The sequence below is a fragment of the Sarcophilus harrisii genome, chromosome 1 (assembly GCF_902635505.1).
Source record: "Sarcophilus harrisii chromosome 1, mSarHar1.11, whole genome shotgun sequence".
Lineage (NCBI taxonomy): Eukaryota > Metazoa > Chordata > Mammalia > Dasyuromorphia > Dasyuridae > Sarcophilus > Sarcophilus harrisii.
Genome location: NC_045426.1, coordinates 225,370,505 through 225,658,862, shown reverse-complemented (window position 1 = coordinate 225,658,862; position 288,358 = coordinate 225,370,505). Strand labels below are relative to the sequence as shown.

Sequence of the window (288,358 nt, the reverse complement as noted above, 5' to 3'; positions counted from 1 at the left end):
CCTTAAGGATGTCTATTTTATGGATCTAAAACAGTTCTGAGAAGATTTTGCCAGATTGCCAGAGCATCTATAACACAAAGAAGGTTAAGAACCCTAGGTTAATATAAAGAGACTGTACCATAAGTGAATCTGCTAAGTAGAATAGAGGATAGAGCACTGGACATGGAATCAATTAGGAAGACTCAACTTCCTGAGTTCAACATAAGCCATCTCAATCAACTTTTCACTGGCATGTTCTCTCCTTTGCAGATCAGATCTCCCCAAACTTGATTAGAGAACAAAGACACAGGGGTCTCTTCTTGGTATCTATCAAAAAAGTGTGACTATAAATATTTTTCTGCATTTGGACCGTTCTTTTAATTCTTTTAGTGATCTGTCTAGAAGTGGCATTTACTGACTTTAAAAAAAAATATAATTCCCAATTGTTTTCCAGAGCTATTGAATCAATCACAATTATGCTTATAGAACATTGTTATACCTATGTTTCCACTGTCCCTCTAAGATTTGCCATTTTCATGTTTTGTCATCTTTGCCAACCTGATGTTTGTAAAGGGAAAATTATTATTCTAATTTGCATTTCTCTAAATATTAATGAATCAGAACATTATCTCATATGTTTCTAATGTTTTCTTCTTTTGAAAGCAGCCTGTTCACATCTTTTGACCATTTAACTACTGGGGAATTAATAATCTTGTTCTTATACCATTCAATTAACCAAACAATCAACATGCATTTTTTAAACTCCAATACCTTGTCAGTCATTATGCTAGGTACTGGGGCTACAAAGATAAAAATGAAACAATGTTTATCCTTAAGTGTTGGAATCCTTACAAAATATTAACTCATTAGAGTTAATAGAGACAATAATTATCTAATTTAGCAGGGTTCAGAATGATTGATCTGATCTTACAAGGAGATGTTATGGGCCAGAACTTGAAACAAGGTACTAAGTGGAAATAATAGAAACAATGCTTGTGTTCACACCTTTAGAAAGCTCATATAAGCAAGAAGCTCTCAGGGCCACAGAGCACTCTGGGAGATACAGAAGCCCACAAGCCCACTCTCGGAGGCAAGACAGATTCATTCCAACTTTCACCTTGGTGCTGGATGCAATTATTTGGAAGAAGAGAAGCTGAAGCTGGCAGAGGTAAAAGATTAGCAGCAAGAGCTCTTGGAACCAAGCAGAGAGATAGGCCTCTAAGAAGGCTAACTGGGCCCAAGGAAAGAGATAAGAAATAAACGTTTGGATTATATCAGCTGGCTGTATTTGAGGTGATTATTACTTTGAACCGAAACTAAGGCTGCCTCCAGAAAACCTCCCCAAGAAACCCGCTCCCAGAGAAAACTATCATATATTTTAAAAAAGAAGAGAACACCACATTTTGGTGCCCGAACGTGGGGCTTCGGCTTCTGTTCTTAGTAGCTACTAGAATGGTTGGAGATCAGGAAAAGCTTCATGTTAAGGCATCTGTAGAACTGAGCTTTGAAGGAAATAAAGGAATATCAAGAGGTTAGAGTGAAGAAGGAAAACTTTCTAGGTATGAAGGCTATCCTTACAAAGGCATGGAGATGAGAGATGTCATTATATGTAAGAAAAAAGAGGGCAAAAAAGAAGTATTGTTTTGCCCCCAGGAAACATAGACAGTAAGATGGAAATACCAGGTTTAGGGGAATTATTGTCTATACATTCATTGAACTTGTGAAATTTCTCACTTAAAGTTAATTTGGCAAAGTTGTTTCAAATTATAATAAATGAGGTTTTAGGGAAGTTGGATTATACTTATAGCCTTAGTATTAGATCACGCCATTCCGTTCTTATTTGTAGTTTACCATTCAGAAGCATTGAAAACATTTTATTCTATTAGTCATCATTTATCAACACTCTAGCCATGTATGAAAATCCATATGCCTTTTAATATGAAATTCAATCCACATCCAGTGTCATTCTGAATTATTTGTTAATCTATCAACAATATTTATTGAATTACTTTTAATGTTGGATATGTGCCAGGTATTTTATTACAAAATGAACATTTTTGTTATAACTAACACACATACCAAACTACCTCGTGGGAAAATAACTAATTTTCCATATCTCTTTTGAATTTTATTTTCCATTGGCAGACTCTTGGTGCTGTCCATAATTTCTCAATATATACCCCATGTGGCTTCACTGTAGATTCATATCTTCCCAATAACTGTCATAGTAGACTTGTTTTCAAATTTTCTTTGCCGTGTGAAATTATCCTTACAATACAGTCTGTCACTTTTCATTGACCACAACATATATAACTCAGCATAAAGCATGGGGTTAGAAGATATTTTATGCAATTGTTTTTATTGGGTTATTCACTTACTGAAAAGCATAGAAGAATAATGCAAACAATAAAGTAGCTGGAATATGCCAGTAAGAAAAGCCAGCGATAAAAACTTAAAAGGACATAAAACATATAGTCATGAACCACTGGAAGGTTTTATATAGCAGGGTAAATTGTTTCATGGTCCATAGAGTGTGTTCATTATTATTATTATTATTATTATTATTATTTACCTATGAACTCTGATCCATGGTTGATGGGTCTCTAGTTGTAGGACATACTAAAGCAGATTTGGATAGACAGATGGAAAGAAAAATATTTGAAGGAATTCCCACTGTTAGTCTAATGTTCGATACCAGAAATTACATATGCTGAAAATAGATCTTCAGTAAAATAGAAAGCTTTTCCAGGCAAAGCAAATTGAGACTTAGTTGGAAAGAAACCAGAATTTCTGCTTATCAGGATTTTGAAAAGTATCTCTCATAACAATTTACATTAACAAAATCTTTTTTCCCTTTTCTATCCTTGAAATAAAACTACATTGTCATAGATATTTTATAGATAGGGAAACTTCAATAATGTTGCATCAGGCCATAGACCCTCATGTTATCAATTATGATACTCCTTGGAAGGCAACAATTTATAGTGGATAGAGGACTGGCCTTTTATTTAGAAAACCTGGATTCAAATCCTGTCACTGGCATATGCTGGCTATGTGACTTAACTTCTCAATGTTCCAGGTAATTTTCTAAGGTTATAACTATTTAGTGCAGGAATTTTTTTCATACTAGGAGTTAACTCTATCTATGAGATCTCAAAACTAGGATGCTGCTCCCATCAAATGATACTTTATTTATCTTAATGACTCTCTAATGTTTCAGTAAAAGATTAACATTGGAAAGAAAAAACTATATATATATATATATATATATATATAATCTTTGGCTTAGGATAGTAATTTAATAATACCTATAGGGTATTGTATCTTTGATTGAATGATAATGTAATGAGCTAAAGGGAAACAAGGAAAAACATGTCAACATCTCCTTTGATGACAACTTCTTGATTGATGATAAGTAGGCTAATGTGATCCATTATTTTTGAGAGTAGGTTTTTAAAAAAATAGATTGTTTAAGAGAACTTAAAGGAAAAGGATCACTCACTCTAAGCTGTATTGTAGTCAGTGATTAGAATGCCTGAGAGTATTTGAATTGAGTTGTTGGAACATACCCTATGAAAATTAGAGATTAGAATTAATTAGGGGAATAATGTAAATACCTCAGTGAAGGGACTATTTTATTTTATCTATGTATTCCCAGTCCTTAGCATAATGTCTGGCATATTCAGAGGTACTTTATTGTTAAATCAAGTTGAATAAGACATAAAATATTTATCTTTCTATATTGTGATTTTTAAGAAAGTAGACAAATATGGGAAACTTTCTTATCTTCCACTCTGTGATAGGACAAAATTTCCCCATAGTATCTTATTGAACTCAGTTTTCCAGATGTATATTCCTTTTTCATTCCAACAGCCAACATGCCTAGACCAAAGATAAAGTTATCCATAAAATTTGATTAGTGCAAGTGATAGTTTCTTGGCTGCCTAGGGACATAAAAAGTCTCAGCCATATCTCAGAATTGGAACTTTTCAGACTTGGTAGGTACTTAAGATCATAGGAATTGCATATACTGATAACTTATTGACCATTCACATTTCCAGATGAAATGAGTGGGATGCCTTTCAGAGAAGCCGTGTGACTGAATTTTCATTGTATATTCTTGCTGTATTAAAGTCAAGTAAACCTCATTTGTTCAATATTCACTACTTATGAATATTTCAGCATTGAATATGAAAAGGGTACTGGCATTTAAGTTGAGCCTTCAAACCCTATTTTCCTTCTACTTATTATTTTTGAGAGGCTAGAAGGTAGACAGGTCAGGAAGACCCTAGGAATATGGCCACAGAAGGAAAATTATATCAGAAAATATCCCACCAGAATTTTAGTCCATAGCCAAAATATAAATAAAATAGATATGGATTTGAAATTACATCACGAAGGATTTAAGTTCTGCCTATGATACAGAATTTCTTTACAATGATAATTTTTCGTTATTGTCAGGTTATCAAAGATGTATTGTTTTGTAGAAATATTATCTGAAATAATAGCTTACCTTACTTCTAGTAAGATGTAAATGAATATTCCAAATTTTTTTTTTCTCAAGCTCCTACAGAACCCAGTCCTCCAAGTTTCTCAAATGAGAACCTGGCCTTATACTTGACTCAACATTCTCCCTTACTTCCATCTTAAGTCTCTGCCTATCTACTGGTTCCTCCCTTGCTTTCTAAAACTTATGGAAATCTACCCCATCTTTGAAAAAATAGAAACAACATTCTTAGTAGTTGCCATCCATCCTTTCTAGATAATGTCCTTACATCTTCCTTCCTTTTCTTAGTCAAATTACTTGGGGAAAAAAATGTGTATTCTTGATGCTTCCACTTCTCACTTTTTTTTGTTTTTTATTTTTAAAATTTTATTTTATTTTTAATTTATAGAACAAAATAAGCATTTCCACAACTTAGTGTAGTATAAAAAGATGATTATACAAGAAATTAAATTTACTATGTACAACTTGCTATTCCTTTCAAATATACCACAAAGTTTTCATGTAAACTTGTTTTATTTCCTTCCCTCTCTCCTCTTTCCTTCCACAGAGATGGCCATCATTAGACAGAAATATATATGTATATATATATATATGTATATGTATATATAAAATTATTCAATACATACTTCTACTTATTAGTTCTTTCTCTGGATGCAGATCACATTTTCCTTCACAGATCTTTTATAGCTAATTTTAGTATTTATATGCTATAAATTATTAGAAATAAGTCAAAATGACTTATTTATTCAAAATTCATCTTAAAAAAAAGATTGCTATTAATGTATACATCATTCTCTCCGTTCTGCTTATTTCTCTCTTCATTACTTTCTGCAAGTATTTTATTCCTTTTCAATCTATTGCAATCTGGTTGCTCATATTGAACATTTAATAAATGCTTTTCTACTTGATACTACTCTTTTCAAAGTTATAAGCCATCTTGGCAAACATTAATAGCTATGAATATTTTTCTAAAATATTTTTCACAATTCCATGTAAAAGTTATTTTTAATATTTTTAAAAAAAATTTTGAGTTCCAAATTCCTTCCCTCCTTCCCTCCTTTCCTAGTGCTTGAGGTGCTTACTCCTAAAAGCACTTTCCCTGATCATGATATATGTAATTAAGCAAAATAAATCCACACATTTTGCCACGTTTGAAAAAAGTATGACATTCTCCACTTCTAATACATTACTTGTTTGTCAAAAAGTGTAAAATATTTTTTCTTCATTACTTTTTGGCAATCATGATTTTGCTCATTGCATTGATCAGAATGCTTGTCTTTCAAATTTGCTTTCTTTTATGTTATTATAGTCACTGTTTAAATTATTTTTCTAGTTTGACTAACTTTACTATGTATCAATTCATACAAATTATCCAAGGTTTCTAGGGAATCATTTCCAATTCATTGATTTCTTCTTTCTCTCTTTTGTTGATTAAATTAGTTATAGACATAAATCTTCTCTTAACAACTGTTTTGGCTGCATCCCCAAAATTTTGGTATGTTGTTTCACTGTTGTTATTTTTTTTTCGATGAAATTAACTTGTTTCTATGGTTTATTGACACACAAATTCTTTAGGATTAAATTATTTACTCTCTTAAATTTGAATCTTTTAAAAGTGTTCTTTATTGTTAGAGGGTTCTGTATATTTACTTTTATAACATAATTCCTAACACAGACCATAGCTGCCAAATATTCACTCTTGCAAAATATATATAGTACTTTAAATATAATTACATTAAAAAACCCTAAACACAATTTTTTATCCTATGAGAGCAGTTAATCTAAATTATATGAGATGATCTGTTTCCTTGGATCCTGTTATTTTCCCAAAATCAGTTGCAGAATCCATTGTCTGAATAATGATCAAAATAAATGAGTCTTCATTTTTGAGAGCTTTTCCTGCTTCTTCTACAAATGTGATTTGGCTGGGATAAAAAAGAAAATGTCAGTAAAATACCTAAAATGCTAGGTATGGTAAAGAGTTTTTTTTTTTTTTTTTTTTTTTTTTACATGATCTATATATTTTTCTTTTTGCTGAGACAATTGGGGTTAAGAGACTTGCCCAGGGTCACACAGCTAGGAAGTGTTAAGTGTCTGAGGACAAATTTGAACTCAGGTCCTCCTGAATTCAGGGCTGTGCCACCTAGCTGCCCCTCAAGTTCTTTTTTTAGTTAGAATATATTTAGATAAATTTCTTCAATACATAGTACCAAACAAGCATGAAAATTCCACTCATGTTACTAAGAACATTGTACCAGGTACCTCTGAAAAAGGCTTTTTCACTTTTGTATTTACCGATCTTTCTCTAAGAGTCCCAATGTACATAACACAGACCCCTTTTTACACCTAGAATATAAGATCATTCAAGACTTTTCCTGTGTCAAAAATATCTAGTATACAGTCTAGAATCAGGAAGATGAGTTTAAAACCATACTCAGACACTTACTAGCTATGTGACCCCTAATAAATCACTTCACTGCTGTCTGCTTTAGGGTCCTCAACTGTAAAATAGGGATAATAACTTTACAGGATTATTCTGAGAATCAAATGATATAAAAAAATTTTAAGCATTTTGTATAGTGCCTGGCAGCTCAGTTTTCAGGTATAGATGACTCTTTGTGGCCCTATTTGGGGTTTTCTTGGCAAAAATACTGGAGTGATTTGCTTATTTCCTTCTCCAGTTCATTTTATGTGAAGAAACTGAGGTAAAAAGGATTAAAGTCACTTGTCAAGGGTCACACAGATAGTAATGTCTGAGGTAGGATTTGAATTGATGATTGATTCCAGGGCCAGCACTCCATCCACTGTGCCATGCCCCTGTTCCTGGAAAATAGTAGATTTTTGATAAAAACCCGTTCCTTTCCCCTTTCAAAAGGATAGGCTACCATGTCTGCTACAACAATTATTGATTATACAATCATCCATCTTAATAAATATGTGTTTTTAGAACATGGATGAATTTCTATTGCTGTATCATAGATTCTAAAATGGGCTGCTCTATAAATATTCAAACCTTGATAGAAACTAAGAGCCCATCTCCTTCCCTTTCCTCAGTGAAAATTTTAGTGTCTGTGGCCAGTTTCACATATGAGTGAAATATATAGGAAATTTTAAAGAAGGGAAAAAACTAAAGGAGGACTTCAGCACCTTGGTTTGGGCACTAGTTCTTTGTTATTGGCAGTTTTTTGTCTTCTTGTTTTTTCTAAAAATCTAGAATTGGCCTACTAAATATTGTAATAAGTCCCCGAGGACAGGAATCTGTGTCTCCTGACTCCCATGACACTGTACTTTCTATCATATCATTCTTTTTCCCTTAACCTAAATAGAAATTGTAAAACTTAAACTAAGTAAATCCAGATTTACTTTAGGGAACTCAGATAAATCTGTGATCAGTGTTTGTTTTGTATATAGTATGCATGGGAATGCAGACAAATCATCTTAAATCTGTAGTCTGACTTCTTAGAAACTAAACCCTGGAGCTTTGTTTCAGCTGTGTGGTATTATACTCTTCAGATACTCAATTCACCTTTTGATTTAATTTTAAAAACATATTGTTTTTAGCTAGCTAGATTTTAAAAAAATATGCATTTAATATTAAATTGTAGGTAGTAGATATAAATAAATTGTATTTTTCTTTTTTAGTTTAGGGAAGGAAGTGTACATTTTCCCTACCTTTTTAAAAAGGAAGTGTACACACATGTATTTATCTTTCCAGATGAAAGAGAAAGATAGAGATGGAGGAAGAGACATAGACAAAGATAGAGAAGGAAAGACATTCAGACAGAGATGCAGAGATACATAGAGAGACAAAGAGACAGAGAATAGACAAACACACATAGGAAAGTAGCATACTCTCCAGTTTTCTCCAATATTTCTCTGATCTCCAGCTTGTCTTCCCAGAGTCTTTGAGGAATTTCCTTTTGAGTGAGTTGAAACTCTCAGTGGAGCTGATTTATTTCATTCCCAATGGGAAAGAATACATTTGCTCTTTCTATTATTAAATACATTTTAATGTGAAATTTTCTGGTGTGTGTGCTATCTATTTGAATAAATAGATTTACCTGGTATTCATTTAGGTGCAATGGACAGAGGCTAGATGTGGGGTCAGACATTTTCTAGAATGACTAATGATCTCTCTTGTCTTGTTTCCTCATCTGTAAAGGGGAAAACAATTGCACCTATCTCCTAGGGTTATTTGTGAGGATAACATTAGATAATATTTGCAAAGTTGCATTGCAAATCTTAAAACATTATATAAATGCTAGTTATATAATTCACTACTTGTGATGGCCTTTTGTGTAAATAAATAGCTTTCAGATATAAGCTGCCTTCCTTTCTATTTAATAGACAGTGATTAGGGAAGCAAATAGAAAAGATAAATTATTTCTCCTAGACAAGTATTGTTTAGGGGGCTAAATAGATACATTTTTATTCTTTTACTCTGAATTTTAGAACAAAAGAATGTCAGCCTACCATCTAGTTTCCTTTCAGAAAAGAATCTTGTCTCCCTTGGAGAGAAAGGTGAAGAAAATTTCAGAGATATCTCATCCCACTTCCCTTTGAGTTGTATTTATGCACAACCATATGAATATACTTACATACATTATGATGGGTAACACATAACTTACATTTTTTTTTTTATCAATCACTCTGCTGCTTTTTTATGTATTGCTCATTTCCTAATGAGGCACCAGTACTTTTTTTCCTCCAGCCAATCTGTAGTGTTTATTCCCTATTTTATCAGAGTACAAAGAAATTAATTCAAGGAATATTAATTTTATCCACCATTTTGTTTTTATCAAGAGACTTTAAAAAAATCAAACAAATAAACAAATAACCTCTACAATATCATGCAACTTTTGCAAAAGCTCCACTTTGTACAAATGGGCTTTTTTGACTGGTTTCTTTAGCTGATAGTGTTGCTGAAGGAGCTGGAAAGCTAGAGGGGAAAACTTATTAAACACCTGCTGAAGTACAGCTTTGTACAATTAGAGCACCTGCTGAGCCAGCTGTCTCTCTCTCTGTGTGCAAAGCAACAAAAACCAGGTATTATCAAGTTCCCTCTTTTGCTTTGGGTAAAAAAAATTATTTACCTGCCCTTGGAAGAGAATATTGAAGGAAAATTGTATAGTCTATTGCTTTTCTTATGAGAATATCCGAATGGAATTTTCACGAATATTGTCGTAATGGGTTATACATAGCATGTTTTCTTTATGGCCTTGGAAGATAAGTGTTGGTGTCTCTAAATACTACCAGAGACTATTTTTGGTTTTCTACTTCACAGAAATTTTGTCTCCTGTTAGGTAGCTGGTATGTGCCACGCAGCATGATGTCATGAAAAGAATGAGCAGTAGGAAGATCTTGCTTTCAGTTCTTGGATTTATTGCTTACTAGTTGTGTATCAGTAATTTAGTCACAACTTTTCTGTCCTTTATTCTCCTCATTTGTATAATAGGCAAAGTAATTATTGGTATTTATTATTCATATCAGCATTTGCCAAAATATGTTACACATGTAAAAATGAAGATTTAGCTTTTTCACCTGTTAAGAAATTATTGAGTAATGTATACCTCACATATAAAAAAGAACAATGTTCCAGGAGTTATCCTACTCCTCCTATTTGATTATGGGAATTGTTTGGGGAGAAATTTTAGGTAAATGGCTGTTGCTATAGCTCCAGCTAGTTTATAAGACAAATTATATTAGAATAAAGATGTGATTTTTTGCATTCAAGTTCAAAGAAATCCTAAATCTATCTGTAGACCCCTCTAAAATTCTCTCATTTAGAGTTTAAAATGGGAAAAATTGATTATCATATATTTTATATATTCGACACAATTTTAGCTCATTATTTTGTCCCTGTCCAGAAAAAGGAAAATCTTGAAAAATGGAGCTCTTGTTCATTTTCCATTTATTTTTTCATTTCCTTACACATTTTACATGATCCAGAAGGAAATACACTCCCATTAAAGTTTAAAATATCTTCACTATAAGAAATCTCTATTTAAAAAGACACAGTAGTAAAACTCCAAGTGGTAGCTGCTCAGGTTATGCTCTCAACTTATTTTTTCCAAAGGAACTGCCAAGGTAGTATAGTTTCGACTCTTTTTGACCCTAATCCATGTTGTCAACAGTCATAATCAGGTAACTGCTAATGCTTTTATTAAAGACATACCCCCATGCCCTACATTCAGAATCTTTGGTAGAAAGGAAAGGGGATGTCTCATCAATATCCACTTTAGTTCTTTCAGTCAGGATATCAGAAACTCTCACATCAGGCTCATCATCCCTGTTGGGTCTCAAACAGAGATGGAAAAATGCAAGTTAGTTAGAGAGAGATGGAAAAAAAAATGACAGCTTTGTTCTGAGCCCCAGCAATCCATTCAATTTCCCTGCCAAAAAGCTACATTCTTAAGAACTGACTGGGGTTTTAGTGATCATCTGATTCCCATATAGAGAAGGCCAGAATTCACTAGAGCTCTGGTGAATTTCCCACAGCTTTCAATGAAAGAATGACTTACCCCACTCTTACTGTTTTAGGAAGGTTGAGTGGTTAATTGTAGACCCACTGATTGTTCTCCAGGGGCCACATTTGGAGGGGTTAATAATTTGGAAATGATTATAAAGATTGCTTTAATGCCTATTTTAATCCCATGTTTTCACTGAGTTATTCTCCTTCATTATATATTTTTCCTTTGAATTTATGACTTTTAGGTTTGATCTGGGAAAAGAAAAACCATTGGGAGCTTATGAATTATGTATTTAAATATAAGATTACTCCAACAGTACAATGACCATAACTATAGCCAGGAAGGGGCCCTTCATCTAGTGCTTCCAGGTACTATATGTATTGATGAATTTAACATCACAACATTATAAGCTAGATATGATAATATATACCATATTCATTTTACAAATGACAAAATTGATGTACAAAGAATAAAAGATAGAATCCAGCTCTTCAATTTCTTTTAGATTGAACTTTTTAAATTCATGGATGAAGTATATATAGGCTGATCAACTCCATGGTGTGGAGGAGATTTAGGCAGCAGGAACACTGAAATAGAAATTGAGACAGTTCAGAGACTATTGGCACTGATCAGAAATGAAGCAATGAATGTTTGTTATTGAAATTAGCTAGTTTGGATTCCTTGTGTACTTACCTGAAAGTGGAAACCCCATTCCAATTTTACCTTCCTTCTTTTACTTTCTATATTAATCAATCAATATTTATCAAATGTCTACTATGTGACAATTCTGGGGATACAAAGGACATAAAAATTCTTGCTTTTAAGGAACTCACAATATAATGTAATATTCAAATTTGTTTTTGATTGACTATGCTTATAAAAGAGTGGGCCTTTATTTTTGGGGGGAGGGCAGTGATAAGGGTGGGAGGGAAAGAGTAGTGAACATGACAGTTAACAAAAGGAAGAAAAAGTCCATTAATGAATTATCGAATGTCCCTTGGTGCTGTGAGTAAAGTGCTGGACTTGGAGTCAGGAAATTCTGAGTTTAAATCTTGTCTCAGAGGTTTCTAACTGTGACTTTGAGCAAACCTTTTATAATCAGTTTCCTCATCTTTGAAATGAAGAAAATAGTAGTACTGATTTCATAGATTTTGAGGAATAAATGAGAAAATCAATGTGCTTCCCAGACCTTTAAGTGTAAGTTCTAGGTATTATAATTAGTTGTAATAATATATAGTATTTATATGATGCCTTAGAGTTTGCAAAGTGCTTTAAAATATTATTTTATCCTAATAACCTAGGAAAAACTGCTCTTGTTATCCTCATTTCACAGGTGATGAAACTGAGGCAGACTGGAGTTAAGTGTCTTGCTCAGGATTACATAACTAGCAAATGTCTGAGTCTGGATTTGAACTCAGGTATTTCTGAATTCAGGACCAGTGTTCTATCTACTATACTACTTAGCTGCATTAATAACAATAAAAAGAAAAAAAAAGAAAAGAAGGGTGTTCAAAAAGTGACAAAGACAATCAGGACAGTATTGGATTACCTCAATAAATATGAGATACACCAAAAAAAGATCCTCTTTTTCCTTTCCCTCCTTCCTTCCTTCTCTTCTTCCCTCATTCCTTCCTTCTGATGAGGTTCAGTGCAGGTCAGGTTGTTGTGGGAACCCCTTTCTGATTGGCACAGGTCCTTTGTAAATGAATTTATGAACCCGAAAAGTTAAATTGGCAAAAGAAGTTTATTATTAGAACTGAGAAGTCAGCTTTTGCAGGCTGAAAGTTTCTAGCAGAGAAATCCTGACAGAGAGGTAAATAGGTCCTGTTAGGGAACTAGGTGAGAGAGATAAAAAAGGAGCAATGCTGAAAAGAGAATGTCTTTTCAGCGGGCAGAGCATCGCAGCTATGCCAAGGAGAGAGAGAGAGAGGTTCCTTGGCATGATTAGGCCCTCTGCAAGGGATTGAGCGGAAGGAAGCTTGCTTTATGGGCAACTCTTGGTGGGGGCTGGGAGCAGTTTGAGCTGGAATCAGAATAGAGAATTTTGGAATTGAATGAGTGTCCCTGGACCAATCTCCAACTCAATTGGGTTAGATTGAAATCTTGATCTCCAGCTTGGGCTAAGTAGAAGTGGTCCTGGACTCAACTAGTCCCATCCAGATAATAAAATGAAACCACTTTATCTTGATTCCCTGGGGCAGGTCTTTCAGGGGAGAACTTCTCTGAGGGAGCTTCCCAAGCTTTTTCCCAAAGTCAGAGAGAGAGAGTTTTGGCGCTTCCCTTGTCATTTCCTCCCTCCCTCCCTTCCTTCCTTCCTTCCTTCCTTCCTTCCTTCCTTCCTTCCTTCCTTCCTTCCTTCCTTCCTTCCTTCCTTCCTTCCTTCCTTCCTTCCTTCCTTCCTTCCTTTTTCCCTTCTTTCCTTCCTCCTTCCCTTCCTTCCTTCATTTCTTTTCTTTTTTCTACATTTACTAGACCTGATATTTCATTAATTTGTCTTAATAGTTGCCCATAAGGAGAGAAAACAATTCTCATGAGGGCACCTCTCGTAGATTTGCTTTGGCTTAGCCCCCCAGAGATATATCAGGAAGTTAAAAAGGTCAGGCATGTCCCCAACCTCCTTCTCCAGAAGGCAACCCACAGTAGGTTAGAAAGGAAAGTCATACTGGTATATCTGGAAAACTCTGCCCATAAGAAGAGAGGACAATGCATTCCATAGGTAACAGCAGATAGGTTCTCAGGCCGAGGTGAATGATAGTGAAACCTGATAGACATCTTCTGTTTCTCTGTCTGTCTCTGTCTTTGTCTCTGTTTCTCTTTGTCTTTGTTTCTCATTCTCTCTCTCTTTCTCTCTCACTTTTCTTTCTCTAATTCTATATTGAGATATGTAACTACACATAGATACAAATATATTTTAGATTAAAATATAAATATATATTTATAAATAATATTATTTTCTAAATAGAAAAAAATTTAATTTTCTTTTATTCACTTTAGACTTTTTTTAAAAGAACTTTCCAAACATCTACAAATGCACATGTTAACACACAAAGAACAGTAAAAAAAATTACATATGAAATCATAAGCCTCTTATTATTATATAACATTCAAATGTATATTACCTTTAACATGATAGCACCACCCTGCTTATCTTTGTCCTCTTCTGAACTTGTTTCTCTGTGTGTAATATGTCATAAGTCATATATGATCTATAACAATCACCATTATCATCATTATTATTGTCATCATTTCATTGTAGTAGACTAGACTTTACTCAGGCTGTTTCCATGGTTCAGACTTCAGACTGGAATGAAGTGATCCCCTAGTGGTATATCTGTGTTTAACAACAGTATGCTTGCTTAGCCAGGGAATAGAAAGAATTATCTACAATGATGTCAAACTGGTTCAGTTAGACACAGTTCCCCTCAGCTCTATGGGGAAATGCCTTAGTTTCTTGGAACAATCAATGATAACTTTCCTTCCTTTTACACACACACACACACACACACACACACCAGAACACAAAAACAAATTAAAACAACTAGCCTACTCTATATGGCAGCTATTGCTCCTATCACATTCATTATTATTTACATGATTTCAAAATATTTACCTGCATAATTCTAATTTTTGTCAGGATTATTTCAATCCACATTTCTAATAGTGTATTAATCAATACTAGAGGACTGTGGGAAGAGAGGTACACTATTTCAATTTTTTATCATCTTTGTTCATGAGACAGGTGTATATCATTTTTTCATGCACTATTCTCCCTTGTGCATATATACAGAACTACAAATTCTTCTCCATTTCATCTTCTAGACACATATCCCTCATCCCTCCATCTTGGATTTGAATCTCAGAAAGTCTATTTTTTCAACCCTAAGGCTTAAACAAAGATTACAAACTTTTAAATTTGCTTTGATCAGTTGAGTTTTAAAGGAAATATAACCGGTATTTTCTTAGGCTCAGTGAGCTATTTATTTTCTGTCTTTAATGCTTGTACCTAATGCAGCCTCAGTTTTTTTAAATTAAGCTTTTAACACACTGTGACAGCCTGTCATGCTGTAGTCCACTATACATTGGTTTATATTGGCAACTAACAAGCAATGGCATGAAGTAATTAGGAATAAATTTTAGACTGCAGATTGGGTGATTAAGTAAAGCTGGTCTCCATGCTATGTGTGTGAAGGAAATAGTTGACAGAAGAGGGAAAGTGAAGAGGTGTTTTTGTTTTTTGTTTTTTGCAAAATCCTTTTGTAATGAGGGTGAATATGAATGCCCCACCTCACCCTATTCATTTGTTTGGGACACTTCTCATAGAGCTGAGGCATGAACTGGATGGTCTGTCATATTGACAATGGTTTGTTTCTGTTGCCCTAAAATGGTGGTTTTGATGGAAGTACAACCATCAAACCATGTAAGTAAGAGCTACCCTTTCCTTCTACCTTCAACTCCTTGCTAGGGAGTAAGATTTATAGAAAGGTTCTATCTCTCTTTCTTTTGGGGTTCTGCTTCATTTGTAATAATTGAATCCCTTAGATTCCCAATAAAGATTTTACAAATATGACAATGAGAATACATAATTGTTTGGTCAGAGGTGTTAAGCATGAGGCCCACAAAAAACAAATTAAAATGCAATTGGGAAATATTTGACAAAATAAATGAAAAAAAAAACCTGCAACAGAACAAAGGTAAGGTTAATATGTGGTTTTCTAGATCAATGTGACTCACAAGGATTCTTCTGTTTAGTGGCTCCCATTTGTTTTTTTTTTTTTTTGTCTTTTTTTTTAAATTAAATAACTTTTTATTACCGAACCCATGCCAGGGTAATGTTTTACAACATTATCCCTTGCACTCACTTCTGTTCTGATTTTTCCCCTCCCTCCCTCCACCCTCTCCCCAAGATGGCAAACAGTCCTATACATGTTAAATAGATTACAGTAAATCTTGGATACAATATATGTGTGCAGAACCAAACAGTTTTCTTGTTGCTCAGGGAGAATTGGATTTAGAAGGTATAAATAACCTGGGAAGAAGAACAAAAATGCAAGCAGTTTATATTCATTCCTAGTGTTCTTTCTTTGGGTGTAGCTGCTTCTGTCCATCCTTGATCAATTGAAACTAAGTTAGATCTTGTCATTGTTGAAGAAATCCACTTCTATCAGAATACATCCTCATACAGTATCTCTGTTGAGGTATATAATGATTTCCTGGTTCTGCTCATTTCGCTCAGCATCAGTTCATGTAAGTCTCGCCAATCCTCTCTGTATTTGTCCTGCTGGTCATTTCTTACAGAACAATAATATTCCATAACATTCATATACCACAATTTACTCAACCATTCTCCAATTGATGGGCATCCATTCATTTTCCAGCTTCTGGCCACTACAAACAGGGCTGAGTGGCCCCCATTTGTATTTGAGTTTCATCCCACTGGCCTAGATTATTTTGAGATTAAACCTTAAATCCCTGACTCTTGTTTTTGTGTTTCTTTCCCTAAACTTGAGTCATCAGAGATCTTAAGAGATAGATGTTTCCAGGCTCTTTAAGTAGCCTCATGCATTTGAAAAGTCAAAGGTTTTTGATTTAAGTGCTGGTTACCTAGAGGTAACTTCCTAGAGGAGAATATGATCAATGATATTAGGAAGGTGTTATAGACAAAAGGATCAAACCATACATATCTTGGCTAGGCAGATAATCTGAGTTTGAGAATTGTTCAGCCCACAGGAATCTGAGGTGAATGTGAAAAACTCCTGAGCCATCCTAGAAAGAGGATTTTATTTCTCATCTACCTCTCAGAAGTGTTCTTTGGTGATATGGCCTCAGAGAAAGATACACAAAATAGAAAGGTTATTTAGGGACATGTGGTATAGTTTTTTTTTTATTTTTAAGTTTTTTATTTTCAAAATATATGCATGGATAATTTTTCAACATTGACCCTTGTATAGCCTTGTGTTTCAGATTTTCCCCTCCTTGGGAACCCCATTCCCTGTCCTAGATGGCAAGCAATCCAATTATATGTTAAACATGTTAAAATATATATTAAGTCCAATATATGTAAACATATTTATACAATTATCTAGCTGCACAAGAAAAATCAGATCAAAAAGGAAAGAAAATGAATAAGAAAACAAAATGGAAGCAAGCAACAACAAAAAGAGTGAGAATGTTATGTTGTAATCCATATTTAGTTCTCACAGTTCTTTCTCTGGGTCTAGATGGCTCTCTTCATTACAAGATCATTGGAACTAGCATCAATTATCTCATTTTGGAAAGAGTCAAATGTTCTTCAGAATTGATTGTCCTATAATACTGATGTTGTTGTGTACAATGTTCTCCTAGTTCTGCTCATTTCACGTAGCATCAGTTCATGTAAGTATCCCCAGGCCTTTCTAAAATTGTCCTTCTGATCATTTCTTATGGAACAATAATATTCCATAAATTCATATTTGTGGTATAGTTTTAAACTCCACCTGGATGAGCACACATTCTTGTAATCATGTGTTCTGCCTCCTTCTTTTCCTTAGGTTGTCCCCTTCTCCATCCTCCGCCCACCCTTGTGGCTATGCACATGAAGCATAATAGCTATGCTATTTAATTCTTTTTTTTTTTTAAAGGCATGGAGAAATATTTATCATTTTAACATTCCTGTGAAATTTCTGAGAACTTTATCTCTGGAGTATCCTTACTCCTTTTAGGTTTGTTCTTGTTTAAGCATTTTATTTATGTCCAATTCTTTGTGATCCCATTTGGAGTTTTCTTGGCAAAAGTACTGCTATTTCCTTATCCAATTCATTTTACAGATGTGGAAACTGAGCAAATAGAATTAGGTGATTTGTTCTGTGTCACGTAGCTAATAAATGTATGAGGCTAGATTTCAACTCTGGCTTTTCTGTTTTCAGGTTTGGCTGTCTATCTGCTATGCCATTTAACTGCCTTTCTAGGTTCATTATGCCTAAAACATATAAATCATACCTGGAGCTCCTGCCCAGTACAATATTCTCTTGCTAGAATATAAGTGACACATAAATCCAATAACAAAATTATTTCATTAAGTGTAAAAGCAGAATCATTCTCAGACCTACATATAAATGTGTCCATTCCAACTAAACCTTAGATGGTTGATAGGATAAAAAATACTTCCTAGTCAGTGCATGTACTGGGTCTCTTTCCCAAGGAAATCATAAAGGAGGAAAAATGACTCACATGTGCAAAAAATGTTCATAGCAGCTCTTTTTATGGTGGCAAAGAACTGGAAAAGGAATAGATGCTGATCAATTGGGGAATGGCTGAATAAGTCATGGTATATGAAAGTAACAATTGGCCCCAATGCTATATAAATTATTTAATAAAATAGGGAATGAAGGAGTCCTACCAAATTCCTTCTATGACACAGACATGGTACTGATACCTAAACCAGGTAGGTTGAAAACAGAGAAAGAAAATTATAGACCAATCTCCCTAATGAATATTGATGCTAAAATCTTAAATAAGATATTAGCAAAAAGACTACAGAAAATCATCTCCAAGATAATACACTATGATCAAGTAGGATTTATACCAGGAATGCAGGGCTGGTTCAATATTAGGAAAACTATCAATATAATTGGCCATGTTAATAACCAAATTAACAAAAACCATATGATCATCTCAATAGATGCAGAAAAAGCATTTGATAAAATCCAACATCCATTCCTATTAAAAACACTTGAGTATAGGAATAAATGGACTTTTCCTTAAAATAATCAGCAGCATCTATTTAAAACCATCAGTAAGCATCATATGTAATGGAGACAAACTGCAACCATTCCCAATAAGATCTGGAGTGAAACAAGGTTGCCCACTATCACCGTTACTATTTAATATTGTATTAGAAACGCTAGCTATAGCAATAAGAGCTGAGAAAGAGATTAAAGGAATAAGAATAGGCAATGAGGAAGCCAAATTATCACTCTTTGCCGATGACATGATGGTGTACTTAGAGAACCCCAGAGATTCTACTAAAAAGTTATTAGAAATTATCCACAACTTTAGCAAAGTTGCTGGTTATAAAATAAACCCATATAAGTCATCAGCATTCTTATATATCACTAACAAAATCCAACAGTCAGAGTTACAAAGAGAAATTCCATTTAAAGTAACTACTGATAATATAAAATATTTAGGAATCTATCTGCCAAGGGAAAATCAGAAACTTTATGAGCAAAATTACAGACCACTTTTCACACAAATTAAGTCTGATCTAACCAACTGGAAAAGTATTAAATGCTCTTGGATAGGGCGAGTAAATATAATAAAGATGGTAATATTACCTAAACTAATCTATTTATTTAGCACTATACCAATCAGACTCCCAAAAAGCTATTTTAATGACCTAGAAAAAATAACAACAAAGTTCATATGGAAAAACAAAAGGTCAAGAATTTCAAGGGAATTAATGAAAAAAAAATCAAATGATGGTGGCTTAGCTGTACCAGATCTAAAATTATATTATAGAGCAGCAGTTACCAAAACTATTTGGTATTGGCTAAGGAATAGATTAGTTGATCAGTGGAATAGATTAGGTTCAAGGGATAAAACAGTCAACAAATATAGCAACCTAGTCTTTGACAAACCCAAAGATCCCAGCTTTTGGGATAAGAACTTACTGTTTGATAAAAATTGCTGGGAAAATTGGAAACCAATATGGCAGAAACTAGGCATTGATCCATACTTAACACTGTACACCAAGATAAGGTCAAAATGGATTCATGACCTAGGCATAAAGAATGAAATTATTAATAAATTAGAGGAACACAGGATAGTTTACCTCTCAGACCTGTGGAAGGGAAAGGTCTTTATGACCAAAGAAAAACTAGAGGTCAATACTGATCACAAAATAGAAAATTGTGATTATACCAAACTGAAAAATTTTTGTACAAACAAAACTAATGCAGACAAGATTAGAAGGGAAGCAATAAACTGGGAAAATATTTTTACAGTCAAAGGTTCTGATAAAGGCCTCATTTCCAAAATATATAGAGAATTAACTCTAATTTATAAAAAATCAAGCCATTCTCCAATTGAAAAATGGTCAGAGGATATGAACAGACAATTCTCAGATGAAGAAATTGAAACTATTTCTAGTCATATGAAAAGATGTTCTAAGTCATTATTAATCAGAGAAATGCAAATTAAGACAACTCTAAGATACCACTACACACCTGTCAGATTGGCTAAGATGACAGGAAAAAATAATAATTGTTGGAGGGGATGCGGGAAAACTAGGACATTGATGCATTGTTGGTGGAGTTGTGAACGAATCCAACCATTTTGGAGAGTAGTTTGGAACTATGCTCAAAAAGTTATCAAACTGTGCCTACCCTTTGATCCAGCAATGTTACTACTAGGATTATATCCCAAAGAGATTATAAAGAAGGGAAAGGGACTGTATGTGCACGAATGTTTGTGGCAGCCCTTTTTGTAGTGGCTAGAAACTGGGAACTGAATGGATGTCCATCAGTTGGAGAATGGCTGAATAAATTGTGGTATATGAATATTATGGAATATTACTGTTCTGTAAGAAATGACCAACAGGATGATTTCAGAAAGGCCTGGAGAGACTTACACGAACTGATGCTGAGTGAAATGAGCAAGACCAGGAGATCATTATATACTTCAACAACAATACTATATGATGACCAGTTCTGATGGACCTGGCCATCTTCAGCAACGAGATCAACCAAATCATTTCCTTTTTTTTTAATTTTTTTTTATTTAATAGCCTTTTATTTACAGGATATATACATGGGTAACTTTACAGCATTAACAATTGCCAAACCTCTTGTTCCAATTTTTCACAACCAAATCATTTCCAATGGAGCAGTAATGAACTGAACCAGCTATGCCCAGAGAAAGAACTCTGGGAGATGACTAAAAACCATTACATTGAATTCCCAATCCCTATATTTATGCCCACCTGCATTTTTTATTTCCTTCACAAGCTAATTGTACAATATTTCAGAGTCTGATTCTTTTTGTACAGCAAAATAACGGTTTGGTAATATATACTTATTGTGTATCTAATTTATATTTTAATGTACTTAACATCTACTGGTCATCCTGCCATTTAGGGGAGGGGGGGGGGGTAAGAGGTGAAAAATTGGAACAAGAGGTTTGGCAATTGTTAATGCTGTAAAGTTACCCATGCATATATCCTGTAAATAAAGGCTATTAAATTAAAAAAAAATTTAACCATGAAAAAAAAATAATGTTACCCAATTGCATGACATAATAAATATATCAGATCTTAAAAAGAAAAGGAAGTAAGAAAATATTATCGTTCTATAACAAATGATGAATAAGCTGATTTTAGAAAGGCCTGGAAAAATTTATATGACTTGATGCTGAACAAAACAAGTAGAACCAGAAATATAGTGTACAGCAAGATTGTGCAATGATCAGTTTTGAAAAACCTGGTTCTTCTCAGAAGTTCAGTGATCCAAGACAATCCCAATTAACTTTCGATAGAAAAATGCCATCTGCATTCAGAGAGAGAACCATGGAGAATGAATGTAAATTAACACATGCTCTGTTCAGTTTTTTTCTTTTGTGGTTTACCCCTTTTGTTCTGATCTTTCTTTCTCAAAGAATTTATAAAGAATGAGTATTTTAAAAATTAATTATATGTATAATCAGAAAAATAAAGAAAACAACATAAAAATAACTGCTAGACTCCCTATGGGCAGGGTCAGTCTTTAGGGATTAAATGCATAGTTCCCTGGGAAATGTAGTTTGAGGTTTACAGGGAATAATCAGGTTCAGCAAAATGGACAAAGAGGGTAAATATAAGTCAGTGATTAAAAATTCCTGCCATTAGGTTGGGATATGATAGCATAGTTTAAAGGAGTGTCAGGGACTGATTTTAAACAGCAGAGGTGCAAAGGGCTATGACTAAGAGGCAATTTCCCTCTTTAAGCCAGTGGAAGAGTGAAGACAATGCACACTGATGGAGAAGTATATAGACAAATAGGTGTCTTCAGGTGCCTCATAGATTCCCTATCTATCTATCCCTATCTTCCCAATCTGAATAGATTGTTCATTAACAAGTGTGGATTTCCTTTTTTCATGGTATAAGCTGAACTGTTTGCTTTATATATATTTTTTCCTTCTCTCTATTAATCCAGATGTGTCTCATATGTGAAAATATGATGGGACAGCTCTCATAATTTAAGAAATTGATTGGGAAACTTTCTTTTCAGCTGCTAGGAATCTCTCTGCTAAACAATTTATACCTAATTTATGAACTAGTTAGTCTAGAAGGTTATATCTTGTTTATGATTTGGCCCTAAGGGCAAAGCACTTTCTTTGTATGTCTGGATCATTCTTTCTGTGTCTGTACCTGCTTCCCCTTCTCTCTCTCTCTCTCTCTCTCTCTCTCTCTCTCTCTCTCTCTCTCTCTCTCTCTGTCTTTCTCTCTTCTTTCTTTATCTCATCCTCCCCTGTTTTTATCTGTCCATGTCTTTTTCTGTCTCTGTTTTTCTTTCCTTACCTGTCATTCTCTGTTTATCTCTGTCTCTGTTTTTGTCTCTCTTTCTTGTCCCTTTTTGGAGATAGAAATAAGATCATCATACTATCATAGACTCTCTTATGTTCCATGACAATATCTGGTTTACAACTGAAAAACTTTTAAGGCCACGAGAAAAGATCTAATTAATTCCTCATCTTTTCTTACTTAGAGATTTATGGAACTTCCTTTGGGCTTCTTAATTATCAAAATTTTGATGGTGATCTTGGGTTCAGGACATATCATGTTCTACATAATTCCTCTTCATCGCTCCATTATTATCACAGATTATAGTTTCCCTGCTTCTCCAACTCTATAATACTCCAGGGTACCCTAGACTCTAAGTACAGTTGTTGCTACATACTAATCCACCTGAATTTTCTTATTTTCTCCCATGTATATTTACTTTTAAAATTTTTCATTCTGGTGTGTTTTCTGAGACTCTGATGTTCTGAATTTTCTCCAATGAACAACATATTCCCTGACTTTTTAATTATGGATGTCAAACTGTTCTGGAGAACTTCCAATAACAGTAGGAAAATCTCTGTTTATATACCATAGATGTATTGCAATTTAAATAAAACTTTTATATTAAAATATAAGTTCAAAAGTGGATTATTAAAGTAGTGACAATTTTACTAAAGAATTCAACATAAGATTCTATTAAATATAAAGCTCCCTTGGTGCATTTGAAAGAATCTATTATCTATCTATAGAAACTCAGCTTACATGAAAATTGCCTAGAATTGGATTGTGAACTTTTATTTTTTATTGTAGTAATTTTATTTATTATAATACATATTGCTTTACAAATCATGTTGGGAGAGAAAAATCAGAGCAAAAGGGAAAACTCATGGGAGAGATTAAAAAACAGGAAAAAAAGAAGTGAACATAGCATGTATAATGTACATTCTGTATCCTTAGATCTTTTTCTAGATACAGATGACATTTTCTGTCCAAAGTCTATTGGGACAGCTTTGGATCACTGAACCAAGTCTTTCATTGTTGATCATTGCACATTCTTGCTATTATTGTGTATAATGTATTCCTGGTTCTTCTCGTTTTGCTCAGCATTAGTTCATGTAAATCTTTGCAGGTCTTTCTATAATAAGTTTGTTCATCATTTTTTATAAAACAATAATACTTCATTATCTTCATATACCACAGCTTATTCAGCTATTACCCAAGTGATGTGTATCCGCTCCTTTTACAATTCTTTGCTACCATAAAAAGAGGTGCTACAAATATATTTGCACATATGGGTCCTTTTCCCTCCTTTATGATTTTTTTGTGATACAGATCCAGTAATGGCACTGGTGGGTCAAAGAGTATGCACAGTTTTATAGCCCGTTGACCACAGTTCCTGATTGCTCTCCAGAATGGTTGGATCGTTTCACAACTCCATCAACAATGCATTAGTGTACTACTTTTCTCACATCACCTCCAACATTTATCATGATCTTTTCTTGTCATTTTAGTCAATCTGAGAATTGTGGGATGGTATCTCAGAGTTGTTTTAATTTGCATTTCTTTAATTAATAGTGATTTAGAGCATTTTTTCATATAACTATAAATGATTAATTTCATCATCTGGAAGTTGTCTTCACCTCCCTGACCATTTATCAATTGGGAAATGATTTGTACTCTTGTAAATTTGATACAGTTCTTTACATATTTTAGAAATGAGACCTTTATCAGAAATATTGGCTGTAAAGATTTTCCCCCAGTTTTGTACTTCCCTTTTAATCTTGTTTCTGTTGATTTTGTTTGTGGAAAATATTTTTAATTCAATGTAATCAAAATTGTCTATTTTATCTTTCATAATGTTCTCTAATTCTTCTTTGATCATAAATTCCTCCCTTCTCCAAAGATTTGTTAGGTAAATTATCATTTGTTCTCCCAATTTATTTATGGTATCATCTTTTATGCCCAAATCATATATCCATTTTGACCTAATTTTGGTATATAGGGTATGAGTTGTGGGTCTATCCTGAGTCTCTGACATATTATTTTCCAGTTTCCCCAGCAATTTTTGTCAAATAGTGAGTTCTTATCACAGAAGCTGAAGTTTGGAGATTTATTAAATACTAGATTACTAATAGGCTTTGATTGTTTTGTCATGTGTATCTAATCTATTACACTGATCCACCACTCTAGTTCTTAGCTCATACCAAATAGTTATGCTTACTGCTGCTTTATAATATGGTTTTAGGTTTGGTACTGCTAAGCCACCATTCTTTGTATTTTTTTTTTTCATTAATTCTCTTGATATTCTTGACTTTTGCTCTTCCAGATGAATTTTGTTATTGTTTTTTCTAGTTATATAAAATAATGTTTTGGCAGTTTGGCAGTAGACCAATTTAGGCAATTGTCATTTTTATTATATTGGCTTGCCCTAGTCAAGAACAATTGATATTTTTCCAATTGTTTATATCTGATTTTATTTGTGTGAGAAGTATTTTGTAATTGTGTTCATATAATTTTTGGGTTTGTCTTGGCAGGTAGACCTCCAAGTATTTTGTTTTGTCTATAATTTTAAATGGAATTTTTCTTTCTATCTCTTGCTGATGAGCTTTGTCAGTAAAATATAGAAATGCTGGTGATTTGTGTGGGTTTATTTTATCTCTTGCAACTTTGCTCAAACTGTGCATTGTTTCCAGTAGGTTTTGGGGTGATTTTTTTTTAGGATTCTTTAAGTACATCATTATATCATCTGCAATGAGTGATAGTTTTATCTCCTTATTGCCTATTCTAATTCTTTTAATTTCTTATTATTTTGAGGAAAGATCCCTTTATCCCTATACTCTCTCATGTTTTTAATAGGAATTTGTGCTGTATTTTCTCAAAAGCTTTTTCTCCAATTATTGAGATTAACATATGATTTATGTTGGTTTTGTAATTGATATAGTTGATTATGGCAATAGTTTTCCTGATATTGAACCAGCCCTGCATTCCTGCTATAAATCCTACTTGGTCATAGTATATTATCCTGCTGATAAATTGCTATAATCTCTTTGCTAATATTTTATTTAAAATGTTTGCCTCAATATTCATTTGGGAGATTGGTCTGTAATTTTCTTTCTCTGTTTTGGCTCTTTCTCATCTAGGTTATCAATGCCATATTTGCATCACAGAAGGAATTTGGCAGTACCTTCTTTACCTACTTTTGCAAATAGTTTACATAGTATTGGAATTAATTGTTCTTTAACCATTTGGTAGAATTCATTTGTGAATGCCTCTGGCCCTGAAGATTTTTTCGTAGGGAGTTCATTAATGACTTGTTCAATTTCTTTTTCCAAAATGGTACTATTTAAGCATTTTATTTTCTCTTCTATTAACCTGAAAAATTTATATTTTGGTAAATATTCATCCATTTCGGTTAGATTATCTGATTTGTTGTAAACTCTTCTAAGTTAAGAATCTACATCATTTAGTTTAGGGTTGGGGACATAGTAGCTACTTTAAAAAAATTTTGTTGGATTAAACAAGTTTCTTTTATAAAGAGTAGATCCTACTGCTGATCCTGTTTTATGATCACTGCTTACTGATTTGTGACTGTGAACAGAACAAACAGGTTTTATTAGATGGTTACCAAGCTTCTTTTTAACTCTCAGTATATTGAAACTCAATTTCTTTTCTGGCAATATAATCACAGAATCTTAGAACTCAGGAAATATCTATGAGCATCTGAGTAGATCTTTTTATCTAGAGTTCCCAAATAACTATGACATTGAACTTGGCATTATAGGAGAATGTTGGAAGAAAGATAAGATTATAGGATGTGGGTGAGAGAAAATGTGGTAAGGAAGAAGTTGTAGTAATTTTTTGAGTTATTTAGTTGGGACCAGAGCTATAACCGTGGCTCTCAGAGCAGAGAATTAGAAACATTGGTTGGGTCAGCATCTTACCTATTAATCTGAGGAGATCACTGCACCTGAGGAACATGGTGAGTAGAACTAAGGGTGGTATGGGAAATAATATTGGAAACAGCAGACAATGAAGAGGGCAGATGAGCCGTCTTTCCTTTCTCTTTTCTGTCCATGGCGTCCTTCATTAACTTTCTAAAATCTGTTTCCTGGTTCCCATCCTACTCATGGAGATAGGAAAAATTATAGGACAAATAGAGAAAACTATTCTTTTCTCTCCTGTTGGTAGTATAGGCAGCTAGCATTCTTAATGATTAATTCTTCAATTAATTTGTCTTCTTGTTTATAAATTGATTCCAGTGGACAACAAAGTTAATGTTCACAATCTTGACTGATTAATGATAAGATTAATGATAATGATTAATGAAAAGAGGAGTGAAAAAATTAGAAGAGGAATAAGACTTTTTTCCTCTTAAAAAAACCAAGACCTTTCTGTTCTTATCCTACATCCCACTTGGCATCTCAGTAGATTCTAAGGATAAAGGCTGGTTTTTGGGACTAATAGGGCACATATAGAAAGTATATAGAGCTGCTTTCCATTTTAGACCCTTTGACAAAATTAGAAATATCCATAAGGAAAAGTAAGCTAAGGAAAAGTCCAAAGAATGAAAGAATTGGCACTTGACTTTAAAACTATATTTATCATTGCCTTTTTTTGAGGAAAATTTTAGAATCAAACCCAGACTCCATAAAACTCCAGATATGAGACTAACACATGAGAAATAAATAGCATAAATACTTTGTGTATTGTGTTAGATATGTGACATCTTTATTACACAGTAGAATTCTATTACATAATGATTTTTTTTTGGTTGAAAGATTGTCAATTCATTTGAAGAAAGGTTAAGTTATGATTTCTTCCATAAAGTGTATCTTTCTTCTACAAAATTATTTTGCTTGTCCGAACATTGAGTCTTTCATGCATTCCACAAAATAATTGTGTGCCCATTATATATATATGCATATATATGTATGTACATATATATATTTCCATTTATTCTGGATATAGTTTACATGTAGCTATGTCTGGTTGTGATAACTCAATGATTATATGGGCACTTTGTCGATAACTACTTGGCTACTTCCAGGCTTTCCATATTGCCTCTTCATCATTTTGGCTATGATAGAATAATCCTTTATTTGACACTGAGAATGAAGGACTAAAAACATGGACCTTTAAAAGGGGAATGACTGTCTCTGTCTCTCTTGTATTTTAAACTTCCAGATTGCATTCTGATAAAGGAGGACATCCTGTGAGTGGACGGGGAAAGAATATTCACCTTTTTCCCCACCTTGGCTATTATGTGAATAAATGGTAAGTAAAGGAGAAGTACCTAAGTAAGACAGAGAATGGATCAGAGGTCCAATGGCCAGGTGTTACAGCAAATAACACCCTTGACCAGAACTTAAGGAGACCCAGGTTCACAGCTGACATCAGACGCTAACTGGATATATGACCCTGGGCAAGTCAACTAATTTCTGCCTGCCCCACTTTACTCAACTCCAAAATGATTATAATAATAGTACCCATCTCCTAGGGTTGTTGTCAGGATCAAATGCCATAATATTTTTAAACTACTGAGTAGAAAGCCTGGCACATAGTAAATGCTTAATAATGTTTTTCCATTCCCTTGTTCCCTCATCTGTTTTGTGTTTCTTCCCTTTAGGTGACCAAATATTGACACTGAGATGGACTTGTCCAGCTTAGAGGCAACTTGTGAGTCTATGAAATCTGGATTTCCTATGTATGTTATTTTGTTGGGAACTGATTGGTGGGAGAACAGAAGGAATTTCTGCATTAGACAAGATGCTTACCAGAAAGAGGAGGACCCCAACTCTTGGCTTGGCTAGTTGGGAGACGAGACTCTGAGGAGTCAGTGCATAACTAAGGCTAAATATAACTATGCTGGTTCAATAGTTTTACAAAATGTATTTTCTGAGGAGATTTAGATCTTAAATTGCTAGGAACATACAATAGTCAATATAAACTAAATTATTGAATCCCATTTTAAACCTTTCTGTCAATATTTTCTTGTTAACATTTAGCATTTAGCATTTTTCTTGTGTATAGGAAATGAATACCTGTCTGTACTTTTTGGACTTTTCCATCATGCCAACAGGAACCTCATCTTCCTATAAGATCACATCAGTCTTGATTGGTACTCATACCTCATCAGTATCTGCTGTTCTGGAACCTCCTCAGACTTCCATTTCATGTCTCAAGGCCAACCATCACTTTATTTCTTATCCAGGTACACCCCTTTAGACGTTTCTATTATGCCCCATTTCCCATACATTCCCTTTCTCCCTTTTTCTTTTTCATATTTGTATCCACTGAGCTTATTTACCACAGTGTCTAACACAGAAGAGTACTTAATAGATTTTTATTGACTGACATTCATTTTTTATATTGAATACCTTTCTACTTCTCTCTTTGGGAGGATTTTAGACATGTCAGAACCTAACCCTTAAGCATTTTCCCCCCATGATGCTAGAGTGGAAGTTTAATGAACTTGAAAAGACTGAGAAAAGGAAGCTCAAGTAGTCCTAATAGAAACCAGGTTCCCCCAACTGAACCCATGGGATGACTTTTGTGCGTCCAAAAAGAAATAACTCCTTAATGGAGACGAAAAGGATGCAGTACTGACTGCCCCTAGACCCAGCAGTGGTTTCAATTGTTAGAAGAGTGTTGTAAAATATTATTTATCTAGAAACTAGACTTTTGGAACATCTTTGGCCTTATAAATAGCCGTATGTCATGCATAGTAGATTTAAAGTTTCATGTGTAATCATCTGTTATGGCAATGTTTATTTTATTCTATAAATTAAAAATAAAATTTAAGAAGTAGCAAGTAAAAGTAAAAGAAAGAAACATTATGTCTCTCTTCCTTGCCCCCCCCTCACATGCACACACATACCACCTTTGGAAGCAAAATTGTGTCATCTCATGATTTACCAGGTATGGTTGAATTAGAGGCGAGACTTTGGAGAGCATAAGCTGGTCACACTTTAAAAAAAATAGGATAAAGGTGTGTGTATATGTGTGTATACATATATATGTATGGTGTTTATGTATATACATATGTGTGTATGTGAGGGGGTGTATCCATGCTTAATTGTAGCCTTCTTGGGGGAAAGAAGGGGGAAGAACAACAGCAAAAAAAGAACAAAATAAAAAGTACACAGCAGAGAACAAAAGAAAACCTAGAGGGAAACAGAAAAAGATGAACAGCTCTGAACACAATTTGTAATATTTATTATATTAGCTTTCTTGAAATAGAAATGTATCACTTTATATTTTGAATCTGTTTTATATTGGATTGTGTACTTGGTAATGTTTTTTTTCCCCTATGGTTTATTTAACTTTTAAACAAATAAAAAAAATCACACACATAAAAAGAGGAGTTATTGGCATGATGAGGAAATGTTGCAAATAAGAACAATGATCATAAGATGATTGAGATTTTGGAAAGATAGGTAGAGTCATAAAAATAATTTCAAAGTACTTTTGTTTTACCTCCTGATTTAGCTGAAATTGTCTGGCCTGAATCACTATTTAGACAACCGATTTTCACCTTGCTTATATTAGAAACTTGAATGTTTTCTCTTCTCAGACTCCCTGGTACCATTGTGGTCTGTTTTTATGCTTACACTCTTTATCATTGAAATTCTGCATCCTTTACACCCAGAGAAGGATTGCCCTTCCTTAATCAAATTTTTCCCTAGTTACCCTTTTATGACATCCTAGTTTCTACTAGTTTAATGAAAAAGCAGTGTATAAGTATACAGACATATATGCATGCATGTGTGTATCCATATATATAAATATATTTATATATATTCAAAATAATAGAGACACTTGAAAATCACATTCATTGTGAAGTAATTGCTCAATTTCCCTCACAGAAGCAGCTCTCCGATTAATTGAAACCACCCACAAAATAACTTGTCTTTATAGAGCCCCAAAGTCCTAGAATGACAGGAGAATCAAGAAAGAAGATTAGTAAAGAGAAGACAAGAAATATAAGAAGTAAGCAGGGGAGGTGGCAGATTAGGAGCATAAAAGATGTTGAACAGCAAGTACTGACAGCTGAACAAAAAGTTAACTATGAGAAGGTAGATATTAGTATGGGGATGTCATAGCAAAACTCCCAAGTATAGCTGAAAACAGATGAAAATATAATTGAGAAATGTTTAACAAAATACAGAACAACTTAAATAATATTAATTTGGGTTTTCTAAGTAAATTCACCACTGTCAGGACCCAATTTTATTTGAATTTTACACCACTGAGCTAGAACAATTCTGTAGGGCTAGCTAGGTAAAGATGAAAAAACAAGAAGATAGAACAATTGAGTTTATAGGAATATTTTCTATGTGCAATAATGTAGTGGGAGGAGGAAGAAGAAACAGCATATCCAAAGTAAAAAGAAAAATAAAAAATATAGTATAGTAACAAGATAACCAAAATATATTTTAATGAAAATGTGATTTCATCATTATAGGATATTGCATTCTCCATAAAGCTGAGAATGGGTGTGAATGCTAGAATGTTAAAAGGTGAATTCAGAATTACTAGTCAATCCTCCTTCCATACTCACCCCTCGTTTGTGTCCTTGTTAACTTTTTCTCCATGATCCAAATCATTTTGGCGAATATCCTTTGGAATATATTCAGTAATTACCATCCCACCCCACCCCACCCCACCCCACCCCACCAAATATAAAACTTTCTTTCACAGACTTGAATAACTATTTCCCTTTATATATTCTGTTCTCAATCACAAAACCATAAATTCATAGGATTAGATTTATTCTCTATGAATGACCATGCAATTTATTAATAGTATTGAATAGCCTAGAAATGTTGTCTCTCTAAACTATCCCCACGGCTAGAGAAACAGATTCCTGAACAACCTCTCTTTCCTTGATGCTTCATATATTGCCAAGAGCTAGAGAAGCAGATAGTGAACAACCCCTCTTTCCATGAAGTATTATTATAAAAGTAATTTTATGATAAAGTTAATTGATTATACAGTCCTCCATATCTGAGGGAGCTGGTGGTATAGTAGCTAGAGCATTAGACTTAGAGTCAGGAAGATTTGAATTTAAATCCAGGCTTAGATTTTATTTAGTCATGTGGCTCCGAGCAAATCACTTAAAGTCTGGTTGCCTTAGTTTTCTCATCTGTAAAATAATAGCACTTACTTCACTGTGTTGTTGGGAGAATCAAATGAGATAATATTTAGCCAATAGTTGGCACATAATAGGCACTGTATAAAAGTTTTTGTTATTATTATTATTAGTGTAAAATAGCTAATGTCAAAGGTGCTTTGATTTTTGAAAAATCTACTTTTTATGCTTTCTTGTCAATGTTAACGTTCTAGTATTTAATTTAACAAGCTTATATTAAGTAATTAACATGTGCAAGACACAATATCATTGAACAATTTGAATTATTGTCTATGTGATTGACCTTGACTCCATAGTCTTATGGTGAAAGCCTACAAAAATTACTATTTGAATAGTGCTGTGAGGGATAGAACTCCTATCTCAGAGACTTCTTGAAGTAAAAAGCAGAAAAGTTGTTGTTTATTAATAGATTCTCATGAGAATGAGTAAATTCCACCATGAGGAGGGAAAGGTAGAAGGGTTAAAGATTTAGGAAAGATATACAGTTTTTATAAGTTTTGTTATAAAGGATTACATCATAGTTTGGGGAGCATTAAGAAAATAGGTGCCCTCTCTCCTTAATTAAATGTTAGACATGGGTGCCAACAGACCTTCAAAATTTAAATTACTGAGCTAACAACATTCAACTAATAGTCTAAATATTGATGACATTGAATAGTGATAAATGTCATCATTTCGGGTTAAATAAATATATCTAAAGTTTAAGTAAATATTGGCTAACACACAACATACTTATGCAGGTCACAGAGACATAGAAATAATGAAAAATAAAATATAGAAAAGGAATTTAAACATTCCTGGAAGTTCTTCACTTTATCTCCATTTCACCATACTGAGTAATTAGAGGTAGTATAATAATATATTGGCAATCTAGAACATATCTGAAATCTTATTTAACCTTCATTTGTCTCAGTTTCCTTATCTTTTTTGGGAGCAGGTGGTAAAGGGAAGGGGGAGGCAGGGAGAGGTGTGGGACAGCAATTCTCAATTTATTTGAGCTAAACAAATTCAACTGCTAAATTCAGAACAGGAAGTAGGCAGTTTCTAAAAAGATTGGTTTTGGTAGGTTGTTTGAGATGTACATCAGAAGATAAACATAAACATTTAATAAAATTCAAATAAAGCCAAAAAAGAAACTATTTGGCAAGTCAAAAATGTGAACTTTGGGTGGAGTCCCAGCCATTACTTGTGTTGTAAACCCTGGCTCTTCTGGAGGGTCTTTGGGGTCAGTGTGACTTATATATGTCTTGGGTTATTTAGTCATATACAAAGCTAGGGTCAAAAAATAAGAGGATTAATAAGGTTTTAAAAATAGTATAATAAAGTTTTCCCCACAATATAAAATATTTGTATATATATTTAAGAATACTAGATATTAAGAATTGCCAGAAATGTGCAGAAAATGTTCAGTACTTGTCCATAGTCTCACATACACACAAAGTATACTAATATATACAAATATATTATACAATATATACAAAGTATACTAATATATAAAAGATACTAATAAGTATCTGAAATCTCATTTGAATTTAGGTCCTTCTGACTCCAGGTAAAGCACTCTGTCTGTTGTGCTTTCCAGCTGCCTCTTTTCTCCTCTATAAAATGAGGTATATTAAAAATTTCACCATGAACTCAATGGATTGTCATGCAGGAAAATCTTTGAAAGCCTCAAAGTTCTACAAATATAGCCTGACATCTGTTTTGTGGATATTAGAGCCACAGCTACAGAAGACCCAGGAAAAAAGTTCTTTCCAATAAAATCCCTGGCACTGTCACATATTTCAGCATTAGAAACTGACATTTTATTGGTAGAAATGACATTAAAGAAGAGGTCATATCACTTGCTTTCAGGCTGCATCTTAAGGACTTTCTACCTCACTTACACTTTAGCCTTCCTTGTGTGCTGTTTCTTCCTTTAGAAAGTGAGCTCCTTGAGAGCAGAGGCTACCTCACATTTCTTTTTACAACCATAGTATTTTGCACATTATCATCATCATTATCTATAACATAATAATTACACTATTATTATTATTAATATTAGGGAGAAAACTCTTGGAGAAAGCAAGGAGTGGGACCACAGGATTCATAATCCACAAACAATTTTATGTGTTTTTTTTCCTATCCTTAAAAAAAACCAAACTTATCTGTTCATAAGAAAAATAAAACAGTTCCTCCTCTCATTCCCAGAAAAAAACTTTGCTGTCCAGGTCTGTGAATTATTTGAAGCATGCATCTTGAATTCTTATTTGGAGATTATAGCAAAACTAAAAATCTCTAAATTTCCAGAAAAATGCCAGTTGAGAAACTGGTCTAATCCCACAGCAACTTAAAGGAATGTGAGTGACTTGGAGAATCAGTACCTGAGACAGTTCAAAGTGCCCACACAAGTCAAATAACTATTGATCCTATGATAGTTCCATACTGTGAAAGTCACCAATCCAATAACAAAGCCATAAACTTGCTGGGATAAGGATACAGGTCAGTGGTTCAGGAAATTAATTGTTCACTTAGCTTGATGCTTGGCATTAGCTCCTGCTGTGTGATGCAGGCATAGAACTGACCCTTTCCTTCTCTTCACTTTCAATAAATATACTTCTTTTAAACCTATACTTGAACACACTACCATATTTCAACACCCTAAAATATTAAAGGATTCTTATCAAACGTGGCTAAAGTTCCCTAATTTCATCTTTGAAAACTGGGTAGTACATTATAATGTTAAAAAGAAAAGAAAAAAAAAGAAAAGAAAATTTGGCACTAGAATTAAGGTGATGTAGGATTTAGCACAGCGCATTGGTAGTTGAATTAAATTAACAATCACACAACTGAATGAAACACATAGAGAATATCCCACCATTTTTTACTATATGTTGATGCTCAGTATGATATACTGGATAGGTTCTAGATTTGGAATTGAATTTGTACTTCAGATGTATCACATACTAACTGCTTGATTTAGGGCAATTATTTAACTTCTCTTAGCCCTCTCTTATTTTTCATCTATAAAATGAACGAATTCCACTAGATGGCCTCTAGGCTTCCTTTTGGCTCTAAATCTAGCATCCTATAATACACTTTCTTGTTAGTGATTATGAAAAGAGTAAAAAAAGCAGAGGTGAGAATTATAGATCCTGTTTCTATAAAACATGATGACCATTTTTTTTTACTTATTCTAAAGTCAATATTGTTTTCTTCTCTTCTAGGTTTGAATTTTGAAAAACAGTTGTTGCTTCTAAAATTACCAGTGACTTTTATATTTCAGCACCATTATAGCTTACCTGAAGAGACAACAAGAGGTATTACTACAGATATAAAATTCTGAAATGGCCAATGAACTCAAATTAGAGGATTGAAGTAGCTGCCAAATGGGAGACTGGCCCAAAAGATTTACAAAATTATAGTAAATTGCCTAAGCCAATAATTTCAAAATATGTTCCCTCAAACTTTAGGCAAGACAAAATCTTTTCTTGTAAGTACTTTTCTTCCCAGGAATTGTTTAAGACTTTCTCCATATAGTACTCACTAATCCTAATTCCACTTGTGAACTACAGGCTAGTGACCTATGTTATTATCACTCTTTTCACCTTGAGAAGAGGAGAAATGTTGTCCTCATTCTCATTCTGGAAAGGGTTTGTTTTTGTTTGTTTTTAGACTAGTTATCAGCATATTTTACTTGCTGAAATGGTACAAGGATTGAGTAGGGACAGTTTCATATTTTTGTCTTATTAGCTCAAGCATTCAGCACAATGCCTTGCATGTAATACTTAATAAGTGTTCATTATATTAAATTTCATAGTCATTTGTTAAGGAGAAATATGATCTTTTTTTTTTTTTTTTTGGTTTGGGGATCAATGGACCATTTGTGTCAACTTGCCTACTTCTTTCTCTACATAGATTGCTCCCCCTAGTGAAGGTTATGGGGCTAAGCTTGAAGAATGATTGATAGTAATTCTCTGGGATATGAGGGTCAATATCCTGGATTGTTTTTGTCATAGTTTTAAAAAAAGTGAAGTTAAATTGAAGTATTTGTAGTAGTTTGACTCACTTGCACACAATTATCTCCTGTCTCTCCATCAGGGTACTCTACCCCAGTCTTTGTTGTATCTTTCAGATAATCATAAAATTTGTTTTGAAAATTCCTCCTAACTTCTGTTTAGCCCCAAAGTGGGATTCTATGCCCTATGAAAATAATGTTGGTTATCTTATTCCCCTAAAAATTCCCTATAGAAGTTATGTGGAAATTGAGTTGCAAAGTACACTTCCTTTGCCAAATCCTTTTTTAAAAAAATGGTATGCAGATAAAATTGAGGAAGAATAAAAGCAAAGTGAATAAAAACAAGGCCATCATCCTTCAAGTTTCCTACTTCCTCTGCTCCTTTTTACTGTTTGTATCTGTCTCTAACAAAACTCTCTCTCTTTCTGTGATCAGAGCAAATCCTCAATGTCTCCCTAGACACAGATGAGGAAACTCAGACCCAGAGAGATTAAGTGGTCTGCCTGGAATTGTGAAGCATGATGTACTGAATACTGGTTTTAGATTCAGAGAACATGTTACAATCCTGGCTTTACTGTTTTTATTTTAAATGAAAGTCATTTAGCTTTTCTTGAGTTTATTTTCTTAATTTCCAAATGTTCTCAGTGTGTGCTGAGATCCCCGAGACTATAGCCAAGGAATCCATAGGGTCAAAACTATTTTCATAATAATACAAAACTATTAAAATATTTAATATAACATATATTAGTTAGATATAATCGACATAAACAAAAGCACTTTGTTTTTTTTTTAATAATTATTAAGAATGTCAAGAGGTCCTACAGCCAAAATGTTTAAGATCAGTGTACTAGATGAAGTCTCTTCTATCTCTAAATCTGTGATGCTTAATAGCAAACCTGATATCTGAGTCCAAGTCCTGCAGTCCTAAATCCAAAGGTCTTTTCACTATACTGGTTAGAATTGTAACTGACTGCTGATTCTAAGCTTGTCATTCTTTTCATTAGTCCACACTATTTCTTTCTTTCTGGCTCTGCCATTAATTACCTATATGACTTTGAAGAAGACATTTCAACTCTTTGAGTTCAAGGTGAACTTTAAAATCAAGGTGATTGGATTAGATTTTTTTTAAAGGTCCATTCTTGTTCCAAAATTGCATATTGAGAAGCGCATTAGCTAATTGCGGTCAATATCACTTACTAAAATAGGCTTATTCCAATAAAGCTTATCCTAGCAGTTCATTTTTTGACAAAGACTGATTTGAAGAAAATCTCCAATACCGTCAGTCCACTTAGAGCTTGTTAAAAATTGAACTAGACGTAAATCCCATAAAAATGAATTATATGGAACATCTATATTTCTTTCTTATAATGTCATTTTGCTATGATTCTTATGTTACTAGGCATATATTTCAAGTTTGTAGGAGCTAGTGACGAATTGGATTCTGTATAATCTGGAAAGTGAAAAAAATGATGGAAACTAAGGAGAAAATATTGTGCAACCAGGTGGTAAAGTGGTTTCCATTGTGCTGCCTAGAACCAACACTCTTTACCATGAGAACACATTTTTTCATAGTTTATTCATGTTAGCAATAGCTAGTCCACCCACACCTTCTCAGTGATGTCAGTATCTCTAGAGCAAAGCTTCTTAAACTGTGGGTTGCAACCTTATATGGGGTTGCAACCTTATATGGAATTGCATAAGTGAATGTGGGGGTCACAAAATTATTATTTATTATTAGCAAATATTTGATTTACATATTTATATCCTTGGGGTAACAAAAATTTTTTGGGTGAAAAGAGATCTTACGTGAAAAAAAGTTTAAGAAACCTCACTCTAGAGGCACAATTAGCTAAACAGATCTATAGTCCCACTTCCTCTGTGAGAAAACAAGATAAACCATTCTAGATATAGACTAAAGAAACATGAGAGAGCTAACAGCTGTAGACAAGTAATTCTTATAGAGGACAAATATCATGAGTTGAACTTTTTGTTGTGGAGGGATGGTTATTTGATGGAAAATATTAGAGATAACCATAACAAATGTAACTCCAAGCACTAAGACAATGGCACAGGAAGAAGATATGGAGATCTCCCAGGACTCACCATCCAAGTTTAATAGGGCCTAGTTATTTATCTTCTGGACATGATCCTCTCCATTTTTGGTGTCACCATGAAACTTATTAATTATGTTTTTATTCAACTAATGCCAGTTGTCAAGTTAGAAGGAGAGTGAGGGGATAATAAATAAATAAAGATAAGAAAAAAGCTTCCTATTAAGTATAAAACTCTCTTGATGACCAGTAAATGATCTTTCTGATCTGTGTGGTATTCAAGGTTATAAAACTGCATAATTTTCTCCTTCTTATACTCTCCCCCACAAATTTCCTGGACAAGAGGTCATGTCTAATAGACCCTGCAGTTGGTTGTATTTAACTCTGTCAATTTGACGAGTGACAAAGATGTTACCAATCCAATGTCTCAAAGTTCTTTCCACTTCTGGACTTGTTTTTTGGTATTTTGGATCTGAGGGTTCAATAGATGCAAGAGGGGGTCATGGTAAGACTGATATATCCCCAGGAATGTAACAAGATTGCAGTGCAACATGTAAATTCAAGGCTTTGGAACTTGATTGTATAGTTAATGAGGAGGAGAATCTGGTATAAGTCCTTAACAATAGGATTCTACTTAAGCCTTATGTTGATAGGCTTTTATTTGGATGCAATCACTGGGTTAGATGGGTTTGCAGGGTCCTTTGATTCTTTGTGCTGGAGAGGGAAACTTCTATCAGATCTTAGTGTGAACATCATAGATTAACCTCTCTGAGTCATATAATTACAAGACTTTTTCAAATCTATTTGATCCTGGTAAAGCTCAGAAATATATATATATATATATATATTCAGTGTATAAAGTGAATGGTTAACATTCACTATGACTTAGTTAAGGGATGCATTTTCTAGGATTTTTTATCTTTGCATGATGAATTGCTGATTTTGCAATATGCATCCTTTTTATCAGGATTAAAATACATGTCAAGTTTGTGATCAAAGAGATTTCACTTGATAATCAAATTCTAGTCTTCAATTAGAGCAAGATGAAATTATCTTTTACAGTTAATATTAATACCAAAAGATACTGTGACTTGTTTAAAATTGTACCCCCAGATATCATGGTTGATATTCATTTGATCAGATTTCTTAAATTTCTAAGTTTTTCCTTTTTACAATTTTTGTTGTTATATAATTTGTTCTCTTGGTTCTGCTGAAATTATATTGCATGCAATTCATATACTGCATCAGTTTCAGGTTTCTCTGAAATTGTCCCTTTCATATTTCTTATGGCACAATATTATTCCATTATATGTACCATATTTTATTAAGCCTTACCCCAATTGTTGTGCATTTTTTTGTCTCTAATTCTTTGACATCACAAAATGTGCTGCCATAAATATTTTTTTGTGTGCAAATGAGTGCTTTTCACTTTTTTGTGTGATCTTTTGGGGGTATAGACTTAATCATAGTATCACTGAATCAAAGAATATGTAAATTTTAGTAACTTTTGGGACAAAGTTCCAAATTGCTTTCCAGAATTAAACAATTTACAACTCTACCCACAGTGCATTAATGCGTCTCCAATTGTCCTTTCTACATCCTTGGGGTTAAGAGTACAATGACCCACATGATCTGGAAAATCCTTGTACATATTTTTGTTCTCTCTTTGTACCAGAGAAGTCTGAATTATTATGATATTAAAAGACAAAACATGTTGATATTATACAATACTATACATATTTTATATATTTGAGTTTCTAATTTTTTTGTCCTCTGTTTTGTGTTTCATTTGTAGCTTCTATAAATCTCCCTCAAATTCCCACTTAATTTCTTACACCAACATGTAATATATATTGAAACGATGATGGGGAAAGTCACTATGGGGAAGTAATAATTGTATTTCCCTCTAATGTTTTATTATAATCTTTTGGGGTCAATTATTCTAAATTTGTGGGTTGTGTGGTAGAACCTCAGAATTCCTTTAATTTTCATTTTTCTATATTGTTAGTGTTTGGAACATTTTTGTTTGGCTATTGGTGGCTTGGATTTCTTCCCTTAAGAACTATCTGTTCATATTCTTTTATCATTTATCAATTAGAGAATGGCTCTTATTATAATTTTGAATCACTAACATATATTTAGCAAAAGAGACTTGTTATCACTGAAATTTGTTGCAAAGCTTTTTCCTAAAGTTATTATTTCTTTTCTAATCTTTAGCTATATTTTTTGTCTTCATAAAGCCTTTTTAATTTAATGTAATCAAAATGCTATTTATTTTGGATGATCTCTTGGTATTTGCCAAGATGGTAGGATTTCAATAGGCTAAAAGGGATAGGAAGATTATTTCAGGACTAGAAAATAGCATAAGCAAAAGCCTAGTTATATGAACATGAATCTAGTTTGGCATAGGGTATGTGGTAGGGAATAATGTGAGATAAATTTGGGTGGTTCTCGATTCTGGGGAGTCTTGACTGTCATGGAGAGGAATTTGATGCCAGGAAGAGTAGAGTTCAAATCTGATCTTATTTACTTACTAGTTGTATGACTCTGGATAAGTACTTAAGCTCTATTTGTCTCAGTTTCCTCATCTGCAAGTCAGGAAAATAATAGCAAGCACCTTCTAGGGTTATTATATGTATCAAACGAGGTATTTCTAAAGTGCACAGTGCTTCATGCATAGAAAGGGCTGTATAAATGCACTTTTCATCCTCCTCATCATCATCTTCTTAGAAGTCTTCAAATCACTGTTAGTAATAAGTGAATATAGAATGAATACAGCAATAAATGAAATTAGTTCAGTTATTGAGGAACTATTGCATCACATAATTCTGGTAAGAGAAAGAGTGAGTAGGAGGAGGGGGGAGAAAGACAAAGGAGAGAGAAAAAGAGAGAGAGAGACACACACATATACAGACACACAGAAAGAGGACACACAAAGGAATGAGTGGTTGGTATCTATTCCATTTTGCATGATTTAATTAAATTCTGTATAAGGTTGCTTGGGATCCAGTGATAATTTTTTTAAGTGGGTCCATCCCCAGCATATAACAAACCAATTATTAAAGTGTCTTTATATGTTGATAAATGTAATTGGCAGCAATGTTTATTAAATTAAATTAAATATTTAAATATCTTTCTCATTTGATAATTTCAACTAAGTTCATAGATAAACTCAATTTATTAGAAACAAACACAATTATTTGTGTGTTCTGTATGATTAGTTGGATCAGATAAAAAATATCTTTGTTCAAATTGTGAAAATTCCTATTTTCTTTTAAAACTCATTTCAATTTTTTATATATTTTCACTTGAAGGTTAATTCTATTAGCATGAAAAAGAAAACAGACTCCTATCATTTTGTAATAAGTGGTCAAACTTTTCTGGGTTCCACTGCACTTTTAACTTTTATAGGCTCTTTATTAATTGATTGAATCCAACTTTTTTTTTTTTAAGGAGACTTTATTTTTCTCTTAATCTCTCTTCTTTGCTTGAGTTTCCAATAACATGAAATCTCCCCTCCTCATTTTCAATTCCCATTTTTATAGCTATTTATCTAGAAAAGGGAGTTGAGAGTTACATAACTACAAATAAGTTCTTATTAAGGAAGAGCTTATTACAAATTTAAATATGCTTGCTTCCTTAGGAACAGGCAAATTAAAAAAAAAAACATCCTTCTGGAACTTAGTTCTTACAAATGACAAAATTTGGGATGTGTCTTTATGTGAAGTACACCTTTATCATAAAGGATAATATAGATATAACATACACAAAAAGAGATGGTTGATTTTTTTGAAAATCAAGGTGAACCAGTATTAGACATGACAAATAAAAAAACAGACATACAGACAAAAATGCTGGTTACTAGGATCAGAAAATGAAAGGGAAAAAATAATTCTCAGAAGAAATGACCAGAAACCAGAACCATCCTGAGTGGCCAGGGGATATTAGAGTATACTGGTCCACAGCTGGAGGATTGATGGAGAAAAACCTTCTTCACAGCTGGGACATCATGAGACATGCTTCCTCCCTCTGCCCTTTGTAAAATTCCATTGTATCTATTCTGCCTGATTTAATTAAATTCTATATGAAGTTGCTGAGAAGGTTGCTTGGGATCCACTGATATTTTTCTAAGTGAATCCATCCCTAGCATATAACAAATTAGACATTAAAATGTCTCTACATGTTGATAAATATGGTTGGCAATACTTATTAACAATTTCTTAGGTAATTTTTATGTCAAGGACAACATTCTTTCTCATGGGAATATATTTCCCTATAGGTTCTTCATATTAACGCTCTGGCATAGATAGCACGGTAGATGAGAGAGCAAGGTGTCAGAGAACTGGTTATCAAGCAAGGAAGACTTGGGTTATGTCCCATTTCTGGTACATATTCGCTGTGTGACCTTGAGTAATCCTGCCACAGCTACTGACTAGTTGGCAAATAGATCCTGGCCAATAACTTAATCTCTGTCTGCCTCAGGTTCCTCATTTATAAAATTGAGGTAATATTATCTATCTCCCAGGAATTATGTGAGGATAAAATAAGATATTTGTAAAGTACTTTGCAAACTCTAAAAGCACTATATAAATGCTAGTTATAATAATTATTAATACTTAACCTCTAAATACTGTAAGTAACTCTTTAAGTAATAAATTCCAGAGAGTGTCAAACTTCTTTGGCAGAAAGAGGCTTTTATTTCTTTTATATTCCCCAGGTATAGAATAGCCTATTTTATTTCTAAACACACCACATACACACACACACACACACACACACACAAAATCTACACAATCTAACCAATAAAACAGAGTAACTAGGTGGTCCAGTTGATACAGTGCAGGGTCTGGGTCAGGAAGACCAGAGTTCAAATATAGTCTTGGATACTATGTGACCAAGAAATAACTTAACCCTGTTTGCCTTAGTTTCCTTGTCTGTAAAATGAGCTGGAGAAGAAAATGGCAAACTACTCCAGTATCTTTGCTCCCCAAAAGGTGTCACAAAAAGTTGGACATGAATCAATAACAATAACCACTGAGGCATATAATGATTACAAATAATCAAGAGACTAGGAGTCAAACCTCCTTGGGACATTTTCAGCAGGGTTCCTCATTAGGTAATTTTACATTTCACTTCCTTTGAGTAGAACTTGATCAATACCAAGGAGGACCTTTCTAATAATTTGTCTCTCTGTAGTATATTTTTACCTTTTGTGACCGTCCACCTTTCCCTCTGCCATTTGGTTATCACTGTAGCTGCTCTAATAGCTAATACCCTACTGCTTAGATGCTCAGGAAAAGCATGTTAATTGCTCAGATGCCAGCTGCCTTTCTATGTCTCACAAGGTTTTATATCAAAGCAAAACAAAACAAAACAAAACAAAAAAACAACCCACAAAGGGGAGTAAATCTCTCCACAGGTCTTTACAGCAAAGCTAATTTCTCCAGAAACACAAAAGGCCTCCAGTTTTGCTTGTATGATCTCTGCTTTCTGTCTGTATCAATGGGTACCAAAAAAAAAAGAACTGAGCTATTCCAAGGCTAAAGGTTGGGGTAAAAATACAATTTTAGCATTTTTATATTCTAATAGTTTTATCAGTTTTTGATATTGAAAAATGTCTACTGGAGAAAGGCCATTTTGCAGGGTGTGGCCTTAGTCTTGCTTAAGTCAAGAGACTTGGAAGGGAGCATATTACAAGGTCTAAAAAGCATGAGGCGCTGCTCATGTGAAGTACCATCTTGTGGCTACCTCAGATATTGCATTCTGAGTTCAATTCCTTAACAAGATTTTTCCTATGTGATCCCACAAATGAGTCCAAACACCAATATTCCCAAGTATATGCTGTATACATTTGGATTTTATTATTTTTCTCTTTTTCTTACAGAAGACCATTTCTGGGGAACTAAAATTACAAAATTCAGTAAAATATGGCATCTTTCCTCTCAGAGAATACTAAAGATAAAAAAACATAAGCAAATGACCATAATATGCACCCAGGATTGTCATTTTTCATCTTTATATTTTAAGCACCTGAAACGATTATCAGTAGCCACACAATAAGTTCTTAATAAATTCTTGTTAAATTGTTTGTTGATATGATATATCTGGGAATGGCATAGGCTATTACAGGAAATAGTTCAGAGCGCAGAGAGAGATAGTATAATTGCCCTAGAAAAGAAAGAAAGAGCCTCAAAGTAAATTGGAAAAAGGAGTTTGTCCTCCTGAGGTAGATTTGGAAAGTTGTCATTTTCTTTGATTTTACCTCAGATGATTTGGAAAATCATTCTGTGAAGTCACTTCCTAAGGATATTTTATTGTTGATTATCTTTACAACTTTAAATGGTTCTAAAGTTGTTTAAATGTAAAACAAATTGAGAAGGCAGGAACGGAAAATCCTTTCTGCAGTTTCTATATTTAGAAATTGAACATACTTTTTTTTTTAGTGAGAACATTGCTTAAATATCCTAGAATGTCTTGAAGTGCTTTCCAATTTGTCTTACTCTTTAGTAGATGGACTGTTTCATTCTTTGGAAGAGGCAATAAAGACCATTTCTTTTGTACATTTTTTATATGTGTTCATTTTCCTCATGCTAATTTGCAGATTAGGGAAAAAAGCGCAATATAACCATTCTGAGCCTTAGCAGGACAAGAAAACAGTTACATCTGTTTAACAAGGGATTTATTCTATTCATTTAAGGATCTCACATTTGTGCAGCAATTAGCCATTATCAAGAAAATTGACTAGTGAACAACAGCAGATTAGTGGTTTTCAGATACAGCTATCACTGAAGACTACATGTACATTATTTTCCTTAGACCAGAGATTCTCAAACTTTTTCATCTCAAGACCTCTTTAAACTTTTTAAAAAAATCTAATTTAATTTTTAAAATTTGTTTTTTTTTCTGGTAAAACATGTATAGATTTTTAAATACACATTTATTTATGAATGTTGTTGCCGGAGAAAAATCAGAACAAAAGGGAAAAACCATAACAGAAGAAAAAAACAGAAAAAAGTGAATATATCATGTATTGATTTACATTCAATCTTCATAGTTCTCTTTCTGGATGTAGATGGTGTTTTCTATCCAGATTTTATTGGGATTGCCTTGGATTACTTGAACCATTGAGAGGAACCAAATCTTTCACAGTTGATCATGGCACAATCTTGCTGTTACTATGTACAATATATTCCTGGTTCTGCTTGTTTTGCTCAGCATCACTTCATGCCCTTTAAACTTTTAAAAATAATCAAAGATTATCCAAAGAGCTTTTGTTTATATTGATGTTTACCATATCAGAAATTAAAGCGTTTTAGTGTTTTTATGAAAAGAGTTTTGACTTCTTGGACCCCTGAGGGCTTCTTGGGGTATCTGGATCATACCTTGAGAACTGCTATTTTAGCATTTCCAAAATGAAAGTCTTTCAATTATAGCATATTTATACATATATATGTATATATATATGTGTATGTGTATATATATATATATATGTGTATGTATATATATATATTTAAAACTTACACTGGGCTGGATCCTAGGGAAAAAAATTTCTGGAGATCCAGGATTAAGGGGTGACTTCTATGAAATAAAATCATATGAAGAAGATCACTGATTTGGAACTAGAATAGAACTTGTAGGTCTGCTAGAACAGAATCCTTCACTTTACAGAGGCAGAAAATGAAACCCAGAGGAATAAGTGACTTACCAAATGTGATACTGATATTAAGTAATAGAAGCAGAATTCAAATTCCAGTCCTTTAACTCTAAATCCAGTTTCCTTTTTTTTTTTTTAACCTCCGCATCACACAATGCAAAGTAATAAATAAATGGCCAAAAATGAAGTAGAAGCAAGGAAAAGCAAGGGCAACAGAACAAGGATCTGAACAAATTCACAAACTAAGTGAATAGGCATTTTAAAAATGCTCTAGATATTCTAACTCTGAAATTCTCCCTATTAGCTCAGTGTTATTTTCCTTTTCTTTTTTGGTTGATTCCTCTTCTTTTTCCTCCCTTGTTTACTCATATCTCTACTTCTCACTCACTTTAAGTTCCTTTTTTCTCTAAGGAACCAATAAGCTTAGAAATAGAAACTATTGTTACTATTATTGTACAAAAATCATTCTATTTATCAGTTTGATGGAATCAATATAGAAATCATCATGGGGTAAGTCATAATCCTTACCATTATTCTTTATATTTAATATTCTGCAGAAAACTGCATAAATAGATAAAATAACTGGATTTTGCAGTTGAAGAATAAATGGCAAAAAGATATGTCCATCTTTTGTTATGTCACTAAAACCATCCTTGGTAGACCTCCAATATTAGTGGAGAATGACATATACTTCATTGTATTCCCACATGACTTTGATTTCTTCAGCTAAGACATTCTTTCTCTCTGTCTCTGTCTCTCTCTGCCTTTGTCTTTTTCTCTCTATAGATAGCTATATACACACCCACCCACATATGTGTGTGTATATATATATGTACATATACACATATATTTATGTATACATGTGCATACATTTACTCTATATTTTCAAAGAAGCTAATTCTGTGTACATTGAAGATAAATGTAAATTGGTGTGATAACATCTATTAAGAATGCTGTTTTTAAGTTTATATGGATCAGCATTATGTTCAGGTGATTATTTAGTTTCTTCTAGTAATTTAGTTCCAATATGGTTTGTTGGTTGAGCCAATAAACCATTTAGAAATCTATATTTGTAACATGGGAGTTTGTTATCTGTTATTTGAAAAAAGATAGTGAGCTACTTATGAAAAAATGTTAGCCATAAGAATATGTCTTGCTATAAATGCAGTAGGTGCTAAATTTTTGCCACTTCTAGAGATGTGTTTTTGTGTTTTACAGTTTTTGCTGTTTCGTTGCATAATTTGCATTGAGTACTAAATATAGGCTTCTTTAGGAAAACTCTTCTGCAATTTTGATGGTCCTGAATTGTTATCATAAATCTTTCAAATCCAAAATCATATCTACATGACTTAGCTCTTTGTTAAATGTTCCTTTGTTGACATATCGTTGGATGAGTTCTTGTGAATGTTACTTATAGGGAGTTTCTTCATTCCAGTTTTAAACTGGAGACCTTTCATAAGCTTCTCATAGAGATAAATGATGTTTGTTTACATTCAGGGATATGCTAGTAAAACACAGTTTAAAATAACTGGCTCTCAAAAAGGTAGGGAGCACATAATCCATATTACTAAAATTTTCTCTCTTACTTTCTTAAGTCTAGATGATCAACAAAACAGCAAATCAATTCCTGATTGTAGCATTTGTCAATTACAGAGGTATAAATATTCATACTGATAATTTAACAATGGGTTCATAGGAGCTTCAGCATATCCCAGGTTTACATTCGACAAATCTACTAATAGGTACCCATTATCAGCCTTTATACTTGGTGAAGCAATGTTTATATATTCAAAGAAGTATTTCTGTAGATTTTAAAAATATATTTATCATGTTCCTTGAGAATGCTGAGCTCTCTTTTTCTTCTTTTCTTGCTGAGGAAATGTTAATCTTTCTCTAGCTGCTTTAGTATGATAAGCCTTATGGTTCGTTAATATTGTACAAATTTTCTTAGGTTATATTTCAAGTCTGTTAGGGTCTATTTTATACTTCAAAAGTATACATTAAAACTGTTATTACTTAGGTGTTAATTGAGCAAAAGATGTCATTCTCATTGAGCTTTGACTTCAAGATATCAGGTTGTCTTTTAATATATTCAAACATAGCTTTCTCCTTGACAGTTTTATGCTCAATGAATATATTTTTCCTGGAGGAGACCAAGGTAGCATTAATCTCAACATTCAAGATAAAAGCTTTTAGTTTCTAGCTTTTCTTAGTATACATTAAAAAATTTACACTTACTGAATCCAAATGACATTTTGAGATAATTGGAGAAGGATTTCACGAAGCCATGCAGTTTGATTTCATCTGTGTATATCAAGTGATTAATAAAATAGTTAGGTTCAAATTTCCTTTAAATGTGGAATTCATACTTAATTCACTTTAGAACAGATGATTATAGATTCAAGTCTAGGCAGACCCATAATATATTTAAATTTTCTACCTGAAAAAAATGTTTTATATAAATTGTTCTTGACATTTGTTGGTGACATGTTTTAAAAAGAAAGTTATTTTCTGATGGACATCAGAAATTCTGCTTTAATCACTATATGAGCACATACCCAGAGCAGCTCTGTCTGCTTCTAGAGGATTGTGTATCTCATTTCATGGGTGCTTTGGAGATGATGAAGTCACTGCTTCCAGTCAGCCACAGGTGACTGAATCAGTACTAAAGGACTTGGACACCATGGTGATAATCCCCTTATTGGCCACTGAGCAGAAAGATCTGCTGACTCAGATGGAATGACTTGCTTAAAGTGCTTCTTCACCTCTCAGTTGTAGATCATTTCAAGACCATATTCAAGACCTCTACCATGAGAGGTGAGAAGGAGAGAGAAGTTTTCCTTATCCCTTCATCCCCATTTTGGTCACTTGATAAGTGCTTCCTCCTGACATCTAGAGCAAATGCTCAGCAAGGTGAGGTGAACCTAAGCACTGTGGCCATTTGGGTATTTTATTTATTGGATGTTTCCTTTCTTGATCACAGGTGATCAGACAGCAGTTTTGAAGTTATGTCAAACTTTTTTTTTTTTTTTTTTTTTTTTTTGCAAGGCAGTTGGGATTAAATGATTTACTCATGGTCACAGAGCTAGGAACTATTAAGTATCTGAGGATAGGTTTGAACTCAGGTACTCCTGAGTTCAGGGTCAGTGCTCTATTTGCTGTGCTACCTAATTGCCCCAGGTTTATGTCTATCTTGAAAGCAGTCTCCTGAGTTTAAAAGGTTGGGAACCCTAGTTTCCTTGATCAGAGGTGACTAGTGGTATCAGAAAGGACTTCAATGGCAAGGAAAGGAGCTCAGCCCATTAGTTTGACTTACCAAAAGACACGGGCTTGCAGGGAATTGTTTTGGCAGTACAGAGCTGGGGTGAAATATTACAATTCTTATTCTGCAGTTCCCAAACTGCGTATGGTCTAATGTTTAAATCTCATCTTCCTGGGAGAAAGTAACAGTAGTTTTTATTGTACTCATTTAAGTTTCTGTCATCAGTGCATGATGGTAGCAGCCTTTTGGGTTTAGCATTTCTTTTGTGTGGGAAAAATAAATACTTTTCTCATATTAGATTCATATCTACATTGAATATGTTTCTACTTTCCCCTTTGGGAAGAAACTTGACATGAGTTAAATCTAAACTTTAAGAAAATTTTCCCCATGAGGTGGGATGTAATGAACCAACAAATACAAAAAAAAGTCTGGTTTTTCTTCTAGGTGCTCTCTCAAAGCTGACCCAACTGTACTCACCAGAATAGAGGGATCTTTTAGGTGAGTGGACCCAATCCCTTGAATTCTTCTACTATAAAATTTTCTCTGATTATCCCAGTAGTAGTAACATTTACTCCCCCTGGGCAACAAATTGTGTTTTTTTGTACCTCTCAAATTTATCTATTGCAACTAAGTGACACAGAGGATAGAGTACCAGGCCTGGAATCAGAAGAACTTATCTTTCTGAATTCCAATCTGGTCTCAGACACTTAATAGCTGTGTGATCCTGGGCAAGTCACTTAATCCTGTTTGCCTCAGTTTCCTCATCTGTAAAATGAGCTGGAGAAGGAAATGGCAAACCATCTAGTATCTATGTCAAGGAAACCCTAAACTGGGTCACTTAGAGTCGGACACAACAGAAAAACAACAATGCACTTATATATCATTTTGTGTTATAGCTATCTGTGTATGCTACTGAATTGTAAACTTCATGAGATTAAGGACTTTGCCTTATCTGAAATTTGAATTTTACCTAGCATCTAGCTTCTTCTCTCTATGATCATCCTCTGAACAGCAACCTCACCACTCACTGGCCACCTTGTTGCCTACACCAGACTATGTGCTTGAGGAATTTCAACTCTGGGGCCTACCTCTCCTGAGTGGTAACTGTCTATTCTGAAACACTATTTTAAGGGAAACTCTGGTCTTCACCTCATTCACTTTTCTTTGGCTGCCTTTTCTACAATCTCCTTGCCAACTGCTTTGGCATATCATGTGTACCTTGTCACTTTAACTCCTTCAGAAATGGAAACTTGGACTAAAACCACATCAACCTAATAATTGTTCTTGGATGGGATTCATCAATAAGCTCTACTATGGATTCATTCTTTCTATCTACTATGGGATTCATTATCTTTCTAAATTTCTAGGACAAAATTCCCTTCCCTGACCACCGCACTTCTTTGTTTATCATTTCTTTCATGAGAATGTAAGCTGCTAGAAAACAGTGATTTTCTTTATTTTTGTATATCCAGAGCTTAGAATATTGCTTGCCATATAGTAAATACTTAAAACATTATTCTCATTCATTCATATCTAGTGATCTGCATATAGCAGTTATTTAATCAATGCATAATGAGATAGGTAAATAATATCAAAAAGACATGGTTTGATCTAAGAGATGACATATACTTGCTGTATGACCTTACGCAAGACACTTTATATTTCTGACTCTCAGTTACATTATTTGTCAGATAAGAGCAATGATATTTATTCTATGCCACTTGGAAAGTACTTCTAAACTGTAAGATACAGTCTAACTTTTAGAAATATTATCTTATAGTTTTAAACTTTGTCTTTTGATTGGTTTAGAAACTTAGAGCCATATTCCCATTTGAATGTATATTATCGTCCTTTGAGTTGGAGATAAGCCTTGAATGTTGGTTTCTAGTAACTAGTCTGAATGAAAGCATTTATCTTAGTCATTATCAGAGGGGGATATACCATGTGTTGATCTCATTATATTCTAGATCCATGGTCTACAAAGTGAGGGCCATGTACCCCTAGGAACCTGTTGTGGTAAGAAGATGGGCCATAACTCACTCTATTATAGGCAGGAATAGGCTTGCTTCCAATACCTAAGGCAGCCCCTTGTTCCCTATCTCTTATCACTATCTACTCCCTGCTTCCATCAGAGGCTGTGTCCCTCTGTGTGGATATAACCTAACTATGATGCAGTTAACCACAACTACTGCACAAACTCACCTGCCCTTACTCCTTTCCTTTCACAAGTGTCAGCATTCCACCACCTCAAGATTACTTTTTAATTGGATTAGGCATAGTGGCTAGCAGAATAGTGGCTAGTGCATGAATCCCTATTCACTCTTACTTTTTGTTGAGATAAAATAAGTCATGTAAATGAGAAGACATGGAAACGTGTTTCAGAGCTCATTATGCTGTCTTTTTCTTAAAATCTATTCCTGCTTCTACACCATTAAGAGTACCACTTCCCTTCTTATTAAGCAGGTTTGAAATTGTGATGTCTTCTCCCTACGTATCTTTTCATTAGTCAGATCTTACCATTTCTACCTCCATATCTTCTCTCATATTTGTTCTTCTATCTGTTCATTGAGAAGCCATTTTGGGCAATCCCTCATCACTTATCCTCTGAACTCTTGCTATAGCCTCCAAACTGATTTCTCTGTCTCAAGTCTCTTTCTTCTTAAATGCATCCTTCACACAATAGCCAAACTGATTTTTTTTTTTTTTTTTTTTGGTAAAGTACAGATCTGACTCCCTACTCAAATTAACTCCAATGTTCCCTAAGGACTCTAGGAACAAATATTACTTCATCTTTATCTCAGCCTTTTAAAATGTTCATCTAAGTCTATTTTATAATTTATACAAATATTAATGTGACAGAACATATATATCACTTATAAATAAGTAAATATATATGTATTGGAGATGTATTTAAATTTTTTTTTATTGATGGGGTTGATGATCAAAAAAGTTTTTAGCTCACTGCTCTAAATAATCTATAACTCAGATGAATTAAATGAGTTAGCTTTCATTGAAGCCAATTCAATTAATATTTATTAAGTACATAAAAGATGTTAAAATCTAGCCTTGGGACTCAGGTTTCACACTAATCCATCATCAGATTTCACTGGACCAGCTCTTCTTGGAACTGGTCAATGGGATTTTTTGCCTTCTATCCATTGTTCTTTTCCATTGCCCTTTTTACAATTTTTTCCCTAATATTTAGTTCTCAATGCACTGTTTACTGGACCGTTCTCATTCTTTGAATCTCAGTTAATCTACTAGTTTTCATTCTTTTGACACTGCTAAAGTCTTTGGCTATTCTTCTCTAGAAATCTCTTCCCTGTTTTCCTTTTACCACTGTCTCCATATGTTCCATATCACAACAGCTAATTTTCTTAGGTTTATTTATAAAGGAAAAAATTATTATTTCAAAAATCATTTATAAGATTCAGCTTAGTGATAGTGTCTTAGTATACAGTGATCCAGACTTAGAGTTAGGAACATCTGTCAAGAATTTCTGCTTCTGACACATTCCAGTTGTGACTAAGGGCAAATAATTTAACCTTTCAGTTCCCTAGACAAATCTTGAAGAATGTAAATTACAGATTTGATGATCTGCATGGGGGAAAGAAATTTCTGCATGAAGAATTCCTTACATGGATGAATCATCAATCCAGTTTTCTTTTAAAAGCACATATGAGACTTTTCTATCGTCAACCTTTCTCCTCGCACCATAGAATTTGGTTTGAAAAAGACAAAACAGATTTTATCCATGGCTCTATTCTTTCTAAGTAAGCAGACATGTATACATGGGAGCACATTTAGAACTGTGCATAAGGTGGACACGGGCAGCAGGGATTATAAGAAGAAAAATCACAGCGAGGTAAGGAGTATAAACACATAGTGGTTTTAATCAGGTTATCTCAATTGCTGAGTTGTTTTGCAGAACTGGAGTTGATATGAATAAGTCTGTGTTGGTTATTTAGCCTAGGAAGGGAACTATTTCGAGTTATTTGGCATAGGAGGGGAAGTATGTTGGGTACAATATACCAGTACCTCAAGGAACTTCCAATGCACAAATACTGCAATAAATTTCAATACATCCATCTTAAGGAATGTTCAGTTTTATTTGATTCCCAGGTCAGTCTGCCTTTTTTAGATAGTAAGGGAGCTTGAGCAAATCAAAATGATTAATAAAGTCATTAACCATTCCATTTTCACAATATAGAATTAGCTGGTCCCAAACTTCCTAAATTGTATATAATAAGGTTTGCTCTGGTTTATGTTAGTCATCTGAATTGACCCTCAACTAAGAGTGGAATGTCTTGTCATCTGCTTCCCAGATGGTCCCAGATGATGATGATCTATTTTGATAATCCTTGAAACAAATTAGGCTTTAACGGTCCATTCTTCCTATCTTAAACTCAGTAAGAAAGTGTCCTGGAGGATTTGTAATATTCTGTCAGAGTATTAAGCAATCATATAATTAACTAGTTAACTTTACCTTTCTTTACCAAGGGACAAATAAGGGAATATGAAGAAGAATATTTCAATGGTCCTCATTAATTCAAAATCAGATACAGTCCACAACTTAGGTAAATCTCAAAGTTTGTAACAGAAGTTAATCTTTAGAATTATTCACTGGGGAAGGAATAGGAAGAATACTTTTTGTCCCTAAGAATATTATGTGAGGTTTGAAGGGAAGGGAAAGCTGATTGCTGACAAAGGGATAAAGGAGGATTTCATTTATTATCATTATTATCAATTATCATTGTACTCATCATCACCACTATTAAATATTGTTTAAATGCCTAATTGTACAAAGAAATATGGAATAGAGTAAAGATTATCTATGAATAGTAGTGATAATGGTAGCTTAAATTACACCATATATAAATATGTATGATACCTTTATTATAATCAATTTTTAATTATTATTACATTTTTTATGAGAGAGGAATTATTTGATTTTCTTTTTAAACACAGTTTTATTGATGGGTTTGTTTTTAAATTACAAACATTTACAAATGACTCACTTTATGAAAGGACATAGGTAAATAAAACTAATAATAGCATGACTTCAACTAAAAGTTTATGTAACATTTCACACTTGTAATACCCTGTATCTCCCTTCTCTATTTAAAAAACTTAACAGATATCTATTTTCTCTCTATTCACATGCTATTTCATGATGAAAAAAAGAAAAAAAAAAGCAAATTTCTTTTAATAAATAAATATCGACAAGAAAAACAAATTCCCCTAATGAATGTATGCAGAAGTTTATATGTCCCATTCTGAGCTCTGTATCTATTACCTTTTTATATATGATATGTTTCATCATCAGTCCTCTGGAATCATGAATGGTCATTGTATTGAACATGGTTCTCATAGCTTCTAAAATTGTATTTTGACAGATGTCATATGAATTGTTCTCTGTTCTGATAATTTTATTTTAATTTTATTAATAATTGATAATAAGAATTAAATCTTCCAGTTTTTTCATTTTTATAATATTGATATTATAATATAAATTGTTATTTTTGTACACTCTTACTTTTACATTAATAGTCACAAAATCTTTATGAGAATAATCTACACACATTTCAAGAGTATCCTTGATGAAGAGAGAACAAGTGAGCAGTCACAAATGGAAATTCTACAACAGAAAGTATCTTCATAGACATATAATTGACCAAAAGGTTCAAATAATTCAAAATCCCACTGAGACTACTGTTTGTGGAGTATAACAAACCCCTTAATTTGATAGATTAAAAATTTGGTCTTAAGGTATCTCCATGTATATATTAAAATTATAAATGATTTATTGAAAGTTAATAATTACAGTGATAACTTTGATAATTCCCTTCTTACTAATATCAAGAGAAGCTCAAATATGCCTGGTAACGTCATTCAGATTCTACTTTCTCCAAATGGTGCAGAAAACAATCTCTCCACAACTCTTCATTCTGTGCAACTTCTCTTTAGGTCTTGTACAAAGCTTCTTAAACTGTGGGTTGCGACCCCATCTACGGTCGGGGCTCACAAAATTCTGACTTATTACCAGTAAATGTTTGATTTGGAAACCCATTTTATATACCTATATATCCAGGGTTGTGCAAAATTTCTCAGGTGAAAAGAGGTCACAAGTGGAAAAAGTTTAAGAAGTTATGCTGTATAACATGATATCCATTCTGCATTCTAGGTAGCTCCCTGTAGATATCTTGGTCTTGTCTGTATAAATAGTAGATCACAAAAGCTCTTCAGGTTTATATTTTAAATATGATTTTTGTTATTTCATGAGAGTTTTGTTATTTATTAAAATAAAAATCTGATAAGTTTTTTTTTCTCCCTTATTTGTTTCTTCTATTAAAAGTCAGCTGCAACTCTAAAATTCTGCTTGGTTGAAGATTCTAGGAAGTGATTATTAGTGAATAGTTAAGAAACTGATGTATTCAAATTGTTGCAAAACAGAAATCAGAGAAGATATAGATAGAAGAATGTATACCAGTCAATCCATAATGAAGGAGTATTCTCCATTGGGAGTGAAAACACTCAGCTCAACTCACAAAAGAATACTAAATTTTATCTCCAAAGGGGAAACTTCCCACAGTTTCTAGTCTAGTAAACTAGGAATAGGGACAATATGAAAATCGCCAACCCTTCCTGTGTCTTCTTAGAGTCTTTTCTTTTGGCAACTTTAGATGAGGTTGGCATTTTCTATCTCTCCTCTTTAAGCTTGAAGTGAGAAACATTTGAAATAACTCAAAGCTTGAAAAGGATTGAAGGAGATTGGAACTCTTGCTGCCCATTCCACTCTGTCCTTTCAGGCAGCCCCTGGCATTCATCTCTACCAATTAGGAAAGAGATCCATATCAATGGGCTTTGGAAGAGGGGCTACATGATAAGGAAAAATAAAGAAATAAAACCCTTAACTAGAGCTATGCAAAACTGGAATTGGTTATTTTGAAAGGAAATAGATTCCCCTTCTCTAGGGTTTTTAAGCAGATACCAGGTGAACATTTGTCAGGGATGTTCTAGAAGGATTATTTTTTAGATTTGGATTATATTCAATGAATCCTAAATTCCTTCACTTTTGAGATTCTGTTATTTCCAACATTCCTAAAGAAAACTGAGTGAATCCAATTTGGAAGGCTCCAAAATGGAAGATTTTGTGAAAATAGAATCTGGGCAGCCAATTCCTTTAAGGAACTAGAACTAAGTCAAGGAAGGCAGAACAAGAATTTGAATAATTTCATGGAAAGAGAAATATAACAAGAAAGAAATATAATGTCCCTAGAATCACATTTCTTTCTCTGCATATGCAGTACACACCATGGGAATATCTTTTGTAGTACCAACTGAGAATATATTACATACCTAATGAAAAGATAATAATGATAAGTTATATATTAAACTTATATAAAAAGGTAATGATAATGACATATAGCTGGAATTGCAGCAGGACATTGAACTGGGCAATTAGTAAATTTTAGAATGTTGTGGAATTCTGTGATCCAATGTAGATTTAGCCTGCTTCAATCTACAACTTGAAATTTAGTATATTTTCATAATTTGTATTTCTGACCTACATATATCATGTTTCTTTCCCTTAGCCCTCCATTCTTTCATTTATTACTAACAAAAGCCATTTTGATATTTATTAAAGGTAGGCTACATTTGGTAGTGTTTGCAACATTCCTGTTGTGAAACAGAAATGACAAATGCCAAGTGTAATGGGATGATTAATTTCTGAAATGTTTAGTACCCATTAGTAGGGGTTTCTTTTAATCATTACCTCCCCCTAGATTCTTTTAAATAGCATTTGATCTGAGCATCATTTAAAGAAAGCCATTAGGTTTCTTTAGAGGGTTTATGCTTTCTTCTATTTAATTCATCATCCTAGGTGATGAACTGCATTGTGACCAGCTTTAATTACCTCTTGTAATTAGAGTTGTCCCCTGGAAATATTTGTTTGATGAAATCAAAGTTAATCTATTTAACTTTGGGAGGGACTTTTCTTTCTCAGTACTATTCATCAACATGTCCAGTATTAGAACTTGTAACGACGTAACATATTTTCTCATATTCTGACCTTTCAATCAATTAGTCAATCAAAAAACATATATTTAATTCTTACCATGTGTAAGCACTGGGGATATTGGAGATGAGGGCTCTGATCTTATATCACTTATATTCTAAAAGAGAGATAACATTCACATATATTGTATAGTTGAACACTAATAGCCTCTGATGGACCTAGAAAGCTGTGGCATTATACTTTCTCTTTTTCCATTTAGGGGTACCTCTCAGCTCTAAACCCTAGGTATAAGAGGACCAACTTCAGTACTGAAGGAGCCTGACTAACTTAAAACAAAAGACAGCCTTTTTATCTCATATATACCTTTTGGACTTTTACCCAATTATTCGGTTCCCTCTCTGTCAACAGTCTCATTATTCAAATTTTAGATTTTAATTAATATCTAGAGTCTCCCCAAGGCAAGAGTAGAAATGTCTTCAGTGTTCAGCAGATTAGGAAACAGAATAGCTATTTATTTCTGCTACCTGAAACAAAAGTTGAATACAAAAGTCTCACAGCTATATATGTTGATAGAAACACACACACACACACACACACACACACACACACACACACACATATATATGTATATATACACACAAATTTATAACAGTGTTTATTTTCCTAAGAAGTTGATACTTCACTTTCAAAACCTAAGTATTTTCTAGTGATATGTTCAGGGTAGCAATTCCTAGTTCCAAATGATGTGTCTGGGGTTCAGGCACCAGATGATGAGATTGCTGTAGGCACCAAATGTTGGAGTTTGGTCAAATGAAGAATTTACAATGGTGATTTTCTTTGGCAAAAGATAAGTTTATTTATGAGAAAATTATAGACACCAGGAGTGGTAAATATAAAATAGATTTGGGAGAGCAATAGGGTTACCAAGGAAAAGGTTTTTTTTGGTTTTGTTTTTTTAAAAAGAAAAGACAAGTTTCCCAGTGGAATTCATAATTAACTAGGAGAATGGAAATCCTTTATGAGGTGGGGGTGTACCATTGACTGGCAAGCTAAATCCTAAAAGGGTTTTAGTATTCTAAAAGAGTTAGTTAGGTATAAAACACCATGAGGCATGGGGGAGGGGTTCTAGCAAAAAGATTTCTCAATCACTTTCCTGTTGGTTTTTGAACTAGGATTGTTTTGAGTTTCCAAGTAGGGACCGTCTCCCTCACACAAATGACTCATGTCTATAAATACATGGTGTTCCTATTTGGGTGATTTTGTTTTCATCATATATAATAAAGTATATGTTTGGGACAAGGAGCCCAGTAGACTTCTATCTAAATAGTCCACATAAGATATGTGAGACATGTTGAGCAGGACTGGGTGAGCTGGAGCAATGAATGAGTTGAGCTCCATATTGAGATTGTGAACATGATTGACCAGAAAGATATTGGTGTCTTAGGGTCTAGACAGTAATAAAGAATGTGTGTGTGTGTGTGTGTGTGTGCACATGCCTGAGAGGGGGGGGGACAGGGACAGGGTTGGGAGAGAGAGAGAAAGGAGAGGGACAGGGACAGGGACAGGGAGGGGGGGGAGAGAGAGAGAGATGGACAGAGGAAGGGAGGGAAGGAGGGAGAAAGAGAGGGAGAGGGAAGGAGGGAGTGGGAGATTGGAGTAGGTCAGAAAGGTAATGAGATCTGTTTTGGATTTGTGAATTTAAGATGCATATAGAATATCTATTACAAAACTAGACAACCAACAAAATAATAAATCAGAGCCAGATTTGTACTGTTCGCCAATTCTGAAATGTAAATGCTCATACTGAAAATTTACCAATCAGTTCTCAAGAGTCAGTTTAAACTGGTTCTAGCATAACCTAAATATAAAGAGTTGAATCAACTGCTTAGAGATGATAATTGAATCCATAAAAGCTAATGACATTACCAAGGGAAAAAATAAGGAGAGAAGACTTAGGTTAGAATCTTGAGAGACACACGAAATTAGGAGATAGGATATGATTGAAGATACAAGAAATAAGACTGAGTAGGAGCAACCAGAAAAGTAGGAGGATAATCAACTGAGGGTGTTTATGAAAACCCAGACAGAGGGTGTATTTAGGAGACAGTGATCAAAAGTATCACATGCTCTAGAGAGGTAAAAAGGATAAAGATTAAGAAAAGGCAAAGATTTGAAAGAAGTGAGGTAGAGTATATATGGCTTTTACAAAGATTTTTGCTAAGAAGGGGAGGGGAGATTTAAAACAATAGATACTAAGGCATAGTAGGATTTAATGAACTTTTTTAGTATGGAAGAGGCTTGTATTCATTTGTATACAATGAAAGGAAACTGTAGGTAAGGAAAGAATGAAAATTAGAATGAAGTTAATGGGGGTGTTCTCCAATCTACTGGAGAAGTCAAGTCAAATCATGGTAAATAAGCATTTATTAAGTGTTTACAGTGTGTCAGACATGCTAAGGAATGGGAATACAAATACAAACATAAAGACCATTTCTGTCCTCAAGGAGCTTATATTATAATGAGGAAGACAACACAGAAATTGAAGCTGAAAAGAGGTTGGAGTGGAGGAAAGTACCTGTATATGGGGATGGTAGTGATGAGGTTTAGATTTGGGGTACCCAAATGAAATTAGGATTTCTGGTGGTCAGGGAATTAAATGAGGTCTAGTGGCAGTGCAAGATCCTCTGTAAAGGATTTACAGACCCCAAAACCTAGATTGATAAAAGAGGTTTATTATGGGGATTGGAAGTAAAGTCTAGTTAAGGAAATAGGTGAGGGTGAAGAGAAGAGGGCACTGGAAACAGCTTTCCAGTGGGCAGAGACCCTTGGGGTGCCAAGCATGGTGCTGGCATGTTTGGAACCTCTGCAAAGAGAGGGTTTTAGTTTAGCTCTTTTATAATAGGAGATTTGGCTACAAGTTGAAGGGGGCTCGTGGGTAGAGTCCCAGGTTGGTTCCTCACTGGGTTTCAGCCAGGATTAGAATTTGAATTGAATTCAATGGGTTTTGGGACTGAGCCGACCCCACCCAGATGACAAAGATGAAACTGTTTGTGCTTGGGGTGGAGTCCCCTCACTGAGGCAGAGTTGAAGGAGGTTTTCTCCTTTAAGGATTTTCAGAGTTTTGGGGTTCCCTCTTCATTAGAGAATGTCTAGAAAGACAGAAATAGGATCTAGAATAGAATGAAGACATGGATGACTTGAGTATTTTTCTTAGACTAGAGGTCCTAAGGGAAAACAAGATAATCAGAGGAAGGAATTACTTACACTGAGTATATTTCCAGTGTGAGAAATCCAGAGGTAGAATAAATTTCTAGAATGAGAAGAAATTTAGGGATGGGATGAAGAGTAGTGAGGTTGGCTTTGGAGAAAAGAAGTCGTTTTTTTCATGATAGTTGAATGAGAGAGGCTATAATGGGACAAATTCAGAAGACTATGTGATAATCATAATAATAGCTAATATTAATATGGCCTACTATGTTTTTGGCATTGTTCTAAGAGCTTACAGTTATCATCTTATTAAGAATGTGGAAATTTTGAGAAACTAATGCATTGTTGGTGGAGTTGCAAACTGATCTAACGATTCTGGAGAGCAATTTGAAAATATGCCCAAAGGGCAATAAAACTGCATAGGGACAGGGACAAGGAGAGGTGGGGAGAGAAAAGAGATGGAAGGAGGAAGGGAAGAAGGGAGGTAAAGAGGGAGAAAGAGAGAGACAAGAGTCTTTTATCCAAGCAGTACCTTTTGTGGTTCTACATCCTAAAGAAATTTTTTTAAAAAGGGAAAGCACATACATGTATAAAAATATTTATAGCAGCTCTTTTTTGTGGTGGCAAAGCATTGGATATTAAAGGGATGCCCATCAATTAAGGAATAACTAAACAAATTATGGAAAGACAAAAAAGATAAAGGATGAATAAATATCTTTTTCTATAAAGTGGTCAATAAGAGATTGTTTAATCATCTCAAAATTCATAGTCCTTCATCACTGAGTAACATGTTCCTTGAAATTTCTAGAAATTTTCAGGGGACCTCTGATGCATGCATCCTGGGATGCTGCTTAAAGATCCAATTCCATGCAAGGATCAATGAATTGCAGCCTACTACATACACATATATAAAACACATGCAAAAAGTAAATATGATGTAATCTTCAGGGGATGAAGGCAAGAGAAATAGCTTCCAGGAAAGGCATCATGCAGGAAGTGATACTTTAGTTAAGTCTTGAAGAAAACCAGGGCATATAAGGCAGAGAGGGACAAGTGCATTTCAGTTATGGGTGAAAACCAGTGTCAAGGCAAGGAGATAGAAGATAGAATCTTGTGTGTGAGGAACAGCAAAGGGACTGATTTGGCCTCTAGGGTGCTTGAAAGGGGGTAATGTATTATAACACTGAAATATTAGATGTAAAATTCAATTTAATAAACATTTATAAAGTGCTAATGGTCACAGGTCATTTTTCTAAGTGTTAAGGAAAGAAAGGCACAGACTTCTTTAAAGAATCTTTCACTTTAATAATGGGGGCAACATGCATACTATAGAATGCAAGACAGTACAAAGTCACTGTTTTAGAAAAAAATTGAGAAAGCAGCAGTCTTTTTCAGCAGATTTCCTGAATGTTACTTGAGCTAGGCTTTAAAGTATGAGAATTTTATTAGGTGAAAGTAAGGGTTATATAGTCAAGGTTTAAGAGATTGAAATAAATAATAAACACAAAATCCCCCAAATAGGAGCACCATGTATTTATAGACATGTGTCATCTGTGTGAGGGAAACCTTCCCTACTTGGAAATTTAAAACAATCCTTTTTCAAAAACTGACAGAAAAGAGATCGAGAAGTCTTTTGCTAGAACCATTTGCAAGAGATTTGCTTAAGATTCTACTTTAGTCTTTCTGACTCCTCAACCAAAACACTTTTCATCATTATATAGATGACCTTCAGTCTCTTATGACTGGAAACTGGCTCCTTCAAATTCCACATGCTGAAAGATTTTAAGAATTTTTATTTTTTGATTTGCTTTTGGTAACTACAGGAAGAGGAAAGATGAATTCATTGTACTTTATTTTCTTTTTGAGATAAATGACTCCAGTCACAATTTGAAAGTGACAAAAGGTCTAGATATGTTTTCCTAGTAGTTCAAGTAATTTACATACTACACGTTATGTTTTACCAAGTATTTTCATTTCTTTTTATTTTTAAGCCAGTGCTTTTATTTGCATATTTTGCACATTTCCCCTTCTTCCTCATCATGGTGCCATTTTCCAAAAGTTCTTTGATGTCCCATATGCTGCAGGAAGCTTTTTTGAGAAAAAAATCTAATTGAAAACAGTAAACTTAAGAAGAGTAAATCACATTTTCCCAAAGATCAAAACTTCATCAGCTTTGAAATAGAAAATCCCTAAACCATGGAATTGTACCACAGCTCTACTGGTTATGGAAAAACAGACTTCACACAAATTTGCCCACATGAAGCTTTGCATGCTTGCACCTTTGGCTATTTACTTTCAAATACTCACCTGAATAAAGAAACAAAATACATCATGCCCTAAGCAACCTGAAAGAGAAAGAGAGATGATACTGAAGATATATTATAATTAGACAGTCGGCTCTAGGGAAAATGAATCCCCTTGCTTCTATCAATGGGTAACACTTCCTTTGTGATCTGTGATCTGTGACTGTGTTAGCTATTTAATGGAGTCATATTCACATTATTATTGCTGTCATTATGTACTGTCTTAGATCCTATAGAAAACCCAAGGTTCAATTTCTGTTATATGTGTGTGTATTATATATGCACAACCTACATATACACATATATTTAAAAGAACACTGGATAATTAGATTCCAGTCATTAGAGTATTTGCTCTTCCTGGTGGGTTATGTTGAGAATACAAAGGATTTTTTTTATGCTGCAATTCCAGCATGTGGTATTTGGAAGAACCAGTTTTCAGTCATGAGAGACTGAAGATCTGGGAGTATCTACATAATGATGAAAAATGTTATTGGTTAAGGAGTCAGAAAGACTAAAGTAGAATCTTGAACTGGAACTCCTGCAAATGGTTCTAGCAAAAGACTTCTCAAACTCTTTTGCTGTCAGCTTTTGATTGAGGATTGTTTTGAGTTTCCAGGTAGGGAAGGCGCCCTCACATAGATGACACATCTATAAATACATGGTGCTCCTATTTGGGGGGTTTTGTGTTTATTATTTATTACAAGTGAAGAAATATTCTGAAATGGGAGTGACTTAGCTACCAGTGTAATGGGGAGATGAATGGATCCATGAAAACCACAGGGGAGTCTGCCCACAATTAGAGTTCTAGAGCTGGCCACAGCAATAACTGAAGGGGGTAAAAAGACAGTCCTGAGGAAAAACCCATCTGCCAAGTGAAATACTTCATTCTGCAGCTAGCAGTTCAGCTGAGTAAGGGAATGATTTACACATTAATCATGTCACACACAGACGTGAACTTGGGTGGGAGATTCCTATCTCCCAGGGTTAGAAAGGTTGTGTGTCAGCTAATATTTTGAACTAACTATTCTCCCCAGGGACTCAGTGAGTGATGTGGGAAGATTGTATGATCCAAGTTGGGGAAGGGAAGATTTTTTTGTAATTCCTTTCATTTTCATATTTCAGTAAATATCTTTGTATAGAAGATAATTGATTTACCCACTAGATTGTTATTGAGAAACTATGAACTGAGTAATCAAAATTGGAGCACAGAAGTTATAGTAACTTACAGTTAATCGTTAATCTTTCAGGGTTACTCCACCTGTAAGGGGAGAAGTAGTAAACCACCCTCTAAGAATCCAATCTTCCAGAGTGGGAGGGGATTAGGAGAATGAGCCCAGAGAGGATCAGGATATATATATCTACTGTGCTCTATCCTTTCATCCAACTTTGCCTTCCTCTAAATATCTAAATATATAGACTGCAGTTTTACTGTCTAGTCACTAGTTCTTTTCTGAAATAGGTATACATAAATCCTCCTTCTCACCAGTCTATTGATTAAGTATCAATCAAATCTGCAATCAAATCTCTAACTCCTATCTCCTTGTCCCTAATTATCAGCTTCTAATAGTAGTTAGAAAGATAAATAGATGGATATTTGCATTTGATCTCTGATTTTATCCCTACAGGGAACTAACTGTGAGGAAATGCCTTCTACCAATATAGATCAGCATGTGCTTTCCAATTTATAATTTTAGAGAGATGCCAGAAGGCATTGAGAAATTAAGTGACAAAATCACACTGCCGATGTATGTCAGTGGTGGTACATGACTCTAGGTCTTCCTAACTCCAAAACAGGCTCTCTAGCCATTATGCCAAGCTTCTTCTTCCCTAAAGCAAAAGCTTTTCAAATTGCTTACACCTGTTGTTTATGTATTTACAAGAACTGTGTTATAAATTTTTGTCTGTTTTTATCAGGTCTAAAACTCATTTCCCCCCCCATCATTTTTTATGTATGTAAAGTTGAAAGCTTTCCAGGGAAAAGAATTAAGTTTCTGTAGGAAAACGAATCATAATAGCTTTCATTTTAGTAGCAAATATTCATGTTCTAGTAATATTAGTTGCTGTTATGTTAGTATACAATGGGAATTATAGGAAAGCCATTCTGGAATCAGATAATTTAGATCTAGGAAGGAACTTAGAGTTCCTATAGCTTAATCCCACCTCTTTTTAAAAAATAAGTTTAGACTAATGCCTTTTGTTTTTACATCATTGTCACTTTTGGAAATATTATACCACTTTTAAAACAATTTGATTCCTTTTTTTAACAATGGAAAAGAGTTAAGCAAAAATACCCAGTAATAGGTACTGCATCTGAAAATGTATATAAGATTTTCCTCTACTAAATTCCAGCCTCTTTGCTAAGAGGAGAAAGTTATTTTTATTTTCTTTTATGTTATTGGATTTTCAATTTTCTAGAGTTCTTTTCATTTACATTTTTATAGTAATTGTCCATATTGTTCTTTTGTTTATACTTGTTTCACTCTATAGCTGCCTATATGTTTTTCCCAAAGTTCTTTATATTCCTCACCTTTGTTATTCTTATTACATGATACTAATGCATTGCATGAACATATCACATTTTTAGTCAATTTTTCAATTGATGGTACTGACTTTGATTCCAGTTCTTTGCTATCTTAAAAAGGCTAGCCCTTCTGTCCCTCCCTCTCCATCTCCCTCTCTTCCTTCCTCCCTTCCTCCCTCCCTTTTTCCCTTCCTCCCTCCCTCCCTTCTTTCCTTCCCTCACTCCTTCCTTCTCTCCCTCCCTCCCTTCCTTCTTTCCTTCTTCTCTTCTTCCCTCCCTCCCTTCCTTCTTTCCTTCTTCTCTTCTTCTCTCCCTCCCTTCCTTCTTCCTTCCCTCCCTCCCTCCCTCCTTTCCTTCCTTCTTTCCTTCTTCTCTTCCTCCTTCCCTCCCTTCCTTCCTTCTTCCCTCCCTCCTTCCCTTTCTTCCTCTTTCCTTCCCTCCCTCCTTCCCTCTCTCTCTCTTTCTCTCCCTCCTTTCCTCCCTTCCTCCTTACCTTTCTTCCTTCTTCCCTTTCTCCCTCCTTCCCTTCTTCCCTTCCTTCCTTCCTTCCTTCCTTCCTTCCTTCCTTCCTTCCTTCCTTCCTTCCTTCCTTCCTTCCTTCCTCCCTCCTTCTTTCCTTCCCTTCTTTTTCTTTTTTAACAAATAAACCTGAGGACTATATGGCTTTCTCAACATCTCCCAGTTATTTACTGTTACAATACATTAAATAAAACTCAGGTCATCTAACTCTCATTCTGCCATCTTTTTTTCTTTCATTTCATCAGTTCCTAAGACTTTAATGATCATCTCTATGCAGATGACTCCCAAATTTATGTATATCCAGCCTTTTTATCTCTTGAGTGCCATATAACCAAAATGTCTAAAATATAACTCATTACTTCCAGCCCTATCCTCTACATTTCCAAACCTGCCTATTTCTGTGGAAGGCATTATTACCATCCTTTAAGTTCATGCAGATTCACTACTTCACAGTCATTTTTGCCTCTTACCCTATTTTTCCAGTTCATTTCCTGTGCCTCTACGCCTCTCACATTCATCCCAGTCTTTCTCCTCACATGGCCCCCACTCAAGTTTAAGCTCATGTCATCTCTTATCTAGATGTAGGTTGTGGTCTAATTGATTTTCTTTCCTTAATTCTCCCTTTTCTAATCCATCTTTCACACAACTGCAAAGAGATATTCCTAAGTCACAAATCTAACCATGTAATTCTCTTACTCAGTGAATTCCAGTTCCCCTGTGCCTCATCTGTTTGGCATTTAGAGGCTGTTACCACTTAGCTTCAATATACCTTTTCAGCCTTATACATTTCTCCCCTTTACACACTCTTCAATCCAACCATATTGGCCTTCTGGGTATCACAATGTCACTCATTTCCTGTTTTTGTACCTCTGTACATCTTGTTCTTCTTATGTACTTTTTCCCCAACTCTACCTCTGAGAATCTCTAGCTTTTTTCACTCTCAGCTCAACCACCACCATTTTCATGAAAACTTAAGGTCCTATTCACCCCAGGCATGCCTCCAAAATATTGTTATTTATTTTGTATATACTTTTATGTGTACATGCCATCTCCCCTTACTGAATGTAAACTTTTTGAGGGAGGGAACAATTAGGGTTTTTGTTTTTGTATCCCTATCACCTAGCATCATGCCCGACAGTCTACTGGCATTCAATAAATGTTTGTTGGTTGGAAAAAAAAGATTTTTTTTTATTTTGAAACATTAGGGTTACCTCCCAAGGAGGTCCACATTCTCACAAATTACAACATTTCCTTAACACAAATAAGCAGAATGAAGGAAAAAGAAATCAATGCATTGGACATGTATGGAATTGGACATCTATATTTAGTCAATTTTCTACCAAGAGGCAGATGTATTGTTGATCAGATATCTAAAATTTTTCAATGTGTTTTTCCTTTAAATTAATATGATAATGATGTAAATTTGCTTCTTGATTCTGCTCACTTTCATTCATATGAGTATTCCCAAGATTTTCTGAATTCTTTTTTTTTTTTTTCTGGGCATAGTAATGGTCCATTATATTTTTAACCACTAGATGGCACTGATAACTACACACTGAGGAGTCCACATATATTGGTGTTTTTTGATATGAGCAATATTCTGTACTCTATGACTACTACAAAGTCTACCTTCTTCCTCTTCTTTGGGGGAGGTAACAATTGTATGTAGGAGCATATGAATTTGTGGATCTACCCTACTATAATTTAATTCTGAGCCTCCTACTCATTGGCTAATTTTTCTTCTTTTTGACCATGCTATATTTTAAAGAGTGTAAGTTACATAGCCTTGGTTTAATGAATTTTGTTCCTCATGAATGGAGACACATATTCAGGAACGCTGTATGACATATAGCTCTAGGAAGGTCTCGTTAGCAACTGAGTGGAAGATGGATTTGACTGATGAGAAAATTGAGGCAGAGAGTCTAATCAAAACACTATTTATATAGTCTATATTATATAAATTATATTAATTAATATTATATATTAATATATAATATATATAATAAAATAATATATAATAATATAATATAACATAAACTATATTATATAAATATGTATATTTATATAGGGGATGGTGAAGTGGAGATAGTGCCAGACCTGGAAGATGTGTTCTGAGACATTTACTGTGTGATCCTGGGCAAGTCATTTCACCCTGTTTGCCTCAGTTCTTCATCTATAAAATGGACTGGAGAAGGAAATGGCAAACCACTCCAATATCTTTGCCAAGGAAATCCCAAAGGGGTTCACAAAAAGTTCGACATGACTAATTGACTATGGCATAACAGTTATTTATATATGTTGTACAAGGTAAGTTTTCTTATCATTGAATTAAGAAACAAAAGATACCACTTAACAATCAAATAGTACATAAAAACAAACAATAAAGAGCAGGAAACACAACTTGGGCTCATGGAAATAACGCTGGTTTTGGAGTAAGAGAGCCTGGATTTATATACCGCCTGTCTCTTACTGTCCATGAATGTTGTGTGTCACAATCTTTCTGGCTCTCAGTTTTTTAATAGGTAAAATAGTGGCTGGTGGTGGACAAAAGTCCTATGAGTTCTAAATAAATGGACCCTTTGATCTTATTGAGGGCGTTTGCAAGCCCATCAATGTCTTAAATTGCCTAAATCTCTTTAGACATAGCTATCACTTTGGATCCAAGAATTCTAGGCAATTTGAGCCCTCTCCCGAAAAGGCAAAAAACATGTAACAACTCACAAGATGCTCTACTCACATTTTTTTTTAGAACTGGTCATCAACTGGATATGCAGAAATGCTGAATTAGAATTTCAGCTCATTTATAGCATGGGAGGAACAATGTAGCTTCCACTGAGAACTAAAAATCAGAAAAAATTGTCTCCACTTCTGATTTGATGCCAGTGTTCTCTTATACATCACAGAGCAATGTGAATCAAACTGGCTGCCAGTCCCCGTGAGAACCATGCCATCTTCACATGTTCCTAGTTCTCTTTTACTTTGACCTTGACTATCACTCTCTGATGCCATTGAATCACACAGTTTACTCTCTCACACCTTCAGGCCAAAACCCCTGCTATTCTTTGCAGCAGAGCAGAGTAGTAGCTTCAAAGCTATGAGCACCACAGATTCATATGCCACAATTTGCCCAACTATTTCCCAATCAATAATTAGTCACTTCCTTTCTATTTTTTGTTACTACAAAAAAGTGTTACTATGCATATTATATATTCACAAAACACATGATATGTAACATGTATATAATATATGTATATCTATAAATATATCTACACACAAGCATACATATTTACTTATATATGTTTCTACCTTTCTCTCTATCCATCAATGACTTTTTCTTAAACACTTTCTCCTTTGTGGTATACAAGTACTGATATCACAAAGTCATAGGTTAGACTGTTTAATATAATCCCTTCAAAAGAGAAAAAAAACTGTGAGTTTTAATATGATTTTAAACTTTTTTTTCTAAAGTGATTAAAAAACAGTATATTAGTGTACTTGTCTTCCTATGATTCCTTCATTATTTATGAATGTAACCCCACGCCTCAAAGTTATAAGTACAGGAATAGTATTCTCACTGGTGGAATCAAATGCCTTGCTCTGCATGGGGAGGAGGGTGGAGCTCACAAGTGGAAGATAGGAGAGCTCTCTTTTCTTCAGATCCTCTTCAAGCTGGAGAGTCTCGGCTACTTATCATGGAGACTGTCAAGTTTTCTCATTTTGACCTTCCTGTGGTGTCTGCTTCTTCCATCTTCTGTTTCGAAGGTGAAAGCCAGAAGTATCTGAAACTGCTGCAGAGTGCTAAGAGCTTCTCACTCTAAGAGGATCTTAAACAACTAAAAATTCTTCTGTCTCCTTCTCTAGTCAACTCTGCCCCATCCTTCACACAGGCCAGGACATTCAACTTCACCAATGAGGAGGAAGAATCCTAGCAATGGGCTTTGGGACTGGGATTACATAATTCTAATCATTTGGCATCTATACCAGTCTGGTGGATATAAATTGAAACAACTGTGTTGTTTTCATTTGAATTTATTTTATTATTAGTGAAGAAAGAAACTAGTAGTCACTAGGAAGCTATCACAGGAACAGCAAGGTTCCAATTAGTGGGTGTAGAATTAGGCACACACTGGCAGAAGCCCATCAGTTAGAAAATATAGGTAGGTGGGACAGCTAGGTGGTGCAGTGAATAGAGCACTAGAGCTGCAGTCAGGAGGACCTGAGTTCAAATTTGACCTCAGACACTTAACACTTCCCAGCTGTGTGACCTTGGGCAAGGCACTTAACCCCAATTGCCTCAGCAAAAAAAAAAAATACAAATATGAATGACTATTTTGGATACATTTAGCAGGGTAAAAGAAATATAATAGTCTGAAAAAAAAGAAGGTAAAGTAGTGCCATTTTAGAGGATGCAAGGAATTCATATTATAGTGATAATCCAAAGGGCTAATGGTGAAGGCAGGTGGTAAATTTTTATAAGTTTCAAAGGATCATATGGTAGTGGTAGGCATATGTGAGCACACTAGAACATAACATTTCAAGAAGGTACAGGATCTATGGAGAATGAATAAGGATTAAAGCATAGTATTTTCACCCTTTTTTGTTTGTTTGCTTTTTCTTTCTTGTGGGTTTTCTTCTTTCTGATCTGATTTTTTTCTTGTACAACATGACAATTATGGAAATATGTTTAAAAGGATTGCATATATTTAATCTATATCAAATTTCTTCCTGTCTTAGGGAGGTAAGTAAGTCTTAGGGAGGGAAGTAAGAGAGAGAGGGAGAAACATTTGAAACACAAAATCTTACAAAAATGAATGTTGAAAACTATCTTTACCTGTATTTGTAAAAATAAAACACTATTAAAATAATACTTTAAAATAAAATTAAAATAAAAAAAGAGGGTGAAGAAAAAACTTACAAAAAACTGAAGGTGGCAGAGTATTTGGAGATATAGGATACTGTTGTGCATGCTAAGAGTGTTGTGAAATAATGACAATTTTTTCCCTTTTAAATTTTTGTTCCATTTTTTAGTGATTCAAGTTTTAGATCAGTTTGGAGTAAGGTTGGTTTTTGTTTTTGTTTTTTAGTAGAGGGTTATCTAACAGATGGTTAGATAGACAGATCAAAGTTCTGCAAATTTAAAGGCATTAAGGAAAGGGAACCCACCAGAACCGGAGGCACTCTATTCTATTTATTGACATCTCTAATATAAAAATTGCCTTTATAGCAACTCTAAATTGAACCTTTTCTCAATTATATTCATTGGTCTTGGTTTTGGTATCTAGGACCAAACAGAATCAATCTAATAACTCTTTTATATTACAGATCTTCAAATACTTGCTTTTCCCTTTCCTCTGCCTACCTACCTTTGTTATTCTAGGGTGAGTGTGTGTAGCTTTTTCAGCTAATTCTTAAATGACATATATGCAAGGACTTTTACCATCTCTCCTTTGTACACATTTCAATTTATTAATATGCTTAAACTATAGTATCCAGAACTGAGTGTATACCATTCCAGCAGAGCTATGATAAGAGCCAAGTACACTGGCATTATAATTTCCCTCTTTCTGGAAAACAGTCAGTGCTTCCATTACCTTTTCTGGTTGCCATATCCCACTGATGAGTCATATTGAGGTTGTTGGCCCCTGAAAATCTTAGGTATTTATCAGAATAAATGCTGCTGAAACATGATTCGTTAATTTTGGACTCATAAATCTGAAATTTGTTTCCAAACATAAGTTTTTATACTTATCCCTATTAAACTTCAGCCTAATCCTCTCATTCAGGTGTTATATATTTCTTTAGCAGTCTGATGAATCTTATGGATACATTCTCAGAACAATGGTTTTTTAAAAAAATTTTCTTTCTTTCTTTTTTTACAAGGCAATTGGGATTAAATGACTTGTCCAGGGTCATACAGTTACTAAGTATTAAATGTCTGAGATCAGATTGAACTCAATTCCCTGACTTCAGGGGTTGTTCTCCTATCCACTGTGTCATCTAGCTGCCCCCTTTTAAAAAAATTTTTTTTTTGATCAGAACAATGTTTTTAAATGATTAGAATTGGAAAAGAAACTAGTTATTTTTAAATATAGTTATAAAAAATTCAGTACAATGTGCTTGCAATGGTTGTAATTGCCTTTCAGAAAGGATGAGGCTGGTAGATTGCTTGAATTCTGGAGATAGGAGCTTTTGTAGGGATAAAGCCAAATGGATGCTTATAATAAGCCTTGGACCCAATGATGAGCCTCTAGAAGCAGGAGGAGTTGGGAAATGGGGCAGAAAGTAGGAATGGAGTAGGGGTCTGGAAGAGGGAGCAAGAATGCCTAAGAAGAGGCAAATAGGCCCAGATTAGAATTTTGGTAGGTTAAACCGTCTTTACTGAACAGCAGTAGGACATATGAATGCAAACTCAGGGAGTCAAGGAGATCCATCTCAAAACAAACAAACAAACAAATGCACAAGCAAAAAACACAAGTCAATGGATTTCAAAACTCCCTATATGGCTTGTTTGGCATCTAGGGATACATTGCAGAGTACCAGGCCTGAAGTCAAGAAGACTCATCTTGAGTTCAAAGCTGGGCTCAGACACATATTAGCTATGTCATCCTGCGCAAGTCACTTAACCCTGTTTTCCTCAGTTACTTCATCTGTAAAGTGAGCTGGAAAAAGCAATGGCAAACCATTCCAGTATTTTAGGGTTATGAAAAGTCAATCAACAACAACTCTTAGCTTGTCATAAACCTTTTGGATTCTAATTGTAATTCATTATATTGGCCATCCCTCCCACCTGTGTATCATTTGCAATTTTGATAAATACGTCATATTCGATTTTATCTACATTATTGATAAAAATGTTAAATAGAACAAAGCCATTCCTTCTGCCATATTGACTCTGGGCCATTACAACTGAGTCCAGCCATCCAAATCGTTGGGTTGCCTGGATGCATTTAAATGTCATCAACTATCTATACCTCTCATATCTCTCCATTTTCCCTATAAGGATAGTATGAGAAACTTTATCAATTGTTTCATTAATGTCTAGGCAAACAGTATCTACAGCATTTCCTTCACCCAATAGTTTTATCATCCTATAAGAAAAGTAAACTATATCAGTCTGGCATACTGTTTTTGATTAAGCTATCTTGGTTATTATTAAGAGTGGCTTTTTTCCCTTTAGGTGTTCAGTAACAATCTCTCTAATGATCTGTTTTAGAATTTCCCTAGGAATCAAAATCAAATTTGCTGGCTTATAATCTAATGTGATTTTATTATTTCTATAATTGGGTTTTGTTTCAACTCTGATTTTGATATTATCATTTTTTAAAAAAAATTACAAACTATTTGAAAGGAGAGCTTGTATTTGATATTGTATTTGTTTTCCTCAACTCACAAATCAGACTGTTATGATCCACATAAATTTTGAATTGTATTGATTATATGATAAAAGTGGTATATTGCTAGAGTTAACACACCTCCTTACCCTGCTACCCTTTTTCTTCTTGTCCTGCCTGAATGGGATGGGTAGGGCTGGGCAAGGGGTATTCATGGCAAGGCAAAGAGGCATGTTGAATTTATTTCACTAGAGTTTTCCTTTAGCAGCACAACAGATGACCTTTTAATATCCTGCAACTGTTTATTGTGAGGGGGAAAAAAGTGAGAGGGCCATGTTGTTCAGCATGAGTTCATGCAAATTCTTCAGAGATATGTCAGGACTGAGATCGTACCAGGAATTAACAAGTTGGACCTTTTCCATCTCCCCTTGGAGATAGCATGGCTGGTCTCCCAAGGTCACTGATGCACTTTTAAATACATGATGAGCTGTATGGCTGGAATGAATTATACATGCCTTCTGGGCATTGGACTCTCAGCTCAATTGCTTTTGCCTTCCTGAGCTTTTAAGCAGACCTGTGAGACAGCCAGACAGTGATATGTGATGTTTTGGGTTTCTGGTCCTGGAGATCATATCTTTGCTTGTGAATCATTTTATTTCATTGAATAGGAAGTTTGTAGAGATAGTCCTATCTATATCATAATATTCTTCAATGGTTTATTCAATAGGAAAACATTCTGAAAAGTGCAAGTTTATTATGGCTTGGTAGGTTTTTTGTAAAAAAAAGTAATTTTGACCAGGGTTTGCACTTTCCTGTATCTTAATTCCAGACTTGAGATATCTTGTTAAAGGCTCCCATTCATAGGGGGTCGCTAAAATTTAATTAGGAAAGCTAGGCAATGCAGCAGATAGAGCACCAATAAAGTCAGGAAAACCTGGATTCAAATCTAGTGTGTCCCTGGGCAAGTCCTTAATCCCTGTTTGCCTCAGTTTCCTCATTTGTAAAAAGGAGTTGAAGAAGGAAATGGCAAAGCCATTCCAGTATCTTGATCAAGAAAATCCTCTGTAGGGTCATGAAGTGTTGGATAGAACTGAAACTACTGAACAAGAGCAAGTATTTCCTTAATCCATATGGTATTTTATGTTATTTCTCTATGTCCTACTTTGATACTTCATTGTCCATTTGAAAAACACTTAACCCTCTACTATATGTCAGGCCATGTTAGATGCAGAGTTGACCAAAGGGGCAAATAAGGTAATATTGATAATGAAGAAGACTATGATGATGATGATGACAACTTGAATTTATATAGCATTTTTCTAAGGTTTGCAAAAATTTTATGAATATTATTTCATTTTATCCTCAACATAACCCCAGAAGGTAGGTATTATTATTATTATCTTCATTTTACAGATGATGAACTGAGCAGAAAGAAGATGGAAAGGGTCACATGGCTACTAAGTGAAAGAGGTCACTTCTCAACTTATGACATTGACTCCAAGTCTAGCACCCTATCTATTGAACCACTTACCCGGCTCATAAATGTATATATTTTGCAAACTCCAAAGAGATGTATAAATAACAATATTATTAAGAAGTAGTTAAACTAATTTACCTTGTATATACTATATTTGCTTATATGCCAGAAGACATACATACATATGTTCCAGCATATCTTTGCACACACATTTAAGCATATGTATACATAAATATAGCACAAATATTCATGTATAGATAAAAATATGAATGGCCATATGCACATATGAATGCATGCATAATGTGTGTATGTATCAATATAGATTCTTTAAATAATAACTGATTTGTATCATGTTTGAAAAATCTTAGTACATGTTAAAGCTTTATTCAATTAAAATCTCACTAAGGCTTTTTGGAACACCCTGTATAAGAGTTGTAAAGCATTTTATGTATATTAATTACTCTTATTTATCTCTACATTAGCATATGAGGTAGATTCTAGAGAGGGTACTATTATCTTCCTTTAAGAGATAAGGAAAATGAGGCTCAAAGAATAAACTCAATAAACTCAAAAAAACAACTTGTTGTTTTGGAACATAGTCCCCCTGGTAAAATGATCAGATCAAAGTACATCATCACTTTCTTGACTGTTGTGAATTTCCAGGTTCTTCAAAAGTTTATACCAATTTCCATTGCTATTAGAAGTATATTAGTACCTATATTCCCACAACTTGGATTTATTGGGCAGTTAGATGGCACAATGGATAGAGTGCCAGGTCTGAAGTCAGAAAAAGATGATTTCTTTTTTTAAAAAAAATTAATTAATTTATTAAAAATAAATAAAAATAGAAAAAGAAAAAAGAACATTTCCATGTGTAGAGCAGAACATGAGAGGATTCAAAATATGAAAATAATTTTTCATTTTAAGAAAACCTATATAATAAATACTATCCATTTTGTTCAGAGCTATCCAACTTTTCTTTGCTTCCCTGTGGGTTTTTTTTTTTTTTTTTGTTTTCTGTACCTTTATTCTTCCCCCTTTCCTCCCTGCCCCGCCTTCTTCAAGAAGGCTACAATTAAACATGGATATGTTTATATACATATTTACATCTATATATATGTACATAATATATACTCATGCTTACATATAGCTATATATATAACCAACACATATATAGAAACATACATTCATATATATATCTATGTAAAGCTGAATTGTGCTTGTTTGTCCTCAGTTTCTCTGAAAGTGGATATTGTTCTTCTCAAGTCCAAGTCTTTCCATATTTTTCTAAATTCACCAACTCATAATTTCTTTATCCACAAAAGTATTCTAGCCTTATACTATTTAGTTATTTAAATTTGCTAAATTAATATTGTCTAATATGATATTAGTCTAAAACAATATTGATTAATATGACTGATATTTAGTCTAGTTTCCCTATTTTGTCCTCTTTATATTAAATCTATTTTAGCCTTGACTTTGTTTGAGATTAATGATTTTAAAACACCTGGTTTTTTTCTATTAAATTCTACTCCAGATCATTATTATTATGCTTGTGTGTATCTCTTATTTTCTATCCTCGATGACTCTTTTACTTTACTTCTACACACTTTCTAGCTTTGCTATCACTTAATCTATCTTGTCCCCCAAGGATTCTTCCCTTATCTTCTCCCCCACCTCTCTCCCTCACTCTTTATTCCATTCCGGTTACTCTACATTCCTTATCCTCTTCCTGTTAATCTACAAAACCTTGAATGTTATTCCTTTTCCTATTCCTTCCCCCTCCAATTTCTTTACAAATGTAGAAGATTTTGAGATGAATTTGTAAAGTATTTAGTGCAAAGCCTGGCATATTTTTTTTTCCTTTTTTTTTTTTTTAATTTAATAGCCTTTTATTTACAGGATATATACATGGGTAACTTTACAGCATTAACAATTGCCAAACATCTTGTTCCAATTTTTCACCTCTCCCCCCCACCCCCTCCCCTAGATGGCAGGATGACCAGTAGATGTTAAATATATTAAAATATAACTTAGATACACAATAAGTATACATGACCAAAACATTATTTTGCTGTACAAAAAGAATAAGACTCTGAATTATTGTACAATTAGCTTGTGAAGGAAATCAAAAATGCATGTGTGCATAAATATAGGGATTGGGAATTTAATGTAATGGTTTTTAGTCATCTCCCAGAGTTATTTTTCTGGGCATAGCTAGTTCAGTTCATTACTGCTCCATTAGAAATGATTTGGTTGATCTCGTTGCTGAGGATGGCCTGATCCATCAGAACTGGTCATCATATAGTATTGTTGTTGAAGTATATAATGATCTCCTGGTCCTGCTCATTTCGCTCAGCATCAGTTCGTGTAAGTCTCTCCAGGCCTTTCTGAAAGCCTGGCATATTTTGATTGGTTATTGTTTAGTCCTTTCAGTCATGCCTGACTATTTGTGACCTCATTTGGAGTTTTCTTGGCCAAGAGTGCCATTTCCTTTTCTAACTCATTTTTTAGATGAAGAAACAGGCAAACAGGCTTAAGTGACTTGTCCAGGGTCTCACAGCTAATAGTATCTCTACCCACATTTTAATTCAAGTTTTCCTGGCTCCAGGCCAGGCACACTATTCACTATGCCAACTAACTGCCCTTTCTCTATATTCATTTTTCTTCTTATATGCTTTTCTTCTGAGTTGACATTTATATTCATCTTCTGTTAATTTTGTTAGTATAAGACTATATTTTATAGTTATTCTAATGTGTAATTTTTAATTCCAAAGGGACTAAGTGTGATAAAGCAGAAGTTTATAATCAATATGGATTAAGAAGACTTGTATTGAAATCTCATCTCTGTCACTTATATCTGTTAACTTTATTGTTTTTGGAAAGTCAAACAGTCTTTCTAGGCTTCAATCTCTTCATCTGGAAAAGGAAGGCATTGGATTTTGTAGTCCCTTCCAACTGATAATCTCTGATCCTGAAGTGTTTATATATTCTCTTTTGTCTTTTTGTAGATTGGAAACCCAGAACTGCTTTTGTAGATATCTTGTATTACCTTGTAAATTCTGGCTGTCCAATATGCATATATATGAAAAAATACATACATATGTACATTTATATAGCACAAGGATTTTTTTCCCTCCATTCTTTTTTTTTTTTTTTAAAGAGATTTCTATTTTGTTACCAACCAGGTGACTTGTTTAATACAGTTCATATGCTACAATGGAAAACAGCAGCAAAGTACTATTGCCTAAGATAAAACATATCTACAGAAAGCCTGAACTCATATAAAATCCATGCATGAAATAGCAATAATGTTGCAATAAATAGACCATCAACATCTATTTTCTGGAGCTTTGAAGGAAATGCCTCTTTTATCTCTTGGTCACTTGGCTTTTTTATTTCCATATTTATCTACTTGGTTTTTTGCTATTAGAAAACAGTTAAGAGCATGGATCTTCAGCAAATTTCTTTTTCCCCTGCATCTCCTTCCTGTCCCCTCCGTGTATTTAACTGACTTCAGAATTTAAATGCATTCTCTTTCTAGAAAAAAAAAATTGCACATCTGTATGAGAAATTCACAGAACCTCAGGTTTCATGTCCCCAGACTGTTGGCTTTATCATTTCCTCTGTGATAACACTCTCCTATTAAAGTCTTGTGTCTCATGCTGAGTTGAGTCATAGAGGGAGGATATTTTTTTCATGCACATGTCCCTTCTCTAAGACCACAGATCATGTTATCATCTTACAAATATAGCCTATTAGTGAAGCCGTAGGGCAAGTCATGCTGCAAAGTTCAAGCCACTGGAGTTCACAAGGAGCCAGGACTTGCTCTTGCAATTGTAAACAACCTCAGTGGCTCTAATTAAGCTGCTGGCCGTGTGCAACCTGGAGTGCTGGACAGAGGTGTTCTTTAGTTACTGGTAAGTGGCAGTTTTTGATATCTTGTTGAGATTTCAAGGGACCATTACAGGAAGAAATGAGAAGCAGACAATTCAGAGTTGTTACTAAAATGTAAGGGAATAAAAGGCATGCATAGTAGTGGCCTGACAGTATCTCATGAACAAGGGTGGTGACTGCTTATATACTTGAAAGCTATTGTATTTATCTCTGAAGGGAGCCTCCTGTCACCTGAATTATTTGTACTTTCCTAGGTTCTTTTTTAGTAACCCTAGAACCGAGTCTTATTTTTAGGTATCTTCTAAATACAAAAAAAAAAAAAAAATAGAAGAGGTCCACAGTTACTTTTATATTGGTCTTGAACTTATAATTGAGTTGGAAAGAATGATATAATAAATATAGGATTCTGGAGATTTCATCAGAGCTGCTGATGCATCTTGTAAGAAATTTAGTGAATCTTTCTGCCTAATTGAATACATAATATAGAAACTTTATGCTTTAGGAAGCAAGGGTGATTAAAAAATTCTGAATGTAAAGCTTTGCCCATTTGGAGATAAATCAACCCAGTTTGTGTCCCATTTGAGGCCCTGAAAATGTCTGATGATTGTCAGTTGAGCTCTTTCATCCCAGAGAATACTTTACATCCACTAGCTCGGGTGAAAATTGTATCCCCTAACATGAATTGGCAATCCTACATAAAATACAGCACTATGAATTAATAATACTGCTGTGTAATATCCTCTTATGTTCAACAAAAGACACATTGTAGCTTAACATCTAAATGCATTCACTTGATCCTTCTCACAATGGTCTTTGGAATTGCTTCATCTGTTGTGTGGTGGGAGAAAAATCCCAAACTGATTTTCTCTAAATTTCTCTTTAGTCTAAATATAAATTGCTGGCTTTAGATCTGACTTTTCATTTTTTTTTTTTAAACAATAGTTATTCGTGAAAATGACTTAGATTCCTAGGACAAATTTCTGGTAACATGGCAAGATCAAATTGCATCATTTTCTCTTCATGGAGGTGATAGTTGTTGTCCCTTGTACTTGAAGAGGACCAAAATGTTGGAGGTCAAGGTACAGTGAGTTCCACTGTAGCTCATCAGACCAATATGAACTTGGAAGGCCAAGCACACATAATTCATATAAATATTTGGAGTGGAGATGTCTCTAAATTTGCACATCTCACATTTCTTTTGACCTACTATAAATCTTGTTAAATAAAATTATAGAAGGGACAGAGGAAGAAATCAATATTAATTGCAAATAAAGGAGTATCACGTGGTGCTAGACTTGGCACTAGGAAGAACTGGATTCAAATGCATCTTCTGACACTTAGTAGCTGTCAGAACACTGATAAATGATCTAATTTCTCTTGATCTTTTGGTCCTTACCTTAAAATTGTGGATAAAACACATATAGTACTTAATGTCACTGAATCCAGTGACATCTTGAGGCTAAAATAAGATAATCTGTATAAAGGACTCTTCATATTTTAAAAGGCTTTGTAAATGCTGGTCATTATCATTATTGTCTAATGTTTCCATTGGAAACAAGTGATTAGTTCACTGTGAGTAAGAAGCAGTCTTCAACTTCTGAATGGGCCTTTTTATTAAAAAATGATCACAATTTATTATTATTCAGAACTGACTTCTTTTGTCTCTTCTTTTCCTTTTCTTTTACCCTTTCTTCCTTCTCCTCTCCTCTTATCTCCTCCAGTCTCCTTTTTTACCTTCTTCTCTGCTTCCTCCTACTCATTATCCTGATCCTTTGACTCCCCTTCTTTTCCCTCCCCCTCTCCTTCCTTTTCACTCTTTTGTACTTCACTCTCTCTCTCCTCCCTTCCCTTCTTTCCACTCCTTTTCTCTCTACATTCCTTTCCCTTCCCTGTATTCGTCTCCCTTCCATTGCCCTCAGCCATTCAATAACATTTATTAAGCACTTACTATATATGATAGGCATTGTGCTAAATTCTGACTATACAAGGAAAGGACAAAGGATATAAAATTTTCACATTGCTTTTACCAGGTCTCAACAAGAGTATGATTAAAAATCTTTCTACTCCCTGAATCCAGGCACTTTATTTATTTTTAATGATTTTCTTTGCCTTCTACCACTTATCTAAAGAAATTAAAATCACTATCCCTCTCTGTTGCATTTTATTCCTTTAGTTTCCTTTTGACTATTCCATCTCTATGGGAATGGTATCTCAGATTTAACAATTACTTACTTATTTCTATATGGACTTGCTTATCTGATTAGTTCATTGTTTTTTGGATATTTTACATGTTAACTACTTTGTCTAGGTTTTAAAAAAGTATTTTTCAGGAGAAATTAAAATCTTTGATTCTGTTGAAGATCTAGCTTTCCTTTATGAAGCAGTATAATATGCTTTGCAGGATATGCTATTTTGGTAGGCATGATGATTTCCTTTTCTTTTCAACATATTAATGTCCCAGCATTTTATTTCATTTCTTTGTCAAAAATAATATTGTATGATTTGAATTAGTGTCTTTTGATATGCAAATTTATTTCTGTTCTTGCTTATTACATCAGTAATGAATTTCTGGACCATGAGGATTAAATTTCTGTATGAGTTTAACTTGCTGTTCCTCTCTGATAGTGTCATATGGATTCAATCAATTTGTATTCATCTTTCCCACTTTCTAATACTTTTGGAATTTTATTTATTTATTTGTTGAAATATAGCATTCAGATTTTCTTCATTATCTTTTTCTGACATGCCAATAATTCTTTTTATTTGTTTTTAACCAGGTACAATTTTTATGCCAAATTTTTATTTTGAAATATGTAGTAATTCATTCTTTATGCTTAGCATTTTTGTTGCCTTTCTGCTATTCCCTTTCTCAGAGCCTGCTGATTTAAGATTTTTCCATTAGCTATTCTAAGCTATCAGTTTAGTAATTGTTTTATGCAATCTTATTTGAGAAAATTTCATTTCTATCCTTATTTATATGAGATCTTCCTTGAATTCTTTTATTAAGTTTCTAAGCTACTCTGAAAGTTTTTGTGGTTGTTCCATTCTCTCTATTAGGGATATGATTTAATACTAAAAGCATTATTTCCTTCTAGAAATTTATATTCTCTTTCTTTTATTTTATAATATGGCATTAAATAATAGGTAGGTGGAACAATGGATAGAGTATTGAATTTGGAATCATAAAGATCTGGATTCAGATCTTGTTGCAGGCACTCATTAGATGTGTGAACTGAACAAGTCACTTAACCTCTCAGTTTCCTCATCTGCAAAATGGGGATAATAGTACCAATTTTGTAGGTCTGTCTTAAGGATAAAATTAGATAATATTTATACAATGCTTTTTAAACCTTAAAGCTCTATATAAATGGTAGCTATTACCTCTACATTGTAAATGCCTTGAGATCTCTATTTCAATTGATTATTTTTTTCTTTCTACAAGAATTTCCCTTTTGTTGTTATGGGCAACTATGAGATATAGTGAAATCATGCAGACTCATCTTCTTGAGTTCAAATCTAGCCTTAGACATTACTAGCTATGTAACCTTGGGCAAGTCACTTAATGCTGTTTACCCCAGTTTCCTCATCTGTAAAATGAGCTGGAGAATGAAAGGGTAAAACTCCAATATCTTTGCCAAGAAAACATCAATGGGGTCACAAATATTTCGAAATGACTAAATGACAACTTGTTATTCTTTTGCCTTATGTAGTACATTTGTTACTGTTTTCAGATTATAAAGGAGGATTTGTCAGAAGTTCTCCTCATTTAATCACTATATAATAAATCTATGTGGTTCCTATTAGAATATATTCTAAGGAAGAATCTTTCTTTCAGTCAGATTTCCTTTCTATATTGCCCCAACATAGTTTTGGCTCCTTTTCATTTGTTTAGATATATTATGTGAGTATATAAGAGTTGGACATATGAGGTAGTATGTGTTTTCTGCTAAATATGTGTTTTGCTCTCCTTTCTAAACTCTTCCCCCAACTCTGCATATTTAAAAGGTTTTATGCAGTTTTTAACATCAAAACAGAATCAGGAGACTTTTACAGCTTAGCTCTTTTTAAAGTGAAGATAATAATGTTGAGAATGTTTTACAAGTATTGCTAAATGAAGAAGTAAGATAGAGAATGGGGCCCAGGGGAGTGCTAAATTGGTTGCAGTTAGTACTGAGAGAATATCATTAGATTTCTTATGTTAGGAAAGAGAAGATGACTTGACATTCTTATTATTGAATCACTGCAATCCCCTTGATAACCCAGCAGAAGCCATAGAGTAGTGGACGGGGTATTGACAGATTGCCTTTCTAAATTGGGCTCCATATTGGACAGATTATTGCTTGACAGGAATGTTGTGAAAATGAAATAATGTTGCAAAAGTGTTTTGGGTATTCACAGAAAAATTCTTTATAAATGCAGTTCATTATTTTTAACCATTTGCCAACACATACCTTCATTGATTTGTGTGGCCATATTTTTGATGCAACAATAGACTTGCTGAGGAACAAACCCTAGAAGCAAGGGACCCTTAGAAAAATGAAATATATCTGTTTCATTATATGCCAAATGCAATTAATAAAATAACCAAGTGTTTAATAGTCTAATACTAAAACAGTTCACATATATGTTAGCTCCTTTGTTTCATTTACCTTTTAAGGTAGAGTTCTTATTTTTATTTATATTTTTTTTGAAGAAACGGGATTTATAGTTTCATTTAAATTATTTTTGCAAGTATTTGTTTTCTCTTTCTCTTCCTTATTCCTTCATTAAACAGTAAAAAAGGAGGAAAGGAAGGAAGGGATAGAGAAAATAAAAAGGCAGGAAGAAAGGAAAAAAAAGAAGTAAATAAGAAGGGAAAGAACAAAATAAAGAAAGAAGGAAAGAAGAAAGGAAAAAGAAAAGGAAGAAGACAGAAATGAATGGCAGGAAGGACAGAGGAAATGAAATGAGGTAGCAATGAAGGAATGGAGAGAGGGAGGAAGAAAGGAGAGAAAGAAGGAAAGGAAAGGAAGAGAAGGGAAGGAAGAAAGAGAAGGGAAGAAAGGGATGGAGGAAGGAAGGGTAGAGGGCAAAAGATAAGAAAGGAAATAGTAGGTAGGAATTAAGGGAAGTAGGGTGGGAGGAAAATAAAAAAGGAAGGTATGACCGAAAATAGGAAGGAAAGAAGGAAGGAAAGGAGGGAGGGAAAATGTAGAAGGAAGGAAGGACAAAAATCTTATAGCAACCATGCATAGTCCTGCAAAGCAAATTCCCCATTGGTCATGTCCACAAATGTATGTCTCACTTTGCATTTTAAGTCTGCCTTCTCACTGGCAGGAGGTTAAAAGTATACTTTGTTTTTGTTGACCTATAATTTCAATGGCTTAGAGAAATAATAGCATAAACAATATTTTCCTAACTGAAACATAATTGAAAGTATTGGTACTTTCCAAAGTTTTTCTTATGATTTCTTGGAACATAGGAACAGCAACAGTAAAAAGAGAATTATTTCCTAAAAGTCATCCTATCTTTGACTTGGACACTTTATTTAAGCTGTGCTTAAAGTGGATGGATTTAAGAGTGGTAAAATGCAAAACAAGAAAAGCTAGAAGTCAGTGAAGTTGGAGGAGTAAATTGGGGTGAGTATTTTAAGCTCTCCACATTAAAGTGATGGGCATAAAATATTTAGCAGCACAAACACCAGCAAATTTACCTATCCATATTGGCAAGCCATTTATGGTCAGCATATACAGAAGGAAGAAAATTAAGTATTTGATTTTCATATCCCTACTATTTTTTTAGGTGTCAATTTAGATTTTGAAATGGGGAGGAAAAAACACACAATACTTATTGATTAATTGCTCTTTCTACTTAAATGGAAAAATCTAAAAAAATTAATCTTGGCCAGACTTCCATAAAAAGTCTGGAAATTGGAAAAAAAATTATGTAGCCATGATATCCTGCTAATATGTTTAGAAATAATTCAAATATTCTTTTAATAATACCTAGCATTTACATAGTACATTAAAGTTTATAAAATATGTCACAAATAATATATCATTTTATCACAAAAAACCTAGTAGAAAGATGCTATGTTATTATCTTCATTTTATAGATGAGGAAACTGAGTCAGGCAAAAGTGACTTACATGAGGTCACATAGCTACTATATGTCTGAGGTCACATTTGAACTCAGGTTTCCTTGAGGTTTACAGTTCTGTCCATTTCATCAGCTGGCTTGTCTCCTTCATTACCTTTTAAAAACATGTCATAGAATAGACTCACAAAAATGTTGTGAATCCCAGTTATTTATGATGGGTTTATATATGTATATGGTTTTATTATAGCCTATTGGGGATATATTCTTTATGACCTAGTTCTTATAGTTCTTATAGCTCATATAGGATCTCATAACTGAGTATAGAGGTTGTTTAATTTTGATTTATTATCAATAACTATTTAATTTGTACACATATCTTATATATAGCTATATAACCAGGATCATGCAAAAGTTTCTCTGGTGAAAAGGGATCATGAGTGAGAAAAGTTTAAGAATTTCTCCTTTGGAGAACAGGTGATGCATTTTTTTATTGTTGTCACAAAGCTAATTTCAAGTAAAAGAATGTCAGAACTGATGACTATATAGGCAACCAATTGAAAAATTTGTGAGAAATCCACACACTTTTTTTTTTTTTAATCTAAGTTATACAAAGGGAGTATAAGATCATAGATATATAACTGGAGATCTTAGAGATTCTTTATTTTAAACTCCTAATTGCACAGAAGAAGAAACAAGCCCAGAATAGTGAAATATCTTTTCCAAGGCTATACAGGTACAAATGGTATAATCAATTCCAAAGCCAATATTATTTTCACTATATCATACTACCTCTTTGTGGGACTGATTGTGGATTGTATTCCTATTGTTTAAAGTTAAAGCTAACTAAATTTACAGCTGGCCACTAGATGATTATTTTTTTTTTTGTCCATATCAAATCACAGATATAATATGAATACTACTTGACTTTGGAACTCTTTGCTATCCCAAGTTCAGTGTAGGGATATTTTGGGTAATGATAATTATGCAAATGTGGATTTATCTCCAATTGAGTTTTTTTTTCTTTTTACCAAACAAAAAGGCAAGAACAATAAATCAAACAAGAAGGTATTTAGTTAGAATAGTAAAATACATAATAAAGAAAAATAAAGTAGTAGATTGATTTTCAATTCCCTCTTCACAAAAGAGTACAAACTCTCACAAACTGACTAGTTTGTGAAAAAGTCAAGTTTGTTGGGATGGAAGAAGGGTCATATAACTGGAATACCCTTCACTTCTCTGCCTTCCCACAACTATCTAAGCCACACTGTCTCTCAGTTATTCTTCTCACAACTATTTTGACATGAACTGAGACTTTTCCATATCCCTGACACCCTACCTTCCCCAGTGTCTCTTGCACTAGGTTTATAAAATGAATTCACTGTCCAAGGTCCACAGTTCTATTGGGTGCCTGCTGCCATCTACTGGAGTTTTCTGCTTATACTGTGGCTTCTTGGTGATGATAAGAGAAGTGGTAAAATTACTAGTACTCTTTCACAAGACTGCCTGGGACAATATACTTTAGAAGCTCATCAAAACACTTTTTGGCTCCTTTATGAGTCAGATCCATTGCCAAATCTAGATGACCGCCTTCAAAAAATTCCTATTGTATAGTTAAGTTGTCTGTTAAGATGTTTTCTGCTCAATTCCACAGGCTCCCCTCTATTCCCATTTGGCAGTTCTTTTGTTCCCATTCTTAGCAAGGTTAGGGTGGGTAAAGTCCTTTTAACTTCTGCCATCAACCTAAATATTTTCGGAGCTTCTAACCAACATAGTCATGTCTGTATATGGTAAAAATGAGATGTACTGTTTCCTACCCTTAATAAGTCTATCTCTGTAGGTAGCTTGTCTTCCCTTGGGGCATCCATAGATGAAGTATTGAAAAAGGTTGTGATTTAAGTTGGTGGAAGTGTTATCCATACTGATGGATCCTTGAGGCATGAAAATAAATTATATTTTAGAAGGTGAGAGCTCATGGTACAGTAAATCTCAATGATCTAAAATCCAACTCCCTAGAATCTTCAACCAAGCAGAATTTAAGAGTTGCAGCTTGACTTTTAGAAGAAGGAACAAATAAAGGGAAAAAACTTATCAGATATTTATTTTAATAAATAACAAAACTCTCATGAAATAACAAAAATCATATGTAAAATATATAGTGTGCTAGTATAGATTCATCCTTATTTCATAGAGCTAAATCTATACCTCTTCAACATCTATCATCATTACTGTGGTATGATAATTGATGCTGAGAAAAAGATACTAAGTGAATGAATCACAGCATGATCCCAAATCAGCCATTCAATCACCACTCTTGGACTTTCAAGTGTGCACTCAAGATGATGGTGTGTAGATTCAGAACATGTAAAATATCAGAAACATTCAGAGATGTTTCTGGAAGGCTGAACCATTAAAGATCAAACATTGTCATAAAACTTACCTCTGTCTTTCAGAATTGGCATCAGGAAATTCTGAAAGGCATCAGACATTCAGGAAATAATCAATGACATCTATATGCAATATTCCCTCCAGGCTACTGAGATTTAAATTCATAATTGTGGACTGGATGCCTAGAGGGTGACTACAGTTAGATTCTAAGGGTAACTTTTTGGTGGGTTACAGCTACTATCATAGTTTATGACTACAATTGGGCTTCCCACTAACATTTAGTCAGTAGACATACTTAGCAATGTGTTTTTGTTGTTATTGCTGTTCAGTCATGTCTACCTCTTTGTGATCCTATGTTCCATAGCATGTCCATAGAGTTTTCTTGACAATGACACTATAGTGGTTTGCTATTTCTTTCTCTAGGGGATTAAGGAAAACACAGGTGAAATGACTTGTATGCAGCTGGTAAGTGTTTGAGGGTGAATTTGAATTCAGATCTTCCTGACTTTAGATCCAGTGCTGTATCCTTTGTATCATCTAGTTGCCTTTAATTAGCTCTTAGCCAAGGACAACATAAGAAGAGTTTATATAAAACTTTTCTGGCTTCATAAACATAAGGGATATACTCCTACAAATACATTCTGAATCCATGCGCACATATGGGTTCAAACTTAGAGTATACTGGTAAGTGAATATAGGATATACATATTTGAGAAAGACAACTCACAGATCCTGATATGGCAGGGCCTAGAAGTTCCTTCTGTCTTTGTAGAATCCTCTTGAAATAATCCTTGAGTACTGGGCTCCCAGGGACTACTTCTTTCTCACAAATTCATGTGTATACTGTGCTGCCCCTTGGTTGTCTGCCTTTGACTTGAAGGAGTCATACTTCTTGAAGTTGTTGTCTCTCTGCACCTGTACTTGTCTCCAGTGTGTGTCTCTACTCCCTTAATTATATTCTTTCAAGCTAATGAACTTTGGAAAAACTCATTATATTGTTTCCCTCTGGCTAGACCTACTGTCAATGAAGCTCAAATAAGGGGAAAGAATTTCCCTTTCCCCACCATATTTGAAGATTTGAATCGGAATGATGGGTTGAGTTGAGTGAATTTTTTAACTGATGAACCTGTTTAAAAAGAAATGGTGTTTGAAAGATGGTGGCAATGCTCCTTAAGAGTGAAGATTGCTATAGAGAATCTGGATTTCACATTTCCATTTCTTCTAGATCAGTTATGGAGGATTATAAGTCTGAGCAATTAAAAAACAAAAAAAATCCCAATAAAACAAAAAGCAATCCCCGCCCCCCCCCCAAAAAAAATCAAAAGCCAAAGCACTGTGAAACAACTACACTAGGAAACAATTCTTACTTTTTCCAAACCAATAGATAATGGGTCTTTATTATTTTCTTTAAGACAAATCACTCCAATATCACTAGACTATCTCTTTGACTTTCTCTGATTTGTGCTTGCCATTCAGTATGGCTTTTAAAAAGCTCATTTTTAACCTTTATTTCATTTTTAGTGCACCACTATAATTGTTCCAAGGTGAGAGCCTTGGTTTTGGCTATTTAAAGACCACAAAGCCATGGCCAATTTATTTTCTCAGTTGTGCTTTTTTTTTTTTTTGGCTCAATCAGAGAGGAGTTGGCACCTCATAAAGGCAAGTGGTCATCTTTATACCTCATTTTAACACATCATTATTACTTTGTGATTATATTATCTGCCTTCAAAAACTATTTCAAGTAAATTGGGTATCAGGAATTACATCTTTCTCCCCCTTAGTGTATGTATATATATGCATATGCTTTAAAATGTATAGAACCTGGATAAAGTACCAGCCCTGAAGTCAGGATAACCTGAGTTCAAATCTGATCTCAGACACTTCCTAGCTGCATGACTCTGGGCAAGTCACTTAACCCCAATTGCCTCAGCCAATATATATATATAACCTTTTTAAAAATATAGAACCCTTAGACTAATCATATACAGTAGATTATACTTATACACTATATATATATAGCCTTTTAAAAATATAGAACCCTTAGACTAATCTAAGTCTGAAACTCTTCTTATGTTGTCCTTGGCTAAGAGCTAATTAAAGGCAACTAGATGATACAAAGGATACAGAACTGGATCTAAAGTCAGGAAGATCTGAGTTCAAATTCATCCTTAAGTCTGCAATAGATTATGCAGATTTTTTCCCATTTATAAATGGAAAGTTTGAAACTCAAAGAAGTTTGTCATATAGCTGGTAAGTATTTAGAGGTGAAATTTGTTTAAGTTTTTTTTTTTTGACTCTAGGTCTAATAATCTATTTACCCAATTATTTTACTGTATCTTGCAATTGAAGGACTTGCGAGAAGAGATTCAGAGACCCATGTTAGAGTTATTTTTTTGGGGAACCTCAGACTACAGAAACATTACTACTAAATTTCAGAAATTCACTTGAATCTCATCTAAGTCATCTAGGTTTAGAACCTTGGTGATGTCCTTGATATTTCTCACTCATTCCACATATTCAGTCATTTGCCAAAACTTGTCTTTCTATATCCACCACATCTCTCACTTCAATTTCCTTTTCTTTCAGTCATTTGCCAAAACTTGTCTTTCTATATCCACCACATCTCTCACTTCAATTTCCTTTTCTTTATACATAAAGTCACCTCCAAATATACAGACCCTCACCTGAATTATTATAATACGTTCTTAGTTTATCTCCCAACTCATCTCCCCCATTCCAATCTATTCTATACTGTTATCAAAGTGATTTCCCTAAAGTCCAGAGCTGACCATATAATTCCTGCTATTTCAAGAATATAAACTCCTTTGTTGGGCATATATAGCCTTTTCCAATTTGCTTGTTATCTTTCTAGTCTTACCTCATATTATTTTCCATACATGTGATGGTCCAGCCATACTGGCTGAACTGATGTTTCTTTCAGATAAAGCCCTATCTCCTATTTTCATACCATCACACAGGATGTCCTTTGATTTGTAAAATGCTACTCCCCAACCTTTACCTTTTAGGACCTCTAGTTACCTTCAAGGCTCATTTTAAGAGTTATTTTCTGCATGAAACCATTCCTCATTCTCTCAACTGCTAGGGTACCCCAGGTAACATAACCTATGTTCTGTATAAGTATATAAAGATCCAGTGTCCTGGGGGTGTAAAGATACCCTCTCCTACTAAATAACCCACTCCCAAGGCCTATTCCCAAAAGGGGGAGATCATACTAATCTCACTCAATTTAGATCTTCAGGGAATGTCTCTCAAAGCTTAATATGTCTCATTTCTGGAGTAAACTCAAAGTGATTAAGAGGGTCATTTTAGAAGGACCTTCTGTGGCAAAAGTAGATCAACCATTATTTCCAACAAAGATATAATTAAATACAAAGAACTCAGAAATACACAATAATAGTGATTTAAAGCATGATACATCAATGTATAACTCCTATTATTCTATCCCAATATTCTTTGAAACTAAAACATTCTTTGGGAATGTTGAACAGACATTTCACTTAACCTTGGTTCTGTATCAACTGAACAACTGTGCTGTTCTGGAGATGATTGTCTTCTCTGAGAACTTGCTTCAGGGCTCACCTTTTGTTAGGTTGCAATTACTCAGATCCAGGAGTTCTCAAGCCTTCATGAGATTATTCCCACAGCCAGATCGTCCATTTTATGACTGCTGTTTCATTACCTGTACTCAGAGACAGAAAGTCCAGAGAATTGAAATATAATCTCAGGCTTACCTAGACAAGCTCATATACTTAAAACTGCCATAGCTTCCAAGAGTAAAGGAAAGAAGACATATCCTCTTGTCACTTATAGTAAATTTAGGAGAGCATTATCATAGTCACAAGTCACATGTTCAGAAGACAGGAATAAAAATGAGAGCAGAAGTTGTTTTCTCCTTTAAATTTTATTAAGTGGATAGTTCTTTCTGTTTAATGCCACATATTCTTTAGCAAGGGGCCTCCTTCATTGGAATATGCTTACTTCTACCTGTGATTTGCCCAGTGTACTCTAGTCCTAAACTTCTGCCACACACATATATATACATATATATAGTTATATTTCAGCTCCCCAGATAAATTTCAAGATTTTTTATAGGTCACAAATTATTTAATTTTTGTCTTTGTATCCTAAGTGCCTAATAAAGTATCTAAAACACTTACCTAGTGGATGGTAAGTGGCAAAAATAGATAAAATAATGGGTTTAGAGACAGGGATACTTGAGTTCTAATTGGGTCTCAGATATTTACTAACTCTATGATCCCGAATGACTCTCAGGGATCCTCAAACTATGCCCGCGGGCCAGATGCAGCAGCTGAGAACGTTTATCCCCCTTACCCAGGGCTATGAAGTTTCTTTATTTAAAGGCCCACAAAACAAAGTTTTTGTTTTTACTATAGTCCAGCCCTCCAACAGTCTGAGGGACAGTGAACTGACCCCCTATTTAAAAAGTTTGAGGACCCCTGATTCTAACCTCTCTCTGCCTTAGTGTCCTTAACTATAACATTGTGATCATAATAGAACCAATCAAGATTGTTGTGAAGATCAAATGAGATAATATCTGTAAAGTATTTAACATAGTGCCTACCATACAGTAGGTACTTAATAAATGCTATACTTGTCCTTCTCTCTTCCTTTTTTTCATTTCCCTGGCCAGAACAGAGATACTGGTTGATTTATTGAGTGTCAAATAATACAAATAGAATACAGGCACAAAGTCAGACCATCTCATTAAATCTACCATCTCTTGAATAAAATATGGTATATTAATGTAATGGAATATTAGAATTCCATAAAAATGATAAATATGTACTATACATGGAAATATATAACTATGTGAGGTGATGCAGAATGAAATCAGAAGAATACATACTGTGCACATTTACTGCAACTATATAAAAAAGAAAAAAGAAAGAAAAATTGCTTAAAATGATAGAATTTGAAAGTAGTCCTAGAAAGGGACATTGATCAAAGAAATTTTCTTAATTTATTGATTGATTCTTAGTTCATTTAATTCTTTCTTGTTAAAGGTAAGATTTTGCTCCTTTTTCTATATAAATTTAAATTTTTAATCATTTTGTGGTTGTCTATTAAGAGAATACATTTAAATAAATATGACAAGTTTTTTTTTTTCTTTTCCATGTCTGCATGTACCTTCCCCAGGGATGTAAAGTATTATGCTAGTGCTTGACACCTTTGAGAATGTCACAGAATCAGTTATTTGATAAAGACTGAAAAAGACATTTCAGTAATAGATCTTCAGTAACTTCATTTCTGATGCACTGTATATTCCTCATCTATCTAACATGCATTTGAGAACCCAGATGTAATATGATAAACAAGGACACTTTCTGTCTACAAGTACTGTAGATGATATGATGATAAAAAAGTCAGTTTTCAAGAAAGTTATTATTACATGAGATAGGAAGTCTTTGATACTTTGATAAATCTCTGTATAAACATGGATGCTCATTCCTCCATTGCAAATTTCAAGTCATTCATGCATTCTCATTTTTAATGATTTTTCCCACACCATTCTATACATCTATCTAAAGAGAACTGACTCAATGCACTGAGATTAATATATATATATATATATATATATATATATATATATACTTTTAATATTTAATAGATAACAGTGAAGAACTTGAGAGGTCTCTCTGTTTTCCCTACAGACTGTAACTATTCAGATCAATTATTCTTTGCTCTCATTCCACAGCTGGCCAGCCTCCTTTTCTGGTCATGCAAGTACCTGATCTTATCTTCTATAATACTTGTCATTCTCAATAGACTTCTGTGTACTTATTTCTATCAAATGTTTTTACTTTGCCTTTGGATCATTTGCCATCTTTATTCTTTGAGATCATGGTACTATATGCAACCAAATAATATAAATTGGAGGATAATGTTGATGGGATTTCTTTTTTGGAGAATGGGAGCAGGGTAGAGAGTTGTTCAGTTGTGTTTGACTCTGATTCTTTTTTTTTTTTAATTTAATAGCCTTTTATTTACAGGATATATGCATGGGTAACTTTACAGCATTAACAATTGCCAAACCTCTTGTTCCAATGTTTCACCTCTTACCACCCCCCCCACCCCCTCTCCTAGATGGCAGGATGACCAGTAGATGTTAAATATATTAAAATATAAATTAGATACACAATAAGTATACATGACCAAAACGTTATTTTGCTGTAGAAAAAGAATCAGACTCTGAAATATTGTACAATTAGCTTGTGAAGGAAATAAAAAATGCAGGTGTGCATAAATATAGGGATTGGGAATTCAATGAAATGGTTTTTAGTCATCTTCCAGAGTTCTTTTTCTGGGCATAGGACTCTGATTCTTTTTGATGTTTTCTTGACAAAGATACTAGGATGGTTTGCCAGTTCTTTCTCCAGTTCATTTTATAGATGACAAAACTGAGACAAACAAGATCAAGTGACTTTCCTAGGGTCATACAGTTAGTACGTGTCTGAAGCCAGATTTGAACTTAGGAAGGTCAGTTTTTTTGACGTTAGCCTGGTACTTTATTCACTGTACCATCTGTAGGGGCTGGGAATATAATTTGCTAAATACTTGATCTCCTCCTATTATTCAATTCTGGGTGCAGATCATTATCCATTTAATTTATGATGTCTATATCTGTATGTCTATGATGTATGTTTTGGTATCTTGTTATCACTTAACTTCATGTCAAAATCTGGGAAACAAACATTTGACTTTTTCTGTTAAATTGAAATTGTTAGGAAGCACAATGATTAGAGTATGGAACTCAATATGGAAAATATGAGTTGGAATCATGTCTCAGATACTTACCAACTTTGTGATCTTGAGCAAGTCACTTAACTTAATTTAGCCTCAGTTTCCCCATATGTAAATATGGATAATAATAGCACATGTACCATAAGATTGTTATAAGGATCAGATGAGATATCATGTGCAGAGCTTTGCTGATCTTTAAATGTTATATTGTTATTGTGATTAGACTGGTAGGAAATCTTTCTTTTAAATGGAAATGGATTTTGTGAGGAATCCTTATAATGTTCCTAGGCTTTATAGAAATGGTAAAATATCTTCCAGAAATGGAAACATCTAGAGATTTTCATCATTAATAAAGAGTATTCATTGCATTTGGAATTTGTGCAGGACATCTTCCACAACAGTGGTAAACATTATTGGTGAGTCTCTTTATTTTATGTCTTGATCAATGTTAAGCCTCAAGGGATCCTTTGTAGTTGAATAGTTTCTTTGTCTCTTTATGAATCCCTCTGTTTATCTGCTTATAAACCATATTTTCCCTTGGACTTTGACCATTTAATCTTTCAGCATTTTTATATTCCTAGTCAATTAACTCTATTTTCCTTAATTACATAGGGATTCTCATCCTTCCTACTGCTGCACAGATTTCTAAGGTATGGTATTATACCTAGAGAACACTATGGGGGGAGAATTGCACCCAACTAGGTTATCAGTTCCCTTTTCCCTTTGTCAAAAGCTCCTTTCCTTTTGGTTCCCAGTTCTTTGCTTCATTTGCTGCTTTCTCATCTCCTTCAATTGTTCTCCTTTTCCTTTTTGTGTCTGGGTATAATTAGTGCCTGGGCTACCTACTAGAGGTAAGGAGTGCTGTGGTGAGAGAAGTTCAGACTGAGTCATTGAAATGATGGTGGAATAAGGGACTCCCATAGATGGATCCTGAAATATAAGCCTACAAGACTGATTTTGCACTACTCCAGAGCAAAGTATGGTGGTGGAATAAGAATTCTGAGGAGCTCAAAATATTAATGATGTTTTTGGTTTTATTTTTTATTTTGTGCAGTGTTTCCACCAATTTTATATTGTGGTTTCAACTTTAGTTATTTCATTTCTCAAACATTTTCTTTTTCGGTTTTAGGTTTGGGAAAATTTTTTACCAAATATATCAATTCATCTTGCCAATCTCATGATCCTGTATCTCTAGACCTTTCAGCCAATTTTGTGATTGCAATGATCTAGTCTGTTGTAGAACATTGTCTTGAAAAGCCTGACTTGTCTCTTTTCACACGTAAAAATGATATATGAATTGATCAGTCTCATAAAGATTTTATAGAGATAAAAATAAATAGATGTTAATGTCTTTTCAGTTACTTTTATAGATATGTGACCTTTCCCATTGTTTCATAATTTTCTCTTTTTTTGAGGTAGATAAATTGAAAATTGATCTCTGAGTACCTTTAAAATTGTCATCATCAGCATGGAAATGCTGTTTGGATTTGGTTTCTTGATTTAGATTTCTTGAGAGTTAGCAGGGCAGGACAGATTAAGGATAAAATGTGAATTCAAGTAAGCCTGGGTTTAGATCTTTTCTCAGAAACTTACTAGCTATTCTAGCAGTTTTTATTAACTATAGGAAACATGCAATGTCTCAGACTCATTTTCCTAATTTGAAAAATGGAGATGATAGTACTTTTACTATCTACTTGAGGCAGTTATATGGGAGGTACATTGCAAACTTATAATATTTTATAGATACAAGTGTCAGAATCTTCTTCTTACTTGCCATTGCCTTTTCCTTACATAACAAGCTACTAGAGTGGTGATTTTACTTTCATTGTTGAGACTGGGTCTCTATAGTAATGCTGGTAAATGTTCCATTTCATACCTATTTACTGTCCTTCATCCAATTTCATCCTAATATTTCTCATGCCAAGTTTTCTGAAGAAATGTTATCACCTGCTACTTTTCACTGTCTGGGGAAGTGCTCCTAGTCTGTCTCCCTTCTCAATAATGTTTTTCAAAGAATCTTGTATCCTGAACTCTTGTTGACCTGGACTGTCATTTCTCTCCATTTTTATTATGAGATCAGATGCTTGTTGTATGAGGTGATTCCCTTTTTATAGACAATTTAAATAGTATAAATTCTCTGAAAAATAGTAATCAGAGTCAATAACTTTATTTTTATTCATTAACCATTTTTTAGAGTTTGGTTTGGAACTATTATAATTTTATGTAGGGTTCTCTTTTCTTTAACCATTTTTATAATTTGATACTGATTTGACCTTTGCTTTAACCAGTTGATGATTTGGTCACACAGATAGATCATTCTGAAATGACTCCCAGTTCAACAAGCAGTTGTTCATAGCATATTTTATTTTATTTTTTTTAATTTTCAGTGCTCACCTGCTGGTTTTCTTCTTCTTGAAGAATGTATTCATGATATACAGCTTTCTGAGTAACCTTTTGTTTACACTTCTTCTTGGCCTTTTTCATTCTGAATCATTAATAACATTTTCCAACAATTTTCTCCAATAGTCTTCTCTTTCACAATTATGTCATCAAGTGTCAGTTGTATTGACTTGTTTTTGAGATTCTATTAAACTCCTAGAACTTCTATGTTTTCATCTGCTTCAACAATTGTTCATGCATAAAAATAATTATGTATATGGTGGGCTTTTTGCTTATACTTATCATGAGCAATCCCAAGTAAGATGACTAAGACTTAGGGAATTGTGTTTCTTTTTTATCTTGGGTGCATAATGATGTCATGACTCCCCATTTCTCCTTCCCTGCCATGTGACTTTCTGATAAGAAACTATAGGCAGTTTCTTCTTTATGTCTTCTGAGATCATTTATAAGGAAAAATGTTTATTATGGTTCAATTTTTTCAAGGATAACTTTTTGGAGGACCAAATCTTAAGAGAAGTAATAGGCAAGTTAATACTTAAAGATACTTTTGGTCTTTCATTTTTAATCATGAATGATACTTTCCAACATGTTTGGGAAATTCTCTGCCCCATTTTTTGGTGCTGTGAATGCTGGCATGGAAGCAAAAAAGAGTTGTACAGAAAAAAGGGAATATTTTTTAACCTATGTAACTAGAAGGAGGGATGGGTGCCTAATACTGGAAGCATACACAAGAACTTCTGCCTGCTATTGACTCAAGTTCTGGAAGTGTATGATGAAGAATGGAGGCATCTAGCTTTCCATTTTAGAACTTTCACAAATATATTTGTGACTGTTTCCTGTCTACTTAATGAGTGAGGAAGAAAAACGTGTTAGTTGAATGCTGAGTCAGGGCCCAGATGGGGAGGGGCCTTGAGAAGCCTACTACATTTCTTGCCTCATTTACCTTCAGTGAAGAAAGCTTGATTTGGCTGATTAGTATCTCTTGTATGCACATACCTCTGTTTCATCATCAGATACTTCCAGAAGAGGGTACAGTAAACCTCTATGGGATTTTTTTCTATCTCTTAGTATTATGCTTTCAATGGTTAGTACCTCATTATACTTGCTTAATGGATTCCCATGTCCAAAGAACTAATTACTTAATAGTCAGCTTTCCAGTAATGAGATTTCCCATTAAATATGTAATTCATATTTTAGAGATTCTCACAAGACAATAAGGGCTCAACTCAATCTTTGGGAAGTTACCGTTTCTTTGGTTAACTGACAAACTAGGGATTTAATTTTTTAAATTAACTCATCAAATATATACATGCTTCACAAATTTAAACAAATTCAAATATTAATTTTTAGATCAAAGAACACAAGTGGGACAACAAAGCTTAAAGAACATAAAACAGAGAACACAGTAAGTAGCAAAATTTACTTATGAGCAATCCTTGAATTGATAGAGGTTTGAGTTACTTATAGATATGCCTTGTGTGAAGTAACCTTGGATTGTCTTTACTATGACTTCTCACCTCAATGCAGTTTCAGCAGGTATGCCTGTGATTTCTCTTCAAGGGCAATCTCTTTCATGGTTTTTAATTAAAATTTTATATATATTTTAAATGAATAAGCATTTATTTTTCTCATTATCACCTCTACATGAGCATTTAAAAAATAAAAATAAAAACAAAACTCTTGTAACAAATATACATTAAGCAAAACAAAGAACTACATTGCTCTTGCTAAAATATATGGCTTAATTTGCACTTTGGGTTCATCAGGTATAAGTTAGGAGGTAGATAACATCCATCAATCCTTTGGAATTGTGGCTAGTCATTATGTTGATTAGGATTCTTAAGGTTTTCAAAGATCTTTTCCTTTACAATATTACTTTATTGAGTAAACTATTTTCCAGGTTCTGCTCACTACACTTTATCAGTTCTTGTAAGTCTTCCTAGGTTTCTCTGAAATCATCCCTTAACATCATTTCTTAATATGTCAAATTTCATAATTTTAGATGTTCCTCAAGTGACATTAAAAAAGAATATTACAAATATTTTTGTACATGTGAGTGCTTTGCTCTCTTTGGGGTATAGGCTGATTCCTAGTATCCTGGATCAAAGTTCATAGTAAGTTTGCTGAGTTCAAGTACCCAGTTCCAAGTTGCTTTCCAGAACTTAACAGTTACACAAAACGGGCATTTAGGGTACTGTTTATTCATAATTTTTCAGACACTTGTTATTTTCTTTTTTCTTTTTTCTCAACTTTGTCAATCTGATGGGGGTGAATTGTTTTGATTTAAATTTCTCTAATTACTAGTGATCTGTAAAATAAAAAAAAAATATGGCTATGGCTTGTTTTTATTTCCTCCTTTAAGAACTGTATATTCATATCCTTTGACTGTTTGCCATTTGACTCTTTTCTGTATAATATTGTTCTTAATTTTACCTTGACTTCTTTGCAAGTCCCAGGAGAATGGTAGTGGATACTTCTTGTACAGCTTATGGATATTTCCTTTTGTAATTTGTCTATGGTTCTTTGTTGTCCATGGTGACATATTATTCTGTCTATTGTTTACTTTGTATCTAATTTATTTGCATTCTGAATTTAGTTTTCTTTGTAAATATGAATGGGATGAAAGTTTCATGAGGACTTTGGAATTAGAACACCTATGTCCAAGACCTGCAATATACAGTTTACTAAATATGTGACCTTTTGGCCAGTCACAATCTCTCTGGATATTAGTTTCCTTAGCTATAAAATAAAGGGATTGGATAGACTGCTACTGAGATCCCTTCCAAATTTAAATTTGTGATCTTATGTTATAATTCAAGTGAAGCATTTACAAATAGCATAGATTGTATAAAAGGATACCAATTAGAAACATATTTTAACAATCCAGAAAAGAGTTAATGGAGACTACAGTTAGGATGGTGACAATAGAAACAGTAAAGAAGGAACAGATATTAGAGACAATGCAGAAGTACAACTGACAAGATCAGGGTACCTAATGGAATTAATTGGTGTTAGAGGATAAAGAAAAACAAAGATGGCACCAAAGTTTCAAATCTAGGTAATCAAACAAAAAATTGTTGTTATTTTTAGGGTTTTTTTTAGTTGTGTTTGTGATATGTTTTTATTTTGTATTTTTTTTGGCAAAGATGAAGAAATCGTTTTTTATTTTACAGATGAGAACACTGAGGCAAGCAGGATTGAGTAACTTGTCCAGGGCCACATAGTGCCAGATTTGAATTCAATATCCACAGCAGAAGAGAGAAGGATATTAGAGACAAAGCAAACTTTAGAAGAGAGAGAAGATAATGAGTAATCAATAAAGGATTCTTTTATGTTCACAATATTATTTTACTAAGAAAGGAAAGTGTTTTTAAAAGATTTTAAACAAGGATTCCAAAGGTTTTCTTTTCTATTTTAGTTTCAGTTAACCAAAAATTTAAATTATCACAAAGTCTCATTTTCTAAGTATTCTTAGTTAATTGAAATATTGATAGGCTTCTGAAACAATGGAACAACTGTTGTGTCATAGTTTCCTTTTATTGTTTTGCCTCAGTTTCCTTAAATTGCCCTGCCTCAGTTTCCCTAAATTGTTTGGCTTCAGTTCCTTGAATTGTTCTGCCTCAATCCCCCCATTGCAAACTCTCTCCCTAACCATTAGGACTGAGATAATTAGGGCTGGGAGCCCTGATCATTAGCATTTCATAGAGCCATAAATAACAGATAAGTTACTTAGAGATATGCAAGCATATCTCTTGTTCCAGATTTTCTGTGTCTAGCTCAATACTTCCTTCATTCCCAATGTATCATAATTTATGGTCCCACCTCCAACCTGTCAGAACTGAATTGATGGTCCCTTCCTTGAAATTTCCCTACCCACTAGAGTTTGGACTCTAACCCCTTGCCTTTGTCTCCCTTGATCTCTAGAGCCATATAAAAATCATTGGAATCCCACATTCCATGCTGAATTCTTTGAGATGAAAGTCCAATTCAGCCCTGAGGGGGGAGAATGGATTCTGTTCTCTCTTCCAGAAAATCTCTCCCTCTCAGAAATCCAAATAAAATATTAAATCTCTCTAATCTGTATGATTCTCCAGCATTATACAACCACATATTAATAATTCTTACCTTTAGAATTTCTTTTTGTTTGTTTTGGATAACTTTTCATGCTGGATGACTATTGTATTAGTAAAATTTATTATTGTGAGTAGGGAATTTGGGACTAAAGGGAGTTAGGAAAACAGGAGAATCTGGGCTCAAGTATTGTTTGAGATGATTATATACTAGCTAGATTATTTTGGGACAGTCACAATCTCATGAAACCTAATAAAACCTATCTACTAAGTGATAGATGAACTGCATCTGTACTGGTGGTACCTTGTTCTACTGTAGGTCCCATGTGTTTTATTACAAACAGTTAACATTAAATTATTATTATAAATTCTTGAGTCATTAACTTTCTGATTCTATTTTAAATATTATATTTAAAATTAACCCTTTTTGTGGAAGCTAACTTTTTTTTCTTTTAAACAGGGAAGCTTCATGTTACCAATATGGGGCATAAGGTGATTGTATTTGACATTTCTGTCATAAGAGGATTGTGGGAAACCCGTGTCAGGAAGCATCAAGAACGGCAGAAGAAGGAAGCTGAAAGATTGGAACAAAGTGCTTTGGAAAAGTAAGCTCAAGTTCTGTAATTATATTCGTTGCCTACAGTTTACCCAAATAGGACTCAAAGTAGGGCTCACAGGAGGTTACTGCTTTTTAGCTGAGAATTCCATTTTTTCCCCTTGAGATATCATATTGTCTTTTGCCTGCTTGAAACTTTAGGATAATCTGATTATCAAGTTGTTCATTATGCTCTGATAAGTGTGAATATGCAGGTTAAATGTTAATGTGAATTCCAATTTAGTGGAGGCACAAAAAATTGATTGTAGATAGCTGAATGGCTTTCAGTTTGCTAAAAACAAAAAACAAATAATTCATCTTTTTGAGTCTTAGTCTCCTCATCTATAAAATAGTGGCATTGGACTAGATTGGAAGATCTCAGAGGCCCTTTCCACCTCTAAAACTCTGTACTTCTTGAGATCATTCCAAGCTGAGTTGCTTTTAATTTTTAACTCCTTGACTTTGGGAAGTTTAAGGAATGGGTTATAAAGGTCATATGAATAATGCCAATTTAGTCTTGGTGTATTAACAATGTCCCTTCTGTACTATGATTATTTGTAACAACTTAAAATATATATTTTTCATTCATTTTTCTCTTTTCAATTTAAAATTTTGTTTTTTGCATTTACTTTTATAATATTTTGATTTCCAGTTTTTTTCCTCACTTGCTCCATTCCAACTTGCCTCTCTTCCCCCTCCCCAAGATAGCATACAATCTGTTATATGTTATATATATATATATATATATATATATATATATGTATACTTATATTAAACATTTCCATATTAATCATGTTGTGAAAGAAGAATTAGAACAAAAAGGAAAAACCATGAGAAAGAAAGAAAAACAACAAAAAAGTGAAAATAGTATGTTTCTATCTGTATTGTTTCCATTATTCTTTCTCTGGAAGTGGATAGCATTTTCCATCCTGAGTCCTTTGGAAATGTTTTAGATCATTATATTGCTGAGATATTTGCTAGTTGATAGACTTTGCACATTGCTGCTGTTATTGTATAAGTGTTTTGGCTCTGCTCACTTCCCTCAGCATCAGTTCATGTAAGTCTTTTCAGGTTTTTCTGATCTCTGCCTATTCATCATTTCTAATTGCACAATAATATTCTATTACATTTATATACCACAATCGTTTATTTAAATGATGTGCATTCCCTCAGTTTCCAGTTCTTTGCCACAACAAAGAGAGCTACTCTAAATATTTTTGTATATGTGGGTCCTTTCCCCTTTTTAATGATCTTTTTGGAATCTTAACTGGATTAAAGGGTATGTACAATTTTACAGCCCTTTGGACGTAGATCCAAATAACTTTCCAGAATGGTTCAATCAGTTCACAGCTCCACCAACAATACTTAAATGTTCCAATTTTTCCACATTCTCTCCACTATTTATCATCTTCCTTTTCTGTTATATTAGCTAATCTGATAGATATGAGGCAACATCTCAGTTTATTTATTTTTAATACACATTGCTTTATGAATCATGTTTGGAGAGAAAAATCAGAGCAAAAGGGAAAAAAACATGAAAGAATAAAAACAAAACAGAAAAAAGACGCGAACATAGCATGTGTTGATTTACATTTAGTACCCTTAGTCCTTTTTCTGGATGCAGATGACATTTTCTGTCCAAAGTCTATTGGAATTGCTTTGGATCACTGAACTATTGAGAAGAGCCAAGTCTTTCATAGTTGATCATCACACATTCTTGCTATTATTATGTACAATGTATTCCTGGTTCTGCTTGTTTCGCTCAGCATCAGTTCATGTAAATTTTTCCAGGCTTTTCTATAATTAGCTTGTTCATCATTTTAAAAGAATAATAATATTCCATTACTTTTATGTACCACAATTTGTTCAGCCATTCTCTAATTGACAGGCATCCACTCCTTTTCCAATTCTTTGCTACCACAAAAAAATGGCTATAAATATTTTTGCACATGTGGGTCCTTTTCCCTCTTTTATGATTTTCTTTGGATACAGACCCAGTAATGGCACTGTTGGGTCAAGGGGTATGCACAGTTTGATATCTCTATGGACATACTTCCTGACTGCTTTCCAGAATGGTTAGATCATTTCACAACTCCAGCAACAATGTATTATTGTTCCAATTTCCTATATCTTCTCCAATATTTATCATGATTTTTTCCTGTCATTTTAGCTATTCTCAGAAGTGTGAGCTTGGTACCTTAGAGTTGTGTTAAATTACATTTCTCTAATCAATAGAGGTTTAGAACATTTTTACATATAATATAAATGGCTTTAATTTCATCATCTGACCATTTATGACCATTTATCCTTTGACCATTTATGAATTGGGGAATGACATATTCTTATAAATTTGATACGGTTGTTCATATATTTTAGAAATGAGACCTTTATCAGAAATATTGATTGTAAAGATTTTCCCCCAGCTTTGTACTTCCCTTTTAATCTTGTTTCTATTGGTTTTGTTTTTTTTTTAAAACCTTTTTAATTTAATGTAATTTGCCTTTCATAATGTTCTCTAGTGCTTCTTTGGTCATAAATTTCTCCTTTCTCTAAAGATCTGATAAGTAAATTATCCCTTGTTCTCTGATTTGTTTATGGTATATCTTTTATGCCCAAATCATGTATCCATTTTGACCTTATTTTGGCATGGGGTGTGAGATGTAGGTATGTCAAATTTCTGATATATTATTTTCCAGTTTTCAGAGTTGTTTTAATTTGCATTTCTCTAATCAACAGTGACTTAGAACATTTTTTCATATGAATATAGATTTAATTTCTTTATCTGAGAACTACCTGTTCATATCCTTTGACCATATATTGATTGAGGAATGATTTGTAGCCTTGTAAATTTGACTCACTTTTCCAAAGAGGCCTTTATCAGAAATAGTGGGTATAAAAATTGTTTTCCAGCTTTCTGCTTCCCTTCTAATTTTAGTTACATTTGGCTTTATTTGTATAAAACCTTTTAAAATTTATTGTAATCAAAATTATCCATTTTGCATCTCATAATATTTTCTATTTCTTGTTTGATGATAAATTCTGCCCATATTCAAAGATCTGCAGGGAAACTATTCTTGCTCTCTTTATTTAATTATATTACCCTTAATGTATAAATTATTTATATATTTTGATCTTATCTTGCTATGTTGTGTGAGATGTTGTTCAGTACCTAATTTCTGCCATACTATATTCAAGTTTTCCCAGCAGTTTTTGTCTAATAGTGAGTTCTTATTCCAGAAGCTGAAGTCTTTGGGTTTACCAAACAGTAGATTACTAAAATCATCAAGTATTGTGTCTTGTATACTTCACCTATTCAAGTGATCTACTATTCTTTTTTTCCCTAAACATATTTTGATATTTATGGTGATGCACAAGAAAAATTATATCACAAGGAGAAAAAAATGAGGAAGAAAAAGCAAGGTAGCAAACCAAAATAATGAAAAAATGTTAAAAATACTATGTTGTGATCCCTATTCAATCCCTGTAATCCTCTCTCTGGATGCAGATGACTCTCTCCTTCACAAATCTATTGCAACTGGCGTGAAACATCTCATTGTTGAAAAGAGCCACGTCCATCACAGTTGATCATCACGTAATTTTATTGTAACTGTGTATAGTGTTCTCTTGATTCTACTTCCTTCACTTAGCATGTGTTCTACTCAATTCACTTAGTTCATGTAAGTCTCTTTAGGCCTTTCTGAAATCAGCTTACTGATTATTTCTTAAATCCACTGTTCTATTACTTATTTGGTACCAACTAGTTATGATGATTACCATTTTATTACATAATTTTAGATTTGATATGACTAGTCCTCTGCATTCATCAAATCCCTTGATATTCTTGACCTTTTATTTTTCCAGATGAATTTTATTTTTATTTTTTGTAGCTCTCTAAAATACCTTTGATGCTTTGATCCATAAGGTACTGAATAAGTAAATTAATTTAGTTAAAATTGTCATTGTTATTGGGTTAGCTTGGCCTACTCATAAGCATTTTGATATTTTTCCAGTTATTTAGATCTGACTTTATTTGTGTGAAAAGTGTTTTATAATTGTATTTATATTTGGCTCCTAGGTTTCTCTTGGGAAATAGTCTCCAAAAAATTTTATGTTATTTACTGTTATTCCAAGTAGAATTACTTTTTCTATCTCTTGTTGCTGGACTTTGTTAATTATATATATATATATATATATATATATATATATATATATATTATATACATACATGTATGTATATACACATATATATGTTGTTAATTGTTTCAAGCAGTTTTTAGTTGCTTTTATGGTATTTTCTAAGAATGGCATCATATCAATTGCAAGAGTGATAGGTTTATTTCTTTATTGCCTAGTTTAATTCCTTTGATGATTTTTTTCATTTCTTATTGCTAAAGTTAGTACTACATTGAATAACACTGCTGATATTGGATATTCTTGCTTTATCCCTGATGGTATAAGCTCCTAGTTTATCTTCATTACATTTAGTACTAACTGATAGTTTTAGATAGATAGTACTTATCATTTTAAGGAAAATTCCATATACTCTTGTACTTTGATATTTTTAACAATGCTGTATTTTTCTGAATACTTTTTCTGCATCTATTGAGATAATCATATGATTTCTATTGGTTTTGTTATTGATATGGTCCATATGTTGGTAGTTTTCCTCATATTGAAGCAACATTGCATTCCTAGCATAAATCCCACCTGGTCATAGTGTATTATTCTAGTGATAAATCATTGTAATCTTTTTGCTAATAGTTTACTTAAAATTTTTGATCAATATACATTAAGGAGATTGGACAGTAATTTTTTGTCTTTATTTTGGGCCTTCGTGGTTTTAGTGTCAGCACCATATTTGTGTCATAAAAAGAATTTAGTAGGACTCTTTATTTTTTCAAATAATTTATATAGTATTGGAATTAACTGTTCTTTAAATAGTAGTTAGAATTTATTTGTGAATGTATCTGGCCCTGGAGATTTTTTCCTTAAGTAGATCATTGATGGCTTGTTCAATTTCTTTTTCTAAAATAGGGTTATTTAAGTTTTTTATTTCCTCTGTGCAATTTGTATTTTTGTAAATATTCATCCATTTCATTCAAATTGTATCATTCATTAGCATATAGTTGGACAAAATAGCTCCTAATTATTATTATATGCCTTCTTCATTGGTAGTGAATTTATCCTTTTCATTTTTGATACTGGTAATTTGATTTTCTTCTTTCTTTTTTTAAAAATCAAATTAAGCAAAGATTTATCTATTTTATTAGTTTATTCATAAAACCAGCTTTTACTTTTATTAGTATAAAATTTTTCTTACTTTCAATTTTGTTATTATTTTTTAAATTTTCATAATTTTAATTTGGTATTTAATTGGAGATTTTTAATTTGCTCTTTTTGTAGGTTTTTTCATTTCACGCCCAATTCATTGATGTTCTTTTTGTCTATTTTACAATATTTACAATATACAATTTCTCCTAAAGACAGTTTTGGTTACATTTTGTAAGTTTTGGAATATTGTCACTTTATTGTCTTTCTCTTGAATAACATTATTGTTTCTAAGATTTGTTTAAATTACTCGTTTATTATGATTAGAATTTTTTAGTTTCCAATTAGTTTTTAGTCTATTTTTCCATGGCCCTTTATTGCATGAAATTTTTATTGCACCTTGATTTGAAAAGGATGCATTTAATATTTTTACCTTCCTGAAGTTGATTGTGAGGTTTATGTGTCCTAATATATGGTCAATTTTTGTGTAGATGCCATTGCTGTGAAAAAGGTATATTGCTTTCTATCCTTACTCAGTTTTCTTCAGAGGTCTATCATATGTAATTTTCTAAAATAATATTCACTTCCTTAACTTCTTTCTTATTTATTTTGTGGTTAGATTTTTCTAAATCTGAAAGGGGTAGGTTGAGAACCCCCACTAGTATAGCTTTGCTGTTTATTTCTTTCTGTAACTTATTTTACTTTTCCAGTTAAGAATTTGGATGCTATACCACTCATTGTATATATATTCAATGTTCATATTACTTCATTGTCTATGGTACCTTAGCAAGATATAGTTTTCTTCCTTATCTCTTTTAATTAGATCTATTTTTTTTTTTTGCTTTTGTTTGTCTGAGATCAGAATTGCTATTCCTGCTTTTTTTTTTTTTTAAAAAAAACTTCAACTGAAGCCTATATTCTGCTCTAGTCTTTTAATTTTACTCTATGTGTATCCCTATTTCATATGTGTTTTTGTAAAGAATACTATAGGATTTGATAAGTGGTCAAAGGATATGAACAAACAGTTTTCAGATGATACAAGCCATTTATAGTCTTGTAAAAATATTCTAAATCAGTATTGATTTGAGAAATGCAATTTGAAACAACTCTGAGGTACTACCTCATAACTATTAGATTGGCTAATATGACAGAAAAGGAAAATCATAAATATTGAAGAGAATGTGGAACATATGAAACCTGAATGCATTCTTTGTGGAGTTGTGAAGTGATCCAATTATTCCAGAGAGCAACTTGCTATGTCTAAAGGTCTACAAAATCATGCATAACCTTTGATATAGCAAAACCAGTAGTAGCTTTTTATCTTAAAGAGATCATAAAAAAGAGAAAAAGACTCACATGTACAAAAATGTTTATAGCAGCTGCCTTTGTGGTGGCAAAGAATTGGAATTTGAGGTGATGGCTTTAAATTGAGAAATGGCTGTTTATCTTGTGGTATATGAATGTAATGGGATGTTTGTGTTATAAGAAATGATGATCAGACGAATTTCAGAAAAAAACCTGAAACTAATGCTAATCTAAGTGAGCAGAATTAGAACACTGTACACAGTAACAACAACATTGTACAATGATCAACTTGATTTTGCTCTTTTTACCAATACAATGATCTAAGACAATTCCAAAAGACTCATGATGGAAACTACTATCCACCTCTGTAGGAAAAAAAAAACAAAAACGATGGAGTCTTAATTCAGATCAAAACATACAATTTTTACTTTTTTGGTTGTTTCCTTTTATTCTGATTCTTCTTTCACAATATGAGTAATATGGAAATATGTTTAATATGATTGTACATGTATAACCCATAACAATTGTTTGCCATCCTGGGGAGGAGGGAGAAGAGGTATAGAGGGAGAAAAAATAGAAATCAATATCTTAGAAAAGTAAATGTCGAAAACCATATTTATGCACAATTATAAAAAAATACTCAAGTGGAAAAATATCAAAAATATTTAAATGCAAAATGAGAAAAGGAAAAAAGAACATTTTCATGTACATAGCAGAAAACAAGAAGATATAACACAATAAATTTCCATTTCAAGCAAAACTACCCAGATTTTTTTTTTTTTTTGCATCCCCTCAGGTTTTCTCTTTTTTCTTTGCTGTTTATTCTTTGCTTTGTCCTTCCACCAGAAGGCTAATTTAAATGCAAATAGAATGATAGCTATAAATACACACATACACAATCTTATATAAATATAGTCTAACAATACATATATAGTACTATATTCTACATATTTCTATTTGTCATTTCTTTCTCTAGAGTTGAATAATATTTTCACAAGTCCAAGCCTTTTTGTATTTTTTCTGAATCGGTCAGCTAGCTCATCATTTCTTATGTCATGGCAGTATTTCACCACAATCATATTCTATCTGAGAGATTGTCTTTACTCTCCCCCCGCCCCCCCCCCCCACTGCATTCTTTCTATTCTTGGCTACATTGGTTTTATTTATATGAGAAAATTTTAATTTAAGACAATTGAAATTATCTATTCTATATTTCAAAAGAAGTTCTCTCACTTTATAATATAGTTTATGGTCTAGTACTGCTGTATCTCCTTCCTTAATATTTTTTTCCTTAACTTTTTTTGACATTCTTGATTTTTTAAAATTTTAAATGAATTTTTCTATTATTTTTTCTAACTCAGTAATGTAATTTTTTAGTAGCTGTACAACCAGTTGTGCATGTGACACAGTGAGAATTTTTTTTTTTTTAAATAGGTTCGACTAAAGAGAGCTTCTGACAGGTCAGAAAATTTATAATTATCTGATAATTTTGTTGATGTGCTGGGTGATTTCTACTTAAGTTGAAGCATGTCTATAGACAGGGCTGAAAGAATAAAGGAGTTACTGCCTTCTTTAATTTCCACCCTTCCCAAATCTCTTACATAGAGGCTGACCTAGGTTGGCCCCCGTGTGCCTTAATAAGATCAGCATATTAACTTTTTCCTTCTTCCCCAAGATATTTTGGGACTCCATAATTAATGTTTATAAATCATTGATGAAATTCCTGAATAAACTCACAGTTCTTAGTAATGTTTGAAGGCTAGCCCCAGGTTGACAGCATCTGTTTGCAGTGTTTAGATTCATGTATTTAAAAAAAAAAGCCATAAATGACCTCATGAATAGGTGTATACAAAAGAAATAGAACTCACTGATTGGAATTTGTTGTGCTATTCAGCTTGTGTTATTAGCCTCAATTATAAAAGAAACATAATATTTCTATTTTTACCTTATGTATTATGAATGGATTTACTTATAACATTTGTTGTATGAGATATGTGTCTTTATTCAAAATTTATAACTAGAGAAAAAGGTAAAAAAGATCCTTTTGTTAGCATTAAAACAAAATATTTATGAGAACTTTTATTTGAGAAATTGAAATGTCATTATGCCTTGACCAAAAATTTTATCTTTAATGAAAAATGGGGGTTATTTAAGATATAAGCTGCTTACCTAAACAAAGAGGATTTTTCTTTTTTGCATATTGAAGAGATTTAGTTAATACAATAAATGCTTACCTTGATAATTATAATTCCATTGTAATGGGTTCAGTGGGGAAAATCATATTTAATTACCATGCTGATGATGAAGTATAAAGTGAAGAAATTTTATTTGACTTAAATCTTTCCAAAGATAATGAACTATTATTGATTCTGATTTTTCAAAATTACATGATTGTATAGATAAATATATTAAAGTAAGATCTGCTTGGATTCCTTATTCTGATTTATTTTTTTTCATGAGATTTCCCTTTTTCTTCTTTAATTTTGTTGGGGGAACTATATATATATATATATTTTTTTTTTTGCTGAGGCAATTGGGGGTTTAAGTGACTTGTCCAAGGTCACACAGCCAGGAAGTGTTTAAGTGTCTGAGATCAGATTTGAACTCAGGTCCTCCAGACTTCAGGGCTGGTATTCTATCCACTGCACCACCTAGCTGCGCCCAACTCTAAATCATTTTAATATTTACTGGAAAGGCTAAACATGCATGTGAGGCAGAGGGGGGGTGAAATGGGGGGTTAAATTAGTGCAATTTTTGTATCCTGACAAGAGAAGTTAAAAGAGTAGTATTGAAAAGAGTTAAATATGTATTGGAAGATACAGAAACTTTACTGTTTGTTATTAAAATACCTGTAAGCCTTTTCTAATGTCAATACAAAATTGTTGTCTTAATCCACAGCATTTCAAATGGTAGATTACCATATAAAAATTCATTATGAAATCTGGTTACTCTGATATATTCATTTTTTATTGTTTACATGATCTCTTTGTGAGAGACTACTAAGATTGAAGTATAGAACCTTAGATTCTAGAGTATGGGTTCAATATTGTGAGCAGCCTCCTAAATAATATTTAGCTCATTAATTTTGCTTATATTTGGATTTTCTGTCAGAATCTGAGAATATGGATCTACCCCCTTGGAATAATTCAGTGTGTGTGTGTAATATATATATTAAAAGTGTTCCTAAGAAAGCATTTATAATAACAACAGATATTGGTTATGGAAAACTCTACAGAAAATAAAAACAAATAAACAAACAAGAAACATTCCCCATCTCCAACCCAAATTATATATGCAGAATGGCAAAATCTAAGTCTTTTGCTCCCCCATGTTCAACTAAATTCCCTTCTATTGCAGTTGTGGGGCTATATATTTGATTTTCTTCTCTTCTAAATTCCCAAGATCCTCAATAATTTCCTCTTTCCTATCTAAAAGTCTGAGTTGCCAAATTCTCCACTACAAACATATACCACAATTTGTTCAGCCATTTCTCATGCATGGGCATCCCTCAATTTCCAATTCTTTGCCATTACAAAAAGAGCTGATATAAATATTTTTGTACAACTAGTTCTTTCCCCAGGTTTTTTTTTATCTCTTTAGGATATAGACCTAGCAGTGATATTGCTGGATCAAATGGTATACACAGTTTTCTTTTCCTTTGGGTATAGTTCCAAAAAGCTTCCAGAATGGTTGGATCAGTTTACAATGCCACCAACAGTACATTAGTTTCTCACTTTTCCCATGTTGCTTCTAACATTTATCATTTTCCTTTTGTGTCATTAGTCAATCTGAAAGGTGTGAGGTGGCATCTCAAACCTGTTTTAATTTGCATTTCTCAAAACAATAGTGATTTTAGGATATTTTTATATGACTATAAATTTCATTTGAAAACTCCTATTCATTTTCTTTGACCATTTATCAAATGGGAAGTTATATACATATAAATTTGACTCAGTTCTCTATATATTTGAGAAATGAGGTCTTAATAAGAGATACTTATAAAATTTTTAGGGGATTCTTTTCTAAATAATTTATGTTTTCAGACTTGTTAAAGACTGTATTATTGGGTGTCATTATTTCTGATTCTTTCTTCTTTAGTTTGTTTCACTGATCTGCTTCTCTTTTAACTAATACCAAATAGTTTTGAATGTTGCTGCTTTATATGGTTTGAACTGTAGAAATGCTATTACCTTTTCAGTTCTATTTTTAAAAATTATTTCTTTAATTATTGAGAATCTATCATGTCTTTAAATGTTGTTAAAGTTCTATGGAAATATTTTTGATAATTCAATTGCTATAATATTAAAACTATAAATTCTATTTGCTATTATTGTGATTTTTATTACATTAGCTTGACTCAGTTATGAGTACTGAATATTCCTCTAGTTATTTCTTTGAGGAATACTTTGCAATTGAATCTATGCAAGAATTTTGTGTGTTTTGGCAATAAATTTCAAATATTTTATTTAGTTATTTCTCTTGCTATGACTGTTTTTTGAATTTTTTATTGTGCATAAAGGCAAATCTTTGTGGGTTTATTTTAGTTTGCAATTCTGTTGAAACTATTAATTGTTTCAGTTAATATACTTCCCAATTCTTTGGGGTTTTCTAAGTAAAAATCAACACATCAACAATCTTTGTCTTCTTTTAATTTTTTTAAAATTTCTTTTCTCTTGTTGTTGCTAGCATTTCTAGAATGTGAATTATATCAAATAATAGTGGGAAGATTAAACATTTTTGTTTTACTTCTATATTTACTGGGAAAGCTTCAAGGGTTCTCAATTATGAGATATTTTTTGCTTTTAAATAATCTTATCATTTTGCAAAGAAACCTTTGATAAGTTTTTTTATGCATTCATTAAAGACTTTAGGGGGCAATATATTAAAATAATCATGGTTCTGAATGTTTTTGTTTGTAACATGATTGATTATGTTGATTATTTTCTTAGTACTATCCTTGCATCCTTTACATGATTCCAACTTGATCATAATAAATGATTTTGTGAATACATTTCTGTACTTAATTTTATGAAATTCTATTTAAAATTTTGAATTTATATTCATCCTACTTCTTTTTAGTAAGTTTTTCTATTGATTCTTTCAATTTCATTAGTCATTTTAAAGAACAAGATTTTGCTTTTCTTTGTTATTTCTATAGTTTTAAAAATTTTTAATTTGTCATTTTACCTTCTAATTTTCAGTATCTTTTCTTTAGACTTATCTTGAGTTTGTTCATTTGTTGGATTTCTAATTTAAAACTGCATATTCAGTTAATCCTCTTTCTTTTCTATTTCCTTAACATATGTTTTAATGGATATAATTTTCCCCTGAAGATTGTTTTCAGCGGTGTTTCAGAAATTTTTGTATATTATTTTGTCATCACTTTTTCATATAATTGTTGTTTCTTTAATTGATTTTTTGAACAACTCATTATTTAGACTGTCATTCTTACATCTTCATTTGAATCATGATTTTGAACTGATGGTGATTATTATTATTCATAAAGGATGTGTTTGCTATTTCTGCCCCTTTTAGATTTATTCAAAATTTATCTATGTCCTTTTATATTAAACAAATTTTTACATGGTACAGAAAATTATATTCCTTTAAAGCACCATTTACAAGATAAAAAAAATCTTCTAGTTCCAGTTTCTCTAGCAATTTGTTCAATTCTATATTTTTCATATTCTTTTCTTTGTGTATGTAGATGCAATGGCATTTGGAAGAGATACACTTAATTTTTTTTGGCTCATTGCCTGTGGTTCCTTTTCTTACAATGCAATTTCCTTATCACTATATTATGACTTTTAAAAAATCCCTGATAGTATAAATGAAATTTCTACTTTTTTTGGATTCAATGGCTACATATTAAATTTTTATCTAATGTGTATGTTTTTGTTTTTTATGTATGTTTCTGGAAAATGAGAGATTGTAGGATTTTGTTTTCTTATCAGATGTATCACTCTTATTTTATTGGATTCTTTAATCTATTTAAAATTAAAAATATAAGTATCAGTTTTATATTTATTTTTTATTTCTGTGTCTAACATTGACTTTTGTCTTTCTTCGTCTGTCTATCTGTTTCTATCTCTGTCTCTCTGTCTCTGACTGTCTGTCTCCCTCTCATATTCATACCCTACTTCTGTCCCTCTTCCTTCTTTGGGTTTCTTTTCATATTTAAAGAAAATATTTTTTCCTCTAGTTTTTAATCTATTTCTCTAATTATTTTAATCTATTTTTAAGAGATCCCATGTTCTCAAGTTATCTTATCATATTCAAGCCTCTTTCCTTTTCACCTAGCATGTATTTTTCTAGTTTTGAAGTTTTACTTAACATATTCTTTTTTCTTTTTTTTATTTAATTACCTAATTCTCTTCTTTCTTAGTTAAAATAATGACTCCCTTTTATCTTCTATGCTTAAATTTTTTCTCTGTCTTTTCTAAAGAACAATATCATTACCTTATTCTAGTCATTATTTCTTCTTCCTTTTCATGTTAAACATTTATTTTTTGATTTATAATATTAATATTTATTCTTTATCTTCTGTATTCCTTATGGAATGAAAAGTTACTTTTAAAGTAACAATCTTCAATTCCCTTTTCTAAACAATTTCTATTATTAACTAGTAGATCATTTGCCTCTTTTTTTCTTATTGTGCCTCACTCTTAAATGTATAATTCCTGTAGAAAGTAGGGATAATACAAGTATTGCTCCATGGTAGAAATTTTCTTGCACCTGACAGTGCATTTCAATTTTACCCCATGTCCTTCTCATGATCATTTTCTATCTCATTTTCATGGGATTCCTTCTCTTGGTCCATTCTCTTTCAACTTCATGCCATAAGGATCCCAGGATCATTGATCCCCTGTTTTCTGAGACAGGATGTTTTCCATGGAGACACAGCACTCTCACAGGCATAGGTCTTCCTGAGCACCATATCCCTGAAAATTATACCTAGTGTTAATATCCCATCTACATTATAGAATATATCTCTCTCCAATATGGTAGCGTTCTTCAGTGGACCTCTTTCCACAACTGAATCAATATTTCCCCCTTTATTTCTACCTATTTCATTCCTTATCTTTGGCATATCACTCATTCTACTATAGCTCCTCTTCTTCTACAGCTTGCAGTTGACTTGATTAGGATACATCATACATTCCTCTCTATCTTCTACCTCTATCCCTGTTTTTAATCCACACTCCAGTTTTGCAGTTTAATTCCACAAAATACACTCATTCACTTATGAGATAGGTGGGTTTGTTAAGAGATTTATTTCAGGTCTATTCCTCTATCATCTATTTTCCTTTAAGTTCCACATTCCCTCTCTTATCCTTTTCTCCCTTCCTCCTTCTCACTGTCTTTGTCCCTATCTCGGTCTTTGTCTGTCTGTGTCTATCTCTGTCTCTCTGTTTCTGTTTGTCTCCCTCTCATATTCATACCCTCCTTATGTCCCTCTTCCTTCTTCCTTCCCTTATCCCTTTCCTTTTGTGTACTTTTGGCAAAAAAAAATAGTGGGCACATGTCTTTCTCTATTTTTCTTTTTTTTTTTTTTTAGAATTGGGATAATTAATTTTGTTATTGTTCTTTTTTTTTTTTTTTTGGTAATTATATGTACCTTTCCTTATTTTATATATCTTTCTATGTACCTTTCCTTCTATCTGAGCTGTTTGGAGATAAAATAGTCTGCTCATATACTATTTCCCTCTCTTTCTCTCTCTCTCTCTCTCTCTCTCTCTCTCTCTCTCTCTCCCCTTTTTCTTTTTTCTTTTTCATATGGAAGGCATGTTTCAAATGTTTCTCTTGTATTGAGGGTCTCTAATTTTTTTTTTTTTTTTGCCATTAATAACCAAACTCAGATTTGCAGAGTATTGTAGGGAAATAGAGACTTCCTTTCAACTCTTTTAAAAACAGTATTATTTTCTGTACTTTTTGTGGTTTCCAATGGGTGCCAAATAAACCTGTATTATTCAAACTACCTTTCCTTCATATTTGAAAGTCTCTTTTGCTCCCTGGAAGAATTTGTGTTTGTAATTGAAACAATCACATTTAACCATAATATATTTTGGACTTTACAGCACCCACCCTCCCAAAATTCATTAGTGTTTTCTTTTCTGTATTCAGTTCTGGTAATTTTCTTGTATTGTTTCTTGCATTATGGTATTCAAGTTGATTTTTCATGGTATTTCAGAAGACCTATCACTTTAAATTGTTTGTCTTAATCTTTGCTTGCATGGAGATCAAGTGTCCTTTCAATGTTACTGCTTTTTTCCTACTTCTTTATGATTGTCCTTCACTTCAGTACATTTGTATTTCCAATAAGTTGATCTCATATGTTCCCTTTTCAATTCTTTCAAGATTACATATTTTTTTCTTTTGACCATACTACTGCAGTTTCATACTCTATTGGAAATCCACAGTGCTTTTTGTTTCCTCGGGTGTTGGTTCAATTTTTTTAAACTTTCCAATAGTTATTTAGAGACATATGCAAACATTTAAATGTTTTAGGATCCATATTCTCTTCCATTTTGATATCTTCTCTTTTGATTTATCTACTTTTGTTCTGGATTTTAAGGTGAATTATCTTCCTCTTGAGATCTTTAGTGATTTTATTCTTTTATTTTTCTTATATTCTCTTATAATTTCTTCCTTCTTCCCTTTTAATATCAGTCCCCTGCAGGCTGGGCCTCAAAGGTGTCACCCTCCTTTCATGCTAAGAAATTTGTTGTTGTTGTTTTAATATATTTTTAAAAAATCAGCATTACTCTCTACTTCAAGAAACTTCTTCAGGTATAGGTTTATCCATAAATGCTGTTCCCTCCCTAGTTTCTTTTATTTTTTTATTCTGTGCTTGTAGGCTGCTGCACTAAGTAGTGTTTAAGCTTCTATCTTTCTATATCTCCCTGTCTTCTTGAAAGTATGTGGTCACAGTTAGGATCTGCAGTTGTTGCCACAGAATGATGGGGTGAGAACAGCAGCAGAGTTTGCCAGCAACTGCACCAAAAGCAAGAGAATTCCTGAATTGTTCTAAAAAAACAAGCTGTTGCTTCAGGGTGTATGTCATATCAAAATATGAGGGTTGGCTGAGGGAGGAGGTAGAGAAGGTATGTTTGCTTAACATAGCTCTTTTGGAGGAGTCAGGGGATGAAGCTTGGAGAAACTCTCAAATCCTTTTTCTTGTAGGTTAATGATCACTTAATTGCTAAATCTAATGACCTTATTTTCTTTTTCTTCATTTTTTTTCTTCTCTGCACTATTTGACACTGATGATCACCTTCTCTTCCTTTATACTCTTTCTTTTTTTTTTTAATTTTTATTTAATAGCCTTTTATTTACAGGATATATACATGGGTAACTTTACAGCATTAACAATTGCCAAACCTCTTGTTCCAATTTTTCACCTCTTACCCCACCCTCCACCCCCTCCCCTAAATGGCAGGATGACCAGTAGATGTTAAATATATTAAAATATAACTTAGATACACAATAAGCTTTATACTCTTTCTTTCTTGAATTTACATGACACTATCTTGGTTCTCCTCTTACTCATATGAATTCTCTTTAGTCTTCTTTGAAGCCAGATCTTCATGTCTTGTCAACTAATTGTGTACATACCCCAAGGCTCAATATTAGTGCTCCTCTTTGTACAAGTTACTATCTCATTGGTGATCTCAATCATTCTCATGAGTTTAGTTATCATATCTATGCAGATGGTTTCCAGATCTATAAATCTAAACCTATTCTCTCTTCTGATCTCTAATTCTACATTACCAAGTGGAATTGTGCCTTTGACATCTAGAAGGCATATAAAAATCAATGTTTCCAAAACAAAACTCTTATCTTCCCAAATCTTCCTTTCTTTTGTACTTCCCTATTGCTTTCAAAAGCATCAATATCTTCTAGATCGCCCTACCTTTTGAATTTATTATCATCTTAATCTTAGTTTTATTGACCTCACCTTTCCAATCAGTTAACAAAAAATGCCATTTCTACCTTCATTTCTTTTTTCTCCACTTGTTCAGCCACCCTGTTTCAGGATTTTTATAATCTTTCTCCTGGGCTATTTTAATAGTTTTCTAATTGGTTTCCCTAATTCAAATCCTGCCCATTCTAATTTATATACCCTTAGTTGCCAGTCATCTTCCTAAAGTATAGTGCCAACTATCTTACATCCCTACCCAAAAAATTCCAGTGATTTCCTGTTATCTTCAGGATCAAATATATAATCCTCTTTTTTGCACCTTAAGCACTTTGTAATCTGGATCCCTCCTACATTTTCAGTTTTCTTACACTTCTATTTTTTCTAAGCACTCTACAATTAAGCTGCTTTGGTTCAAGTTCCCTTCATGTGACATTCCACTTCTATAGTTGTCTCCTCAAGACTGGAACTCCTCTTCACTTTCAATTCTTAATTTTTGTAGCTTCCTTTAAGTATCAATTAAAATTCCAGCAATTTATTTGTCTGGAATTCTGGGGGAATTGGGGGTGAGAGTTTGAGAAACTCTCCAACTCTTTTTCTTGTGGGTCAATGGAACTGAGCATATACTAAAGTTGGAAATCAGGGTAATAACCAAGGGGGTGCTATACACATACACCTTTTATATATATATATATATATATATATATATATATATATATGTCTCCATAACATAGATAATGAGTAATATATATACATATATACATATACATATATTATGGGGATAGATATGTATATTTCTGCTTGTAGTTTTTTCCTTTTTTCCTTTTTTTTTTTTTTTTTTTTTAGGAATCTGTGCTTTTCTGGAGAAACTATAGAAACTATATTATGACATCTCTCTTGCTTGTATGGTTGATATTTATCAAATGGGTGCATTCTGGAATGGACTCTATTGGGTTTCTTATCTCTATAATAACACCATATAGGTGGGGAGTCTAGGAACTCAGGGTTACACTTGTCTCATTATGGTTGTGAAGTGCTTCATCTTCTGTGGTGCCTGCTGTGCTCCTGTTACTACCCCTTCTTTCTATAAATCTCTCTTCCCCACCTAATGCTAAATACAGAATGTTATTATTCTTGCCTATTGAGGTCCTTCCATGGGCTGATTGCTGAAATCTCAACTGGAACAGATATGTTGATTACCACAAAGTTTTCACAATATAGCAACAAATGGTCTCTATAAGTTATTTAAAATATTAGGAACATTAAAGTTAATTCTTAGGTATAACATTTCCTTAAATTATATAATTTTTTATAATTATATTATTTTTAATTAAATTTCCTATGTATTTCCTTTGTCTCTAATATTATCCCTGACCTCTTAAAGTGCTAGCCTAAGTTATTATTGAAGGGATTTTTGATTTCACTCTTTTTGACATATCTTTTTTGACATCCACTTTGACGAATGATTCATGCTCTCCAAACTTCAAGATCATAATGTATTTCAAAGAATTGGTTGTGTCATCCCTTCAGCACTCCTAAAATGTTTTTCCCCCTGAAGAATATCACTTTGTCACTTTCCATTTCAAAAAGCACACTTTGAATGAAATATTTGGAAGGTAACTTGACTGGAAGGCATTGTCCAAATCTCATCACATGAGAAAGAGTTGATTTTTCTTGCTATAATGCAATCTCTACATTGTGTGAACACATAGTTCAGAAATATCCTGTCAGGCAGATATTTTTAGCTCCTTCCCTTTTCACTAGTGGCAAAGACCCTAGTGAAAAGCATAACTATGAGTCATGTTTTCCTCATAAAAATATATAACTCTATCCAATGATTGTCTTATATGGTTACATTTTTACCTAGAGCTTTCAAATAAAATAAAGGAGCTAAATGGAATCTTGACTTGGTTTAACCCATTTCTACCTGTTAATACTAGTGACAGATGTTTAGACTGGATTTATGGTGATGTCATCTTCTAGGACAGAAAGAAAGACTGGTTTCTAGCAACATAACATCTTTAAAAAGAAATAAATTTTATTAGTTTCTAAAATAATTGCTTCAGTAGCATATATTGATAAATTTCAGAGATTATTTTTAGGTGTATACTTGACGAAGACCTAAAGAAAATGGAAACGAATTACATTATTGGGATCAAGAAAGTATTTCTTTAAATCCCAGGATTCTTTGAAGACAGATGATCTGCCATCTTCTGCAGGAGGCTTTTGCTAAGTCTCCCAGATGCTAATATTTTCCCCTCAAAATCACCTTGAATATATATACATATATCACTATATGTGCATATACATATATATATATATGCATATGCACATATAGTGATTTTAATTAAGGTATCTGATCTTCATATAATAGGTTCATTCCTATTCTAATTCAGACTCTTTGGACTACATCCCACTCAAATTTGGGGGGTACAGAGCTTTATTAATTAGGAGAAAATTTTGAATGGCACTTATTCAGAGGATTATTCATGAGTTATATCATATTGGGACCATTTTCTGACCATAAAGGGGAGGGAGTACATTGAAATGAGAGCAGAGAAGAAGCCAGAAGACAATGAAGATGTAACTAATGAGTTTAAACTTTGTTGAAATTATAATACTTTTTAAAAAGATTGGGGTTGTAGCAATTTATTAAATATATTGTTGTAAGAATTGTCATCTTACAGAAAAAGGCCATGCCGTAAGGATGGGCAGCTCATGTATCATGCATAGAAATATATATATATATATATATATATATATATATATATATGATTATGATTTGAGATTTGGCCTACTTTATCTCTCTGGAGACTGAAATTTCTATCTTTGTGGAGAATAGATGGATAGATGAACATTTTTTTGCTATCTTCAAGAGGGTTACTTTAGAGTAAGAGAATAAAAGTCACTCTCTGGTCACTCTACGTGAATGTTATCAGATAGTTAACTTTTCTTCCACTTTACCTCTCCATCCCTCAAATATTTGTTACACAAAAACAGTTATAAGTAGCAAATATATTTATCTAAGAAAGCTATAAAGCAAATATTGGAGAATTTATATAGATTAGAGCAAAGATAAATGGATTCTGACTTTAGTAATGTCATTTCAACCAAGAAAAGGATAATATCACTGGAGGAATTCACTCTTAGAAGTGTCTGGAAGGGGCTATCTTGTCTCACAGCTTCTATGTCAGCCTAAGTGACTAATATGTTTGTACAGCAGGTGGGGATAGAGCGCGAATTTATATATATCAGATTAGTGTGAGACAGTGTTGGGTTTCCTTTTCAAGAGGTTTTCCCCTCAACAATGGAAGAGTAAGTGTTGGGTAGAAGTGGCAACAAGAGGCTTTTCCTCCTTGCTATAGCTGTTTTGCAAAAAAGCATTCTGGAGACGTCAGTACTTCATTGTCCTGATGCTGAGATTTCTTACATACTGTAAGAGTTGCAGGAATACTTCCTATGACAGTGATAGCTCTGTGACTGAGTGACTGAGCTCTGTGTTGTGAGGTCAGAAGAACTATTTGGTACACTGTGCTCCCTCTAGGTTATTGCAATAACTTTCTGGTTGATTTCCCTGTTTCAAATCTTCCCTCATCCCAATCCACCCTCCATATGACTGCCAGAGTGATTTTCCTAAAGTGTAAATCAAAAAATGTTATCCCCTTACTTAATAAATTCCAGTGTCTTTCTATTATATATAGGATCACATATAAAGTCTTTTGTTGGTCATTTGAAGTCCTTTAAAACTTTTTCTAATTTCTAGTCTTCTTACACTATACTCTTTCAGGCACTCTCCAAAACATCTATATATAAGTTTATTGCTAATTCTCCTACAAAATTCTACATCTCCTTCCTCAGTTTATGCAATGGTTGTTCCCTATGATTGCACTTTCTCACCTCCATCTTTTTTCCTGCTATCTTTAAAACTAATCTCAAACATGGTCTTCCGCTGAAATCTTTCACATTATCCCAGGAGTTATTGCATTCACAGCTGAGATTACCTTTCATCTACTCTTTAAGTATTTTGTATGTAACAATTTGCATGTTGGAGGATTGATAGAGAGTGCAGCTGCTTTAGTTCCATAGAGCTGATCAAAAGTTCCACTACAGAAGAGGGGAAAAAATTTGTTAGGAGGGCCTATCACATACTATGGAGTGGGAGTAGAGTTAATAGTACAAACAATCAAAGTTAGTGGGCAGTCTTATGAGTCTTGGACATGAAAGGGTCAAACTAAAATGGTATCTGGATCAGAGGCTAAGCTGGGTAGCTGGATCAGCTATTAAATGACCCTAAGGCAATGCTAATGCCTCCAGAAAAAAAAACAAAAAAAAAAAAACAAAACAAAAAAAAAACTAGCTTAGAATCAGAATCCCAATCAAATCTAACAGGGGATAATTGGAAGTGAAGTTAGGAACCCAGAAATACAAATTTGGTACAAGGTTGTTATTGAACTAATGTGGTGTTCTCTTCTTTTGCATAATATAATGGTTCTCACTGGGAGCGGGTTTCTTGGGGAGGTTTTCTGGAGGCAGCCTTAGTTTCAGTTCAAAGTAATAATCACTTCAAATGCAGCCAGGAGTTAAAATCCAGTCCTTTGTTGTGTTCTTCAAACTCTTGAGCTTCAGCCCCTAGCTCCCTCCAAATGTTTCCAGCCAGCACAAAGGTAGAATATAGAATAAATCTGTCTCTACCTCCAAGAGTGGGCTTCTCTTTCTGGCCCTGAGAGCTTCTTGCTTATATGCTGTACACTGAGTACACACCAATCATTATATATCACTGGGAAACCATTATTTATTGTAGGATTACATCAATTCTAAACTAGATTTAAACATTGTCTCCTCAATTCCACTTAGTACCTTGTTTCAAGTTCTGGCTCATAACATCTCCTCATAGGATTAGATCAATCATACTGAACCATGCTAAATTAGATAATTATTGTCTCTATCAATTCTAATGACTTAACACTTTGTAAGGATTCCAACAAACTAGAATAGACATTTTTAGTTTTTCATACTTGTCAGTCTTGTGTATGTGACTTTGAAAATTCCATAGTGCTCTAGCCTTATGCTTCTCCTGAATTCCCTTTGACTGAAAAACTTCTGTTGTAGCCAGTGCTGTCATTTACTTCAATAGTAGCTTTGGAATCCATATGGTGATCAGGACAAAGCCATCTTTCAATCAGTACACACACACACACACACACACACACACACACACACACACACACAATTAAAAGAGCTTGAATCCTATAAGAAAATGTGTGATATTTTTTAAAAAAGCCTTCACAGAATTGAAAATTGTTAGAAATTAAAGTTATGACATTGTCTCATATGTGCCTTTTAGCATAGTCTTCTCTTTAATATACAAGGACATTTTATGAATGTTGATAATGTAAACAACTTATCCTTAATATTGAGACTGATATTTTCTTTGGAGCAGACTCATCAATTCACTGGTAGAGAACTACCACTGATGAACTACCTCTTCTAATTTTGATTGCACTTGCTCTGAAATTTATAATCTTAGCAAGTAGTCTAGGTATTGAGGTTAAATGATTTCTACAAGTCACATAGCTATTATGTTACTGAAACAAGACTTGAATTCAATTCTTTCCTAGTTCAGAGCCCTCTCACTACTATGCTACACTTATGTGCCTTCATTATGCTATTATTTAAAATAAAGCTATTGGGATCATATTCATTTTTGTCATTTTTTATAAATATTTTTATAATTCCTTTGTCCAAGGAATTTGCAGTATTTGAAAGGTATTTGTACTTGATTTTGGATAGCCTCCTTGATAGGAGCCAAAAGCTTAATACCATTATAAATACAAAGTCAGGGAAGTCATGCTCAACTGAATAGAAGTTATTCTTTTTATACTAGGTTAGATAAACTACCTGTTGTTAAGTATTAGATTGTGTCTCAACGTTCTCAAAGGGTTAGTTTGAATCTAGTTGGGCCTACAACATGGAATTTCCTAGACTGCAATTTATAGGGTTTTAAGTTTTTCCAGTGCAAAAGGTTGTCATCAATTTCTACCTACTCTTTTTGTGTGTGTGTTCATGAGAAGTACCCCAGTTTGTTAGTTTTCAATAAATCATTTGAGACAAATCTTAGATCAGGAATATCCTGAGAACAAAAATACCATTAAATGAAATCAAGCAGATAGTGGGAGTTTAGGCACAATGACATCATATACTACATTAGCAATTATCTGGGGACTCTATATATTATCTGCTAGAAGTCTTTCCATTTTATTTTTCTTCATGTCTAACTCTCTTTATAATACTTATCTCTACCTTTCATCAATTGATCCTAATAGTCACACATTTCTTTCCTTACTGAAAGCCCAGGAGATTGACACTATGCCTCCTTTTCCTTTATGTTTAAAATAGGTTAAATTTTTATTTTGCTACTTCTTCAAATCTCTGTGAATATTCTTCCAAATTTCTAGGATTACAGGACAACACAGATCATTAATAGCTAGGTATTTTAGTTATTGTTTATTTATAATTAAATACATAATATTTAATTTGTGTTAATATTATATATACACATATATACATACATATATAATAATCATTATTCATGGTGGTTGTTAGCATAATTCCCCAAACTATACAAAGTACTTTATAAATATTATGGGATTTTCTCTTCATTACAACTCTAGGAAATAGATATTAATAATCCTCATTTTATAGATGAAGATACTAAAGATTAAGTAACTTGTTTGAGAGTCACAAATTTTAAGTATGTGAGGCTGCATTTGAACTTAAATCTTCTTGAATCTAAAACTAATCATTATTCTCCATAACTAAATCTAATGGAATTTATATGCTAAAAAGTATTTGAAATATATTTCCTTAGAGATTTAACTTATTTAGATCTTGGGTCTAGTAATATATTCAAGGCAGAAATAATGTTCCTGCTCACTGAATACATATACATCCTTTATTTTATTTTATTTTTTGGTTTTTCAATTATGTTTTTCCAATTACATGTAAAGAGAGTTTTCAACATTCATTTTTGTAAGATTTTGAGTTCTAAATTTTTTTCTGCTTCCCTCTCTTACCTTCTTCTTCTTCAAGACAGCAAGCAATTTGATATGTTATACACAATTATTTAAAACATTTCTATATTAGTCATGTTTATACACATCCTACAAATATCAGCTAAATGCTTATACTTCCATTCCATGAAGCCTTCCCCAATATCTGCAGGCAATAGCCTTTTTTCTTTTAACTTCATACACATGTTTATTTTGCATTTATTTCATGTAAAATAGGTGACATTATATATTATAATTACCTGTTGGTATCATTTTCCTCACCAGACTAACTCTCATGAGAGAAAGGAGAAATCATTATTAGTTATATTTTCTGTATTTTTTTCTAGCTCCTAGTATAGTAGTTTAAATAAAGTAGGTTCTTAATAAATGCTTGTTAAAATTGTTGAATGTGAGGACAAGTATCATGGTATAGAATTAGAATTAAATATTATTGATAATGAAAAATGGACAATAGACATTGGTGCTAATTTTATCTTTATACAGAAATTTAATACATTTAAAGAATGTAAATTAGTTACTAAAACCACAAAAAACCCCCAACACAAAGCAGATGACTGTGGGGTGTGTGTGTGTGTGTGTATATATATATATATATATATATATATATATATATATATATATATAATGTGTTTGTGTGTATATGTGTGTGTGTGTGTGAGTGTGTGTGTGTGTGTATACGTGTAGTATAAAGTACTATAAAGCAAATTCTTGATTAACTTGCCAAATGGGAGAGATTGTGACTAGAGACTTCATCTAAGAACAAACTTCTTGTTGTCTTATGAAGGATGATAAGGAATTATTGAGCAGAATTGCCTTTAGAAAGTAGAAAGAAGAAACAGAGAATAAAACTACAGACCCAAGAAAGCAGTCAACCCAAATGGAGAGTGTATATTATATAGACTATAATTAGAAAAGGGCTGCAAATAGTATAAAAACTGCATATATAATACTGCAAAAGTATAAACTATTCTTATCACCAAGGAGAGTAGAGCTACCATACTTGAATTCAAGTCAGTTATTCAAAAAGCATTTATAAAGCATTATAAAATATAAAACACATTTTGTTCTAAGTGTTGGGATAAAAAGAAAGATGAAAATATTGTCTCTTTTCTCAAGAAGCTCCCATTCTAATGTCAAGATAAATTCCAAGCAATTACATGGGCACAAATTATCATAGTCCTCAATGTGTTTGAAGAAATGTTGCTAAAGACAACAGAGACTAGATCTTTAGGAAAAAAGAGCTGGGGGCAGCTCCATCTACACAGATGAATATAAGAGAGATTCAATATAAAACAATAAACTTCCATTTTCAGAAAAACCTTATATAATTAATACTATACTTTGTTTTCAAGGTTACTCACCTTACTTTGTTTCCTTTTAGGTTTTCTTTTGTTCTGGGCCATGTGCTTCTTATTTTATTTTTCCCCTCCTTCCTGTCCCTTGCTGTATATATAGATAATCACACACACACACACACACACACACATATATATATATATATATATATATGTATATATACACACACATATACCTAATATTGTAGTAGGCATGTTTCTACTTGTCATCTTATCTGTTTTTCTCTAGTGGCATATTCCTTCATAGAAAAATGATATTTCATAGTAGATGAATTATGCACTTGACTATGTAATATTACTATGCTTTTTGTCAGTCATGAGAAACCACTTGATTTAGGAGAACAAAATAGAAGCTGAGAACCCCTTTTCTTACATCCTTAGTAAGATCCCTCGAAAGATATAACAAGAGATAATTATAAATAGCTGAGACATGAAAGAAATAGGTGCATGCTTGCCACAGATTTTTTTTGGCCACTGTCATGTAGAAGATTCCATATGAAGTCTAACTTAAAGACAGATTTCCTGTAGATGGTGAGGTTTTCCACATAATTGCCAATGATATCATCCTAGTTGCATCAAGCCTTTTTCTTGTGTGGATTATCCGAACATTTTGGATAATCCACACAAGAAAAAAAAAAGTAGATAAATAAATGTCTTTTGGCTGGGTAATAATATGCAATTGAATGGATACCCTATTGACCTTATTTATCAGTATGTTTTCTGAGACAGACAGTTCAAATGAACAATAAACTGGACATGGAATTACTCAGGAAAAGAAGAGTTGGTTAGATTGCCTCCTGTAATGATTCCAATTTCTCTCCTAAATAAAGGCCTATATTTTAATAGCACTATGGGTTATTGTATGACTGTGTAACATTGAATACAACAGTGTTTGAAGAAATTAAAATTTGTATACCCAAAAAGTAATGGAAAGGCTTCAGGTGGCTATGAATAGGTTACATATAATCCAATCTTTCAAAGACTGGGAGTAAAATATGTCATATGGGAAATTATTACAAAAAGAAAGAGAGGATGGTGAAGGACTGACAAGTATCTAATTTCATTGTTTCATTGGTATTCTCATAATGTTAGAAAAAAAGGGAGCCTGTGGCACTTAGGACTCCCAAAATGAATTTGTATTTATAGGAGGACATGGATGAATTTTAAAGAATGGGTAGGCATGAATATCTTGCAATGAAACACTGGGGGTAAAATCCAAATTAATGGGATTAAAGACTAATTTGAATATTTAATAATGGTAAAAAATCAGTGAAAAGTAAATTATTGTCCCCACATGTATGGTTTTAATTTGTCTAGGTCCACACAATGGCTAAATATTTTTTGTACTGTGGCCAATGCATCTTTTCTGTGGGATCATTTTTGGTTTAGGAAAACTATAGGTCTCTTTCCTTTCCACTTCCAATTTAGTCAATAAAATTCCAATTCCTGTTTTACAGCAATTGGTTGTCAGTGCCACAAATAAAAAAAAAACCACTTTTTTTCCCTGAAAGTTCAATTTAATCCAACAAGAATGAATAAAACAATTACTGTATGCAAGACACTGTGGTAGTTTACATGGGATCGTATAGACAGAAACAAAATTCTTGACCCCAAGGAATTTATATTCTATTATGGAATTATACTCTCTCATACAAGAATTGTACAAATAAATTTGGAAAAAGAGAGATCAATAACAATTAAGAAAATATCTATTGTAAGACAAGGGACAAGCAGACACAGGACCTTCTACCATGATGTGCATATATCTAAAAAGGTGATGTTTTCCATGAGAAAAGCAGAATTTCAGTATCATAAAAGAAATTTGAGATGAACAAATCTAGACACATCTCCATCCCAAGCGTTCAAAGAAACTATTTGCACCTGACTTGTGGTAGGTCTTCTGAGCTCATATTGAATTGATTAGCCAGAGTTTAAACATGGTGTACCTTGACCACAACATTGTAATTTCATTGATCTTGTTTGAGTACAAAGAACAAACAACAATAATATATGATAAATCTTTTAAAAAAATACAGGGATTCTGAGAGTCTCATATGAGTTTATTCTGGGCATGGATAATGGTTGTGCAAATGAATGGAGGCTGGAGATATAATGATAAATTTGGGAAATGACTAATTTATCTGGAATGTATTTTAGGAACAGAAATATAAGGTAGGTAACGGTAGGTAAGAATCAGTTTGCTGAGTATTTTAAGTATCAAAGGGAAGAGAGAATTCGACTTTCATTCTATACAAAGTGAGGAGTTAAATGCTCTTATAAAATTAAAGTGACATGGTAAAACTTGTCTGTATTTTTGGTATCTATATTCAGAATGGGTTAGATTAGTGAGAGTCAAAAAGGACAGAGATTACAAAATAGTCTTGGCAAAAGGTGATGAGGGTTTGATTTAATATGTTAATGGGAAAAATGCCAGCTTTAAGATTTCTATAGAAGCAGAATCAGGATATGTTGATTGATGAGAAATGAAGTATCAAGGAGAGGAATCAAGGAAGATTCCAAGTATTTCAACCTAAGTGATTAGAAAAATGGTAGAACTATCTATAGAACCAGAAATTTGAAGAAGGGAAAAGTTTGTTAGAGTTCAATTTTGAATATAGTGAATCTGAGATGCCTAATTACCATTGATGGGAAAGCAAGAGAATTGCCAATGTTGGAATGGAATTCAGAAGAGAGAGGAGGGCTTGATGTGGAAATTCATGAATTATCATCAGAGGCATGATAATAAAACCTATACAAGCAGATAATGAAATCCTATGTTAACAGAGAAAAAGAATGATGATCTGGCAAAGTTGATTGAGAAGGATTTGTTCAAGTAGGAGAACCAGAAAAAGACATAGTTCTCAAATCAAACCAGGAAGAAGAAGGTGTCTAGGAGAAGATTTAAAGCTCTAGAGGGGTCATGGAAGATAAAATCCCTTTTATAATTTGTTTACTTTTCTTAGGCATTTTAGTTGGTTCTTCCCCTTCTTCTAAACCTCAGGTTGCCGAACCATGACTAAAGTTTCTGGGTATGGATTATAGGAGTAGACTGCCTTTCAAACTCTGGGTTTTGCAAGGAAAAAAAGTCAAACATAGAAAATACGAAATATAGATTCAGCCAAATTATCCCATCATACTTTTTATCAGGATAGAATTATATACCATATTCCCTCTTCCTCTCGCCTTTTTCCTCAACCAATAAGTCAAATCTTATTTTTTCTTCATTTTTGTTGATACCAGTTTTTTTTAGCCCTTTATCATTTTATGTCTATGCTGCTACAATAACTTTTAAAATATTCTCATAAAATAATTATCGAAAGCAAAATTACCTGTATCTATCATCTATTTTTGATACTTTCTTGTCAGGGATCACTTTGCAATGTCATTAACCAAAAGATACTATGGAAAACTTTTCTGAGAAGGGGAATACATTCTTAATCTGGTCTCACCAGTGAATCATACTTTTAAAGAAACATTTTTTTTCTTTCTAATAAAGAAGATTATTGTCTATTGAAGAGAAAATAAATAGGTGTGTTAGAAATGGTCAACTAAAATTCCCTTTTGTTTTGATTCAAATATTGGTTTCTTTTTCTTTAAAAAGTGTAACAAATCTATTAACTAAACATTTCTTTTATGATTTTTGTTTTTACTAATCTGTGCTTGTTCTTGTCCATTTTTCTCACTACCGTCAGATTTATCTTCCTAAACAAGATTAATCATTTAATTATGTCTTTCCCATGCCCTCAAATACTTCAGTAGCTTCTTCCTTGTCTATATGATAAAGTTCAAATTCCTTAGTTTGACATTCAAGGCCCTCCACAATCTAACTTGAGCCATATTTCCAGTTTTATCTGTTATTACCTGTTAGCTTTTCCCTTCCTCAAGTGAATCCTGCACTACAATCAGATATATATTCACTGTTTCTAAAACATATTTTGAACATTCCTTTGCGCTTTTGCATATAATTTTTCTTCAATCTTGTTTAAATTTTGCCATTTCAAGTCCTACCAAAAATGTCATCTCCTCTATGAAGTCTATTTTGACTAGAATCTTCCTCTTCAGAAAGGGAGGAATTTGGACTACTTATTACCTATGGTGTTCAAATGATCACATTGATCTATTGTCTTAAATTATTTTAATTCAGCAATTATTTATTACACATGTATGCAAAGCTCTATGTAAAGGTTGAAACACACCCATATCTTTGTGGGTACTCCTTCAAACACTGAAGAATATAATATCATCATCATATAACACTAAGATTTTCAAAGTGTTTTGCAAGCATTATGTAATTTTATCCTTATATCAACCCTGTCAGCAGTCATGTGGTTTTCCTAATGTCACACAATTAGTAAATATCTAAGGCCATATTTGAACTCAAGGCTTCTTGACTCTAGGTGCTGAGCTCCATCCATTATATCATTTAGCTTCCTCATGTTGACACCTCCTGTTTTTTCTTTTGGGAAACACTTGTCCATGTCTTCCCCAATGAATATACTCAGTGTTCCTGGGCTTTTACTTTGCATTTCTTGATATTATTTGAATACCAATATAGCATGAGAGTTGAACATATGTTATCTCTCATAAGATTAACTGGATCACCTCTTTTCTTTTCTGTTATTTTTCCAAGTCTTTTTAATATTTCCCCCTCACTACCTTTTCTTGTCACATATTTCTTTTCTATATTTTAACCCCTTTTGTGCCAATTCATTTTTTCTAATATGTGGTAGTATATTTGAACTGACAATATGCATCTCCATTGCACTTTCAATGACTTGCAATTTTTATTCCTAGTTGAACATATTTAGTATAGTATCAATAGTATCAATAAGAGAACATTGATGTTGTTAAAAAGGGTATTTTTCTTCAGGAAGGAAATGACATCATAGAAAGTGCTACACAATTTCTCAGATGTAATTTAGACCATATTTATTTTGTTCTAAAATTATTCATTATTTTCAGGGCCAATTTTTCCCTTTATCTTTGGGGGCCAGTTCACTTGTCCCTCAGACTGTTGGAGGGCCGGACTATAGTAAAAACAAAAACTTTGTTTTGTGGGCCTTTAAATAAAGAAACTTCATAGCCCTGGGTGAGGGGGATAAACGTCATCAGGTGCTGCATCTGGCCCATGGGCCATAGTTTGAGGACCCCTGGACTCTATACAATTTATCATTAGCTTATTTTTACCCTGTGTGTATAGTCAGTATAAATTAAATAATCATGCATCACAGTGGACATTAGAGTAGAACCTTGTAGAACTTTAAAATAATATAAATGTAAAAAAATCTGCTGATTTAAAGTAACCATAATATTGGCAAGGATGTTTGTGGAAATAAAGAGTAATATATATTTATTCTTTATTATATTTAAACAGCTGAATTACATGGATCAGTGTGATTGTAAGAAAGGCTATTTCAATTATTCCTTTGCTCCAGCTGTACTGCTGAGTCATTGCTCATGAGGATTTCTCTCTCATCTCTGGCCATCTGTAACAAAATAATCTATAATTCACTCTCTCTCTCTCTCTCTCTCTCTCTCTCTCTCTCTCTCTCTCTCTCTCTATATATATATATATATATATATATATATATATATATTTTTTTTTTTGCTCTAAGCCCCAGACAGAAAACTCTCTAAGAAAACATCTCAATTTTAAATTATTCTCTTTCTTGTCTCTCTATCTCTGTCTCTCTCTGTCTCTGTCTTCTCCTGTCTCTCTCTTTCTCTTCTTTTTCTGTCTATCTGGATCTCTCTCTTCCCCCTTACTTTTTTCTTCCTCTTTTTCCTTTTCCATTTCCTCCTTTTTGGGATACTTCACAATCAATCCTACCCTCTCAACTATAATCCCTCCAAATAAATATATTTAGATTTGCAAATATCTGGGATTAATAGTTTATAGAGAGAAAGGGATATTTAAACCAAAAGTAAATAGATTTTCTTTGTGTTTTGAGGAAAAAGGCCCCTGAGTTGGAGCTCAAAAAGAGGAAGAAAATACAGAATCACTGCCTTGGGATCTATAGTCCATGTAGATTTGTTTCATCAATACAATCTTTATCCTGACATTACTCATGCCTCATAATTCTATGCAACCTTATTTTCAAACTCTGGCTCTTTTTACTTCTACTTTTTTTCTTCCAGCTCCATGTAGCTTTTTAGAATTCCCTTTTCTATCTCCAATGTCCATCTTAGTAGAAACTAGGTTCTTTAGCTCTCCTAGATTCCAGTATTGAAAAAGAAGATGCAGCATTCAATCTCTCACTGAAGAGAAAAGAAACTAGTATGTAGAATTTTAAACATGTCCTTATTCTCAGTTTGTTACACTTGAAATTGTGGAGAATTTCCCACGGGGTGGGTGATATTTGGGACTTTGACTTTTGGTTGAGCTGCAGAGGAAAAACTCATACAATCTATATACTTTGGTATGTATTCACATATTTATAATTTCTATTTTGCTATAAATGTATTTAAATTGTTTTCTTTGTTATTTGTTATATGTGTTCATTGTGGAAATAGCATTTTGTGAGAAGGGAGCCTTAGATACATAGCTGAGGGCTCTCCTTTTTCTGATAATGAATAGTGGCCTAGAATTTAGTTTGAACTAAAAAATTATGTTGTCTTAAACTAATAATATTAAAAGGAGCAGATAGAAATCATTCCAGTACAATATATTCTGTCCCTGAGGAGAGTTGAGTGGCTATCCTTTAATCCCAATATCCTGCTTCCTGACAGGAATACTTGAAGACAATTATCATGATTTCTTTTATAGGCTAAATATTTCAAAATACTTGACTATCTCAGGTATGGTATGAATAGTAAAGAAAATATCAGCATCATCAATTCTTTTATTCTGGAGTTATCATATCTGAGTTAATCTGTTCAAAAAGATTATCTACAAGATAAAATATAAACTACTTATTTAATGCCTCCAAAATATATCTCAAATATACCTTGCCATAATAATTGTATATCATTCTCCTTCACAGATTATGTGAATTATCTTCTTCTACCTCCTTGTAGCTTTTCAATCTTTTCATTTTTCATCTTCATATGTCTTCTATACATCTTGATAAGAACTGGGTTGTATCTCAAATCCACTATATTTTAAGATCACCTGGATTCATGGTCATTGTCATTGCTTCCCTTTTAATTCAATAATGGGATTTGTTTGTACTTGATAAAAGCATCATTGGTCACAGCAATGCTTTTTTTTTTTTTTAAACACAATGACCTTTATTCTATATATCTATATTTCATTTGAACTGGATTAGAAGGTTTCCTCTGAAGTTGACATTTTATCTCTTAACTCTCTGCTTTTATAGTCTTCCCCCAAGTGGCTGAAACACTTGCGTCCTCATCTCTTTTTATAGCTTTTTTAAAGAATGACTTCAGATTCCACATGTATGCAAAACCTTAAATGATGGTCCTTATAATGTTGTATTCACTTATGTCTGTAAATGTTGCTGTTGAGTCACTTTTCAGTTGTATCTGACTTTTTATAACACCATTTGGAATTTTCTTGGCAAACTTAATGGAGTGGTTTGATATTCCTTCTTCAATTTATTTTACATATGAAGAACTAAGGCAAACAGGGTTAAGTGACTAGCCTAAGGTCACACAGCAGAAATGAAAAATACTGTTCCTAGTCATCAGTTCATATGAATTTCAATTTCAGTATGCACCAATAATGTCATCTAGATAGTTCAAAAGCAACTATGATTTTGGTCTATATTTTTCATAATGTAGTAAAATAGAAAAATGGTTGATTGCACATGAAATTGCAAATCTATAACATGATATGTGATATTCTTATTACATATATAATAAAGTTATCAAACATCTTCTCCCCTCTTCTCACTGGTCACCACTAGACACAAATATGTATATATGTGTAAAACTATTCTATGCATATTGCCATTTATCAGTTCTTTCTCTGGATATACATGTTCTGTGGACAACATTTCCTTCAATGTGCCTTTTGAAATTAATGTTGGTATTTGTAACAGGTAAAATGACTTAGATACTTGAAGTTCTTCTTAAAGCAATATTGCTATTATTGCTTACAATGCTCTCTTGGTTCTCCTTATTTTGTTCTTCATTATTTTGTGCAAGTTTCTCCATGTTTTTCTAAGATCATTGAGCTCTTAATTTCTTTTTTTTTTAAATTTTATTTAATAGCCTTTTATTTACAGGTTATATGTATGGGTAACTTTGCAGCATTAACAATTGCCAAACCTCTTATTCCAATTTTTCACCTCTTACCCCCCACCCCCTCCCCCAGATGGCAGGATGACCAGTAGATGTTAAATATATTTAAATATAAATTAGATACACAATAAGTATACATGACCAAACCGTTATTTTGCTGTACAAAAAGAATCAGACTCTGAAATATTGTACAATTGAGCTCTTAATTTCTTATAGCACAGTAGCATTACATCACAACCATATATACAACTTGTTCAGCTATTTCTATCAACAGGAGTGCCCCCAACTTCCACTTCTTTGCCACTGTAAAGATAGTTGCTATAAATATTTTTAAAACCTATATGTTCTTTTTATTTTTTCCTAACTATCTTTGGAAATAGCCCTAGTAGTGAAATTGATAAGTCAAAGGATATATGTAGGTTGTTTAATAAACTCTTTGTATATAATTCCAGATTACTCTCCAAAATGGTTAAATCAGTTCATGATTTCACCCGTAGTGAATTAGTATCCTTCAATATTTGTTGCTTTTCCCTTCAATCATTTTAGCCAATCTGATAGATATAAAATGATATCTCAAGGTTGTTTCAATTTGCATTTTTCTAATCAATAATACATTTTATATGACAAATTGTTTTGATTTCTTCATTGGAAAATTCCCTGTTCATATCCTTTGACCATTTAATAATTGGGACATAACTTATATTCTTATGGATTTGAAAAAAATTTATTATATAGTTGAGAAATGTTACCTTTATCTAAGAACCTGTACATATATATGGGTGTTTGTGTGTGTGTGTGTGTGTGTGTGTGTGTATCCCCAATATTTTGCTTTAATTCTAATCTTGGCTATATTACCTTTCCTTGTACAAAGCCTTTTTCATTCAGTGTAATCAAAATTATGCATTTTACATCTCACACTGCTCTCTGTTTCTTGTTTATCTGTAATGGTTCACCTATCCATAAGTTTGATAGGCAATATGCTGATTATTCTTCAAATTTTCTTCCAATGCTCTCTTTATATCTACATCATCTATCTTGGTAAATGATGTAAGATATTGGTCTATGCCCAATTTCTATCAGACTGCTTTCTAGTTTCCCCAGCATTTTTAACCAAATAATGAATTCTTCTCCCACCCCCAAAAAAACCCTTAAGTAATTGCATTTATCAAAAATAAGGTAACTATATTTATTTGCTGCTGAAAATTTATATCTAATCTGGTTAACTATTATATTTATCAGATAGTTTTGACAAATATTGTTTTATAATATAGTTTAAGATATGGTACTGCTAACCTTCCTTTACATTTTTATTAGTTCCTTTGATATTTTTGACTTTTTGTTCCTCCAAATGAATTTTATTTTTTTTCTAATCCAGTAAAATAATTTTTTAATCTAAAAAAAGAGCTATTAGAAGAAAATTTGAAGAACATATTGACTATCAGAACTTATGGATAGGTGAACAATTATAATAAACAAGATACAGAGAACAGTGTGAGGTATAAAATGGATAATTTTAATTACACTAAATGAAAAAGATTTTGTACAAAAAAACAATTCTTTTTTAATTGGGATGGTATTGAATAAATATAAAAGGTTAGGTAAAATTGTCATTTTATTGGATTGGTCTTGCCAACCCATGAACAATTAATTTATATTTTCAAAATTACTTAAATCTGATTTTGTTTATCTGAAAAGTTTTCTTTTTAAAAATAATTTTGTTCATATACTTAATAAGCCTGTTTTTCAGATGAACTCCCAGATATTTTATAATGTCCAGAGCAGTTTTAAATAGGTTATCCCTTACTATCTTTCTTTGCAAGGTTTTATTTATGTCATAAAGAAGTGCTGAAAATTGGCTATTATATCTTGTTATTTTGCTAAGATTTTTAATTGTTTCAACAAACATTTTAGTTTAGTCTTTGAGATTTTCTAAGTATCAACATATTGTTTGCAAAAAGAGATTTTTTAATCACTTCATTCCTTATTCTGATTCATTCTATTTCCTTTTTTTCTCCTATTGCTAGAATTTTAAATGTGACATTGAACGATTTTGGTGATAGTGGGTATCCTCGTTTTACACCAAATTTCACTGCAAAGACTTGTAGCCTATCTCTATTATAAACAATGCTTGCTGATGGTTTAGATACATTTTTTAAATCAATACACAGAAATATCCATTTCTTAACCTATACTTTCATGTATTTTTAATAGAAATGAATTTTGTACTTTAACAAAAGCTTTGTCTGCATTTGTTGATATAACCATATGACCTTTAAATGTTTATTGTTGATAGAATCAATTATGTTAATAGTATTTCTTATATTAGACAATATCTGCATTTCTGGTGTAAGTCCTTTTTAATCATAATGTATAATCTTTGTGACACATTGTTGTAATCTTTTAGCTAGTATTTAGGATTTTTTTGCAGATATATTTGTTAATGAATTTGATCTATAATTTTCTTTCTCTGTTGTTACTCTTCCTAGTTAAGTATAAGTATATTTGTTTAATAAAAGGTTTGGTAGAATTCCTTCTTTGCCTGTCATTCCAAATAATTAATTTAATATTGGAATTATTTGATCTTTAAATGTTTGATGGAATTTACTTGTAAATGTACCTGGTATTGGTGCCTTTTTCTTAGAAAGCTCATTTAGAGACTGTTCAGTTTCTTTTTCTAAAATAGGTCCACTTCGATATTAGATTTCTTCCTCTGTTAATCTCAACAATTTATATTTTTGCAAATATTCTTTTGTTTTATTTAAATTGTTATATTTATTGGTATATAATTGGGAAAAATAATTATTTATTATTGCTTTAATTTCATCTTCATGAATGTTATATTAACTTTTTTTCATTTTTAATGCTGGTGAATTGCTCTTGCCTCTTTTTAAAAAATCATATTAACCAAATTTATCTATCTTGTTTTTTTATCAAACTAATTCCTAGTTTTATTTATTAATTTAATGTTTTTGACATTCAATTTGATTAGTTTCACTTTTAATTTTTAGAAATTTTAATTTAGTGATTAATTGAGGATTCCTAGTTTGATCTTTTTCTTTTTTCTTTTTTTTTTTTGCATGCTTAATTCATTGGTCTACTATTTCTGTACTTTACTGATGCAAGCATTTAGACATAAATTTTTTCTTCTGATTACTACTTTTTCTGCGTTCCATAGGTTTTGATATGTTGTCTCATCATTACCATTCTCTTTTATGAAATTGCTAATTGTTTCTATAATTCTTCTTTAACCTGCTCATTCTCTAAGATTAGGTTGTTTAATCCCCAATTGATTTTTAATCTAAATTTCTGGATTTTTTATTAAATATAATTTTAAATTTCATTGTGATCTGAAAATGATACTATTAATATTTCAAATTTTTACTATAAAATTTTTGTCTTATTATACATTCAGTCTTTGTAAAGTTACTATGAATTGCTGAGAAAAGGTATATTCTTTTCTATTCCTATTCAAGTTTCTCCAGATATTTATGTCTATTCATCTAAAATTTTATTCACTTTTTATTTCTTTATTATTTCTTTTTTGGTTAGATTTATCTAGTTTTGAGAGGGGAAGAGTATAGTCTCCCACTAGTAAAGTACTACTATTTATTTTTACCTATAATTTGCTTAACTTTTCCTTTAAAAAATTAGATACTATAGTATTTGGGGCATTTGGTTCAGTAATACTATGACTTCACCATCTGATACCTTTTATCAAATCATAGTTACCCTGTTTGTCTGAGATCATGATTGCTGCTCTTTTTTTTCTTTGGATCAGCTGAAGCATAAAATTTTTTACTTCAACCACTGTGTATCAACCATTCTTGTTTGTTTCTTTTGGTGAGGCACTTGGTGTTAAGTGACTTGCCGAGGGTCACCCCAATGAGATCTGTTATGTGTTTGAAATCAAATTTGATTTCATGTCCTCTTGACTCCAGGGCCAGTGCTCTATGCCCACTGCACCATCCAGATGCCTCCTATTTGTTTGTTTGTTTTCTTTGTGCATCAATCATTATTAAATGTGTTTCTGTAAATAACATTTTGTTGGATTCTGATTTTTAATTCATTTAGCTGTTTCCATTTCATGGGTGAATTCATTACATTCACATTCAAAGTTAAATTCCTATTTGTGAATTTCCCTCCATCTTTTTACTTACTCTTGTGCTTCTAAGTTTCTCTCTCCCCCAATCCTTATTGCTTTACCTTTTCCCCATTACTTTCCTAAATCTTAAACTACACACCCTTCTAAAAGCCCCTCTCTTATTTTCTTCCCTAGTTATGTTATTTCTTTATAAGTTAAGAAGACTTTTATATCCTTTTAGATTATATGTTGTTCCCTCTTTAATTCAGATCTTTTGAAATTAAGCTTCCAGCACAACCAGTACTCCACCTACATCTGCTACCTCTGTCATAGTTTTTCCTTTTTTGTACCTTTTTGGGATAATGACTTCTTTTTCTTTTTTCATATTTAGTTTTGTTTTTTAGAATCATTCCATCCTGTGTAAATGTGTAAAAAACCTTTAGTTTTTAAATTAAAGTCATTTCTCAAAATCATCTCCATTCATTTCTAGTAGGAACAAGGTAAAGAGTTAAGCAAAACCATTTGAGACAGTAATCTTGTCCAACAATGTGTGCAACATCTGCCCCAGTTACTACTTACTGATTGCTTGTGTATTTTTCTATTTCATTGTGCTTTATACAGAGGACTCCATAAATATTGTTAATTGATTACCTTTAACAGATGTGTATACATTATAAAAATCATACTACAACTAGTGAATTGCTTCAACTAATTTGCTGCTGTGCGCTAGCTCAGTATAGTGAATCTGGGAATAATGTTTTCTTTCTTAAAACAAATAATAGTAATCCTGTTCTGCAATACCAAGCTGTGATTAAATGAAAGTAATGATCTCCAAAACCCGACATACTCTCCTTCCTTAGGTAGAGATATATTGATTTGATTTTGCCTACAGCTCAGAATTTACAATTTAACTGAACAGGCATTAGATTTAAAGGCACAAGGCAATTTGACTGCTGAAAGTGCCCCACTTTCCCTCCCTCTACTTGCTGGGAGTAAGAGCAGATGCACGGATTGCATACAATAGTCACTTGCTGATTTATACTTCTTCTCTGGGCCAGGGAATCTGTATTGATTCACTGGGTGAGTGAATCAGTCCCCTTGGTACAAGAAATGGTTGCAAATGATTAGAGTGCCTGCCCTTGGAATATATCATGACTTTACTCTGACTTAGGGGATAAAATCCAGTGTTTTTTTGGGGGAGTTTTCCCTCTCATATTAATGTGTTCTCCATCCTTATGAAATATACTTGTCAATGGAATTTAACCTCATGACCATAAGATATGGCTCCCTAAAAGCTCTGAGGAATGTGTTTCTTCACACAAATATCAAAATGCCTGTCACATTTGTTCTTCATACTTTTACATTAGAATATGATTCATTCTCACTAAATTTGTCACCAAGGTTGTAGCTGTCATACTTGTTATTCATTGATTTCAATTTCTTCTTCATTAATCTTTTTCTACAATTTCAGATTTGCTAATTGCTTAAATACATGACTTTGGAGTAATTCTCTTTTATTTCCATTGAAAACCACACTGTGATCTCTAGATATGAATGCAACATTTATTTTTTTTACATTTTAAAAAATTTAAGTACTCAAGAAAAATATATTAAAGGCTTTGCTCTATCACCCTACATGTTTTTATTCACCTCATTTAAAATAGCATATAACTGAAAAAATCCTTTAGAACAGGGTTTCATAATCTGATGGCCATTGACAAGGTGAGGTAAAGTAAATTGGTAAACATTAATTCATCACTTATGTACCAGGCACTGTGTTAAGTACTAAGGATAAAAATAAATATACTGATAAAAAGATCAAAAGGAAAGATAGTCCTTCTCCTCAAGCAACTTACTTATAATTAGGGAAGACTATATGCTAGAATAGAAGGGAGTTAGGGAGAGAATTTGTCCTTGTGGAGGCATGGTAAATATTTTTAAAGTCAGAAGTACCGTTGTAATGAGAATTAAGATTGACCAGATTAGAAATCTTTTCAAAATGAAGACACTAGGAAGAATTCAATGATGGAAGGGGGCTCACATGGCAGACAAATCTTCTAGGGTAAAGAGTCCCCATGTTGAGAGAGAGATTCCAGGATAAAACTGTGACTGGAATAAGGTTTAGGAATTAAGAAAGTCAGAAGTACATCAGGGAGGGGAATGAATGTTGGACAGCTTCAACCCTTTCTTAAAATGAAAGCATAGAAATAAATTCATTTATGGTTGAAGGGGAACTCATGAATGTGGCTCTGAATCACCTGCTGGTACTTTTTAGGGGGTCTGTGAACTTAGAAAAAAAAAGTCATCTTTATTTCTGAAAAGGAGTTCCTAGTGTTCACTAAGCTATTTAAAGGGGTCTACCCTTTGTGTTATCCTTTTAACATATAAAGGTTAAGAACCCTCATAAAGTTTCAAAAGTACTTTTATATTCACAATCTCATGTCCTCCTGACAATCTGTGGGGGTGATACAGTAGTTATGATTAACTCTATTTTATAGATTTGAAAACAAATTGCTTGTCTAAAGTCAAAATGATGCAGGAAAGATTCCAATCTTTGATTCCCACCCTCCCACCCCCCCCCAGTTAATGTAAATTACCCTTTGACTCACAAATCCTGGTCCCTTTGAATTCCAATAGAAGATCTGGACTTGTCCCAGCCCCACTAGGATCTGAGCCAACTTTGGGGCTACACCCAAAAGCCCCTTGAGCTAAGTCTCCGACTTAAAAGGGCCAAGCTGGGAACCCCTCTTGGCAGAGATTCCAAACATGGTAGCCATGTGAGGACCCTCTGTCCATTGGACCCTCTGTCCAGTGCCCTTCTTATCTCTACCTTTGCCTATCTCCTACTTCTAAACTCAGTAATAAACCTCTTTTACCAATCTAGCTCTCGGGCTAATAAATGCTTTTATTGGGGACTCACACTGCTACTAGACTTCATTTACCGCCGTATCCTTGCGCCAAATCTAAGGGGTTGCAGGGGAGCTCTGTTTGATTCCCTATCCCCCAAACCTGCCACTAGACCTCAACTAAACCCTAATTTCATTTAGGTACCCCAAATCTAGACCTCAATATTTGGTCTACACCTCAACAAAAACATGAATAAAGAAAAAATAAATCTGAAACAGCCTTCTGACTCTCTGTTTATGATGATTTTTTTTTTTTTGATTAGCTTTTGACTGGAGAAAATGAGCTTTCCATTTCAATTCTATCATTTGTATTTAAATTTTTTTTTATTTCCCAAGACCTAGATTAAAATTAATAAAATTTGGTCAACTATAAAAATATATTGAGACACAATAAATTATATATGCTATTTAGTGCACTGTTTTGAGATAAAAGAACAACTAAGAATTTTTAAATGAGAGCATGTTCTTTAATAGAAGTAGATTTTTATCAAATCTCTCATATGCATAGTCTAGATAAATCCAGGGAGGTTAAACAATAAAAGGTTCACCAACTGTTAATGATTTGGTGAGGACTATGGCAACCCTTGAAATAGAGAGATGCAGAACAGTGAAATATAGTATTTTTCAATTTTTTTTGTCTTAGGATCCCTTTCCATCTTTTTAAAACCTTAAAGTACTACATAATATATAACTATAGTACTGTTGGCTATTATTGTTACAAAACTACAAAATTGTTCTTAATTCTGTATGCAAAGTTAAGCTCACATTTATCAAACTCCATATATATTTTTTAAAAAGCTAAAAAAGAAAAGTAGAATTGAACTGTGTCAACTATTTTGCAATAATTGAAAACAGATGATGTAATGAAATTTCAGTCAAATGAAAGAATAGGCCATGGATTCTCTGGAGAGAGGTAGATAGCCAAGTTTTTAGAAATTAGTTTCATTCATTTGTCCAAAGGCAGCAGGAAACTTCATTGTTTCCTGCTTACTTAGTCATTTCAAACTGACAAATATATTTATTAATTGCTTTTTTGCAAAAAAGTATTGTGCTAAGTTCTAGAAATACTACCTTATGCTCATTAAATTGACAAAACAAGTAAAAAAGAATATATTATATGGGCTATGAAGGAAGAAGTATAATATCACCTTGCTGGTATAATAGTAAATTGATGGATTAGTTTTTAAAAGCAATGTATTAATCAATCAAATATTCTTTGCAATCTTAATGTGCTATTTAAATATTAGTAACTCTATTTTCTAGGTTGCAACAACTGTTTTTCTCAGAACTTCTTCTTTGGCATCCCCCTACTGAACATTAGCTCCAAAAATGTGAATTCTGGCTATATTTCCCCAAGTCTAGGATGTCTTGCCTGTAAATCATAATCTGCTTACTTCAGTCCATGGTAGAGTTAACTTGTTGAAGATTAAGGAGACAAAAACCATGAGAATTTTTGTTCTGACGTTCCCTTGCACCCAAAAGGGTTCTACATTCACACATGCAGATCATGTACTTAGAAATGATAATGGAACTCAATGGAAGTTCAGGGGATCTCAACAAAGAGAGTTTAAATAGAACATATACTCATGACAAAGGCTTAGAGCAAATGGTAGCAAACTTAAATAGAAATGATGACTACTAAACTATATATAAAAATCTCAGAGGGAACCATATTCACCTTGAAAACCAAATATTAACATTATCTGTGTCATATTATATTTTTATTTATTTTGTTAAATATTTCCTAATTATATTTTTATCTTGTTGGCAAAGGAGACGTTGGATGGCAGAAACAAGATTCAAAATAATCCTACCACACTATAATTTGTGAGTTCAAACAAAAAAAGAACATTTAATTGAGATAAATTTAAAGGACATGTCTTCACCTTATTTATTTTTCTTTTCACATATTTGAAGGAAACCATCCTATTCTGTCAGTCTTTTCTTCTTTTACCTAAATAAACATGATTCTTTCATTAAAATTCATGTGAAATGATTACCAGATCTCTCAAAAATTATGGGTCTGATTTTGAAGATGAACTTTAATTTGTCAATATTTTTCTTCATATATGTATGTATATATATATGTATAAATAATATACATATTCTCTCTGTCTCTCTATTTCTGTCTCTCTCTGTCTCTCTTTCTTGGTATGTCTGTATGTCTATATCTATTTCTCCAGAGTTGAAACTGGTACTTTAAATGTTGTTTGACCTGCTGGTTAATATTTTCATACAATGTTATTTATAACAAACAAAGGCATAGAATTAGGGGTAGGGTTGGGTCTTCTATCGTTACATGCTAGCCGATTAGTAGGTACATAGAGTTATCGATAACTTTTCCACCTACACGTTTTTTGGGGTTGATTTACTCTCTTAGGGCTTGAATTTCTTTTTATTGAACTCCCTTGTTATTTCCCTTCTATGAAAATAGTTTCTTTTCAAGTCACATTATATCAAGGAATTAATGACAACTTTTTACCGCACCATCTAGGTAGCTTCTCAAACTGCTTCTGACTTGTAATGCACAGGAAAACTCCAAAGGATGTATTCTCTCTGACTTGAGAAACTAGAGAGGCCATAAAAATGAACAATAATTCACTTCTTAGATTCTAAACCTTTAACCAAAAATCTAACACTAGCATAGACAAAAGTTTTTAATGTCTCTCTCTAGATTTGTTGTTGTTCTATTGTGCTATTCATAAGCAAAATCTGCTCATTACAAAAGGATATTTTGACTTTCTCTGTTTCCAAATCACTGGATCTGCTTCACTTCTTATTGGTTCTCCCCTTTTTCTGGCCTGATAGCTCACCATATTAGTTCTAGATTTAGTGTGAATACTTACTGACTTTAGTTCTACTGTTACTCAACTCTCAAGAGCAAGTGGTCCACCAGTTTCAGCCACCTCAGTAGGATTATGGGCAAAAGTCACTAATACTGGCCCAACTATTTTGTATTGCCCTCCCTCATCATTTTATCCAAACAGTAGCACACATCATTTAGCTATGTGATTGATCAGTGACTTTCCACATCTGTTGACTTAAAAACAAATAAACTTATAGACACATAAGAATAAACACATTTTAAAAATGAAGCCCCAAATTGTGCCATCAGTGAGAGAACTTAACATTGGTTGATGATTATGTTTAAGGGAATTGATCTCAAGTTATCTTTTGATTACTACGTTTTATGCAAAACACTCACTGCAACAAAAATCTAGTCTATATCTAAATCTAGTCTATAGTCTATATAAAACTAGTCTATAGTCTATACTAGTCTATACTACTGGTCTATACTACTAGTATACTACTAGTATACTACTAGTACTACTAGTATAGACTAGTATAGACTAGTATAGACTAGTATAGACTAGTAGACTATAGTCTATAGTCTATATCTAAATCTAGTCTAAAATAACTTTCCTCAATTAAAGATTCACTCTATGAAATGTTTATTACAATTCAAAAAATGCACTATTTATATGTATGTACACATATACACACACACATATATATTCACAGCTATAGTACACATATATACACACTACATCTATGAATAAATCTATCTCTTTAAGCACTTCAAAAACATTGACTTATCTACATATACTCCAGAAAAAAAAGATAGATCTTAAACTCCTAGATGTCTATTTTCCTCCTTGGGAACCTTATTTTCCAATTTTCCTCATTTATTCTCCCTTCTGTATCATTCAGTAGTTGGCAATTGTGATGAGTATAAAGTAAGCATAAATCTAGAGGACCCAGCAGATAAAAAAAAAAAGGGAATCAAAAGCCAGTGAGAAATCATACTGTGAACAGGTGCACATGACTCCCACTGCATTGAAAATGAGTGGGATGGGAATGAATGAGATAAAAACCATCTGATGGCTACCATATTTGTACCCACGCCAATCACATCAATACCCACAGTCAACTACCCTGTCATAGTCCTAGGGTTTGAGACTAGCTTTCCTACTTGCTTCAAAGCCTCAAAGAATGTTCCTTTTTAAAATAGTACTAGTGCTAACTCCAAAAAATATTTATAATCATCCCATAAAATCCAAACTTATTTGTTCCTACTGCATACAATGCACTGCTCCCCTGACAACAAACCTTGCCCAACACTGGCTCCTTTACTCTACTACCATTCTAACCAAATATGCTTACAGATTGTCTTAGTCAAGTTCCCCAACTTCCCACTCCAAGCCTATCTGGATAGGTACCATTACTACTTCTTTGTATTTAGTTACTCCTGGACTACCAATTTGCATCTTAATTCTAGGATAATATTGACTTCCTAATTCACAGTAGGCATATAGTTCTGGACCTAGATAAGAATTTGTCTTAAGTGCCCTTTTAAAGCTGGAATGACCCATGCTAAGGGAGGACTAAGGTTCCTGGTATAGTATTTTACAGCATATGTACATTTGGTACAATTTATTGAATGCCTTGAAGAAATAAATGAAGAGGTTAGGCTTTACCATTTAAAATACAAATTGTTCAGCATATTCATAATGAGATTAAATCAAGTAAAATCAATAAATGTTTGCTTGAGTGCTTAATACTATTTGTAGAGCTTTGCCAAGTATTGGAGACAAACATAAAGACATGGTTTCTGTCTTTAGTTCTCAATGATTTGGCTATAATGACAGTTCCCATCTAAGTGGAGATTCCTTGTCAAGTTCCTGAGGACAAAAAAAGACTGCAAACAGTTCCCAAAGGCTTAGTCCTTTCATTTTTAAATAATACTTATGATTTTGCTCATTAAAGGCAAGCTGTCTGTCAGAGACCTTACTGACACCTGGTTAAACAGCCATCATAATTTCCTGATTAAGATCATCTTGGGGATTTTATGCCTGCAAACATAAAGGACAGGGGATTCTGATAAAGAATCTTCCTTCCTTCCTTCCTTCCTTCCTTCCTTCCTTCCTTCCTTCCTTCCTTCCTTCCTTCCTTCCTTCCTTCCTTCCTTCCTTCCTTCCTTCTTCTGTTTTGCCCAGTTCTGTCCTGTCCTCTTCCTGGTTCTCCTTTTCTCATCTCTATTTTAAATTGGGGGAATAATGTTTATTAAATCATTTTTTTTTTACAAAAAACACAATACCTCTGCCATCTGTGGATTGTGGAAGCCAAATAACTTCATTTCAGCCTAGCAAAACTTAATTCACAATATGAATTTCTCTTTGAAAGAAAACGGTACCAAGGGTAACATATAAACACATGAAAAGTGTCAGAAAGAATAGCATGAAAGAGATATTGAAGAGTAGTATGTCAAGTGTAATAAGATGTGTCTCAGAGTTTGATTTAACTTCAAATTTATACTTTAAACAGTTTGTCTACAAGAATAAAACTTCAAAATAGACCTGTTGAATGAATTTTGTTGATGTTTTCACAATTGCCAATTTTCTCCATATACTCTTATAAATTGGTGTTTTAGGAGTGCATTTCCTATAGCTACAACGTTATTTATGGTGGTTAGGTTCTCGGCTAAGCACAGAAATCTATTTAGCTTATGGTACGCCTGAAGTGTACTAAATTATATTGAAAACTTCTATTGTTTTTATGGCAATCTCATCTCATCACAATCCTAAAACAATGATAGCTAGAAGACTATTTAGGAAGTTTCTAGAGGAGTCTCCTCTTTCCTTATCCACTTATAAAGAGATTATTGCCCCCCTCTTCCCCCATTTCTTATTCTAACCAAATAGAGAGATGGAATTTCTTCTTTATCTGGCAATAAGAACTTTTCTCCTTTTCTATTCATTTCAATAGACATATAAAATGCATCAGGACATAGGAACATGTGAGGAAGTTGGGGTATGATAAAGGACTCACAGCAAGCATTGATGGGGAGGAGATGGCATAGAATGGGATAGAATAGAAGACTCAGAATAAGGTATGTTTATGAACTTGAAGATGCCAGAAGGTGTTTTTGTTGGACTTCATTTTCAAAGAGAATCAGGGCCAATGGGGCAAAGTGAAGAGCAATAAACAATATAAAACCCAGCAATATTGGATTTGGGGAGAGAAAATCAGGATAATTCTTGACTACCAAGGAAGACTCATGTAAAGGGTTTTTTTTTTTTGTGACTTAAGAGTTTCTAAGTCAGAAATACTCTATCCTAATATATTCATTTATTTTCCTCCTAAGCCCTATAACAATGGAAAGAATGCTGGGCTAGAGGCCTATGTCCTAATTGTACTCTGTCAGTAATCTTCTATACAACCTTAAGAATATTGTGTCAACTCTCTGGGCCCAGTTTCCATCTGGGCCTCCATTCCATAATAGAAATGGTTAGTCTAATACTATTTACACAGGTCCTTCAGTCTTTAATATTTGAGAATTCTGTGAATAATCACTTGAAAACAAACATCACAATGTAATTCAATTACAGATAATTGGGATAGAAAGGTCAATTCAAAATTGAAAATTTTAGGTTCCTCCATCTCTCTTATTTCAGCTAGATCTTCTCACAAGGTTTAGGCTCCATTTGTATAGTCTGGACATGTTACCAAGAAGATTCAGTTTAGTTGAGATTGCATTTAATATTTTTATCCTTTATCTCACCCCTTGTGGAGACACTAGTAAAACAGGAAGAAAAAGTAAAAAGTAAAACAAAAACAAATACCAACAATAAGAAGAACAAAAAATAAATGCTAAATAAATAAAAAAAAACAAAGGATCCAAATAATCCAGAAATTCAATAATTTTCTGTATAAATGAGAGCTGACTGTTCCTATACATCAGAGGCTTAAAATGTATCTGTGAAACTACAGCTTAAAATATTGTGATGTAACAGATGGTTTGCCAGACATGGAGTCAGGAAGATCTGAGTTCAAATACAACCTCATTTATTACTATTTATGTGATCCTAGGCAAGTCACTTAATCTCTATCTGCTTCAGTTTTCTCAACTGTAAAATGTGGCTAGTAATAGCATATACTTCTCAGGGTAGTTGTGAGGATCAAATAAGATAATATTTGTAAAGCATTTAGAGAAGAACCTGACAGAGTAAGTCATTAATAAGTGATTCTTCCCTTCCCCTTTAACAGCTGTGTAACCTTGAGTTTGTACTTGATGTCTTAGCCTCAGTTTTTTCTTCTTTAAGTGAAGATAGTTGTAGCACTTAACTTACAGAGTTATTTTGAGGACTGAATGAGCTAATTGATGTAAAGGGCTTTGAAAATGTTAAAATGCTTTTTATAAACATTAACTATTATTATAACCGCTTTTTTGTTGTACTATTCTAGGATAAAAGAAGAATGGAATTTCGTTCAAGAATGCAGAAAGAAAGGCATTCCCCAATCTGTATACTGCAAGAATGGTTTTGTAGACACCAATGTGAGGCTTTTGGAGAGGATAGAAAAGAACTCATCACTGACAAAGGAATCGCTTTCCAAGGACAGAGGAAAAAGAAAAAATAAATTCATTTTTGAACTTTCAGGGACGGAGTGGAAGGTAAATTGGATTTGGTCCTTTGCTTATAGCATTTGAGTGGTTCATATGAGGTTTTTTACTGATGTCTGCCACTAACATTGAAATAAGCTTCTAGAAGAAACAATAGCTTTTACTTATTTTTTCATTTTAAGTAAATAATATTCTCTCACATTCTAAAAAGTTTCAGGGATATGAAAGACAATGATCATTTCTCTAATTGTCAATGAACTACTCTCCAAAATGCAATTTATTCATTGTCACATTGTATTAGAAGCTTTCTATGAAAATATCTAAGGGGGAGATAGTAGCAACCATTCTCTATTAATTGGTCACTATTTTCTAATATCCACAATTTTATCACTCTGTCTTGAAATTTAAGATTCTATATTATTGACCAAGACTTTCTTTTTTTTTTTTTAAAAAACAAACAAGATTATAGAAAATGAGAAGTTATATTAGATAATTAGGTCGCTTTTAGTTCTTGTCTGTGACTATAGAAAACAACTGATATGGTTTTATTGTATTATGACATAATTACCATGTTGAAAAAAAACCTAAACTCATTTAGTCTGTCTTCTTGATTCAAGATGTCATTGAACTCAATCTATGCAACAGATAAATGTTCCTTAAGATACTTCACTGAAGTATCTCCAGAGAAGTAAATTCAAGAACTTTGTTTTGGTGTCTTACCAAAGTGTATAATAAATATTATATCTAAGTTTTTTTTGGATAAAATCTATGAGGAAGTATAGGAAGGAAATAATGAAAGCTTCAGTGAACTTTAGGCAAGTGAAAGTTTCTAAAAAAAAGAAAAACACCTTTTTTTTTTTTTCTGTTGATCATACAAAAAGAATGAAAGACCTTGTAGAACAATTTTTTTCTCTTGTCACTCCAGTAGTACAATTTCACACCATATTCTGCACACTATCAAAATTGATAGGAAGAACAACAAAGATTTTATTGACACAATATTTAAAAGTTTAAAAATTAAGCATCATGCATTAGGTTTTTGTTAATGCTTTTATACCCATTGATATTTAATACTTCTCTTTCTCTTTTTAAAAATCTATGCTTTGATTTTTATTATCAGCCACTGGTGCATATTGGCTGCTCTTATGAGATTTATAGTTTTAGAGAGTTGCCTTAGGCAATTAGTTATCATATGACTTGCCTATGGTCATATATCATGTATATATTAGAGGATGGATTTGGATCTAGTTTTTTCTGAATCCAAAGTCCTTCTTCTGGCCACTATTTCAACAACTTATTCAATACAACAAGTATGAAACAAAGATGAAATTAAAATTAATCAGACTCTGACTTTAAAGGCATTACATCTTATTGGGTGAAGGATTAAAGGGACAATAAGGCTACAAAAAAATTAAATACCATATCATACAAGGTAACTTTCCAAGAAAAGAGTACTAGCATCTAGAGCTGTCAGAATAAGTTCTCTGTAGGTGGTGTCATGGGAGCTGACCTTTGGAGGAAGCTAGGTATTATTATTTATAGCAATAATAGCTATTTATATAGCACATTAAAATTTGCAAAGTCCTCACAACTCTGGAAAATGAGTACTCTTATTGTTCCTACCTTACAGATGGGAAAACTGAGGTAGACCTCAAGGTTAAGGGATTTGCCCAGAGTCCCACAGCTAGGAAGCATCAGAGGTTGGATTTGAACTCATGACTTCCCTAACTCCAGAACTAGTACTCTAGCCAATGAGTCACTTAGATGTTTCTATAAAAAAGAGATGTGTGAGTAAAACTTTTCAGGCATAGGGCATCCATGGGCTACAGTCTCCTTTGTTTAGAATACAGAGAGAGTTGTGAATAAGTCTGGAAAGGTATGCTCAAGCTAGATTGTAATAGGTTTTTAAAAGTGAGTATATTTGATCTTAGAAGCAGGATCTGGACGCCTTGAAGCTTCTTGAATAGGAGAGCAATATGATCCAACTTACACTTTAAAAATTTCATTATCAGATTGAAAGCTGTAGAAAATAATGATGCAAAAAATCAGCATCCCTTCCTTTACTAATGGTCTACAGAATAGTTTTTGAGAAACACACATTCAATTCAACACATTTTCTGAGTGCAAACTATGTGCAAGATACTATGCAAGCTGTGATGAACCATTGATGGTGACATGGTCTACATTTGGTCCTAAGTTGGACAAGACACATGTATCTTTGGCCTTCTCATTTTCTAAAGCACGAAGGAAGCTAACAACACATAGTAAATCTGGAACAGTAACTCAGTAGTTAGATATCTCACAAAAGCTGAACTGAGAACAATTATTGGAAGTAGTAGAAAAACAGATTTCAGTATATATAAGGAAACTTCCCCCCCCCCCCCCAGTATTCTAACACTTAGAGCTGTTTGAAAGTGAAATGATTTATCCCAAGAAATAATAAGTTCCTTATGAATGGATGATAAAAAAAAGAAACTAAGAGAATTCTTAGTAAAGTATGAGTGGACAAGAAGATATCTGAGGTTCCTTGCAACTTGAAATTCTGCCATAGATGTAACCTTAAAGATAACTGAGGAGCATTCTAACCAATATATATTATAAGCCCAGCCCTGATTTGAGGAAAGGACCCTCCAGATGTAAAAAGCAGATTTAATCCCTCCTCCTATTCCCTTTAATATGCTATTATAAATCAATTTGTCAAATCTCTTTTGATATCTCTATCACTGTAAAATTATTTAATATGGCAACCCAATCAATGACATTTATTTTTTTTAATTTTATCATAGCTTATGTTAAAATAAAAGTTAAATACAATATATATATATATATATATATATGTAAAAAAATACACACAGTTGTATATACACAGAAAGAGAGACAGACAAACATAGAAACAGGGCCAGGCAGAAACACAGAAACTGATACTGAGACAGAGCTAATAGAGATTCAGAGAGAGATACTGACAGAGAAAACAGAGAAAGGGAGAGACAAAGAGATAAGAGAGACAGAGAAAATCAAAAAAGATAAGATAGAAAAAGCTACATGGAAAGCCCTGTACACAGTACAATTAACAAGACAACATTAAGCATTTGTGGAGGTAAGACATTTTGAAAGAGGCAACCACTTTTTTGACCATCACATCAGATAGTAATGGATGATATCAAAATACTACCTTAAAGAATGGTAAGGAAAATATGATAAAGATAACAGAACTGAAGTGTTGAATTTTCTTCTTGTAGGAGTGTCTTTTTTAAGTGGTAGAGAAAAAAAGAAAGGGTGACCTTTTCACATGAATTCAAGTAACCAACTAGAGAAGTGGTAATAGGGATGGGGTTGTAACTTTTTAACTGGGAGGTTGGTAAATGTGGTAAAACATAGTCTATATTTATTCCTGGATAAAGGTAATAGTGTAAAATGAAGGTGACATAAATGTAGGAGGGGACTGATACCATATTGGATGACAAAGTAATAATCATAAAAGATCTGGCATGCTAGAGTATTGGGCTGACTCAAATGAATTTCACTGTGCATAGACTGAATTGGGATTGGAGTTAGGAAGAACTAAATCCCCATCCTCCTTCAGACACTTGTTAGCTGTGCAACTATAGGCAAGTCTCATTCGGTGACCTCTCTTATTCTCAGTTTCCTCATCTGTAAAGTGGAGATAAAGAAGTACTTACTTTATGGGGTTGGTGTGAATATCAAATGAGAAAACATATGGAAAATGCTTTGCTTAAGGCTCTTTATAAATGCTAGCTATTAATAAGGATAAGTAGACAATTTCATTTGAGTTTTTTTTTAAATTAATTCCATGAGTACAAGATAAAGGAACTATGGTTAGCATGGTTTGTCTGAAAGATGTGTGTGTGTGTGTGTGTGTGTGTGGAGGCGCAGCTAGGTGGTCCAGTGGATAGAGCACCAGCCCTGAAGTCAGGAGGACCCAAGTTCTAATCCGAACTCAGACACTTAACACTTTCTGGCTATGTGACCATGGGCAAGTCAATTAACCCTAATTGCCTCAAGGGAAAAAAGAAGAATAAGATATAGGGATTTAAGTGGATTGCAAAGTCACTATGTGTCATCACATGTGTGATATATCAGCCAACAAAAATCTAATTTGGTCTTGGGCTGCATTAAGTGAAACATAGCTTCCTGGAATAAGAAGGTGATAATCTACTTGTACTCTTCACTGATGAGATAATGTCTGGAGTACTATGATGAGTTCTGGCTGTAAGTCTGAATAACACTGATAAGCAAGAAAATATTCAGAGTAGGGAAATTAGGTGAATTTCTATCATATGAAGGCATGTTGAAAGAAGTAGGATTTTTTCTGTTGTCTTTTTTTCTAGTTTTTTTAAAATTTCTTTTCAAATTATTTCCTTCTTCTCCCTTTTCTACCCTTTTAGAGGGCAAGAAAAGCAAAAGCAAAAAAAAAAACCAAAAAGAAAAACATTACAGATATGTATAATTGTGCAAATCAAGTGTCCACATTAGCCATGTTAAAAAAATAAAGAGAAAAAATAGATTTCAATTTGCTCTGGGCCCATCAGTTCTCTCTGAATATGGATGGCATGTTTTGCCATGAGTCCTTTGGCAGTATGGTGGATCATTGAATTGATCAAAATTACTAATTCTTTCACAGTTGATTATCTTTATAATATTGCTATTATTGTGTACAACTTTCTCCTCATTCTCTTCACTTCACTTTACATCAGTTCATTTATATCTTCTCATGTTTTTTTCTGATATCATCCTAATTGTAATTTTTATTCCATCACAATCATATGTTATATCTTGTTCAACATTCCCTAATTGATGGGGTATCTCCCTCAGTTTCCATGTCTTTAACACCACAAAAACTGCTATAAATATTTTTGTGTATATGAATCTTTTTCCTCTTTCTTTGTTCTCTTTGAGGCAGACCTAATAGTGCTACCCCTGGGTCAAAGGATATGTGCCATTTAATAGTTTTTTGGTCATAGTTCCAAATTGCTTTCCAGGATGGGTAGACTATTTCACAGTTGAATCAACAGTACATCAGTGTACTGGTTGCCCCAAATTCTCTCCAATATTTTCCATTTTCTTTTTTTATCACCTTAGCTAATTTAATGTGTGTAAGGTGATGTACTAGAGTTGTTGTAATTTGCATTTTTCTAATATTTAGATGGGGTTCGAGGCATATTTTTTCATGAGACTATTGCTAGCCTTGATTTCTTCCTCTGAAAACTACTACTCAAAACTTTTGACTATGTATCCATTGGGAAATGGGCATAGGAAGCTTAGGTAGAGAAGAGAAAACTCAGGATGAAAGAAGGGCTGGAGGGACTTGATAATTATATTCAAGTATTTGGAAGGTTGTCATGTAAAAGACTGATTGAACTTACTCTTTTTTTTCTTAGAGGGCAGAAAAAGAAGCAAAGGATGGAGCTTGTAAAGAGCTAAATCTAACCTTGATATCTAAGGAAATAATAGCAATTTCATTGCTGTTTCAGGAGATAATGGTTGTTCTTCATTGGAGATCTCAAAGATAGATTAGATGATCTTTTGCATTATATGTTATCATGTGGGATTTGTTGTTTTGTTTTGTTTTTGTTTTTGTTTTTTTGGATAAGACTTGGATTAGAAAACTCTTGAAATACATTCCAACTTTGGAAATCTGCTATTTTTAATTCTAGGTTAGATTTATTCTTAATTAAAAACAATAATTTCTGGATATCTGGAACAAATTTTCCAAAAGACCTAAGTCAAATCAACAAAATAACACAATAAGAAGCCAGGCACTGTGCTAACAAGTGCTGGGGATACAAAGAAAAGCAGACCCAGCCCCTGACCTCTAGGAATTCAGAATCTAATTTGGGAGGTAACCTTCAAATAATTATGTAGAAACAAAATATATGGAAGTTGGAGATAGTCGCAGAGGAAAGGTGAAGTTTTTGCTGAGACTTGAAAAAAGCCACTAGATGGAGAAGAGGAATAAGAATTTTGGACAGCCAATGAAAATTCTTAGGGTCCAGAGATGGATTGCTTTTGAAAGGAAGATCATTGTGCCTAGATGAGTGAGGTGAGTTGAAGAGGAGGGGGAAAAGGAGCTTTAAGAAAATGGCCCCATTTTTTTCAGTGAAGTTTGAGGCAAGTTTCTCAGCTGAGAGGGGAAGGGGGAGATGGGGTAAAGGGAGATTTGAGGAAATATGAAAAGATTTTTAAAAGCCATTATGGTGAATAGGATTGTGAATGGATTTAGGAGGTATAAAAGGATTACTTTGCTACAAATCTGTATTAAATTATCTCTGTATGTTTTGTCATTCTCCTCTCCATTGCTACATAGCACTATGAGCAGTCAGTAAATAAACATTTATTAACCACCTGTGTCAGACACTGATGGTAAGTACTGGGGATAAAAAAAGGCAAAATACAGTCCCTACTGTCAAGGAACTCATAGTCTAATGAAGGAAGACAAGAAAATATGTACAAAAACAAGCTATGTGTAGGATAAATGAGTTTTTCAAAAGCAGACACAGACAGACTTAGACAGACACACAGTTTTTTTCAGAAAATAAAGAAACAGCAAGTCCTTTACAAACAGATATACTAAGACAAACATCAGTTCTTCAAATTAAACAAATGAAGGGGCAGTTCATGAAAGAAGAGTAAGGATGAGACTTAGTAGGACTAGAATATAAGAAGACAAGAGGAAAAAGACTAAAGAAGAAGACAGTGTAAAGTTTAAGTGGTTAACCAAAGAGTCAACATGGTGAAGGAAGGAGAGAGAAGCTAGTGCAGAGATGATAGTCTGAGAAAGAACAGGTGGGGAGAGATTGAAGGTCATAATAAAGATGAAGAACTTAGGGGATACAAGGCAGAGGAAGAGAATGACAACATATTATGATAAGATGCGGAATTTCAGAGCTAATAAATAGGCAGTGCATCATTTTATTAATCATGGAATTATGAAATAACATTTAATTGGAAACTAAGGAAGGTAAGATCACATACATATAATCATTGGTTTTGATTTGGAAAAGACACTAGAAGTCATGTTTTTGAATAGGTGAAAGAGGAAATTCTTTTGCCTTAGTTCCTACCTAGCATTCATCACTGAATGGGTGTGACCTCAGTCAAACTGAGACCTGTTGAAGACTTTAGCTTAAAAAGGCCAGGGTCTCCCATTTCATCCAGAGCCATCTCCAATCATCCTAATCTATATCTGGCTACTGGACCCAGATGGTTCTGGAGGGGATAGTGAGGTAGGTAACCTTGCCAGCCCCTCCCTCCCCCTCACTTAAATCCAATTCACTTGCATATCACCGTATTACCTACCTGATGTCATAGTCTTCCTTGAGAATGAAGGGCAAACAACAACTGTAAATTGTTGGATGGGGGTTGCATCAGATAAACTGAGACCTGGGGAAGTTTACGAGGAATATAAAAGTCTTGAAATAGAGTTCTGGAAAACTGAGCTTTGATGAACCCCATTGGGATTCAAATGGAGCTATGTGACTATGCCTTTAAACCTAAATCACTCTAGCTCTTACTGATTGATCAAGTATATCCCAATTCAAGCTTCAGTTGGTCATTTTTTAGTTTTTTTTCCTTTCTTTCCTTTTTTTTTTTTGTAGTTGTGATTTTTTTTTGATTCCAACTGATTGTAAATAGCAATTGTTTCTGTTCTAGCCAGAAACTCTGAAAGTCTTCCCCTCCCAGATTGATTTTTTTTTTTTTTGGGGTGGGAGTGGGTGAGTGAAAGAGGCCATTTTTCGCCTCATTTCTTAACTAGCCTTAATCCCTGAATGGGAGTTACCTTAGATAAACTGGGACCTGAAAAAGACCTTACTTTAAAAAAGCCAGTCTTCCAGTATATCCAGTCTATATTTTGCCAAGGGATCCAGATCCATCTGGAGGAGAAAGTGAGATTGATTACTTTGCACAATTATGCCTCATTTAAATCCAATTCACTTGCAAGTCAAGACATCTTGATATCATTTGTCATTTTTTGAGAACAAAGAACAGAACGTATGAGGATTATGTCATTGAGATTAGTTTTAACACCATTTGTACGTAACATGTTACAGAAGATATTTTAAATGCTATGTGTAAACACACATAAATATGTATATATATATATATATATATATATATATATATATACACACATATATATATATACACACACACACAGATTCACATGCACATATGCTAAAGGAATGCAGGCTAATCTATATAACAGAGAAGAACAATTATCTACTTTCTGGAATATTTTTCAGTTTATACTTTATTCCCAAGGTTATTCTTAAACTCAAAAGGTTGCGCCTTCATTACAGATCTTTAGCAAGTTATTTACAAAACTTAAATTTCTCAGTGGGAAACTCATCAACTATCTTTATTTTATTAATGCCTTTGATTAAAGAAAAGACCTTACTTGGAGAAATGATAAGTGTTTAGGAACACAATTTATGAAGAACCTCGTAATAAACCAATGTTCTTATTTTTCTTCCTTTTTATGGATAAAAACATTATTGAAAAATGAAGATGAATTAACATAATTTTTGAGATAGTGGCCTGCTGGGAAACTAGCCTCTTCTCCTTCCTAAAATGGCTTATATTTTTTCTCAAGTTCTTAAATTGGTTCTAAAGGACTCCTGATTCAAGAGAAAGAAAACACTTCAGGAAGCACTTATTCCCTTGTTAAGTATAGAGCTTCAAGCATTGTTGATAATGTAAATCTTCAATCTTTTGTCTGTTTTGATCTATTATTCTGGAAGTCTCTGATTAACCATGGATGAAAGACTAAGTTGAATGATACCAAGGAACAAAACTTTAGAAGTATTTTCTTTCTTTTCCTTAATTCTATCATCTTACTGAAGCCCTTATTTTCTTTTTTCCTTTATTCCATTTTGGATTAATTTCATCGTTCAATTGGAATTATGCATTTCTTCATGTCCTATTATATGCTCAGTGTTAATATATGTTAACCTTCCTTCCTCTCTCCTTCCCTCTCTTCCTTCCTCCTTCCCTCCTTTCTTCCTTTCCTTCTTCCCTCCCTTCCTCCCTTCTTTGCTTCTTTTCTTCTTCCCTTCCTTTTTTCCTCTTTTCCTTCTTTTCTTCCTTCTTCTATTTATCTTCTTCAACACACTTATTACAATTCTAAAGCTGTTTCTATGTTGCAAAAGTAATATGGTCATTTAACAACTATCATTACTTTAATTAGGAACACTACAACTGAGTAATTCATAACCCATCTTTTTCCCCCTAGGGTTCTAATAATCCAATATAAAAGTTTTAAATGATCAGATTATAAATCAATTTCCCAAATTACATGAACATGATATAACCCTTATGATATCACATTTAGGAGTAGGCAAAAGACTGATAAAGTATGATTTAAATGTACTGGAAACATGTCTCTTTTTCCTCACATTGTTCTATATTTTTTCATGGGAAACAGCTGCAAACCTTTATTCATACATCTTTTTTTTTAAAGATTTTTTTTCTTGAAAGTTCTCTAATAAAACTAAAATTCCCTTTGAAGGAAAATAGTAAGCTCCCACTTAATAATCCAAATTTGTCAGTCTTATTTCTGGATGATATCAAAGGTATTCCCAATTCACAAAGCCCCTGTGAAAACATTTGCCTCAATCCTATGGCACCTGTGACATAACATGGACTTTTCTAGGCTTTCCTATTCCCTTGCAATGTTATCTGGTAAACTGTCCCATTCTTTCCCAACCTCTCCTCATTCATCCCTTGATATAACAGGAATTTTCCCCACACTGATCCCTGTGACTTCAGCATGTGTTCTTTTTCTACCAATTCAATCATTTTATTTGGTGTTATGATTCTGCTGAGTATATAAATCTATCCTAAGAGTTTGGGTACCCCATTAATTCCTATTTTGGGAAGATTGACTTTGTTTCTCAAGTTTAAAAAAAATCATAGGTCAATAAATGGTCAATAAATCTGTAACTTAAAAATCTTTGGGTTTTGAGGAGGTGATATGCTTGGATTTTAACAACTCTGTTCCCTTTCAGTAGGATATTATAGAGTTGGTCTACTTTTCCTGGGATTTTCACACAACCCTCCATTTTTTATCCACAAACCCCAAGACACACATTTTGAGTAGCTCACCCAGGCATAGATCCTTCTGATTTTAGCCTGGGATGCCTCTTGGGATGCTCACTTTGTTCTTTTCCACACAGTTCTTATAAGACTAGGAATTGGAGGTAAATGAAGCATTGATTTGGCCTAGATGAACACTGTGTGGACCACCTGGACTCTCTTGACAGTGAGATGCTGAAAGGATGTATGCTTTGACTTAGACTCATTCTGCAGTCATCACACAGAAGGCATCCTTTTGTCTCCTCAGCTTGATTTTGACATCGACACTGTTGAGCAACAGTTTTTCCTCAGGAAAAAAAAGAAAAAAAAAAACAAGACTCTGTACAGATGGTATAGGAGTGCCAATTTTCTGCTTCTGGCTGTCAATTGCATTCAGTTCACAAAGCCATCATTATCTCCCTCTGGGTCCACATCTTCATTGTGACCTGCTGTGTCTTTATAAACCCCCCAAGCCAAAAACTGTGTTGCTGCTGTAATTGGGCACTGACTCAATGAAGACCTTGTGGGGGGTGAAGCTGTTGCTCTGTCTGACAAGTCAGTCATCACCCCAGTCGCATAGAGTTGGGCAGAAATGAAGGTGATAGGGTAATTATTCAAAAGATATGCTCATGATTTTGCAGATCACAAAGTGAAGATTTTTATTTATAAATGAACAATCTTATCATTGCCATCTATGTACAATTCCAAAGGGAGAACTTGTGGTAAAATGGCTTTCTGGAGCATTTCAACATAAATACTTCTTGGAAAGCACATTTGTGTAGGTGAAAGTTGAAACCAGGCCAACTAGAACCTGGTGAATTCTTCTAAATCCCAGTGTGCAAACATTATTATTGATGTGCCTTTCCTTTAAAAGTTGTTCCTGTTAACGGATTTGGGGCCATGCTTTCTAACCTACTGTGTCTTATTTTGATGAGTGACCCTTCTCTTTTGAATTTTCTTTTTAAAAGGCTTAGATTGTCTGGAATGCCCGACCTAGGCTGCTTTGATCTTTCTGCTTCTGGGAGATACTATATCTCTTGTTTTTTTCTGTTTTCTCTTAATATACATGAATCCTGCTCTCTTCTGCTCTGATACTTATTGAAAATGGCATTGACTACATGACCTAGAATGTCCTAATAATATTTTTTTATGACAGCTTTCATGTGAAGCTTTGTCATTACCAAAATCCCTTCTGAAAAGTGGCACAACCTTTCTAAAGAGATTTCAGAATTGCTCTTCTATACCATCCATGCATGTCCTTAGGGTACCATAAATACCTATTAAATTGTTTCCTGCTTATTCTCTGTAATAATCCTGGTACATGTGAGGGTCTTCAAGGTCTTAAAAATATTATTTTTTCTTCGAAATTTCTACTTTTCTGAGAGCATAGACCTTTACCAAAATAGAATGAAACAAGTAAATTTGAGGCCATCTTTCCCCACAGATGCTGGTGCCGAGGTCTAATTTTCCCACAAACGTGTATTAAGACTTACCATAAGTTATACCAGCTGGTGGCAACTTTTATGGGTGGACATATACCTCAGTAAAGGAATGTTAATGTTGTGTACATTCTACGTCCATTTACATACAGAAAGTATTTAATCTACCCATTAAGTCAGCTGGGTATGGAACATTGCTGATTGTTACATCTGCTGGCATTTTCAACAATAGCAATAGCACCTTATCTTGTAGTGAAATGAAAAGGTTTCCACAGAGACTAGACGTATATCGCCCATAGCTGCCTTGGCTTGGACTTTCTTGCTTAAAGTGATGTAGTTGTTCAGAGCCTATATCTTCTTGGTCATAGAGTGCTTTTTTTTTTTGTTCTCCAGAGTAAAGAAATTAGAATTTTTATGATTTCCTATTTCAAAAATAGCATCATTGGAGAAGATACACTATATTCTGGGGGATATTCTATCTTTAAGAGACTATTGACACCCAAGGCCTGGAAGTCCTGGGGACAAAATAATTGTGCAGTGAAGCTGGTTGTAACTAATCCTTTGGTAAACTCCCACCTTCCAATTCTAGAGCTTTTTTAGATTTGATGTCTGCTTGAACCAACCATTAAACTATATAAGCCACCCTACTCATTTGACCAGAACAATTTTTCTGTCTTTGTCCATAGTTTTGAAGAATGTTTTTTTTTTTTTTTTCTGTTCTGTGAACAGGATCCTGACTGAGCTTTATCTTTTATAGTTTTTTTTTTTTTTTTTGTAAAAACGTCTCTGTAATCTTTTCTCTGTCAACATCTTTGATTTTATGAGCAATCTACTGAATGCCAGTCATAACCTCTGTCACAATAAATATTCTATCCATCAAAAAATCTGTTCATGTCACTTTTAAAGTTTTCCTTTGTTCTTAGCTGTACATGATCACTTCTAGCATAGATAGTACAAACATTTTGTTTTGCTTTGTTTTATTTTAGAGGCTGTCATAAATAGTTTTCTTACTACTGAGGATTTTATAGAAGTGGCACTCAATTGTTGATTATGGATAGTCTATATAGTAACAGCAATTACCATAATATTTAAATGTTCCAGAGTACATTGGGATAACAAAAGGTGTTTTGACCCATAAAATAATACTATACCTTTGATTTTATGAACTAACTGGACCATTGAACAGCCTCTGAATTGTCAGTTATATGGCAGACCCTGTTTTGGCTTAAAAACTTATTGATGGGATTCTTCAAAAATTATTTCCCTTGGTGATGCCTCTGAATTCTTTCAGGCAACTTACCTATGTCAAACTGATTTGAGAATAAAAGTCAGAACTGAAATGACTTAACTTTTAAATGAATTCCTAGAATGCTTTGAAAGGTTTTTTTTAAAAATTAAAATGAATTTAAAATAAGCTTCTGCTCATATAACTAGCTAATATCCAAGTTGGTCTGATGCTGGCCTTCTATATCTGCAACTATATTTAAAAAATTTTTTCTTATACAGATTTGTGCAATGTGTAAACATCTCCTTTCAACCAATGTAACACTTACATTCCTCATCCCTCCATCTCTCTAAGCCTTCTTGAAAAAGTAACTTGTTTCTGCAGACTATAATAGATTGCCTGTAATGAAGCCTACAGTCTTTACATATTGAAGCCCCAATAGTTTGAGAGAGCCATACAAAATATAACGAGATGTAGAGGGTAATATAAGTCTCTTATATTTTATGATATCACATCAGACATGCATCTTTGATTGGTTTTATATGTTTATAGGTTTCTGTCGATCATTCTCAACATCCTTGTGGTCTATTGAAAGTATAGCTTTTCTTAGAACCTCCCACAGTTTGGAGTCTGAAGTGATAAATTGGTTATGGCCAACCATCTGGCATGTTTCAGAACTGTTAATCTTATTCAGAATGGTTATTAAAAATACATGCCTTCTATTATATTCATCATTTTCATTTTATAAACCACATATGTTATAAGGTTCAGCACTTAGGGGATTTTTATTTTTGTATGTATATCACAGATTTAAACCTTCATAGCTTCATTATATTATTAATTATAAGACAGCACCACCTGTCCAGATGTGTTTACCATACAACTGTCACAATGATCTTTCTGGGCATATTTAAAATTTCAAAAATCACTCTGTAAGAACAGACATTTCCTCAGTGGTGGCACAGCAGATAAAGTATCGAGTTTGGAGTGACAAGGCATTGAGTTCAAGTTCAATTAGGTCTTACTGACTGTATGCTCCTGGGGCAAGCCACTTAATCTTTGCCTCATTTTCCCTCATCTGTGAAATGGAAATAATGACACTTACCTCGAAGGATTATTGTGAATCTCAAATGAGATAATATTTATAAAAATTAAACAAAACAAAAAAGCTTTTAGTATAGCTTCTGGTATATAGTAAATTCTATATAAATACTTACTCTTTTTCTTCCCTCTACAAGACATATAGACTTTCTTTCTCTTCATTAACATCTGAATGGGCAAATTTCTGGCTGCAGCCAACTTTTTTTTTTTTTTTAAATGGACAAGAATGTCACATTTCTGATTTAATCTAAACTATTTTTAAGGGCCTTATTGAATTAGTTTTAGAATTTTTCTATCCATCCATCCTTAACAAAAGATGTTGATATGTAAACTACAATTATTTTCATGATAGTGTTTTTGAAAATATTTACCATTAGTGAAATGTTTCTTTTTGCTTTTGATTACAGGATGAAAAAAACTCCTTTCTTTGTCTCTCTAAGGAAAACCTATATAAATCACTTCTGCTAATATTGATAGTAAGAATAGCAAGTCTGGTTCAATTCATTTCTGTTCTTGTAGGTATGCTTGATCATTAGAGAAGAGGCTCACATTTAGAGTAGCAATAGTTAAAGTCTAGAGCTGGTCTAAAAACCTGAATGATTCTTAGTACCCTCTTTTCTAATTTTCTACTATTCTGTCAAAATCACTGGGGGACTGTGTCATTTTGAACTTGCCTTTGTATCGTAGGTTGTCACAAAGAAATCATCTGCAACTGACCAGTTTACTATTTATGATTTTTTAAACATTCATTCAGAAAGAACTGTGACTTTTTTCCAAACTGTATTCAGGATTTTGGTAGAACTTGTTAGAGCCTTGGCTCTATTGGAATAACCCTTGAGAATGCAGGGTCATTTCAAACTACAATGAAAAATCAGAAAAGGGCTTGGTGGAAAACTGTTATCACTATGATTATTGTGTTATTATTTTTTGAGGTTAAACTCTGCCAAGGTCTCTTAAATCATACCATATCTCATTTTGGCAACTCTAAAGGTATTTGTGATGCTTAAATAACTGAAAGTTGGTTTTCTCAAATTACACAGTATTGATTATTTTCCCCTACCACAAGTACTCACTCAGTCAATTAAAAATCTTTAAGAATTTACTATGTAACAGATACTGTCCTAAGTGCTGGGGATGCAAAAAAAAAATTAAAACTATAGTCCCTGCCCTAATATAGCTTATATTTCAACAGTGGAGATAGCAGGTAAACCATATAAGACATACTAACACACACACACACACACACACACACACACACACATATATATATATATATATATATATATACACATATAATATAAATAGGTGGTAATTTTAATTTGAAATAGCAGTGGGGTGACCCAGGAAAAGCTTCTGAAGAAGGCTGGATTTGAATTGACTTCTCAGAGTAAGTTAGAGAATACAAGAGGTCAAAGTGAGAAACATCCACAGGCATGAAGAAAAGCTGGTATAAATGGGCTAAATTGAAAGATGAACTGTTACTATGTGGACCTCAGACAATAGGTCAATGTCTCTAGATTGCAGTATGTATAGATTGGAATTGAGTTTAAGAAAATTGGAAAAGTAGGAAGGAGAAAATTTTTGAATGGGTTTAAAAATAGGTTTAAAAGTCAAATAGAATTTTCTATTTAATCATGAGATAATAAAGAGCAAAGAATTATCATTAAATGTGGGAAGACTTGAATTTTAGCAAGATCACTTTGGAAGTGGAGTTTAGGGCAGAACAGAATAGGGAGAGAAAATCCATCAGAAGACTACTGCAACTGTTCATGCTTGAGATGATAAGGGCCTGCACCAGAAAGTCAGCTCTATTAGTGGAGAAAAGGAGAAATCTTATGAGAGACACTGTGAATTTAGAAATGACAACACTTGATAAGATATGCAAGATAAGTGTGGGTGGAGAAGTTGACACTATTGTTGTGATCCTGTGTGACTTTGAGAGTGATGGTCCCCTTGAATGTAATAGAGAAGTTTGGATGAACAAAGGGTTTTTTTGGGAAATAATGGGTTATTTTTAATATGTCGAGTTTGAGATGATTTATGAGATATCTAGATCAAATTGTCCAACAAGTGGCTGGATATAAGACTAGAGGTCAGGAGAAAAGTTAAGTTGGATCATTTGAGAATCATCTGCATAGAGAAGATAATTGGACCTATTAGAGTTGACAGGATCATCAACTAATATAAAGCAGGAGTTCTAAATCTATGGTCTGTTAACTTTTTTCAAAAAGAAAATTGATAATTATATTTTATATAATTGGTTTCCTTTATAATCCTAAGAATTCTATTTTATGGATTTTAGAATATTATTAAAGATCCATACGTATCACTAGACAGCCTAATGAATCATGACTCACCAAAAGGTTAAGCACATTTTATATAGATTGAGAAGAGAAAAGGATCCAGAGCAGACTCTTGAGGAAACATTTCTGGTCAGCCGGCATGACATGGAGAAACATCCAGCAAAGGTGACTGAGAAAGAGCAAGATAGGTAAGAGGAGAATTAGGAGAGAAAAGTACATAAAAAAACCCTTTAAAGGAAAAAGTATTCAGGAGAAGGTGATTGATAGTGTCAATGGTTGAAGAGGTCAACTGATCTATTAATAAGTGATCATTGGTAACTTTGAACTAAAGGGTTTTAGTTGAATAATTAAATTGGAAACCAGGTTCAAAATCCAGGGAGGCAAGAGGAAGTCAAAGTGTTGATTTTAGAGAGTTTTTCAAGGAATTTATTCATAAGGGGGAGAAGAGATATAGGGTGATATAGTAGGATCAAGTGAAAGGTTTGTAAAATTGAGAGAGATACGAATGTGTAGGCATTAGGAAAAAATTAATATTGGGATGGGAGAAATGCAAATTAGTGAAACAATGAGGGATGAGAGTGGGATGTGCTAGAAAACAGGGAATGGAATATTATCATGGCAAATGTTTGCTTTGGCAAAGAGAGTAGACACTGTGTGAAAAGAGAAGTATAAGGGGAACTAGCAAGAGAAGTTATCTCAGTGATGTGAGACTTGATTTTGATACTAAAAATTGTCACATAGTGCTTTCATTGTTCATTATTACCATCTGATTGTGGTGCTCAGGAGGACTAACAGCTCTGATGCAAGGGCTTATGCAGCTGTTTTCAGGACTGTTCATCCACTTTGGTGTTTACCTAATTCATCAGTTCTCACCTATGGTCCAAGAAACTGTAGCATGTACAGCAACCACATCTTGGTAAAACTATACCAGCAGATGGGTTAAACAAGTTTAAGGGCAACCAATAGATCTCAAACTTGCCAGTGAGTTAAATTTGGATATTTATTATTTGGATATTTATCCAAACCATGTGAAGACTTCTTCCAGCAAAATGGATGGATGAGAACCATTTATTCCAATGTCTATGAAGTCAGCTGAAGTTAGTACTGTGGAGCACTTAGAGCTTGGTCAGACATTAAAGATGCCAAGTTCATTTATTGCATCATGAGCCATCACTAGTTGTCTCGATTTTTGCAAATAGACTTCAGTGACTCATGAAGAAAGAGTGAGGCTGATGATTTTGTGCAGTTCTTAACAGACTTAAACGAAATTCATTCCAGAGTCAAAACATTGCACTGTGATGTTATCGATCATCTTCAAAAACAAAGGACAAGCAACAACATTGCCATCTGACAATGAGTGAGTTATGATGAAGGTGTCTGAGTTCAGTTTCCTTTATCAGGATTCCAGCCTGGTGGATGAACATAATTCATCATGTAATCATTTATTTATATTCATTATTTCAAATAAATATATGCAGATACATGTTTTATGTATACAACCTTTCCCAAAGTAACTAGTTTTCTTTATTAATTGACATACAAAAGAAAGTAGTCGTATTTTTTGCAGAGAGGTAAGGGAGAAAGTAAATAAAAAAAGAATGTCATAAGTAGAACTATCATACATTTTTTCCCCTTTGGCCTACTACTAGATTGTTTATTTAGGTACAATTAATATTAAATTATTTCTGTAGACTATTATCACTGTTTCTGGTTACTTACTGTTGATAGTTTCACTGATAAAATGGCTTGAGGAGGTAGCATAATGTAGTGGGAAGGTCACTAATTCTGGAGTTAAAGGACCTAGGTACAAATCTTTCTTTCTGTATATATGTGACTTTGGAAAAGTGATTAATTTCTCTGAAGTTTCCTATTTTATAAAAGAAGGGTTTGTATTAGATTAGCTATGAAGAATAGTTTGAAATTTGATTTTTTTATTATCCCTTAACCCAAAACCTCATATGGGAATCTTTTTGTTTGTTTTTTTTTAATTTATTTTTAATTTTATTTGTTTATTTATTTATTTTTTGCTGATGGATTCATGATAGTTTGTCTAGTAGTCCCAAGATAGGATAATGCTAGTTGCTATTTGTTTCTCCCTCCTCAATTTTCTTTGTACTATGCTTCTTACTATATATGTCTTATCCATCACCACCTTCTTATTCCCTTCTCCCCCCAATACGAGTCTCTTGAGGGCAGGAACTATGTTGTTTTTGTCTTTCTTGCATATAATGGGCACTTTTAAAATGTGAATGGAATTAAATTGATCAAGGAAATTAAGAATTTTCCAAAGAAAGTTAAGAACTGAATTCATTCAAAAGGCAGCTGTCATAAAATAATTTATTACTGAGCAAAAATTAGATCTTTCACATATTAGTCATTTTTTTCCAAATTGTGAATTAAAAATTGAAATAAAGAACATTAATACATTTTATAATCAAAGATCTGGGGAAAAGCACATAAGGGTGAGCATTGTAGAGCCCAGAATTATCTGGGCTCCTAAAATGTTTTCTTAATAACAGCATGAATAGGAGAAGCTTTTAAAAAATATTTTGCTATGTCCAGATAAATGATATTAATGAGACAATGGAACCACCAGTGCCACAATACTAAAAGTTTAATCTTTGATTTTATTATCAGGTCAGTATCTCATCTCTCTTCCTTTCCTCTCTCACTCCACTATTTTTTAAGCTGACATGTAATTCTTAAATGGCTATCTTTTTCTTCAGACAAAGCTTTATGGCATTTCCTGTTGTACTTGGAATCAAGACATGATTCAAACACAATAGCCATAAGGATCACAGACAGGCAAATCCTATAATCTCTCTGAGCTTCAGATTTCTCATCAGTGATATGGACTTAAAAATGCCTTTACTACCTTCTTCATAGGGCTCTTGTGAGAGTCAGATGTAATATAAAATAAAATCATCTTCATTTACATTTTATAACTATATGCATACATACATAGAAACATTCTACTATGCCTGGGAATTTTTCAAAATACTTGCTAGTATCTCAGTGTCTTGAACTAATGGGTGACAGAGATAAGCCTTTTCCATTTGTAGGTAAGCTGTTGATTTTTATATCTTGTCAATCATGGATCAAGGATATTGCAATAAACATGATAAAGCAAAAATGTAGTAAATATCATAAAGACAAGAAAAAAATAAAAGCAGGGAAGGGGACAAAAAAAATGGACAGCTTTGAACAGCAAAGGATTTTTTTTTTGGTGCAGAAAACTGTGAAACTCATAAAAAAATTCTATGGGAAGTTGGAGAGATTTCTCATTACCAGCCTTGAGGCAATCCAAGCATTTTATTTTTTTAAGCTGTCATAAACTGACAAAGATATGAGATGGATTACATTGTAATGTACACCTAGTGGGAAAATGAAGCAAAGAATGAAATGGTCCATATCAGAAGGGGAAAAAAGCCCTGCAGAGTTATACAAGAGCTAAATGTCTGCAGGAGTTAGTAAAGCTTTAGATCTGATATTGTGGAATTAGTGTCAACTTTACTGTGGTTTTTCTTCTAAGGATTGTATTATCTTTCAGCATCATTCTATCATTTGCATCCACTAATTCATTCATTCCACAAGTATTAAATAATTAAATTGGGGTACTTAGGTGGCAGAGTGATTAGAGCTCTGGGCTTGGAGTCAGGAAGTTGTTGACTTGTTTCAGTTGTATGAGATTGATTTAATCTGGGGTTTTCTTGGCAAAGATACTGAAGTGATTTTCTATTTTCTTCTTTACCTCATTTTACAGATGAGGAAACTGAGGCAAATAGAGTTAAGTGACTTGATAAGAATAACACAGTTAGTAAGTGTCTGAGGTTGGATTTGAGCTGAGGATGATGAGTCTTCCTGACTCCAGACCTGGCACTCTCTCTACTGTGCCACTTATCTTCCCTAGACCCGGATTCAAATGTGGCTTTAAATACTCACTAGTTGTATGACCCTGTACAAGTCAGTTAACCTTTGCCTCAGTTTTCTTATGTATAAAATGGGGATAGTAACACTCTAGCTTGAAGAGTTTTTATGAGGATAAAATGAAACAATAATTGTGAAGTGCTTAGCACAAGTGCCTGACACATAATAAGCACTATGTAATTATTATTATTATTATTATTAAATATATACCATATGCCAAACATTATGCTATATACCAGGAATACTAAGATAAAAAGGAATCAATTGATGCTCCAAGAAGCTTGTATTTTCTTCAGGAAGGTAGTGCACAAAAAAAGTAAATATAAATATTATATTTCTCCAAAACTTGCATATTAGGTTGGGGCTCTAGGTGTACTGACTATCCCAAGTTCAAGGTACTTAGTTGGTTTGTACTCTTAAAATAACTCTCAAATCTTTACCAATAAAGTTTATTTAGAGACCATAACTAGCTCAAAGAAAAGGCATTTAGTGAAATAAATATTTTTATTTATTTCAGGACAGGAGTAAAAACAGGAACAGGAATAAAAAAACATTCCTCCATAAATTTGTGATACAATGTCCCTAAATGCTCACAGCATCTCTGGCAAGAATACATGTATTGAAAGGCGTATGTGGCAACGAGGACCCATACTTCTAGAACTGTGAGGCTCTAACTCTTCCTTATCTTTTGTGGGTCCTCCTAGAGCACTGAATTTTTTTTTTTTTTTGTGGCAAATAGCTCAATTGTGTTCCTTGGGCTCTTTTTTTAGAGTTTAGTTTATCTGCATAGTTGAACTCTCTGGGTATCTTCTATGATGAGTGCTTCATTTCCTCCTGGGCAAGATGTCCTATGCAAGATATCTTTGGTGATGAAGAGGGAGGACATTCTTCAGGGGTACAATTATTCCACAGTAGGTTTTATCTTCAACTACAAAAGAGGGTTATCTTTCACATTATAATACAGCTCCTGTCTTGGCTTATACCCCAAAGAGTATTTATCTGTAGACCTGGCTGCCTTTTTAAATGTCACCAGGGGTTTGGCTTGCCTTCAATCATTTCTGACAAACTACCTTATAATTCCATCAAATTGAGAAAAGTTTTTCCATATCACTCAAAATAGTAACAAAAAATACTTCTTTATCCTTCCTTTATAAGCACTGATGGAAACTTTCCAGTTTCTCATCCTTTACAAATTACAGATAATCTCATTCAGGATATGAGTTATTCAAGATTTCACAAACTGCCTAAGAGGGAAAGAGTTCATTCAAAATCTGAAGGTGTTATATCCTTTGATAAGGTGCAAAGTCAACTACTTTAACACTTTATGTCTGATGTTATCTGTGATTTCATCAAGTGACCTGGCAACCCAATTGATTAGAGGAACCCTGATCAATACTTTTCTCTTTCCACAAAATAGTTATAAATTTGGAGAAGGATCAGAATGAACTTCCAGTAGGAGATGGTAGTAGATTTTGCTATGAGAGTTACATAGTTAAAATGAAAGACACAACAATACTTTGTTGCATAACAATAGTCAAATGAACACCCAATAAAATTAATGTTGAAGTTTATAGATTAAAATTATTGATCTAAATTTTTCTTGTGTACAAAATATTTCTTGGAGTCTGTATTAACTCTTTTAACCCATTAGAGTCGATCCATGAGATAGTAAAAACCTTCATAATTGATTCAATAAGGAGAGACAAGGAAAGACTTATTATACTTTAGAAACAATAGTTTTAGAAGCTTGTTTCAGAATCCCAGGTAGAAATTGATGAAGGCTTGAACTAGAATTGTGGTCATAGGAGAAGAGAAAGGATGTCAGATACAAAACACATTATGGAGGTAGAAAATAAAATATTTGGCAACTGCTTAGACATATGGGATGAGTGACAAAATAATATCAGAGCTGCAAACTGGGGTGACTAGAAATTTGTTAGTGTCTTCAAGGAATGTGTTTGAAAAGGTAAAAAACAGGAATGTATGTGGGGCAACTCAAATCAGCCAAACGGAGGCCATTGTTAAATTTGCTAGGTGAACATTTGTACTTCAGAAGTTGAAAAATGCTACAAATCAGTGATTAGCATGTTTTGTTTAATATTTAGACTAATGAGAGTTATGATTAAATATAATCAATACAGATTACAGTTGCTATGTATTTACTAGTATAGATAGCTATATCAATTTTGATATCCTGAATTTGAGATGTCAATGGGACTTTCAATGTAAAATGTGTAAAAACAAAGTTGGAAATGTATGATTAAAGCTCAAGAAAGGGAGATTTGGGCCTGAAATATAGATCTTGGCATTTGCATAGAGGTAATAACTAAGTTTATGGGAGCTGATTTACTTACCATAAAAGTTGCACCCCCCTTCTCCCGCCCCGTGTGTGTGTGTGTGTGTGTGTGTGTGTGTGTGTGTGTAGGGGAGGAAAGGAGGAGAGGAGGAGAAGAGAGAAAGGAAAGGGAAACAAAGAGAAAAAGATGGAAAGGTGATAGAGACAGACAGAAACATACAGAGACAAAATGAAAGAAGGCAAGGGAAGTATTAAATAGTATACCAATAGTTAGAACATATGTAGGGGAAGATGAACCAGATGAGGAGAATGAGGACAAAATACATAGAAGAAGAAACAAGAGCAATCAATACAACAAAACATCTGAGAGGAGAGAAGAAAGTCTAGGGGAAAAGTATGAGAAAGTTTGCAGAGAATTTGAGGTAGATTGAGGATTGAGAAAAATGCATTATATCTGTCATTTAAGATGTCAATTGTAACTTTGGAGAAAGTGGTTTTGGTTTAGTTGTAAGGTCAGAAGCCAGATTATGACAGAGGAGGAAGAAAAAAATAATGTCAAGAACCAAAGAGAAAGAATAAGTTTAAGAGAAGTCAGCAATAGGAAATATGAAAAGATAGAAGGTCACAGTTAGATGGAAGAATATTAGAGTTTTAAAAACACTGAATGAGATAAGAGGAATAAGAGAAATCAGTATATACAATTTTTTTCAAGGGATTTGCCTGATAAGGTGGAGAAAGATATAGGATTTATTTATTCACATAGGATCTTATAAGCCAAAATTTCAGGACAGATGTCTTTTTAGACAATAGAGAGGAATTAGTAGATAGGAAGAGACTGAAGGTTAATGAGAAGGAATGAATCGGGAGAAAAATTTGCTGAAGGAAATGTTAGGGAGTGCAATCAATGGTAGATTTAGATTCATATTATCACTTCACTGGGGATTGGAGAAAAGGAGAGAAATGATATAAAGAGATTTTACCATATAGAGATGAGGGTAAGATATAGAATAGAATCTGTTTTTTCGATCAAAATAGGCCCTTTGTTAAAGAAGAAAGGGAAAAGAATGGTATGACAAAACTGAGGAGGGAAAAAAGGTTTGAAAGACTCTAAGACAGGTGGGAAAATCAATTAGTTTTTGCCCAATGAAGTGCATCACTTTGTAGGTGATGAACAAGACAAAGATGTGACCCTTCCAGTCTGTAACTGAAGTTGAGTAGAAGAGACATCAACATGAGGTTCCTCAGGAAAAGGACAGGAGTTAAAGAAAACTATAAGTGAGATACTAAATTCCTTATGAAAGCAAGAAAACTGCCCTGGGAGCCAATAAAAATTGCTACTAGGATCTCTATTGGGTGGTAAGTTTAAATGGAATAAAATATAGAAGATTTGGAGTGATGGCAGTAAAGATATATTTTGGAAATGGCACCTGGGAATACATATAATAACTTCTCCTGCAGGATGAATATACTGGGGAGCAGGATATAAAAGGCAGTTAATGGTAGAGAAGTAGATAGAGCTACAGTTACATCTGGTTAGAGGCAAATCTCTATGAGTGTGAGTAAATGGAAGAAATTTTATAAGAAAAGGATAAAATAAAGATAAATAATGGAACAGAATCCCAGAAGGCTCAGTAGAAGAGGCAAAAGGAAGATATAGATTAGGTGAAGTTGAGCTGAATCAGGATAAAAGAATGGGAAGTAGGAATTGGAAAAGGATCTGGCTTAATATTTAGGCAGCTGGTGATTCACCAATGTAGGGAGTAGGAGAAAAAGAGATGCTATGTGTCATTTTGGTTGATTCCCTGGAGTGAACATTAGTGGACCTCCTTGGTTTCTATGGTCTCCACAATAAAATGATTTGTTCTAGATTCTTCAGTTAATTAGCCATCTTCTAGAATTAGAACACAGATTACTTGGACTTTTTAGTGTTCTTTCTTTTATTTGTACCTTATAAAACCAACCTCTTTCTGCTGTTTGGAGAGATTTTTATATTGGCCAATAGGAATATTTATCAAGTGTCTAGCAGTGAGAAAAATGCAGCAAAATTATTAAAACTTCATTAGTAGCTTATGAATATGATTAAGGGAAAGCCATAAAAATCATTGAAAATGTTAATTGTTATAATGTAAGTTAAGGATTTTACACTATCTCTCCATCTTTTCTTCATCCTCATCCCCCCTTCCCACTCCCCTCAATTTTTTTTCTTACTTTTTGCTGTTTCACCAGTTTCATCTGATTTTTAAAAAATTATTGTCTCTTCAATGCGTTTTTAAAAGTGGACAAATCTTTGAAACTAAAGTAAATGACCTCTATGATCCTCTTGTGCTTTATTTGTCAAGTGGCTACATAGATAGAAGATTAATACCTAACTCTTTTGGTAACATACACTTTTGTTTGACTATTGTATATATTGTAATGTGTGTGCATAAATATATGTGTATTATCAATGAGCACCAAATTCCTCACATGGTGTTGATTCATATAATTTCATTTCATTTTAGGAACTCCCAGATTCCCTTCAGGAACAAACTCATCTAAAAGAATGGCACATAGAAAATACCCTGATTCAAACTATTCCTACTTATATTCAGTTCTTTCAGGCGATGAGAATTCTGGATTTGCCAAAAAACCAAATCACACATCTTCCTGCTGAAATTGGTATGTGATTAAACTACTCTTCTCTTTAGGGGTGAGCAAACAATTATTCTGTTATATCTTATTTTGATGGAGGCCACTTTTATATACTTAGATATACCATCCACTTATATCATGTTCTTCTCCTTAGGTTATAAGAAATGGATATATACTGGTTCAGAGATTTGAAGGCCACACCAATCCTTTACTTAAGCATAATCTCTGTCTATTATAAACAGATTTCTAGACTTGGAATTAAGTAGGCCTGGAAACAAGTCCCATGTCCAACATTTATACCTATGAGAAAATGGGCAGGTTGTTTAACCTCTTTAAATCTGTCACACCATTTGTAGAATGGGATTAATAATACTGGTGACCTGTAACTCACTGGGTAGTTGTGGAACTTGAATAACATAATTCACAGTCAATAGTCAAAAAGCATTTAGTAAGCACTTAATATGTGCTAGGCCCTGTGCTAAGCACTAGAGATGCAAATGTAAAAAAGAAAATTCTGTTCTCTAGGACCTTACAATCTAATGGAGGAAGACAATACACAAAAGGAAACTGAAAAAAATACAGAGGACTCAAGGAAAAGGTTTTTATCATAGGGCATGGTAGAGATTTCAAAGTCCTCAGTGAATGTTGCTAGAGAATTCAAGGGTCCAAAATGAATGGAGTAGCATGGGAAATGAAGTGTCTGAATCATAAATCATGTTGAACATTTTAAGTGATATAAAATGCCAGTTATTATCAAATTTTGCCTATAACTTTTCAGACTACAAAGTTTTTCTTCATAATAATTTGATGAGGTAGATTATATAACCATAAATGTTTTTTTTTAAGTTTTCTTTATGGAGTATGGGAAGAAATAAAAAGCCTTAGCATAGTATTTTTTAAATTAAAATATTTTATTTGTTTTAATTAACCAGAATTTTCTTTCTTACATTCCCATCCCATGGCTCTCCCTAATTGACAAAAGAAAACCAAAACCCATTATAAACATATAAAGGCCATCAAAATTGTTTTTCCCACAAATAGTCTCATTTTTCTTTCTGAGTCATTAATTTTCTACCATGAGGTGAGCAACATGTTTTATCATTAGACATTTAGAATTATGGTTGGCCGTTAAGCTGATAAGAGATGAGCATAACAGTATTACATCACATTTCTATATAATAATTTTTTATTACTTATTCCTCAATTAGTAGCTATCCCTTAGATTTTCATTCTTTCTAGGTTTCTTAAGTTTATAAGGCCTGAGGCTATAAAGCTCTATGGGTGGAAGATAGAAAAAAGAAAAGAAATATACCAACCTATGTATAGACTATGTTTGCTTTTGAAGTATAGAAATTCTAACTATCTGAAAGTTTACATGTGGTGTTGAGTTATATGTCCATGGTCAAAAACCAGATAAATTCAATTAATTATGTTTAATATTTATTTTAAGTCCCTACTACATACAAGGCAGTGTGTTAGGTTCATAATATGTAAAGGGGGAAAAAAGGTCCTTGCTCTCAAGAAATATATTCTACATAATATCAACATACATTTCCTGACATTTTTATATCGACAATGACAGAAAATAGGGAGTTAGAAAGTAGCCCAAACTAAGAATTATGGTTCTTAAAATATTTCTAAAGATTAATTTAATTGTCAATACTTAAAATAATATTTTTCCCTGTAATGGCCAGTGAATTCATATCTTGTGGAGAAATCTCATATGCATTACTAATTCTCCCTGTTAGTGAAAAAGGAAGACATAAAGAAACTAAAGCTAAATATAAGGATGCCTCCTTGGAAAGACAGAAAAAGTAGAGTTTCATAAAAATATGTTTGTTCATTTCATCTTGAATTGCTTGCAATGATCCTGTGTGAAGAGGCTACCATGAAGATTGTTGGAGGTATATAATAGTGGATAGAATGCTGGTTTTGGAGTCAGGAAGACTTGAATTTAAATCCTTTCCCAGACATTTACAAGTTGTGTGACTGTGGACAAGTTGCTTCACTGCCCTTTCAATCTCTGTGAAATAAGAATAGTAGTACCAAATTGACATGCTATTTATGAGGATCAAATGAGATGATATATGTGAAGCATTATACAAACTGTACAGGTCTATATACATGCTAGATGTATTAAAATAACTTGCAGATGATGAATAAATTAGAGATCTTAAGAGTTTGCAAACTAAGAAAATGCATTCATTTATATCTGATGACTTCATTGATAAGGTAAGCATAAGGAAGATGATGAAAATATTATGTGAAATCAAGATATGAAAGATGTCAAAACCTACTCAGAAGTTTCACACCTATAAATCAGGGCTTCTTTCTTGTAGGAGAGAATTGATATGTGCTATATGTAGCAAGACTTGAGCAACGTTTACTATAGTAAAATGAGCCATTATTGAACATAGAGAAAATCACTGGTTATTGAAATAAATAAATCAGAAAATCTTAATGTGGAGTTTATGGCTCCATTCTCTAATCAGAGATGCAGCATACTGATGAAGTGGAATACCAGAGTGGATAAAATATTATAGCATGATGAAATTATCCCAAACAACAAAATTATTCTTCATTAACAAACAGATTTAGCTGCTCTACATTCAAGACACTGGCAATAGTTAGCTTAATCATATATGGCATAAACTATGCAAGGCATACATACATTTCAAGGACAAACAGTATTAATGTCTTGCTATATACGTGTCAACTTCCCTGGTTTTTCCCGCCATGTCATAAGTTAGTCTTATTACTAATTGTTTGGTTCTAGCTCTTTGAGACTAGAACAGTATGTTTAGTTCTGAGTTTTTTTAAAAAAAATTATTGAAGATTTTTATTTTCAAAACATATGCATGCATAATTTTTCAACATTGACCCTTGCAAAACCTTGTGTTTCAAATTTTCCCCTCCTTTCCCCCATTCCCTCCTCTAGATGGCAAGTAATCCAATATATGTTACATATGTTAAAATATGTTAAAACCAACATAAATATATATATTTATACAATTATCTTCCTGTACAAGAAAAATCAGCTCAAGAAGGGAAAAAAATAAGAAAGAAAACAAAATGCAAGCAAACAACACCAAAAAGAGTGAAAATACTATGTTGCGATCCACACTCAGTGCCCACAATCTGGGCTGTGTATGGCTCTCTTCATTGCAAGATCATTCGTAGTTCCTGAGCTTTTTGCATTCACACCAGAATGGTTGATAAATAGATCATTTTCATCAGAACTACAACCCTCAATTTCTAAACCTGAACTTATTGGGGTGCCAAATTGGCTTTCAGCATTTCCAAGTGTTATAGGTTGTCACTGTATCCTGAAGGTCTTTAGATCTAAGATGTTGGAGATATGCTGCTTTGACATTCAGCTTTCCAGCCTAATCCCAAATAAGATCCCATTCAGTTCTAGAAAAGAGTTTTGTATTTCTTCACAAGGTTTCTTAACTTGATATTGGTTAATAAATGGTTCCAATCAATGATCTTTCTAGGTCCTCATCATTTTCTAGGACCATTTGACAAACTGGCAAATTGAATGGTCTCTTAACAACTTGACATAAAGTAAATTTCAATAGATCTACTAATTTTTGTGTTGTCTTAATATCAACAGTTCCCAGCAAAACTCTGCTCAGTTCTTGCCTATGTCCCAAACACCTTTAACCCTCAGTATTTTTTCCTCATTCAGCATCTTCTTAGAAGAGCATTTCCAGCCAACCAGTCCCCACTAATCACACTATAATTGACATAACAGTTTAGACAGGAAGTTAAAAAGGTGGAAGCTAACAAATTTTAGGCAAATGTAGTAGGGTAGCTTTTCAGGAACAGAATACCTATACAACTCTTTAATTTGTGAAATTATTAACTTTTCATTTGTAAATTATTATTAAAAATTGTAAATTATTCCCTCCCCATCCTATATGTCCATTTAATTCTCCATTGCAAAGTCTTTTTAAAATCACTTAAGAGATAAATGTGTTTTTAGACACAGGGTGGGGTCAGACAAAACATTTTTCTTCCTGAAGAGGACATAAGTGAGCCACATTTCTAATGGACAAAACAAATGGTTTCTGGGTTACAGGGGTCCTAATGTATCCAGAAGTAAGCCATAATTTCTTTCCAGTCTTTTGACTCTTGATGTGAATTAGGTTGTTGTCCAGCTGAGATACTCAATTTGAGGGACTTGTAATTAACTAACAGAAAGGGCAGTGCAGATATAGCAAATCAACCAATGAATGAGAGAATACTAATAGTTTAGAACAGAAATTCTTGACCTGGGATTCAAAGACTCTAAGACAGGGTATAATAATAAATTAAAATAGTAAAATAGTAAAAAACTCTATGAAAATCAGAATATATTTTAAAGTTTCATTTGCATTATCAATGCTTTCTCCATCACTGTCTCACTTCTAGATAATCGATAAGATAATAAATCAAGTTTTGAGTTGAAATGTTTGCTAATTTCCAAGATGTAAATATTCAGGATGAAAAAATTTAACAATTGACTTTCTGTAGCCAGTTTGACCTGCCTCTAACAGGATCTTTGTTTAAGGGATCTCTGAAGAGATGTCAGTGGGTCTGTAAATTTATTAATATATTGTTGTTCAGCTGTGTCCAACTCTTCTTGACTTTTGTTTGGGATTTTCTGGTCAAAGATACTGGAGTAGTTTGGCATTTTCTACTCTAGCTTATTTTACAGATAAGGAAAGTAAGCAAAGAGGATTAAGTGACTTGGCCAGGGTTACAAAGCTACTAAGTATCTGAGGCCTGATTTGAGCCCAATATGATGAACCTTCCTGACTTCAGGCCTGATAGTGGATACCCTGTGCCATCTAGCTGTCATATGTGTGTGTGTGTGTGTGTACATATACATGATATACTGCACACAATACATATGTGTGCATATATCTACACACATACATGCACACAGGTATATAATACAACACACATATGTTTTATATGCATAAATCATAGACAGATAGATAACTGTCTTATAACCATATGAATTTATTTTTATCAATTTAAAAACATTATTCTGAAAAGAACTTCACCAGACTGCCAGAAAATCTATGATACAAAAAAAGGTCAAGAAACTCTGGTTTAGGTTTATATTGGGGAAGAGAACATTTGACAGATGGGTAAGTCTGAATGTACTGATAGGAATTTATTTCTCTGATTTCTCTTCAATTTTTTTCATGGTCATTTTGGAAAGGAAATGAAAAGAACTAATTTTGGAAATTAAATCTTCAAATGTAATTTTACTTTTACATAGAAATCATTCTTCCATTGAGCTCATGTATCCAGTAGTTTCCTCTCTCCCACCCTGATAACACAGAACAAAGCAAACAAATAGGCAGCCACAGCAGTGGGATACACTATTTTCCCTGCAATCCTTCAGGCGCCTGTATTACAAGTAAGACATTCTTTAATGAGGTAACCCCTCTTGTTGTCCAAGTCAATGTTCAATTTGAGGTTTGGAAAACAAACTCTATTTCCTAAAGGAAATCAACCTGAGGGGAATGTTTACCAGATCATCTTATCTATGTGTCTGTATACCCTCTTATATATATACAGTATATTCCTCTTTAATAGCTTTGGATCAAGCAAAGATGACCACTGGGGCTAAATGCTCCCGGTTTCACAAAGCTACATTAATTTTCAAATAGAAGTAGAGATAATAAGGTCCCATTGTGCTTGCTACTCAATGTGAGCCTGTGTTTGTAAAAAGGCCTGAAGCCTGGAATGTATTACAACTGGCAGTCTGTGCTGGAGTGCTTCTAGACTGGTGGGGAAGTGGGTATGCACTGTCCAAATTGAGAGATGGGCACACAGAGCTGAATGTGGGGAACCTGACTTTATTGTATTTGGTCCTGAGCCAAGTACAGCCAAGCAGCACTATTAGTACTTTCCATTTTTAAGTTTTGAAACCAAACACTTCCCCTTGTTTCCTTCCAAAAGATATTTAGATTTGAGTTATTCTCATTCTCTTGCCATCTGACTATCTTCCCACTTTCCTTGGAGGAGAAAGCATTTCTATAATAATATATTTGTTAGAATTTAATAAAAAATAATTAATGAAATAGATTTTCTTATCATTGAAAAAATGCTCCAGTTCTGTAATTCACTACTTTTGGGATTTACTTAAATTCCTTGAGCCTCAGGTCCTTCCCTATCAAATAAAGGTGATCTCCAAGGCTTCTGCTAGGTTTAGATCCTAAAGTTCTATATGTGGTTTGTATTATTCATACAAAAACAATTTTGACAGGCAGGCAGTATCATTGATGGACCTGATTCATAATAAATTTAATTTGTCTAACCTCTTCCCCCTGTAAGATATTAACAGAGGTTAATGAAATAAAAAATCTGATCAAAATGTTCATTGACATCTTCAGGATAATTATTTGTACTTTTGTCAATTGTCTTAACTTTCTTTGCTTTAATTATTATTTATTGATTATATAGACTTAATAACATAATAATGAAGATTAAAATTTAAAATGTGTGGGTATACTTTTTAGTTAAAAAAAACTTTAGGAGTAGGTAAGGAAATGAGGTTGTGATAAAGGAACAATTCACATTAGTTCCAGTCCTCCCAGATGCATTTATTTATTTAGATTTTTTTGGACTAATAGAAAGAGGAGATTCTTGATTTCAGTTGCTACCTAACCTTAATCACTGAGGGCATATGGCCTCCTGTTGAAGATCTTATCTTAAAAAGGCCCAGGTCTCCCATTTCATCTTGGGCCATTTTCAGTCATCTTGATGTGCAAATTGACACTGGTCCCAGATGGCTCTGGAGGGGAAAGTGAGACAGGTGATCTTGCACAGCCCTCCCTCACTTAAATCCACTTCACTTGCATATCATGGTGTCACCTCCCTGATATCATGGTCCTCTTCCAGTATGAAGGACCAACAACACCTTTTTGATATTCTCTTTATCGAAAAACATAAACTTCCCTGAGCCATGGTTATATTTGATGAGGTAGACATAGGGATATTCTGACAGAATCAACATTGCACCATGTCAACCATGCGCTTCTGGTAGAACTTTTACTTGAGATCATGGATTTAAGCCAAGGAAAAAGTATCCATTCATCATTTGATTAAGGTTGCTTTTTGATAGGCTTTTCAATTCAACCTTGCTTTCTTTGTCTGTAGCTACAATCTGACTCCCAAATATCCAGTGATATTTTAAGACTCAAATGAAATAAAGAATATAAATTACTTTGAAAATATAAAATTTTTATTAATGCCGGTTATTTATTGTTGTTGTTGTTGATATTGTTGTTAACCTACACTTACTGGGCCTATAGTCAATTGATGATTTCATATCTTTAGTTCCTACTACACTCTTGCTAAACTCAAACAAGGTTTATAAAGTGAAATAGGAGTGTACTGTTAAATAGACTGGTTTCTCCAAAAGAAAGAAAAAAACCGTATGTCCACATATGAAAATTTTTAATTTTCATTAATTCATTATTAAGTTTAGATAATTAATTAAATAATAAATCAAGCCCTGATTTATAGAAATTTCTGATTTTTGAGTTATAAATATTCACACTGAAGATTTAATTCTTACAATTGGGGCTGGTCCCAACTACCTTTGAATATAACACAATTAAAAATGTGCTTCAGAGAATTTAATTAGGTGGTAGAGTATTTCATTTAGGTGATAGGAGAAAATTTTGTTTAGTATTATAGTTCACTTTAGAATCTGAATTATCAAGGATAATTCTCTGGTCTTGTAAAATCAGTTGAAGAATTTGCTATCCAAGGCAAAGTCACATATTAACAAGCTACTTGAATATGCAGAGTTTTTTACAGTTTTTGTTAGCATGAATCAGAAAAATGTTATAATCCTAAAGTAATCAGCCTTTGTCATCATGGAGAATAGGTTTGTATCTGAAAATGGAGACAAGCATTATGGGATATTTTAACCATTGTACTTTAATGGGAGATCTCTCAAATTACAGCACACCTTGAATTTATTTATTTATTTATGTCAGTATATAAAAATATATGTCATTTAGATTATAGATTAATAGGTTACCTTACTAACTACCATTTGTCTTAGAATACGAGTCTTAAGTGAACAAGAGTGAAATTGCAAGCACCCAAAAGGAGCAATTTCTTTTTCTTTTTTTCTTTTTTTTCTTTTTTTGTTTTTTTCTGAGGCAATTGGGGTTAAGTGACTTGCCTAGAGTCACACAGCTAGGAAATGTTTTAAGAGTCTGAGGCCAGACTGACTTCAGGACTCGTATTCTATAAAAAGAGTAATTAAAAAAAAGGAGCTCTCCATGAATGATGGCATCTTGAGTCATGAAATAAAAAGAAAAATCTTTCTGGACACAGAAGCTTTGTCAAGTCCTCAAGACTACAACAGATAGGGCAGCAATCAAGAGCTCTAGATCTTTTGCTAACCAAGAAAGTAGTAGTTGCCAAGACTTTTTTGGAAAGTGCTTCTTGTATAGGATCCCAGTCTCTCTTTTTCAGAAATTTTCTTATTGATATCTTCTGTTTTATATTATAATTTTTCTCCAGAATTCCTTCCCTACTTCTCCCAGAAAGTCATCACATGTAATAAATATTGTTTTTAAAAGATAAAAAAGGGAAAAAAATCAGGACACACTCAATATAATGAAGAAGCTATAGTTGAAGTTACCATGAAGAGGAGGGAACTTAATGTTCTGAGGAGAAAGTAGCCTTTGGACCTCCAGGGAATGACATAATAGTACCAAAGGAATTGTCAATGGAGAAAAGATCATTTAGCAAGAGTCAAAGGAAGGTTGAAGTGTCAAAGAAGTTGGGGCTTTATTTCATGGGCAGTTCTCTTGTACATCTATTCTTTTCCTTTCCTTCTTTCTCTTTAGATCAGTCCCCTACTCTCTGCCTCTCGGTGAGGCATGTGTTTTTCTTCTCTATCTCATATTTTTGTTTGTGTTGTTTTATTTTCCCCCAATGAAACCTTGCTTCCATTTCCTTATGGAACACGTGATTATTCTTAACTGGAGTACTGAGAGGTATTCCTTGGGTCTAATAGCTATTGTATAATAAATGGAGTCCAATTATCAGAGTTCCAATTGACCTACCTCTACTGTTCAACCGATTTAAATGCAAAAATGAAAAACAAATAAAATGTGAATAAAATTAATAATCAAAGACCCATATATGTTGATGCAGCAATTCTCTGTTATTCTTTTTAGGTTTATGTGACATCTCTTATGTCACTTTATATTATTTTAAGTTATGAAATGATTAGTGGTTGGAGTCATAGGATGTAGAATTGAAAAAGACTTTAAAGATCATCAAGTTATCTCCAACCTTTTTTGCAGATGAGGAAACTGAGGCCCAAAGTAGTGAAGTGACTTTTTTGAATCATACATGTATTATCAAAGTCAGTATGAAACCTCAGTTTGCATCCAGGACCATCTCCAGTCATCCTGATCTATATCTGGCCACTGGACCCAGAAGTCATTGGAAAAGAAAGTGAGGCAGGTGACCTTGCCCAGTCCTCCCTCACTTAAACCCAATTCACCTGCATGTCCCTGAGGTCATGGTCCTCTTTGAGAAAAAAGACAAACAACAGTAACAACAACAACAATGAAAACCTAAGTTTTCTGACTTTACATCTAGGACTCTTGATAGTATACATATATATATATATATATATATATATATATATATAAAGATATATATATATATATATATATACTTATATCATATAAATATATATAAGTATATGTGTTATATATACTTACATAAGTATGTATAATATGCTTATATATACTTATAATATACTTCCCACCCAGAGCATAGAATTCATTCTGCCAACTCAATAAACATTTCCATGTTCCTTTTTTCATTTGTGGAGATGCATTTAAAATGAACAAAATTTAAGTATAAATTAAAAAAAAAACTTTTCTAAGATGAAGAAAGTGAAAAACACAGTTACATATTTTTCTTGTAAAGTGTAAAATAGACAATTAGGTCATATAGGGATAGAATACTAGACCTCTAACTAGCAAGTTCCAAGTTCAAATCCTGCCTCAAAAACTTCCTGAACAAGTCACTTCATTTCAGTTTCTTCTTTTGTAAAATGGGAATAATAATAGCACCTATTTTCTAGGGATATTGTGAGAATAAAATGAGATACTATTTGTAAAGTGTTTCACAAATTTTGGTGTTCTAGAAATGCTAGTTCTTATTTTTTATGTGATATATGATATTAGGTAATGTATATTATATATGCATGTAATATATATTATATGATATGTGATATATTACATAATATAACATGTAACAAAATAACAATTATTATTATTACATGATGAATGTTAAAAAGTATCTGAGGCAGTGACATAGAAAACTGGGAATTTTTGGTTTTCTTAAGAAAATGTCAGCAATAGGAGATCTATAATTTGTGGTTAGGATCAACCTATCAATCAATAAATATTTATTAAATGCCTTAAAAAGAAAAGAGATGTATTGTTTCATCAAGGAAATGACTTGGACTCAAATTGAGGCATTATTTAAGTTAAATTTTTGTGGCATACAAAGCTAATTTTATCAGTGAACAAGTGGAGGCTCCTCACACAGAGAAAGAGACTCACATTTCTATAACACGATGATTTAAACATCACTTATATTCAACAATTCTGTGAAACAGTTAACACCTTTATTTCATAGATGAAGAAATGGAGGCAAAAAGAAGTTTTGAGTTTTGCTCAGTGATGTCCATTAGTAATTACTATTATGTGAGTATAGACATATCTCTTGAACTCCTTTTATATTCGATAATAAAATGAAGGTGATCCATTGGATGACCTCTGAAGTCCCAAAGCCTAGGAGAATTATTCTTTGAACTCAGATTTTCTGACTTCAATGATCATCCTATTACACATTATCCTACTAGATTTAGATCTGAATGGGACTAGATTATTTATTTATTTATATTTTAATAGTATTTAATTATTTTCAAAAATTGCAAAGATAGCTTTCAACATTCCCTTTTGCAAAACCTTGTGTTGCAAATTTTTTCCTCTTCTCTTCCTCCTCCCCAAGAGAGCAAGCAATATGATAGAGGCTAAGCATGTACAATTCTTCTAAACATATTTCCATATTCATCATGTTGCACAAAAAAAATCAGATAAAATGGGAAAAATATGAGAAAGAAAAAAGCAAACAACCAAAAACAATAAAAATGTGAAAATGCTGATGTTTTGATTCACATTATCTTTCTAGTTCTCTCTCTGGATGTGGATGGCACTTTCCATAACAAATCTATTGGAATTGCCTTGAATCTACTCATTGCTGAAAGGAGTTGATCATAGAATACTTAAATTCTGTCTGTCTCATTTTCCTCATCTGCAAAATGAAGATAATAAGAAAACCTATTTATTGTGAGAATAAAATGAGATGATATTTGTAAAGTGCTTTGCAAATTTTAAAGTGCTATATAAATGCTACCTACTATTATTATTACTACTAATAACCTAATCCAACTAATTTTATTTGTAAAGGTAAGACAACTAAGATCCAAATAGAAAAATGACTTCCTTAAGGTCACTTATTTATATAGCAGAACTGAAACTGTCATTAAAATTTTCTGACTGTTGATTCAATTTCCTTTCACAATGTCATGCTCCCTTTGTCTCCTTGGGATTAGCTTGATCTATCACCTACTTCAAATGATTATTTTTAAGTATCAATTTGTTTTAAACAATTCTTATTAGTTTACAATAACATTTAAGATTTACCTTTTATATTAACTTCATGAAGTAGGTTAAAAATAATATTCTTACTTTGGAAGAAATGGAACAGAGGGAAAATTTATTCAGGAAAATTTGGTCATAGTCACATGACAAGCGAGTTATAAAAATACTTCACATTTTTACAATAGTCTTTTAATTTTTAATGCACTTTTACATCTATTATTTTATTTTGTCTTTTTGAAGTAACTAGGGTGAATATTATTATCTTCATTTTCTGAATAAAGAAATTGAACTATTAAGAGAGTAATCCACTTAGCCAAAATCATAGTTGAGCCAAGACCAGAATTCAAGTCCCATAATTCTCTGTCTAATGATATTTTTGCCAGGTCAAACTACCAAGTCTTAGAATAGCAAGCCTTTCCTTCTGTGCATGGCTTGGTCATTGCTTAGTCAACCAAGTCATTCTATATCTCTTCTAAACACATATAAATCAAAGTACTTGAAAGGCAATAGTTTCAGGATAATAATCCCAAGGAGTTTATTGGTCACAAAAGACCTATTCAGAATGGTCTTTGAGTACTTATCTAAAAGAAGAATTCTATCTACTTGGTATTTCTTTACTGGTTCCTAACACACCTTCCTTACCACTGCACTGGTCCTGTTTTGTTTATGCTGCTACTGAATACTCCTGGCAGATCTTAACCCTCTCAGCTTTGGAACTTCCTCCCAGAGCCTATGCTATTTTGTTTGGAGAGTATGTTACATAGGTCCCTTTATCTGGTCATCCTAAGCCATGCTTTGTCCTGTTCTGTCCAGGTAATGTTTTGCCATCCATTTAGCTGCCAAGCAAGCACTTCACATTCTCATATCCTTCCCATTTAATGGGAAACACCCTTTGAAATTGGATGTTTAGAGAATGTGGAATTGAAGAGAGAAATTTAAGTTTAGTGTGGACAGCAGTACGATATAAAGGGACTGAGATTCACAGAAGAAATAGGAAATAAAATGAGCAATTATACATGTTTTATTTTTTTCTTTTTTTGAGGAATTTGCTTGTAAAGAGTAAGAAATATGGGTTTACAAGTTACAGCATAGTAGGATCAGGTGAGGATTTTTTAAAAAAATGTGATGTATATCTGAACATGTTTGTATATAACAAGTCACATCAAATCAACAAACATTTGTAAAGCATATTATGCACCAGTCACTGTGCTAAGAAGTGCACAAATAAAAAAGCAAAGCAAAAAAAAGTTCTTACTCTAGGAAAGAAACAAGTATTTGTTAAGCATTTAATCTGTGCCAGTCACTGTACTAATTAGGAAGATTACATGCAGACAAATATGAGTAAATAAGATATATATGTGTGTGTGTGTGTGTGTGTGTGTGTGTGTGTGTATGACAAATTGAGGATAGTTTCAGAGGTAAGGCATAGCATTAAGGGGGATTTGAAAATGTTTGTACACAGTGGACTTCTGGCTGAGATCTAAAGGAAGCCAGGGAGGACAAGGATAGACATGAGAAGGGAGAGAATTCCAGGCAAGAGGGGAAAATGAAAATTCGAGATGGAGTGTCTTGTTTAAGAAACAGCAAAGTGGCTAGTGTCACTGAGTTAAAGAGTACATGAAAAGGAGTAAGTGTAAGAAAGCCACAAAAGTAGGAAAGAGCCAAGTTATATGAAGGCCTTTAAAAGCCAGATGGAAGATTCTATATTTAATTCTAGATATAATATTTAATCATTGGAGTTTTTTGAATGGACTGGAAATGGGGAGAGATGGCCAGACATATACTTTAGAAAGATCAGGAATGGAACATGTTGATAAACCAGAAAATATAAATTAGGGAAGAAAAGACATTGAAAAGACATGCTATCAGAATAGAGAGGAGGTGATGGGATCAAAGACCTAAGTTGAACTTTTGACATTGAGATATTTAATGTTGAGAATATTTTGAGATATTGATTCAACTCATTGGTGCAATGAATATAATATTAAACTTGGAGTGAGGAAGATCTTTAGTTAATCTTGCCTCAAACAGTTAGCAGCTATGGGACTTCCAGCAGATCATGTAACCTCTATTTGCTTCATATTTCCCATCTGTAAAATGGGGTTAATAATAGCACTTAATTCACTGAGATATGAGGATCAACTGAGATAACACATTCAGTCAAACACTTTGCAAACTTCTCTATTTGCATTTGCAGGGTTTGAGCCTGCTGTTACATCAAATAGAATAATAGAATAAAGTGATTAGAAAGGGGATTTCCAGAATTCAGAATTCTGAAGTTCTTCATGGAATTGATGAGGTCATGATGTTTGAGGAAATATAAATGTGTGTATTGAGGCTTCCAAATATTAGAGCAGAGATTTGGTTGGGGAGATAGATTGTGTATCAGATATCGAGCCACTTGAAAAAGGAAGAGGAATGCTCTGGGGACTCGAAGATCTTATTAAGAAACATTTGGAAAAGATGACATTATTGTGGAGAACAACTCAAAGGAGAAGAGGTACAAAGTCACAATTAAAGAAGAATATTAATCCTATAAGGATTGTTAGAAAGAAAAAAATAGTTCCTATGTAGTGATATTTAATTGCGACAATTGTGAAAGAACAATAATGATTAAAAATATTACTGAGAAGAGTGCATAAAATGGCCCATGTGTAAACAATTCAAAAGGGAATTTGTTTTGTAGGATTCCTTTCTATTTCTATCACTGAGTGGGTAGGAGTTAAACAAATACTTTATTTTCAGCCCACTCTATTGTAACATGTATTTATACTAAGGTATAAATGTGACATAAGCTCCTGATTAGAGTAAATGCCTCCATAGATTGTGCCACATTACTCTTGTAATAGATGCAGTTATCTTGATGTTTTGGAAAACCTGAAAATAGAATGAAATATTCACACAATCTGAGCTAAACCTTTACTTTTCTTGTTGAAGCTAAATGAAACTTTTCATGGAACACAGATTTACCCAGTGCAGGCCTAGAAAACTCAGTTAATCTGATCCTACCAATCACATTCATAATCTGGCATTGCCAATTTATAATGCCCTCTGTTGCAAGGCAAGCATTTCCCCCTAATTTTACATAAAACTGTTTCTACTAAATGCCTAACAGATGACAGAAGGGAATCAGTGTGGTTAAACTGGGTATAGCAGTGGCCTGGGATTTAACAGGGAGAAAGATGGATTTGATTTACAGTATTCTCACTAATGTTCCACAGGTCATTAATAATCTTTTAATAGTGGGAACTAAAAAGAATTCTTCTTAGAAGTTGCCTAATTTCTCTATGTCTCTCTCTCTCTCTCTCTCTCTCTCTCTCTCTCTCTCCCCCTCCCTTTCCCTCTCCCTCTTTCTCTCCCTCTCCCTCTCCTTCTTTCTCTCCCTCTCCCTCTCCCTCCCTACTTCCTTCCTTCTCTCTCTCTCTCTGTCTCTCTCTCTCTCTCTCACTCTTTCTGTCTTTCTCTCTCTGTCTCTGTCTCTCTCTCTCTCCCTCTCTCTCTCTCCCTCTCTCTCCCTCTCTCTCTCCCTCTTTCTCTCTGTTTGTTTGGCTGGCTGGCTCTCTCTGTCTCTTTCTTTCTCATACACGTTTAGAATAATAATTCATATTTTCCATATTGTTATGGATATAAGCCATCCTTGCCCACAAATATGATTACTATTATTTTTTAAAAAGTGCTAAAGAACAAATTTATGTATATGTGTATATATGTATGCCTATATACAAAACAACAAACAAGATGGCACAGTACAATACAATGCAAGACAAATAAACATTTATTAAGTACTTATTATGTACCAGGAATAATGCTAGAGATTATAAATAAGAAAAAAAGAGTTCTTGTCCCCAAGTTGCTTATAATGTATGGGAGAAGACAACACCAAAAGAAGCTAAAAGTGGGGAGGGGCAACGACCACCACAGAGATTAAGGCTAGGTGGGCAAGTTGTTCTGTGGAGTCCAAACCACTCAGAGATGCTGCTGGAAAGTAGTGAGTTGCCTGGGAAATTCAGACCCTTTTTACCAAGGAAAGCTTTTTGGGGGGCAGCTTGGTGGTGTAATGGTTAGAGCTCCAGCCCTGAAGTCAGGAGGACCTGAGTTCAAATTTGACCTCAGACACTTAACACTCCTAGCTATGTGACTCTAGGCAAGTCACTTAAAACCAATTGCTTCAGCATAAATAAATAAAAGAAAAGAAAAAATAAAGAAAGAAATCTGAATTACCTGCTTCCTTTCATGTAGTTATCTTAAGTGAAATTTCCAATATGGACAATGAATTGGAAGGAGGAGTGGTGGTGAATAAGTTATTTTGAATAAGAAATTGACAATTGGGGCAACTAGGTGGTGCAGTGGATAGAGTACCAACCTTGAAGTCAGGAGGACCTGAGTTCAAATCTGGTCTTAGACACCTAATACTTTCTGGCTATGTTACCCTGGGCAAGTCACTTAGTCCCAATTGCCTCAGCAAAAAAAAAAAAAAAAAAAAGGAAAGCTTTGGTAGGAGTTTAGTTCTCCTTCCTCCAGACCTGAAATAGAAGGGAAAGAAATCTGAAGGAATGGAGAAGATGTTGAATATCCCAAACTGAGTTAATAGATATGATGATGAGATTTCAGGTCATTTTGATATGCTTTAATTTTGTGAAAGCAATAGTCACAGGTGTATACTTCTAATGACACTATGTTAACTCAGAACATCTGACACTGACAGATGAAACTTTTGTTGTGTTTTTTTGTTCTTTTATAGTGTTTTTATTTCTGTGGTTTTTAAGAATGAGTATTATTCCAAAGGCAGTCATAGTGATACAATGAATAGAATGCCAGGCTTGGAGTCAGGAAGACTCATCTTCCTTAGCTCCTTACTTTTATTTTGTTTTGATTTTTTAAAGTTAATAATGGTTGTGATAACCTATGTGAGGTCTTTGGTATTTTCAGAGTTAATAGAAGTTGCATAAACTCTATAATTCTTTATTCCTTTATTTTTAGAGTTGATATTCCTCATGCCTCTCTAATAATAGGCACTGTATTTTACTCTGCTTGCTTCTTTCCCTTAAATTTTCCCTGCCTCCTACATTCCCTATTATTGTGGTTGTCAATAACATCCTCCCAGTTCCTCAGCCTTACAAGCTAGAAGTCATCCTGAATTCCTCACTATCCTTACCTACCATATCCAAGCAGTTGTCAAGGACTATAGCGTTGACTTCTGCATCATCATTCATGCATTCTCCCTTCTCTTTTTGGATATTACTATTATTTTGACACTGCAAATCCTCATCACTTTATGCTTCATTATTGGAGATGATGACTGTTTTTATATTGTCTTTGTTATTGATTTTTGGGTTTGTTGCTTTTGCTTCTAAGCCTTCACAATAGCCTATTGATGGTTTTGCCTGGCTCAGATTTCTGTTCACTTAATCATTCAGCCAGGAAAATAATTTTCCTAAAACTTAGGTCCAATCTTACCATTCTCCTACATAACAAACTCTAGCAGCATCAAAAGATATGATCTGTGTCCAAAGGGGTATAAAATCAAGCGTGCCCTTTGACCTAAGAATACCACTTCCAGGCATGAATCCAAAAGAGATTTTTATATTTATATCAGCTCTCTTCTCAGGGTAAAAATTGGAAATTGAAGCTGGAAATTGATACCTATTAATTGGGAAATGGCTGAATATATTGGGATCTGTGAGTATAATGGAAATATTATTGTTCTGTGGGAAATAATGAGCAGAATGTTCTCAGAAATACTTGAGAAAGTCCTCCATGAACTCAAACAAAATGAAATGTACTGTGTACAAAGTAATAGAAATTTTGTGGGATGATCAGCTAGGAATGATTTTGCTTTTCTCAGCAATACAAAACAAAAATTCTGAAGGATTTATGATGAAAAATACTATCCATACCCCAAAAAAGAACTGATTGTATCTGAATACAGATTGAAGCATAAACTCTTTCTCTCTCTATTCTTCTCAACTTTATTTTTATTGAGGACTGTTTTTTTTAAGGGGGAGGGCAGAGATCTATGTTTTCTTTCACATGATTTTTGTAGAAATGTTTTGCATAATTTCACATGTGCTTTCTTAATAGGGACTGGGGGTTGGGATAAGGGAGAGAAGCTAGAACTCAAAGTTTTAAAAACAAATGTAAAAAATTTATTTTAAATGTTACTGGAGAAAACAAATAAATTAAAAAACTAGTAGCTCACTATTGCTTTTGGCATCAAGTTCAAAAACAAATAAATTAAAAAACTAGTAGCTCACTATTGCTTTTGGCATCAAGTTCAAAAACAAATAAATTAAAAAACTAGTAGCTCACTATTGCTTTTGGCAAGTTCAAAATGCCATGTTTGTCTTTCAAGACATTTTTAACCTAATATCCTCCTATCTTTCTACTCTTCTTATACATTACTCCTCACTAAGTACTCTAAGATCCAGTGACATTAACCTCCTGACTGTTCCACTAATAAGATACTCCATTTTTCTGCTTCTGGTATTTTTTGAACTATCCCTTATGCTCAGAATGCTCTTCCTCCTTAACACTACCTACTGATATCCTGGGCACTGTTTTAAAAAAAATCTGCTTCTATTAATCTTTTCTATTTGTTCTGTATATATCTTGATATACACACATATTTGATATTTGATTTGATATATATATATATATATATATATATATATATATATCTTTGTTTGCATGTTATCTTAAGTTTCTTGAGGACAGGCATTGTGTTTTGTCTTTTTTCAAAAAAATAGTTCTAGAATTCAGTACAAAAGGCTGCTAGGTTGCTCAGTGCTGGTGACTGGAATGCTGATTTTTCACTTTGAGTTCAAATTTGGCCCCAGACACTTATTAGCGATATCACCCTGGGCAAGTCACATAACCTTATTTGCTTTGATTCCTCATCTATAAAATGAGCGAAAAAAGGAAATGGCAGACTATTACAGTATCTTTGCCAAGAAAACTCCAAATGGGGTAATGGAGAATTGGACATGAGAGAAAGGATTCAAGAACAACAAAAATTTATCCAGATGATACTCAGTTTTTCATTCAAGGACATATCAAAACAACTAAGAGAAGACAGTTAACCATAAACATTCACTCAAAAATATAATTTGGGGATTTAAAAAAAATTTCAAGATTTGTCACCATCGAAAGACAAATTATATCAGGAAACAAATTGTTCCAGAATTAAAGAAATTTCTGAATGGAGATATAACACCACAATACAATGTATACCATCTCATATGTCACCAACCCATACCAGGGTTAAGAAATTTATCCAGTGGGGCAACTAGGTGACACAGTGGATAGAGTACCAGCCCTGACGTCAGGAGGACCTGGGTTCAAATCTGATCTCAGATACTTAACACTTCCTAGCTATGTGACCTAGGGCAAGTCACTTAGTACCAATTGCCTCAGCAAAAAAAGAAAAAGAAAGAAATTTATTCAGCAAATTGAGAAAAAGCATGTTTCAATGGTCTTAGAATTTATGTGATTTATAGTATATTAAAATCCTATATAATGTAATCAAGGCTAGACTCTAAAACTTTTATAATAAAAATATATATGTACTTTGATAATGAAGAATAAGAGAATATATCAAAATATTGTGACTCCCTTATCATTACCAAATATGATCTCAATTATCTTCACAAAAATTCTGTGAGGCAGATGGTATTATAACACTTACATTACAAGCGAAGAAACTGAATCAGTCAGAAGTTAAAAGACTTGCTCAGTTTGAATTCAGATTATGCTGCTGTGGATAGTTCTGGGCTTTTAGTCAAATTTGACTCCTCTTCCTGAGTTCAAATCCAGCCTCAGACACTAACTGTGTGACCCTGGGCACATCACTTAATCCCAGTTGCTTTGGTTTCCTTATTTATAAATTGAGTGGGAGAAGAAATGGCAAACTACTCCAGTATCTTTGCCAAGAAAATCACAAATAGGTCATGAAGAATCAGACACAATTGAAAAATTACTAAACAAATTCTTAACATCAACCCCAGCTCTCTGTGCAATTAACTACAATATTGCATATGAAATTTTAAAAAAATTGGAGGGGAGGATTCCGGGAAGAGGGTGGAATAGGTTGGTAAATTTCAAACTCTCCAGATTTAACTGAGGTGAACAAATTTGCACCTTGATGCAAACATAGACTCGTGAAAAATCAAGAAGATGGGTCAGAACAGGGATCCTCCTGATAATACAACCCAGAAGATCAGAAGAAAGATCCTTGGCCAGGATTAATATGAGTGAAGTGCAAACATCTCTGGGCTATCTCTGCAAAATCACCAAGTAGGGAGCTAGATGCTAGGCTGAATGTCAGCAGGAACCACAGAAACTTTCACTTCCTGGACAGGGAGTCAGGGGCTGAGTCCTAAAGACAGAGGGAACCATGGCTGATTAGGAATGCCAGGCTTAGCTGTGCAGTAGGGACATAGCCCTGGGCAAGAAGGAACCAGCATACCCATGAGTGCAGAGGCAGTGGGGCAGGGAGGCTGCTGGCTGCAGATGCTTGCTGGAGTGGGGAGTTCTTGATTTGGTTCTAGTGAGAAGGGAGAACTGAAGTGAAGCTAGAGACGCCATTTCCCTCCTGCCCCAGCATTAGAGGTATTTACACTAATTTACTAATTAGTGTATTAAAAAAAAAAAAAAAAGAATTGGCAAAAAGGAAAAACCCAACCATAGAAACTTACTATGGGTACAGGGAAGATCAAGGTTCATCTTCAAAACAGAGAGTTAAGGAAAAAAATATTCTATGCCAAAGAGTAACATGAAATGGCTCCCTGCCCAGAGAGAATTTATAGAAGAACTCAAAAAAAAAAAAAAAAAGAATTTAAAAATCAAATGAAAGATGTTGAGGAAAAATAAAAAATAAAATAAAATAAAAACCATCCAAGAAAAACTAGATTATGAAAAATAAGTTAACCAACTAGAAAAGGAGATACAGAGACTCAAAGATGAAAATTAGAATTGGCCAGTGAAGCTATAAGAGTCTAAGAAATAACAAAACAGATTATAAAGAATAATAAAAAAAAAAGAACAGAATGTGAAATATCTTATAGGGAAAACAACAGATGTGGAAAACTGCTCAAAAAGAGAAATTATAAGAATATTTGATTTTCTGAAAGTTGTGAACAAAAATAAGAACCTTGACACAATAATGCAAGAACTAATTCAAGAAACTTGTCCTGAAGTGATAGAACATGAAGGGAAAGTGGAAATAAAAATAATCCATTGATCACCATCTCAAAGAGATTCTTTGTGAAAAACACATAAGAACTTTATTGCCAAATTTCAAAATCCGCAGGTAAAAGAGAAAATTTTGCAAGAACCAAGAAAAACAGTTCAAATACACTGGAGCTACAGTTAGAATTGTACAAAATTTTATCAACAGCCACAATAAAAGACTGCAGGTCCTGGAATCATATCTACCAATAATCAAAAGACTTAAGCCTGTGGCCAAAAATAACATATCCAGCAAAATTATAATTTTGAATTATATGTATTCAATATTGAATGAGAAAAAAATAGACATTAAATGAACTTGAAGATTTCCAGTTCTTTCTATCAATCAAACCCAAACTTAATAGAAAATTTAGCATATAAGAGCCAATATCAAAGATCAATCTCAATAAACTTAACAACTACAAATTATTTTTTTAATGGCTAATATATACCATATGTTTAAGATAGACATTAACAATGGAGTAGTTCAAAAGTAAATTTGGGGTAGAGTTAAGGTAAACATAGTAATTATGTTATACAAATATATATATATATATATATATATATATATATATATATATATATATATATTTCTTAACTATAGGCTGCTTAGGTATGAAAGGGAGAAAAAGAATAAAGTAAAAAAGGTGCACAGCAGAGAATAAAAGAACAATTTACAAGGAAGTAAAGAAAAGATAGACTCTCATGAATATAATTTCTTCTACTAATATACATATACTTTCTTAATCTGGTAATTGGTAAATATTTTGAATCCTCTCTAATGTTCTATTGGGCACATGAAAATGTTCTCTTTTGTTTTGTTTCATTTTGTTTTGTATTCCTTTTCTGTTTTTATTTTTATTCTATTTTTCTTTTTCTTAATCTTTTTTAAATAAAATAAATTTTAAAAATTAAAATATATAAAAATTGTAAGCTTCATAATATAAGAACTTAATTATTTTACTTTGTCTTAGTTACTTTGCATACTAGTACAATTTTTGTAGTAACTCTACTTCTTCCAGATTTATTTTGAATTAGTATATAAATCTAAAAATAGGTCTATGAATATTTATCTAAGGTTGAATGAAAATGTGTTTCCTTATAAAATTTATTTATACATTTTTCTGAATATACTAATGGAGGTATTTTTTTGGTTGGCTTGTTTTTTTTTTCCTCTCATGGTAATGACAATATTTGTAAAATTCAAAAAGTTCAACTGAAGTAGAATTTAAATTCTACATGTCTTTGGAAAATCCATAAATATTTCAGGAACATGAAATTAAGTAAATATAAATTATAACTCCTTCATCTTCAGTGTTGTTTTGCAAAGTGAACTGGGAAATTCAGTTTCTTCTTATTATCCCTTTTGATAATCGTTTTTATTTCCTCAGTCTTGCATATCACTTAAAAAAGGTCCTTATCAATATATTTATAATGTATTGCAATGTAATTTTAGGTCTTCAATGTATGAGATATCTCTCTACTAGACTGTAAGCTCCATGAAAGCAGGAACATTTTATATTTTCTTCAGCATCTACATCATAATGCTTCTAATTATTGCTAAATAATGATTATTGAATTTTAAATATGTATTAATCATTTGTAGGGAATGATATGATCTCTATCCAGGTTGTCCCAAAAGTTACAAAAGCTATAAATTGCAGCAAGACTTTTGGGACACCTAGTATAGCTATAGATACTCTTTTTCTTTCTCTCTCTCCCCCCCACCCTCCCATCTCTCTGTTTCTCTATCTCTTTCAGAAATGCATAGTAATTTAAAAAATTCTCAAACAATGTACAAAGAAACTTATCCTGTGGCTGGATTGTCTCAGATTGTTGTATGAAGTGACCAAGAAGTCAAGTGACATATTTAGTATTCTATAGCCAGTCTGAGGTAGGATTTGAAAAGAGGACTTTCAGAATCTTAAGTCACTACATCAAGCTATCTCTATTAAATTATGCAAAGTAAGCACTTACTGTTTATTGAATGTAAACAAAATTAATTGAAGGAATTGAAAGCAGTTGTTCATTAAAAAAAATAAATTTAGCTCGATGCAATAGACATTTTTTTGAATGTTTAGCACTTTTGGTAACTGAAATAAATAGCATCCTCAAAAGAAGTAGCATAAATATTCTCTCAAATCAATTATGCAATAGATGAGGTGAAAATAATTCAAGAAATAATTAAGGCGAATTCATGTAAACTAGAGAGGGAATTAGTTATTATAAGTCCATACATGGATATTATTAATAATATGACTGGTTGCTTCATATTTTAACTAACTTTTCTTGCTATCTAGGTCTTAAATTCAGTTGTTTCTATGCTTTTTAAGAGAGGGTTGTCAATTTGTAAATGTAACATATTTTAAAATTACCAAATCTTTTCAACTGTTTATTTAAAATATTTATGCTCTCTAAATTTTGGTGCTTTGGAGCAAAACATGAATTGGCCCATTTAGGGTTTACCAAGTGACAAGCACTATGCTTGATCTTGAGATGGAATATAGGACAATAAAAAAAGCATGTCTACTACTTGGAGGGTTCATATAATTTCATTGGGAAGATAAAAAAGGGCAAAATAACAAAAACACTGACAAATTATTTTACAACTTATGATCTTGGCAAAATATATGGGAAATTACATATTGATCTGCTCATAGACTATTCAATTTTTAATTCCATGTAGAATTATTATTTATGCAAATATTTCATAAATGACTTTGTTTCTTTCAAATGACACCTGTTCAACTGATGGCAACATTCTATGGCAACAGGTTATTTGAAGAGCCTGAAAGAACTCAATGTGAGTTTCAACCATCTGAAGAGTATTCCTCCAGAATTAGGAGACTGTGAAAATCTGGAGAAACTGGATTTGTCTGGAAATCTAGAATTAACGGAGCTTCCATTTGAAGTAAGATATATCCATTTCTATGTGGAGATTTGTTTTTATTAGAATTATGGAGCTAGTTCATTTTACTTGACATAAAGTACAGGGAGGTATTTTTATAAACTAAACTCGATTTTATTAAAACTAATCATTCATCTGTTTTAATTTTCAGACCATAAAACAATTTATTGAAGACTTATAAAGGAAATCATTTAGGACTTTTATATAAGGCAGGTTAAAGAAAAAATTACAATGATATCAAACTAGCAAGTATGAAAATTATAGGTTTGAGGGTCAATTTCATGCTAAGAAGTTCTTTTGTCCAAGGCAAAAGAAGACAATCAGCCTATCATGAAGCATAATATATCCATGATGGAAATGGATCTCAGAGAATATCTAGTACCCAAGTACCAGCAAACAAACAAAAACTTCTATTTTTCTTAGGTTTTTCCAAATGATGATAAATGAGAGGTTTTGTGAAGATTAAATAAGATAGTGTTTGTAAAGCAAATGTAGCAAAATGTCACATTTTGCTTATAGCTGGATTGATCTGTTGAAAATAAGAATAAATCTAAGTTTGGCTGATATATGGAGGTGACTGTGGAGAGCTGAGATACAAAGGTCTGGGAAAAGCACATGTCAGGGAGAGATTTAGTGGTAGGGAGGTTTTTATTTTGAGTTGTTTTTCAGTTGTGTCTGACTCTTTGTGAACCTGTTTAGGGTTTTCTTGGCAAAGATATTGGAGTGGTTTACAATTTCCTTCTCCAGCTCATTTTACAGATGAGGAAACTGAGGAAAACAGGTTTAAATGACTTGGCCAGTGTCTTACAGCTAGTAAGTATCTGAGGTTGTATTTGAACAAAGGAACAGGATGTTTTCCAACTCCAGACTTGGTATTTTATCCATTGTATCATCTAGCTGCCTCACCAGAAAAATTAAGAAAGAAAAATGGAAGGATTACAATTTGTGAGATATGATTCTGCAAAGTTTCAGTACTCATTGTATACGTGTGTGTGTGTGTGTGTGTGTGTGTGTGTAAGTGTATGTGAATACTAGAGTTCATCACATCACTGACATTGTTTACTATACGTTATCTTGGGCAAGTCCTTTAATACTCTGGATCTCAGTTGCCTCATCTGTAAAATGAAGACTTTGGACTAGATGATTTGTTAGGTCTGTTTCTGTTCTGGATATTATGTTTGCCTTGGATTAAAGAACTTTTTAGTATGAAATTGACCTAAACGTCTCTGTAATTTTTATATTTGCTAGTTTGATGCCATTGTAATTTTTTCTTTAATCTGTCTTATATTAAAATCCTAAATGATTTCCTTTACATGTTGTCTTCAATAAATTGTTTTATGGTCTCAAAACCAGGCATTTTCTACGTGTGATAAAAATGGGAATGGAAAAAGAAGAGAGACTGATTATTGAAGATATAATTCAGTTCCTAGAGTTCTGATGATCTCATAAACCTTTGTAATACAGTTAGAAACTTTAGACTGAATTATATCCACCCAATTAATCTCTCTGAACCTATTATCTATTGTCTTATCACGGTCTCCACATCCATTTTTCTAAGTACAAAACCACAGTAAAATTAGAACATAACCCTTTCAAATAGGGTGAAATTCGCCTGCATCTTAATAAAGTGGGTTTGACAAGGGAATTGGACTTTAATGCAGAACTAGATAGAATGATGTCTTAGGGTTCCTTATTATTTAACATTTTCATAGCATTTTATGCTTGTAATTTAAAACACATTTTTCATAAGTATTTACTTGCAAATTTTTATAATGGTTCAGCTATAATGGGGAGGAGAAGGTGAAAAGCACAGCTTCTATGTGCCAGGCACTGTGCTATGTTCTTTATAAACATTGTTCATTTAATCTTCCTAAAACCTCTCAATTATCCCCATTTGGAGAAAAAAAAAAACTAAGAAAAATAGAAAGTTTTTTGTTTGTTTGTTTTTATTTTTATTTTTAAAGAAATTTGCCCAGGGTCATACAGTAGTAAATGTCTGAGGTCATATTTAAATTTGTGTTTTCTTGACTGCAGGCCCAACTCTCCATCCTCTGTAATAACTAGTTTCCCAATGCTTTTCAATGTTGTTTCTTAAAATAAATCTTTATTGATATTTTCTATCTCTTATATCATCATAATTTCCTATGAATTCCTCCCCCTCCCAGAGAGCCATTCCATTTGACAAATAGAGATAAGCAATATATTGAGAAAATCCAACAACACATGCAGGGTATAATACCTATGGGTCTCCTGTCTCCAAGAAGAGATAGGTTAGGGATGTCTTCTTATTTCTCTTCATTTGAATTCTCATTGATCTTTATAATTATGTTATATTTACTTTTTATTTTCACTATATTTATGGTAGTTATCATTTATATTATTTTCTTGACTGCATACTTCACTCTGCATCAGTTCATATACAAATTTCTATGCTTTTACTATTTTTAAAAATTTAAATTAATTTAATATTTTCCTCAATTACATTTAAAACAATTTTTTACACTTTTTTTTTTGTTAACCCTTTTGAGTTCCAGATTCTCTCCATTATGCCCAACCCCAACTCCAATGCGAAACATTTCCGTAAAAGTCCTCTTGTGGAAGAAAACATAGATCTCCCACCCTAATAAAGAAAACCCTCAAGAAAAACAAAATTAAAGAGAGATAGAGACAGACAGAGAGATAGAGACACACAGAGACACAGAGTGTATGCTGCCATCTGTATTCAGACACAATCAGTTCTTTCTTTGCTTATAGATAAGATTTTTTTTATCATATTTTCTTCAGAGTAGTCATGGATCATTGACTACTGAGAACAGTAAAATCATTTATAATTGGTCATTTCAGAGCATTGCTATTACTTTGTATAGAGATCATTTTACTTTGCTTGAGTTCATGGAAAACTTTCCAGCCTTTTTTTTTTTTTTTTTTTTTGTTGTTCTTAAAACATACTGCTTATCATTTGCCATAGAATAATATTCCAAGACAATTACATACCAAAATTTATTCAGTCATTCCCCAGGTGATAGGCATCTGCTTAGTTTCCAATTTTTTGCCCTGAGAAGAGAACTGCTACAAATAATTTTGTACATATGTCTTTTTCTTTTCCTTTATATGCTCTTTTGCTATTCATTCCTAAAGGTAGTATTGCTAGGTTAAAGGATATGCATGAATTTATACCCCTTTGGGTACAGCTCATATCTTTTGATCATTTATCAATTGGGACATACCTCTAATTTTTTTTATAAATTTGACTCAGTTTCCTCTGTTTGAAAAATAAGGCTTTATCAGAGAAACTTGTTTCAAAATTATTTTTACAATTGCTATTGCTAATTGTATTTCTCTCATTTATTCTATTCTCTCATCATGACCATCCTCAAAAGTGTTTTACTTTTGATCACTCCCTCTCCCAATATGCCTTCTCTTTTATCACTTTTTCCCCATCCCATATCCCATTTCCTTTCTATTTTTTTTTCTGCAGGGTAAGGTAGATTTCTATATCTATATTGAGGCACATTATTTCTTTCAGCACAATAATATCCCACAATTTGTTTAGTCATTCTCCAATTCTCAGGTATCTACTTTGCTTGCAATTTTTATCTATTACAAAATGTGCTGCTAGAAATAACCTGCAGCATATGAGTACATTTTTTTCTTAATGTTGAGGTTCAAAGAAATTCCAAAAGGTTTGGGTTTCAGACTGGTGTCTCAAGGTGTCTCTAAAGAATTTGTAGGCTTGAATCCATCTCTAAGTGAAGGGGCAAAGTTTGTTGTAATTGTAGTACCAATTGAAACAGGCTAAGTTCCAAAAGAATTTAGCAAAGAATCAGAAGCAAGAAGATACATTTAAAGGAAAAAAGAGAGATCAGGTGCTTCATGTCACTGATATGCTAATTTTATGGCTTAGAGGTAGAATTGAGGAGTGGTCTTGGAGTTGGGGTTGAAGAGCAGTTTGGTATGCACCTCATTCTTGAATTCTATGGCTTAGAGATAAATTTGAAGAATGGAGTTAATAATGAGGAGTGCACCTCATTATTGTCTCAGAAACTTTGTTATTACTGACCAACATTTGTTATCTGACAGTCAGCATTTTTTGTGGAACTATAGCACTCCCAAGGCCAGGTGGCCTTAGGGTTAGTGCCACATTTTCCCTTGAAGCTGCATCCCATCATTAATAACTTCCTGGAGTACAAGTTCAGTAAAGGAGTTTCTGAACAGAAGAACATAAACATTTTAGCCACTTTATTTGGATATTCCAAATTGCTTTCCAAAACATTCTTTGCCATTTCATAGCTTCATCAACTATATATTAGTGAGTTCATTTTGTTTTGCTACCACTACAATATTGACTGTTGCCATTGTTGGGGGTCATTTTTGCCGGTTTGCCAGTCTAGAAGGTATAAGATAAAACCCTTGGCTTTTTTGTTTGTTCGTTTTGATTTGCAAGTGTCTTAATTATTAGTGATCTGGAGCATTTTTAAATGCTTGTCAATACTTGGCAATTTATTGTGAGAACTGTTTATATCCTTTAAACTTTTTTCTATTGGGGAATGGCTTTTTAAAACAAATATATGTACATATAAATCCACATATACACATACATGTGTATATCCATATACACACATAATTGTTTACATATCTTGGATACCAAACCCTTTTCAGAGAAATTTGAAATAAAAATTTCCCCCCATTCTATCATTTCTCTTCTTACCCTAGATACATTAATGTTATCTGTGCAGAGTTTTTCAGTTTCAAGTTTCTTCTGCTGCTGTAAACACAGTATTATATTCCTTAAGTTATTTTAATCTTTTTTTTTAAACTGTCTTTGTTCCCACTGGCTCTCTTATCCACAGCTCCAATGTCCTTTTCTCATTTGATATTTTCCCTTCCACTCTTCCCCTTCAGCTAGTCCTTACTGTTCCTTAGCTTTTAAATTTATTTTAACCCTTTCCAAAACGAATTTTTCTTATTCTCTTAATTATCCATCTATTTTTTCTGTTTACTCTATACCTTTATTCTCAGAATCATGACCCTTATAATTATGTAGTCTCTTTTCTCTGTATTCTTCTTGCTAGTATAACTTCTAAGATAATTCCTTCTAGGTTCTTCCCTTCAGGCACTTTCTATCATTGCCTAGTATGGCTTGCTCCCTTTTCCATTGTGCCCCATTTATAAGATGACAATTATTACAAGTGACAGCGAGGATATAGCCCCTTGTTAGGGTCCTCCCCCAACACAGCCTTGATTATACTGTAGTCCATCATTGATCTATATCTGCTGTTGTTGACTTTTTTTTTTTTTTTAATATTTGCCTAGAAATCTCTTCTGGGTTCTAATCATCCTCAGAGGTTGCAAGTCCCCATTTCCCACTTCTTAGTACAACAGACTTTTCAAGCACCAAATTTCCTAAACTTCATCCAGTATAAGATCCTCATCTTCTTTCCAATACCAATTTCATTCACTTATAGCAATATTTCTAAGTGGAACTCCCTTCTACCTTGAAAGAAAGACATATTTTCCTTTTCATTCCTCTAAAATCTTCCCACTCTGATCTCTACTTCTTTTTCTGAGACTAGGCCTCCTTACCCTCATTGCCAGTTCTTGACTGACCCCAGTGCAATATTCATTCTTTTCCTTTCCCTTCTTATCTTCCCCCATTTTATGTATACTCTCATGTTGTGATGTAGTTCCATAACAGAAGCATTCACCTATAGGTAAGGGGTTGATAAGTTTTGTTCATAATATAGCATCTGTCTCTTTACTGTTACCTCTGCTAGATTTCTGCCTGTGCATTTTTTCTTGTATACATTTAGAAAAAAGTCTTATACTGGTCTCGTTGTTGAAACTTAGTTGCTGTTACTGTCCTTGCCTGGGCATTTATTCACTCCTCTTCTATTTTATTGTTTGGAAGGCAGATAATCTCAATCAGTTCTGGTTTTCTCTATAAAAATGTGTCAAACTTTATTATTGAATGTCCATCTTTTGTCCTACGTGGTTAAACTCAGACTTGCAGGATAGGTCACCTTGTACTGTATCCTTAGCTTAGCGCTACTGATCTTTGGAACACATTATTTCATTTTCTCCCATTTCAATGGGTTCAAAATAATCTTGTATTATTTGAAAGTCCTTTCCTTTGTATTTGAAGGTCTTTCTCCTGATGGCTTGCAGAATCTGTTGTTTCTGAATTGAATTGATAAATTTAACTATTTGGAGTTTGCAGCATTTTTTTTTTAAGATGACCTGGGAATTCTTTGAATCTGAATCAATAGAAAGGAATTTTTAAAAAGTGATCCTTTCTAATGTTTAGGAAAGGACAATGGGAATTTCCTTTCTTCCTCCTTTTTTGAAAAGATTTTTCTCCTGATTTTGCCTCAATGTCAAGATACTAAAAATCTAATTATTTAATATCCAGTTCTTCAAAGTATAAGAAATTTAGTTTTAAAGAAGAAATTAGGAACCATGAACTTCAAAATACTTTGAAATAAATAAGAAGTTAAAAACACATCTTTCAAAAAAGGATATTAACTTTCATGTATCTAATGTTAGAATCACAGAATTTTTAGTTGATAGTAAACTTAATGGCTTTCTAATACAAATACTTTTCAAAAAAAGAATGCCCACTATAATAATGTTCAATGAATGGTCATCTAGTTCCTACCTGAAGATACTTGATAAGTGGAACCTAATATTGATCAAGTAATTTTATTTTACTCTTAGATAGCTCTTTTCGTTAAAAGGATATTCCTGCTGTCAATCCAAAATTTGTCTCTGTTGTTTTGCTCCTAGTTTTATTGTTTTGGTGCCAAACAGAACAAAGGTAGTTGTTCTTTCACAAGAGAGCTCTTCAAATGTATTCATATAGCAACCTACCAATCCCCATTCCCAACCATCTCTTCTGTAGGTTAACTAACCCCAATTTCTTCCGTTGATTCTTAAATAGCATGGATCAAATCCCATCTCTTCATAAAACAGTGAGAGACCTTGCTCATTATTTTTTCTGTGATGCATGACTTAGAAAGTAATTCCCTTTTGCTGACAGAAAGCAGCAGTAAATGACTATTTCAAAGGCATTCCCAGCTTCATATTTACTAAATAATCATGTAACATAGAAGGAATTAACTTATTAAAAGTATTTATGTATTCTAAGGTAACAAGATTTATCATGCACCTTTCATAATATTTCATTTTATTCATTTAAAAGCAAAGGAAGTTTTTATATTATTATCTTAAAATAGTTCTTTCAACATCTCTTTAAATTTACCTTTCATATAATTTACTGTTTTGAGAAATTGGGCATTATATGATTAGATTTTCATTGTATTGGCATCTGGAAAAAAGCTAGAAGGTAAGCAAAGTTAGGAGGTATTGTATTATATTGGGGTGATGGCCCTCTCTATTATCCATGAATTGCTCAGTAATTTTCAAAACTCATCAAGCTATTGAAACTGTAACATCCTTTATGAGGACAGAACTAACACTTAAATAATTATAGACCATTGGGTTGGGAACAGAACAGTTTGTTCATTCATTATTGTTGAACATTATCAAGATAGATAGCTATTTGTCCTAGTTTTAATTTCTAAGAAGTTATAGGCTCAAGTCAGAGTAGGAAAGGAAATTTGAAATTCTCCAGTTCAACTTCCTCACTTTACATATTAATGAAATGAAGTCCAAAGAGATTAAGGAATTTTTCTAATGTCACACAGGTTATAAATAGCAACATTCACATCCATATTGCCTGACTACAAAACAAAAAATCTTTCCATGATTAAATTTGGAAGCTAATGACTTATTCATTGTCTGTTCAGAGTCCAATAAACTCTAGTGTGAGAAGAAAAAATTCCTTATACTTCTGATGAAGCTTACAAAAAATTTCAAAAGAATTCCTTAGCTATAAAGTTATACATATTGAGAAAGTTGAAACTTAAATTAGCTTAGTGAAATTTATAAAGTAATGCAATTTTTTTGTGATTGATTAACAGTCACAATCTTAAAATATCTCATTTGACTATTCAATAATATTTACTAAGATGAAATTTAATAGAGAAAAAGTAACTTTTTACTCTTGAGTCAAAATAATTCCACAATACAGGATGGTGAAAGCCATGATGAAACAAAATAATTGAAAAACATTTGAAACTTATATTTGCATAATACCTTACTTTGGGATATAAATAAATTCCTGTTCTTTTCACTATATCATATGCCAACATTTCCTTTCTCTTTTTTTAATGTGTGTGCTTTGAACAATTTTTACTGGTTTTCCTTCATATGTAAAGCTCCTCTTCCTGAAAACTATAAATGTTGGTATTTCATAATGAAGGCCTGAGAATTTGTCTACATTTATATGTGTTTATCTTTAGATTCCTCTCTGATGGAGTCCAATGGTTTCTATCTATTCCCATTTGGCTCTCACTTTCTACTACATTTGAGAAACTTTCTTATATCAGAGTTTAGAATATGGTATTCAGACTTTTTCCCCCTGATATTTTGTTATAAGACTTGTTCTTTTCAGATTGATTTACTGAAGTTTTTCTGTAAAGGCAATTGTTTTGGCTAATAAAGATTTCAGTTAAAAAAATTCTTCTATTGATCACTTCTCTAATATTTCTATTGCATCACACCATTACTGCATTTTATCTTTGCCCTAATCTTGTGTGTGTGTGTGTGTGTGTTTGTGTGTGTGTATCTGTTCAATATGTTATTAAACGTCTTAACCTTTTCTTTTAAATCATTAGGCAACTGATGGCAGGCAAAAAAGATTTGAACTCAGTTCAAAGACCTGAGTTCAACTCTGATTTCAGGTACATACTACCTGTATGACTCTGGACAAGTCACTTACTCCTGTTTGTCTGTTTCTTCGTCAGTAAATTAACCCGAAGAAGTAAATTCCAAACCATTCCAGTATCTGCAAAACAAATAAAAAACCTCAAATGTAGCATTAGACATAACTGAAAATAATGATCAAAATCTGAATTCCTTTCCTGGGATTGTTATATACTCAGGAAAGCTATTTCTTCCCCCTGAGAAACTGAATTAGTAGATATATGAGACTGAATTGGAATTCAAGTTCTGCAAAGATATTTCTTGCAGTTGTTCCATTTCAATTCTTATAATTCTGTAGTTATGATAGAATTTGTTTGAAGATTTCACCTCTAATTATTTTATATTATAGCATTTCTTCATGACAATATAGAATCTTTTTTATTTACTTAATTATTCAGTTTTTCTTCTGGTTATTCAGTAGATGTTTCACAGTAAGTGTTTCTTCCCCTCTTTTTTTGATGATAATAAAGTACATTTCTTGTTGCTTTAAGGTGATAAAAGAGGAGCTGGGTTTATATATAACTCCTAATTTGATGACCTTTCTAGAAATGCATTTTTAATTTCATAATGGAAGTCAATGCAAAAAATAAAATTCACAGAACAGAAATTTAGGCTAGAACAAACATTAAAATGTTGCATTTATCTTATTAAATATATTGAAAGTATGCCAGTTACTTTTGAATCTTAGTTTTATAATGCATAGCCAATTTATCTAAGGGATCAATTTAAATTGTTTGATTTTACTTACTGATATCAAGAGAGTTCTACATGTATACTGTCTATCTGATTTTGTGCTGTACATGAATTAGTGCTACTTTGATTGATTGAAAAGATTTTTTTTTTGATAATGACAATTTTTAGTTAAAAAAAAGTCAGCTCCTGGTTGACAAGAGGGCAACTGAAGGTAATATTTCTGAAGCAACAGAATAATTTCAGTCTTTCATTAAAAAATAATCAAGAATATTGCTCCAATCTACAATCTTGACTCTTTCTCCACTTTAAAACAGAAACAAAATATATCTAACTTGTCATAAATGAGAGAATGAAAACGAGTGGAAAATAATTGCCATATTTTCCACTTCTGAAAGAAAAGGTGGTATAGTGGTAAAGAACATCAGGAAAATTGAGCTTTAAGTCCTGATTGACAAATACTGGCTTTTGTCTCTGACAAGTCAATTAACTCCTTACTGTCCCAGAAAACAGTAGAAGAGTAGTTGATCTATGTTTAAATTGATAATTAATTTATGAAATTATGAAATTGGGTCAGGCATACCTGATTCTTTGGGTATGCACTAGAAAAGATCATGATGGCAGTAGGATTGAAGCAATAATTACACTTTAAAAACTAAAGACGTGGTCAAACAACAGGAATTTGAGGTCTCACTTTAATGGGTTTTAGGAGTAACAGACTATCTCTTATATTTGCCACCTTAGAGTTAGTTCATTAATATATTTAAAACATTTCAAGTTGTTGGTAAAATATTAATTCATAGTTGATATTGTCTTAAAATTATCAGTCCCATTTGGTGATCTGCTGATCTTTACTGTGAAGGTCAGGAATTTGTCTGGGATTTACATATCATAGGTTTAAAAGGCCTTGACAGCAAAGATTAAATGTCTTTCCCTGCTTTAGCACATATTACTAGGATGGGATTTTTTGGCTAATACAGGATACAACTTAAAAATTATGCCCTTTTGATCTTTGAGACAGTTTGTATGTTATTTTCAGATTTCCCTTTGCAATCTTCATAATATTGCTCCTCTATACTACCTTTGTGTAAATTTACTTACTATACTAAATAAGAAAGGAGGATAGTCAGAGGGACTAGAACAAGATACAATTTTAACACAGAACTATTAAAGGAGTTTCTTTATTGGGAGCTCAAAACCAAAAAAGTAATAAAAAACCAGAGACCCCAAATAAATGAAAAAGATAAACATTCTTTTTTTTTTTTTTTTTAACCAAAGTTAAAAAGATTAAGGAATAGAGACCTGTCAGGAAACTACTTCAAGAATCCAACAGATGGAAAGGAGGCAGAGCTAAGATGGTGGAGAAAAATCAACATAGACCTTGTCAGTTTCAGAGCAGAAAAGAGTGATTTTGGTTGCTCATAAACTCGATCACAGGAGATCATGTCTTTCCTTAGATCATACCATGTGGGAAGAACTGAAAACTTATAGGTTTCTAGAAGTATCTCTAACTGCAGCTGTACAAATCCCCTGAAACTTGGAACAGTGTACCTTCCACTGTGGAAGCAGAGTCCCATTTTAACAGAGTTAAAAGTCAAAAAATAAACTGCAAATGAGCAAAAAGGAAAAAAAAAAAAGAAAAAAAACACCTTTGACCATAGAAGATTACTATGGTGACAAGAAAGACCAAAACAACACATTCAGAAGACAACAAAGTCAAAGCTCCTACAATCAAAGGCTCGATGAAAAATATGTATTGGGGGGCAATGGAAAAGCACAAAAAGTATTTTGAAAATCAAGCTAAGAGCGGTAGAAGAAAAATTAGGAAGAGAAATGAGAGTGATGCAAGAAAAACATGAAAAACAAGTCAACAGCTTGGAAAAGGAGACATAAAAATAACAGCTTAAAAATAGAGTGGGCCAAAAAGTAATAGAGCTACAAAAAGTCAATGAGAAGAACCATGAAAAAAGAATTTTCCAAATGGAAAAGAAGGTGTAAAAGAAAATAATTCCTTAAAAATTAGAATTGAGCAAAAGGAAGTTCATGATTTTATGAACAGTCAAGAAACAATAAAACAAAAGTAAAAGAATTTTTTAAAAATAGAAGACAATATGAAATATCTCATTGGAAAAACAAGCAACCTGGAAAATAGGTCCAAGAGAGATAATTAAAAATTTTTTGAACTACCTAAAAGCCACAATTTAAAAAAGAGCCTAGATATCATCTTTAAAGAAATGATCAAGGAAAACTGACTAGAATCAGAGACTACAATAGAAGTTGAAAGAATCTACTGATCGTCTCCTGAAAGAGATCTCAAGATGAAAACTCCCAGAAATATTATAGCCAAACTCCCAAGCTTTCAGGTCAAGGAGAGAATATTGGAAGCAGTCAAAAAGGAGCAATTCAAGTGCTGTGGTGTCATAGTCAGGATAACAAAAGATTTAGCAGCTTTTATATTAAAGCACCAGAAGACCTGGAATGTGGTATTTCTATCTTTTAGCAATACCATCACAATCACTAAACCTTAAAATAAGCTGAGGTCATTGAGGAAATCAAGAGCAATAAAAATGTTTTGTTCATAATGTTTCATCAAATAGAAAAAAAAAACAAAGAAGGAACAGTAATTCTGCTGAGGATGGTAATATACAACAAAGATAAGGCAGAACTTTTCAATTCATTTTTTTTTTTCTGTTTTCTCTTCCAAAAGGAATGATCTTTAGAAAAGAAGAAAATAGGTTCTACAAACTATAGATTATATATATTCTGACATCTTTATCCTAAATCTCCCTACACTAATGTGTCATATGCTCAGAATAGGGTAGATAATTTCTCATACAGGATCTAAAAAAGTCCCTAACAGTGTTCTTCCTCCCTCATTATGAGATGATATAAATTAGTGTGACAGAATTAGCTTTTCAAAAGGGATATTACTAAAGCAATATAGTGAAAGTATGTGGTATGAAACATCTCTCCCTCCCCTCACCCCCAATCTAAGGATGTAAGATACATCCTCTTGCAAATATAGAAAGAGTCCAGGGGAAAGTGGAATCAAGCTAGAGAGCGCACTTTTCCACAGGGTCAATCAATATTTCTGAAAGTTCTTTTTGCTGAATTTCTCAACTTTTCTTCCCTTGAGTAAGGTGTAGTTTTTTCCCCTCTTAAATTTTTGTAGAATCTTGACTTCATCTGTTATCTCCTGATATAGATTCTGCTATAGTATATTTTAGAAAAGCTCCTAGGACACCAATGGGAAGATCATCATCAAGTTCACATCCAAGGCACATATCTCCTAACTCCCTGCCAAGTAGTTCCTCCTTGATTACCTTTTTAGAACACTATCTGTCAGCTATTTGCTTGATTTATTACCTCAATGACTTATATAGGATTCAAAAAGTGTGATCAAGTCCCTCACCGAATCCAGTGTTCCCTGTAGCACTTAGGAAGGGGTGTAGGACTTGTTTTAATCCAAAGAATATCAAGATGTGCTCTTACATAACAAAAAATCAAGATTAACCCTGAATTTACAAACTATAACCCAGTAATCTTGAATTCAATTGCTGATAAAATTCAAGGTTAGTATTAAGGAATTAATAGTAAACATATAGAAAAATGGTGATCACAGTGGTTGCATCAAGTGTAGATTCTGTTGTATAAACCATATCTACCATAGCCAGCATGATTAAACAAGCAAATGTATAGTTTACCTAGATTTTACCAAAGTCTTTGACAAAGTTTTTCATACTATTATTTTGGAAACATTGGAGAACTTTGAACTAGATATTAGTGCACTTATCTTGAGATTTGATATTAATAGTCCCCCTTACTTAAAAAATTTTTTTTTTATAATTTCCATTGATACATCATTGACATATTTATGTTTATATGACTCTACAAAGCTACCCACTATTTTAAAATTAACATTGGGTTAAATTATACATTAATTTGAGTAACATTGTCATCTTTAATATATTGGATTGAGTTAGTCATTTTTATTGGATACATTTCCAATTATTTATTTCTTCTTTCTTTTCTTTCTGTCAAAATTGCTTCATAATCATTTGTTGGAACTATTTGAAAGATTGTTCTAAAAGACATAGCTAGGAAGGAGTTAACTAATAGAGTGTTCCAGGGCTTGGGTCTGTGGTGTTCAACATTTTTAGATGGCATGCTTTTCAAATTTGACTATGACACAAAATAGCTAGGATATTAAAAATGTTAGATGACAGATTCAGAGTTCAAAAAGATATTGCCAGGATAGAACACTTGGTCAAGTTTGATGAACTCAAGTTCTGAATTCCAGGATATTTATTAAATCCTCATCCTACCTGACCTTAATGTAACTTTCAATAATGTTTTCTATTTCCTTCTTTTGTGTATTTTCTCCTTTCTTTTCATTTCTTGTCTCTTTTCTTGACTCTTTCATTCATTCTCACTTACTAGATCATTATGTATCCCTTGTTTTTTAAATAGTGGTATTGCACAATACTCTGATTTGGATTGTCTTCTTTTCCCTTTACATTTTCCCCTTTAATAATCCTTTCAACTCCCAGGAATCAATCATCATATCTATAGGCATGATTTTCAAATTTAAACAAACTTTATTTGTACCTATATGTATACAAAAACATATATATATATATATATATATATATATATATTAAAAAATACACACACATGTACTACACAAAAATTATTAGCTCCCTTCATGAACTTGTTTCTCATTCCCAACTGACTGCAAAACTTTAGTTTCATGTTCCCTCACCATCTCAAACTTTTATTCAAAATAGAATTCACAATATTTCTCCCGAAACCTATTTTGATAATTTTCCTTCTTTCCACAATTGATTGGCATGTCATTGCATTTTCTTCTTATTTCTAATGTTATTTTTTATGTTTAGATCATTGATTCATTTGAAATTTGTTGCAGTATATTTTTTAATGTGTGGTTCTAATTCCTCCCCCCCACTTTTTTTTTTTTTTTTTTTTGCTATATAGCAATTTAATTTTCCCAAGAGTTTCTATAGAACAGTGATTTGCTTCTTTGGTGTTGTATGATTTTGGATTTATCTAACTGCCTAATGCATACCTTTAATTCTCTATTTGGATTATCTATTTTGTTTCATAGACCTCTTTTAAAATTTTTAAGACAGAATGCTTGTACAAGATAATTTCAATGATTATCTTGAGTTTTGGCATCAAAAGCCCCCTTTGAATTTTTAAAAACTTTTTATAATTTCCTTTGATATTCTGATATGATCTATATCTTGCCACTAAATCCTAGTGGTTTTGAAGAAGGGAGTGAGTCTGGGGAGCTTGCACAGTCCTTCCTCACTTAAATCCAACTCATTTCCATGGCAGAACATTACCTCTTTCATCTATCTTACGGTCCTCTTTGAGAATGAAGGACAAAAGCTGTGCATACCCTTTGATCCAGCAGTGTTACTGCTGGGATTATATCCCAAAGAGATTATAGGGAGGGGAAAGGGACCAGTGTGTGCACGAATGTTTGTGGCAGCCCTTTTTGTAGTGGCTAGAAACTGGAAACTGAATGGATGTCCATCAGTTGGAGAATGGCTGAATAAATTGTGGTATATGAAAATTATGGAATGTTACTGTTCTGTAAGAAATGACCAACAGGATGATTTCAGAAAGGCCTGGAGAGACTTACACGAACTGATGCTGAGTGAAATGAGCAGGACCAGGAGATCATTATATACTTCAACAACAATACTAGATGATGACTAGTCCTGATGGATCAGGCCATCCTCAGCAACAAGATCAACCAAATCATTTCTGATGGAGCAGTAATGAACTGAACTAACTATACCCAGAAAAAGAACTCTGGGAGATGACTAAAAACCATTACATTGAATTCCCAGTCCCTATATTTATGCACACCTGCATCTTTGATTTCCTTCACAAGCTAATTGTACAATAATTCAGAGTCTGATTCTTTTTGTACAGCAAAATAATGTTTTGGTCATGTATACTTATTGTGTATCTAAGTTATATTTTAATATATTTAACATCTACTGGTCATCCTGCCATTTGGGGGAGGGGGTGGGGGGGGGTAAGAGGTGAAGGATTGGAACAAGAGGTTTGGCAATTGTTGATGCTGTGAAGTTGCCCATGTATATATCCTGTAAGTTAAAGGCTATTAAATAAAAAAAAAAAAAAAAAAAAAAAAAAAAAAAAAGAGAATGAAGGACAAGCCACAACAACAACATGGCCTTATTCTTTCATATTTATTATATTTATCAACATATTTATCATGTTATTTGTATGCCTCTACAAAACTACCCACTTTTTTTGTAATTAACATTGAACTAAGTTATACATTAATTTGGGTGTTATTGTCATCTTTAGTGTACTGGCTTTTTTTTCATTACATATTTTTCCAATGATTTGTTTTGCTTTTACCCTCCTATGTTAAAATCTTTTCAGAGTTGTTTTTTAACATAACTTTTGTATATATTTTGGTAGATTTTTAACTAGATATCTGAAAATTTAATTCATTACCATATTTTTTTCTAGCAATTTCTTCTTATTGTTGTTATAGCTATAAGTAAATACTGATTGCTGAGGATTTTCCATATATCCCATTGTCTTGAACAAACTATTTATACTCCTAATTATTTTGTAGTCTCATTTTCTTATATTTTTTTTATCATTTGTTAATATAAATCTCAGCTCTTTTTTTTGCCTGCAGTAATACCTTAAATTTTTTTCTATTTTGTTTTACCTAAGTAAGGTCAATAAGGTCATATTTTTAAAAATATGTCAAATATTAACATTGAAGGTGGAACATTCTTGTTTAATAACCTCCATTGTTTCTCCATTAAGATAATAGTACTTCGTTTCAAAGAAATCCTTTTTTTATCACATACTAGAAAAAAGAATTCTTTCTATATCTATGCTTTTTATGCCTTTAGAGATCATAAGTGGGTGTTACATTTTATCAATGACTTTTCTGATTCTATTAAAATTATTTTGGATTTATCTGTCTAATGCCTAAATTTAATTTTAATATTTTCATGGGTTTTCTGATCTGTTTAATTTAAACAAAAATAGCATGAACAAAAATTAACATGACTTCTCATTTAAAAATGGGAGAGAAATCTAGGTCTGTGTCTGACCTTGCCACTTCTTCAGAAAGCCATTTAATTTTTCTCAAAGTCTGTTTTTGTGGCTGTAAATGAGAGAAAACACTACTTTCCATACCTTAGCTCACAGGGATCTTCTGATGATTAACAAGAATGCTTTAACAAAGCTTGAAATGTTTCCTCCTTAGAGGAAATGTAACCTATGTTGTTCCTAACTCTCTGTATTTTAAAACCTTGAATTACCCTTCAAATGTTTTAGCCTGTCTTTCACAGAACGATTTAGAAAACATTTCTAACAAAAGGCACAGACTGACATTTAAATGTGGAAGAAAAGGAATCTAAATTTTAAAATTGTATGCTATTCTTCAATTTCTCACATATACCTTGGGCAATATAGTAAACGGATAATATGACGTTTTAGGTATTTTTTTTTTCAAAATCCTAAACGTCCTGTTTACATATTTCCAATGCTTTTGCATGGAAGCTTAGAAAATTCTAGCCATATTTAATGTTAAGTATTTCCTAGAATATATGGGTGTGCCTTATTCTTATCTTTTTGTTACATTAGTTGAAAGAGGTAATCTTCCTAATTAAAATGGCACAATAGAATTTAAGAAAATTGGCTGAGATTAAAAACACACAGTTATGAATGTGTAAAGGCCCAATTCTTAAACTATAAAGTGTGAGTTTAGATCTAAAAGGAATGAGCTTGATGCATAATGACAAGCAGTCAGGCAGTAGGGAGAGCAGATTTTGAAGGGCACAGAGTAAAAATGGATGGGTTGAAATTGGGCTGAAATTCTGTAGGGAAAGTTAACTCAGGATGGATTGGAAGATGTCAAAAATGAAATTCTGAAGAAAGAAAGAAAAGAAATTCTAAAAAATCTGTGAAAGAAAGCTTAGGAATAGCTTATGCTTACATCCTCCTCAAAATTGGAGGAATGTGGTCCCCTCTAGAAAAAGTACTCCTTATAAAATATGGGTTCCAGATCTGGACAGTGATTTATTTCCTCCATCACAGAAAGTGCAAAAAATGCAACAGGCTCAATGATAAACAGTTACAGAATACATAAAACATATCAAATGACCTATTATGTATCCCTGAAAGGTAAAGACAACTTTGTGAAACTACTGAATAAATATTTCATATTCACCTTGGATATGCTCTCTCTGAGCAACTCACAAGGTCCTGATTTAACTAAAGTAAGTAAGGCTTCAGCTAGAGGATGATTTTGGTTGGGGAGTGGAATACCCTTTTCCTTGAGAATTTTCATGATTAGGGTAATAAATCTGGTCGGGGAGGTTGGACTTAGAATCCAGGAATTTTCTTTTTATGACATTAGAGCCAAGGCTGGATGTTTGCTGATATTTGACCTTTGCTTAAGGAAGGAACCAGAAAGACTAAAATCTTTGATGTAAGAGCTTGCTCAGTGCTTTTTAGGTCTGCTCATCCTTCTTTAGTGATTACCTTCACCAACTCTCACCTGTGACTCTAAGAAACTGTAGCATGTGCAGCAGTCACACCTTGGTAAAAACTGTCTCAGCAGATAATCCAAATCTGATTGAAGATTAGTGATAGATCTCAAAACAGTTAGTGTGTTAGAGGAATGTTTACCCCAAGCATGGGAAGACATCCTTGAAAATAGGGGGATGAAAACAATTTGTTCCAATGGTTCTAAAGATGGATGAAACAGGCATGTCAAGTTTAGTCAGACATCAAAGATGTCAAGGTCATTCACTGCATCCTGAGCCATCACTTGGAGTCCTGACTTTTGTCTTACCACTGAGCTTTGATCACTTTGGAGAGATAGTGAGGCTCATGACTTCGTGCAAGTCTTTGTCACTTAAATGCATCTCCCCTGGTGTTATTAGTCTTCATCCAAATCATCTACCTAGAGCTCCAATAGTCATTCCTCAATTTTCATGGGATAATGTCTTTAGAAAATGGCACAAAAGTCAGAAACAATGTATGTTGATACATTGAACCTATGAGAAATAGGGGGTTAGATTCCTGAGACCACTAAAAACTTTAATCTTTCACAAGAGATGCTGAAAACATAACTTTTCCGCATATACTTTATAACAAAACATTAATTCTGATAATATGTACTTTTCTCAGCACAGTAACTATGAAACAACCCATGAAATGCAGCATATACCAGGAATTTCCTTTGCAGAAAAGTTGTGTTATTTACTTTATTCTCTTTTTCCTCTTTTATTCCCCCACCTCCTTCAAGAAGCCTATAGTTAAGAAAAAATATACTTATGTATACATATGTACATCTACTGATACACACACATATCTTTCCTATACCTGTTATCTTTGTTTTAATTCTGCTCCTTAGTTTGTCTTGCTATTATTTAACCTCCCGCACACATGGATTTCTTCTTTGTCTTTTCCTAACCCTTTACTTCATCTGCCCATTCCTCCCCCTTTATTTCTTTATAGATTTTGGAGGGTACTATACCCTTTGTGGTATATATGTAATGTTGCCTATTTAACCCATTCCAGATGTGAGTAGGTTTTCAGAACTATGAGTCCTTCTCTGCCTGCTAATGCTTCTATCTCTATTCTTCTTCTGTACCTCATTTGTATAATTACTATTTTTACCTTAACTCTACCACTCTTTCTTTTGAGCTATCTATTGTTGACAGGAATCTTAAACATGTAGTTTACATTTCCCATATAAAAAATATAAAGCATTTTCCATGCTTCTTCTTTGAAATTGACCTTTGATATTGGCTTTTGTATGTTAAATTTTCTATTAAATTCAGGTTTGAGTGATAGAAAGTCTTGAAAATCTGCAAGTTCATTGAATGTTCATTTTTTTCTCATTCAATATTATGGATAATTTTGTTGGATATGATATTTTTGGTAAATATGATTCTAGGACCTATAGTCTTTTATTGTAGATGTTGATAAGTCCTATACAATTCTAATTGTAGCTCCAATCTATTTGAATTCTTTTTTTTTTTCTTCTTTCTTGCAAAATTTTCTTTTTAATCTGGGGGTTTTGAAATTTGGCAATAATATTCCTATGTATTTTCAACAAAGGATCTCACTGAGGTAGTGATTGGTGGGCTTTTTCTATTTCTACTTTCCCCTCATGTTCTATCACTCCAAGACAATTTTGTTGGATTATTTCCTGCATTATGGTGTCAAGATTCTTTTTTTTTTTTTTTTTTTTGGGTCACAACTTTCAGGAAGTCCAATCATTCTTCTAATTTCTTGCTCTGTTCTCCAGATCCATAATTTTTCTTATAATTCACATTCTGTTTGATTTTCTCATTCTTTATAATCTGTTTAGTTATTTATTGTTTTTTCCAGCTTACCTGGAAAATTGTAATTTTCAAAGAATTATTTTCATCTTGGAGACACTATCTTCTTTTCTAGTTGATTAATTTTTTTTCATAATTTTGTTTTTCTTGGAATTTTTTAAAAAAAAATTCTTTCTCAATGTCTCTCATTTGTGTAGTGACTGTGCTAGCACCCAGGACACCCCAGAATCAACTGGAGTCAGGATAAGCAAAAGTCCTCAGTCTTTATTCTTGGTCTTAGACGTAGGATTGAACAGGATGGAAGCAGAATCTCGGTAACCACCTTCTCCCTCGCCTACTGCCAAGAGTGTGACCCTCACTTGTCTTAATCCACCCCCTAGACCCTCTTACAATCCTCTATACACCAATCATTGAGCCAGTATGGATAGTGGAAAGGACCATTTTCCAAGCATATGCCCATAGAATATTGTCCAATCAGTAGTTAGTCTCAAGTGCTTGGCAGTCCTGACCTCAGTGCATTGATTCAATAGTTTCAGCCCTCTACACATTTGAATTTTAAATTTTTTTTTTTTTTTTTGAATTCTATAAATTCTCTCTAGGCATGGAACTGTTTCACTTTACTCTTTGGGATAAAAGCTCTTTTTACTAATATGTCCTCCTCTGAAGATGCACCCTAGTCTTCCCTGTTCCTATAGTATATTTCAGTGGTGGGATTCTTCTTTCCCCAGTCATTTTTTTATAAGAGATGTTAGTGTAAACACTAATCTAATCTCTAATCTCTAATTATCTCTAATTTCTAATCTTGGGGTGGAGGATGCTGCCTCAAATTTCCCTTCAGCTCTCCCTTCTGTCCTAGAATCCCAAATTAAGAGCTCCACCCTCCTGCAAGTCCCTATAGCCAGCAGGGTCCTAGCCTAGCTGTTTCTGCACTTACCTGGGACTGGTTCCTTTTCTCCCAGGGTAGTGTCTCAACAGCACAGCTGGCCCCGGTGTTCGAATCAGCTGAAGTTCCCTTGATATCCCCCCTGCTCAAACCCAACCTCCACAAACAGTCTGTGAAGTGAAAGTCTCAGTGGCTCAGGAAGAAGTTCCAGCCACACCCAACTAGCCCAAGGGAACCATTTGGTGTTTCTGTGGAGCTAGCCCAGAGGTATTTGCATTTTACACAGGTTAATCCTAGCCTGGGGATTTCAGATTCTTTTGGGTTGTATCCGGAGGACCATAATTCTGACCCAAATCTTCTTGATTTTCCACAGCCTATGTTTGCCCTCAGGCCCAAATTTGTTTTATTTTGGGGAAAACTGGAGTGTTTGAAATTTACCAAACTACTCTCCCACCTTCCCAGAATTCTCCCCAACAAAGTTTCTAAAATTGAAGTATGTTCTTATCTCTCTTCAACTATGATAAATTCTAATGGTTCCCTCTGGGATCAAATAAAAACTCTTTTGTTGATATTCAAACCTCTTTTTAACCTGTTTATGGATACATTTCTAACCTTATTCTACTGACTAGGCAAACTGTCCTTTTTTTGTTGTTGTTCCTTGTACACAGCACCCCACTTACTATCTCACTGTGAGATTCTCCTCATATCTGAAATATCCATCCTCCACACCTTTGCTTCTTAGAATCCTAAACAACCTTGAAGACTCAATCACCATTTTAGGCCTTTTCTAATCTAATGTCCTTCCTTCCCTCCTCCCTCCAAAATGATCTTATATCTCTATGTATATGTTGTTTCCTCTCTTAGAATGCAAGTCCCTTGGGACTGAGTTTCACTTTTGACTTTGTATCTCCAACATCTAGCACAATAACTAACACATAGTATATGCTTAACAAATGCTGGTTGGTTGATTAATTCAACCCAGATAGTCTATAAACCAAAAGGGTAACAGGTATATCGAAGGGAGTCTATTTCATATGAGAATTATTTGAAAACACTGGGAATTTTTAGCCTTGAAAGAAGATTTGGAGACTTCATCATAGCTGTCATAAAGTATTTCAAGAGCTACTATTAGTAAGAGGGATTAAACTTATTCTTTTGGGTTCCAGAAAGCTTAATGAGAAGAAATGTTGTTAAGCTTCATAGACTAGCTTTCTAATAATTAGAGCTATCCAAAAATGGAATAGGGTTTTTCAGAAAGTATTAACAAACTTCCCTGGAGATTTTTATGGAGGACCTATTTGAAGATATATTGCAGAAAGAACTCTTGTTTATGCATAGATTGGTCTAGATGTCCTTTTGATCTGGGTCAGAGACTTAGACTATATTTCCTATTAGCTATTCTTAACTGTAGTAGTGTCCAATTAGTTGAGGCAACTCAGAATCTAGGACCACTTTTCTCTGTTCATCATTTTATCATTGCCCTTTAACTTCTGATCTTTCCCTCTATCACTTCCTGCTGTGACCAGATCATCTACTAGGCTGAATACAGGGATATGTTGGAGTCAGCTCCAATGAATCCTACAATGGAAATCAGCAAACTCTACAAATAAGGGCTTTGTTTTACTGTTTTGTTGATTGTCTGGACTTTAAAAAGTAATATAGAAAATGTTAATAAAACATATTAAATTTAAAAGCACATCCTGCATTTTAGAAGCTGATTATTAAACATTTACCAACACATTTTCATTCTTTTTCTTTCTTCATTCTTTAGCTCATTACAATAATTAGCTAATTATTTATCCCAAAGGAGGATGGTTTTGGAAGAAAGGTATGACCTTTAAATGACAGCCCCTAACTTGTAATTATACCTTGTTTAGGATGTTTGTGATTTGGGGACTTTGACCTATTTTGATGTGGAAAAACTCATTGTTTTCCATCACTCTCTTCATCAGTCAGTAGCTTCTTTTTATCACTCTTACAAATGGTGCATTTGTCCTACTTAACTTATTAGAATTAACAAGAAGGATGGCCTTATTTGGATTTTAATCAGCTAGCCTGTTCTTCCCACAATACCCTGACATTATCTTGCATCTTCCTTCAGTTTTGGTCAAAGAGAAAGTAAAGAAAAAAAATCCCCAATTACATAAATGCTGTGATTACACCATTGTGTGAGGACTTTATTGATGACTTTCCCCCAATTATTCATTTCCCTGATGGCTAAATTTAAAGTCTTTTGAAGATGGAGCTTGTAGTACAGTTCATTTAACTGCAATGAAAAGATTCATGCATTAAACCCTTTTCTTTTTGGTTCCTTTAGGGATGATTAACACATACCAAGGAAAAGATACAGAAATATTTTTGGTTAGTGTTTAGAAACAACATGGAGTAAGCATTCATGAATGCTGATTTTTCAGACTGCCAGTTTTCTGATTTTATAGATAAGGGAACCAAGTCCAAGAAAGGTTAAGAATAACTTGCCTAGGGTCACACATCTTTGAATGGAGAAATTGTTTAGGGATGGTTTGATGAAAACATGAAAGTTACCTATTACTTGCTTTATGTAAGAGTAGCTTATGAGAGGGGAGAGGGAGAATTATTTATGATGTTAGGTATAGATGTAATTTGAATTTATTTAGACACTCCTTATAATTTTATTTTTAGATAAAGGAGAGACTTCCTTGAAGGGCTGGATAAATGTTTGAAAGTAATATAAAACTATGGAAGAGAATACATTTTTTATATAAGGCCACTGAGATTCCTACCAAATTTCATGTTCTGTGATCCTGAATTAGTTTTAGATATGGAATAAAAAAAAGAGGGGGGGGGGAGAGATAATGAATGCTTCCAGACCACATGCAAAATTATATAGACATTAATCTTCCTAGTCAGTTCAGAAGAAGAATCAGAAGACTGAAGCATCAGGAGAATGACCTTGAGTTATTCTCTCAAGTGAAAATGAAAGTTCTTACACAGGTGCTTTATCCTATTCTTCTTCTCCTAGGATTCCATTTATGAAATGCTAAATCAGATTCCATAAAGGAAGTTGGAATATACTTCTTAGGCAGAAAGATTTACCTCATTTATTAATATACCTATATGTAAATGTGTATGTGTTCTATTCTTGGATGAGTAGGGATAGCACAACTACAAATTCTAAGAAATGAAACCATATCATTATACATGTAACATTACAAGATTCTGAGAGTTGATAGCCCAATTCCCCTTCAAAAAGTCAAGTCAGGTTCCTTGTAGAGGACATCTACTTCTCCTTTTCCTCAAGTACTTCAAGGGTACTCCTGAGGACTTGAGTTGTCTTTTTAATTCTTTGATCTTAAGTTCCTGTTCCATTGTATTCTCCCTGAATATCATTGATCCAGTGATTAGTGCCACAAATCACTGGTCAGTTATCTTTTTTATATATAATTGATATGTATCTAATATCAATTAACTTTTTACAAAGGAATACATACTAAAGGAGAAGGGAACAAGCTTTCATTAAGCACTGATGTGTTTGAGGCACTGTGCTAAGTGGTTTATAAATATCTTATTTGATCTTCACTAACACACTGGGAGGTAAGTGCTAAGAAGATTTAGCAAAAAGAGAAATACAAACACAGCTCCCTTCTATACCTCTGTTTCTAGAGAGAATGGGCTAAAACTTACAATGTATTTAATACACCAAATTCACTATCAGATATGAAATAGGTGGCAGACAGAGTTGCCTTCCTGTGTATAGGAAATTATATATTGTCTGTTGAGTCCTGAGGATTATTCTTCACTTTTGTAGTCCCCACAGGACATGGCTGCTAGAAAACCCTAGTATGAACCTATTAAGATCTCTTGAAATTCTTGACAAAACTAAAGAAAAAGGAAATTATCTCTATCGCAGATGTAGTTTTTCTTGGATGGGGCATGGTCTATATGAAAAAAGGATACACCCTCATCCCTCTGAAATTCAGAGTCATCCTTAAATCTCAGTCAGTAGGAATGTTCAAGTCCTTTACTAAGATGTTTTGGATTAATTTAGTTGTAAAGTAATAGCCAACCAAAAGATCATTTCACCACACAATAAGTGGATAGGAAACAAATCAGAAGATAGTTGAGTATAATTTGAAGAGGAGAGCCAAACTCTTTTATTGCATGTCATTAGGAGCTTCTAGAAGCAGGATTAGCAAATGTCAGGTCAGTACTTTACATTGCTCTCTAGACTAGCTTTCATTGTTCAGACTCCTGTTAATATGCATAATTGACTAGGATAGAGAATTTTTATATCAACAAGTATTTATTAAGCAGGTACTATGTACCAATGCCAAGCTTTGGGAATAAAATGAAAGATAGAAACAGTTTCTGTTTGCATACAGTATCAGCAACATTTTTCTAGAATGTATCCTAACTTCTGAAAATTTTTAAAAAGTATGAATGAAATAACGAAAAATAATTTAATTATAGTATGCCAAGCAGAGTGCTAAGTGCTATGGCTATAGAGAAAAATTTGAGAAAATTTCTGTTCTCAGGGACCTCACATTTTAATTGAGATAGGTCAGATTTATAGGAGAGTACAGTGGCTGTTCAAATGATAATTTCCAGTGGTCCTTAGGGACTTAGCAATCATTGGACCAACTACTTTATGAAGCCTGGAAGAACATGTATTAAAGGAGAAATAAAAGATAAGTTCATGGGGAAAAAATCCAGAAAATCATACATCCCAACAAATGTGCTAATGTTTTGCAAGTTTTATTTTGCCTAAACTGATACTGACATTTATTAGTTATATGAGTCATTTAATCTTTCTGAGTGTCAGTTTCTTTATTTGTAAAAGGAGGGTGATAATGCAGGTATACAACATAGTGCTGTAGTATAGTTCAAATAAAATAATATATGTAATACACTCTGAGAATTTTAAAGTACTCTATATGCCTGTTATTAATATCTTGACAAGTTTGGTGAGACATTTGTGGATGGTTCTCTGTGACTTTATCATCTCTCCCTCACCTAACCTCCAATAGAATTATACCCTTCCTGAGCTTTGGAGACATAAATCTGAGTCACTTTCTGTAAACAATTGAATGTGCCTTAAGATCCTTTAAAGGCAATCAATCTATTAACTACCAACATTCGGCTCCTCTCTTTTACTCCCATAAGACATTACCCTATGACCTGCTGCTCAATAGAGAATTCCACCTAAGGGGAAACTCACAAAGACCCCATTAAGGCAGTAAAAAACTTCAGTGGCTAGGATTTTGGAGGCACTCCTTTGAGATATGTTCTCTACATGTCTCATTGCCTTTATACTTTGTTTGAGCCAGTTCTTTATACAGATTTTATGTATGCATGGGAAGAGTGCACTCTTTTATGCAGGAGAGGGGAGTGATTACATAATTATCATTCTTGCTATGCCGCATAGTGAATCTCTTTTTTAAAAAATCAAAAATCTAATAGAGTTGTATTGGTTGGTTGATAATGGGCCATAACTAATGGGGACTCAGAGTTTTAAAAACCTTGATGATCTTCAGGTTTACCCTTAGAACAATGAGAGATAGTTGGCTTTCATCTGGGAATCTAACCTGCCATTGTGAGGGGGAGCTGGGAGATTGATCCCAGAGAGGGTACTAATAATGCTAATTTATATTTATGAAGGTTGTATGTCTATGTGTGTCAATTATTTCTTGTATTAGAGGAGAAATAAATTATAGTTTTATGGCTTCTAGTTATAGATATAGTTCTATATCTAGCTTTGCATAGTGAATATTTTTCTAATAGAGAATCTATTAATCCTTTTGAGAGAGGCTCTAGACATAATCCATAACTAAATTTTCTTTTAAATGCTTCCTATCCTCCCCTTCCCACCTCCCTGAACTCTTAAATTGCAGCAAGACAAGTGTCTGAATAAAGTCTGATTTTCTCTTTTTGGCATCATGCTCTACTATGACTGAGATTGGTCTGTAAAAATCCATAAGAACAGTTACTTGTGGGAGGGGATGTCTACTGAGTGGCAAGTGACAAGAAGTATCTTATTTGTCCCCGACACTGGCATTTGTAATAGAAGTAATCATAGTTGGGCTAGCTCTCAATTGATATGAAAGAATTAAAACCAAATGGATTTAAGAATGTTAGAATATAAATTAGGAGAACATACAATAGTTTATCTGTTAAATCTATGCCTAAGTGAAGAATTTATGACCAAATAAGAGATAAAGAGCAATATAGGATGTAAAATGGACAAATTTGATGACTTTAAATTTAAAAAGTTTCGCACAAACAAAACCAATGTAGCTAAGATTAGAAAAAAAAAAAACTGGGGGAAATTTTATATCGATAATTGAGTCAAATTTATAAGAACCCAAATCACTTCCCAGTTGTTCTCAAAAGAGAAGGGGCAGAGGGAAGGGGAAAGGGAGAGAATTTGGAACTTAAATATAAAAAAAAAGAATGTTAAAATAGATTTTATATATAATTGGAAAATGTTTTAAAATTTTTTTAGAATATAGGGTACATGAGTATGTGGAAGTTTATAGTCACAATGATTATAAGTAGTAGGTGTATCTTTAATATAATCTCTCAATGGATATGTTGATAAGTATAAGCTATTTCATGTCTAAGGCATGATGAGTTAATGCTTGTGTCTCTGTGAATGTAAATAGTTAGTTACATATTTCTGGACAAGTTTTAGGATCATTTATCCTCCCAATACCTCGAGATAGATTTTTTGAATAGACTTAGGTGCCAGATCCTTAACCCTTTGAATGGGATGGTATCCCATGATGTGTGAAGATTCTAAATTGGATTTTGAGGCTTTTTTCTGCAGCATCATAGGAGTCAGTACAAATTAGGGAATGTCTAGTTCCTTTTTGATAATAATTCATCTGTTCAACTTTTCCTCTCATCACTTATCCTAAAGCTATTTAAAAACTTCATTATAAACTCTATTCATCACTCAGAGGAAATGGATTTAAATCCAAGGACTATTTTTTGCTTCTTTTTGTAGCCCCGGCACTTAGCACAGTGTTTGGCACATCCTTGATTCTTAACAAATCATTATCAATTGATGGGTTGGTTTGTTGATTAGTTGATTCTTTTATAACTAGGTATGTGATTTAGCACAAGTAATTTAATTTCTCTAGGATTCAATTTTCTCACATGTAAAATGAAGGAGTAGATAACTTTGAAAGTTCCTTCTAATTTCACATCTATGGCCCTTTGATCTTAGATTAAATAAAAAAAATTAATGGAAGGTAAACTTCTTTTGTATTAATTGCTGACAAAATTCCAGAGATAGAGTAGTGACCACAGGTAGAGAACAATGGTTTGAGAATTAGTCTTGGTCTGAGTCTCAAATCTGTTACCACTAGCTTTATTTTGGCCTTACATATTCTCTAAATCTCATATTTTATGTCTATAGAGATTATATTTGTATCACTTAGACATTAGATGATCTTTAAGATATTCTAGCTCTAAAATTATTATTCCCAGGAACACTGAAAACTTTTCTGTGCATAGTTAGAGTATAAAAACAAAAGCAATAGAATTTACTAGTCAGTTATTTTGAATGACAGTAGTAAAACTGGAATAAAACTGGATCCATAATCCTTTTTCCAGAACAGCAACCAATATCCTTTCAATTCTGCCTTTAATTGTCAAAAGAACAGGAAAGAGATTTTCAATATCATAAATTCATCATCATGATAAAGAACCATATAAGTAGCTTTTTAACTAAAGATAACTATCATAATTAAATATAAATTTGATTTATATTTGTGACCAGATATTTGAGCCATCAAATATTGTTAAAATGAAATTGACAAATGGTTATTCTCCTGACTAGTTCTGATTGATAATAGCTGGAATAGGAGAAAAGAAGACTTATAGGTAGAATTGATATTTCAAAGAATCATAGATTCAGAAGAGTTATAGACTTTGGAGGTCATCTGCTCCAACCCCCTTATTTAGTTTGTAATGGCCCCTAAAATAATGTTCACAACTTTATACAAATTAATAATAAGAATCCTTTATGCTATTTGAATAATTGAGACAAGAGAAAAGGTAGATAATTTCCATCTATAACTTTGGGCTATGTAGGAATTCTGCAAGTAGCATGTATAAGAGGTCCCTAGAAATAGTAATAATAATTTAGGATAGCTAAATTTAGGATAGATATTGTAGAGGAATGTTGATGAACTAAGTGTTATGCTAGACATCTTTTCAATTCAAAGTAGTGGTCTTGTCTGGAACTTCCTTTCCTTGTCTGGGATCTGTCCTCTTTTCAGTAGCTTATTTATTTATTTTTCTGTTTATAGATTTCTTTTTTATTATTATAGCTTTTTATTTACAAGATATATGCATGGGTAATTTTTCAGTATTGACAATTGCAAAACCTTTTGTTCTAAATTTTCCCCTCCTTCTCCCCTCCCCCAGATGGCAGGTAAACCAATACATGCTAAATATGTTAAAGTATATGTTAAATACAATATATGTATACACGTCCAGTTATTTTGCTGCACAAAAAGAATTGGACTTTGAAATAGTGCACAACTGACCTGTGAAGGAAATAAAAAATGCAGGTGGACAAAAATAGAGGGATTTGGAATTCTATGTAGTGGTTCACACTCTTTCCCAGGGTTCTTTCGCTGGGTGTAGCTAGTTTAATTCATTACTGCCTTTTGGAAGTGATTTGGTTCATCTTATTGTTGAAGATGGACAGGTCCATCAGAATTGATCATCATATAGTATTGTTGTTGAAGTATATAATGATCTCCTGGTCCTGTTCATTTCACTCAGCAGCAGTTCATGTAGGTCCCTCCAGGACTTTCTGAAATCATTCTGCTGGTCATTTCTTACCAAACAATAATATTCCATAACATTCATATACCACAATTTACTCAACCATTCTCCAATTGATGGGCATCCATTCATTTTCCAGCTTCTAGCCACTACAAACAGGGCTGCCACAAACATTTTGTCACATACAGGTCCCTTTCCCTTCTTTAGTATCTCTTTGGAGTATAAGCTCAGTAGTAGCACTGCTGGGTCAAAGAGTATGCACTGTTTGATAACTTTTTCAGCATAGTTCCAAGTTGCTCTCCAGAATGGCTGGATGTGTTCACAATTCCACCAACATTATATCAGTGTCCCAGTTTTCCCACATCCCCTCCAACATTCCACATTATCTTTCCCTGTCCTTCTTTCCAATCTGACAGGTGTGTAGTGATATCTTAGAGTTTTCTTAATTTGTGTCAGTAGCTAATTTAGAATTTATGACCTATATTAGGGGATTGAGCAATGAAAGCCTAGTTCTTTTGAGTAAATACAGCAAGTTACTTGATGCAATTCTCTAAATATAATTTAGAGGATGTACAGATCATCTGTAATTATTTCCTGTTCACTTATTGTGTGGTGTGCATTATAGTCTCTGAAAGTACTTATCTCAACTCTCATTTGCATTTTTGAGACAGGTTTCCAGGATTGCTGCATTTCATTCTGAGAATTCTTGGGTAATCCTAAAGGTTTATGGGATTCTCTCTAATTCTGTTCAAGCAAATTGTTTACATAACTGATTGATTCTCTAATTAGCACATCAATATCACTTGACCAACTAATAACAATTATTATTATTATTATTTACAAAAGGATATTTATTAAGAAGATATGACAAGAAGAGAAGCCCTTAAAATAGGGTCACATTCCTTACTATTCCACTTTAGTTCATGGAGATATTTAGCTAAAACTTAAAGTGGTCATTACAAAGAATTTATTTTACTAAGCTGGCTTCTAAATGTAATTCATCCAATGTTCTCTTTCTTTTAGCCAATGATAAGTTACTCTCCTGCTTAAAGGTGTTTCTTGCTGCTCTGTCCATTCAGTTTTGAGACAGATATCACAGATCATTCCTTGTGCTGATGCTGATATTGGCTTGTCTGCTATTATATTACTTCTTCTTTATTTAAATGTAGTTAGGAAACAGAAATATGATAATTTGACTTGTTAGTATCTTTTGCATATGTGCTCTTTACTAAGTAACCATTCATAAAACTTCTCTTTCTTATCCAGTAAATGGACAAAAATAGAGGTTGTATATTTTGCATATACTTTGAAACCCACAGAAGAGAATACATTCACCTGAGCTTGCTTTCTTTATATTCTCATAAAGATTGTCTTCCATTACTCTCCTCTTCATGAATCAATCTTCCCTTGTCATTCTTCACACAAGACACTCTATCTCTAGACTATGGGCATTTTCTTTAATTCTCTACCATTCCTGGAATTCTCTCCCTCCTTATATTAATTTACTGTCCCTTCTGACTTCAAGTCTCAACTAAAATACCATTTTCTGCAAACTGCTTCTGATTCTCCTTTAATACTAGTGCCTTTTTTTCTGAAATTATTTCCAGTTTATCCTATATGTATATTTTCATTTCTAATACCCATTACATCTCTCTTCTAAAGAAGCTCAGTTAGGGCGTCTTCCTTGTCCCTCCTCCTCATTTCAGTTTTCCCCATGAGGAAATATTTTCTCTGTCTTTTAAAAGATAAAAGAAAAATATACCCTCTGTCAATATGATTTAAGCTGTAACTATATAAATAAGGATTTTGGTTTGGATTCTTGCTTTCCCCCCCCTATTTATATAAGGGAGAGGAGATAAGCAATTGAAAAAGAAATGTTTGTAAGGAAATAGCTTTGGGTGCTGTTTACCTTGTGAGTGGAATTGTGATTCCTTCCTCAAGTCTCCATGGTCTTCAGGATGAAAGAACAGGAAGTAGACAGTTTGGGGAGTTATTAGTGCTGCTCCCTCCTTCCTCCTGTTCTCCTGCCTATAGAAAAGAATGGATGGAGATGTCAGAATGATGAGATTTAGATTCAGGGAACCAGATGATGAGATTAGGGTTCCTGGTGGTCAAAGAGTTAGATGATGAGGTTAGTGGCAGGATTGGGGTTTAGGGAACCAAATGAAGAGGTTTGGCTCCCCTAAATCTCCTTGGGATTTGGTACATGAGTAAGGAGTTTTGGGAGCCCCCCTTTCTGGTGGTGCAGAAATCTTTGGTAAAGGAATTTACAAACTCGAAAAGCTAGACTGATAAAAAGATGTTTATTATTGGCATTGGGAAATCAGCCTTTGCTATGCATGAATAGAAAGGCTGAATTCCTTAGTGGCACGGTCCCAACAGAGAGATAAAAAGTAAGGTCCCAACAGAGAGATATAAAGTCTCGTTAGGGAAGTAGGTGAGAGAGGGTAACGCTGAAAGAGAATATCCCAGCGGGCAGAGTTTGCTATGCCAGGAAGAGAGAGAGTTTCCTTGGCATGGCATATTAACTCCCCTTCAAGGATTGGGCTTAAAATTGCCATTTTTATAATAGAAGCCTTTGGCTACAAACTGAGGGCAGTTCTTGATGGGGCTGGGTACAGCTTGAGCTAAATTTGAATACAATTGAATGAGTCTCTTTAATTCAATGGCAAGCTTAACCAGTAGTGAGTGTTATCAATGGGGATGGTGCCTGTTTCTCAGGATCTTTTACAGAGGCCAGGACTGAAGGAGAATCTGTTCTTTGAGGAGTTTTAGAATTTCCGGGCTCCCTTCTTCATCTCTTTCCAACAATGAGATGATCCAGACCAGTTCCAATGATCTTGTGATGAAGAGAGCCATCTGTACCCAGAGAGAGGATTGTTAGAACTCAGTGTGGGTCACAACATAGCATTTTCAGTTTTTTTGTTGTTGTTTGCTTGCATTTTGTTTTCTTCCCCTTTTTTCCCTTTTAATCTGATTTTTCTTGTGCAGCAAGATAATTGTGGAAATGTGTATAGAAGAATTATACATATTTAGCATATATTGGGTTATTTGCTGTCTAGGGGAGGGGTTGGGGAAAAGGGAAGGAAAAATTGGAACACAAGGTTTTGAAAGGGTAAATGTTGAAAATTATCTATGCATATGTTTTGAAAATAAAAAGCTTTAATAAAAAAAAGATGTCACCTGTTTGTGACTTCTAGGTAATAAGTTTTTATTGCCTGTATCTTCCTGGCAATGTATTTAGGCCAATGACCTAGAGGTGAAGACAATATTCTTTCTTAAATTATGCTGCAGGGCCTTTCTGATTTTACAGCTTGCCAATTGTCACAAGTAAATTTCTGAAAATGCCATCCTAAAATGAATGATTATATACTGATCCTGAAAACCAGACATTGAAACAGAAATATTATGCTGTTAGGGATATATATGTCTGTTTATCTATCTGTCTATCTCTTTATCTAATGGAATAGATATGTGTACTGTGTGTGTATACATGTGTGTATGATGTGTGTCTAGTTTGAGGCAGCTAGAGGGGCACAGTGGATGGGCCTGGAACCAAGAAAATCTGAATTCAAATGTGGCCTCAGACATACTGAAATGTGCAACTCTGGACAGGTTGTTTAATCTCTTTTTGCATTTACCTCCTAAGTTTGTTGTGAGAATAAAATAAAATAATAATTATAAAGCACTTAGCATAATAGATGTTCATGATTATTAGCTATTAATATTTAGGAAGAAGGAATGCAGCTGTCTGGCTTGTAGTGCCAAACTTGTAGTCAGGAAGGCCAGAATTCCAATTCTATCTTAGATAGAACTAGCTATGTATCTCAGGGCAAATCACTTAACAACTCACTGTCTAAATTTCTTCATCTATAAAAAGAAGATATCTATCTTACTAGGTTGTTAGAATCAAAGAAGATAAATTATAAGAGTGATCTGCAAATCTCAATAAAGTGCTATTTAAGTGTTAGGGATTGTTGTTACTTTATTGAATAAAACCATTTCTCAACCATTTTATTTATTTATTTCTCAATCATAGGTAATAGTGTATATTATATGGTGAACACTATATAGTGTAGTAGAAAGAGTTCTAGGCTAATATTCTGAAGATTTAGATTCTAATTCCGACATCCTTTAGAGGTAAAACTAGAATATCTTTAAATTTCTTTTCAGCTCTGAAAATCTATCATTCTAATTCTGAAAGACACAATGTCTAAGTTGTATTTTACATGTAAAGTGAAGAATTGAAGAAATTATTTAGATGATATAAACCAAGTGTCACGTTAGGACATATCTTAGGTGGGATGAATTTGAGAGAAGTAAAACTGGTGTCAGAGAAAGCTACTGCTAAGCCACTGCAATATTCCTGGTAGGTAATGAACAAGTTCTAAGGACATCTCTTAACTTTATGATTCCTCTTTAGAATGTTTCTCTACTTTGATGTTGCATTGAAGTGGCACACAAGGTGAAGATGGCTGATTTTAAAGTGACATGTCCTAAATGACTTCTGAAATTTAATAGTGTTGTAGTCTGTAATCGAATTTCTTTCACTCAATATTTCTACCTAGAGTTCACCAGCTCTCAAAACCTGCATGATCTCAGGAAAACTCCCAAGTCATTTGAGCTGGGGCCACAAGGCTGATAGGAAGGTTGCCCCATGTCTCTTTAAGCACCCTAACCCAGCCTTGCTGTGTCTCAAAATGGAAACTTTTCAAGGATCTTGTTAGAAGAACTTTGTAAAAGGTGTAAAACATGGATAATAGTCAAGTAATCAGTACTCTTGAGATAGAACTTAGACAGCTTAAGTTACTCAAGATCCAATTCCAATCCTCTCACTAAATTGTCTGAGAACTTATGTTCAAGGCACTGTGCTAGGTACTTAAAATTAGTCAATTAGATTAATTTTCACAAATGATCCTATTTTAAAAAATTTAGGTGCCTCTATATGCCCTGAAAATAAACTCTTATTCTTATTAGTTAAACCAGAGATAAAATAATATTTTATTTTTATATGCCCCAATTTTTAGAATATGTTACCTATCTGTCTATATATCTCTCAACAAAACATGTCCAAATGAGTTAAACTTGAAATAGAGATGATAGTTACTTTGCATATATACACATCTATGTGTTTGGGTATATACATGTATATGTATACACATGAATACACACTTAAATATGAATGTTTTTGCATGTTTTTGCACATATGAATTAGTTCCATTTCTATTTTCTCAAGCAACATATTGGATTGACTCAAAAATGTCTCTCTGTCTCTTTCCTTCTGTTTGTCTTTTTCTCTCACATTTTATTTCTCTTATTTACCATCTTAGGCTAACTTACAGAGTTTTTAAAGACAGTACCTTCTGGGATTTTGGTAGGAAAGTTGTTCAGTAGCTTTCCTACTAAGGTGACAGTCTTCACAGTTAAGTCAAATACACAATTATTTATTAAATTCCTACTATGAGCCAGACACTATGCTAAACACCAAAGTATGAGAAAAGAAAAAGAAAAGGCAATCCACACATTTACAGAATTAATAATCAAATGGAGGAAAGCATATGGAAGCAACTATGTATAAACAAGATAGAAGCAAGATGAATTGAAGATAATCTTCAATGAGGAATGAGGAAAAACTTCTTACAGGAGGTTACATTTTTGCTGAGACATGGAAGAAGTCAGGGTGGTCAGAAGGAGGGATAAGGAAGGACAGAATTCCTGCCATGCAGAACAATCAAATGATTAGAGTTGAGAGATGGATGGAGTATCTTATGTGAAGAACAGTAAAGTAGCTAAATATGTATTAAGGGGTCTAAGGTGTAAGAAGATTAGAAAAAAAAACCAGATTATGTAGGGTTTTTAAATCCAGAGGGAAGATTTTATATTTGATGCTGGATTAATTTACCATATTATTCCAGATAGCATTGGCACTCATTTTCTATTGCTCAAATAACAACACATTAAAGTTATTGAACATTAATAAATTTTATAGAATACTAAGATAAACAGTGGCAAGGGAATGAACAGATATCACAGTGGGGAAGGATAACTGCTGTGGATGTATGCTGACTGGGCTCAGCCAGCTGCCTTAGAGAATTGAGCTTTTCTGTTAACTCTTTATGCTCATAGAGAAATGAAACAAAAACTGCAGAGAAATGGGAAAATCAGTTTCAGCTATTTTCTCCCTGAGTCAGAGCCATGAGAGGAAGAATTTGTTTTTAAGAGGATCAGGAGTTATCTTACCCAAACTGGTCCACTACATTTAGTCCTTACCAGTCACAATCATTTCATTGTTAACTGGAGGCAGCCACAGTTGTGCTAGTGAAATGTACATTTTTCAGTCTTTTAATGAGAGAGCAGAGAAGCCCATATATGTGTATTTTATTCTTCATGGACTTAAAAATGGAGGCAGCCTGAGCTTTCCTCTTCAGTCACAGTTTTTTTTCTCCTCTCCAGGAATTTTTGTTAACTATTCTACTTGTCCCATCGTCTATACCCTTGTTCCTGGCCTCAATAACCAGTGGACTCCTGAGAACATTTTTATTTTCATGGTTATCCCACCATAAAGTTAAATTCAGATGCAGGATTAGAGAATAATTTAATATCTTATTTCCTTCTCTATTTCTTGTTGTGTTGTTCACATTCTAGTTTTATTCATAAATACCTTTAGAAATAATAGACTAGGTTTCTGGCAAAGCTTTATTTAAATCTATTTTAGCTTCCAATGCTTTTTTTTAATGAGTTGTTACTGTTCTTAACCTCCGATCATCCTCATTCTTGGAGGATTTTACATTATCATCTCAGACTGTTCCTGGCTGGAATTTTTCTTCATCTGGCAAAAAGCAAGTTTTTTTGGTTATAGATGGATAGTATAGGTTAGTATAGGTTTTATTGTTGTCCTGGGCAATTTACATGCAGAGATTAAGCTTCCTTAACACGAGTGATAGTTTTGTGTCAAAATCTGTTCTTTTAAAACATTAAATTTTATGATCAAAGGATATTAACAGATGATATTCATATGAAGAAATTAAAGCCACTTCTAGTTACATGAAAATCATTATTGAGAGAAATGAAAATTAAGACAACTCTGAGGTACCACTTCATACCTCTCAAATTGGCTAAGATGACAAGAAAAGATAATGATAAATGTTGGAGGGGATGTGGGAAAATTGGGACACTAATACATTGTTGGTGGAACTGTGGACAGATGCAACCATTCTGGAAAGCAATTTGGAACTATGTTCAAAGGGATATAAAACTGTGCATATCCTTTGATCCAGCAGTGTTTCTATGGGGTCTGTATCCCAAAGAGATCATAAAAAAGGGAAAAGGACCCACATGTGTAAAAATGTTTGTAAAAGCAAGGAACTGGAAACTGAGTGGATGCTTATCAGTTGGAGAAAGGCTGAATTCATATAGTATATGAATGTAATGGAATATTATTGTTCTATAAAAAATGATCAGCAGGCTGACCAGAAATGCATGGAGAGACTTACATGAACCAATGCTAAGTGAAGCGAGTAGAACCAAGGGAATATTACACATAGCAACAACAAGATTATCTGATGGGCTGTGATGATTTAGCTCTTTTCAACAATAAAGTGATTCAGTTGGTAATTCCAATAGTCTTGTGATGGAGAGAACCATCCACATCTAGATAGATGATTATGGGGACTGAATGTGGATCACAACATAATATTTTTACCTTTGTTTTTATTGTTGATTGTTCGCTTGCTTGTTTTTTTTTCTCATTTTTTCCCTTTTTGATCTAATTTTTTTTTTTTTTTTGGTGCAGCATGATAAATTGGAAATATATTTAGAAGAATTGTCCATTTAATCTATATTGTGTTACTTGCTGTCTAGGGAAGGGGAGAGATGAGGAGAGAGGGAGAAAAAAAATTGGAATACAAGATTTTACAATGTTGAAAACTGTCTTTGCATGTATTTTGAAAAATAAAAAGATATTCTTATTTTAAAAAGAAAAAAAGACATACGACATTAAAAAACTATCTGGAACTTCTTCATATGGGTAAGCTTGGAATTGCCTCAGTTGTGCAATATCTCTAATTCTTTAATTTTTTCTTCTAAATTATTGATTTGATTCTTGTCTTAAAAAGTTAATCATTTGCATACAGATGATTCAGAAATGATTTTACATTGGTAATCAGTTATTTTCTATTGGTAAAAACATGATCAATTTCCTTTTTTAAAAATGATATTTTGTGCTTGTCATGTCCAAAGCATACCAACTTTCTTCTCAAATAAATTATTCATATTATATAAACAGCAAAATATAGCTCATGAATCTTTAACCTTTCTCATATCTCATAGGACTCTTCTCTATAGACTATAAACTTTTAACCTCTCATATAATTTCTGAACCTTGTTTTCCAATTCATTTTATTTCATCTTCTTTTATGCTTGACTTTGCTTTGAAATTGCACACTAATAAATTATATATCGATTTAATTTTAGAAATGTTGCCAAGGCATTTATAAATGTTCTCTACTTCTTTATTCACTATTCAAATAGAAACAAACCCCCATGGGCTTCATATTTCCCTAGAAAATCACATAATAACTTTATCTATGTTATATTATATTTTTATTTATTTTGCTAATATTTTCCAATTACATATTAATTTTGCTGGGACCACACTCAAGTTTTGTGGCTGCTTATGGCAGGTAGGTCTTGAGTTTTACACCTCTGTGTTATATCATATGATATTATATAAGCTTTGTCTTCACGGTAATCTTTTTAGAAAATGCTTGTTATGATCACTGTAATATGAAGTGATCGGGCATCCCATGAAATGATTCTTTGTGATACCTTCAGATATATGATAAAATCAACCTTGCCAATTTCATTATTTTCATTTCTAAGAGGGAATCTGTGAGCCATTCTTTCATTTATCTCTAATTTCTTCTTGTCTATTAACTTCATCTATAGCAAGGGTATCAAGATTTAGATGCTTTAATTCATCCTCCATTATGCCTATTCATTGGTCATTGAACAAGGAACTCACATTTAAAATACCAATCTTAAATTAATATAATATTATATGCAAAGGAAAAGCAAGGAAGCCAACATCATTGGATTATAGTGTACCTGGAAGGAAATAAGGGATAAAAATATTGGGAAAAAAGTGCCCAGATTATGAAGGATTTTAAAAATCAACCATAGGTATCTCATGCAGGAAGCCATAGTGTGTGTGTGTGTGTGTGTGTGTGTGTGTGTGTGTGTGATATATGTCTGGACCCTGAACATCAGAAACATAACCTTGACAAGTGAATGGAAGATGGATTGCAGAGTGAAGAGATTTGAGGTAGAGAGAGCAAGCACCAGGCTATTGCAGTAGTCTAGGTGTGAGGTGATGAGGCTCTGCATCAGGACAGTTGCAGAAGAAAGAGAGAATAGACAAGAAATGATAAGAATATTGAAACAACTGAACTTGGAATTTGGAGAGTGAGGGATCAAGAGATTGAATGACATTCTAGTTTATGATTCTAGAAAATTGGGATGGGGTCCTTGACAGTAATAAGAAAGTTTGGAACTGGTAACAGTTTTTTGGGGAAGAAAACGAATTTAGTTTGACACATGTTGGGTTTAAGATGTCTACAAGTCATCCAGTTTAAAACGGAAAAAAAGTCTTGGTAATACAAAATTAAAGGTTGGAAAAGAAGTTAGGACTAGACAATTGAATTAGAGTATCATCTATACAGAAATAATAATTGAAACAGTGGGAGCTAATGAGAACTCCCAGAAGAGAGGAGAAAGCCTAGGACAGAATAGGAAAGGACAGGAAATAGGACAGAGCCTAATTATGTTGTGATCTTTACTAATTGAGACAATACTAATATTGATGAGATCAAAAAAACATTATAGTATAGAAATGCTATATGGAGTTAACATTTCTACTATTAATGTGTATGTTCCTTGTGGGCAAGGACTATTTTTGCTTATGTATACCCAGTATAGTGCTTGGCACATAAGTGCTTAATAAATAACATTCTTTTTCCTTATGGTAAACATTGACCAAAATGTAGTTTTAAAATTAAACAATATTTTAGAGTGTCTTCAGTGTCCATTTTTTCTTAGAAATATTTTTGTTTGTTTGTTTGTCATCTACACTATGGCTATGTGTACTTATATATATATATATATATATATATATATATATATATACACATATATCATGTGTACACTACACATACACACAAATACACACATACACACACACACACACACAAAGCACACCTGCACTTTCTTGACTTTGCAGAGTTCTCAAGGAGATCTTGATGCTAGAAATGGATGCCTGCTGGTGTAAATAGCACTGCACTCAATAGAGAATTAAAGAAATATAATCAAAGCATCAATTATTTTGAAAACAACTTAGAAAAAACCTAACAGAATCAGTTAATAAGGAACTGTTTTTTCAATACTGAATTCAAGTACAATTCTTTTCAAAATGATTGTTTGTAAAGATACAGAAAAGTTTATAATAATCATGCCCTTCATCCTAGAGACCTCAGTTTCCCCTTTAGAAAGTAATTACTGGCTGATAGAGTTTTTGCTACTCAATAAAAAAAGCCCTTTCAACACTTAACTGTTTTTATTTTATGAACGATGCATTTAGTATCAAGTATTTAGTCTGAGGTGTTATTGTTTAATATCTTTTTTGACTTGATAGTATGGCTTTCTATAAAACAGATAGCTTTAAAATATACTTAATGCATTTAAAATGTATTCAGATGAAAGGTATTACTCTACATTAATATTATATTTATGTGTTTGGGTCAAACTATTCTATTAGTTATTCATGTAATGCCTATTGCCATAGGCATTTATAAAAAATGGTGAAGGCTTGAAGGTTTAAATGGCTCTTTAAAGAGATTTTGTAAAGATTTATTCTCAAGAACAGCACAGATTTTATTCATAAATTTCCCATCCAAGTCAATAACAGTTAGCCATTAAAATCTTGAGTTCAAAAATAACTATCAAATTTGCACACTCCATCAAATTGTGGAGCTATCTTTTTTTCATGATAGTCTCTTACTTTGTCTTTCACAAACAAAGCTATATATGAGGTCAAAAATATTTTCTTTCACTATCATTTCAATGTTTCTGCACTCAGAAAAGTACGAACAGAGAGCATATAAAAATCCATATGATAAATACCTATAATACTTATCTAGCAGAGTTGCTGTGCAAATAAAAATGAGATGATACATGTAAAGGGCTTTGTGATCTGTAAAAATTCCATACAAATGTCAGTTATTACTATTAAGCTTAGGAAACTCTTAGAGGTCTTTTTGAAATTCAATTGTCATATAATTCAGTTGACTCAAAATAGATTACTTTCTTATTCCTTGACTCTTCATTCTCACTGCCATTTCCCACTCTGTGTCCAATATGATGTCAAGTATTATTGATTTATATCTTTAGCAAATCTCTTATATTATACTTTCTCTCTTTTGACAGTGTCACTAGCTTAGTACAAACCCTCATGACTGTTGCAAAAGACTTTTGGTTGGTCTACCTGTCTCATTTGTTTCCCCTCCAGTCCAGTCTCTATTCAACTATAAAATTAATTTCCCTAAAGCACAGATGCAACCATGTCACCCCCCTCCCCTATTCAATAAACTCTAGGGGCTCCCCATCCTCTCCAGTATCAAATATAAAATCCTCTGATTGTCATTCAAAACCCTTTACAATCTATGCCCTTCTTACTTTTCTAGTCTTGATTCTTTGAGGGACAATGTTTTCATTGCTGCTCCATCTCCTGACTCCCAGGCATCTTCACAGGAGGCTTCCTCCTCATCTTCACCTCCTGGCTTTTCTGTCTTCCTTCAAATCTCAGTTTAATTTCTACCTTCTATTAGAATGTTTCCTGATCTATCTTAACTCTAGTATCTCCCCCTTTTAATTATCTTTATTTTATCAAACATATGAGCAGCTAAATGGGACAGTGGATATAGACTGCTGAGTGTGGACCCAGGAAAACCTGAATTCAAATCTAGTCTTAGACACTAATTGTGGGAGCCAGGGAGTCATTAGCCATGTTTGTCTCAGTTTGTTCATATGTAAAATGAACTATAGAAGGAAATGGCAAATCAATTTAACCAAGAAAAGCCCAAATAGGGGTTTTCTTTTTCACCATTGCCATTATTACCAACTGTGTATACATGTATGTATGTATGTATCCTTACAATTAGAAGCCCAAGGTCCTCTCAAAGATACACATATACCTATATGCATATATATGCATACATGTATATATGTATGTACATACACAAATAAATACATACACTATATCTTTAATCTATATAATTATAATTTTAAATATAAATTACATATATGCAAACAATATATCTGTATTTTAATCTTTATGTAATTACAATTATAACTATAACTCTACATGTGAAAACTATGCATATATGTATGAATGTATGTATGTTGTTTTTACATAGTTTGCATGTGCTGTGAGCTCCTTTAAAGCAAGGATTGGGTTTTGCCTTTCTTTATTGTTATGTGTCTAGAAGACAGTAAGCATTTAATAAATGCTTGGTTGGTGGGTTGTTTTCCTTTGTTCTCAAAAAGACTCAAAATGACATCACTATGTTGGAGACAAGGTATACTTTATTCAGCTGTCTGATCAGACTAATAAAAGTGCAGAATGCTTTACCATAGGTCAAGAACAAATAGTCCATACCAAAATCCAAAGTGGAGATGTCTCTAAATTTGCACATCTCTTGTTTCTTTTGATCTGCTATCATTCTGATTCTCTTACAGAGCATAGTGCCTTCTTTGATGCAAGCATGCTATTGATCCATTGCCAGCTTCCCTCATGTCAATCAATTCCAAAGTTCTTCATAGAGACTGATATAAATGTCCTTGTATCAGTCCATCTGATCACCAAATGTGCACCTGTGTTGTGTGAGGTCTCCATAAAATAGTTTGACACTCAAAGAATATGCCCAGTTCATCTGAACTGCACTCCCTGCAGTAGAGTTTGAATGCTTAGAGGTTTAGTTGGAGAAAGACAGTGTCTTATTTTGCCTGGTGATCTTCAGAATCTTCCTAAGACAATGCAAAAAGAAGCAGTTCAGTTTCTTGGCATGGCACTGGAGTATTGTTCAAGTTTCACAGGCATACAACTAATTGACTGATTGAAGTTACTCCCCTTTGCATATCCCATGCTCCAGTCAAATAAAACTACTAACCATTCCCTGAACAAACTGAAACCCGTGTCATCCTTTTTTTCTTAGCATGCCCTTCCAACACAATCTATGCTTGTTGAATTTATGTTCAAATCCAGACTCCAAAATGAGCTCCCTCATACAGTTTTTCTTTATGTACAGCCGCATAAAGAAAATATAGTATCTTTACCTATAATTCTTATACTAATTCTTCTGAACTTTTCATATCCTTTTGCATTAAATTTTTATTTTTTTGGTCTAGTATCTTCTTGACAAAATAAGCTCCTTGAGGGTAAGGACCATTTATTCAATCAACAATCAACATGCACTGATTAAGTGCTTACTCAGTGATAAGCATTCTGCTATTCTAGAGATATACAAAAGGCAAAAAACAAAACAAAACAAAACTAGTTCCTACCTTTTAACTAGCTCACAGTTTAATTGGGGGCCAACATATAAATGACTAGGTGCATAAGAACAGATGGAAGGTCCTTTGAGACAGTAAGGCACTCACATTTCAGAAGGTGAGATTTCAATTGAGTGATGAAGGCAGCCATGGAAATTAATGGGCAGAAGTGAGGAGAAAGACTATTTCAGGCATAAGGAATAGTCAATGCAAAGACATGGTGGAGGGTGGCGTGTGGGATGAGATGTGTTGTGTGTGACAAACAGTAGATAAATCATTGTAGCTGTTTGTCACACAAAGCACTTCTTCCCTTTCTATGGAAATCCACCTCCACCCCCCCCCCCCATTTCCAGAGTGGCAAACAAAACAAAACAAACAAAATCCTTCAAACACAAACACATTCGTAGATTAAAAAAAAAAAAAAAACAAAAAACAAAAAACAAACTTCTCTAAGATGTAATTTAAATGTTTTTTTTTTCTTTCTAGCTAAGTAATTTGAAACAAGTTACATTTGTAGATGTTTCAGCAAATAAGTTGTCCAGTATTCCTATATGTGTTCTCCGGATGTCAAATCTACAGTGGTTGGACATCAGCAGCAATCACCTAAATGATCTTCCACAAGATATAGACAGGTAGCTATTTACATTACAAAGTAAAATATTTGATTTTTCCTAAAAAGTATAACTAGATATTACCTTGGAGAAAACATGTAACAAATTATTTTAAAAATAAGTTAATTTTAAGCATTCTTTTGGTTTCTGAAAAGGCTTTTGCTACATGAGGTAGTGGAAATAATTTTTGTTTTTCAGTCATGTCACTCTTCATAAATCTCTTTGGAGTTTTTTGGCATTGATACTAGAGTAGTTTGGACATTTCTTTCTCTAGCTCATTTTACAGATAAGGAAACTGAGGCAAACAGGGATAAATGACTTGCCAAAGGTCCCATGGTTAATAAGTGTCTTAGGACAGATTTGAACTCAAGAAAATGAGTTTTTCCTGACTTCAGGCCTGCACTATCTTGGGGAAATGTTATTTTTGATTCCATTAGACATGGGTTGAAGTTTCATTTGACTGGCGCTAACTCTGATACTCATTAAGCATGTGTCATTAGGAAAGTTATTTCACTTTCTGAACTGGTTTTTCCATTTGTAAAATGGACATAATATTTGTACTTCTTACCCCATAAACTTCTTTTAAGGAATGGCTTTGTATAATTTAAAGCCTATGCTGTGAAATGTCATTTAATGTTAGTGATTAACAATCACTTTATGGATTCTTTGCTTCAAGTACTATTTAACTCACTTAAATCTTTAATTGGCACCTCATTGTACCATTACCTTTCTGTATTCAATTTAATTTAACAAGCACTTATCAAATGGCTACTATGTGCAAGGAATTATATTAAGCTAATGTGAGATCTAGTGATGCTACATCAACATATCTGCAATGAAACACTCACGTTGTTTATTTCCTCTTCCCTATACAAGTCTCTCATTAATTTCAAAGTCATTCTTCAAATATAGATGGGAAAATTATGGAGAAAGTAAATATTTCAACACTTCAAAATACCAAATATAGTGGGTTTACATCTAATTCTTATTACTCACAAATTCTTTTATTTAAGTATAAATAATTTTTCACAATGTCTCTCAATATAAATTCAAGGCCAATTCTAAGACTTTTCTAGTCTTAGAGATGAAGGTCTACCCAAGGTCATGAAGATAGTATGCATAAGCATCAAAGGCAAGATTTGAACTGAGATCCTTTGATTTAAAAGAACTTTTCCTAAGAATTTAAATCATTCTTTCCTGTGTTTTATAGAGAAAAGAGTGTTGAACTCAGAGATCAGAGATTGTGGTTAAAAATCTCAACTCTGATTGTTGTTTTTCTTGCTCTTTGTCCTTTGGTCTTGAATAGGTTCATGACATTAGGGAGGTGATTCTATAATATGTGAGTGAATTGGATTTAAGTGAGGGAGGACTATGCAAGATCACCTGCCTCATTTTCCTCTCCAGATCTATCTCAGTCCAGTGGCCAGATATATCAAGAAGACTACAAATGACTTTGGATGCAAAGGGGAAACTCTGACCTTTTTAAGCTAAGGTCTTCATCAGGTCTCAATTGAATTAAGGCCATTCCTATTCAGAGATTAAGTATAGATAGCATTTGAAGCAAAGAAATTTCTCTTTCACCCAGTCAAAAAAAAAATCTAAACAAACAAATAAATAAATGATTAAATAAAATGAATGAATAAATAAATAAGTCTAGGAGGGGGAGACCCTTAGGGTTCCCGGCTAGAACAGAAATGAGTGCTATTTACATTCACTCTCAATTAATCAGGTCTTCTTAGCTAAAAGACCATGGAAAATCAGCTTTTTTGAGCCTTACTTTCCTTATCTAAAAAATGGAATATGGACAGGGCTTGTGATTTCACTGTTGTAGGGAACTATTTGGTAAAAAACAAATATAGACAAAGTCAGATAAATTCCTTTTTCTAGGGCCAGGGTGATGCCTTGTCTACAAGTTACTGGAACATTGAGAAGTTAAACAACTTCCTCAGGGTCATACAGCCAATATGTGTCAGAGGCAAGGCTTGAACCCAATTCATCTTAACTTTGATACTGGTTCTCTATCTATTGTTATGCTACATTTCCAACTCCAAAGTGAAGCTTTGCAATAGGGTACTTATGGAAGAAACGTGCTTTTTCAACATTATTATATTTATGTGCTGCTGATGAAGAAATGTTTATCAGCATAATCCTTTCTATTGGTTATATCCCCCAATAGAGTGTAAGCTCCCTGAGATCATACAATGTTTCATTTTTTTGTTTTATTTCCAGTGTCTAGTACATAGTATGTCCTTTAATAAATGCTTGTTGATTGATTGATTGAAATAAAAGATAATCACCTTTATTGGAGGTGATGGATTGTTAGATTCAGCTTTTTATTCAAGAATCATACATGTCTACATAAAATCCCAGTCACCATGGTATTTTTCTACTGAAATGAGTTGACATATGATATTAAAACAGGTTTATACTCATGTTTTGTTTACTGATATTATCTTTTCTTTCTTCTTAGACTGGAAGAACTGCAGACTTTTCTCTTACATAAAAACAAATTGACCTACCTCCCTCAATCTTTACTCAACTTAACAAAGCTCACTTTATTAGTAGTCAGTGGGGAAGGTTTGGTGGAGATTCCAACAGCTATTTGTGAGTCAAGCACTTTAAAGTAAGTAGAGAAAAGAAAAAAAATCAATCTACAAATGAATTTAGGCTGAAAATTTTTAAAAATGATGATCAAGGAAGGAATATGGGAAGGGTGAAATACAATCTTTCTTTGCTTTACTTACGTATATCCCTTTGTAAAAATACTTGAACATTTGGTTGGTCATTTCACGTACCAATAAGATGAGAATAAGATTTTATTTCCTGCAGGTTTTTTGATAATTTGTTATAGTACTCTAAGATATATGAATGTTAGGGAGACATCAAAATGCAAAATACCATAAAATTTCAATTCATCAAATTGCTCTTGGGAAATGAAATCTGAATAATTGAATACTTTGATTACCTGTTACCCAAAAGTCCCTTTTATTCAAATCTTGTTGTTTTTCAAAATCTACCTTCTTGTTTAATAAGCATAGTATATTTATACTTTTGAATATATGAATCAAAGATTTTGAAAGTCTTTGGGGTTCTAATTATTAAGATCAATTCCTTTGTTTTATTATTGTATTATTGTGTTGTATTGTTGTAAAGGAGATAAGGATAAGTGGCTCTGTCACAATTAAAAAATTTAAATCACTGCAGGTTTTTTTCCTTATTTGTTTAAAAAAAAGGTAAAATAAAATAGATGATTAATCAGAGGTGCTGATTAAATGAAGTTTTCCTATATCATATCTTTAAGTATTTAAATATTTCCACATAATGATGATATTAGAAAAACTCTGGGGTGCCTGGGCACATATTCACCTCTGAATCATTTCAATATAAACTTTACTTTGTACTAATCTTCTTATCCTTTCTTTTAAATTTAACAGGAGTATTACTTCTCTAAGCTCAATAATATTTTATATTCAAGGGGAAATTAGAATACTTAATTGGAGAAATCCACTAAAGGTTTAAGAGCTATCTTATAGTTTTCTTAGCTTTTCTTTTCTCTTCTCTATTGCCTTTGTTTTCTCCTCTTCTTCCTCTATTTCAGAGGAAATTCCAAATTAAAACATTTTATTACTGGGGTATGGGTATTACAGTGAGAAACATGATGATGGGGTGAGGTTGGGGTTTTGCAGACCAGGACAGTACTGGGAATGAGAGAATATCAATAAGAAAAGGAGAGAATGGCTGAAAAGTATTTACTTCTTCCTTCTTCCTTCCCTTTCCCTCTTCACCAACAGCTCTGTCTCTAGACTCTTGTTCTCAGATAGTACTGGAATATGATTAGAAGCAAAAGCAAGATTGGGGTGGGAAGGGAGGATGAGGACTTTTAGAGCATGGGATTTAGCTGTGAGGGAAGAGAGAAAAGCAGAAAAAAACAAAAAGTGAAGAAGCAAGAAGGAAAGGAGAGTCCTGGTAACTAACTACCAGACCCCAAATTCTAGGAAGCTGTTTTCAAGTGAGCATTAATAGGAAAAGATCATATCAAGTAGATTTACTTGAAAGAAAAAAAAATGAAGTCATGTGGAAGAATGAGTATTTTTTTATATCTTTTATAATAGATTTGTAAGCCTTATGGATAACCCAATTGGCAAAACCAACTATCAAGACAGTGAAGAAATGACAGGAAGTGAGCAAGATCTTCAGCATTTTGAAAAGGAGTTTATGAAAGCCTACATTGAAGATCTAAAAGAAAGAGGTACATATATTAAACTTTGGATATGTACTTTTACTATTATTAATAGGTAACCAGTCATAAGATTAATACAACATATACAGTTGTTGAGAATTCATACTTTAGAAAATGTATATATAAACCACAATTATTTGTCTGTGGTAATATTACACTTTTTATGGTTATTTTTTTAAACAAGTCAAACATTTATTAAGTGCCTAAAATGGACAAGGCATTATGCATATATAAAAATGTACTCCAAAGATATAAAGGACCTAGCATGGCGTCTTTGTAAAGTAGATTTTTAAGAAATACAATACTTTTACAAGTAAATACATAAAAGGTCATTTTCATCAGGTGTTCCTGGGTTCAAATTTGACCTCAGACACTTAACACATTTTAGCTGTGTGATCCTGGCCAAATCACTTAACCTCAATTGCTTCAGCAGAAAACAAAAAACAAAAACAAAAACCAGCCATTTTTGTCTTATAAAAGGAATCTTACAAAAGATCTAGACCAGGAAGGGACCTCAGATACCATTTGTTCAAAATTCCATCTTTTACACATGAAGAAACTGAGGACTACATTGGTAAACTGAGCTGTTTAGGTCACTAAGTAAGTACAAAAATCAACATCAACTCCTCTATCATTTTTTTTGGGAGCCAGTGTCCTGAGGCTATCTCCCCCTGTTCTTACCTTCCTTAAAATATCAAGTTTCTTTAATGAACTTAAATGGTCATTAATTATTTGGCAGTGGAATTGAGAGACATGAAGGTAATTGAAAATTAAGTCTTAATGATGATAGCAGGTATTTATTTAGTTTTTAAAGGTTTAAACAGTGTTTTCCTTAAAACAACTCGGTGTGGAAGTAATTTTATCTATTTTTGTAGTTAAAAAACCAAGATTAATAGAGGACTTGAAAAAAAATCATAAGACAAGTTGATATTAAAGAAATTAATATTAATAAGATCCAAAATTAAGTTCTGACTGGTGCACAGTCAACCCTTAATAAGTATTTTTTGACTGACTAATTCTGAGTTCCAAAGTATACTTTTTAAAGTAATATGAAATTTTTTATGATAATGGCACATTTATGTGAGTCTTCAGACTAAAACTATACCATTCACTCACATATTGCATTCCCCTATTAGAGTCCCTTTGGAACAGGGACTGTTTCATGCTTGTATTTGTGTCTCTAACATATAACATAGAATCTGACACTTAGTAAGATCTTAATAAATGCTCTTTTGATTGATTGAGTTGGAAGAAATTTCAGAGAGTAGACTTAATTCAACCTGTGCCTGAAAAGAAGGCTTTGCAAGATCTTTTGACTATACCATTTTCTTCTCTGACATCACAACCACTCTAATTCAGGGTCTCATCATTTCAAGCTTTGATTATTGTTAAGCTATTGCTAGTGGAACTACCTATCTTAATCTTACTCTAATCCATTCTTATTCAACCACTAAAGTGAACACAAAAATGACCATGGTATTCCCCTTCTCAATAGACTAGTGGGTTCCTATTGTTTCCAGGAGCAAATACAAATTTCTCTGTCTTTCAAAGCCTTTTATAATCTATGTTCTCCCCTTTCCAGGTTTTGTATATCTTATTCCTCAACATATCCTTCAACCCAGTGGTATTGACATCCTAGTTCAAGATATCCCATCTCTCAGCTCCCTGCATTCTCTCTGGCTGTTCCCCATGCCAGGAACACTCTCCCTTTTCCACTCTTGACTACTGACCTCCTGTCTTTCTTCAAGATTCAGCTAAAACCCTCACTTTCTATTAAAAAAAAAACAAACTTCCTTCATACTGCTTGATTCCAGTGCCTTCCTTCTCCTAATTGTTTCCTATTTATTCTGTTTATAGCTTGCTTTGTATATATCTGTTTACATGGTTTTTTTCCCCCCATTTGGTTGTAAGCTCCTTCAGGACAGGAACTTTCTTTTGCTTCTTTTTGTATTTCCAGAGGTTAGCACAGTATCTGGCATGGAATAGATGTGCAATCAATTTTTAAAAAATTTATTACTTATTTTTAACATTTTTTTTTAAAAAAATGATTTTAAATTCTTTCTCTTCCATCTCCCATTGAGAAGTCATGAAATGTGATATTAATTATAAATGTGAAATTAGGTATAAACAATCCCTATAAAAACATAGCTATGTTGAATAAATGCAAGAAAAATAAAGTGAAAAAAAATCTCTTCATTCTGTCATCAGATTCCATCCATTCTCTCTCTAGAAATGGAAAACATTTAAGTCCTTTGGAATTTGCTTGGATCATTGCATTGATCAGAATAGCTAAGTCAACTGCTATTTATCATCACATGATATTGCTATTACTATATCCAGTGTTCTTCTGGTTCTGCTCACTTAAGTTTGAATTAGTTCATTTAAGTCTTTCTACATTTTTCTGAGAGCACTCTGCTTGTCATTTCTTATAGCACAATCATTTTTTTTAGCCATTCCACAAGTGACAGGCATTCTCTCAATTTCCAATTTTTGTCATCATAAAAAGAGCTGGAATAAATGTTTTTGTACATATAGTCTTTTCCCTTTTTCCTTTTTTTTTTTTTCTTGTTTTTTTTTTTGTTTGTTTTTTTTGTTTAATCTCTTTGGAATATATACCTCTCTGCCGGTTTCTCTGTCTTTCTCTGTTTCTGTCTGCTTCTGTCTCTCTTTGTATATTCTGTGTGTGTCTCTTTCTCCTCCCCTCCTCTGTTTGTCCTCATACAAGTATACATACACACACATGCATCTAGGTAAGGATAGAAATCCCCAGTGACTCAAGAACTAAAGATACTGCAACTCACCCTAATAAGGAAAAAGTGAAATCTTGATAAAGATGAAAAGTGAGCAAGCTCTGTAAGGAGGGAGAGAGCATCAGAATCTTTAGGATTTTCTGGGGGAGAAGCTTCAGGAAACCCAAATGAGGGAAAGAGTACTGCTACATTTGGGTAAAGGAAAGCAGGAGAGGGTACCCACACCCATTTTTAGAGTGACTATACCTGCTTGAAGACAGAAGAGCAGAGACCCCTGTAATTCTGATATGATTATGTAATCCTGAATGCTGGGGATTATTTTAAAGCAGGAGGGAAAGAAAAGAGGATTTTAATAGGCTATGGTATTGTCCTAAACCTTCAACATATTTATAATTACAATAATATATATATTAATAATATAATAATTATAATATCAATAAATAATATTTATAATATAAAATAGAATAGAATAATAATAATTCACAAAATACTTCACTCACTGCAACCTTATGTTGAAAAATGCTTTCCACATTTCAGATGAGGAAACTGAATTAAATAATTTCTTCATAGTCACATAGTTGGTAAATAGAAAAGCTGAAAAAAGAATCCAGGTCTGGTGCTCTTCCCTTGTATATAACTGTGCCTCATTCATGTCCATAGGAATGTGTAATACCTTGAAAGGCAAAAACAAACCAATCAATTAAATGAATGAATGAATAAACAGGCAAACAAATAAAACCATGCACTGAAAGTGTCATTTCTCACAAAGAATGCTTTTACATGATTGATGTCCTTCCAAAGTTATAAATGACAAAAGTGTGATAGGGAGATAGGTTTGGGTTATTAGCCATAGTCAGCAATTTCTATAAAGTTGATTTTTAAAAAGTCATTAATTAGAATCTTTCAAGGCTTCCATAATTAAGGAAAAGAAAAAATTCTATTTTGTTCTTATGAGTCTTGAAGCTTAAAAAGATAATTAGATTCCATAACCTCTATTTTCCCTTCCAACTCTCAATGTATTTTCCTATGATATATTGGGAATGACACCTGTCTTCCTATGTTCTATAAAGGTGAATTATTTATTTTTTTCTTGGACTTTTTCTTTGTCTATTAAATTCAAACCAGAACCTAGCATTTTTTTCTTGTACTTAATAATATATTTTTTCAGTTGCATGTAAAGGTAGGTCATTTATTTTAAGCATTTATTTTGTAAGATTATGAGTTCCTGTGTTTTCTTTCTTCTTCCCTTCCTTCCTCCATCCCCAAGATAGCAAGCAATCTGATGTAGATTATACATGTCCAATCATATGAAATATATTTCCACATTAGTCGTGTTGTGAAAAAAGATTCTGAACAAAGGGGAAAAAACTTGAGAAAGAAAAAAAAACAAAAAACAAAGTGAAAATGGTATTTTTTGATCTGTATTCAGACTCCATAGTTCTTTTTTTTGAGTGTGTAGCATTTTCCATCATGAGTCTTTTGGAATTATTGTTGATCAGAAGTCTGTCATAATCGATCATTGCATAATATTTTTGTTACTGTACAACAGTCTCGTTTAAGTTCACTTCACCCAACAGCAGTTCATACAACTCTTCCTAGGCTTTTCTGAAATCATCCTGCTCAACATTTCTTATAACACAGTACTGTTCCATTATATTCATATATTCCACCTTGTTCAGCCATTCCCCAGCTGATGGGCATTCCCTTAATTTCCAATTTCTTGCCATAAAAAGAACTGTTATAAATATTTTTGTAGTGTGATTCCTTTTCCCTTCTTATAATCTTCTGGGGATCTCATAGTGGTATTGCTGGATCAAAAATGCATAGTTTTATAGACCTTTGGGCATAGTTCCACATTGCTATCTAGAATGGTTGGATCAGTTCACAATTCCAATAACAATGTTATTGTCAGAACACAGTATTATGAATCTTTATTCTGGGGCTAGGTATATTGAGAAGTGGGGAAGATTATCTGTCCATGTGAAGCTTTCTTAGACACATGAAGAGTAAATGCTGAGTTGTAGCAGAAAGACATAACAAACTACATATGCTTGGCCAGGTGATCCGAGAAGGGACTTTCTGAACATCAGATTCCTGTCTACTTTTTGCCTTTCTGTTTTGCTTTCCAAGCAGGTTAGAGAGACCGGAGACTTGAGTGAATATTCCCAGAACAACATCTGGTATTTAGCAGTCACTAAGGAATTTTCTGAAGAAGCACATGGCCGACAGACATGTACCAGCTCACTTTACCCAAGAGAGAATTCACAGCTTTGAGAGTTGTCTCATAGGTGATAATGTGCCACTGTTTGACAGTTTGGACACCTGACCTTCTAGAGAGAGGAGGGAATTTCTTGATACAGTATACTCCAAAGAGAAGAAAGATGATCTATTTAAAGAGCAGAGCCAGTAAAAGGAAAGAAAGTGCAACTTCATTGGAAAAGACATTGCTGAATAAGGGGATTGCATATGTCTGTATGGAGAAGTGGGACTCCCTCGAATGTCAAAGCACTGTTCTGTTAGGAATGCCACTTTCAATTCCCTTCTGAGTATTTTGGTATCTGGTTATGGGCTTGTGTGAGTCTTTAGCATTTTATTTATTTCCTGTGGAATGAAATGGACTGTTTTATTATATATGCTTTTTTAATCTTGAATTTTTATAGTGGAAAAAATAATCTTTTACCCATGTTTGGGAAGATTTAGACATGAGTTCTACCATGAGCAAAACAGGAGATTTCCCTGGAGATCTTTTATGGGGGTAATTAACTTAAAACACGAGCTTGTGGACAGACCCCATGCTTGGACAACAGGGAGGAGCAATTAGTAAATCAGCCTTAAGCAACCTGATTCTTTAAAAACAATGAATAATACAACAGTGGATATGCTCACAGATTTCTTAGACACATCCAAGTGAAAATTTATTTTCTATAACCTTACTGAGTTTATTGGAAAACTCATCATTTGGTAGGCTCATTTCAAAGGATCTGGGGGTAAAAGTGGAAGCTAAACCATAGGCAGGGGCTTGCTATTGAATGTTTAATAATCAGCTCCCAGGGAAAAACAAAAATAAGAAAAATTAATTATATTTTAAAATTTAATTTGCATTAACATTTTCTCCAACATTTTGTTAAGGTTAGGTAAGCAATAAAACAGTAAACCAAATCTTAATTTGTATGTTGCTGATTTCTGAAATGTAAATTCTTATGCTGAAATTTTGAGAATTGACTCTCATAAGTCAGTACAAATTGGCTTCACCAAGCAATTGTATACTATGCATAAGCATGCAACTGAAATAATAGAACCACTAATTTTTAAAACATTCTCTATAGCTTCTGTCATTTTCTTCTTGAAAATCTGAATCTGATTTTCTCTTGTCTCAACACAACATTCTGAACTTATAAAAAGAAATTGGGAAAATATAACTCACATATATAGAGCTTTTTATGGGTTCCAAAGTGTTTTCCTTATAATAATTCTGTGAGAGTTCTCTTGGGGAAACAGATAACAGAGTCAGTAGATTTGGTTTTATCATGACTCTAAAGGTTCAAGAAACCTCATTTCATGGGACATTTGGTCATTTCATATTTCAGTGCTACTGAAACCACATGACTCAGTCCATCAGGCTAAGATACAGGGGAGAAATGTTATGTAAAAAAGATCATTCTTTATAAGGAAAGAGATAGAAATAGTATGAGAACTAATTTTAGATTTATTTAAAAATCTAATGAAAGATTAATTCAAATAAGGCTCTGCTCTTACTGTCTTTAGTAATGCAACAACATAATAAAGACCCCACAGAAAAGCCATAGTCTTTGAGTATTTGAAGGGTTGTCAGATGGAAGACAAATTAGATCTCTTCTCCTTGGTGTAAAGGAGTGCAGTATGAGGAGAGAAATGAAGGCAAGTTGTGAAGAACCAAATTTAGGTTCGATGCTAGGAAAAAAGTTCATCCAATTAGAACTGTCCAAAAATGTAATGGGCTGCCATAGGAGATTGAATGTTTAATCTCAGTGCTTGTATTCAAGGAGTCTAGAAGACCACGAGGTGAGAATGACATAGTGGAGATTCCATTTGAGTATGAATTGGACTAGATGGATGCTGTGATCCCTTCCACATCTTAAATTCTGTTATTCTGTGATACAATATAGCTCAGATTGTAGCCTCAAAGAAAAATTTATCATCAAAAGTAGAAAGTAGTAGGGAAGAGTATTTTTTCACAAAAGGGTGACGAATAGACATGCAAATGCTTGTTGTAATTGACAAAATTTCAGTGTTCACTAACAACTAGATACCAAGAAGGAATGATCATTGTGGAATGAGTTTAGTCAGGGAAAACTTTTTGCAAGAGCTAAGTAAATTAAGTGATGGGGGTTAGTGGCACAGAGAAAGAATGAGGGCATTCTTACTAGAGGAAAAAATATAGGCAAAATCATGAAAGCATGAGGGAGTAATCAACCTGAGAGAAGAAATTTGGTTTTGTTGAAGCTGAGGGACTGTTATAAGATTGGATACTTACTGGAAAACTTTGAAGACTAGGCTGAAGAATTTAGGTTTGGCTTGAGAGAGCACTGAAATAAAGACAAAAAAAAATTAGGTTTTACAAAGACTGTACTATTATCTGGATAGAAGATGGACTAGAATTAAGAATAGACTATAGTACATCGCAACAATTCAGGAATAAAGCATTGAGAGTCTAGGTCTAGGGAAGGGAATAGTGAAAAGCATCAGGTTTGAGAACTAACAGGATGTGGTAGATTACTGGCATGGGTGAAGGTCAAAGAAGACTCAAGCAGGGCATAGAGGGCTGAGAGTCGGACTTGGAATAAGGAAGAAATTGAATCTGAATCTTGCTTCAGATGTATACTAGGTGTATGATTCTGAGCAAATCATTTAATTGCTTTCAGCCTCAATTTTCTCATGTATAAAATGGGAATAATAATAACTATTTCAGGATTGCTTTGAGGATCCAATGAGATAATATATTTAAAGTACTTTGTAAACCTTACAAAACTACATAAATATAAGCTGTTGATGTTAATATCCAATTATACATGTCAGTAACATAGATAGTTTGCATAATTCTGTCATTAAAATAATCTCTGTAAGTCATGTAATTTTTTTGTTTTTAGTTTCTAATTGGCTGGATCAACTTTAGTTCACTTCAGGAATATGCTGCTTAATTAATGTTTAATAATCAACTTTAAAATGCTCATAGGGCATACTGTTAACTTTATTTTTCAGTATTAGGATTTTTTCCATCATTTTCTTAAGTCTGGAAATAAAAAAAATAATAACCCCTGTCTTGATTTGTAGCATTGGCTGATTTACAAGGTATAAATAATCAATGGAAAATTTAACAATCAACTTTTAAGAGCAGTGTAAGCTAACTCCAGCAAACTTTCTGCCACTAAATTCAATCTTTTTGGTAAAGAAAGGTATAATCTCATTTGTTTACAAAGCAGAAACACAAGGAAAAAGCTTATTAGTCTACTTTAGAATTTAAAAGCCCAAAGAATCATTACATATCATCCTAGAATCTGTGTGGTGTGAGTAAATGGCACACATCTTACTAGGGTCTCTTGCTTCTTCTCATATAAAGAAGTCATCCTTATTTTTGCTAGGGAAATTATAATCATTTTTTCACCTCCCTCTTTTTGCCTTGACATGTCAGAATCTCACTCTCTTTTACTTTTCTCCGGCCTCTGATAATGAGGTGGTCCATCTTCTTGCCAAGGCAAGCTCCTCTCCATTTTCCCTTGTTCCAATTTCCTTTCACCCTCTCTACCAGATTGTCCCCTTAATCATTCTATCTCTCATTCTCTAATCTTCCGTCTTGAGACTTTCTGAATATGGCTGCTTGAACAGCAACGGCCTACCCAGTTTTCTCACCTCTATTCCAGGAATATCCAGTAATTCTCACTGGACTTAACATTGATGAAGAAATTGAAGGAGAAACGACTGTGATTTTTTTCACCTCAAAAATTGCAGCAGCTCCTAGGGAGTAGTAAAGATTCCAACATAAAAAAATAAGCCCATAGCTTCCCACTGTAATCAATGAAGATCCAGAAGCATGTGTTGCTTATAAAGCTCTATGTTTAAAGGCAACAAGAGCCACAGATTTCCCTGAGAAAACCCCAGTGTGGTTGCAAACTCACATTGGGCCCCCCTTGGAAAACTACAAAGTAGCAGTGACTAGAGTAAGTTTAATTTAGATCAGGACACTCCAGGCTTCTGGGTTCCCTGCCATCTTCATGCTGAAGATTCGGGAAGGGCTGGCTCCACTTGGAGGAGGTCAGAGTGAGTCAAAGTAAGGCAAACCAGGACAAATTACCCCAAACACTTCAGAGAATGGATTCTATCATTAAAACAAAGGCCCAATTCAGAAACTAAAACTGGAGAGGAGTAAATCAGTGAAAAACAATGGCATAATTTATTAGACATTCTCCAATAAACAGTATTGCTTAATTAATCAATCAATTAATTAATAATGTTCTCCAAATATTTTTGTTTTTGCCAACTCAAATACTGCTGTCAATTTGATTAGTACCATTTCCTCCCCTTTAATTTCTTTTGTATATAAGTCAAGGGCATATCATCTGCTGTTTATAACATTTTGTAAATAATTCCAAATTTTTTTTGAGCATGGTTATCTGTGTTCACAAGTCTAGCAACAATGTACTAGTGTATCTAATTTCCTGACTTTTGTCATTTTCATTAGTTCTCTTTGTTAATTTGGTGTTTTTAAATTTGCAGTTTTCTAATTATTAGTGATTTATGGCATTTTTCCTCCTTTTTCTATAGATAGCCTGGATTTTTTTTTCTCTTAAGACCTACTTGGTTATTTCATTAGGTTATTATCATTGAGGATTATTCTTTTTTTTTTTTTAATAGCCTTTTATTTACAGGATATATGCCTGGGTAACTTTACAGCATTAACAATTGCCAAACCTCTTGTTCCAATTTTTCACCTCTTACCCCCCCACCCCCTCCCCTAGATGGCAGGATGACCAGTAGATGTTAAATACATTAAAATATAAATTAGATACACAATAAGTATACATGACCAAAACGTTATTTTGCTGTACAAAAAGAATCAGACTCTGAAATATTGTACAATTAGCTTGTGAAGGAAATCAAAAATGCAGGTGTGCATAAATATAGGGATTGGGAATTCAATGTAATGGTTTTCAGTCATCTCCCAGAGTTCTTTTTCTGGGCATAGCTGGTTCAGTTCATTACTGCTCCTTTGGAAATGATTTGGTTGATCTCGTTGCTGAGGATGGCCTGGTCCATCAGAACTGGTCATCATATAGTATTGTTGTTGAAGTATATAATGATCTCCTGGTCCTGCTCATTTCACTCAGCATCAGTTCGTGTAAGTCTCTCCAGGCCTTTCTGAAATTAGAGGATTATTCTTAATAAGTTAGAATGAGATCCTCTTGGAAGTGTGAATTTTATAAGAGAAACTTTCAGTTATTTTTTTTTTTATCAGAGTGAGTCCTTTTCCAAGTAGAAAGGCTCTTCATATTAATAAAAATTAAGATATAGATGATTTCAAAGAAGCATAGAACGACTTGTCTGAATTGGTACAGAGTAAAGAAAGGAAAACAAGAAAAGCAATTTATAATTTTGAAGATTTTTATGAACTAATAAATAATAAAACAAGCAGAAGCATATGATAAATCCTTGCTGTTTGATTGGACCTGAAATCAGGAATACTTGAGTTCAAATCTTGCCTCACATACTTGTTAACATTATGACTTTGGGTGATAATAGCTAATAAGAACCGTAAGAATTTATAGATCACTCTAAAGTTTGTAAAGCAAAGTATGTGTTATCTAATTTGGGGTACTAATAATAAATGTTGTTGGTTATTAGTGAAGTGAGTGTTATTATTATCCTTATTTTGCAGATGAGAAAACTGAGGCTAAGAGAAATTAATGACTTGCCTAGGAACATTTAGGTTCTGAGGGTAGATTTGAATTCAAGCCTTCCTAATTTGAAGTAAAGCATTCTATCCACTATCTCACCTAAGTAAGTGAGTCATCTGTTTTTGAGACTATTTCTACACTTATTTCAATAAGTTGTTATATGAATAATGCATCTAAAGCATTAAAAATCTTGAACTTTTAAAATGTCAGCTGCTATTATTGTTATTTAGTCCAATATTTCATTTTCTAGTGAGGAAACTAAAATCACAGAAATTATGGGGTTATCTACAATTATACAACTTGTTAGTGGCAAATTTAGGACAATAGCCTAGGTTTCTTTATTAACTTTGAATTATATATCACATACCACTATTCAATTACATTGTCTAAAATATTTCTTTAAAAGATTTCACTTATGTGTTTCTGACAAGATATTTTGGCATTGAGAAAAAGCCAAAATTAGAGTTATGCAAAAGGCATATATAATTTGCTTATCTTAGAAAAAAAGTTAAAAATAACCTTCTATTTTTTGAAGCTGTTTTAATTTTCAGAAGTGACTAATATTGAACTTGTTCCATGAGTTAGGAGGAAAAAAAAACAAAACTTGGAAAAGGATTGGGAGGTCATTGGATTGGGAAATGTCAGGTCTAATTAAACATGGATTGCACACATTATACAGTATTGAATTAATGAAGAAGCTTACGTTTTTCAACTTCTATAAAACTCATTTTTGTTTCATCAAATCTTTATGCTGTGAGGTTATGTAAATGGTCTCTTGGGTCCTTTCCATCTCTATCATTCTGTATGATTCAGTGAAATTTAAAGACGCAATTGGAATAAGGCAAAGTCACCCTTGAAGATTGTAGCTTGCCTCTGAGGTCTATGTCATCCTGCTACATCACTGGAAGTAGTGATAGTGGTGGTTGTTGTAAAGGAGCAATGTTTTCTTTTAATGAATTTTTCATTAGGCTTTGGAGTAAAATTAAGACAAATTCATCTTATTTTTATTCTTTTACTTATACCATTTAGTTTTTTTATATAAAAAGAGAGTTCAGGATCTATCATGACAATCATTTTGTTGTAAAAGGCAGATCTCTTTTTAAAAATTGCTACTATATTGAATTCTATCAATTGTTGTAAGTCATGTGCTTTGAATAATACTTTTGCATATAAATATTTTCATTAGCCTCTTAGTGAAAAAAAATAAATTCTTGAAAACTAATTACCTTTTTACTGACCTAAATATATCTTAAAAAATAGCAACAACAACAACAATTATTTTTGTATGATCAAATTATGTGACTTCCTTTATATTCTCAGAGAAGTTCCAGGATCATTGGATTTAGTATTTAAAGGGACCTTGAAGGTTAAATCCTTTCATTTTAGAAATGAGGAAATGAGGATCAAAGAAATAGAGGGACTTATCCAGCATGGCACACATTGTAAGTAAGAAGACCAGGATTTAAACTTAGGTCTTTGAATGAATCATCCAGGATTTATTCTATTTATACTTCAGTGCCTATCTTATTGACCAATCACTCATCTTGGACTAAGGTAAAGGATAACAGTAGTACTCAACTAATCACTACACATTAATGTAATACATTATTACCAATACATTATATAACATTTTAAATAGACTTACAATGCAATATAGACAAAATATATACAACTATATTAGATAAAAGTAGGAAAAATAGAAATAAATTAGAGGAACTTATTAAATTATCAATAGTCATTTAAATGAATTTTTTACTTTTATCAGATCTTTCTAAAACTTATTTATATTTTAAGGATCCTTAAGATATCATAAATGCTGGTTTGTTTTTTTCCACAAATATAGACTTAAAATCCTCTCTTAATTCATATGTTTTCCTTGAGTTGCTATGTGATGCATATGCATATGAACATACACATACATGTATGTGTGGTAAATAAGATATTTTATGTTGGATTATTCAGCCTCTCTTTTCCCCCATCCTATTATTGATTCAATGTCCATCTAAGTTTTTCATGATAAACACATATACTCTTTTTCCTTTAGGAAACAGTGATAAAAGACTACGAGTCTCTATCTTTCTGTCTCTCTCTCTGTCTCTGTCTCTGTCTCTCTCTCTTTCTGTCTGTCTGTCTCTCTTTCTCTTTCTCTCTTTTATTCCAAGTCTTCAGCCACACATTGCTCTGTCAAATTATTTCAGCAATCTGACAGAAATTAGGTTAGACCAATATCTCAATTGGATACCACAGTAAGCTCCATATATATGAAATATATGAAAGACTGAGATAGAAAAAAATCACATCCTAAACAAATTAAGGGAGAAGGGATAAAGATACATATTATAAATATGAAGGGTTCTTGATTAATCAAATTATGAAAAAGTTCACAGGATGTAAAGTGGATAATATTTATTACATGAAATTGAAAAGTTTGAGCAAAAACAAAATCAATGTATTTAAAATTAAAATGGAAACAACTAAGGAAAAATTTTCTGATAAAGATCTGATATCAAAGATACATATGAAATTAATACAAATAGGGAGGAATAAATGCCATCTCTTAATCTATGAATTGTAAAAGGACATGAGTAGGCACTTCTTAAAAGATAGATAAGCCAACAACTACATATCAAACATGTTCCAAATAATTAATAAGGAAAATGCAAATAAAAACAACTTTTCAGTTACTATGTGAAAATGTTCTCTCCTAAGGAGAGTTTTTTCTTTTTTCTTGATGTAAATTTAAAGGTAATGATGGTTATACAAAAAAAGAAGAAAGGATAGAAAATAATAATGATGAATTATATTTAAAAATAGAAAGAAGCAAAAGAAAGTTCAGAAAGAGACACAGATGATCAATGAAGTGTTTGAACAACCTTATTAAATATGAATTATTTTAAGAGTATTATTAGTAGGAAAAATAAGCCAAATTATGTGTAATAGATGTTTATAGTTTTGTATAAAATGAAGTAGATTGACCCATGAGATACTAAATGACACCCAGTCTTTTATTATTTTTATTATAGTTACCTTTGTTATAATTTCAAAATTAAAAAGAAATGTAAATACCTTTGCTTTTTAAATTTCATTTTCAATCCAATGTCATTACCTCTTGTAACTTTTATTCTAGTGGGCTTATTTATGTGATCAACTGTTCAGAGCTGGCAACTTTTGATAATAAACAAATGAATATTATAATTAAATATTTCTACAATTTGTTTAAAATACAGTCACTTCTTTCATGTGGGCAGATTTCCATTTAAGTCACTGCAACAGTTATGAAGAGGTTCTTTCTTTTTTAGCAGTAGTTAAGGAGGTAAGGCATATATTTTTTATTCGTCTCTAAAAGATTAAAATTGAATTTTTTTTGTTTTGTTTTGTTTTTTTTTTACAGAATCTGTTCCTAGCTATACAACAAAGTTATCATTTAATCTTCAACTTTGATATCATCCTTCAGGAAGACAGAAAAATCCCTTGATTATGGTCATTATGAGTGGAAACTTTGGCGTTCTCAGCTAACTCAAGTGTCCTTTAAGTATAACAAACTGAATTTATTTTCATTCATAAAAACAATGGGATGTGCTTTAGAACAGAATTCAAGAAACTTTGATAGGAAATGATCATTTAACATTTTAGTAAATATGTGATTTTTAAAGCTGCATTTTTACAGACCAAACTTATAAGCTGATAGTATCATTTTCAAAAATATAGAATTTTAGATTATATTGCTCTTTTAAACATAATTTGTAAAGTTTTATTTTTTTAGAATTATTTTCATTGGTTTATAAAAACTGTATTTTCCATAGATTTTAAATGTTACTGTTTTTTAAGTGGAGGTTTCCACATCTGGATCACACATTCAATCCAGTAGATATTTATTAAATATATGATATGTACCAGGCATTGTGCTGTGTGCTGGACATACAAGTAATAAAAAGAATGATAGTCCTTTCCTGCAAAAAGATTATAACCCAAAGCAGGAGGCAGATAACACACACAAAAATCAATCAGGAATGGGGTGAATAAAGACTAGGGATTGCGTAGGTGTGAGAACATCTTGTTCCATGGAATTGAAATCAGATGAAGCAGCAGATGGAGAGTGGAGTGAAATAAAAAGTCCAATTTCTGTCCTCTATAAAGAAAGCCATTGGGAAGTTTAGCTTATTATGTAAGCAAGCGGCTGCTTAAAGTACTGAAAAGGAGAATTTGGTAGAAGAATTTTCAAAGGGCTAGCATTGCAGGAGGTCAATTAATGGCTATGAGAATCACCTATTTTTAGGATTATTCCTCTTATCTTCCTTCTTCTAATTCCATAAACTCATAAAGCAGCCTTTCAATTATACAGTTTAAATTTCTATGACCAAAAACTGGATTATAGATAAGTAATAACAATATTGAGGCCTCTTCTGACAACCATGATGATGAGGATGATGATAATTGAACTTTATATATAACATTTGATATATTATTTTATTTTTGCCACTTACTAGCATTGTGTGTAGGTATTATAGGCATTATTTCCATTTTACAGAAGAGGAAATTGAGTCTCAAGGAAGTGAGAATGAGAGGTGGAATTTGAACTCTGATGTCTTTGTGAGATAGTACTAACACTCTTCCCATTATGCTCCACTGTGCAATGTAAAACTGTTTCTGTTCACTGTAAGCCAATTTATTTTCGCTACAACAAATATAAAATGATTTTACAAGTGTAAAGATGTCAAATAAACAGATGCAATCATGGAAACCATACTAACACAGTTAAGGATTTAGTAGTGTACTGTTAAAATTAAAGAATTTCTTTGCAAATAGATTAAAAGATTAAGGAGAAGCAAACTAATATTACTACAACTCTAAATAAAAATATTTTTGTTAAAATTATTTTTGTTGAAGTTATTTTTTGAACAAAATTTAGTCTTTAATTACATAATATTAATTATTTTGGAAGTTACTTAGTGATTTGTAACGATAAATTTCTTTATAAAATTTAACCAATTTTAAAAATGCATCTTCCCTCAATGGAAAACGTAGATTAATATATGAATCAAATTTGCCTAATTTACATGTAATTCTGTTTCAATAAAGTTAGTGTTTTATGCAAAAAAACCCCAGTCTGTCTCATATATGAATGAATGTTAAAAAAAAGTTTTAATAAACTATAACTATTTTGATATTAATATATTCCAAAGATTAAATATCATGTGAATATTTGTAGACATTATTCATACATATTCATGCAAATATAAACAAAATAGTTTAAAAAGAATGTAAACCAGTAACTAGTAGCTTTTAATACAGAGCCATAAGAGTTTGTTCTGATGAAGTTAAAAATGTAAATGACATTTTGCCACCTACTAAATTATTTGAAAAAGAAATTTACATAGAAGAATGTAAATTGAACCATTTAAACAATTTAGCTCAATGAGAAGAAAAGAATCCTTTGATCAAAAACTTCCTATATTTAGGAATGTTATGGTTCCTATTTTTCAAATGATGAAAATTAAGGCATGGAGAGTACATGAATTTCTTAGAGAAAAAAATAATTAGGAGTAAATTAAAAAATTGAAACAATTTTATTTTTCTCTTTCCATTGGGATTGATTTCCTTTATGCAAAAAAAAAAAAAAAGAATTCGATTTAGAAAGAAGGATCTGTTTTATGATTTCAAGGAGGTTGTGATAGTAAAAAATCTATTGAGGAAATGATGAAATTTTTTTTGGTGTTTAAAGACTGGATTTGTTTTATTTGGACCCAAACAGAAGAATTAGAAATAACAGGTGAAGTTAGATGAAGGTAAATTTAGATTTGTTATCAGGAAAACTTAATGTTGACTAAAAACATCCAAAAGCAGAATAGGTTTCAGCAGGAGCTAAGTCAGCTGGATGTTAGATATTTGTTGTGCACGTTCTAGTATTCCATTAAATAATATGCTTACTGATTTTAATAGTATTTATGGAAAATAAGTACTTATGATTGACATTACCTTGTTACCTGACCTCTTTTTTTCCATCTTTGAAAGCAAAGTAAAAAGAAGGTGGAAGAGGAGGAAAAGAAAGAGAAGGAGTAGGAGAGGAGGAAAAGGGAAAGAAAAGAAGAATGAGGAGGAGGGAAAGAAAGAAGAGGAGGAAGAAGAGGAGAGGAAAGGGGAAGAGGAGGAGAAGAAAAAAGAGGAGGAGAAGGAGGAGGAAAGGAAGGGGGAGGAGGGGGAGGAGGGGAAGGAGAAAAAGGGGAAGGAGGAGAAAAAGAAAGGGAAAGAGGAGACAGAGGAGAAGAAGTCAACAACAAGGACTTCAACATCAATAATATCATCACAATGACAGCAACATCAGGAGCAGCAACAGCAACAACAAAAGAGAGCCAAGTATAGAGAAAGAGTTTTCTTAGCCCGAGGCAGGGAACTTCAGCCCCAAGGTTAGTCCATTTTTAAAGTTATGCTCTACAAGATTATACAATCTACGAGATTATACAATGATAATTCTGATGGACCCGGCTCTTTTCTACAGCAAGGTAATTCAGACCAGTTCCAAAGGTCTTGTGATGGAGACAGACATCCACATCCAGAGAGAGGATTGTAGGGACTGGGTGTGGATCACAACATAGTATTTTCACTTTTTGATGAAGTTGTTTGCTTGCATTGTGTTTTCTTTCTCATTCTTTCCTTTTTGATCTGATTTTGATCTGATCATGATAATTGTGAAAATAAGTAGGGAAGAATTGTACATGTTTAATATATATTGGATTACTTGCTGTCTAGGAGAGAGGGTGGGGGAATGGAGAGGAAAAAATTGAAATACAAGGTTTTGCAAGAGTGAATGTTGAATATTATCTATGCATATGTTTTGAAAATAAAAAGCTTTAATAAAAATAGAGGAAAAAAAAGTTGTGCTCAAATTGGTGGCACCAGCACAAACCCAGGGTTATCTTTCTAAGTGAAAAAATTATTATGAATTCAATCTATATTTTATAACATATCATTATGGATTCAAAACACTGTTATGGTAGCAAGAAAATATTTCCCAATAAACCCAGGACACATTCTCCCATAGATACACTCATTAGTAGAAAAAGTGAACAAAAGGAGAGTGCAAATGGATAGATAAACATTCACACAAAGCGTATATGTTGGGAAAATTTCTCAGCCTGGGTTTCTCCAGAGCATAGAAAAAATCCTGTTGACAATATAGTTCATAAAACTAAAGGGTAAATAAAGTGAGTAACCAACTAAATTAAAAGGAAAATAAATTTATTAGCGAGCTAAAAAAGATGACTTGCTCCAAAGTCTCCCCTTCCACACACCCTGCTTCTGTCCTTTCTTATTGTTAAGATTTAGTTTATATAGTTTTTTGGGCCCAACAAAAATACACAGCAAATCAGCCAAGAAACATGTATTAACCATCTATTATATGCTAGTCACTATGCAAAATTCTGGGGACAGAAAGAAAGGTGAGTACCTACTCTTGAGATGCTCACAACCTAACTGGAGAGATTATGCAAACATAAAAGATAAATTGAAATAATCAAAAAAGGAATGTTCTAGAATTAAGGTGTGGGAGAGACTTCCTGTAGCAAACAGAATTTTAGCTAGAACTTGAAAGTCAGGGAAGCTAGGACACAGAGATGAAGGTAGAAAAGCATTCCAGGTCAGTCAGGAAAAATGCCCAGAGCTGAGAATTCAAATGCCATGTTCGAAGAAGAGCAAGGACAATGTCATTGGATTGAATGGTACATAGGGGAAAGGATGTAAACTGTCAGGAATGGAGGAAGGTACAGCCACATGAAGAACTTTGGATGCCAAACAGATAATTTTATACTTAATCCTGGATTAATCCTGAAATGATAGGGTGTTACTAGAGTTTATTGAGTGTGACATGTTCTGCAAGATAGGAAGATCATTTTGAAAGGTAAGTGGAGGCTGGAAAAATTTGTGGCAGGCAGACTAATCAACAGCCTTCTGCAATAGTTCAGTATAAAATAATGAGGAACTGCAGCACTATATTTTCAGTGATAGAGGAGAAAAGGGGACATATGAGAGGGATATTTTAAAGGCAAAATCGACAGGTCTTGGCAGCAAATTGGATATGGAGAGCCATGAGAGAATGAGTAGTTGATGATTGATACCTGAGTTGTGAGTGATTGGGTAGAGAGAATGGTGGTGACTAGACAATATAGAAGGCTTACTGAGGGAAAATGTTTTGTAGTTAGGAAGCATTTGTCCACAGAAGAGTCAACTTTTTTCTCATCTTTTGCCTCATACAGACAAATAACTTCAAGGGTGAAATTTCTGCAGGATTCAATATGAAGAAGCTTCTGTTAATCATAAGCAAAGGGTCATTGTTACTCTTGCAGAAAGAGTTCTCTAGCACTCAAGCTAAAAAGAGCTTTGTAAATGAGAACACAGTATAACCCAATCAATCACATTGGTAAAGGTAGAAAAGGACTGAACTATGCCTTGAAGATTGAGCCAAGAACAGCCAATGGAACCAACCTGCAGAGAGGACCCTAAGAAGAATACAGTGGCAGAGCAACCTACTATCTGTGGTCATCTGTGGACACTGTCAATTTCTACTTGGCTCAATCCACATCAGCAGAGCTTGTTAAAAATCCCATACCATTGAGTGATCAGCTCATCTTGTCCCATCCAACCTTGGGACCAATCTCTCTCTCTCTCTCTTTTAAGGACTTTTTTTCTTAGATTGATGGGATATGGGGGTGGAACATGGTGGGGAGAGGATAGATCTAAAAGTGTCTTAATATGATTGACTAGGTCCTGGGAAGCAAGAAGCTCTGGTACCAGTGTGTATGAATGTATACAATCCCAACCATTTTTTCCTGTGGGAATTTCATGATCAAGGTCTTCCTTGGAGCTTTTTACCCTTTTTGCTCTAAGAAAGCATGAGAGACCCTAGCTGTTAGGGTTGATCATCTACATTCCTGGGATGCTGAGGGAACTCCTTGTCTAAACATGACTCTTTTCTCAAATAATATTAATAATAATACACTCTATAGCAATACCAGTTGAGTCATCACCTTGTTGAGATGTTTCTTATAAGGATCAAGGCCATCAAATTCATAAGGTTCAAGAGCTGTGACTTACCTTGACCATATGTGCACTCAAAATGGGTTTCATTATAATTGTATGACAAATTAATGCCCCCCCTCCTTTTTTTTTTTTTTAACTCTAGGTGTTTTTGTGGAAAAGTGTTCTCTTGTTACCGGGAAAATATTTTGCAATTTCTTTTCTTGCTATGCTTTTACTAGAGAAGAAACTGAATCTAGTTAATATGATTGGATTTTTATTAAAAGGAAGAACTCCAGTGATAGGATCATCAATTAGAATTTATAATAATAGCTACCCACAAGATTATGCCAGAACTCTGGAAGTAGTAATAGACACTTCACTTAAGGGCTCTCTACTCATGGCAATGTATGTTAGCAAATAAACCCTTCAAAAGAGTTATAGTTGCATACTATCAAAGAGGAAAGAGGCTTATGAAGTGATGTAGTCAAGAGGAATTGATGAGAATTAGAGATTTAAATAAGGTGAGGTAATATCTCAAGGTTATCTCTAGGAAGAGGGGAAGGAAGAAAAAAAAGAGAAAATATATTTACATGATAACTTTATTATATATTTAAAAGGAATAGCAAGTTGTATATAATAGATTGTAGTTTCATTTACTAAAATATTTTTTTTCCTATTCCACTGTGTTAAAGAAATATTTGTTTTTTTTTCTTAAATATAAAACAAATTAAGTGGAACTAAGAAATATTCAATCTTCTCTCTTAAATAGAGAAATTTAGTCTAGCCCTTCATCTGTGCTCTGAGGAATTCACTTAAAAAGTTGATTAAGCTATCACATTATCAGACATTATACATCTCTTAATCACTGCTGGCAAGGTTCTTTGTAGGCTGATCCTACACACTGGAAGAAGGTCTTCTACTTGAAAACCAGTGGCTTCAGAAGGGGATGAGGAACAGTTGACATGGTGTTTGATGCCTAACAATGCCAGGAGAAATGCCAGGAGCAGAACAGATGCCTATATACCACATATGTAGATCTGACCAAAACCATTAAATTGTCAGTTGCAATGGCTTATGAGAAAAATTATGTTAAAATACTCAACAAGTGGCTATGTAATCTTCACTTGAATAATTCCATAGAGGGGGAGCTCAGTACTTCTAAAGGCAGCTCATTTCTCCTTTTGAACAACTCTAAATATTGAGAAGTTTTTCCTTTTTTTTTTTTGTTCAGTTGTTTTCAGTCATTTTCAACCTTTCATTATCCACCTTTGGGGTTTTCTTGGCAAAGAATACCGGAGTGCCATTTCTTTCTCTACCTCATTTAACAGAAGAGAAAATTGAAGCAAACTAAGTTGAGTGACTTATTAAGGATCATACACCTAATATTTATCTTCCTGACTCCAGACCTTGCCTTCTTTCCACTGAACCACATAGCTTCCTTAAGCTTATATTTAACTATGCAATACTCTCTGTTCCTGGTTCTTCCTTTTGGAGCTAAACAGAAATTTAATCCCTTATCCATATGATATCCTCTAAAATACACAATTAACATAAAAGTAAAGACAGTCTTTGATCTTATAAATTTTCATACTATTAGAGAAATAAATCATTTTCAAATGTAATTAGCTACAAGTAGCTACATGACAGAGACTAGATCTGTGATTAATAGTAAAGGAAACCCCTGAAAAAAGATACTCATTCTAACCTTCTCTGAAATGTATAATTTTTGAGGTCTGAAAGATTTAGGGTCATTCACATAACCAGTATGTGTCAAAGACACATACAGTCTTGTTGGCTCTGCCTTTGTGGTCTCTTCTGCCTTTGTGCTCCTTTCCTCTGATTGTGTATTTTCTCCTAGAACTTCTATTTCAACCAAGGGCCCTCAGGACAGCAATGTTTATATCTTTAATTCTCTTAGCCTGTGTTCCTCTCCACATCTTTTTCCTCCAGCATGTGGAGGTCCAATGTGAATAACTCTCCCCTCTCCTTTTGAGTTTCTTTTTGTGTGTGTCTTCTCCCATTACAATATAACCCCTTCGAGGGCAGAGATTGTCTTTGGTTTTGCATCCCTAATGCTTTGCACAGTGTCTGGCACGTAGTAAGCCATTGATAAATGCTTGTTGACTGTAAATTTTGATCTTGGAAACTTGTGGTACAGGGCTAATTAGTGACTTGCTCACTAATTCCCTCCAAGACTGTTCTCTATTTTCCATGTCATACTGCCTCTTATTTGTTCTCTGTATTAGATCATTCTATTGTAGGAAAAACATGGGCTTTATAACCTTCCTTGTTGCAAAGATTGTAGCTAGATATTAGATTACCTTCAATTGTTCTCTCAGAAAAAAATGAAACTGTTTATTACTCTGGATTTTCTGCATCTTCAGAAACTCCAAAGCATAGTTCAGAGGTTGCCAGGACTTTTCTTCCTTAATCATCAATACAAATGGTTGAAAGTCTATGACATTATTCTTGGTTGTTTTGTAGTGTATGGAAGGTCACAAATTGACCCCACTGAATCTTGTGTTCAGACCCCAGTGTCTCTAAAATGTTCAGTAGAATGCCATTAAAATACCATGGTTTAAGTCTCATTAAGGATGGCATTTCTTGACTTTCTAATTCCTTCTTTCCTGTAAACCTCTTTGCACAGTTTGCTCTCAAAATCTTTAATCAGAATGAATCTTTGAAGGAAATGCTGATTGCCATATGGTTGTTGGTTTAGTAGTTCTGTGTATATTATATGTATTGGTTTATCACTACTAGGGTGTTGCTTACGTTGATTATGTTTTTCTGGTCTCTTTGCATAGACAAGAAGTCTTTATATATAAACACCAAAGTTTTGCTGCTATTTGTCCTGATAAGTAGTTTAAATCAGTATCCTCTCAATGTAATTTTAATTTCTTACTTCTTGTATTTAAATATGATGCTGTTTGAGAACAGCAAAACCAATTTTGTAACAGATTCAGAGTTTTCTCTGATTTAGGTAACCAAAAATCATCATGGTTGCCTATCATGCTTTAATTTGAGGCCACTAGTGGAATTCTCATAATTCTAAGAATCATAAATTTAGAGATGGTAGGAATCTTCAAAGTATCTTGAAGTCCAATCTCATTTAACAGATGGAGAAACTTAGAAACAAAGAGAGTGTGTCTTTTCCAGGGTCACACAACTAATAAATGTCTGACACAGTATTAGAACTCAGGTCTCCCTGACATAAATAAAGTTTATATTTACTATGCTACATTCATTTTAAAGTTTGATTCAATACTCCATGGCAGAACTACAAATTCTGCTATTCCTATAACAATAGTGTGCTTTAAAAAGGATCTTTCTCTTTTTTTCACAGTTGTGACTCGGTTGGTAAAGATCATTCCTTATAGACCCCAGTCCTGAAGCTGGAATCCATCAGTATTTTTCTATGTTCATTCTTCGTAGTAGGGATTGATTTAAACATCTCCAATTTAATTATATTCAATGTCACACTTTACAAGTAGTCCTTGAATTGTAAATGTTTTCCTATAGAAAGGGCCTACTCTCTTCAAGGTATTATCTTTACAGTATTTTATGTATGGAGTCTGAGGGAAGCATATTTGAACCTTCTTTTTTCTCTAAAATATCTCTAGTCTTCATTAGTCTTGTTGAATACAACAAGGGTTTTAGCTTGATTGAAATTCTGAGAGATTTAGTATAATTTGTCTAGAAGTTTATCTGGGTAATTCCTGCCCTCTTTCATTCATCAGGAAGGTAGCACTGTAGGATGAAAAGCCCATTGCTTTTTACCAAATAAAGCAGCATATCTAATTTCTAATTTCTAATCTTGGGAGTCAGTTTCCTCTGAAAAATGAGGGGATTAGTCTAAATTAACAGAAAAAAGATTACAGAGCTAATATTTTATGATTGGAGTCAATCCCTGGAAGGGATCCTCTTGTAATTGGGGTTGAAGAGAGTAGATGAAATTTATTGCTGGAAGATATAGGAGTTTTGCAGTAAGACCATCTAAAACAGGTCAGAGATACTAATGACAGTTTGCCTGGTGATAGTACTCTTGGCACCTTAACCAGTGAAGGAATCTGGGTTTTCAGACAATTATTCATCTCCTTCAGAACTGTTCAAATTTTGACACTGCTAGTTTCAAGGGGAAATCTTTGTTTCTTAAAGAACAGGCTAAACAGGTATTTAACAGCTGTACAATTGCTTCACATTTGCAGGGATTTATACAGGTGGAAAGAATGTGAGGTCTAGTATTTAATAAGGCACTATTTGGATGTTTTCTCTCTCTTTCATCCTACATTGCTTCCTGCATTTTGAGTGACATAGATGTAGTTCCTAAATTACATATTATTAGTTATTTCATAAAGTTTCCTTGGAAATGTTATATAGCTTGGATCAATTTATATTTTTATCATTATTTTCTTCTACAAAACTAAAATCATTGAGACTAGCCAAATTCTATATTATTCCAACTCTTTTTGTTGCCAAAAAATGCATCCATCCATGGGTAATTGATTGCTTCAGTATTCTGAATTTATCCTGACTGGTTTGTTGCAATATTCTAAATGTATCCTGATTGGTTCTCAAATGACAGATACATAGTGTCCTCCAGGCCTGAATTTGTAACTTTTCTGTCTCAAGTTTATATTCCATCAATATAATCTTTGAGATCCGAGGATCATTTCTACCTCATAAAAATATATCAGTGGGAATTTGTAGTCATTTTAGATTCATTAGTTCTCAATCTCTCAGATCACATTAATGGAGACCTTAAGACTGGTTTCTGGGAGTCTATGGGTTTATTTCTTTTTTTCTCAATAGTATTTTATTTTTCCAAATACATGTAAAATAGTTTTCAACATTAATTTTTATAAGATGTGTTTCAAATTTTTCTCCCTCCATCCCTTACCTCTCTCTTTCCTAAAACAGCAAGCAATCTGATATAGGTTTTGCATATAAAATTATGGATTGATTTCAAAGGCATTGTGAACTTGAGTGGGAAAAAAATACGTCTTTACTCCTCACTAACCTTTAACTGAAATTCACCATTTTCACCAATTGTGATAGTTAAAGAAAACATTATATTGAGAAGGGATCCATAGGTTTTTACAAATTTGCCAAAAGAGTCCATAACATGTAAATATTTAAGTACTTTTATAATAATGAATATGAAAGCTAAATTGGGGGGATCAATGAAGCTCTGAATTGGAGCTTTGTTACAAATGTTTCAGTAATAAACTATAAAAAGATAGCATGTTAAAAATTTATCAAGAAATCCAGAAAAATATTAATGATGTCCTTCATTCAATGCGAGATTGTATAAATATATGACCACAAGTTACTGGAAGCGAAGTCCTATCAGGGAAGCCAAAATTAGCTCTGGTGAATGTCAGAAATCTATAACTGTACTCTCACAAGACATAGTCCTGAGATGAAAAGTGTGCATATCATTGCTCACACTGTCACATATGACAGTAACAATGCCCCAAATAGGTACGCCATAGCAGCCCCGTAAGACTGCAGATCTTTGAACAGGAACATAGAAGCCTGATAGCCCAAAGGGCATAGACATACCAGTAGCAGCTAGAAGTCAAGGGTAAAAGACCAGGAAAATGAAACCATGAAAAATCAGAGTCTGATCATCTATTTTAGATTTATTCGGTAAGACATCCTGGCCTTTATACAAAATTCAACAAAAGAATTTAGGCTGAAGGTATAAGTAAATAGCAGAAGACACAAAATACTATGAAGAAATATTGTGTGGGGAAAAAAGACTTCTAAGATAATAAATTCTAAAACAACTATAAGCAGAGTCAAAGAAAAATGGCCTCCAGACTATAAGAATACTTAGAAAAAATGAAATAGAAACTGGTAGTAACAATATTCTTCAATATTTGCTTTTCAAAAATGTGCATATTTAGCTGTATATATCACATTCATAATAAAAATAATTTTTTAAAATAAAAAATCAGTAATCATCTCTACAAAACAAAATAACTCTTTACTTGTTTATCCTCACTTCTGAAAATTTATCATTGTGAGTTAAGTTTAATCTTTCAATAAGCATCTATTAAATACCTATTATGAGCAAAACCAAATAGTTGGCTTCAAGAAACTTAAACTCTACTGAAAGAAAAAAAGTGTCCCTAGGAAAAGACTAAATACTTCTGGGAGAGGTGATTAAATAAAACTTATGAGTCATTCAGAGATTTTGCTCTCTATTTCCTGGTCTCCTTCTTATTTTGTTATCTTATTTTTTCAATTTATAAGAGACTGGAGGGAAGAAAACTGCATTATTATCCAAATTAAGATTCTTTCTTATAGTTTCCAGGTATGAATGATTATGATAATGGTTGAAAAAATGGAAGTTTAACAGTCAGAATTTCTTCTGTTACACAAAAATGAGTAAGGTTAGATTTAGAATTTAGCAATTTATTGATGCAGGGTCAAATTAGCTTGCAGTAGATTTTACCTTTTTCTTCTCTTCAAATCTTTTGATACAGTAAAAATAGCAACCTTAGATTTATACAATAGAGTTTACAAAGTGTTGTCAGATCCTTGGTCTCTATTTGATACTCAAAACAAACCTAATATTAAAAATAATGTTAGTCTTCTTTTATTGGTAAAGAAATTGTGTCTCAGACAAGCTGTCAACCAATATAAGTAGAAGTTCTTATTCCAAATGCATTACTCTCCCATGAAATGATTCCTCTTAATTTATTAGGTATGGCTTACATTTTTATATAAAACTTAGGAAAAACCTACCCTTTAAGTTTTGAGTCTTGAAGAAATGAGGCTGAGCATAATATAATTAGGTAGTTAAAAAGTATCTCAGTTTAGAGTACCTTCTGAATGAAAGATTTAGATGCTTAAGTCATTTTATTGTAGAGAAGGGTAAATTACGAGAGAAGCAAATACATAGGATGATGCCTTTGCCAGGTGTTGGACTTTTCACCATGCATAATTCATAGAAAAGTGTATGTGTAGAGGAGCATGGAGTAACCTTAAAAATAAATCAATGGAAACCAGTTAGTAATCTGCAAAGTAGTTTAGCCAGAGGAAGGTAATTTGAAGGAAAGCACTCCATCACCTTGCATAGTTTAATGCTCTTCCTGATGAAAGTAGCTGGGGGCTACATGTTAAATGTGTTTGTAATAAATATTTACGGAAAATATCTTACAATTGAGAAGAAATCACTCAAACATTGATAATTGAATTGAGAAAAGTGAGCATAAAATTAAGCAGATAAATTTCACTTTGATCATGTCAGTCAGCCAGAGGGGAGAAACTGGAAGCACAATCAAAAGAAGAAGCAATGTCCTTGGCACCATCTCAAGGTGCTCTCAATATGCAGAAAGATACAGAAAAGTCAGGTCCCCAATCTTACATCTTTGTGCCTTAAGACTTGTCAATATTATTCCATGTTGGAGTGATTGACATGAAGGTTAAGTTGATAGGACTCCAAGCAAACATATTCCTATCTTCCTCTCCTAGCATTACTCTTATCCCTGTCAGATTCTTACTACTCATCACCTTCCGAATATTTAATTGTTTCTTATTTTGGAATAAATGATCTCCAACCTCTCTTTCCCATTTCTATATCTCCAATTTTACCCCTCCAAAATCCCACTGTAACTCTTCCTATGCCTTCCATTGTGTCTTTTAAAATTTTTGTTCTATAGTGAACAATTTTCTTCTCATTCTTAACATCTTCTTCTCATATTACCTCCATCCTTTAGGGATCTCTTTTGTCCAGATAACACTCAGTTTCTGGCCATCTTCTTCAGCACCATTTGGATCTTCTCTAACATCTCTTTACCCTAAGTATGGTCCTAAAAAGAGGAGTAAAAATATCCTTTGGTCTTTATTGACAAAACTAGACTTCTTTGCTACTAATATTCAGTGATTTTTTTCTATTTCAAGGTTTATTTAAAATTTTTTACCCATTATAAACCATGATGACTTCTATTTCCTGGTGCCAAGGTCATTCTTCTTTCATTTTCAAGTTGTTCAGTACCTTCTTCTACTTCTCAATTTATGCCATTTTATTTTCTCTCTCAAATATAAAAGCCTTTAAATTCCTCAGTCTCCTTAAATCCTATCAAATATTCTATAACTTACCACACACAGGGTTCATACTCTTCAGGTCTCCCTATTACCTCAAAATATTCTTCTATATTTGAAAACTTCTCACTTTGACTTTCTATCATTCTCTTCCTACTTATGTCTTCTATCTCCTAAACTTAATTTTTTTCCTGTACAGTAATTGCTACAACTTCCTCACTTAATCCTTAAACCTTTGCAACTTCATGACTTAATTGAAATTATTCCCTCAAATACCAAATCATTTCATCTTTTTTCAATATTTATTGTTCTTGAACTCTTTGCTGCATCTTGACACTGTTGGCCACCATGTCCTCCTGCATACTATCTCATGTTTGTATTTTTCTGATGATACTCTATCTTAGTTGTCATCTTACCTATCCATCTCATTCTTTTTTTGCTGGATCATTATCCATATTATGTCCACTAATTGTGGTGTGTTTCAAGATTCTTGTCTTGTTTCTCTTTTTATCTTCCTCAATACCTTCTTCAATAGGCATAATTAAAAATGAAGGTGACTCACAGTTCTTTATATCTAGCTCACTCATTATCATGAATTTTAGTCTCTTTTCACCAGCTGACTATTGTTCATTTCAGACTGGATGCATTGGACTCATCTCAAATTCAACAAATCTAAAACAGAACTTGTTGCCTTTTCCCAAAAGTCATGGCTATACTAGAATTTCCTACTTTTCTTGAGGAGAACACTATTATTCTAGTTTCTCAAATTTGTAATCTCAGTGTTACCCACAGTTCTTTATTTTCCATCACTTCATATATTCAATCAGTTGCTAAATTTTCCTATTTGTAACTCCACAATATCTCCTGTATGCATCTCTTTCTCTCCACTAACACAGCAGCCATTTTACTTCAGGCCTTCTTTACCTCACTCCAACATTATTTCTATGACTTTTTAATTGGTCTCCCTGAGTCAAATCTTTCTCTACTCCAATTAATTCTTCACATAGCTGCCAAAGTGACTTTTCTTAATTGGAGATCTATCTATCTATGCCATTTCTCTACTCAATAAATTCTAGTGGTTACTTATTGCCTGGGGGAGGGAGAGATAATTCCTTGTTAATAGCCAGGACATTAGGTAAAACCAGACCTCTTGAATTAATCTCCATATTTCCATACTATGTACAAGTACTGTTGTAAACTAAGACTTTGAATAACAGATTTGAGGCAGCTTAAGTACCTCCAAGTGGATTGACCTTGAACCTAACTATGGATCTTTAGTGAAATAGTATATAAAGGCAGTTTTAGAACTTTAGTGGGTAACTCTTTAGATCAGAAGAAACTTCTGTTTTTATGTAATGCCAGGGAAACTGAGACAAGACAGAGATTAATTTTTAATCTTTTAAATGTGGAGAATTTAGGCTAGCTGACCTAATGGAACACCTGTTCAAAAATCATTTGGCCCTGAGCAACTGAGTCAGGGAACTTTTAAAGAGTACAGAGCTAATTAGCATTTACATGCAGGATAGAGAAACTGAGAAAGCAATTAGTCTAACATTTTACAACTGTAGTCTTTTACTTCAGAGAGAGAGCAGAGAGAGAAGAATTAACCTAGTATTTTGGATCATGGCTCAGGTCCTGTCAGAGAAGGGAGTAGGACCATTCTTGGATAGATAGGGACATTTGATGAGGACATAGGCAGGAAGCAAGATAATATAATTCAACTTCAGGGTAGTTTTGACAGGAGTGAGAGTGGCAGGCATCTGGATCACTGTTTTTCTTTTCTATCTTTCATTGTGTCACAGTGGTATGTAAGACTCAATTTCCAATGTTAATAGCAAGGAGGGGGGGGCGGGGGAAATAGTGCCCAACACTTACTGCTTTCATCTCCATATCAAGAAAATGTATATCATTTTCCTTTTCTGTGGTCTGCTTTTACCACCCTGTATATTGTTTTTAACTTGGAATTATTAAGTATATTTTTATTAAAGAAATTCTTTATACACATACTCAGGCTCTGAGTCATCCATTTACCCTGAACATGAAACCATAACTGTGACATTCTTCTATTGGGCTTTTAAAACATTTTATAATCCAGCTCCACTTTTGCCTCAATATGTATCACTCCCTGGCACTCACATTCTAATTAAACTGACTTTGTCTTCTATCTCTGTATCTTTGTATTAACTATATACCATAGCTGAAAAGTATTCCTTCCTTATCTGTGCTTCCAAGAATTGAATCATTCCCTTTAAGATGTAGTTGAAGACCGACTTAGTACAGAAAGTCTTTCCTGATTCTCCCAACTTTTCATTCCTTCTCTCTCTACTTTGTATTTAACTGCCTTATATTTATTTTTTGCATATATTTATCTTGAATATTCTCTTAGTATTTGTTATTGTCTCCCCAATAGAATGCCAGTTTTATTAGAGGAGAGATTTTTTTCTTTTCTTTTTTTTTTCTTTTTGTATTTATATTTTTATACTCAGTTCAGTGTCTGGCAATTTATATGTATAAATGCTTGCTAATTAATCAATCAATTAATTAAAAGAGGACTCATGCCAATTGGTATAAGTACTAAAGCTTAAGCCTCTCTAATTGCATTAATGAGTTATATTGAGTCAAGGCAACTCTAAATGTAATATGTAAACTTTCATAAAAGGATATTTCTCAAAAGTTCTAAGCATACTTATTCAAACTAAGATCTTTTTTTCTACTGAAAAAAAAATATTTGTACAAATGGAATATAGATTTCTTTTTAACTTGATAAATCAAAATTTGGAATTTCTCAATTCAAATATCTATTTTATAAATTTCAAGGGAATTGACATGTTTTTGAAACCTTAGGTTATACTCTTAAAGAAATGATATGTCACTTGTGAAAACAAACTGAAAATGAAGCTATTAATTTTAAAAAATGAATATTTAATTTTAAAATACATGCAATTTTAAACTGACTTTAGTAAATTTTGGAGAATAGGTAACAATGATCTCTTTGCTGTTTTTTGTATATGACACTCCTTCCCATTTTGAGTATTTTGATGGGCTACCTTCCATGTCTGCATCCTTTTCCTCTTCATTTCTGTCAGTTTCCCTGGATTCCTTTAAGTCTCAGCAAAAGTCCCATTTTATTCAATAGTCATTTTCTAGTTCTCCTTCTTGCTAATATCTTCTTTCTGAGACTCCTTTTAATTTATCCTGTATATGTTTTGCTTATACATAGTTATATACTATCTCTTCCATTAGATTCTGAGATCCTTGAGAATAGGGACTGTATTTGCCTTTTTTTGTATCCCTAGTACAGTTCCTGGCACATAGTAGGTCCTTAATTTACTGATGAGCAATACAGTTGTCCCCAAGTTGAATATGTTATGTGTTAGAATCTTTACAAACTGTTAAGTCATTGGAGTTGATAGGGACAATAATTATCTAATTTGGCATGGTTCAATATGATTGATTTGATTTTAGAAGGAGATATTTTGGGCTAGAACTTGAAACAAGATACTAAGTACAACTGAAGGAAACAATGCTTGTGTTCACATCTTTAGAGAGCTTATAGAAGCAAGAAATATTTAAGTACTCATTAGAGTTCACATGTTTGGGAGATTTCAGGGCTTAGAAAAAAATATCCACCTCCCATTGAAGCTCTTAGGGCCAGAGAGCATGCTGGGAGATATCCCACAATCCCACTCTCAGAGAAATAGCATAAATACAGCTCCAGTGAGCCACTTGGGAGAGTTATTTGGGAACATTCCCAGGGATTGGAGAGGAACACTCTGGGAGGAAGCCCACAAGCCCTATCTTCGAGGCAAGAGAGATTCATTGTATCTTCTACTTTGGTGGCTGGCTGGAGTCAGAAGGACAAACCTTTGGATTTGGAGACATTCGGGTGAAGCTCTTAGAACCAAGCAGAGAGATAGGCCTCTGAGCTAACCGGGCTATATTGAAGGACACAATAAAAGATCTGAACTTTTATCACCTGGCTGTGTTTTGGAAAAAGAACACCAACAGTTATGTTTTTCAAAAGGGATTCCTATTTTTAAAAAAAGACTTAAAAAAAACCCAAAATCAACCAAATAACTGAAAAAAATTAAACATAAAGTCATTTTTTTATTATTCATGTCAATTGGCAAAGAAAAGAAGAGCATTCATATTACATAGAGCTAGATTTGAAGTTAGGAGATCTAGATTCAAATCCTATCCCAGAAACTTATTGGCTTTGTAATTTTCCTCAACATGCTTCAGCTTCATTATCCATAAAGTAAGGAAGTTGGATTAATGGTCTCCAAGATCTCTTAGAGTTCTAAATCATCTTGTGAGAAGATACATTAAGCAAATTCAGAGGATTTCTGCTAGGTATTCTTACCATTCTGTTTTGTAGTAAGGGATTAATGAAAGTGCAGGTTTATCTTTGGAAAAATCATTATTTCTGTTATATTGTTATATTTTTTTATGTTCCTTGGTGAGGAGAATCAAACTAGGAAAGCCCTTCAAATCTCTACTCTGTTTCTTCTGTACATCTTGCTAGACAGTCTTCAGAAAGTGTGTTGGTGATTTCTGTTCTTTGGAATCCCAGTAATTTACAATCTTGTCTTTTTTCACTATTTCACTGAACATTGATTAGCACTTCTAATAGGTGCTACTAGAATGCATAGAAAAGGGAAAAGAAGGGAAGAACAAAAACTAGTCAAGTGGGTTTAGTAAAATGATTAAAGAACTACAAAGTCGGAATTATTAACAAAAGTGGAAATTTTTTAAATGTTGGTTTAAAGAGAAGATTCAATCATTGATCACAAATAATACAGCATACTTTTTTCAATGATACTTAAGTATCATCATTAAGTATTTAAGTATAAAGTATATTGTTACTAAATTCTTTTATTCTGTTGCCTTTCTCCACTCATCATTCAAAAAAAAAATGCAAAAGAAAGTTTTCACCCTCTTATTAGGCTTTTTCCATAGAACCTAAAAGTAGAAATGGCAATTAAAATTGTTAAGTCCACACTCCTGCCATTTTAAAAATCCTTTCAAAAATCATAACTTGTCTGTATAGTAACTGCAGTAAATACTAGGATTTTTATTTTAGACTGCTATCTCACCCACATTGGAAGTGTAATAGCCACTCACTAGAAAGATTCTGAAGCTGCTTAATCCAAAAACTTTGCCCTTCTTAATTTCTCACTTGGATTTGATTTGCCCTTCCTTAAGCAAATTGGTGGGCTCCTGTATTTAGAGAGTCACCATATTGTTGCTAGATTTTATGCAGATTCATGATGATCTTTAGCTCTGACAACTTAGAGCTCTCAAATTCAAATAATATACTACTTCAGTCTCTCCAATAGCATAGATTATAGATTTGCATTACCCTGTCTGGTGAACAGATATTGTTAGTCAAATGCTTTTCTTCACCAGAGATATGGACCATATAACTTTTAAGGGGACTCTAGGTAACTTCTAACCTCTCTCTGACTTTCAAAAAATTGGTAACTCTCTTATAGAGGGCTGAAACTCTTGAGTTGATGCACCGTCAGGACTGCCAAGCACTTGAGGCTAACTACCGATTGGACAATACTCTATGATATGCTTGGAAAATGGTCCTTTCCACTATCTGTGCTGGCTCAATGATTGGTGTATACAGAGGATTGTAGGAGGGACTAGGGGATGGAGTAAGACTAGCCAGAGTCACTTTTTGCGGTGGATGCGGAAGAAGGAGGTTGTGGAGATTCTCTTCCATCCCCTTCACTTCTACCCCTAAAGACCAAGAATAAAGACTAAGGACCTTTGCTTATCCTGACTCCGGCTGATTCTAAGGTATCCTGGGTATAAGCCAGGTCTTCACACTCTCCTCTCCCTTTGTCTTTGTCCCTTTTAATGGGGCACTTAATTTTCATTGTTGGTATAAAGACTAGAGTACGAATGACCTAATCTGATTGCATGGCCTGCTGCCATCTTAACCAAGCAAAATTATTTCCTTACATCTTCATTTTGAGTCCCCTTTGTTTCCTGATTTATATGCTCTCCACATAAGGATGGACTGAAAATTGTGAATGTTTAGGCTGGAAAAGAAAAGACTTGAGGCGGAAATGATAGTTATTTTGATATATATATAAAGGCTATTATATAGGAAAAGATAAATCTGGTTCAGTTTGTTTCTAGGGTGAAGAACCTGGCAATGGCTAAAAATTGCAAAGAGAAAAAAAAAAGTTTGTTTTATACCATGGAAGACTTCCTAACAATTTGTTGTTGTAGTTGTTCAGTTGTTTGAGTTGTGTCTGACTCTTCCTAACAGAACTCTGCAAAAGTACTATGATTTGCTTTAGGAAACAATGGAGTGAAAAAAAATGTTTGTGACAACAAATCCAAAAATTTGAAATAGTTTTAGAAAGAAATTTATTAGTTTTTGTGGTAGAGAAAAGTAAACCAGAAAGGAGATATAGCTTTTTCCCAAGCAGGCTCTTGGAAGGCCCAATTATGTAGGATTTACACAATGGTGCCCCATACAGTTAAGCAAATTTGCTAAAACAGCAACTTGAAAGCAAGATAGATTGTGATGGAAATGAATAACTGTAACCATTCAATAAAATTTTGGTGAAGTAAGATACAGGCTTGAGTGGACCAGAGTTAACTCAAATGAGACCTGGGTATGGAAGATACCCCACTCCCCCCTCCCCCCCCAAAAAAAAGAAAATGTTTTGGATGAATCCAGGATCTGCAGGAATCCAAAATTTCTTGCAACCATCTCTAGCATTCCTAGAGAGTTACTAGAGTCAAAAAATGTTTTGGGCAGAGACGACATTTGATCACATTAAGTCTGTCTTCACCAATATGATAGTTTTTCTAAACAATATAAGAAATGATTTTTTCCTAGAATAAAGAAGTTTCCACGAAACTCTTTAAACAAATATTGGATGACCAATTGCTGAGGGTATAATAGTTGGGATTATTTTTGTGGATATGGTTTGGACCAGAACAATAGATCTCTTCAGTTCTGAAATTATAATTCTATGGAAATCAAGGTGTACAGTTAGCATAAATGCTAGCATATTGCCTAGTACTTAATAAAAATCTACGTTGATTTGACAACTTTTTTTCCTAATAGAAAAAAAGGTGAGATTATCCTCAACTCTCATTTGTCTTTTCACACAAATACCTACTGGAGAGAGGAAGTGGCAGGAAAGAGGAAAAAAGCTTATTAATTGGGGGTGGAGAGAAAAGGTAGGTTGGATTTAGTCTGAAGGATTTTAAATGACACTAGTACTTACATTTTATGCTAAAGACTTGAATTTTTTGACTAAGGGAGTGCTGTGATTAGCTATAAATTTTAAAATTATCACTTTGGGAGCCACATAGAGAACTGATTAGAAAGGGAAATATCTTGAGGCAGAGAGATGAATTAGGAGACTACTGTAATGGTTCAGGTAAAAGGACTTGTATTATAGTGATTGCTACAATGGAGAGAAGGGGAAAATGGGAGAGACCTTGTGAAGGCAATAGATTGGCAGTATAGGGTGAGAGAGTGAGAAGTCAAGTGTGACTCTAAGTTTGTGAATCTGGGGGACTGAAAGTACCATGGTACCCTTAACAAAAATAGGGATATTCAGTGTGATCTGCTTTGTGTCATCTGCAAATTTTATAAGCCTGCTCTTTATTCCTTTTTCAAAGTCATTGATAAAAATAGCTCAAGACTAAGGAAAAATCTTTGGGGGATTACATCAAAGAACTATTTCAAGTTGACATCAAAGTATGACTACTCTTTGGGTCTAGTCATTCATCAAGCTCTGAATCTACTTTAGTGTACTGCTCATCTACTCTTCAAGTTTAAGGAAAAAAAAACAGCATGAAAGACTTTGTAAAATATTTGTTTAAAATCTAGATAAATTGTGTTTAAACCTTTCCCTAATCTTCCAATTTAGTAACTTTATCCAAAAAGAATTGTTTCTGATGAAGCCATGCCTTCATTTTGGGAATATCGCTTCTTTTTCTAGTTTATCCATTAACTTGAATAAATAATTGTTAATCTTGCTAGAATTTAAAATCAAATTTACTAGACTATATTTTTTCTATTCTTATCCCTATTTCTGAAAAAAAAAAAAAGACATTTTTTCCCTCCCTTTTTCTTGAATTTTCAACAATCACTGATAATGACCTAGCAATAAGAACTGTCATTTTTTTTTTTTTTTTTTTGGTTCTCAAAGATATTGTTCTTCTGGTCCGAATTCATTGAAGAATCTTTTGCCCTCTTATTATCTCCCCATTTATTGAGTATATGAGCTCCCTATTCAATAATTTTTGCTTTGTTCATTCCAGTCAAAAAAATTATACTCCTTTACTAATTGACTCCTTGGTAGAGAAAAGAAGAAAAATATAAACTTTGCAGCTCTGCCTTCTCTGCAGAGTTCATTTCTATTGTCCCATTACTCTTTCCTTTATTTTTTCTCTTTTCTCCAATATAGTTTTAAATATTCTTTTTTTTTAAAGGGAAGAGGTTGTTCATGATTTTCCTTATCAGTTTCAATATATTTTGAATTTTGAATTCAACATATTTGAATTCTGAAATTATTCACAGAGGTCTATGCTTTTCTATTCACTGTACTCCCTCCCATTAATTCACTTTGTTTCCATCTTTTGTACATATCATTTAAAAATTTAAGTTGATTTTGGCAGTCCTTATAAGCATGTCCTTCTCTTTAGCTAACTGCTCATTGCGTATCTCATCAGTATTATTATTACTTTTTTGTCTTCAAAATTTTATTCCCCAACCCTTTTTATTGCTCAAGGGTTTTAGATCATGAGTTCCTTTTAAATCCTACTTTTGATTTTTTTAAAAACTTGTTTGCCCTAAATCAGAGGAACATTTTAGACAGCATGTAACTTTTTTCTTCTATACCAAATAAATTGCTGAATAAAGACATAAACAAGTTGAGATATTCCCTTGAAGTTACTAATCATTAATATCCAGGAACCATTTCTTTGTTAATGAGAATTATATCCTCAATAGAAAAATCTTTTTACTTTCTCATCCTACTAAATTGAGAGCACTCAAGTTCATTATGAGGAGCCTATGTATGGAGGCAAAGGTCTAGTAACCATCTAAGCCATGAAGAATGATCTATATACTCCAAACTATACCCTGAAGAAGGTCACTGATATGGGTGAAAGAGGGAATTCTCCTTCCCCATGTATTTGAGAGCCTGGTGGATTTAAAGAAAACCCACGAATTTCATTATTTCTTCTTCAGCACATGAGTCCACCAGAAGAAAGAGTAAAGATTTATTTTTTTTTAACATTGGATGGAGGTAGGTAGGTGGAATAATTTCTATTTTGGTGTGATCAACTTTGCCTCAATTTGACACTACCCGGGTTTGATAACTGCCTATTGCTGCTTGGTAGTGTCAGTGGCCTCTACCACAAACTAACTTTTTAACTATAGGTATGTCACTTAACTTTCTGCTTCAGGGAACTCTTTAAATTCCTTTACTTTTCTTCTTGGTATGTCTACTATAATCCTCTAGTAGGTATTCAGTAAATATCTGAAAATGAGTATCATGTGAAAGGACTTGTCCAGGCATAACCCTTTAAATTTTATAAAATAATTTCTCTCTCTCTCACTTGCTCCATCTATCTATCATTAATCAATAAATCTATCTATCTACATAAACATGTATTTATATGCTTTTTCAAAAATTTCCATAACGTTCTTATATTAAAGAATAATAATAATTCCTGTAGAGTTTTATACACAGGGATGGAAAAATGGAAAATTGTGTTATATATGTGTGTGTAACAAGGGTGAGAGATGTATTACTTTAGCATATTGTCATTGAACTTGTAAAGTCTATAAATAATGAATAAATTTTTTAAAAAAGATATAACATTTTTTGACAGTAAAGGACAGAACATCTTAGGAGTATGTAGAAATCTCTCAGGCTCTATGTAAGATAGCCTGATTTTCTCTGTAGTCACTATGATCTATATTACTTGTCATCCTTATTGCAGAAATTAGAAATATGCAACTGAATATTACTACTGTACATGCAACAAAGTTAACCATATGCTTTTAGCATGATAATCAGCACTTCATATTTTCTCAATAATCTGGAAAAATACTACATTAAATGAATTTTTCTTTGCAATGAAAGATTCTCATAGTATAAATTGCTATATAGAAACATAAAACCTTTTAATTCAGATTTCTAAAGAAATAATTTGAATTTTAAAAATCAGACCATCTAGCATTTAAATAAATATAAGTCCCACTGATGAATGCCTTATTCATCTTTTGTTGTTATTGTCATTTTGTTCTCTTTTGATATTTGAACTCTAGACATTGATGAATTATATTAACAAGCATGCAAATTACACATATGTGTATATAAAATAACTTATCTGATATGCTCTGAGTAAAGCATTATAGGTATTACTACTTTCCATATAAGAAAATCTAGATTCTGAGAATTAGGCACCTTCTATGGGCAAACATTAGAGTCTGAAATCTCTTCTGACTTAAAATATAATGCTCTTCCTATTATAAAATGTTGCCATCATGTAAGTACTTGTAATGAGAAATATGAATATAACCCATTATTTTAATGTCATTTAATCTATATTACTAAATCTATATAACACTTAAGTTATATAGATAATATCCTAAGAGAGAGAGAAAGAGATAGAGACAGAGAGACAGAGACTGAAAGACACACAGAGATACACACAGAGAGAATAATTTGGATTTGGCTTACATTGACATTTCCAAGAGAATTTGAGCTACCACCCTTGTCTCAAAAGTCTTTACCCCTTGGTGCGATCCACAATAACACAGATGGGTTTATTTTTTTTCTCCCTGTTCTGCCATATATTACATTAAAAAAAATCCACACCAATGAGCAGTACCCTGTGTGATCATTAAATAAAATAGCAATTAGGGTGACATCAGCAGTTTTTATAATTACACTCTTGTAGGAGCAAAAATAAAATTTCTGCGTATAGGGATGAGCCACCTGGCAGGCTGCATGCTGATAACATATCTTAATAATTTAACATGACAAATTGTAAGGACATTTCTTCACAGGAGACTACATTAATCTTCAAAAAGTTTTCAACTCTATTTTCACAGTTCCCAACAGCCAGTTATTTGCCATTTCTGCAAGCACGATTTATTTACCTGTCTTGCCAACTACCTGAACTATTTTTTGCATTCAGATTGTCTGTCAATGTCCATCTGTTTTGCTGTACTGAGCATGACTGCCATGTCATATTCCAACTTAATAAAGGTATAGAACAAAGTTGTTCAGTCATGGATAATTTTGTTCTACCATTTTAAGAGAAAAAATATTTTTGATTAATAATTGCCAATGATCTCATGAAAGAGACACAATAATTTTCTTTCATCTTTTTTGACCTGTGTTATTTTATTTGTCAAATTTAAATTTGACAATTTAATTGTCAAACCAATTTTATTGGTCACCGAAAGTGTTATTTTTGAGATGTTGCAAAAATCTTCATTTAATGATGGTATGAATCAAGAAAGGTTTGGGATGAGGGGGGGATTGTCACCTCCTTTGATGAATTCCTGAAACACATGGTTATTTGTAGTATATTCTGGATACTTGTTCTCCTAACAGTATCATTATCTTGTTTTATAATCTCTCCCAGTGTAATTGCAGAAAACAGTTGTACTTGAAGCCTTATTATCTGCATTGCTTGTGGAATCCAGAATAGAGTAATTCCATTCCTTTGTTGTAGCTATTTATCCTTTGTTTCTGAAGAACACCCAGTAATATCATGGGGCAAGTATGGACTTGCATGTGAATTGGATTTTAAATGAGGCAGTTACCCAAAGTCTTCAGCTCCAGTCTCTTCAGAGTTATTTAACCATGGCAGGACAAAAGTCAAGTTGACTGGCCATGACTCTTGGATTTAATAGATGACCTCAGTGTCTTCAGCATTTGATCAAGCTCCAGGTGATACATAGCACCTGCTTCTGCCTCCCACTATAACATACCTCACAAATGGCTATTTAGGTTCTGTCTCAAAACCACCAAAGAGAAGGAAACCATTATTATTATTATTATTTTTAAAGTAACTACTTCCACTTTGGGATTGCATTTGCTCTTAGGAAGCTGTTTCTGATGTTAAGCCTAAATTTGCTTCTTTAAAACTCCCCATAGCTCCTGTTTCTGTCTTCTTGGGCCAAACAAGGAGCAAAAAACAAAACGCTAATGCATTCCCAGAAAATACTAGGAGGAAGTTAGGGGTGTGTGTGAAGGAGTTAGGGACAGGTATAGAAATGGGTCTTCAATTTTTCATTCCTTTAAAAAAACTAATAAGAATCACTTAACCTGCTAATTTCATTCTTTTCTTAGATTCAATTCAATTTTAATCATGTTATTTAATGAATTTTATGACATCATGTTACAACCATAGCCCAAACACACCAGAAAAACTGTGTTTGAGAATTTTAAATGACCCAGCAATCCCAAACTCCTTTTGTACCCTTTTCTCCTTCACTCCTGCGTAACATTAATAGCAGAAATCTCATGCAAGATTTCTGTCTCCCTGCCTGTCTTTTATGTATTCCCTTAACAAACAGTTGCAAATATGTCAGATAAGGAAGCAAGCTAACCTGTTTGCTGGTTTCTGTCAAATTCTATAAAAAGCCCTAAGTCCTTTTGTTCTGCAGCACAAACTTTGGATGCAAATTCTGTGGGTAGACTTTAATAAATTCTCCAATTAAAAATTAATATTTCTCAACTTGTCTCTATATATCTTGGCACAACAATAATAGCTAAATAAAATGGAAAGTCAATTCAAAGAATTGTATTGAAATTCAATTTATAAGGTGTGTGACTTGTGGATTAGGAAATTATAATATATTAGTTTCCTTTACATTCTGTATGGCTTCTTTTCTACTGAGCTTCTTGCTGTTCTTTACACAAAACATTCCATCTCCTCTGCAGAAGCTGTCCTCCATAGGTTTGTACTGGGACATGAGCAGTGGACTTGGGACAGAAGATTTGAATTCAAGTTCCAGTGAACACTTGTCATGGTTAAATTACTCAACTTCTCAGAGTTTAATCAATTTCTTAATATAGAACAATGCAGTAAAAATTGAGAGAAAGCATGGAACCATTGATTGTATTTAATTCAAGAATGTGTCTTTTTAAAAATATAAGAAAATAAATGAATAAGTCTAATCCAGTTATAATTCCTTTTGAACTAATTAGATATTGAATCAAACATCTTTACTAAATGCCTACTAAATTCATATGAATGGAACTATGCTGGGTTATGGGTAAACCAAGATGAAAAATGAATCTCTTTTTTTTGTGTGTGATAAAATATAAAAGTGAGACAGAGAGACCATACCTTTAAGCAATATCTGGGTCAGAAGAGTTTTGTTGTGCTTTTATACATTTTTATCTATATATTTAAGATAGACTAATTATTATATTTTCTTCTGAGCAGTTGAGGAATCTTGAGGAGAAGCAGGGGGGGGTCTGCAGCAGGAATCACCTGCAGGTCTGAGGGAAAATAAGGTATCTGGGATCCTTTAATGTTTCCTCACTTGCTATTGATCATGCAATTTATACAGTAATGTAGTTTCACATTCAGTTTGGCAGCACATAAAGGTAAAAAATGCTGGCCTTGAGTGCACTCCTCTGATTAACTAAGATGACAGGAAAAAGTAATGATGAATGTTAGAGGGGATATGGGAAAACTGGGACACTGTTGCATTGTTGGTGGAATTCTGAATGAATGCAACCATTCTGGAGAGCAATTTGGAACTATACTCAAAAAGTTATCAAACTGTGCATACCCTTTGATCCAACAGTGTTTCAACTGGGATTATATCCCAAAGAGATCTTAAAGAAGAGGAAGGGACCCATATGTGCAAAAATGTTTGTGACAGCCCTTTTTGTAGTGGTAAGAAACTGGAAACTGAATAGATGCCCATCAGTTGGAGAATGGCTGAATAAATTGTGGTATATGAATATTATGGAATATTATTGGTCTGTAAGAAATGATCAACAGGATGATTTCAGAAAGGCCTGGAAAGACTTACATGAATTGATGCTAAGTGAAATGAGCAAAACCAGGAAATCATTATATACTTCAACAACAATACTATATGATGATCAGTTCTGATGGATGTGGCTATCCTCAGCAATGAGATGATTCAAACTAGTTCCAATTGTTCAGTAATGAAGAGAGCCATCTATACCCAGAGAGGACTATGGGAACTGGGAGTGGACCACAACATAGTATTTTCACTCTTTCTGTTATTGTTTGCTTTCATTTTTGTTTTCCTTCTCAGTTTTTTTTCTTTCTAGATCCCCCTTTTTTTGTGCAGCAAGATAACTGTATAAATACATATTCATATATTGGATTTAATATATAATTTAACACATTTAACATGTATTAGACTACCTGCCATCAAGGTGAGGGGGTGGGAGGAAGGAGGGGAAAACTTGGAACAGAAGGTTTTCCAAGGGTCAATGTTGAGAAATTTACCCATGCATATGTTTTATAAATAAAAAAGATATAATAATAATAATAATAATAATTATTATTATTATTATATATCTCCCCCCCCCAAAAAAAAGAAAGAAAATGCTGGCCTTGGAGATGTTCCCAATAGCCTGCAGCTTCCATGATGTTGCAGATGATGAACTTCTTGATGGCCTTGTCTTTGGGTCCCACAGAAGATGCATTTGGTGCAGTAAAGCTCATGATAGTAATGACTGTTCTTGGCAAGCCCATTATTTCTCCTCTTCTTGGACATTTTGTAAGCTGAAAAAAGCAAGGGAAAATTTTAAAAATAATAATGGATAGTGTCCAAAGACACTACTAAAATTTAGGCAATAAGCAAAAGTAGAGTTTCTGAGATGAAGCGGTATCACTGAGATTTGGAAGGATGAAATGCATGACTGGAATATAATTCTAGATGGTAATACCTCATTCAGAAGAAAAAAAAAGGAATAAGTAAAGAGAGGAAGTGGTTATAACATTGTATGTTAAGAAGGTACAATAATGTGAAGAAATCTGGAAACCATAGTGATGAAACTTAATGGAGACCATTTATATGAACTTAAGGAGTTGGCACTCGTACTGGAGTGGGCAGTTTGCATTACTATAATTCCTCAGTATTGCATAGGATATTTCACAACATTAAAGGTTTATTTCTAGAGATAGTATAAGGGTACAACATTAGACTTGAATCAGGAAAAACTAAATTCAAATTCCACAAGAAATTTATTAAGTAGCATGGACAGTTGAATTCCTTCTTTCAAACATTAGTTTCCTTGTACCTCATAGGATTGTTTTGAGGATCAAATAATATAATGAATAGAAAGTAATTTGAAAACCCTTACCTGCTCTATAATAAATACCAGTTATCATTTACAACTGTTCTGAGGCAAAACCCACCATTTAAAAACTTGGTCATAATGAGGGCAGAACTTCAGATCATTGATATTATTATCAATAGCAAGATTCAAGGACTGGCATCAGGAGAAAGCCAGAATTACAGTAAACAATCTGGAAGCCTAACTAATGTTTGAGGCAAGCAGGAAAGAACACTGATAGGACGATCTGGGCCCTAAGTGGATCTTTTGTTCTCAAATAGACTTTTGTTCCTTATTAATTACCTTGTATTGATAAAATCATCATAACACCACAGGTACCTGGCAGGGGTCCTCAAAATTTTTAAATGGGGGCCAGTTCACTGTCCCTCAGACTGTTGGAGGGCCGGACTATAGTAAAAACAAAAACTTTGTTTTGTGGGCCTTTAAATAAAGAAACTTCATAGCCCTGGGTGAGGGGGATAATCGTCCTCAGCTGCCGTATCTGACCGGCAGGCCGTAGTTTGAGGACCCCTGGACAGTCTAAAGGCCAAGTTATGATGTCAACTCCCTGAGGTTATACTTCCCCCCTATAAAAGAACCTACCTGTATCTCACTAGTTTGCTAATACTTTTAAGCAACTCTCTTTAGGATTAGCCCACTATTCAGTGACATAATCCTCCAGTTGTTTACCTTAATGGAGTCTTCCTCCTAAATAGTGTCTT

General features: G+C 33.3%; 1 protein-coding gene across 2 annotated transcripts; it reads left to right on the top strand.

Annotated features, from left to right (window-relative positions):
• The first annotated feature begins 77,700 nt into the window (after positions 1 to 77,700).
• Positions 77,701 to 260,106, top strand: LRRC2 (leucine rich repeat containing 2). 2 transcript variants are annotated; one of them, XM_031937683.1, is made up of 10 exons: positions 77,701 to 77,881; positions 96,855 to 96,909; positions 100,035 to 100,179; positions 147,524 to 147,731; positions 172,565 to 172,721; positions 196,411 to 196,547; positions 240,189 to 240,334; positions 242,784 to 242,936; positions 244,426 to 244,562; positions 258,623 to 260,106. In XM_031937683.1, the coding sequence occupies exons 3-10, from the start codon at positions 100,055 to 100,057 to the stop codon at positions 258,670 to 258,672; spliced, it is 1,113 nt and encodes a 370-aa protein (XP_031793543.1). In that variant the 5' UTR covers positions 77,701 to 77,881; positions 96,855 to 96,909; positions 100,035 to 100,054; the 3' UTR covers positions 258,673 to 260,106. The 2 variants fall into 2 exon arrangements, with proteins under 2 accessions (XP_031793543.1, XP_031793536.1); XM_031937676.1 differs by lacking the exon at positions 96,855 to 96,909.
• The last annotated feature ends 28,252 nt before the right edge of the window (positions 260,107 to 288,358 follow it).

What these genes read in the sequence shown, in the direction of transcription:
- LRRC2 (XM_031937676.1), top strand. Translation starts at nt 100,055, where the DNA reads ATGGGGCATAAGGTGATTGTATTTGACATTTCTGTCATAAGAGGATTG. An exon ending in ACATCTTCCTGCTGAAATTG is followed by an intron (nt 172,722 to 196,410) that starts GTATGTGATTAA and finishes CTATGGCAACAG; the next exon opens with GTTATTTGAAGAGCCTGAAA. An exon ending in TAACGGAGCTTCCATTTGAA is followed by an intron (nt 196,548 to 240,188) that starts GTAAGATATATC and finishes TTTTCTTTCTAG; the next exon opens with CTAAGTAATTTGAAACAAGT.